The sequence below is a fragment of the Lepidochelys kempii genome, chromosome 5, assembly GCF_965140265.1.
Source record: "Lepidochelys kempii isolate rLepKem1 chromosome 5, rLepKem1.hap2, whole genome shotgun sequence".
Taxonomy (NCBI): Eukaryota; Metazoa; Chordata; order Testudines; family Cheloniidae; genus Lepidochelys; species Lepidochelys kempii.
This window is the reverse complement of record NC_133260.1, coordinates 1710472-1954264: the sequence shown is the minus strand read 5'-3', so window position 1 is coordinate 1954264 and position 243793 is coordinate 1710472. Positions and strand designations below refer to the sequence as shown.

Below are 243793 nucleotides of genomic sequence, written 5' to 3'. Positions count from 1 at the left end.
CCAGTGTGACTGAAAAGCTGGGGAGCAAGCCAGCCCGTGTGATCTATGAGGACTAGGGACCAAGTGGCTAAACGGCAGTTCTGCAGAAAAGGACTAGGGGTTACAGTGGACGAGAAGCTGGATATGAGTCAACAGTGTGCCCTTGTTGTAAAGAAGGCTAACAGCATTTTGGGTGGTATAAGTCAGAGCATTGCCAGCAAATTGAGGGACGAGATCATTCCCCTCTATTCGGCATTGGTGAGGCCTCTTCTGGAGTACTGTGTCCAGTTTTGGGCCCCACACTACAAGAAGGATGTGGAAAAATTGGAAAGAGTCCAGCAGAGGGCAACAAAAATGATTAGGGGACTGGAACATGAGACTTATGAGGAGTGGCTGAGGGAACTGGGATTGTTTAGTCTGCAGAAGAGAAGAATGAGGGGGGATTTGATAGCTGCTTTCAACTACCTGAAAGGGGGTTCCAAAGAGGATGGATCTAGACTGTTCCAAGTGGTAGCAGATGACAGAATGAGGAGCAAGGAGGGTTGTGAAGCACTGGAATGGGTTCCCTAGGGAGGTGGTGGAATCTCCATCCTTAGAGGTTTTTAAGGCCAAGCTTGACAAAGCCCTGGCTGGGATGATTTAGTGGGGGATTGGTCCTGCTTTGAGCAAGGGGTTGGACTAGATGACCTCCTGAGGTCCCTTCCAACCCTGATATTCTATGATTCTAGAAGAAGCATGGTCCAAGCCACAAAGGTGAAATCAGTTTGGGGACAGACTTGCAACAGGGATGGAAGTAACAAACCTGACAAGGGGGTGTAAAGCAGCAGCAAAGAGAGAGTGGGAGACTCATATAATGAAACGTCATCAGCTAATATGGGAATATTAAAAAAAAAAAATCTGTGCCCAAGGAGAGAGGGAACCTGTAAGGCAAAGGGAGAGCAGGAGGTCCATTAAATATGGAGAGGAACCAAAATCTGGTGGACTTGGGAATGGCTGAAGTAGCCCTTATTAATTTAAGGAGAATGAGACCCTTGAGAGAGCGAATGTTGCAGCTGAGCTGGCAGAAGCAGGAGAAATGCCCTGTACTGGGAAGGGGAGAGCATTCCTGGCAAAAACGAAACAGTTGTCAGCAGGAAATCCTGTGTGAGAATGATCTGACTCCCAAGGAGAGCCGTCCTGCCTGCTGTTTCCTAGATTAGCTGTTCATATTAATTCTCTGCATTGTAGTATGTGGGGAAAAGATTGAATGGAAGCTGCCCCTCCTGCCCCGCCCCTCATGGCCCTTCTGAAAATAGATGTATCCTAGGAGACTAACCTTGGGATCAGCAGTGATAGGCCATGTGCTTCAGAGGCTGCTTGCCGGGGTGGAGAGGTACTCTGCATGTCCTTTCTGCACCCTGTCGCCGGTGGAATGGCCCCAGTTCTGCTGCACGCAGGGTTGCTCTTCCTTTGACTGGAAGATTTGGACCTAATAAACAAACACCAATTTCATTGCTAGGCTCTTCCAGGAGCAACCCCTGACCACTCTTGTGGACTTGGCCGAAGAATCCTTTGCTTTCGTATTGCTATTACTAATCAGTTAATTCACGGATGCATTTCCTTCTTGATTAGTAGTCCAGCCCCACCCACAGCAAGTGAGATCCTGTCCACACACAGAGAAGTCATCATAGCTCCTTCCCCAAAGAAAGCCCAGTGTAAGGGGACAGACAGACAAATGGGATGCGGGAGGAGGAGAAGTAACAACATATATAGGCTTTTAATTTTAAATAAATGAGCTTCTCCACAATGCTCCCCATACCCGGCCATTCTGAGCTGGCTCGTTTCTTGCAGGCATTCGGTAGAATTGGACTTGAGGAGAGGGCAGTGGCTTCCCAGATGCATTCAGCGAATGCCTTTCATGTTTAAGGGGCAGCATGGCAGGAAGCACGAAGGTGCCTGTGGGAGACAAGGATACATGGAGGTCAAGGCTTGCATCAGTGGTGGAGATGGGAGACAGTGGTGAAGTGATGGGAGACAGGCAGATAGGGGCTGCATTGTGAAGGGTTCTGGAAGTGAAGACAAGAAACTTGAACTTGATCCCCTGGAGGAGGGGGACCCAGGGGGACAGTCAGAGGGTCGTGGAGGTGGTTGGAGTGACTGGCCAGGAAGATGAGCTTGACAGCTGCACTCCATATGTAGAAGGCAATGTGGGTATCATGGAGACCAGAGGAGGAATTGGAATAAGATTTTATAAAGAATATAAGCCCCCATGCTTTGTGACAGAAGCCAGCCACTAGCAGCCTTGGAGCTAGGAGGAAACCCTGTAGTTTGGTTATGACGTAGTCTGTGTGGTTTCTTGCACCTTCCTCTGTAGCATCTGCTGCCGGCAACTGTTGGAGACAGGAGACTGGATGAGAAGGACCCCGGTCTAATTCTGGTATGGCAGCTCCTCTGTGCCTAAAGAGAGCTAACTGAATTTGGAATAAAAGCAGAGAAGGGCTCTCTGGTGCTCAGAAATGGATCCACTCACAAGTTCCTCCTTTTGCTTCCCCCTTTTCAAAGTGTTTTCTTTTTCTCTGCCTTTTCGTTTCCCTTTCTAAAACCCTCCACACTACTATGGAATGAGTAGCAGTGTCCCCTGGAATCCAGGCTGGACACTTCTGTGCTGGGTGCTTTGCCTTCCTGCGCGAGCGTTTCACAGCTTGGTGTGACTGGCATTTTTATTTTTATTTTTTATTTGTTTAAAGGAGCAAATCCACTTTCCCTATCTACAGGAAACAGGAGGGGGGAAAAGACAGAAGAATTTGGCAAGTAGCCAAGGCCAGTCAGTGAAGTCAGTAGTAAGGAATTAAGAGTAAATTTAGTCACCAGTTCATCACAGAGGAAACCGGGTCTGCAGTGGATTTTAACGTCTGAGACAACCCTATAGTGGCTTGTTTCCCAGTTTAGAACAACTTTGCTTTCCTAGATGCACATCCTGAGTGTGCAATAACCAGAGGAGTTTAAGTTGATCTAGGGAGGGGATAAAGCAGCATATAAATGAGAAGAGAGGAGTTTATTCGAGTGCTATGGAGGGCAGTAACTGTTGCTGTGACTTTTAAAAGTCTTCAAGGGTAAGATTTAATGCTCTCTTTTGTCTTGTTTGTTTTTCTGTCAGCTTCAGTTGTAGAAAGTTTGCATTTTTAGACATGGAAGCTTTGTAAAATCTGACCAAAATGTGTTGGTTTTGGGGGGAGTTTATGACTAAATTGTAGAATTGCTGGGTGGAGCGAGCTGAACTCTGCATGATTTTAAACACAGACTATTCGGGGAAACTCGGCTATTGTTTGAATTGTTTCACAGTGAGGAAAGTGCAGTTTGCTTTTCTTTCTGCAAAAATCTCTCCCCACAGCTGTTAAAAAGTAACATGAAAACCATCACTAGCTTGTTCAAATGTGTCCAGTGCAGATCAGTACTGCTTTCCATATGTGTCAGTTTAGGCAGTATTTTATATGAAAACAGATAGCTGATATTGGGTCATTACTTCAACCCATGACAGATAACTGGCTGTATCTCTTTCCCAGTAATTATCTTGGCACATTGTAGGGCTCTAGGTCTTTTCATATGGACACAGTTTTATGAGTTTCCTTGGTACAGCATGACATTTTGATTTAAAAAAAAAATAGAACGATGCAAAATGAACATGGTACACATTCAATGGATTAAAAATGGCTAACTGACAGGTCTCAAAATATAATTATAAATGGGGAATCATCATTGAATGGGTGCGTTTCTAGTGGTCTCCCTCAGGTATCGGTTCTTGGCCTTGTGCTATTTAACATTTTATCAAAAACTTGGAATAAAACTTACAATTATTACTGGTAAAGATTGCAAATGAGACAAAGATTGGGGGAATGGTGAGTAATGAGGACAGGTCACTGATACAGAGCGATCTGGATCACTAGGTAAGCTGAGCGCAAGCAAACAATATGCATTTTAATACTGCCAAAGGTAAAGTTACACATTAGCAACAAAGAAAGCAGCCCATACTTATGGGATGGGGGACTCTGTCCTGGGAAACAGGGACTCTAAAAAGATTTGGGGGTCTTGGTGGACAATCGGCTGAACATGAGCTCCCAGGGCAACACTGTGGCCAAAAGGGCTAATGCCATCCTTGGATGTGTAAACAGAGGAATGTTGTCTGGGAGTAGAGATGTTATGTTACCTTGTATTTGGCACTGGTGCAACCGCTGCTGGAAGACTGTGTCTAGGTCCGGTGTCCACCATTCAAGAAGGAGGTTGATAAATTTGAGAGGGTTCAGAGAAGAGCCACGAGACTGAATAAAGGATTAGAAAACCTGCCTTACAGTGGTAGACTCAAGGAGCTCAGTCTATGTAGCTTAACAAAGAGAAGGTTAACGGGTGACTTGATAAGTCAATAAGTACTTACACAGGGAACAGAAATTTGATAAAGGGCACTTCAGTCTAGCAGAGGAAGGTCTAACATAATCCAATGACTAGAAGCTGAAGCTAGACAAATTCAGAGTGGAAATAAGGTGCAAATTTTTAACAGTGGGGGTCATTAACCAGAAGAACCATCTCTCAAAGATTGTGGTGAATTCTCCATCACTAACCATTTTAAAATCTAGATAGAATGTTTTTCTAAAAGGTCTGCTCTAGTTCCAACAGAAATTAATTGAGGGCAGTCGTATGGGCTTGTGTTACACAGGAAGTCAGACTAGTCCTATGGCCTGTGCTATGCAGGAGGTCAGACTAGAAAGATGATCACAAAAACTCCAAGGCCAGAAGGGACCAGTGAAAACCATCAGCTTTGAAGAGCTCTTCAAAATGTAATCACTGAAGGGCTGGCTCATCTCAGAGCCTCAGCAGCGCTGTCTGGCTGCCCTATATTTGATTCAAAGGAAAACTTGGGCTTCTAGGAAATATTTCAACTTGCCAGTTGGTGCTACTAGAGTACAGTCTGGGTCACTACTTCCAGCATGAGTCCTATTTGCAGAATTCATCACCTAGGTTTCCTAGAACTTGTTCCAGGCTGAAACCAGTCAAACCCAGCCTCACCCCAAGGCAGCAAGGGAGGTCCAGTGGTTGGGTCGCTAGCCTGAGGCTCAGAAGGCCTGGGTTTAATTCTCTGTTTTGCCACAAACGTCCTGCGTGACCGTAGGCAAGTCACTTCGTCTCTTGGTGCCTTAGGTCCCCATCTGCGAAATGGTGAGAACAACCCTGCCCTACCTCCAGGACATTCTGTGAGGATATGCACATTAAAGGCTGTGAGGTGCTCAACACTACAATGATGGGGACTAGATTGTGACTAGTTTTTAATTTTGTTTGAAGACCAAAATTTTCCAATTTCAGTGCCAGAGAGAGAGAGAACTGAATCCGCCTTTACCTCTGGGCACCAGTATTTGAACAATTTGGCTGAACTCTTTAGTACTGCAAAGGGAAGGCTTTACAAGCATTTACTAAAGTGGCACCATTACAAAGTCACCACTGCCCACCATTACCCGAGAGTGGTGTCTAGACAGCACAGGCTTCTTCTCTCCTCAACACAGAAAAAAGTGCAGTGTCTTGGAGACCACCGTGTGTGTGTCACCTGTTGTCTTTTTAGTTGCAGCAACCATAGGAGAGTATTGTGTCCACTTAACAGGTGGGTAAACTAATTTGGAAAGAATAAAAAAAATGAGTTGGGAAACTTGCCTATCCTATTTCACTCCAAAAATTTCTTGCAAAATCTCAACAATCCTTCCGACCCCTGCTGATAGTGATGGAAGGTCCAAGCTCAGGGCCTCTTCTCATGGTGCATAGCATTACTTCACTCAGATCAGTTGGCTGGCATATCCCACCAGCTGCCTAAACTTGCTCTGGGTCCTCTAAATATTTATTCAGGGGACACCATCACAGGGTCTAATAACATCAGCCACACTATCAGAGGCTCGTTCACCTGCACATCCACCAATGTGATATATGCCATCATGTGCCAGCAATGCCCCTCTGCCATGTACATTGGTCAAACTGGACAGTCTCTACGTAAAAGAATAAATGGACACAAATCAGATGTCAAGAATTATAACATTCATAAACCAGTCGGAGAACACTTCAATCTCTCTGGTCACGCAATCACAGACATGAAGGTCGCTATCTTAAAACAAAAAAACTTCAAATCCAGACTCCAGCGAGAAACTGCTGAATTGGAATTTATTTGCAAATTGGATACTATTAATTTAGGCTTAAATAGAGACTGGGAGTGGCTAAGTCATTATGCAAGGTAGCCTGTTTCCTCTTGTTTTTTCCTACCCCCCTCCTCCCCCAGATGTTCTGGTTTAACTTGGATTTAAACTTGAAGAGTGGTCAGTTTGGATGAGCTATTACCAGCAGGAGAGTGAGTTTGTGTGTGTATGGGGGTGGGGGGGATGTGAGAAAACCTGGATTTGTGCAGGAAATAACCCAACTTGATTGTCATGCACATTGTGTAAAGAGTTGTCACTTTGGATGGGCTATCACCAGCAGGAGAGTGAATTTGTGTGGGCGGGTGGAGGGTGAGAAAACCTGGATTTGTGCTGGAAATGGCCCACCTGATAATCACTTTAGATAAGCTATTACCAGCAGGACAGTGGGGTGGGAGGAGGTATTGTTTCATATTCTCTGTGTATATATAAAGTCTGCTGCAGTTTCCACGATATGCATCTGATGAAGTGAGCTCACGAAAGCTTATGCTCTAATAAATTGGTTAGTCTCTAAGGTGCCACAAGTCCTCCTTTTCTTTTTGCGAATACAGACTAACACGGCTGTTACTCTGAAACCTAAATATTTATTGGTTAGCTATTTAGTATTTTAATGGAAGGATATTTTTGTTCTGAAGTTTGTGAAGGTTTATAGTTTCTTCATCAGAGGCAAATAAAACCATCCGATTACATGTCCCATTCACTGACTAAACTGCTGTGGAGAGTTGTCATGTGCACAAATGGCATGTGCTCTGTGTTTCAAATATCACATGGATGTTTACATTGTGAGGCGCTGGCCAAGACACTGACCACACCCTCCATCCTGGACATTTGCCCTCTGATCATGAGAGTAGTGCAAAGTCTCCAGAGCTAATTGGACTCATTGCCACTTTTGATATGCAGAGAGCAGAAGTGCCTTCTTCACATCCAGTTTGCAGGAGACTCTGCCCTTCCTGATCTGGAGGATGGTGTGGATTGCACTCTCAGCAAATTTGCGGATGATACTAAACTGGGAGGAGTAGTAGATACGCTGGAGGGCAGGGATAGGATACAGAGGGACCTAGACAAATTGGAGGATTGGGCCAAAAGAAATCTGATGAGGTTCAATAAGGATAAGTGCAGGGTCCTGCACTTAGGATGGAAGAATCCAATGCACAGCTACAGACTAGGGGCCGAATGGCTAGGCAGCAGTTCTGCGGAAAAGGACCTAGGGGTTACAGTGGACGAGAAGCTGGATATGAGTCAGCAGTGTGCCCTTGTTGCCAAGAAGGCCAATGGCATTTTGGGATGTATAAATAGGGGCATAGCGAGCAGATCGAGGGATGTGATCGTTCCCCTCTATTCGACATTGGTGAGGCCTCATCTGGAGTACTGTGTCCAGTTTTGGGCCCCACACCACAAGAAGGATGTGGATAAATTGGAGAGAGTCCAGCGAAGAGCAAAAAAAATGATTAGGGGTCTGGAACACATGAGTTATGAGGAGAGGCTGAGGGAGCTGGGATTGTTTAGCCTGCAGAAGAGAAGAATGAGGGGGGATTTGATAGCTGCTTTCAACTACCTGAAAGGGGGTTCCAAAGAGGATGGCTCTAGACTGTTCTCAATGGTAGCAGATGACAGAATGAGGAGTAATGGTCTCAAGTTGCAGTGGGGGAGGTTTAGATTGGATATTAGGAAAAACTTTTTCACTAGGAGGGTGGCGAAACACTGGAATGCGTTACCTAGGGAGGTGGTAGAATCTCCTTCCTTAGAGGTTTTTAAGGTCAGGCTTGACAAAGCCCTGGCTGGGATGATTTAACTGGGAATTGGTCCTGCTTCGAGCAGGGGGTTGGACTAGATGACCTTCTGGGGTCCCTTCCAACCCTGATATTCTATGATTCTATGATTCCTGAACAAGGAACTAGCCCTGGTGAGCCATGCCTTTAGATTAGACTGTTGTATCTCACTGTAACCAGGGCTGAAGATAAAAGGCAACTCTGGCTAATGCAGCACACAGCAGCTTGCCTCTTAAGCAGCAAAGAACACCGAGAGTACATTTACTCCTGAAACAGTCTAGATCACCGTTTCTCAAATGCAAGGTTTTCTTGCATCCACAGCCTACTGGGCAGTGATGGGGGGGGGATCGATAGTGGGGGAGAGCAAAGCAGTGGCCCTTCCCCTGGGGTTGCCAGCAGGGGGTTGGGCCCTCTCCCCCTCTGGAGCCACAAACGCCAGAAGAGCAGGCAGCCACCTTCCCAGGGTGGTGGGCTTCTGGCTTCAGCCCTGGGGCAATGGGTGGCAGGCTCTGGCTATGGGGTTTTGGGCTCTGACCGCAGGGCTTTGGGTTTTGGCCCCAGGTTCGCCACCCTCCCTCCCATGCCAATACTCCTGGCTCCCACTGCCTCCCTACCCACCTCTGCATCCAGAGCTTAATTTTTCCCCCAGCTTGCCGGGGCTGAGTAAGTCTGCTGTGAAAAGCGATATTTGTGTGTTTGTTAATATCACTTTTCACTGCCTCCCAGCTAGCTAACAAGTCTGCTGTGACAAGTGATATTAACAAACATATAAATATCAGTTTTCACCGCAGCAGACCTACTAGCTAGCAAGTCTAAAAATAAAGCAACCAAAAAAGCAAAAGAAACAACAACAAAGACAAAGCACCTTCTTTTGTTTTGTTCTGTTTAGATCCAGTAAAGAATTGAGACAACTGTACATTATTTTTATTATTGAGTCTACAAAAAAACCCAAACCTCTATATAGATAAATTACAATGATTTGGACGTGGCTATGTGCATATTTATTGGTTTTTCCTAAAGTTAATTAAGTATTTTAGGAAAAATTGTCAGAGCGACCACCAGTAAGAGTTGGTGGCCGCACTCTGAGACCACCAAAAATTTTCTCGTGAGAACCCCTGGGCTAGATCCTGGCTCTTATCTTTAAGACTTTCAAAGGCTTGGACCTGGTTTACAGACACTCCCTCTCCCACCAAGGCAGCTGCTCTCATGGATGCTGAAACAATATCCATAGCGAGACTCGCAGAGGCAGTGTCAAGTCTTTGACTGTGGACTCCTCTTTTTGGGGGGAGCTGAATGAATCCTAGTTAGACTGTGTGCAGAACACAATGCTAAAGCCTCTTTGCAGTAACAGGAGAAGAGTTAATCTGCTATTAAACAAAAACCACCACCACCACCCCTCGGGATGCAGACTCTGGTAAATCAGTGACTGAGCTTGGTATGGTGGGCAACAGAGCATCCCAATTCTGTGTGTGATGCCAATGCTGTATGGGAGTTGGGAGGATGGATGAAGTGTTAGCTGCTGTGGGGTTTTTTTTTTTTTACATCCCAGGCTTAATGAGTTACAGCTACTCAGGAGCAACTTTGCATTAGCATTTTGGGCAGAGAGGATCTGCACAAGAAGGTTTGGATCCAGATCAAAGCTTCTCCAGGGATCTGGGGTTTTTGTTTGTGTTTATCTCTAATTCCAGGAGGGGAGAGGAGACCAAATTAATTCCCTGCACAACCGCAGTGAAGCTACACCAGGGAGGCATTTGGGCCAATATATACCCTTTATTTAGTTCTTAGAACAGGGAGAAAATATATACAATCTGATGTTCCTGTCCCCTCAGGTGTCTTCACTGCGGATGACTGACTGGTCGTAGAATTAATCTCAAATGAGAACTGGATTCTCCCTGTTAAAGTTACACATACACACACACTGCGGCCCTCGTTGCTTAAGTGGGAGAAGGGTCAGGGTCTTTCGCATGGAATTCATTTCTGGAGGTTGTTTCAGCCAGATGTTTGTATTTTCTTCTTTAACAGTTTGTGTTATGAATATAACATTATTTCTTGTATTAAATACTGTACTGGTTAGATTTCTCTGCACCACACAGAGCTGTATGGAAAACATGAGCCAGGGCTGGATGTGGAGAATTCGGGGCAAGCTTTATACCTTTAGAAGCTTATCTGAGGTCACCACTGTTAGCGTGTCCCTCATGAGCAGTTCTGGCATCAGGATACTGGACTGCAAGGACGGGTGTCTGTACCTCAAGGCCTTCACTTCATGCTAGGCATCTGATCAGGAATTGAGTCAACCTCAGAGTGGCAGAGCATAGAAAGAAAATGGTACTTAATCAGAACTAACTGAATGCCAAGGCTTCTCCATATCAGGCTCGGCAGAAATTAGTGCTGTGCTGGGATATGAGCTGCAGAACTCAGACCCAGAGATACTGCAATAGTAGGCTACAAAGGGTATTGGCTCATTCCTGTTCTCTACAACAGCTCTTATTAAAAATGAAAGAGAAACCCTAAACATGTGGAATAGGTGGGGGCTGAAAATGAAGAGTTGCTTGAGAACTAAAAGTAATGGACATTATCCATTATTAATGTCCATTACTTTTAGTTCTCAAGCAACTCTTCATTTTCAGCCCCCACCTATTCCACATGTTTAGGGTTTCTCTTTCATTTTTAATAAGAGCTGACCGAATATGCTGACCCTTGCAGCAAAGACACTAGTTGTCTGTGGCTTTGCGCTGGGACTCCGTATTCCAGAGATGGTCTGCGGTTTTGTTCTCAGTGGCTGTATTTTGAGGAATCATTTCCCACTAAAGCATGAGAGCTTTTGGCCTTGCCTCATTGCTGTTGTCCAGAAAACTTGTTTTAATAACAACATGGGGAGTACCTCAACCTTCCCAGGCTGGCCCTGTTAGCCAGGTAAGGCTCAGTTCCTGACAGCAATCATGGCAAAATCCATCAAGCACACAGGGGAATGGAGACTCGTTGGAGTGTGGGAGGGGTCTTCCGGCTAGAGTAGGGGGTTGGAGTATATAGGGGGTGTATGGACTCTGGGTATCACTTACCTCAGGTGGCTCCTGGAAGTGGCCGGCATGTCCCTGCAGCCCGTAGGTGGAGATGTGGCCAGGTGGTTTTGCACACTGCCCCCATCCACAGGCGCTACCCCCGCTGCTCCCATTGGCCGCAGTTCCTAGCCAATAAGAACTGTGGAGCCGGCGCTCAGGACGGGGGCAGTGCGCGGAGCCTCCCTGGCCGCCACTGCGGCTAGGGGCCACAGGGACATGCCGGCCATTTCCAGGAGCCGCGTGGAGCCAGGGCAGGCAGGGAGCCTGACTTAGCTCTGTTGTGCCGCCGACTGGGACTTTTAATGGCCTGGTCAGTGGTGATGACCAGAACCGCCAGGGTCTCTTTTCGACGGGGTGTTCCGCTCGAAAGATGTCTGGCAACCTAACTGTCACTGTGAGTGCTAGCCTCAGGCCATACCTGTGCACCCCCAAGGCAATGTCTGTGAGTGCACGTGGCACGAGGGAGGAAGGCCCTTTGCACCCTGTCTCCCACCTGACCTATTCCCTGTGCAGGATCAGGAACCAAGCAGCTCCAAATGTCCTAGTCAAGTAACCTGTGTTTATGCAGGAATATTGGGAAACCTGAGCTGATTATGTAATTAAAAATCACCACATGAAGAACTGCAGCCATTGGTCATATTGTTTAGGAATTGAACTCTTCCATTTGAAGGCCGCAAACCTTTACTTTTTGTGCGGCAGGAATCCCCATTGTAACTAATCTTCTCTTTTCTTCTCCAGAAATTCCATGGAACTGCACTGAAAGAAACTTGGGATGCCGCTATTTGGATTAAAGTTTGGAAAGAAGAAATTGAAAGGTAAGGCAGAGCCAGGTGGATCCCAGTGTCTGTGACAATCCACAGAATGTACACACAGGACCCAGTCTCTGACTCCTACATAAATGCGTGGGAGCACGTCTTACACCTGTGGAGTAGGCCGGGAAGTCTAGGGACAGCCACTTTCTGTTCACTTTCCCAGCACTGGGAACTCCCCCAGGGAGGTGCTGTAAACTGAGTCCCAGTGAACAAGATAATGTTTAAACAGAACAGTGAAGCTTGAACTAAACCCCGGGAAATGGCTGGGCTTGGAAAACCTGGGGCTTGTCTCCTTTTACGCACAGCCCTCTGGCACGGCACCCTCCAATGGCTGACGAAACATGCGGCTGGCAAACGGGGATGTGGAATTAATGACAATGACCCAGGTACACCTCTCTGCTAGGAGGCAGGGAGAGGAGCAGAGAGAGTGACATGGGGTGGCAGCGGTAGGGAGCTGGAGCCGGTTCACACGGGTTTGCGTGAACCGGTTGTTAAATTTTGAAGACGTTTTAGAACCGGTTGTTAACCCGCTTCCCTGCAGGGGGCGCTGAGGCTTTGATGGGCCCCGGCTGGGAAGTGATGTGATTCCTCCTCCGGCCGCCAGGGGCGCTGCGCTGCGGGAGCCATGTGGGCTGCCCCCTGGCCCTGGGCACCAGCCCTGGTGCTGCTGCTGCTCCCCTGGCCCTGGGGCTCCCGCTGCTGCCTGGGGGGTCCCTGGCTGCTCTGCTGGGCCGGGGCTGCGTCCTGCTGCTCTCCCCGCCAGCCCCGCACCCCCTGCCCGCAGCCAGCCCCGCACCCCCTGCCTGCAGCCAGCCCCTGTCTCAGCCACCCCCTGAACCCTCTGCCTGCAGCCAGCCCCTGCCACACCCCCCTGCCCTGCCTCCAGCCACCCCCTGCACCCCCTGCCCTGCCCGCAGCCAGCCCCTGCCCGCAGCCAGCCCCTGTCTCCAGCCATCCCCGCACCCCTTGCCCGCAGCCATCCCCTGCCCGCACCCCCTGCCCTGCCCGCAGCCAGTCCCTGCCTGCAGCCAGCCCCTGCTGCACCCCCTGCCCTGCCCGCAGCCAGCCCCTGTCTCCAGCCAGCCCTGCACCCCCTGCCCACAGCCAGCCCCTGCTGCACCCCCTGCCCTGCCTGCAGCCAGCCCCTGTTGCACCCACCCCCTGCCCTGTCTCCAGCCAATCCCACACCCCCTTGCCTCCAGCCAACCCCGCACCCTCCTGTCTCCAGCCAGCTCCGCACCCCCTGCCCTGCCCGCAGCCAGCCCTGCACCCCCTGCCTCCAGCTAGCCCTGCTCCATGCCCCTGTCTGCAGCTGGCCCCACGTCCACTGGTGCCCTGCAGTTTCCAGGGCAGTAACCCTGCACACCTGCTTCAATGAGGGGGGCAGGGAGCAGCTGGGACCCACACGTGCACACCCTAGGGTGACCAGACAGCAAGTGTGAAAAATCAGGACGGGGGTGCGGGGTAATAGGAGCCTATATAAGAAAAGGACCCCAAAATGGGGACTGTCCCTATCAAATCGGGACATCTGGTCACCCTAGCACACGCCCAGGGTGTGGCAGGGACCCACGGCTGTGAAACGGAGCTCATTTCTAGGTCAGGCCCATCTTTTTGAAAAAGAACGTTAGGCAGGGTTAACACACACCCTTATTTTCCCGGCCTTGTTCGGCTTTTTGGTTCTTAAATCGCCGTCCGGGAGGAATTTTTAAATTTTAAAAGTTCCTCCCAGGAAAATACGGACGTACGGTAACCCTGTTGGTACAAAAACTACATACTGGGGCACATCCCTTACATCAGAACTTTTTATAGGGAGCCGGATGTTAAGATTTTGGCAGCTCAGCGCTGGGTGGCAGCGATCTGAAAGCTACAAAGCAGGGGAGTGCTATCAGCCGCAGAGACTCTCCAGACCCTGCACTCCCTGAGATTCCAAGTCAGAGCCTGGGACAAGAGGGAGTGAAGCTAGGGAGCAGCCAGTCTGCCCAACGTGATCTTCTCAAGACCCCATGGTGTCTCCACTGGAAATCCATGCAGAAATGGACTCTGCTTGGAGCAGCATGAACTTCCATTCTGCACCTGCAACGACTGCTGTGGCTGGGGGATAGGGCTCAGGACAGGTGTAGCAGGGAGGCCAAGGGCAGCTCTTCTGAGAGAGGACTGGCATCAGCTAAGCAATGCTGCAGTGGAGGCTGACTCCTTGTATAGCGGCCCTGGGATCCAGAGACTCTGCCTGCTGACTCTTGGGCTCTGAGGACGAAGAGGCTTTGTTCTCTTTAGATCCGCTAGGCTACAAACCCCACTCTGGCAGGAGCTTGGACAGTCTGGTCTCTTGAAGTGTCCCATGGCCTTTTCTTCTTTCCCATAGGTATTTTAGTAGGAGCAAGTCCACTTGAGTGTAACTTGCACCTTCTGTCAGACCCTTGGCCATGCTCCTTGCACCAACTTCGACCCTCTCAGGGCATAGCTACACTTGCAGATGTAGAGCGCTTTGAGTTAAACCAGCCTTCAGAGAGTGCAGTAGGGAAAGTGCTGCAATCTGTTCACACTGACAGCTTCAAGCACACTGGCGTGGCCACATTTGCAGCATTTGCAGAGGCATTGGGAGCGATGCATTATGGGCAGCTATCCCAGCATGCAAGTGGCTGCAATGTGCTTTTCAAATGGGGGTGGAGTGTGACAGGGAGTGTGTTGTGTGTATATGGGAGGAGAAAGAGTGGGTTTTTGGGGGGCTGAGAGCATGTCAGCATATTGTCTTGTAAGACCAGACAGCAGAAGACCTCCCCCCAGCCTCTCTCTCTCACACACAGCTTTCCACATGAATGGTTGCTTTCTCTCGGAGCAGATAAGCAACTGGCTGACAGAAACGGAGCTTTCAAAGGGCATTTGCGCATTCCTACAGCCGATTCCAAACAATGACAAGAGTGGCCACTTGACTTAAGGGGATTATGGGACGTTTCCGGAGGCTGGTCAGAGCACAGTAAAGCAACCCCTCGTCCACACTGGCGTCGCGGCACTCCAGCAGGGACGCAGCAAACGTTATCCCACTCGCCGAAGTGGAGACCAGCAGCGCTGTAGCCGTGGAGTCAGAGCGCTCTACGTGCCTTGCCAGTGTGGACGGGGAGTGAGCTAGTGCGCCCGGGGCTCCTTTTATGGCGCAGTAACTCGCAAGTATAGCCAAGCCCTCAGACTGTCACTCATTCATTGACGTGTAACTTGCCCACTTTGCACTCCTCCTTCCCGCTGGGCCCACTGAGTCTAAGGGACGCCACCTCCCACACTGAGGGCAGGTCAGAGAGGAGAGCAGCAGCAAAGGTCACTAACAGGAAGGTATAAGAATGTGTTAAGTTCACACGTCCTGTAATCCCGGGGGCCAGGTCGGCACTATAAACGTACACTGTTATAACAGCATCGCTCTCGGGTGTGAAAAATCCACCCCCCATGAGTGACTCTGTTGTACTGACCTAGCCCCTGGAGTAGGCAGCACTACGCCAATGGAAGGGCTCCTCACAGCGCCATGCCACCGCCTCTTGGGGAGGAGGATTAACGACACCGGTGGGAGAAGCTCTCCTGTCGACAGGATAGCATCTTCACGGGCGGGCTGCAGCAGCACTGGGGCAGCTGTGCCCCTGCACCATTTGAAGTCTAGACCTGCCCGCGGTGTGTGCTACTCTCACACAGGGTCCTTGAGTCTTGATTAGACGTAGGGCTTTACACCAGGCATAGCGTTTCCTCATTCCACGCCATAGGTCCTAGACGGACACCTCCCTCTCTGTCACGAGATGGCGTTCAGAGAGGAGGCGTTTTCCCTGGCCTTTGCAGGGATTCTGTTTGTTTCTCTCTGTCCAAAGAGGTATAAGAATATAAGAATGGCCAGATCAATGATTCATCTAGCCCAGTATCCTGTCTTCTGATAGTGGCCAGTGCTAGATGTTTCAGAGGGAATGAACAGAGCAGGGTAATTATCGAGTGATTAATCATCTGTCATCCAGTCCCAGCTACTGGCAGTGTGAGGTTCAGGGTCACCCAAAGTATGGGGTTGTCCCCCGATCATCTTGGCTAATAGCCATTGATAGATCTGTCCTCAAGGAACATTTTTTATACTTTTGGCCTTCACAACATCCCTTGGCAATAAATTCCAGTGGTTCACTGTGCATTGTGTGAAGAACTTTCTTACGTTTGTTTTAAACCTGCTGCCTATTAATTTAATGTAGTGACTACTTGTTTGTGTGTTATGTGTTATGTGAAGGGGTAAATAACACTTCTTGATTCACTTTCCCCACACCCGTCATGAGTTTATAGGCCTCAATCACATCCCCCCTTAGTCGCCTCTTTTCTAAACTGAACAGTCCCAGACTTTTAATCTTTCTTCAAATGGAAGTTGTTCCATACTCCTAATCATTTTTGTTGCCCTTCTCTGTATTTTTTCCATATTTTCTGAGATGCAGCAACTGGAACTGCACACATTATTCAGGGTGTGGGCGTACCATGGATTTATATAGTGTCCTTATGATATTATCTGTCTCATTATCTATCCCTTTTCTAATGATTCCTAACATTCTGTTAGGCTTTTTGACTGTCGCTACACATTGAGTGGATGTGTTCAGAGAACTACCCATGATGACTGCAAGATCTCTTGCTTGAGTGGTAACAGCTAATTTAGACCCTTTCATTTTGTTTGTATAGTTCGAATTATGTTTTCCAAAGTGCATTACTTTTCACTTATTGACATTGAATTTCATCTGCCATTTTATTGCCGTCACCGAGATCGCCTTGTAACACATCACTGTCCGATTTGAACTTAACTATCTGGAATAATTTTACATTGTTTGCAAATTTTACCTCCTCACTGTTTACTCCTTTTTCCAGATCATTTATGAATATGTTGACCAGCTCTCGTCCCAGCGCGGATCCTTGGAGCACCCCAGTAATTACCCCTCTCTACTGTGAAAACTGACTATTTACTCCTACCCTTTGTTTCTTATCTTTTAACCAGTTACTGATCCACGAGAGCACCTTCCCTCTTATCCCATGACAGCTTACTTTTCTTAAGAGCCTTTGGTGAGGGACCTTATCAAAGGTTTTCTCAAAGTCCAAGTACACTGTATCCACTGGATCACCCTTGTCCACATGTTTGTTGAGCCCCTCAAAGAACTCTAATAGATTGGTGAGGCATGAATTCCCGTTAGAGAAGCTATGCTGATTCTTCCCCAACAAATCGTGTTCATTTATGAGTCTGATAATTCTGTTCTTTACTATAGTTTCAACTAATTTGCCTGGCACTGAAGTTAGGCTTACCAGCCTGTAGTTTCCAGGATTGCCTCTGGAGGCGACTTTAAAAATCATAGAATCATAGAATATCAGGGTTGGAAGGGACCCCAGAAGGTCATCTAGTCCAACCCCCTGCTCAAAGCAGGACCAATTCCCAGTTAAATCATCCCAGCCAGGGCTTTGTCAAGCCTGACCTTAAAAACCTCTAAGGAAGGAGATTCTACCACCTCCCTAGGTAACGCATTCCAGTGTTTCACCACCCTCTTAGTGAAAAAGTTTTTCCTAATATCCAATCTAAACCTCCCCCACTGCAACTTGAGACCATTACTCCTCGTTCTGTCATCTGCTACCATTGAGAACAGCCTAGAGCCATCCTGTTTGGAACCCCCTTTCAGGTAGTTGAAAGCAGCTATCAAATCCCCCCTCATTCTTCTCTTCTGCAGGCTAAACAATCCCAGCTCCCTCAGCCTCTCCTCATAAGTCATGTGTTCCAGTCCCCTAATAATTTTTGTTGCCCTTCGCTGGACTCTCTCCAATTTATCCACATCCTTCTTGAAGTGTGGGGCCCAAAACTGGACACAGTACTCCAGATAAGGCCTCACCAATGTCGAATAGAGGGGGATGATCACATCCCTCCATCTGCTCGCTATGCCCCTACTTATACATCCCAAAATGCCATTGGCCTTTTTGGCAACAAGGGCACACTGCTGACTCAACAAGGGCACACTGCTGTAACATCAGTGTTACATTAGCTATCCACTAGTCATCTGGTACAGAGGCTGATTAAAGAATAGATTGCATACCACAGTTAGTCCTTCTGAAATTTCATATGAGTTCCTTCAGAACTCTTAGGTAAATACCATCTGGGCCTGGTGACTTATTACTTTTTAATTTATCCATTTGTTCCAAAATCTCCGCAAGTGACACTTCAATCTGGGAGAGTTCCTCAGATCTGTCACCTAAAAAGAATAGCTTGAGTGTGGGAATCTCCCTCACATCCTCTGCCGTGAAGACCAATACAAAGAATTCTGTTAGCTTCTCCGCAACAACCGTGTCTTCCTTGAGTGCTCCTTTAGTGCCACCATCATCCAGATGTACTACCAAAACTGACAGCATTTCTTAGTCTTTTGCTAGTTGCTCTTCAAATTATTTTTTGGCCAGCCTAATTACACTTTTACACTTGACTTGCCAGAGTTTATGCTCCTTTCTATTTTCCTCAGTAGGATTTGACTTCCAATTTTTAACAGATTTTTTTTTGCCTCTAACCACCTCTTTCACTCTGTGGTTTAGCCATGGCAGCATTTCTTGGTCATCTTAATATTTTTTTTATTTGGGGTATACATTTAGTTTGAGCCTCTATTATGGTGTATTTAAAGTTCCCATGCAGCTTGCAGGCATTTCACTCTTGTGATTGTTTCTTTTGATTTCCATTTAACTCGCCTCCTCCTTTTTGTGTCATTCCCCTTTTTTAAGTTAAATGCTACTGTGGTGGGTTTCTTTGGTATCTCCCCCGGCAAGGATGTTAAATTTAATTATGTTATTGATGCTATTACCGAGCGGTTCAGCTATAAGCACCTCTTGGATCAGATCCTGTGCTCCACTTAGGACTAAATCAAGAATTGCCTCTTCCCTTGTGGGTTCCAGGATTAGTGTCTCCAAGAAGCAGTCATTAATGGTGTCTAGAAATTTTACCTCTGCATCCTGTCCTGAGGTGACATGTTCCCAGTCAATATGGGAAGAGCTGAAATCCCCCATTATTATTGAGTTTTCTAGTCTTGTAGCCTCTCTAATTTCCCTGAGCATTTCACAGTCACCGTCACCATCCTGGGCAGGTGGTCGGTAGTCTATTCTTACTGCTATACTCTTATTATTCAAGCATGGAATTTCTATCCAGAGAGATTCTGTGGTATAGCTGGAGTCGTTTAAGATTTTTACTCTGTCTGATGCTACTCTTTCTTTCCTATATGGTGCCACTCCCCGACCAGCATGACCTACTCTGTCATTCCTATCTATTTTGTTCCCTGGTATTACTGTGTCCCATTGATTATCATCGTTCTATCAAGTTTCTGTGTTGCCTATTATATCAATCTCCTCATTTAATACCAGGCATTAGTATTTAGACTCCTAGCACTGGTATACAAGACACTTACAAAATTTGTCACTATTTAGTTGTCTGCCTTCACATGTTGTAATTGGGTTAGTCCTGCTTATAGTTTAATATGAAAAAGAATTGTGGTACCCTCTCCTGGATCTTGGAAGACCAAAAGAGTTCCTTCAAGGGATTTATTTTTGATCAGTGCTGCTATATCCCCTCACCCGGGCAGTACGGCTGGGCTCGGGGCATTTGAGTGAAAGAACAGGGGCGTCCACACGTCACTCAGCATCTCATAGGAAGAGACTGTGGTCTCTGGTGGGAAGGCTCTCTTCCAGATCGGGGCCAGTTTGGCTTTGGCACCTTAGTATTTCAACCAGGGGCCTGTCTGTGTGGGGTCAGCATATGTCCGGGTGTTCTCAGACACAGCCTCTCTTCTCTGTCCAGATGGACTTTTCAAATAACAGGCAATGTTTGGGGTTTTTGCAGAGGAGGCAAGCTGCAGCTCAGAAAGAGCCCCGATTGGTCTGCTTCATGACTGGTCCCTCCATTGCATCTGCAGCTGGTTGGTCTATTCCCCTGCAGCCGTAGCTGCTGGATCCCCCCCCACCCAGGTGCTGGCTCCCAGCCCTAGGGAGGTGGTCCCGCAGGGAGGCACTGACGGATGGCTGTTGCTGTGTCCTGGGCTTGCGCCAGCTGCCCTGCCACTGTGACACGGAGCGATACTATCCCCCACCTCCAGTGAGCTCCCCTGCTGCAGCTCCCCCAACTGTACTCCACCCCCCCAATTCCACCCCCTCCAGCAGTGTCCTCTTTTTGGGAACCTGAAATGTGGTAACCCGATCAGTCTGTGATCCCACTGTCCCTTGGAGCGCCTGGACTTGGACAACTGCACTGCTTGGTTCCAGCCAAATGGAAGGCTACCTAGGCTTTGATTTTTCACTGAGACTCTGTTTCTCGGAACCATAATGAGGAGTTTTCTAGTCCAGTGTCTTGACTTCAGAGGGACATTCAGAACGTCTGTTTCTTCTTGTGTTCTGCACACTACAGGACAAATCAGAGCTTGCTAGCTCTAAAGAAGCATAGTTAAGAGGGAAAGATCATTTATTTCCACATTTTAAAGGGTTTATACAGACAATGGACACTCAAAAAGCCAAAAAGCTGGGTCAGTTTCTTTATTTTCTCTTTGGTGTAGATGCAAATAGTATTCCCAAATTAAGGCCTCACAGTTCAGAAGAGGTTTAACAGCTTCCTGAAAGTTAATTTGTAACTCTTTAGAATGAATGGGATTTGTTTCTTTATAGCTTCCTGTTTTTATTCATGCTTGGTTCAGCTCAGCGATTCTCACCAAATTTATGGGAAATAAAGAGTGAAACTAAAACTTTCAAGAGAATGAAGCATGTTTACTTTTAACCAAAAAAACAATCTATGTTAATCTATGTTGCTGGGGCTAGCAGAAAACTCCATCTGCCACCTCCCACCTCAAACATCCTTGCCCCCCCTCACAAAAGCTTATGCTCAAATAAATTGGTTAGTCTCTAAGGTGCCACAAGTCCTCCTTTTCTTTTTTTAATGAATTGTTTGTGACTCACCAATGAGGTTTTTGAGTCTCTTGTTGCTGGGACATTTTGCTGGAAATTGCCAATAAGAAAGCCCCTGGTCAGAACTTGGAGACCAGTTTTCATCCTGCTTGAATAATGGCTTCATAAGTAGAAAAACTAATATTTAATCACTGCATTTACTTTTTAAGCAGTACAGGTCTGATTCCCCCTTTGCTATCACCAGTGTAAGGCCACTGAAGTCGATGAACTTAGGATATAGGGATACCAGATTGGAACATGCAGGGCCAACACCAGCTAGTTGAGAGGAAGGTGCAAGTAACCCCATAATAAGCATCTATGGGATAATCTGCCCTCCAAGAAGGTTTCATCCTAATCCCTAAGAGCTAGAGACTGGCTTTTAACCATGAAGTATGATGATTGATATTCCTTCCAAAGAGTGCATGAGCTTTTATATTGTTGGTAGCCATATAACTGTCCAGTCCTTCTTCGAATCTTGCAAAATTATTGGCCTCAATGCCATCCTGTGACAATGAAGAGTTACCCCAGATTACACAAATGTAAAGGAGAATGGAATTTAGCCCTAACATTCAAATCCTGCGGCTCTGGAGCAGGCAAACCTCCCCCGATGTCATTGGGAGTGTAAGCTATGGGCCCGTAGGATTTTGTCAGAAAGCTGTAGAATTAGTAAACCAGGATGTCAAAGGAGGAAGCAGACTTTTTCAAAGAGTCTCTCACTTGGCCTCTTGTCATAAACGGAGTCTGTTCTCAGCAAGGGAACTGCTTCAGGGGTTACACTGGTGTAATTGGGATCAGAATTCATCTCATTAGGGTCAAAAACATTTCATGGTTTCTTCCTTGTGAGATGCATACCTTGCCTTATGAGCTGTGGCCTAAGCAAACTGAGTGGAGTTTTCTTTTACGTGTCACTGCAGTCCTGTTAAATAGTAACTAGATGTGAGACCGAAGCAGATGCTCTGAATGAAAATTTGTACTTTGGGGTTATTTATACAAACGAGGGACATGTGTATACACGGTTTAAAACTAACCTTTATGAAACACGATTTTTACATTTGATACTGTTTCAAACAGTGGCACCAAAAGTTTTGGGGAGAATTTACTGCTGAGTGGTTGGCACTTGACAAAACAGATGGAGGTGGAACAGAGAGAGATGCAATGCTTCGGTAGAAACCAATCAGCAGTGCTGCAAGGGAAGGCAAAGGGAGAGCTTTTCTGATCTGCAGCCAACCTTGCTTTGGAGGGGTGGGGATTCAGGATGCTCACAGAGAATGGAAGAAAACAATGGCGAAGTCATGATCTCAGTTACACCAGTGTAAATTTGGAGTGACTGCACTGCTACCTAGAGAGTTATTCCAGAGTTAATGATGTAAACAAGAACAGAATTTGGCCTTGATTAATCAATGCTAGGGAAATAAGTGTACTGCTCCCCATATGAGCTAAGCACAAGTTGTGTTACAGGGAATACTCTGTAGCTGACTCTTGGGACATAGAATCATAGGCTATGTCTACACTATGAAATTAGGTCGAATTTATAGAAGTCGGTTTTGTAGACAGCGTTTTTATACAGTCGATTGTGTGTGTCCCCACACAAGTGCTCTAAGTGCGTTAACTCGGCGGAGTGCTTCCACCGTACCGAGGCAAGCGTCGACTTCCGGAGCGTTGCACTGTGGGTAGCTATCCCACAGTTCCCGCAGTCTCCGCTGCCCATTGGAATTCTGGGTTGAGATCCCAATGCCTGATGGGGCTAAAACATTGTCGCGGGTGGTTCTGGGTACATATCGTCAGGCCCCCGTTCCCTCCCTCCCTCCGTGAAAGCAGCAGCAGACAATCGTTTCACGCCTTTTTTCTTGAGTTACCTGTGCAGACGCCATACCACGGCAAGCATGGAGCCCACTCAGCTAACCGTCACCGTATGTCTCCTGGGTGCTGGCAGACGTGGTACGGCATTGCTACACAGCAGCAGTTAATTGCCTTTTGGCAGCAGACAGTGCAGTATGACTGGTAGCTGTCATCAACATAGTCCTGGGTGCTCTTTTAATCGGGCACCCAGGCAAACATGGGAGTGACTCAGCCAGGTCATTTCCCTTTTAAGTTTCGTCTCGTGGCGATTCAGTCCTACCGGCAGTGCACTATCTTTTAACCTCCAGCCAGCAGAAGATGATGGCTAGTCGTCATACTGCACTGTCTTCTGCCAAGCACCCAGGAGATGATGATGGCCAGCAGTCGTACTGCACAGTCTGCTGCCAGCAAGATGTATAAAGATAGATGAAGTGGCTCAAAACAAGAAGTAGACCAGATTTGTTTTGTATTCATTTTCTCCTCCTTCCCTCTGTGAAATCAACGGCCTGCCAAACCTGGTTTTGAGTTCTATCCTTGAGGGGGCCATTCAGTTTCTCAGCCCCTTTGTTGATTTTAATTCCCTGTAAGCCATGTCATCAGTCGCCCCTCCCTCCGTCAGGGCAATGGCAGACAATTGTTCCGCGCCTTTTTTCTGTGCAGATGCCATACCAAGGCAAGCATGGAGCCCGCTCAGATCGCTTTGGCAATTGGGAGCACATTAAACACCACACGCATTATCCAGCAGTATATGCCGCACCGGAACCTGGCAAAGCAAAACCAGGCAAGTAGGAGACGTCAGCACAGTAACGTAAGTGATGAGGACATGGACAGACTTCTCTCAAAGCAGGGGCCCTGGCAATGTGGACATCATGGTGCTAATGGGGCAGGTTCATGCGGTGGAATGCCGATTCTGGGCTCCGGAAACAAGCACAGACTGGTGGGACCGCATAATGTTGCAGGTCTGGGATGATTTCCAGTGGTTGCGAAACTTTTGCATGCATAAGGGCACTTTTATGGAACTTTGTGACTTGCTTTCCCCTGCCCTGAGGCGCAAGAATACCAAGATGAGAGCAGCCCTCATTCGAGAAGCAAGTGGCGATAGCCCTGTGGAAGCTTGCAACGCCAGACAGTTACCGGTCAGTTGGGAATCAATTTGGAGTGGGCAAATCTACTGTGGGGGCTGCTGTGATGCAAGTAGCCAACGCAATCAAAGATCTGCTGATATCAAGGGTAGTGACCCTGGGAAATGTGCAGGTCATAGTGGATGGCTTTGCTGCAATGGGATTCCCTAACTGTGGTGGGGCCATAGACAGAACCCATATCCCTATCTTGGCACTGGAGCACCAAGCCGCCGAGTACATAAACCGCAAGGGGTACTTTTCGATAGTGCTGCAAGCTCTGGTGGATCACAAGGGACGTTTCACCAACATCAACGTGGGATGGCCGGGAAAGGTGCATGACGCTCGCATCTTCAGGAACTCTGGTCTGTTTCAAAAGCTGCAGAAAGGGACTTTATTCCCGGACCAGAAAATAACTGTTGGGGATGTTGAAATGCCTATATGTATCCTTGGGGACCCAGCCTACCCCTTAATGCCATGGCTCATGAAGCCGTACACAGGCAGCCTGGACAGTAGTCAGGAGCTGTTCAACTACAGGCTGAGCAAGTGCAGAATGGTGGTAGAATGTGCATTTGGACGTTTAAAGGCGTGCTGGCGCAGTTCACTGACTCGCTTAGACCTCAGTGAAACCAATATTCCCACTGTTATTACTGCTTGCTGTGTGCTCCACAATATCTGTGAGAGTAAGGGGGAGACATTTATGGTGGGGTGGGAGGTTGAGGCAAATCGCCTGGCTGCTGGTTTCGCACAGCCAGACACCAGGGCGGTTAGAAGAGCACAGGAGGGCGTGGTGCGCATCAGAGAAGCTTTGAAAACAAGTTTCATGACTGGACAGGCTACGGTGTGAAAGTTCTGTTTGTTTCTCCATGATGAAACCCACCGCCCCTTGGTTCACTCTACTTCCCTGTAAGCTAACCACCCTCCCCTCCTCTCTTCGATCACCACTGTCAGAGGCAATAAAGTCATTGTTGCTTCACATTCATGCATTCTTTATTCATTCATCACACAAATAGGGGGATAACTACCAAGGTAGCCCAGAAGGGGTGGTGGAGGAGAGAAGCACCAGGAGGGGTGGTGGAGGAGGGAAGGACAAGGCCACACAGCACTTTAAAAGTTGAAAACTTTAAAACGTATTGAATGCCAGCCTTCTGTTGCTTGGGCAATCCTCTGGGGTGGAGTGGCCGGGTGGCTGGAGGCCCCCCCACCGCGTTCTTGGGCGTCTGGATGAGGAGGCTATGGAACTTGGGGAGGAGGGTGGTTGGTTACACAGGGGCTGTAGCGGCAGTCTGTGCTCCTGCTGCCTTTCCTGCAGCTCAACCATATGCTGGAGCATATTGGTTTGATCCTCCAGCAGCCTCAGCATTGAATCCTGCCTCCTCTCATCACACTGCCGCCACATTTGAGTTTCAGCCCTCTCTTCAGCCCGCCACTTACTCTCTTCAGCCCGCCACTTCTCCTCCCGGTCATATTGTGCTTTCCTGCACTCTGACATTATTTGCCTCCACACAGTCGTCTGTGCTATGTCAGTGTGGGAGGACACCATGAGCTCAGAGAACATTTAATCACGAGTGCATTTTTTTCGCCTTCTAATCTTCACTAGCCTCTGGGAAGGAGAAGATCCTGTGATCATTGAAACACATGCAGCTGGTGGAGAAAAAAAAAGAGGTAGTGATATTTAAAAAGACACATTTTCTAGAACAATGGCTACACTCTTTCACAGTAAACCTTGCTGTTAACATTACATACACAGCACATGTGCTTTCGTTCCAAGGTCGCATTTTGCCTCCACCCACCACGTGGCTAGCCCCTCACCCCCCACCACCCCGGCTAACAGCGGGGAACATTTCTGTTCAGCCACAGGCAAACAGCCCAGCAGGAACGGGCACCTTTGCATGTCCCCTTAAGAAAAGCACCCTATTTCAACCAGGTGACCATGAATGATATCACGCTCCTGAGGATAACAGAGAGAGATAAAGAACGGATGTTGTTTGAATGCCAGCAAACATACACTGCAATGCTTTGTTCTACAATGATTCCCGGGTACATGCTACTGGCCTGATGTGGTAAAGTGTCCTATCATGGTGGGTGGAATAAGGCTGCCCTCCCCAGAAACCTTTTGCAAAGGCTTTGGGAGTACATCCTGGAGAGCTGCAAATGCCAGGGCAAATTAATCATTAAACATGCTTGCTTGCTTTTAAACCATGTATAGTATTTTAAAAAGTACACTCACCAGAGGTCCCTTCTACACCTGGCGGGTCCAGGAGGCAGCCTTGGGTGGATTCGGGGGGTACCGGCTCCAGGTCCAGGGTGAGAAACAGTTCCTGGCTGTCGGGAAAACCGGTTTCTCCGCTTGCTTGCTGTGAGCTATCTACAACTTCATCATCATCATCATCTTCCTCATCCCCAACACCTGCTTCTGTGTTGCCTCCATCTCCATTGAAGGAGTCAAACAACACGGCTGGGGTTGTGGTGGCTGAACCCCCTAAAATGGCATGCAGCTCATCATAGAAGCAGCATGTTTTGGGCTCTGACCTGGAGCGGCCGTTCACCTCTCTGGTTTTCTGGTAGGCTTGCCTCAGCTCCTTAAGTTTCACGCGGCATTGCTTCGGGTCCCTGTTATGGCCTCTGTCCTTCATGCGCTGGGAGATTTTGACAAATGTTTTGGCATTTCGAAAACGGGTACGGAGTTCTGATAGCATGGATTCCTCTCCCCAAACAGCGATCAGATCTGCTCTCTGCTTGGCCTGTGAACTCCTTGGGGCAGGGGACTGTCTAACCATGGGCTCGTGCAGTGATCTATACCGGTGCTGCCATAATACAGATAATACATCCCAACCATACTGGTGCCATCAGAGCTGCCCTTATTCTCTCCCCAATGGGCCCTGAGTTGCTATAATTAGCTGAGACACCTGCCAACCTGGCAGACATGGTGGCCTGGTTTCTTTGGCACTTGTGGCTGGTACATAATGGGGAGATTCATCCGATCGTGTAACCTGGGGTCACTACTGTTGCACCAAGGGGGAATTTTGCCCATTGGTTTGTTGTAATAACCTTTCCACCTGCGATAACTCAGGTCTCTCTCATCCCCTAAAAGTGTGGCTATTTAATGATTAATCTTTTCCCTTGGAGCTGTGGCTGCTGTCCTGAATTGTCTCCTTGTTTCAGGGATGATGCTAACAATTAGCAGCTGACCAAGGATCATCTCTCTCAGGCAATAATATCCCATCAACAATCTGAGCTAAGGGTTGTGATTTTCCTACCCATGGTAACATGGTAGTGTCCTCTGGGGGTTGGATCAGTCAGATGCAGCGCTGCAGCTCTCTCCATTGAACAGAACCAGCAGCTTACGAGGTGCCCAAAGAATGTGACTGTCTGCAGAGGGGTGGGGTGGGTCAGGGGGACCAGGTGTCAGTGTTTCTTTTGGGGTTTCATCACACTATTCTCATCTAATGCAAACACCTTCCCCATCTCGGGGTTAGTGAGCACATAATAATGAATTAATAAGACTTAGTGCTTATTTTATTATTGTTCATACATTTCTCCAAAGGTGTGCTGGCCCCTTGTCCGCCCACCTGTCCTTGGGGCCTGGCTGCAGTGACCCTGTGCTGCAGAGGCAGGAGCTGGCTTTGTGGATGGTGTATGTCCGCTGCTCCTTGGCAGCATGGCTCCGGAAGGAGTTGTGTTGCAACTGTCTGTCCTCCGGAGGCTATTCATTCACAGCTCAGTGTGGGGGATGGGTCCCCACAAGGGTTACTGCCACTGGAAGGATGCTGTGTAGAGAGGCCAGTCTCCATCCTGCCCCAACCACCAATGGGTTATTCCTGCAGTGCTGTGGACGGGGGGACTGTACCATGCGGCTTGCCCCTCACACTCATGCATTGGCATAGAGTCCCCCCTCACACGCAGATCGCAGGAGATGATCCAGCCCCCTGACATGGGTGGCTGCACGAGTCCAGTCTCATGCTAGGGTTCCGGGGACTGGTTTGTTGGATGGTGGAGCACGGATTTCTTGCACAGAGTCTGTGTTGTCTCTGTTATGCTGTCAGGCTCTGTCGGTGCATCACTCTTAGGGCTGAGATGTGTCTCTCTTCATGCATCCGGTGTCAGGCCTTAATTTGTGTAAAACTTAGCAAAACTGACTAGGGACCGAATGGCTAGGCAGCAGTTCTGCGGAAAAGGACCTAGGGGTGACAGTGGACGAGAAGCTGGATATGAGTCAGCAGTGTGCCCTTGTTGCCAAGAAGGCCAATGGCATTTTGGGATGTATAAGTAGGGGCATAGCGAGCAGATCGAGGGACGTGATCGTTCCCCTCTATTCGACATTGGTGAGGCCTCATCTGGAGTACTGTGTCCAGTTTTGGGCCCCACACTTCAAGAAGGATGTGGATAAATTGGAGAGAGTCCAGCGAAGGGCAACAAAAATGATTAGGGGACTGGAACACATGAGTTATGAGGAGAGGCTGAGGGAGCTGGGATTGTTTAGCCTGCAGAAGAGAAGAATGAGGGGGGATTTGATAGCTGCTTTCAACTACCTGAAAGGGGGTTCCAAAGAGGATGGCTCTAGACTGTTCTCAATGGTAGCAGATGACAGAACGAGGAGTAATGGTCTCAAGTTGCAGTGGGGGAGGTTTAGGTTGGATATTAGGAAAAACTTTTTCACTAAGAGGGCGGTGAAACACTGGAATGCGTTACCTAGGGAGGTGGTAGAATCTCCTTCCTTAGAGGTTTTTAAGGTCAGGCTTGACAAAGCCCTGGCTGGGATGATTTAACTGGGAATTGGTCCTGCTTTGAGCAGGGGGCTGGACTAGATGACCTTCTGGGGTCCCTTCCAACCCTGATATTCTATGATTCTATGATTCTATGAAAACCATTCAGTTCTCCACTCCCCCCAGGCAGCCACAGAAACTAATATCCACAAATTCCGCCCATTGGCCTGTTTAAGGCACTGCTGTCTGCGCTTTCATTTATAACTCCGACAAATTTCCGCTGTCCTCAGCCAGGTCTCGAATGTAACCTTTCATAAGACTTTTCCATGCAACAGCCCTACATTTAGAAGACTGGATGGACAATTATATTTATAGCTGCTTTTTGGCATGAGTTTAAAGTTATTCACTCCAGATGTTGTTCTGTGGTTTAGCTCCTAAATCTCTCTGCCTGAAAAAGCAGCCACTTTCCCAGAGACTCGGTTGCTGTGGTTAGACCAGGGCCTGGGCACTGGGCTACAGTTACATGTGGTTAGTTTCCAGTGAACGAAATGCTAGAGAGGGTTGTTTGTCATTGTTTTCAGCAGCAGTGACCTGGTAACCTGAAGCACAGACACCAGCACTGACTTTCATTCTTTCTTTCCAGTGACTCCAGTCATCTGGAGTACTGTGTCCAGTTTTGGGCCCCACACTTCAAGAAGGATGTGGAGGAATTGAAGAGAGTCCAGCAGAGGGCAACAAAAATGATTAGGAGGCTGGAGCACTGAGGGAACTGGGGTTATTTAGTCTGCAGAAGAGAAGAGTGAGGGGGGATTTGATAGCTGCTTTCAACTACCTGAAAGGGGGTTCCAAAGAGGATGGAGCTCGGCTGTTCTCAGTGGTAGCGGATGACAGAACAAGGAATAATGGTCTCACGTTGCAGTGGGGGAGGTCTAGGTTGGATATTTGGAAAAACTGAGGTCCCTTCCAACCCTGATATTCTATGATTCTGCGAAAAGGAGCTGCATGGCCTTAGAATTAGAAGGTCATTTCTGGCTGGGATCCGATGGGCAGCATGTAGCATGGCACGGTGCGGCTCTCCTCTCCAGCCGTAGGATTTCGCTGCATTTGCTTAAGCTGAGCTTGTTTGGCTTGTAGCTCGTTGAAGTTTGTTGCTTCTTTTTTTTTTTGATCGGCTCCCAGCAAGGGGGGGGCAAGCAGGGGCAAGGTGGGGAGAGAGTCAAGGGTGCACAGTGGGCCCATCACAGTCCCAGACTGCACACCGGGGTGATCTAGTCACATAGAGTGTTGGGGTTCTTAGGGATTGGTTTGTTTTGGCCTGTTTTGAAATGGGATTAGCTTGATTTTTGGCTTAATGTGAAAGACGGGGTGCTTATTTACCACGTGAAAGTTGGCAATGGTGATCTGGGAAGAGGCCCAGGGAACTAGCAGCCACTACTTGCAGTGAGCAGTATGTGGCTGCTGTGGATAGGGTCCCTGGGTTGGAACCCAGGATAGCAGGCACTCCCGGGTTCCTTCCCAGCCACCGGCAAAGTGGTGTAAACCCTGAGAAAGGGACAAGACTCCTTGGGGAGCCCAAGCAAAGGGCTGAGTTTACAGGGGCCAGGGTGGAAGACCCTGGTGAGGGTAGACAGACAGTTTTGTTGGACTCTGGGGTGCCAGGAGTGGGGAAAGGCCTGAATATGGCACTCAGCAGCTGGAGATACTCAAGAGGAGAGTGGGTGTCCGTCCCCCCTGGTTACAGGGATTCAGTTGAGTTATTTTAGTTTTTTGTTTATAGCACTCATCGGAGAGGTTTTCAGTGGCCCCTGTTCCTTGTTGGGCAAGGGAAAGCGGAGTCGTTAAAGCAAATGGTTGTCATTTGCTCTGTGAATTGGTGGTAGCTGCTATCTACAGGCAGTGACAAGTCTGGAACTCCCAAGAGAGGAATTTGAAGAAACGTGGGGGATGTTCCTTACTCCTACAAAACAATGTGCAATGCCAGTTCAGGAGCATCTGTTCAGCTTGGAAAAGGGTCATTGCTGGGAGTGGCACAGCTAGTTTGCTTTAGGAGCCACACCTCTTGGGCAAAAGATAACACACAAACTTCCAGCTCTTTAGACTTGTCCTGATCTCGAGAGTCATTGTGATATGGTTATTAACAGACCACGCTGGCTTGTGGAACACAATAGCAGATAACACACTGGCTGGTGTGCGTTGCTCCCTTGTGCTGGTAAAATAGGAACTGTTCACCTGGGTGTCATAGGCACTATACAGCTAATGGAGATTCTCTCTTTGCTCAAGTTGGGGAGCCTGTGCTTTCGGGTGGGATGGTGGAGATGGGTGAGGTGCCCGTTTGTCTTTTAACTTTTGCAATTGTACCTGCAGTGTCTGCACCCCTTCACACCACCCTTGCGAGTATTTCCAGTAGAGACCATAACAGTCTGGGCTGTTTCCAAAAGTGGCCTTTGATTTTGGTGGCCTTTGTTTTGGGGAGCAACATCTTGGGGTCCCAAAAACAGAATTCACTGTTCAACTTTGGCCTCTAGAAATAGCCATGATGTGCAGTGTTAAAGTTCCTATGGCAACCCAGGAAGCTTTCAGTCTGCTTTGGGCCCCGCCTGAGCAGTCGGTGCTGTGCCCAGAGGAGAGGGACCTAGACTCAGCTGTCCTTCCAGTCTGAGGTTCAGGCGGCCACTGCCTTTGTTTCTGGGGAAGGTTTACAAAGCCCTGCTGTTTTCTATTTCTACCGCACACCAAGGAAAGCACAACCCAAACGACGACTGTTGCCAGCTTCTGGCACTCTCTCCTAGTGAGCTTCTGCCTGAGGAATGGTTTCAGAGGGGCAGCCGTGTTAGTCTGTATCAGCAAAAACAACGAGGAGTCCTTTGGCACCTTGGAGATTAACAAATTTATTTGGGCATAAGCTTTTGTGGGCTAGAACCCACTTCATCAGATGCATGGAGTGAAAAATACAGTAAGCAGAATATATATTACAGCACATGAAAAGATGGGAGTTGCCTTTCCAAGTGGGGGGTCAGTGCTAATGAGTCAATTCAATTAAGGTGGAAGTGGCCTATTCTCAACAGTTGACAAGAAGGAGTGAATACCAAGAGAGGGGAAAAATCACTTTTGTAGTGCTAACAAGGCCAATGCAATCAAGGTGGCCAATTTCCAACAGTTGACAAGAAGGTGTGAGTATCAGCAGGGGGAAATTAGTTTTTGTGGTGACCCATCCACTCCCAGTCTTTATTCAGGACTAATTTGATGGTGTCCAGTTTGCAAATTAATTCCAGTTCTGCAGTTTCTCATTGGAGACTGTTTTTGAAGTTTTTATGTTGAAGAATTGCCACTTTTAAGCCTATTATTGAGTGTCCAGGGAGATTGAAGTGTTCTCCTATTGATTTTTGAATGTTACAATTCTTGATATCTGGTTTGTGTCCATCTATTCTTTTATTCCACTTCCTGGACACTACAGTGAAAATAAGCGATGGTCACATAAACACCATTGTATACTGGAAACCTACGGACCACTATTCTTACCTACATGCCTCCAGCTTTCATCCAGACCACAACACAATATCCATTGTCTACAACCAAACTCTAAGATACAACCGCATTTGCTCCATCCCCTCAGACAGAGACAAACACCTACAAGATCTCTATCAAGCGTTCTTCAAACTACAGTACCCACCTGGTGAAGTGAAGAAACTGATTGACAGAGCCAGAAGAGTACCCAGAAGTCACCTACTACAGGACAGGCCCAACAAAGAAAGTAACAGAATGCCACTAGCTGTCACCTTCAGCCCCCAATTAAAACCTCTCCAAAGCATCATCAAGAATCTACAACCTATCCTGAAGGACGATCCCTCACTCTCACAGACCTTGGGAGTCAAGCCAGTCCTCGCTTACAGACAGCCCCCCAGCCTGAAGCAAATACTCACCAGCAATTACACACCACACAACAAAAACACTAACCCAGGAACCTATCCCTGCAACAAACCCCACTGCCAACTCTGTACGCATATCTATTCAAGGGACACCATCACAGGGCCTAATCACATCAGCCACACTATCAGAGGCTCGTTCACCTGCACATCTACCAATGTGATATATGCCATCATGTGCCGCAATGCCCCTCTGCCATGTACATTGGTCAAACTGGACAGTCTCTACACAAAAGAATAAATATATATTCTGCTTACTGTATTTTACACTCCATGCATCTGATGAAGTGGGTTCTAGCCCACAAAAGCTTATGCCCAAATGAATTTGTTAGTCTCTAAGGTGCCACAAGGACTCCTCATTGTTTTTGCCTGAGGAATGGAGGTCTCTCTCCAATGAGATACCAGGCTCCTTCCTCTGGTGCTGCACACACACATTGAACTCCCAGCTTTCCCTGGAAATGCTGAATTCAGACCACATGTTTGAGGTGCATCTCCCTGTCAGAGCCTTTTTTCCCCAGAGGGAAGCTGTACACAGGCCTGGGTGACCTTGAGGATGGCCAAGCTGGTAGAGTAAGGAATGCAGCCCGGCTTCTTAGCTGCGCTGTGATCAGGATCCAGCGAAAGCGCAAAGGAGCTCTCCATATAGCCCTCTGCAGATCTGGCTCCTTCCTCCCCTTTGCAGTCCCAATGCAGGCTACTCCCAGTGGCCCTGAAGAGAAGGAGAGAGAGGAGTCCAGGAACTGGGAGCTTACTCTTGGACTCTGAAATGTCAGCAGGTGTCACAGCTTTTGCCGTGCTCCCTGCTCCGTATTGCCCTGTTCCTAGTCTACAGTTCCCGCTGTGGGGATATCAGCCAGCCCCCCTAACTCTCTGGGCTGCTCCCCAGCTTACAGTATCCTCCGCATAGATTCTCGCCTGGCATCCAGCTAGGCAGATCCTGCCCTCTGGGTAGGGCGCTGCTGGCTGCGGTCAACATCTCTGATGCTGCCCAGGTTCCTAAGTGTACGGTGTTGGGCACTGAGGATCTGGCAGAAGCACTGCCCATGCTTAGGCTGGGTTTCCTTTGTAAAGTCCTCTTCAGTAACAGCTCACTCTCCTGTGCCCGCGGCTTGTTTGAGCCTGGCTGTCTAACCACACAATGTTTGGTTGAATGACGCTGCTCTGGCAGTTCCGCAGAGCTGAATGTTGTTTCACTTTTCCCAAGCCCTGCCCACGCTCTGCTCCCGCATTTCTGTTGGTTTTTTGATTTTCTTAAGGTTTTACCATCTCTTATTTTCTTCATGATCATTTATCTCTTTGCAGCATTTACTGTGGGACTCAGCTCAGAATCCCCAAGGAGGGATTCAGAGCAGCCCTAACTGTATGAAAGGAATGCAGCAAGTGTTCTGAAATAGCCTTCTCTAGGTGTGTTGCTTAGATCTGCCCAGTGACTAGTGGGGAATGTTTTACGTAGGGGAGTGTGACTTAGTGGTTAGAGAAGGGGAACGGAAGCCAGGACGTATGTTTTCTATTCCTAACTCTGCCTTTGACTCCCTCTGTGAGCTTGAGAAGGTCATGCTAACTGCTCTGTGCCTCAGTTTCCCCATCGTAAAATGAGGCAAAAGAATTTTTCTGTCTCACTAAAGGGGTGTAAGGGTGAATGAATTACTATCTAAAGCATTTGAGTTCCTTGAATGAAAACATCTCTGTGAGCTGCTTGTTATTACACTGCTGATGCCCTGCCCTCCTACACACTCCAGTAATGGTGCAGAATTAACAATAGAGCTAGGGCACCAGCTTGTCAAGATTTTTGTGGAGGGAGGTTGGGAGCTTGAGTCTCACTTGTCTAGAACTAATCCTGAGCCTCCAGGGAAGCTAATGTGATGGGTAGGAGATCAGCCTGTCCTACTGATGCCATGCTGGGACCACAGTGAGGTATGTGATTGGAACGTGTTGGTGAATGAACGCCACATCACTGTGACACCAATGCTCAGCACTAGCATCATGGCAGGTGGGTGTCTGCCACACACCACTAAGCCTGGGCACTGGGGTTCTGGCACACAGCTTGGGTCTCCCTGGCATTACTCTCCTAAAAGTCCCCTCTTCCTGCTGCTCCTTGATGCTTGTAATTATTCATTCTCCTCCTCCTCAAATAGCTATTAAGTTCTCCTTTGCTGAAATCTAATGTGTGTGTTCTTCTCTACAGAGGAACAGAGGCACCTTCAGGCAAACAACCGGGACTTTAATCTGGAGTTCGAATATGCTGTAAGTAACAATCATATGTTTAATGCGGAACAATTGTCAGGGCTGCTTCATGGGACACCAGCTCACTTGCAAGTTTCCTTCCAATCGGAAGTGTATTGTGGGTATGTGGATTTGTTATGGTAGGGTCACTCGTGCACATGCTGGGGAGAGCTTTGTAAACAAAGTGCTGAAGTCTGTTTTGAAAAAAAAATTGTATAAAAATGTCTTGGACTTTATCAAAAGATCTAAATGAGGCTGGTCAATGTCTGTCCCTGGCAGCCTTTCAGTAATGACATATGAGTGCACAGGAAAACCTGCTTGTTCATTAGAGTCAGGTTTCAGAGTAACAGCCGTGTTAGTCTGTATTCGCAAAAAGAAAAGGAGTACTTGTGGCACCTTAGAGACTAACCAATTTATTTGAGCATGAGCTTTCGTGAGCTACAGCTCACTTCATCGGATGCATACTGTGGAAAGTGTAGAAGATCTTATTATATACACACAAAACATGAAAAAATACCTCCTCCCACCCCACTCTCCTGCTGGTAATAGTGATCACTTTAGATAAGCTCTTACCAGCAGGAGAGTGGGGTGGGAGGAGGTATTTTTTCATGCTTTGTGTGTATATAATAAGATCTACACTTTCCACAGTATGCATCTGATGAAGTGAGCTGTAGCTCACGAAAGCTTATGCTCAAATAAATTGGTTCGTCTCTAAGGTGCCACAAGTCCTCCTTTTCTTTTGTCATTAGAGTCAGGCACTGGAAGTTTCATCTCTGGCATCTGTTCTGCAAGCAGGGCACTAATAAAGGACCTGATCCTGCAAAATCATACCCTAGTGACTTCATACCTGCAGCTAGGCTCATTGAGCTCACTCAGTTAAAGATACTTGTTTGTAGGACTGGGCCCCAAGACTTTACAATAAGTTTCATGCTCACGGCAGCATGAACTGGATATTTTTCATTGGTTCTTTTTCATGCCTGGACCAAACCAAACACTTGGGAGACTTGCATGGGACATGACCACTGCATGCACATTGAACGCACAATGTGTGCACAGGGTGAAATATGCAGGGGGCTAGGGCAAGGCCTTTATACCACTTCAGTTCTTCAGTCTTGGTGATATGGGATTGGGAAGGTGCATTTTATGCATGTGGGGCCTGGCAATGCAGGACTGGATGTGCGTTCTCAGCTTACGGTGCTTGGCGATCCAGGATTGGGAGGATGCCAGGCTGGGACAGGACACTGTGCTCACGGGGCTGGGATGAGGATGTAGGAGGGAGGGAGGCTGTCCTGTCTGTCCTAATGGCCTCCCCCACATGCTCTGACGAGAAGTGAAAGGGGTGACCTTTGCTGGCCCGATCCTCCTTTTCCTCCACCCCCACCCCGAGTTCAGAAGTGTGTGTTTGTGCCTGCCTGTCTTTGTGGGGAGCATACTTCTCTGGTTCTGACTCCCGGTCCATGTAGAGTCATCAATAGGATTAACTTCTATAGATCCCTGGTTCCCAGCATGCCAGTTGCACGTCTGTAGATTTGCAAATAGCCGAGGGCAGGGAGAGAGAGTGTGAATCTCTGGAGAGCTGCCATGAGAGTCCATTGGGTTAGGTGTGGAGGTGCACACTGGTAAGCAGATGGCTGCAATATCATCTGTTAAATGTGGCCGTGAATTTCTGTAGCCCTGCCCCAGACATTAGTCTGACATGTCACATGGCCCAGCATCCCTGGAGCCCAGCATAGACTGAAGCTGAGAAATTCTAGAAGAATGTCTAGAAAGCCCAAGCCCTGGAGCATGCCAGAGTGGGGGAAACCATAAAGCTGTCCCAAAACCATGCTAGCACAGTCTGACTTGCACAGAGCTGCACATCATGCCCTGGGCTTTTTATTTCCAAATAAGTCCTGGTAAGTTTTCCGTTCAGTACATTCATACTGGCAGGATGGATGGAAAAGAGCTGGCCTAGCCCAAAGTGACTTCAGACCCTATTTTTATTGGCATCTTGGGTGTGGCTGGAAACTCCAAGGAGGACAGAGAGGCTCCTGGCTCCTTCCCCACATACTTTACACTTTATATTGTTTGCAGTGTAGTTGTAGCCATGTGGGTCCCAGGATGTTAGAGACAAGGTGGATGAGGGAATGTCTTTTATTGGACCAACTTCTGTTGGTGAGGGAGATCAGCTTTCAAGCTGCACAGAGCTCTTCTTCAGGACTGTTCCAGCTAAATACGAGATGGAACAAATTGCTTAGCATAAGCAGTTAACACACATTCTAAGGCGCCCGTCAAGGTGAAGCCGCCCATTAACACCCCTGCGGTCATAGGGGTGCTTCTAAACTAAAAAAGGGGGGCTTCTAAACTTTTCATGAGTAGGAACAGGAGCCTGCAATCCAGGTAAAGAATCAAATCCTGGCCTCTTGGGTGGGTACAGATGGTACAGACTTCAAAGAGAAACAGCAAAACTAAAATTCATTTGAAGATTTAACACCATTAATTTGGGCTTGAATGGGGACTGGGAGTGGCTGGCTCATTACAAAAGCAGCTTGGCTTCTCCTGGAATTGACACCTCCTCATCTGTTATTGGGAGTGGACTACATCCACCCTGATCGAATTGGCCCTGTCAGCACTGGTTCTCCACTTGTGAGGTAACTCCCTTCATGTGTCATTATATAATGCCTGCATCTGTAATTTCCACTCCATGCATCTGAAGAAGCGGGGTTTTACCCATAAAAGCTTATGCCCAAATAAATCGGTCAATCTTTAAGGTGCCAGCGGACTCCTCGTTGTTTTTGTGGATACAGACTAACACGGCTCCCTCCTGATCCTGAATACCGTGACGCTGCAGCAGCCAGGGTGCAGTGCTGAGGGGAGGAGCCTGGGGACCCTGCCTGCCACAGAGCACTGCTCCGGGGTCATGCAAGAGCGGGCTGAACGGGAGCCAGACAATGCACTGTGGGTCTGCGATTGCGTGGGCCTAGGGATGCAGAAAGGCGGCAGCAGCTGCTGCTAAGGTCACTGGGCGACAGCATATGCAGCCCAGAGCTCCTGGCTTTTATGTTTATGCCACATGATCTGTTCATGGAGTGAACACAACAGGTTGAACTGAGGAAGCTTCACTGTGCCATTCAGCTGCTTGGGGCCAGTGGGCTCCACAGCTGGCATGGGCACCTTCAGGGAGGACCAGAGGGTAGTAGCCATTCCTCCCTGTGGCCCATATTGGCTGGCCCTGGTGTTGGCTCTCGAGCCCAGGAGTTTTACCAGCTCTCTGGGAACAAGAAAAGTTGCACTGGAAGCTTCTGCGTGAGAGAAGGGCCAGCTAGGACAGACTAGAATGAAACCTGGTAATTCAGCAAAGAGCTTAAGAAGAGTTGTAGCAGTGGGCTTCCTGTTTGAAGTTTGCAGCCGTGGGCAGGGTTCATTTGACTCTTTTATAGCTTAATAGGGCCATAAATTACAGTTATAGACTAGGTTCTGTGTCTGGTCTGGGAGCACAGCCCGCAAGACGGTCATGGTTTCCCAGGGGCAGCGTGTTCTCCCCAAGGAGTTGAGAGAGGTTAGAGGAGGAACTGTGCAAATATGGATTTGAGGGATTGTTGTATTCCAGACAAACACCCGAGTTGTATGGGGGCAGATGGCGGTCGGTGGGTTTAAGCCCTTCATCAATTGGAATGGTTTCTCCTGGCCTGACATCCCCAGAACAAAGACTGAGCAAAGGGTGGGAATGCCTTGTCCTTGTTTAGACTTATTGAGGGCTGGGCAGCTGGACTGTGCTGCAAAGCCAAGCCTGAGGTGGGTATCCTGTAGTTATCTCCCTTCCGCAGCGTGTTCTCCTCCTCCACGCTCTGTGGAACAGTCATGCAGGAAGATGTGAGTGAGGAGCCGAGGAGGGTGAGAAATTCAGCTGCATGTGGAGCAAGACCAGACTGTTTGCAGAGTCATAATACTGGGCCATCCTAACGTCAGTCAAGACTCCTCCATAGTCTCAAAAGAGCTGTCAGGAATGGGATTTCCCACTGTTTCAGACAGGCCCCATTAACATACCCAAGGGAGCGTAAATAAACCTGTTGCACTTGGACTTGCAGAAAACTTTTGGTCACCCATCCCCCCACAGATCATCTTCACTCCCAGGAAACGTGGCAAGAGGGCAATCTACTGGCAGGGCCCTGGGGGCTTCAGCTACTGGAATGGTGCAAACCCCAGCAGGGGATGGGAGTACGGTACAAGGCAGGACTTAATTAGGACTGATGGAGTGAAATTAAGGAAGAGAAAAAATAGGTTGACTATGAAGGAAAACCTCCTACGAGGGAGGTGGATCAGCCTGGGCATGTGTCATTCAAAGGAGAGGTGGAACGGGAAGGCCCACCCATCGGTTATGTGGTAGACCCAGGCCAGATGGGTACAGCAGAGTAGCCTTATAGGGATCCAGGAAGTGGGCAGGCGAAGCCCGCCCACTGCTAAAGGATCCCCCCCCAGCCTAAGGGGGGGATCCACAGGACCTGGGAAACCAAATAATTACGGGGGACAACTAATGAACAACAGGGACGGGAGTGTGGTCAAAGGGTCAAACGAAGGGAACAGGACGGGGACACCGAGCAGAGTACAGCAGAGTAGCAGAAGGCAGATATAGTGGCCACTAGATTAACAGGTTTCTGTTCCCTGACTGACCAGAGCAGGGGCTGCTCCAGGCTAATGAGAACACCTGACTCCAATTAACCTGCAAAGAGTCAGGTGAGGCCATTAAGCTAATGTGACCACCTGACTCTAATTAAGGCCCCTCTGATAACATAAAAGGGCTCACTCCAGTCAGGCAGGGATGAGCCAGGGGAGAGGAAGTGTGGCTGAAGGGCTGGTTAATGAAGATAACCTCAAGTCTCACTAGTAAGGGAGAAGCAGGAGAGCTGTAGGGAAGTGGCCCAGGGAAATGTAGTAACTCTGGCAGTGAAAGGTTGGCTGCCAACAGCTGCTACCATTAGGGTCCATGGGCCAGAACCCGGAGTAGAGGCCGGGCCCGGGTTCCCCCCAACCCACCACTACAGAAACACCTCCTGGGAGGGGAAAACAGGCCCCTGTCAGGACAGGAAGCTGAACGGTTTTGGCATGAGGCCGTAGGAGCAACAGAGACTGTGGGAATTCTCTCACCAACCTCCATTGCTGGCTTATGATGAAAAGGGCTCAGTAGACTGTATCCCTGGCCCTAGAGAGAGAAGGGCTACGTGGAGGGTTGCAGTGAGCCTCTGGGAAGCTAGCATAAACCGCCTGGAAGGGCGGGGCCCTCGGGGACGAGGTTGGAGCTCTGCCACAGGACGTTTAACACTAGACGGGACTAAGCCCTGCACAAGGTGCTAGTGACCAGCCGCAGCAAGTGGGCGTTTAGAGAGGGCGTGTGAGAGCCGATGCACCTAACAAGTGTTCTCTAAACGTAGGCCAGTAAAGATAACGCAGGCAGACGTCCAGCAGCAGAGTGGGGGGTATCCCGGTTATTGCACTGAACGCAGCATGTAGGATTCCCTGCCGTGTGGGTAGGTGGCATAAGTGCGCACTTGGTGCAAGCAACTCTCATTCCTCCGAGACCGTGTTCGGGCGCTTGAGACCAGAGTGGTTGAGCTGGACAAGCTAAGGGAGACAGAGAGGTACCTAGATGAGACTTTCTGGGACACAGTTGGGTGGTCCCATCCCCAGACTGCCAGCCTCAGAAAACTCAGTAATAATGCATATTGATTGGGATCATGGTACCTTAGGACAGGCTGCAGAGAGAAAATTTCTAAACACCATTAATGACCATGACCTGGAGTAGCCAGTCCTGGAACCCGCAGAGGCCGTTCTTGATTTAGTTCTCAGTGGAGCCCAGGATCAGGTCCAAGAGGTGAACAGAGCTGAACGGCTCGGTAATAGCGACCATAATGGAATTAAATTTGAACATCCTTGGTGGGGGAAATACCGAGAAAACCCTCCTTTTGATAGATCAATGCTACTGTGGTGGAACTGCGCAAAAATGAGGAGGCCAGGTAAACAGAAATTAAAATGAACAGTCACAAGAGCGAAATGCCTGGAAGCTGCATGGAAACTTTTAAAAAACACAATAATAGAGGCTCAAACGAAATGTATACCCCAAATTAAAAAAACAGTGAGGACCAAAAAATGCCCTCCCCTCCACCCCTGGCTGAACAATAGAATAAAAGAGGCAGTTAGTGACACAAAGACATCCTTTAAAGATTCAAAGTCAAGTCAGATGGAATCATAGAATCATAGAATATCAGGGTTGGAAGGGACCCCAGAAGGTCATCTAGTCCAACCCCCTGCTCAAAGCAGGACCAATTCCCAGTTAAATCATCCCAGCCAGGGCTTTGTCAAGCCTGACCTTAAAAACCTCTAAGGAAGGAGATTCTACCACCTCCCTAGGTAACGCATTCCAGTGTTTCACCACCCTCTTAGTGAAAAAGTTTTTCCTAATATCCAATCTAAACCTCCCCCACTGCAACTTGAGACCATTACTCCTCGTTCTGTCATCTGCTACCATTGAGAACAGTCTAGAGCCATCCTCTTTGGAACCCCCTTTCAGGTAGTTGAAAGCAGCTATCAAATCCCCCCTCATTCTTCTCTTCTGCAGGCTAAACAATCCCAGCTCCCTCAGCCTCTCCTCATAACTCATGTGTTCCAGTCCCCTAATCATCATAATAATCATGGAGGAAAATAGAAAGGAGCATAACCTCTGGCAAGGCAAGTGTAAAAGTATAATTAGGCAGGCTTAAAAGAATTTGAAGAGCAGCTAGCAAAAGATACAGAAGCTAACAGCAATTGTATTTAAATGGATCAGAAGCAGGAAGCCTGCCAAACTGTCAGTGGGGCACCTGGACGATGGAGGTGCTGAAGGAGCACTCATTGAAGATGAGGCCATTGTGTAGAAGCTAACAGAATTCTTTGTACTGGTCTTCATGGCTGACGATGTGAGGGAGATTCCCACACCTGAGCCATTCTTTTTAGGTGACAGATCTGAGGAGCTGCCCCAGACGGAGGTGTCAGTAGAGGAGGTTTTGGAACAAACTGATAGATTACGCAGTAAAAGTCACCAAGCCCAGATGGTATCACCCAAGAGTTCTGAAGGAACTCAAATGTGAAATTTCAGAAGTACTAACTGTGATAGGGAACCTATCGCTTTAATCAGCCTAGCGTCCAATCAGATTCACAGTCCATTGTGGTCAATTTCATGGTCACAGGATTTTAAAAATGTATGTATGTAACCATGAGGGTCCCAACCCAAAAGGGAGTTGGGGGGGTCACAAAGTTGTTGGGGGCTTGTGGGATTGCCACTCTCACTTCTTCGCTGCCTTCAGAGCAGCTGGGCAAGGAACCCGGAGGTGGGTGTGATCTCCCCTCGAGAGCAGCCCGTGCAGGTGAAGAGGAATCCTGTCCTGCGCCAGCCCCACTGAGACTAGCAGCTGGAGCCCAGTGCACAGTAAGAGCCCGTGGCTGGGGTACTCCCAGTCCCCAGCCATCCAGTAGCTAGATTTCACTGGGAAGATCTGATTGCACAGTCCGTGATCTGTTTTTCACGGCCATGAATTTGGTTGGCCCTACAGATGACTGGTGGATAATTAATGTAATGCCAATTTTTAAAGAAGCCACCAGAGGTGATCCTAACAATTACAGACTGGTAAGCCTCACTTCAGTCCCAGGCAAACTGGTTGAAACTATAGAAAAAAACAGAATTATAAGACACAGAGATGAATATATGTTGGGGAAGAGTGAACACAACTTTTATAAAGGGAAATCATGCTTCACCAATCTGTTAGAATTCTTTGAGGGGATCAACAAACATGGACAAGGGGGATCCAGTGGATATAGTGTACTTGGACTTTGAGAAAGCCTTTGACAAGGTCCCTCACCAAAGGCTCTTAAGAAAGTAAGCTGTCATGGGATAAGAGGAAGGTCCTCTCATGGATTGATAACTGGTTAAAAGATAGGAAACAAAGGGTAGGATTAAATGGTCAGTTTTCAGAATGGAGAGAGTTAAATAGTGGCATCCCCCAGGGGTCTATTCTGGGACCAGTCCTATTCAACATATTCATAAATGATTTGGAAAAAGGGCTAAGCAGTGAGGTGGCAAACAGTGAGATGATATAAAACTACTCAAGATAGTTAAGTCCCAGGCAGACTGCGAAGAGCGACAAAAGGCTCTCTCAAACCTCAGTGACTACCAGAGGTCGATTATGATTTACTGAGTCCGTGGCCACAAATAACATTTGGGCCCCTCACACTCTGGGGTTCTAGGGGTGTCAGAACGGGGGGGGCTATGGCCCCATGCACTTTTTAACATGGGCAGGCAGAAAACTCAGCCTCTGCTAGCGGCGCCAGCCTCTTCCCGGTGGGAGAGGGCTGAGTTGGGCCGTAGCTGCCCCCACCATGGGGCCCTGCTCCTCTTCACTTCCCCCAGGCCCGTAAGAGCCATCCAGAGAGCCTGGGCCACTGTGGGGAGCTCCGGACCCTCCACCTGTCCGAGGTGGCATGCCCCAGGGGGCAAGGACATGGGCTGGGTGCTGCTTTTGGGCACCCTGGCTCCCCGCCTAGGACAGGTGGAGGGTGTGGGGCTCTCCACAGCAGCCCAGGCTCCCTGGGCAGCTCTTACCTTGATCCAGCTCCAGCTTCTGGCCTGGCTGGGGTCTCTGGGGGAAGAGGAGGAGCAGGGGGTGGGACCCTGCCTGAAAGAGGAAGAGCAGGAGTGGGGCCACAGTTCTGGCGCTGGTGGCCCTCACCCCTTCTACACAGCTTCTGGCACGCCTGGGCCCCTCAAATTGGATGGGGTCCCATGGACCTGTGCGTTAATCCACCATTGGTGATGGCAACAAAATGGCGGATGAAATTCAGGGTTGATAAATGTAAAGGAATGCACATTGTAAAACATAATTCCAACTATACCTATGAAATGACAAGGTCTAAATTAGTTGTTACCACTAAAGAAAGAGATCTTGGAATCACTGTGGACAGTTCTCTGAAAACATCCACTCAGTGTGCAGCATTAGTCAAAAAAAGCTAACTGGATATTAGGAACAATTAGGGAAGTGCTAGATAATAAGACAAAAAATATCACAATGCCTCTATATAAATCAGTGATATGCCCACACCTTGAATACTACATGCAGTTCTGGGTTCTGGGCAGCCCATCTTTTAAAAAAGATATATTTGAGTTGGAATAAATAAAGAGAAGGGCAATAGGAATGATTAGGGGATTGAACAACTTCCATATGAGGAGAGATTAATAAGAGTGGGACAGTTCAGCTGGGAAAAGAGGCGACTAAGGGAGGATATGAGAGAGGTCTGTAAAATCATGACTGGTGTGCAGAAAGTGAATAAGCAAGTGTTATGTTACCCTTCATGTAACATAAGAACCCAGCATCACCTAATGAAATGAATAGGCAGCAGGTTTAAAACAAACAAAAGGAAGTATTTCTTCACACAGCGTACAGTCAACCTGCGGAACTCCTTGCTAGGGGATGTTGTGAAGTGCAAAACTATAACTGGGCTCAAAAAAGAACTAGATCAGTTCCTGGAGGATAGGTCCGTCAATGGCCATTAGCCAAGACGGTCAGGGACACAATCCCATGTCTTGGGTGTCCCCATATCTCTGACTGCCAGAAGCTGGGACTGGATGACAGGGGATGGATCACTTGATAAATTGCCCTGTTTTGTTCATTCCCTCTGAAACACCTGGCACTGGCCACTGCTGGAAGACAGGATACTGGGTAGATGGACTCTTGGTCTGACCCAGCATGGCCATTGTTCTGTTTTTATGTGCTGTAGGGACTATCCTGCATTAGCTTCAGGGACGTGGGCTGGAGGATCTGGTAGGTCTCTTCCGTCTCTCTGTGTAAATGGTGACGGTACCCACTGGAGGGGAGACAACAAAGTACTTCTTATCCAGATAGTGTAGTGCCCCTTACCCAAATCCTGGAAGGAAGTCCTAATGTTACCAACAGCAGGGAGGCCTTTTGCTGCTGTACAGGGGTAGGGGTTCCTGCAAACAAAGGTAGTACCATTTAGAGTGAATGGGCTGGCTCTGGGCATGGCTGAGCATGGCAGTGGTTTGTGGGATTCGTTGCAAAGACACAGGTTCATCATGAGACTTGTGCCCCCAAACTGGCCCAGGCCTGACATCTCTTTGGCCTTATGCTGCACAATGAGAGATCAGTGGCTTGAAATAACTAAAGCAAACTAAATTGTGTGTCGTGTCAACTGCAGAATTAAAAACAAACAGACATGCTTTATCCTGGCACCAACTAGGGGAAACATAATGCCACGTATGATCCCACCCTAGTTAGAAGTCAAGGTGATTCTGCGGAAAAGGACCTAGGGGTGACAGTGGACGAGAAGCTGGATATGAGTCAGCAGTGTGCCCTTGTTGCCAAGAAGGCCAATGGCATTTTGGGATGTATAAGTAGGGGCATAGCGAGCAGATCGAGGGACGTGATCGTTCCCCTCTATTCGACATTGGTGAGGCCTCATCTGGAGTACTGTGTCCAGTTTTGGGCCCCACACTTCAAGAAGGATGTGGATAAATTGGAGAGAGTCCAGCGAAGGGCAACAAAAATGATTAGGGGTCTGGAACACATGAGTTATGAGGAGAGGCTGAGGGAGCTGGGATTGTTTAGCCTGCAGAAGAGAAGAATGAGGGGGGATTTGATAGCTGCTTTCAACTACCTGAAAGGGGGTTCCAAACAGGATGGCTCTAGACTGTTCTCAATGGTAGCAGATGACAGAACGAGGAGTAATGGTCTCAAGTTGCAGTGGGGGAGGTTTAGATTGGATATTAGGAAAAACTTTTTCACTAAGAGGGTGGTGAAACACTGGAATGCGTTACCTAGGGAGGTGGTAGAATCTCCTTCCTTAGAGGTTTTTAAGGTCAGGCTTGACAAAGCCCTGGCTGGGATGATTTAACTGGGAATTGGTCCTGCTTTGAGCAGGGGGTTGGACTAGATGACCTTCTGGGGTCCCTTCCAACCCTGAGATTCTATGATTCTATGATGACTTGAGGTAGAAAGTAGCCTGAATGAAATAGACTTCAGGGATCCTTAGCACGGGAGTTAAAAATAGAGAAATTTGTCTCTCGTCTGCAGAAAGAAAGGGTCAGATCCCAATGCCGTGTTTACTCAGTTCTCACATGGGCCAATTCCTATTGACAGCAGAAAGGGTTTTTCCCACATAAGGATTGAGTGAAAATGAAATGACGAGCTCAGGGCTTGATCCAGTGAGATTCAAGAGACTTTATTAAGGTTCATTTTGGAGGCAGCTTAGCCCCGCTGCCACTTTCCTGGTACAATGTCAGTGTGGATTCCTCCAGGGTGGACCTCCCCACCCCACACACCCCCTTTGAGCACCAGCTGATGGGCCTGTCTCATGATTGTTGTGACTTGGTTGTATAGAGCGCATGGAGGAGGAAATCTGTTTTGCAGGATTTTAGTGTTTGCTCTGACTCAGATTCTCCTTCCAGTTCTCCGACTTCACTTTGGAATTCAGCACAGCTGTGTGGAGACGTCACTGGGGGCTGCAAAAACAGTTCTGAAATTGGGTATCCAAGAACTGGAAAGGAAATGCAGGGCCCCTGAGGCAAAGGCAAATTTCAGCTTGGGTCAGGAACTGTTTCTAATGTTAGATCAGTAATGAACATGGAGCCCTCAATGTACACCCCGTAGCCAGTGTCTGTCCATCTGTCCCTCTGGAATCTGGGATCTGTTTCTGTATTCCCACATCACCTGATAAGGCCTCTAGAGAAGTCCGAGGGAGCCTTGTAACTGCCTGTGATAACTACACGTGGCACTGGGCCCGAGCCGCAGCTGGGGTGTCTCATCTCCGTGCACTGCTGTGGGAAGCAGGAGCAGAGCCAACACTCTCAGGACGCTAACACTGCTTCCTGTGCCTCTGCGCCGCGATTCCCAAATGGGAGCAAGATGAGACTTCCACATGGGTCACCCTTGGCGTGTGCAAGCCGGCCACAGCGTGTGCCCTTGGGTCCAGCACTGAGCCTGAAAATGCTGGGGAGCTATGGGCGCTGCGTCTGTGACACCCCCATCCCCGACGACTAGTTGTGGGGAAAGTGGCCGGGAAGCCAAGACTTCTGGCACACTCTGCGCTGGAAAGGCAGGCTATCGAGCAGTTACAGCAGAGGGCAGACATCTCTTTCCGTGTCTAGGAAGGAGTCTAGTTGTCACAGCAGGAGCCTAGGAAACGGGGCACTCTTGGGATTTGTTTGTGGTGCTGGGATGGGTTGGGGGGCATGTGGCCTCATAGTTAGAACAGGCGACTGGGAGACAAGGCTCCTACATTCTACTCCTGGCCCCATCACTGACTGACTTTGTGACCTTGGACAAGTAGCACCGCTTCTGTGTGCCTCGGTTTCCCCCTCTGTAAAATTAAGATAATACTAATACCTCTTTGGGTGATTGCACAGGTTAACTAGTGTTTGTAAAGCACATTGAGATCCTCAGGTGAAAGGTCCGCTATAAATACAAAGTGTAGGCAGTACATTTTCCAAAGGATTTTCCTGGACACTCAACGTGTGATTAGAATGTAGAACTCGCTGCCATAGGATGACAGTAAAGCAAAGAATTTAGCTAAATCGAAAGAGGTTTTGGATGGTTACATTATAACAAAAATTCCCAGAGTTATAAAAGTCTATGTTAAAAGACTTTTTGAAAGGGAGATAAAACCTGCTCCTTCAGGTTTTAGGCCAATCTCTATTATGAATTAGGATGAGACCTTCATGGGGTCAGATTATCACAAATCTACCCACAGTGGGGTTTCTTGAACCTTCCTTTGACGTGTCTGATGCTGGACATTCTCAGGGGCTGGCCTCGATGGACCTTGGGTCTGTTCAGTCTGCCAGTCCTTGTGTTCCTCCTAGATTCTAGTCCTCTGTGCTGTATGCAGTGTTCAATATACCCTGCTTTCAGTATACACTCAGGAAAGAGATCTTGGAGTCATTGTGGATAGTTCTCTGAAGACGTCCGCGCAGCAGCAATCAAAAAAGCAAACAGGACATTAGGAATCATTAGAAAAGGGATAGGGAATAAGACGGAGAATATCTTATTGCCCTTATATAAATCCATGGTATGTCCACGTCTTGACTACTGCATACAGATGTGGTCTCCTCATCTCAAAAAAGATATACTGGCATTAGAAAAGGTTCAGAAAAGGGCAACTAAAATGATTAGGGGTTTGGAATGGGTCCTATATGAGGAGAGATTAAAGAGACTAGGACTTTTCAGACTGGAAAAGAGGAGACTAAGGGGGGATATGATAGAGGTCTATAAAATCATGAGTGGTGTGGAGAAAGTGAATAGGGGAAAGTTATTTACTTGTTCCCATAATATAAGAACTAGGGGCCACCAAATGAAATTAATGGGCAGCAGGTTTAAAACAAATAAAAGGAAGTTCTTCTTCACTCAGCGCACAGTCAACCTGTGGAACTCCTTGCCTGAGGAGGTTGTGAAGGCTAGGACTATAAAAGAGAACTGGATAAATTCATGGAGGCTAAGTCCATTAATGGCTTAAGGAATGGTGTCCCTAGCCTCTGTTTGTCAGAGGGTGGATTTGGATGGCAGGAGAGAGATCACTGATCATTACCTGTTAGGTTCACTCCCTCTGGGGCACCTGGCATTGGCCACGGTCGGCAGACAGGATCCTGGCCTGGATGGTCTGACTCAGTGTGGCTGTTCTTATGCTTTTTAGGCCCTTCTGTTTTTTTCATGCACCCTGCATTTGTGTGATCAGGGATGAACGCTCTACATGGGGGAACCACATCCCTTTGTCCTGGGTTACTGTAAGTAAAAAGAAAAACAGTGAAATTAGTGTCCAACAATTTGGCAGTGTGGCCCCCTGGAAGGCTACTGTGGCAATGCAACTGCGTTGATGCCCATGCATTGCAGGGAGCAGGGAGCCTGCCAGTCATGCATGAGAGGAAAGTGATCAGGAACAGTCAGCATGGATTCACCAAGGGAAGGTCATGCCTGACTAATCTAATCACCTTCTATGATGAGATTACTGGTTCTGTGGATGAAGGGAAAGCAGTGGATGTATTGTTTCTTGACTTTAGCAAAGCTTTTGACACTGTCTCCCACAGTATTCTTGTCAGCAAGTTAAGGAAGTATGGGCTGGATGAATGCACTATAAGGTGGGTAGAAAGCTGGCTAGATTGTCGGGCTCAACGGGTAGTGATCAATGGCTCCATGTCTAGTTGGCAGCCGGTATCAAGTGGAGTGCCCCAGGGGTCGGTCCTGGGGCCGGTTTTGTTCAATATCTTCATAAATGATCTGGAGGATGGTGTGGATTGCACTCTCAGCAAATTTGCGGATGATACTAAACTGGGAGGAGTGGTAGATACGCTGGAGGGCAGGGATAGGATACAGAGGGACCTAGACAAATTGGAGGATTGGGCCAAAAGAAATCTGATGAGGTTCAATAAGGATAAGTGCAGGGTCCTGCACTTAGGACGGAAGAACCCAATGCACAGCTACAGACTAGGGACCGAATGGCTAGGCAGCAGTTCTGCGGAAAGGGACCTAGGGGTGACAGTGGACAAGAAGCTGGATATGAGTCAGCAGGGTGCCCTTGTTGCCAAGAAGGCCAATGGCATTTTGGGATGTATAAGTAGGGGCATAGCGAGCAGATTGAGGGACGTGATCGTCTCCCTCTATTCGACATTGGTGAGGCCTCATCTGGAGTACTGTGTCCAGTTTTGAGCCCCGCACTACAAGAAGGATGTGGATAAATTGGAGAGAGTCCAGCGAAGGGCAACAAAAATGATTAGGGGTCTGGAACACACGACTTATGAGGAGAGGCTGAGGGAACTGGGATTGTTTAGTCTGCAGAAGAGAAGAATGAGGGGGGATTTGATAGCTGCTTTCAACTACCTGAGAGGTGGTTCCAGAGAGGATGGTTCTAGACTATTCTCAGTGGTAGAAGAGGACAGGACAAGGAGTAATGGTCTCAAGTTGCAGTGGGGGAGGTTTAGGTTGGATATTAGGAAAAACTTTTTCACTAGGAGGGTGGTGTAACACTGGAATGCGTTACCTAGGGAGGTGGTAGAATCTCCTTCCTTAGAAGTTTTTAAGGTCAGGCTTGACAAAGCTCTGGCTGGGATGATTTAATTGGGGATCGGTCCTGCTTTGAGCAGGGGGTGGGACTAGATGACCTCCTGAGGTCCCTTCCAACCCTGATATTCTATGATTCTATGCGGCAGCACCTAGCTGCATGTCAGCTACAGCTGTAGCAGAGTTGCTATTTAGATACAATTTTCCAAACGTTATAACACAGGGGTCGGCAACCTAGGGCATGCGTGCCAAAGACTGCACGCAAGCCGATTTTTAGTGGCATGCTGTTGCCTGTCAGGTCCCAGGCACTGGCCCCGCTCAGCCCGCTGCCGAACCCAGGCCAGGACCCCGGCAGGCAGCAGTGTGCCATTAAAAATCCTGCCCGCCCCGGCCCCCTTTTCTCTGATTAGCCTTGGAGGGATTCTGAACTGCATGGGCCAGTTCATCACAGAAACAAAGACAAAAGCTATGCATTGAAAGTATGTGATCAAAGGACCACAGACCAACAGCCTTCTCAGCCTCAGTGTGGCAGCCATGATGGGCCTAGTGAGAAAGGTGGAAGAACTCGATGGGATATTTGGTGATATTGGGATTTTGAAAAGAGATCCAGTACAAATCACCTTCTAGGACAATGCCTAACCATACAGCCAGCGTACATACACCTCGCAGGATTCTGATCCCATTTCTTCATAGAGTGGAGACCGAGTTAAAGAACGTGGAGCAGATTTAACTGAGAAAATCTGAGCCAACAGCAATGTGTGCCCCGGTGGTACCAGTTACAAAGAAAAATGGAAAAATATGAATCTGTGTGGATCTTAAAAGACTTAATGAAGCAATTGTGAGAGAAAAATATCTCCTCCCAACACTGCACGGCTTCCTCCCCAAGGTGAAAGGAACTACAGTATTCTCCAAGCTGGATGCCTCGAGCAGATTCTGGCAAATTCTTTTAACCAAAGAAAGTGCTAAATTGACTATATTTATGACACCCTTTGGGAAGTTTTGCTTGTGAAGATCATCTTTTGGGATGACCATTGCACCTGAAATTTTCCAGAGAAGGATGGCAGAACTGTTAACAAACACAAATGGAGATGTACTTTTTATGGGCAGCATTTTGATATATGGATCTTTGATGGAAGAACACAACAAAACCTTCAGTGAAGCCCTAAGCCCAATCAGCCAGTCTGGACTGAAGCTACACAAGGAAAAATGTGTTTTCCACCTACCCCAAATTGAGTTTCTGGGACAGACAGTAAACAGATGGATTCAGTCCTAGCCTTGAGAAAGTAAAAGCAATTTGAGAATTGAATGTATCAACTAACGTACCAGAACTGAGACGTATACTGGGGGTGGTAAATTACTGTGGTCGATACCTACAAGACCGTTCTACACAGACAAAACCACTGCATAAACTGTTAAAGTCCAACACACTTTGACTCTGGGGGCCAAATCAATAAATTGCCTTAAAAAGGTAAAAGAAATTATCTCAACAGCTCCTGTTCTCAACTACTACGATGTGAACAAACCCACAATGGTTGGTGCAGATGCAAGCAGGTGTGGCGTCTTGTTCCAACAACGAGGCTCAGAGTGGAATCCAGTTGCATTTTGCTCTTACTCACTCAAAGAAGCAGAAAAACAATATGCACAGATTGAGAAGGAATGCCTGGCAAGAGTATGGACATGTGAGAACTTTTACAGATATCTGTGCGTGGACAGGATTCATTTACACTGTTAACAGACCATAAATCATTTGTAACCCTCATTAACGGAGAAGACCTGGACCAAGCACTGCTGAGATGCGAGCATCCGTTGCTAAGGTTAATATGACTTAACCCAATTGCTCCGTATGTTCCTGGGAACAATCTGGCGGTAGCAGACACTCTGTCACAGAGCCCATCATCGCGCACTCTGTGAGCTCGAAGATGATGTAAAGGCATTTGTGGAGTCTGTGGACGCATGCAGACCAATGTCAGAAAAGAGACTACTCCAGTTACAAAAAGCAACCTTGACAGACACACAACTTCAGGAAATTCTAAGTTACATTGGGGCGGCTGGCCCAAGTAGCTCCAGGATAATAATGAAGTGACAATAGACTTCTTTGCAGAGCATGGACAATCAAGAGAATCAAATGGACTCATGATTAAAGGCATTAGCATTGTTATTCCAAATGAAATGAAAGAGGAAATCCTAAACCTCATCCATGAAGGACAGTGAAGATTACCTAAATGCCGTGAACAGGCCAACCAGTCAGTGTGATGGTCGAGCATCAACAAGGCCATAAAGAATAAAGTATCCACATGTGAACATTGCAGAATTAACAGACCAACACAATACAAAGAACCTTTAGTAACAACACCGCTACCTGACAGAGCTCGGGAAACCATCCCTCAGCAGAGCCCAGGGTGCCACGAGGCACCGGGTGGTGGATCTGTTTATTTAAATTGCCTAATAACAAGTAAATTCTTAACTGCAGCAATAACACACATAACTGATCATGCAAATCAAGGTTCACTCTGTCCATTCCGAGGCAGCCAATGAGACCAGATATTTATTCCTTCGTGTCTTAAGTCTGATGCACGGTTCTCCTATGTACCAAAGGGTGATGTGCAATAAACAATGTATTGATCATTGAACCAGCTTGCAAAAAAATTCCAGATGGGAACATTCTTGCAGGCCAGCATTTGGCGCCTGCCACGTGACCTGGGTGTTTAGTTTCCTGAAGCTACTAGGAAATGGAATGAAAGGCTCTGGTTCACTTGCGGTTTTCTTGGTGTAAATTATAAACAGGACTAGAATGCAGGAATTGAAAGAAACCACTCCTGCTCACTTCTCATCTCACCTCTGAGATTTCTGGTGCCAAATCCATTTTAATTTAATTGGAGTATCTTCAAAGCAGATTTTCCCGTAATGTACATGATTCCCACTAAAGGCTGCTGACAGCTGAAGCCAGTTCCTAGTTCTCAATACTGTCCTCTTGAGTTTGGGGTCCCTACTGTCTCCTTTGTAGGTGGAAGTGACTGTCAATGATATTGGCCAGATGTGTGGGTAAGGGACCTCTCTAGAGGCTGATGTGAATGCCTGAGGAAAGATGCTTCCATGGTGAAGACTCAGGACTGGCACTCAAAATAACCTATTCCCAGCTCTGCCACAGCCTCACTGTGTGACCGCGGGTGGGTCGTTTAACCTCGGGGTGTGATGGAGATGATGTTATTCCATTACTTCAGGCCCTGCGATGTGGAGGGAGCCCATTTATGCACATAACCTAGAAATCACGTGCTTTGAATTAACGAGCCAGCCTTAACAGTAGCCTAAAAATGGTAACATTCTGATCTTGTGATGGGAAACATGAATCCCCATCGTGCCACGCCCACAGACAACTGTCTGATGGCAAGAGACATACAGCGTTGTTTAAAGAAAACAAAAAGATAAACATTTCTCCGACTTCGTGGAGTGCAGCCATGAGTCACTGACTGGGAGACGTGTGCCTGGATTTCCGTGAAGGAAGGGTTTCATCTCTGCTCTGCTCGAGCACTTTAGATTGGCTTGTACAATAGGATGGAAAATCGAGCTCATGCAGAAGAGGGTTGCTCCTGTTTTTGTGTCTGGACATAGAGAAGAGTTAAGAGAGCCTCTGAAATGGCGTTATCCACAACCACACCAGTGTGGTGATACTGACCCCCTGCCATGCCGATAGACGCTTCTCAAGGTGATGGCTTGTGCACAGGAGAGGGACTGGATTAGTGAGCGGATTGACAGTGCCCACTGGTTTACCTTAGAAACAGCTATGCGATAAGAAGCTATATGCCACCAATTAAAATGCATCCCTGCTTGGCACGGTCTAAAAGCTGATTCTGTGCAACATCTGTTCAATTGCCCATACTGGTGGAGCTGGAACACCTTCTAGCAGAGAGATGTGCACATCACAGCAACCATTACTGGCCCCCTTGCTGGCTTCTCCGCTGAGAATCCAAGGTCTGAATGGGCCATGGAGACATCCTTAGAGGGGACCTTTCCAGAGCAGGGTTCCGATGCCTTGGAGTGACCTTGAGTTCATGCTGCTGGTACTAACCCTGTTTGAGAAGACTTCAGTCTCCAGGACTCAGACACTTTTCACCAAGAAAAAAATCACATGAAAAGAAAATCCAGTGCACCCTTTAAACCATAGCAAGGGGGGAAGTCACTGTACTTCTGCTTGAAAGCCTATTTTGTAATGTGTTTCCCCAGACCAAGGAAACCACTTCTGGGCCTTCTTGCCCCTCCCTATCCCCAGTTGTTGAGCCTTCTCTCAAACCTGTGCTTGGTGCAGAGAAGCCCCCATTGGCTCCATCTCACTGGCTTTTCCCAGTGTGTCTGTTCATGCTTCGATAGATGATAGCCACTACCTGGTGTTCTGACTCATCACCTGAATGTGGTCCACCAACACCCTCACACACAGCATGTCGGACTGTCCTCTTTAAAAGAACACCTGCACTACGATAAAGTTCACTGGGGAGATGCCGTGCATGCGGGCCCGGGCTCTCTAACTGGTAGGGCCCAGACAATGGGGAGCTGATTGATCTTCTCCATCTCAGTGAGATAACACCTGACCTATGGAAACAATGACAGATGTTGTTTTGGTTACCACACTCCCTGGCTACCCAGCAAGGTGCAGGCTGCACTGACAGCTGGCACTATGTAGCTTAGTGTGGTTACAAAGCAGAGACGGATCTCACCTGGAATACCTCAAACTTTGGGGAAGTTCATCTCTGGATCCCAACTTCATGGGCTGGGCTGGGATTTTATCAGAGCACTGGATCAGAACTCCCTGAAGCTTTGAGGAAATTCAAACCAAGGTCTGTGTTAAGTAGCTTGGGCCTTTCTCTAGTTTGAAGAGGTTAGAGGTAGGAATGGCTATTGTATGGACGGCCTGTAATTAAAAGAGAGAAGATGGAAATGTGACCCCAGGGCAATAACAATTGTGAGTCGCCAAGAGAACACTCTTGCTGTATTAGTGAATGGCTGCTGAGATACATATTCAGAACCATCTTTGTAGATGCATCAGATCCAGTAGCTTTTTCAGATCCCCAATTTACGAGCTGTTTAAGCAGCTAATGGAGTGGAGCTTGGTAAAACCTGCAGGGCCCTGTTATGGTAAACTAAGAGGTCCAGATACCACTGTATGAAATAAATGTGCAAAGTCGGAATGAATGTTGTATTGGTGTCTGCATCAGCATGTCACTAGCAAGTGACTCAATGGACAGGTCTGTGCAGTGCCCCAGGGACTTCTGAGCTTGTTAGTGAACTTATGCTACAAGGCCTGGCAACCTTCAGATCATTTGGCTTTTTCCAGTTCTGCATTACCCCTACCCTGGCCTTGCATTGCCCTTTCACTCTGCCAACAGTGCCAGTCTCCTTCCCCTGGTAACATGTCACTGTGGCCCCTCTCCCATGGCACCTGAGCATGAAACTCTCTCGTTGAGTGAAATTACAAGGCCCTCTCCTCATTCAGATCCCTTCTAAGGACTCACTCCTGCCATGATGCCTAGAAGGGATCCAGCTGACCTATGCTGACAAATCTGAGGATAATTATGGATATTTTATAGAGTTTCTGTATTTTTAACACTGCATTAACCCTATATTGCTATGAGATGGCAAAATGCCTTGAACACACTACCCCACAGTTGTACTCCTGCCTCCCTTTCAATGTCTGCCTCCCAGCCTGCTGTCTGTCTGTCTGTCTACAGGATAGCAGCTGATCCCTGTTTGCTGGTTGGAAAGCAGCTAGCATATTGTGGATGCTACCAGAAACAAACAAACAAACCGGTAAAATCTTCGCTGTGTGCCAGTTACAAAGAGCATAAAAATGTGTCTCCCATAATACAGGAAAGTGTGTGTGTGTGTTTGGGGAAAAGGAAATGTTTTTGAGTGGCTGCTGTGAACAATGTTATTGCTAAATTTAAACCCGTAAAACCCTGCTGAACTGGGTTGTGCTGCAATTTCTTTTCCTGTTTTACCACCCATTTGTTTGCTTTTTGTTTCCACAGAACAATTCAATTAAAACATCGAAATACAATTTCTTCACTTTCCTGCCTCTCAACCTGTTTGAGCAGTTTCAGCGAATAGCCAATGCTTATTTTTTGTTCCTGCTGATTCTTCAGGTATGAATTCACTCTCCTTTTTACCAGAACTGTCTGGCCTCTTCCCAATGCCTGGCTGTGGGTTGACTTGGACTAAAGCAAGTCAACCCACAGCCCAAGCAACTGTGCCCATAATGTGAATTAGCATCTTATTAAAACCCAAAAGCAGAGACATAAAACAGGGCAAGAAAGGAAACTCGTCCTGACGAGGTCTGGCAAACGTGGTACAGTTCCTCTCCGGCGGGAGTGCCTGTTAGACATGCTGGCTTGATCCCAGGGAAGGGAAGATTTTGTTAATATTGAAAAGACGTTGTGCCCATTTTTCGTCTCCTGTTCTACAGGTAAGTGTTGCCAACTGCTCTTGAAGAAAAGGAGGACTTGTGGCACCTTAGAGACTAACCAATTTATTTGAGCATAAGCTTTCGTGAGCTATAGCTCACTTCATCGGATGTATACTATGGAAACTGCAGAAGACATTATATACACAGAGACCATGAAACAATACCTCCTCCCACCTCACTCTCCTGCTGGTAATAGCTTATCTAAAGTGATCATCAAGTTGGGCCATTTCCAGCACAAATCCAGGTTTTCTCACCCTCCGCCCCCCCCCCCCCCACACACACAAACTCACTCTCCTGCTGGTAATAGCCCATCCAAAGTGACCACTCTCTTCACAATGTGTATGTGAATCAAGGTGGGCCATTTCCTGCATAAATCCAGGTTCTCTCACTCCCTCACCCCCCTCCAAAAACCACACACACAAACTCACTCTCCTGCTGGTAATAGCTTATCCAAAGTGACCACTCTCCCTACAATGATAATCAAGGTGGGCCATTTCCAGCACAAATCCAGGTTTTCTCACACACCCCCCCTTTTCCAAAAACCACACACACAAACCACACACATAAAAAGCAGGAGAGTGAGTTTGTGTGTGTGGTTTTTGGAAAGGGGGGGGGGTTTGAGAAAACCTGGATTTGTGCTGGAAATGGCCCACCTTGATTATCATACACATTGTAAAGAGAGTGGTCACTTTGGATGGGCTATTACCAGCAGGAGAGTGAGTTTGTGTGGGGGGGGGCAGAGGGTGAGAAAACCTGGATTTGTGCTGGAAATGGCCCAACTTGATTATCATACACATTGTAAGGAGAGTGATCACTTTAGATAAGCTATTACCAGCAGGAGAGTAGGGTGGGAGGAGGTATTGTTTCATGGTCTCTGTGTATATAATGTTTTCTGCAGTTTCCACAGTATGCATCCGATGAAGTGAGCTGTAGCTCACGAAAGCTCATGCTCAAATAAATTGGTTAGTCTCTAAGGTGCCACAAGTCCTCCTTTTCTTTTTGCGAATACAGACTAACACGGCTGTTACTCTGACAACTGCTCTTGGGTTCCCTCGGATGGTTTCCCCCTGCAGCACCTAGTGAAACCCGTCCTTATCAATCTTATTAAAAGACAAACTGCTGGTATCTACCAACTTCATCACCGGAGAGCCTGGGAGAGAGCTGACTTTGCAAACACTAACATTTTCATGAGACTGGGAGTGTTACAGCAAGGAGCTTGCAGTTAATTTACAAAAAACGGAGCAGATTGCTGCTCTGTACTCAGAGCAGGGGGTGGAATTGCATGCTGGGGCACGTAGGCTTTAATAAAGGAGGTGGTAGCAGAAGGCACCAGCGTAGAACTCTAAGGCTCATACGGGTCCCTGGGCTGAAGTTTGCCCATTCCCGATAGTAGTGTGTCTCTGCCCTAAAACTGAGCATATCTCACCAGCCTATATCAGCGTCTCTGCACCTTTGTACTTTGCTCAAACAATGATAAAAGGCATGTGCTTTGTCATTTCTAAACCATGTCTCTTAACCCTGCTATCAAAGAGCGTGGCCCTCATGGAGGACTGATTCTAAGGCATGTTTGATGTTTTTAGTTTGTCTTTTTAGACTCATCCAAGCACAAACAAGCCTGGCACATTGTCCTGTTAGAATCACCTTTGCCATGCTCAGACAACTCAGAAATGACTGAACAGAATTTTACTAAATTTAAATCCCTCCTGTAACAATGCTGGCTTTGGTGGGACCCAACTGAGAGTACCAATTCAGAACAAGTTGCTCAGAGCAGGGCAGTTACAGCCCAAGGCTGGGGTTTCTCCCCTTCTAAGGCAAACCAAACCAGCCAAACAGAGAGGACTTTGGTTTTACCCCACTGGCTAACCATAAGTCACATAAGCAATTCCCTTAGACACTCCAGTTTCCCACTTGTTATGGGGACAAATGGTTATGAAAACCAATGCCACAGTAAAAGAACAAAGGTTCTCTCGGTCCCAAAGGACCAAGCCCCAGACCCAGGTCAATATACATGTAACCCTTCTGCCCGTCAGAGTTGGCAGCAACAAGGGCCGGGTTCAATATCTAGGGGATCCATTCCAATAACACAATGCAAACCGGCTCAAGCCCCCACCCAGTGACCTGGGACAAATCTATACCACCCCCGCTGGGCGCCTCCGAGAGGCGATACTTCCCCTCTCGCAAGCACATAGTCTGAGTGTAGCAAAAGTCTTTTAATAACAGAGAGAAACAATGTGGCATTATGTTGGGGAAACACCACCAACAGGATTCATAACACAACCCATGAGCAAAAACAACCCCACCCCAGGCAAATTGGGGCATGCCCTTTTCCCTTTGGTTCTTGAGTCCAGCAACCCCAAAAGTCCAATGCCCCAAAAGTCTCTGTCCCTGGTCAGGGCAGCCCCAGAGTTCGAAAGTTTATCGGCGGAGCTTTACCTCCCAACCTGGGTGGAAATGGGACGGGGGTAAGAGGCACCTTACGTGATCTGAAGCTGACCGCCCCATAGCTCCATAGCGGCGCTCCGCTCCGCCCCGCCCCGCCCCGCCCCGCCAGCCGCCCCACAAAACTCCTTCACGCAGCTGCACTCCACTCCACCAGCCGCCCCACGAACTCCTTCGCTCAGCTGTGCTCCGCTCCGCCAGCCGCCCCATAAAACTCCTTCACGCAGCTGCACTCCACTCCACCAGCCGCCCCACGAACTCCTTCGCTCAGCTGTGCTCCGCTCCGCCAGCCGCCCCATAAAACTCCTTCACGCAGCTGCACTCCACTCCACCAGCCGCCCCACGAACTCCTTCACTCAGCTGCGCTCTGCTCCGCCAGCCGCCCCACGGCTCCTTCACTCAGCTCCACGGCCCACAAGCAGCTCCTGCCATCCACACACTGCTCCGCGTCGAACTGCTTCACCAGCCGTCCCGCAACCTGCTCCACAATATATCTTCAGGCTCCCCCACTACTTAACACAACACTCAGTGATTTCAGCTCTTAGGTGAATTCAGCTTATAGTAGGGGAGCCCCAGTGCTGGTGCACTGTCAGCCCAAAGTGAGCTCAGCAGCCTATAACTAGACTTCTAATGAAATCAAAATTAGCTCTGATATTCCACAGTGGAGAGAGGAGGAAGTGCAATCAGCATGTAAGGCCCTCACCAAAGGGCCCATGCCACCAAGTATTAATACTTGTTCCCAGCCTCTCTCCATTCACACAGTTTTGGAACCCATGACCCTTGCCTAGCGAGTGCTACTTAGATGATGGTGAATCCCTCCATCATAACAAAAGGCCACATACAGTTCCAAGCACAGTTCCCATAATCAGGGTAATAACAATTTATTCTTCCTGCCCCAATAACAGAGACACTGGGGATCCCACAGCAGCCAAAGTGACCATTTGGGCAGCTATGGTCTCATTCTAGGCATGGTGGGTGTGCCTATGCAAATGAGATCGGCCCCTGAAGTTCTTTTCCACAACTTGCCACACCTCACCACCAGATGTCAGGGTGGAGCTCATCCTGACACTGCTTACATCCTCCCCCCAGCCGAGACTTTGTCGTCCCGACAAATCACACTCCCTTTATACCAACTCATTGGTTTCCTCCAAAGGGCCTCAGGAAGCCCACTTTAGCTTCCACAAGCCTGTGTGCTAAATGTATTGGCTCCTCACTAGTCACCCCAGGTGCATCATAAGTTAACCGTTTCACTGGTCTTATCACCCTGTCTCGTCTATTGAGAATCTCTGTTGCCGAAGTAAGGGGAACATCCTCTTGAGTGATGGATGGAGAGGCTTCCCTGGAGGGTCCCTCGGCTACTGGCGTAGGCCCCTGCACTCCTAGTTCTAACGCTGGAGGGTCCAAGGTGCCCAGGACATCCTCTACCTGTCTGTCCCCATTGTCCAATAACCTGTGTGTGTCATCACAGGGGGGTCTCATCAGCAGCACCGGGGTATCAGAAAGGGGCCTAAATAGTTCCGCCATTGGGTTTAGGGCGGAAGAGGGAAAACTCTCGTTTGGTTCAGCTGATCGAGACTGAAATCTTGTCTCCATCCCAGGATACACCAGGGTTGTGTCTTCCTCCTCAGACTCACTCTCAGATGTGCAGAATAGGGGTAAGTTAGCTGCAGGGGGCCCACTGTCTGTGTTGGATGGTGGCTTTGGTCTAGCACCTCTGTTCTGCCCGGCGGCCCTGCCGTGGCCCATCTCACAAGGGGTGCTTACCAATTCCCCCACAGGGAGCAAAAGGTTTCTATGCACCGTCTTTATTTGCCCTGGACCGTCTTCAGGTTTGATCTTGTAGACCGGCAGATCTCCCAGCTTTTCCATCACCAGGTAAGGTATTGCCTTCCATCTGTCAGCTATCTTGTGTTTGCCAGCAATACCCAAATTTCGCAGCAGGACTCTGTCCCCCGGCTGGAGCTCCTGCGAACGCACTCTAGCATCATATCGATGTTTGTTGCGGTCTGCGTTCTTCCGAGCCGCAGCGGTAGCTAAGCGATAAGCATCCCGCAGCTTTTCTCTTAGTCGGGATACATATTGCTGATGAGTTTCATAGCTATCTCCATCCTCTGATACACCAAAGCACAAGTCTATGGGTAATCTTGGTTCTCGCCCAAACATCAAGAGATATGGGGTGACTCCCGTAGCATCGTTCTTTGTGGCATTGTAGGCATGCACCAGAAATGCGACATGCTGGCTCCAGGTTGCCTTCTGCTCTGGTCGCAAAGTTCCCAACATATCTAATAGGGTTCGATTGAACCTCTCTGGCTGAGGATCACCTTGGGGGTGATAAGGCGTTGTCCTAGACTTTTTAATTCCTGCTATCTTCAGCACCTCCTTCAGAAGGTGACTCTCAAAATCCCGCCCCTGATCAGAGTGTATCCGAGCCGGGAATCCATAGACTGAGAAATATTTGTCCCACAATACTCGAGCAACGGTGGTGGCCCTCTGATCACGTGTGGGATATGCTTGTGCATACCGTGTAAAATGGTCAGTCACTACTAGAATGTTTCCAACATTCCTCTTGTCTACCTCTACAGACAAGAAATCAATGCATACCAACTCCAAAGGTTTGTTGCTGGTGATGTTCTTGAAATATGCAGCCCTTGTGGGCAGAGTTTTCCTTTGAACACATCGAGCGCAAGTCTCACATTTCCTGCGAACATCTTCAGCCATTCGGGGCCAGTAGAACCTACTACGAATAAGTTCCAGGGTCCTCTCCATCCCTAAATGCCCAAAGTCATCATGCAGGGCCCTCATGGCCAGGGCTCTGTACTTTTTTGGCAGTACTAGTTGTGCTCGTTGTTTTTGTAAAGGGTCAGTGGTCATTCGGTGTAGCACTCCCTGAATCAGTTTTAGTTTGGTCCATTCTCTCAATAGTAGTTTACCCTCCGGGTTAGGTGGGACAACTGCAGCTGGGCTTCGCCCCTCCCTTTTGGCAAGTAGTGTATCACGAATGTCAATATCTTGCCGCTGGGCTTCTTGCCAGTCAGCCGCATTGAGCATGGGCAAAGGAGATTGGTCTAATGCAATATAGTTCACCGAAGCAGAAGGCATGCATTCAGGGGGCAGGCCCAAAGCTTCTGCAACACATCCCTGAAAGTCTTCACGGGCCTCTGGCTCTCGGCGACTCACACTGCAAATAGCTCTCACTCCATCTGTGGGTATCACAGCAACTTCTGGAGCCTGCGGACGCCTGGACAATGCATCTGCATCTACATTGCTTCTCCCTGATCGGTACTGAATGCTGAACTCATAGCTAGCCAAGGCGGCCACCCATCTCTGCCCTGTAGCATCCAGCTTAGCACTTGTTAACACATAAGTCAGTGGATTGTTGTCTGTCCACACCTGGAACTGAGCATCATACAAGTAGTCTCGAAATTTCTCAGTGATGGCCCATTTCAAGGCCAAAAACTCCAGCTTGTGGGTGGGATAGCGAGTTTCACTATCAGACAATCCTCGGCTGGCAAAGGCTACAGGTTTACATTTGCCTTCCACTTCCTGGTACAGGACTGCTCCCAGACCCTCCAAACTGGCATCAGTATGCAGGATAAATGGTTTGCTTGGGTCGGCAAAAACTAGGACTGGAGCATGAGTTAGGCAAGTAATGATTTCTCGAAAAGCCCTTTCACATCTCTCATCCCACCGTGGCCCAAATGGTGCAAAGGGGCCATTGTGTCTCTGCACAGGAGGCTTTGGGGACCTCCCCTTATTCTTGGACTTAGATTTGTTCTTGCTGGACTGATGTCCCCTGGTAAGATCATTCAGAGGCTTTACAATCGTAGCATAGTTTTTCACAAATCTGCGGTAGTAGCCACTAAATCCAAGGAAGGTCTTGAGTTCTCTGTAGTTACTTGGACGTGGCCATGTAGTGAGTGCTTCTATTTTATCAGGATCAGTACTCACACCTTCTTGGGACACAATGTGACCCACATACTTCACTGAGGTTCTGCAGAACTGGCATTTGTCAATTGAAAGCTTCAGACCATAATCCTCCAACCTATCAAGCACTTTAAGAAGTCTTTCTTCATGCTCCTCTAAGGTTCTTCCAAACACAATCAGGTCATCCAAATAAACTAACACTTGCAGTAAATTCATGTCTCCCACAACTTTCTCCATGAGACGTTGAAAGGTGGCAGGTGCTCCAGAAATCCCTTGGGGCATGCGTTCGAACTGATAAAACCCTAATGGGCAGATGAAGGCTGTCTTCTCCTTATCTTCTTCTCCCAGAGGGATCTGGTAGTATCCACTTCGAAGATCCAACACAGAGAACCACTGGCTTCCCAGCAAACAGTCTAAGGCGTCTTGCACTCGAGGCATAGTGTACTGGTCGACCACCGTACGGCTGTTTAGGGTGCGGTAGTCAATACACATCCGGATTTTCCCATTCTTTTTGCGGACTACCACAATGGGTGAGGCGTATGGGCTGCGGGACTCTGTAATGATGCCATTCGCAGCCAGCTCCTGAAGATGATGTCGCACATCTTCCATCTCAGAGAGAGCAATCTTCCTAGATCTCTCCCTGAAAGGTCGAGAGTCATGTAGTCTGATATTGTGCTCTACTCCTTTTGCACATCCCACATCCCACTCATGCAGTGAGAACACCTTGGATCTTTCACAAAGTTTCTTCCTCAGGCGATCTTTCCAGTCCTCGGACACTGGTGAATCTCCAAAGTCAAACTTTGCTGGGTCTATTGCCGGAACTGGAGTTTCATACTGGGGTTTTACAATCGACTCAGGCTCAAAGAGGTCTGCTATCTTTTGTCCTTGCTTCACAAAAATATCACGACTCGTTTCATTAGCAATCAGTATAGTCACCCTTTCCTGGGCTTCAGCAGGCAGGGTTATGACTCCGCTGGGGACCAGCACTCCTTCAGGGAGCTCTCCTCCCATCGGCTGCTCTATCATTGCTAACGTCCCTTTACTGCCTTTCAGACAGGTACTCATGACAAGCACTTCTTGCTCCGTCCTTGCAGGCACTACTAAGGGGGCTGTGCCCGCGTACTTCAGTGCCCCAAGCGGTAGCTCAGATGTGTCCCTTTTAGCGCTCTCAATTTTCCTATAGGCTTCAGCACAAAGCGTATGGATCATCAGGGTATTCAGGTACTGGTCCCCAGCCCGCCTTCTGCAGTAATCCGCGAGTACCTTGAAGAGACTGGAGTTGGTCCCTATTAGCACAGACACATCAGAAGTCCCTTTAGGATCAGGGCATATTAAGGCAGCTGTGTCTACCTCTTCTCTTACCCCAGCAACCTCCTCTGGGAATTCCAGGTGCACTATGACATACCCTTGATAGGGGTATTCATCCATGCTGAGGCCACATAGGCCAAGGCCAGTCAGTGGCTGTATAGGCAGGTGCCTAAGCATCTGTTGGTAGAATGACTGAAATATAATAGTCACTTGAGATCCAGTGTCAAGCACTGCTTTACACTCCACCCCTTCGATCCTCACCATGACCTCTGCTCGAGGCCCTATCAGTCCTGCAGGGATCCCAGCTGGACAGTCTTTTCTGGGGGAATCTTCAAATCCTGCAGACCTGGGGGGTCCCCGTCCCCAGACCCTCTGGCAGCTACCGGATCTCTCCCAACTGATCCTCAGCTTTCCATACACTAAGGAGGGGTTTTCTTCATTACGGCACTTGGCAGCACTGTGTCCATCCTGACCACATCGGTAGCAGAAGAATTGACCTTTCCCCCTTCGCCTGGGGGGGATGGTGGCTCTAAGTGCGGGCTTCTCAATCGCCACAGTTTGAGGCTTCTTATTCCTAGAAGTCTTAACTCGGTCAACGGTACTTTGCAGCTCAGCTATCCGTTCCGTCAGGACCTGCATTTGTTGGGCAAGTTCCTCTCTGGTGCTCACCATCAGTACACTGGCCATTTGCAGTGGTGTTGTGCTGGCTGGCTCCGATGTTTGGGCTTCCCAAAACTCACTGGCAGCCTGCCTTTCTTCCTCCTCTCGGACCTCTTTTATCAGCTGGGAGTAACTTGGGGGATGTTCCCGTCGTTCTCTTAGCTGGAGATGAAGTAGAATCGGGTTCTGATACTGAGTTCCTCTTACAATTTGAGCCAGTCTAGTCTGATCCATCTGCTCAGCAGTCACTGCTCCCCTCATGACAGCTCTCTGAAGCAGTCTCTCCAGTCTCTGTATGTAGGCTGAAGCCTTCTCGCCCTTTTGTTGTCGGGAATTAAGGAACTTACAGTAGCTGTCTTCAGGGCCCTCTACGCTCCCAAAGTTGTGTTCAAGGGCCTCTAGGCAGTCCTTCACACCGACCCCAGGGTCAATGAGCTTCAGGGTGCGAATCACATCTAATGCTGGGCCGCCAAGGCTCTCTATAAGGCATCTTCGCTTTTCTGCATCTGGTACGGCCCACTCTTGCAGCATTTCAGTGGTATGCTCTAACCAGGGTTCAAACTCCTCCTCCCCAGCAAATAATCTTAACTTACGACAAGAGTCTGACTCAGCATGGGGCAGCACAACCTTTTCCAATATTTGCCCCAGAGCTTTTGTCCAATCATCAGCCGAGGCTGCAGCCTCTGAGCTAGAAGCTGCTGAGCCAGGGCCCAACAAACCTGACATATTAGCCATTATACAAACAGTAATTTCCTCAAAATATAAGCACAAACAAAAAAAAATATATAAATTGTTTCCCAATGTAGTGGATCACTCAACAGGTGCTTGCGAGGGGTACTGACCCAGGAGATCCCGGACGAGCCCCCAAAAATGTAACCCTTCTGCCCGTCAGAGTTGGCAGCAACAAGGGCCGGGTTCAATATCTAGGGGATCCATTCCAATAACACAATGCAAACCGGCTCGAGCCCCCACCCAGTGACCTGGGACAAATATATACCACCCCCGCTGGGCGCCTCCAAGAGGCGATACTTCCCTCTCGCAAGCACATAGTCTGAGTGTAGCAAAAGTCTTTTAATAACAGAGAGAAACAATGTGGCATTATGTTGGGGAAACACCACCAACAGGATTCATAACACAACCCATGAGCAAAAACAACCCCACCCCAGGCAAATTGGGGCATGCCCTTTTCCCTTTGGTTCTTGAGTCCAGCAACCCCAAAAGTCCAATGCCCCAAAAGTCTCTGTCCCTGGTCAGGGCAGCCCCAGAGTTCGAAAGTTTATCGGCGGAGCTTTACCTCCCAACCTGGGTGGAAATGGGACGGGGGTAAGAGGCACCTTACGTGATCTGAAGCTGACCGCCCCATAGCGGCGCTCCGCTCCGCTCCGCCAGCCGCCCCATAAAACTCCTTCACGCAGCTGCACTCCGCTCCGCCAGCCGCCAATAAACTCCTTCACGCAGCTGCACTCCACTCCACCAGCCGCCCCACGAACTCCTTCACTCAGCTACGCTCCGCTCCGCCAGCCGCCCCACGAACTCCTTCACTCAGCTCCACGGCCCACAAGCAGCTCCTGCCATCCACACACTGCTCCGCGTCGAACTGCTTCACCAGCCGTCCCGCAACCTGCTCCACAATATATCTTCAGGCTCCCCCACTACTTAACACAACACTCAGTGATTTCAGCTCTTAGGTGAATTCAGCTTATAGTAGGGGAGCCCCAGTGCTGGTGCACTGTCAGCCCAAAGTGAGCTCAGCAGCCTATAACTAGACTTCTAATGAAATCAAAATTAGCTCTGATATTCCACAGTGGAGAAAGGAGGAAGTGCAATCAGCATGTAAGGCCCTCACCAAAGGGCCCATGCCACCAAGTATTAATACTTGTCCCCAGCCTCTCTCCATTCACACAGTTTTGGAACCCATGACCCTTGCCTAGCGAGTGCTACTTAGATGATGGTGAATCCCTCCATCATAACAAAAGGCCACATACAGTTCCAAGCACAGTTCCCATAATCAGGGTAATAACAATTTATTCTTCCTGCCCCAATAACAGAGACACTGGGGATCCCACAGCAGTCAAAGTGACCATTTGGGCAGCTATGGTCTCATTCTAGGCATGGTGGGTGTGCCTATGCAAATGAGATCGGCCCCTGAAGTTCTTTTCCACAACTTGCCACACCTCACCACCAGATGTCAGGGTGGAGCTCATCCTGACACTGCTTACATCCAGATCAGATCTTACCCACAAATCACGCTTTGCCAATCCTTTAGAATCTAAAATCTAAAGGCTTATTTATTCATAAAAGGAAAAAGATAGAGATGAGAACTAGAATATAGATAAGAGCTAGAATTGGTTCAATGGAATCAATGACATACAGTGATGGCAAAGTTCTTGGTTCAGGCTTTTAGCAGGGATGGAATAAACTTCTGGTTCAAATCAAGTCTCTGGAGAACATCCACAGCTGGGATGGGTCATTCAGTCCTTTGTTCGGAGCTTCAGTTTGTAGTAAGGTTCCTCCAGAGGTCAGAAGCAGGATTGAAGACAAGATGGAGGGGTTTTCAGGGCCTTTTATATTCTCTGCCCGTGGAAGGACCCCTCTTTGTTCTTACTGTGGAAAATCACAGCAGCAAGGTGGAGCTTGGAGTCACATGGGCAAGTCACATGACTCAGTTTGCAGGCGGATGCCATTGTTTACGTGTTAGTTTGAACATTCCCAGGAAAGCTCAGATGTGGATTGGTGTCTCCCAAAATTCATTGTCCGTTAAGTATATCTTGAGTGGGCACTTACTGAGAATAGTTCTTTCTCAAGAAGCTGACCAAATGCTTCATTGAGGCTACTTAGAATCAAAACACATTAAGATACAAGTACATTGCCCATATTCATACCTTCAGCTACAAAATGATACACACATACAGACAGCATCATCCTAACCAGCACAGCGTAACCGTTTTATAGACACCTCCCATGACAACCTTTGTACAATATTTGCTGCCAACATATAACAGAGGTTGCAGCAATGATTTATATGGTCATAGTTTATGTCAATAACGTCACACCTCCCCTATGTGCTGAGAGCAAACCTGGGAAATTCCAGCTCACAGGGACATTTTTCAGGAAATCATAAGAACCTAAAAACCAGGCTTATAGTGAAAGTACCTCCTCAGCCATAACTACAGCCTTGTTACTGGTAGACGACACTGTGGCTGTTGGTCTTTAATCTGTAGATGAGATTTATCAGGTAGGCCACCACCACCGCCGCCTCCTACCAATATCAGCTCTTTGCCCTTTCTTCATTTACTCAGAGGACTTTGGGGATATTTGTAGGACTTGGAATAGGACAGTGGAGCAGAACATGGAATCCCAAGCTGCATCTCTCCCATTCTGAGGGCTTTTCTGCGCTAGAAATTTGTACTGCTGTAAGCAGTATAGATAAACTACACCACCCCCTAGTGTGGACAGTTATCTTAGTATAAAGGTGCTTATGCCAGGGGTGCTATTCCCGTATGGGAAGGGGAATAATTATACTGGGAAAAGTCACGTTTATACCACTGTAACTATGTCCACACTTGGCATCTTACCAGTAAAATAAATCTCGCCGCCCCCACTGAGTCAGATCAGTTTAACTCTTAAGTGTGGGCCAGGGCTAAGCCTCCCCCCATTCTTCACAATCAAGGACTGGGATAGCCTATCGAGGTAGCCACCATCCCAGCCCTCCAAATGTCAGTGCCGAAGTCCTCCAGAAAAGGGACTCGATATTTCGAATGTAAGAAAAACCAGAGGGAAATAAATCTCCTCCCTTTCCCAAGGCCCCCCGGTCCCTTTTTACACAAAGGCTGGTTTTCCTTTGTGGGTTTGTGTGTAAAAGATCGCACAGAATTTCCATCTTTCTCTGAGCTGTAGCTCACGAAAGCTCATGCTCAAATAAATTGGTTAGTCTCTAAGGTGCCACAAGTCCTCCTTTTCTTTTTGCGAATACAGACTAACACGGCTGTTACTCTGAAACCCATCTTTCTCTGTTATTTGTATGCAGAGTAAACTCTTTTAGCAGCCTCCCTGGGATCCAGTGCGTTGTTGCAGGCTGTTTGCTTGTTGTCAAGCCGGTAAAGCCCCGCTTTTCTTCCCCTGCAGCTCATTCCTGAGGTCTCCTCCTTGTCCTGGTTTACGACAGTGGTGCCGCTGGTGCTGGTGCTGACCGTGTCGGGCGTCAAGGATGCCATCGACGATTTTGTAAGAGGCCTGGATCCCCCACCCTGAGTTCAGCGTGTGTCTGGGGTCCCCAGTGACACGATCAAGCAAAACACGGCCAGTCCGTGCAGCCGGAGGGGGGCGGTTGCAGCGTTTGTCTATGGCCAGTGGGGGGGCGCTGCGGTCAGGCCCCAACGTCCATGTTGAATCACCTAACTAAGTAGCTAGATTTTCAGCAGTCCTGAGCACCAACAGCTCCCACTGACTTTCGCGGGAACTGTGGGGGGTGCAACACTTCTGAAAATCCGGCCACTTATTTAGCTGCCTGCATACGGATTGAGGAGTCTGTTCTCAGGCACCCGTGCTGGAAAACCTTGGCTCAGCACCTTAGAACCCACCGCAGAGCTGCGCTAGGAAAGCACATGGCGGGAGGGGGGAAGTTGGGTCGGACTGTTTAGAGGTGCTCGGCATTAGCCTAACTCTGTTCCCATTGGAGTTGGTGGTAAAAGTCCGATTGGCTGCAATGGGAGCGGAGTGAGGCCTACAGCTGAGTGCTTTCCAGAATCCCATTGCATGTGTGTTGGCATGTGGTTTTCTGTGCTCCTTCTAACAACCCTGGTCACTGAGTCCAGTCACACAAGGGGTCGGTGCAGTTCTGAATGAGACCGAACGAACTCTCGTTCTGAAGTGTGGGCAGTGAAGAGCCCCCTTAAAAAATAGGGGACTCACCCAGAACCCTTATGGCCATTTCATGTAGCAGCAGTGAAATGGATACCTCCAAGCACCTTATCTGCAGAACTGTGGCAGTCAAGGCCAGCCTGGGCTTTTGTGGGACTCCAGGTTAAGTGACACAGCAGGGCCCGTCTATCTCTTTCTCCTCAGAGTGGGCCCTTCCATAGCAGGATCCTTCTTGCCTGTCAGTCTCTGTCCCAGACAGCCCCCTGCACCAGATGCTGCCAGAGTTCAATGTGGACTTGACAATTTAACCTAAAATGCTGGGTGGAGAGACCTCCAGAGCGGTGGAATGGAGTCTTTGGCTCATGGGTGCATATTGATGGCGAGCAACCAAAACCACTGGTTCTCTTAAAGTGCAGGGGTCAAGGGCAGCAGCCCCTGTGCAGGGTTGGCCCTGGTAATGGTTATGGGTATTTCCCCTCTTCTGTCTTTCAGAGTCATTTTGATTCTGATGTAACTGAGCGAGGTTTCCCCTAAACAGGAGGGTTAAGAGCATAGAAAAAGTTATGGCACTATTCTGTCCTTGCATTTATGCCCTTATCATTTCCCCAGCTGGGTAGGAATCCTGAAATGGGATTGCTTTATCCTCTGATCACACACACTTGGTTTCTGTGGAGTTTCTTCTAACACCCCGATCAACTTTTACGTTTTTCAGAATCGACACAAAAGTGACAATCATGTCAATAACCGTCCCGTCCAGGTGCTGATTAATGGCAGGTAAATCTTATTTCTTTACGGAAATTTTGGCTGAAGGTTTGTCTCCAGGAGACGCTTCTGCAAAAACTCAAAATTTCTGACAGATTCAACAAATGTGACTATTAAAGCTCCATACTATGTACATTCTATTGTCCGCATTCTACTTCCACTGGAGATCATGGCAGCTTTGTTTTAAGGTATTATTTTACCTTATGGGATCCCAAAGTCTGCTCTGCTTCCCTAGATTTCACTGTGCAGTCTTCAGTTCAAGTAGCATGACAGACATCTCAGGAAAGTTCATTGTTCGCAGTGCTGTGTGTTATTGTTTGGTTAACGTATCTGGTTAATAAGTAGCAAAAGGTACGGTCACTTTGTCAGTGTAGGTACTAAAGCCATCAGCCCACCCAGAAAAAGTTGGGCTGTCAATTTTAAATTGGAGATGCCAACTGTATGCATTAACAATGACAGATTATTTTACAAAATATCCCAGAGGCATCAGACGTGACTGCATTCTCTGGTGCCACATGCATTTGTTTTATGTATTCATTCCTGAGCAGACAGAACTAGACCTAATCAGCAGAGACTTTTGATGTTAAATTAACAACTACAAGAAACTTCTCTGTACACAAACCCACCCCCATCCCCCTGCTGTCTATTGGATGGAATCAGAACTGTTCAATTCTTTGGCCTGGGCACTTTACGGCTAGCAATGACTTTCCTTTTGCTCCAGCGGTAGGTCCTGGCCTTTTGTGGCAAGTAGATGAGTTCTGTACTCATTGTTCCAGGAAGACCCAACTGCTCTTGGAGTATAGCTGGTGACAAAGGTGGAGTGCTTGGTCGCCCTATGGTTTTCACAGTACTGTAGAGACCAGTGTATTGTACAAACACTGCCAAATAACAGGAACAATGAAATAAAGCTGGAAACCAGTGATTTTGCTGATTGTTAGCATTTTCAGTCCAGTAAATCTGAAACCAGTCACACTGGGACTACCATCCCCACTAAACAGATACGTTTATATAGCAATGTGCATAATTCACTTCCACTGTGAAGCGGCCAGAGGCCACAGGTTCCAGTGTTGCTATCAATGAACTCAAATGGAGTTTTACTAATGACTTCATGGAGACCCAGAGCAGGTCCATATGATCTGTTGGGGCACATACACCATGCTGCCTGTAAAACTTTCACTTCTTAAGTTTTTGCATATGCAGAAATTCTGATTTGTTCATGCAACCTGGAGGTACCAGACAGGTAGCTGGATGCCTGTACATCTTGCTTTGTGCATTAAAAAAGGCCATGAACAGCACAGATCGGAGTATATGCACATGCAGCTTTCGCAGCTGGGTTGCTGTTCTTTTTGACAGCTAGACTGACAGAGAGCATGAGCTGCCTTTGCACCATCTGGTCTTCTTTAGGGGACTTAGACAACTTAAAGAACTGGGCTAATTTCCAAGTAATTTTAGTGGTATCTGCTCAAAATGTAGATGGGACTCTCTTCCCCAGGACCCCACCTAGATTTTGGATTTGTAGCAGAAGGGAAGGGAAAGTCAGTGTCTGTTAGTAGAGTACTGCACAGGTAACATGTTTATATTGTGGAGCCTACTTCTCAACTGCATGTGTGTGTAAAGCTCTCCCGTTTATTACTGCTTTATGCTGGTCGTGGCTAGGAGCCTGCCATGGACCTGCGCCCCTTTGTGCTACTGCTGGACAGATGCAGAGCAGAATGACAGTCCCTGCCCCCGACAGCTCACCGCCAAGTCCTTATATTGCTGGTGAACGGGCTTCAAGAGCGCCGCTGACCCTCTCAGGGTCGGAGCGCTCTGCCGCTCTGTGACTATTTAAAGGGAACCTTCTCTTGCAGATTGAAGGATGACAAATGGATGAATATTCAAGTGGGAGACATCATAAAACTAGAGAACAACAACTTTGTGACGGTGAGTGCAGTTCATTGTAGCCACATGCGCTGTGACTCTCTGGAATTACTCTTCAGACTAATAAAGAAGTTACTCAGTAATGACGCTAACTGACTCAGAGGTTTTCAGATACATTTTCAGTTCAGGGAAGTCAGCTGGACGTGTAGGGTTACTGTGTCCTCTGTCCTGAGATCTCAAGGTAACCTGTGGTCTCCCGTGGTCAAGGTAACGTTTCTGTGGTTGTTTTTCTGTGGCTGTCTCAGCTCATAGTGCCCTGGTTTTGTTTGTGTTCAGGCAGATTTACTGTTACTCTCAAGCAGTGAGCCGCACAGTCTGACATACATTGAGACGGCTGAACTGGATGGGTAAGTGGGCCTGGCCCTGGGGCTGCAAACACAAGGCTAACTTTTGCATGGGGAATCCTGATACCGTGAGGCCCATCTGCTTCTGTGGTCTTGATGCTGCCTAGTCCAGAGATGAATCCACAGAGCATGGATTGTTCCTGCCAGGAGACCCGTGACCCTGACTGCACACAGCAAGTGTAGGGTGATCGTGTTTTCTGACCCTACAGGCGAAGGCTCTTTTCATCACTTCCATATAGCCCATCACTTCCAATATAAGCATCCTCTCTTTGCTATCTCGAGAACGCAGCGTGTCAGGTGAGATCTCTGCCTGTGGCACATTCTCCTGCCCATGCACTGGTCCTGTGGTTCCCAAAGAGTCACAACTCATTTCACCTTTCCTGTTAAGTGCATTTGAGCACGAGATGGAGGCATAATTGCTTGCCCCGGGTAAAGATTGCGCTCCACTGCTCACTACTTACTCCTCTGAACAGCTCTCTGATGAGGGAGGCAGCTTTTGTTTCAGTCAGTGGCCCATAACGAGTGACCCTCTGGGAAGTGTCTTGAGCAGAGTGTATCCCAACAATGGCAGGATCCTCACATGCAGAGGCCTTGGCCTGTTTTACTCATGCTGGCAATTCTGGTAGCACTCATTGATGGTTTACAATGCATGTCCCTGGAATACCCCACATCAGCAGCAATAACTCTGTGGTTTTATGTTCACCCCGGCTGTGCTTCTCAGCCACTTTTCTGTCTATGTGAACAGCAGTCACTCCCAGCGTCGCCCTAGTGACCCATTGAATTCCATCACTCTGCAGCGTGGCCAGCTGGCCACAAGTCTGAGGGCCTCACTCAATTCCTGTTAGTTGGGATAAGGTGGTGCCACCCTCATCTGTGGGGCCAGAGTCTGTATTGCCAGTTCTCGGTGGCATGGAGCCAGCCTCAGGTGTGGAGCGTGGCCTGGCTTTGTGGGCTCAGAGGCCTAAGCAAAACCTGAGAGAATGCCACACCGCAGGGAAGGCTGCATAGAACCCGCATAGCCATCCAAGCCCTCCCGCTGCCCCATGTGAGCTCTAGGGGATAACGTATGGGGCACTGAACGTTGCTGTGCTTCTCTGAGGTCCATGGGAGAGCACCCTCCCCTACCTGGCTGCCCCAGGGTTGCAGTAACTTCTGCAGGCCCCAGAGTGCAGTGACAGAGGGTCCAGAACCCACTGAGGTGCTCAAATACTACAGGGATGCGTGTGGTGTAAGAACTTAGTTGGACGGAGGGCTGCTCAGAGAGCTGACATGAGCAGCTCGGCGCTTTGCAGTGATGGCATGAGACCAGAGCCCTCTGACCCTCTTCTGCACCAAGCCCAGCGTACCGAGGATCAGCTGACTTGGTGCAGAACCAGTTTATACAGTGGCAAGGGACTATATTCCCTTTGTGGGCATGTAAAAATGGTCCTGATTTGACTCTTGGTAAGGAGATGAAGCCTGGAGACCCTGCACGCTCCATCTGGACCCTAATGAATGAGATCAGCTCCAGGAACAGAAGAGTGACCAGTCATGTAGGAGTTTGACTCATGCTTTTATTATAGGGAAACCAACCTCAAAGTGAAGCAGGCACTGACAGTCACTGCGGAGCTGGGAGAGGACCTTCAGAAACTGACTGATTTCAACGGTGAGTGCAGGGAAACATGAAAGTCCCAAAGCATTTCCCCTAAGGCCTGAATTCCACCCGAAGCTGGAATTCTCTTCTCCAAGCCGCACTGCAGGCCCCTGGTGTCCACTCTGACTTGGGTCCCTGCCCAGCGCTCCCAGGGATAGCAGCGTCACACCGTGCAGATCAGATCTTGTGTGCTGCCATTGACTGCAATGGGTGGGCAGTCACAGGGTGAAGTGCACTAAGCCTGTCACTTAGTGTCTGTCTAGGCTTGTTGAGACTCCATCAAATCCTCCATGTAAGGCTCCTGCAAACCACCCCAGGGGAAACAGAACAGGTAGTCACACTGAATTCACCGAGAGGGCTTGATTCTGATCTCAGAGCAGTTTTACACAGATGTAAGTCCATTGACTTTAGAGCAGTTACACTTCATTTACACCAATGTTAGGAGCAGAACCAGCCCCTCTGCACATGGGGTGGATTACTTGGATTTCTCAGTTTAGAGCTTTGCACTTTTGTCCTTTCACTGTTTTCTCAACAGCACCAAAAAGGCAAATCTGAAAGTGTTTTGCTGTGACTGCCTGGCAGCTAATGCACTGAAAGTCCAGGGGTGCTGTGAAATGTGTCCCTGCCACATCACATGTTCCATGGGCCTGGTAGACAGGTGTCCATGTCACAGAAATCACACTCGGCGCTATTTCCTCCCCTAGCCACAGCAGAATAAGCCAAGGACAAAAGACTAGACTTATTTTTTCCTGACCTCCTAGAGCTACAGTTCAGGCAAGGACCTGCAAGGCTGACTTCTCTGACTTGGCTTTTTCTAACCTAAGCACTTGGCAACATGCACAAAAAAACCCCAACCCAACCCTACAGAAACAAAACATTCCATGTGCACACAGGTCTCCTGCTGGGAGAGGACAAGATAGAGAACATGTGACAGATGCTAGTCATATTGCTCAAAGCCCAACTAGAAGGTGCTCAGGTACCTTGGGCATGAGGGTGATAAGAGAACCCATATGGAATGGAAAGGAATGGCGCAGAGCAGTGCTGTAGTTGAGCTTATAATGCTGCTCTCCCTGTTCTCCGGGGACTTTTCTTGAGCACCAAATTCATAGGAAATAAAAGCTAAATGACTGAAATGAGTCAATGACTCCACTGTCATATCCATGATAAATGGCGGAATGGTGATCAGCTGGTCCATATGTCAAAGGTCTAGGAATGTCTCTAAGCTGTGCAGTCTAAAGGGGCTGCTAGACACCCTCTTTCTACAGTGGGATCTTATGGAACAATATTCTTAGTCTGATTTCTCAGTTGTGCGACAACACCTTTTCACTGGATTTCTCTCAAGTGAGGCCTGTGGTTCTGGGCTTTCATATTTCCAGAGCTCTCGTAGATCATATACTTTTATTGCTGCAATGGGAAGCCCTCTGTAAATGACTGGTCTTCTCTGAGTGAGAGGTTCAAACCCTTATTTTACTGAAGAGGCCATGGCGTGTAACAATGTGGAAACCAAAATCTTCGTTTTAAGTTAGAGAACTCCTTTTTCAGACAGTTTGTCTAACGAGGATCAAAACAATTGCGTTTTCTAAATGAGCATAACTTGACTCAACGAGTTCCCTTACTCAAGATAAGTTCCCTTATCTTATGTTTAATTTTTACAAAGTCTAGTTTTGTTTTAAATAAAAGGGGCCCTATTTGTGATATCTAAAGTGAAAATAAAATACTTCCTCTTGTGACTAATATTTGCAAAAGTACTGGGAAGAGTGCCTGGGATTAGACCTGACCTCACATTTCTCTAGCTAACCTCTATACAAGAATTAAATATTTTATGGAGTCCTTCATGCAAGGGCTTCATGGGGCAGGAAGAGAGGAGAAGGTGGGATGGCTAATTCACAAGGGCAGTGAAGCAAAATGCTTAGCCCAGAGCATGGTGTTTGTTGGTACTGTGCTGGGTCAGGTACAGGGGATTTTTCCAACAAGAAGACCTTTATTTATTGTTAGACTTGGGGAAGTCGGAAACATGAGAGGAAACAATAATCAGGTATCAGTTAGCTACCGCTGGCCAGGTCAGAGCTTCATGGGGTTTAAACCTTTTGGGTAAAATGGATTCAGCGGGTGTCCAATAACTTCCCACCAGTAATAGTACTCAATGCAAGATCACTGGGTGAGATATTATGGCCTCTCTTGTACAGGTCTCTTCTGGTCTTACAAGCTGCACATCTGTTAGTACCAACACAGCATAGTTACTGGAGATGACCCTAATACCGTCCTGGTTTTAACATGAGGATGTTAGTCAGGGTGTTCTTGGTGCTGGAGCCTCAGCTCTAGAATTCACTTCTCTTGTTGATTCACCTGTAAAGCCTCTCGCTTCTCCCAGGCTCTTCTTGAGTAGAGAGGGTGGGGAGAAGGTTGTAGTGGGAGAGAGCTGGTTACCCGAGAATTAGGGATTTAGAGGTGTGTGTGGCTTTTCAGAGATTCCAAGGTTAGAAGGAACCACTGATCATCTAGTCAGAGCTCGTGCATAGCACAGGCCACTGCACTGCCCTGAATTAATTCCTGTTTCAAGTCCAATAGCTGCGGTTCAAATAGAGCAGATCTTTTAGAAAAACATCCAATCTTGATTTAAAAATAGCCCATGATGGGGAATCCACCATGGCCCTTGGTAAGTTGTTCCTATAGTTAATGACCCTCGCTATGAAAAATGTGTGCCTTATCTCCAGCCTGAATTTATCTAGCTTCAACTTCCAGCAATAGGTTCTTGTTAGACTTTTGTCTCCTAGATTAAAGAGTCTGTTATCAAATATTCATTTCCCATGTAGGTACTTACAGAATGAGATCAAGTCACGTCAACTTTCTCTTTGTTAAACTAAATAGATTGAGCTCTTGGAGTCTGGCATTAGCTGGCATGTTTTCTAATCCTTCAGTCATTTCTGAACTAACTGGTTCTAACTGTTGATTTGAATAATAGTTTTTCATAGAATCATAGAATCATAGAATATCAGCGTTGGAAGAGACCTCAGGAGGTCATCTAGTCCAACCCCCTGCTCAAAGCAGGACCATATACTAATTGCAGCTGGGCCTTAGAGTAGTGGGTGAGCACATTTTACAATGAGAGATAATTATAGAATATGGAAGCAGAATCCACCCCTCTAGCCATCGTGAATTTGGTGGGTCAGCTGCACGGCCAGCAACAAGCATGTCTTCCTTCAGGTTCCAAAGAGATTCAAGGGATGGAACAGAAGAGACTAAAATATAGTGGGCCGAAGAGGGACACTTGACTATTAATTATGGCCACGCGTACGGTCATCAGACATTAATTTCCCAGTTGTGCTCATTAGAGTCTGAAAGAAAACTGAATAGGTGAATGTACCCAGCTGACAGCGTTAGCTGGAACCCTGACTCTGCTAGTACATGATGGTGCTGCTGGGAAAGGGCTACCAGTGGTTTTGACTCACTGTGTCAAGTGACTCATTATCCTCCCTAGATATAAGGGAGGCAGGGCCAGCTTCCTTGCTTGAGAGAGAAAGGGGGATCAAGAGTGTGGGCTGAGTAGTCCTTGGGAGGGAACTCTGGGAATAACTAAGCTTGCAGACAGGACTTCAGCTGGATTTTGTGTGTTGTTTGAGCTTTGTTTGTTAATAAACAAACCCCATACCCCATGAAAGGGGATTAAGTTCTGACCTGCTACAACTTGAAGGGACTGTGTTTAGGGCAGGGTGAGGAAACCATGAGCTCACAGGAGTTAAGTTCTTAAAATAGCTCTTCTCCCCCTTATGGAGGGTCCTCTGCAGCCCTGCTAGAGCTTCGGGGATTGTTACACACACACACTTTCTTTGAAAACTCCCCACCTTCTAGCCCATATTATGGCCATGGTCCTTTGGGCTACAAAGTCCTCGATAAAGCATTCCCACCTGCACACAGTGCTCCCAGCCCCTGCTGCACGCGAAGATACCTGTCTCTAAGGCCTGGTTAAGCGGAGGTCACTCTGCGCTTTGCGGGAGTTGGGTGGGGGAGAGAAGGCTTATATTGAAGCATGCTTATTCCTTTGCACCCAGCAATTCTTCCTGCCTTTTCACAGATGCTATCCTTGCTTATCTTATGAGCCCTTTCCTGCTTCATTTCTTTGGGTGCCAGTATGTAGTCACACTGTCAGTGGGGCATCCAAAGTGGTGTAGACTGCACCAGTCCAGTGTTGTAATGGGCAGAGTTACAGTACCTCTAAAGAAACCTGATCAGGTATGTTCCTTGTTTGCACTATCATCTCCTCTGTTGTCCCTAGTCTGTTCCATCAGTGATGGCTGCTCTTGTGACGTAGTTTGGAAGTCTAGCCACGTGTGGGCCTTCAGCTCACGAGCAAGGCTGCTGCAGGAGGCAATGGTGCAGCTCGTGCTTGCCAGGTCAAGGTTGTCTTCTGTGTGAGGTTCTGCTCGACATTGTTGTCTGCATGTATGTGTGTTCTCAGCATGTAGCTGTTCCACTGCCCTCCAGTGCACTCTGCTGCTTGCAACTTCTTCTCAGGCTGCTTTGGGATTATTTCATGCTGTGAAGTGTCCATCAGGTCATCTGTCCCTCAGTATTTGTTGAAGGCCTCTACCAATGCTGTTCTGGGTGCTGGAGCTGGCTAGTTTGTGACTGAGGGGTTGGCAAGGAGAAGGGCATCTCCGTTGGGTTCTGCCAGGTGAGAGAGAGAGAGCTGGTGGCACTTATCAGCTAGGGATGTGAAATGGCCTCAAAGGGCAGGGCACCATCCTGTGTTCAATGGCAAAGGACAAACCTAAATATGAAAGTAATTCAATGCAGACAACTGGATTGCCATGGGAAGGCCGGATAGGAGCAGACTCCATGTGGAGCAGTGCTTGCAGTATCCAGCAGAATGTGATACGGGTGGACAGCTACGGTCCTGATGTGGCCCCTGTCCAGGGCACAGCTGAGGATGTTGTATGTGCTGCCCAGTGGGGAGCTAGTCCCGGGAAGGTTTTCATTGTCTGATCTCTATTTGCAGGTGAAATCAAATGTGAGGCACCGAATAACAAACTGGATAAGTTCACTGGGACTCTTACTCTCCACGGGGAGAAATTTGCCCTGGACAATGAGAAGATGCTGCTGAGGGGCTGCACCATTAGGAACACAGAATGGTGCTTTGGGCTCGTTATTTATGCTGGTAGGTGGAATACACAGAGGTGCAGAGTGAAAAAACTGTAACAGTTGGGCATGTAATTCCCAGTGGGCAGAGAAGAACCACTTTTGTCCCCTTTAGAAGCTTGGTTTCTACTGGGTACAAGAACACAAGTGGAACGTTGAACCTTCCTCTTAGTCCCAAGCTAGGAACATCACAAACTCACTATGCGCAGGATTTTAACTGGAAGTTTGCTAGACCAGTCCACAAGAGAGAGGAATAGTGAACATTGGTGAGGCCTCATCTGCAGTACTGTGTCCAGTTTTGGGCCCCACACTACAAGAAGGATGTGGATAAATTGGAGAGAGTCCAGCGAAGGGCAACAAAAATGATTAGGGGACTGGAACACATGACTTATGAGGAGAGGCTGAGGGAACTGGGATTGTTTAGTCTGCAGAAGAGAAGAATGAGGGGGGATTTGATAGCTGCTTTCAACTACCTGAGAGGTGGTTCCAGAGAGGAGGGTTCTAGACTATTCTCAGTGGTGGAAGAGGACAGGACAAGGAGTAATGGTCTCAAGTTGCAGTGGGGGAGGTTTAGATTGGATATTAGGAAAAACTTTTTCACTAAGAGGGTGGTGAGACACTGGAATGCGTTACCTAAGGAGGTGGTAGAATCTCCTTCCTTAGAAGTTTTTAAGGTCAGGCTTGACAAAGCCCTGGCTGGGATGATTTAATTGGGGATGGGTCCTGCTTTGGGCAGGGGGTTGGACTAGATGACCTCCTGAGGTCCCTTCCAACCCTGATATTCTATGATTCTATGAACCCTATGTTGCAAAATCTCAACACACCTTGATGGGGTTCTTTGACATAAAGAGCAGCTTCTCTTCCCCCGGAGCTGGGATCAGCAAATAACATGGGAAAAAATTTCAGCCCATCCACCTGGGAAAAGAGTCCTCAAATACTGATTCTGTTTGAGGGCACAGTGAGCTAGTGCAACTGAATTACTTTATCTCTCCAAGCATGTACTGAGCAGGTCCCAACTCCAAGGCAAGCTGATTAGCTTAGAGAAACACTATGCTCCAGTTTACACCCTTGTGCCAGAGTGTCAGAATTGTCTCCTGTATTAGTGTGTGTGGGGGGGAAGTCTACATTTTAATGGGGGCGAGATTTGGATTATTTCTGTAGCACTGGAGACATATGTGACATTGCACAATGCGGGTCACTGCTGATCTAATATCCATTATTCTCCATAAAATAAATGAAACCCACAGGGGAGGGTGCACTGGCTGTAAGAGAAAGCAGGGAGCAAGAGTCAGGAATTCTGGTGTCTGTTTTTGACTCTATCACCTCTGACAAGTCATGTTACCTTGCTGTGCCTCAGTTTCCCCATCTGTAACACCGGGGCACCAATGTGACCCTGCCTCACAGGAGGGTTGTGAGGGTTAATGTATGTTTGTAAGTGCTTTGGCGTCTTGAAGGGAAGCAGCTCTAGAATTGATCCAGGTTCTTAAAATCATGGCTGTGTTTGATCTACTAGGGCCAGACACCAAATTAATGCAGAACTGTGGGAAAACAACCTTTAAACGGACCAGCATTGATCGGCTAATGAATGTCCTCGTGTTAGTGGTAAGTCTGATTAACTTGTCTTCACTCCTTCAGACATGTTCATCATTTCAGAGTGCTCCACCCTCCTTCCTGACAAATGAGGGGCATCAAAAGGGACTAATGAGAAAAAGAAGAATGCTAAAAAAGTACATTAGCATATGGATTTCTGCAGCTCCTTTCACAAGTCCCATCCTCCAGAACGAGGCCATTAAATTGATAGTGTCAAGGACCTCGCTTCATGGCTTTTCATTTGCTGTGCACTTTTTCTCCACTATTTGTGATAGTCACTTTGAAGCCTGCGAGTAACATTTTCCCAAATATCTTTTGTGGTTTTCCATTTAAATAAACATTGATTTTTTCCTTCTCGCTTTCAGGCTTCCTAGATATCTGCAGTAATGTCTATCTGCACAGCATTCAATAATTGCATGATGCTCTCTGCTGGCTGCTAGACTGGCTCTCCTGCATTGGAGGAAAATATTACGTGCTCATTCATAACCAGAGATGGGTTTTTTAGCAAGTGGTAAATTTAAACACACTAAATAGATATTACACTCCAGGGGGACAGTCTCCAATTCTCCACTAATTAAAATGCTGCGGATCGAATTTGGGATGGAAACTTCTTGACAATTGTAACAAACTGCATCTGCTCACACATGGATGCCACAATCATCAGCAGGGATCACTCCTGGGGATTCCGACCCAAGGGCCTCTGCCGGGAGCTAAACGCATAGCTCCTTTCGGCTGCTGCTGTGTGTAGCAGCCTGTCCTAGTGGCTGGGCACTGTCCCGACAGGGAGATGAGCTCACACACGCTAGCCAGTGCCTTATCCAATTTTGCTTGAAGAACAGCTTGGGAGTGTGCTCAAGGAAATGAGAATTTAGCTTAGCCCAGATATTTAGCTTTTAATAGCAGCTTCTGTCCAAGTGTTTCAGAGCAGGCCTTCACTGACATGGAGACTGTCAGTAGTTTAATGTTATGAGACTGGAATCATAACAAACAAACCGAGATTAAACTGGTTCCCATCAAGCCGGTGCAATGCCCACAAAAGCCTCGTGAACACTTGTATGTACATTGAATCAGCTCCGGCCACGGGGGGATGTGACCACGCCAGCACAGATTAACCTTCAGCCATCATGGGAGTACTCTGGCTGGCCAGCTGCTTATTTGGCATTTGAACTTCAGTTTGAACCCGCCAGCCAGACCAGCTCCGCTGTGATGTGATGCACCTTTGCCAACAATTTTCTCCTTTATAAAACAGTGCTGCAAACACTGGCTTCATCGCAAACACAGGGGAGCAGATCGCTCGCGGGTGGAGCTCCACCAACTGCAGGGGTGTTATCCTGATTTGCACCAGCTGGGGGTGATTTCCCCTCTTGTCATGGAGCTGGGGTTGCCATAGGAATTCTGTGAAATGCCTGGAACCTGTAGGGAGCTGGGCGCTCCCACTGCCAGGAGTGAGGATCTGCTCAACTCCTGCTTGCGCAGTTTCTGTCTCAAACACCGTGCTGGAGTCAGCCCCCAGGGAGGCAGCAGTGATTGTCGGATGGCGGCCGATGGGCGTCGCGTTTCTGTGCCGTTGCAGTGTCTCTTAGCCACCTTTGACACAGTAGATCAGCACGTCTTGTTGAATCTGTTGGATACTCGCATTGCCTTGTAACTACCTCAGTATCAAAATGCCTTTGCCCTTCTATTTTTCAACAGACTAATTTTGTTTCAGTAGGACAGCGGCTAGGATCAGGCTGCCTGTGGCTTCCCAGGCTCCATTCTGGAACCTGTTCTTCTGGGCTTCTTTCTTACTGTTCACCAGGGTCCAATCCTGGGGTCTTTACTCAGCCCTTATTTAGCTGTCGGCTTCCATGAGAAGAAGAGTCATGATTAATTAGAATACAGTAGATCCTGCGGCATGCTTGGTACTGTACAGACGTAGGACAGGTCTGTCTGCAATCTGTGAAAACACAAACTAAAGGAAGCACAAGGGGAGACATGCAACATTCCTGCCAAAGGACCAGGGCAATGACAGGCACCCGGCCTGGTAGTTCCAGGTCTGGTCAGCTGTTTCTGAAGTGTAAATGTGCTGCTTTCCACAGGTAACGCTGCAGGCATAGGGCGTTAGGGATTTTACACCGGTAAGTGTTTGGGAGGTTGTTCCAGGCGTGGCAGAAGGAGCAGAGCTGGGTGTGGAAGAACAGGAGGAAAGGAGGGTCAAGGCTGCGTCATTGGCAGAGTGGGACTGGGGACACAGAAAGCGGCAAGGGCAGGGGTGATAACTGCTGTTGGCAATGAGAAGTGGTGAAGCGGCGAGGTCAGTGTGCAGGCAGCAGGCTGACAGGAATCAGAGTCCTGCACTTAGGACGGAAGAATCCCATGCGCCACTACGGACTAGGGACCGAGTGGCTAGGCCGCAATTCTGCAGAAAAGGACCTAGGGGTGACAGTGGACGAGAAGCTGGATATGAGTCAGCAGTGTGCCCTTGTTGCCAAGAAGGCCAATGGCATTTTGGGATGTATAAGTAGGGGCATAGCGAGCAGATCGAGGGACGTGATCGTTCTCCTCTATTCGGCATTGGTGAAGCCTCATCTGCAGTACTGTCTCCAATTTTGGGCCCCCACACTACAAGAAGGATGTGGAAAAATTGGAAAGAGTCCAGCGAAGGGCAACAAAAATGATTAGGGGACTGGAGCACGTGACTTATGAGGAGAGGCTGAGAGAACTGGGGTTATTTAGTCTGCAGAAGAGAAGAGTGAGGGGGATTTGATAGCTGCTTTCAACTACCTGAAAGGGGGTTCCAAAGAGGAGGGATCTAGACTGTTCTCAGTGGTAGCAGATGACAGAACAAGGAGTAATGATCTCAAGTTGCAGTGGGGGAGGTTTAGATTGGATATTAGGAAAAACTTTTTCACTAAGAGGGTGGTGGAACACTGGAATGGGTTCCCTAGGGAGGTGGTGGAATCTCCTTCCTTAGAAGTTTTTAAGGTCAGGCTTGAGAAAGCCCTGGCTGGGATGATTTAGTTGGGGATTGGTCCTGTTTTGAGCAGGGGGTTGGCCTAGATGACCTCCTGAGGTCCCTTCCAACCCTGATAGTCTATGATTCTGCAGGGCCTGGAGTGACTCTGGGCGGAATTTCACAAAGGCCTAAGAGGAGGAGCTGTCGTCAGAGGTGAGGGCAGCTGACAGCATGTGGATGAGTCATGTGGGTAGGCCGATGGGTGGATTGTAAGAAGAGGAGGTGGCAGAAGGAGCAGGATTTGGCCATGGCCTGGATGCGAGGGGAGAAGAAAGGAGTTAAGGGGGGGGCGGGGTGAGCAATGGCAGGAATGGAGGAGTTGTCGGGGTAATGGAGAAAGGGGAGAGGTCAGAGAGGTTGGGAGGAGAGTTCAGTCCTGGGCTGTAGTGAGTTAGCGGTGGCAGCAGGCCTTCCAAGATGCAGGGTCAGAGGGACTGTGGGAGAAGCGCTGTGTGGGGTGAGAGAACCTGTGCCATCAGGGGACGTCTCCTCCTTCTGAAGTTAGATGGAAAAGAGGAGAGGGTCCAGGACAGAGCACCTGGTGACCCCCACCGGAACGGGGAAAGGGACAAAGGTGGAGCTGCTGACAGACACTGAGAACCTCAGGATCTGGCCCTGGCTCAGAGTTAACCACTCGACTCCCAGAATTTACGTGTGTCACACATACAGAGCTTTCTTTCCATGTTCAGATCTACTCTGGTCTCTGCTCCACTTTACGGTGAGTGCAGACAAGCGTCATTTAGTTCCTTGCTTTTTCTGGAGAACTGAGTGAGTTGAAGCTGAATGCATCATCCTCTGCGCTCTCCATGGCTGATGGGGCCAGGTGTCAACCGGTCCTAGGCGTTTGTGAGGCACCGAATACTTGGGTATCTAAATACTGCTCAATCCTTCCCACACCTGTTCTCAGATAGTTTCGCTCCAGTAATCAGGTCCTTCATGCTCGAAAGGGAATGTGGTCAGGGCCTCCTTTCTCGCAGGGTGATTGGAAAGGTGAACCAACAGGATTGTAACCAGAGGCAGTGTGTTGCACTGCTGACGTACTGAGCCAAAAGAATGCAAAAAGCCATTATTTGCTAAATAAAAACAGAGCTACAAATATCTCAACTTCAGGTGAAATGAAGCTTGCAAAATGTAAACACAGGAAAAGCTCATTTGTGCTGAATTGTCTGTAACTCTCCCAGTGACAAATTAATTTTTAAACAGGGCCTTGAAACACTGCCCAGTTTACATGCAGTCACTTTGCCTCTCAAGTCAGGTCAGGCAGAAATAACCCTCTCTACAGACTTGACCCCCTGCCTTTCTCCACATTTAGAAAAGTTTCTTCTGTGGGAATCTGCGGCAGGCCGACTGTTTGAAATTGGGCCAAGAGCGGGACATCACTCCCTAGCGAGCTCAGAAAGAAGTTAATGTTCTGCGGCTAGGACACGCCGTCCTGCAGAAGGAAGTACCCTTGATGCAAGGATGTATTTGTGCCGCAGAGGGGAGGCTGTGCTTAGCAGACTCAGGAAAAAGGCACTTTCTGATCAATAGAGCTGTCACTGCTGGCTGCTGGGGCCTTTTCTTTTGGCTTCAGATATAGGTGCAGAACCCCTGAGATGGCTGGAGGTCACAGCCTGACATTAAATGTTAGCCCACGGAAATCAGCTTGCCTAAGGAGCAGTTTGGGCCCGCTCTTGCAGGCATCAACCCTCCTACCCCGAGGTGGGTGGGAAGCGCTGCTCAGGAGCAAGTGTTTGCATGGCTGGGCTTGTATTTGTAGACTCCCTAGTTCTCCGTGTGCTGCAGAAAAGCCACAGCCTGCCAGACGGTGTTGTTCCTGCGGGTTAGTGGCGACACAGACCGCAGCATTATGCCCCTCTTTCAGTCTCTCTGCACAGGAAAAAACCTTAGCAGTGATTTCTGCTAATAGCTCACTCCCCTCAAAGAAAACTGAGCATCAGGAAACCTGAGTGTTCCTGTAGCATCTCGGAGCCCTAGTTGGAGACCAGAACCTGCACTGTGCCAGGTGCTGTACAAACACAGAACAAAAAGATGGAGCTTACAATCTAAGTACAAGACAACGGACAACAGGTGGATAGAAACAGACCAGGGGAGGCCAAGTAAATAGGCATGTTAGTGACCCCTTGCCTAAGCGTGTGTATTGCAGACACATGTAAGTACAGAGGATGTGGACATTGGTGACGATCGTGTTAGAGGCAAAAGTAGCAACTGTACCCCTGTCAGATGAGTGCTCCTGTAATACTGGGACGTTCGGCTGCTTTCTGCCCTTTAGCATTTTGACAGACTTTGTGGAAGTATTACATGAGTCACCGTGTTTTCCATGGTGAACTGCCGCACCTCAACGATAATCCCGTGTGCTCTGCACTGTTCGGTCTCTGTGGGGCTCTATCCGGAGGTGTGAAGGGCAGTGAGAGAAAAGATAAATGATCTGGAGAAAGGGGTAAACAGTGAGGTGGCAAAATCTGCAGATGACACAAAACTACTCAAGATAGTTACATCTCAGGCAGACTGCAAAGAGCTACAAATGGATCCCACAAAACTGGGCGACTGGACAACAAAATGGCAGATGAAATTCAGTGTTGATAAATGCAAAGTAATGCACATTGGAAAACATCATCCCAACTATATATATATATAAAATGATGGGGTCTAAATTAGCTCTCAAGAAAGAGACCTTGGAGTCACTGTGGAGAGTTCTCTGACATCATCCACTCCATGTGCAGCGGCCATCAAAAAAGTGAACAGAATGCTGGGCATCATTAAGAAAGGGAGAGATAATAAGACAGAAAATCTCATGTTGCCTCTATATAAATCCATGGGACACCCACAACTTGAATACTGTGTGCGGATGTGGTCGCCCCATCTCAAAAAAGATCTATTGGAATTGAAAAAGGTTCAGAAAAGGGCAAAAAAATGATTAGGGGTATGGAACTGTTACGAATTATTCCAGTTAGGGCACGTACAGTTTGTTTCTAGGCTGAGGCAACCAAATAAAGACAAACTGCAGCGTATCTCAGAGTTTGTAGGTGTATTACGCTCGAGCATGGTACCACTCTGTTAAGCAGAACGGGACCCCGATTACAGGTTACACCAAGATTATACACTGTGGGCAAAACATCCTGCCTGTGTGCCTCGGGGGGGCCTAAACCAATAAACAGGCCTTCTCCTTCTCTATCGCCAGTCCCCTGCAGCCACCTTCCCCCTGCAAAAACGCTGAATTAGCAGCTATTTCAGGCACGTGGGCTGGTTCCTGTCTCCTTTGTTTCCCTTATCTTGAAACTGTCCAGCTGCCCACCTTGAAGGATCCTCCCTTGGTACGTGATGTGCTCGCTTCTCAGTGGAGTCACATATGCTAACTAGGTTGATTTCCCCTAACAGAAAGGCTTCCGTATGAGGAGAGATTAAAAAGACTGGGACTTTTCAGCTTGGAAAAGAGACGACTAAAGGGGGATGTGACAGAGGTCTATAAAATCATGACTGGTGTGGGGAAAGTGAATAAGGAAGTGTTATTTACTCCTCATAACACAAGAGCTAGGGGTCACCAAATGAAATTAACAGGCAGCAGGTTTAAAACAAACAACAGGAAGTATTTCTTCACACAACGCACAGTCAGCCTGTGGAACTCCTTGCCAGAGGATGTTGTGAAGGCCAAGACTATAACAGAGTTAAAAAAAGAACTAGATAAGTTCATGGAGGATAGGTCCATCGATGGCTATGAGCCAGAATGGGCAGGGATGGTGTCCCTAGCCTCTGATTGCTGGAAGCTGAGAATGGGCGACAGGAGATGGATCACTTGATGATTATCTGTTCTGTTCATTCCCTCTGGGGCACCTGGCCTTGGCCACTGTTGGGAGACAGGATACTGGGCTAGTTGGACTTTCGGTCTGGCCCAGTCTGGCCGTGCTTATGAGCTTCTTTGGATCAGGCAGCTTGGAGGTTCTCTAACTGGGTTCTTATATGGTGCCAATTCCCATAGTATCAGAACCCCTCTGAGCACCCCTCTGAGCTAGGGAAGTGTTATTTCCAATTCACAGGTGGGGTAATTTAGGCATAGCGGGATTAAGTGACTTTCCTGTGGGCAACCAGAAAGTCTATGACTGAGCTGGGAAATAAACCCAGCTCTCCTGAGGTCTAGTCCTGTGCCCTATCCACTAGATTTAGCTCCCCTGCCTTGGGAGTCCATGCCTGTTGACTGTTGGATTCTCTACTGTGATGCCATGGGACCTTCATTCTCCACCAGCATACCTAGCTTGTACAAGAAACAAGCCCTAGGTGATGGAGGAGCAAACTCTGAGCAGGTGGGAGCAGGTTGTGTCCCCCACAAAGGAGGGGACTTAAAGCTTAGCCCTGATGTGAAATGGCTGAGAACACAGGGATGGTTCTGGCAGTGTTAGAGAGAGGATTTATTGGGTCAATGAGCCCACCAGCGCCACCTGTCAGTTACCTGCTCTATGAACATGTGTCCCTAAGACGTGCATACAAGAGAGAACGACCTGGGGAGTAGCTGGGAGCCGGGGGTGAAATGTTTGGAAAGAACATTTTTAAACTAGATACCAGAAAAAATTCGGTTGCTGGCGCGCAGTAACTGCAGCCGCTCGTGCTGCCCAGTTTTGTCTCACTGTTTCCTTGTGCTCTCCTGCCTGCCTGCCTGCCTACTTGCCTGCCGGTCGGTCGGTGTCCGTCTGTCGGCTCTTGTCTTAGACTTGATGCTGTCAGTGTTCTGGGGCAGGGCCTGTCTTTTTGCTCTGTTTGTACAACACCGGGCACCCTGGGGCCCTGGGCCATGACTAGGGGCTACGGTAATACAAGTCATATATAATGGTGAAATCAGTGACGCTCCAGGGCTGGCACCCAGGGGAAGTTTTGGAAGCTCCATCTCTGGAGTTAGCAATAGGCTACAGAAAGGTTTCAGGCATGTGCAGGGAATGGTCAGTCCTGCATTGGCCAGGAGTTAGACCAGGTAATACCAGCAGATCTTCCCCTGCGGTGTCTCTGATTCATACTGTACCATATAATCAGGGCACTGCCCATAAACACTGAACACAAGACACTTTGTTTTCTGAAATGCATCTCTTCTTGTTGCAGATTTTTGCGTTTTTAGCCCTGATGTGTTTCATCCTGGCCATTGGAAATGGCATCTGGGAATATGACAAGGGCTATTACTTCCAGGTCTACCTGCCCTGGGCAGTAGGCGTAGACTCAGCTCCCTACTCTGGATTCCTCATGTTCTGGTCTTATGTGATCATTCTGAATACCGTGGTGCCGATTTCACTCTACGTCAGGTATGTGACTGCCCTTTGTGTTACAATTCCTGCTTGGAAGAGTTTTTAATATTCACCTTAGCAGAGAGCAGTGCTTTCCCCTTTGTATGAATGTGTTGCAGAGCTGAGCAATCTCAGCAAAATCAGCTCTGCTTACGACTGCCATCTAGTGAGGATACCTGATCGCCACTGGATCTCACTGTGGGTCTGTATTGGTTAGTGCCCTCTGGAAGAGCATGGACTTCACCACACGTTCCTTCTGTGCTTGAGTCAAACCCTTTCCTCCTCTCCCCAAAATCACCATGTTCGTTCTTTCAGACTGAAAGGGATTCATTAGAATAACTCTAAACCATAGAGATGTCCCTTCAGTGGGTGGAATTCTGCCGCAGCCCTGCACAGAGGCTGGTGCAGAGCTGGCTGCCCTGGGAGGAGCCCCAGAGACTGTGGGTCTTGGAGTTCTGCCATCTGCAGTGTGCGAGTCATGCAAACCTGGAGCAAAGGCCATCTGTGATTAAGCAGGGATTCCAGACATCAAAGTATGTCCTTCCAAAAGAGCCCCCACCTAGGATGGTCTTGTGCTTAGAGGACTGGAATAGGCATCAGAAGTCCTGGGTTTTGTGCCCAGCTCTGCTGCTGGTGACCTGGTGTGCCACATTTTCACCATCTGAAAACGGAGCTAGGAATAATATGTATTTCACAGCAGTGGCTTTGAAGCGTAAGTAATGAGCTTATTACCATTGGTATTCCAACAGCACTTAGAGGACTATGGGGATCCATTGTGTTAGGCACTCTGCAAACACAGAGTAAATAGAGCTTACACCCTAAAATCCCAAACATAGTTGGTGAATGAGACGAGAGATAAATGGGCCAGGATGGGTGGGCAAGACACATCTGTGAAGCAATTTGAGATCCTCAGATAGGAGCTGCTAGAGTGAGACAAAGTAGTGGTGTTCATTTGTTACCATTTACATCTCACTTTTCAGAGTTTTGCGACTGATTACAATGGGACCAGGATTTGCTTCTCAGTGTTTAGCATAAAATTCCGAGAGGTGGTGTGGGGAGGGATTATGCTGTCAAACCACTAAGCACAGCTGCTGAATTGTGGCTGCTGGTTTTTCAGTAAGGCTATTAGGGAGGGTGAATGATGGCACTCTGGATTAGGAGGTTGGAAGGTACATTCTGGAGTGTGTTTTGATTTAGAGCATGCACAGAATTCATTCTTTTCCTGTCCAGTAGTTCACAGTGACAGTGAAATGGAAATTCAAGTTACTTGTGTATGAATAAATCTCTCTGATTACATTAAATCACAGAAGGGCTCACTTGCTTTGAAGGTCAGATTGTCTTGTTCAAGCTTCTTCAGAAAGGCCACCATTTCTGGCTCTCCTGCACACTAATTCGTGGGGCATCCTATCTTTGCCCAGCTGAGAACCCCATTGACCCCACTAAACCTGAAAGCTGCACCCTAATGTGCAGAAAATGAAGCAGATCACTGCAGCTGCCTTCCCCCTCAGTATGGAGCTGTGGCCTACACAGGCTTCAGGTCCCAGAGTGCAGTGCTGCTGGTTAATCACAGCAGGGTTAACTGGAGCTTGGGAGTCCTGCGGTGGGATTCACCTCTGGGCATTGTTCACACCACTGCCCTCCCGCAGGGTTTCCGTCATTGGAGTGCAAAGCCTGCTCCAGGGAAGGACTAACTCAACCACACCCTCTCCCCTGTCAGTCCTGCCCAATTTGGGGCAGGGCTGGCTGCATCTTGCCCCACACCCAGGGGGTACTTTTGCCAGGCATACTTTCGGCCACCCGGGCCCTGTGCCTGGCTTACACACAGACAGCATCGAGCACCCACATAGACTGGTCGTAGGTTAGGAGAAAGCACTAGCTCAGTCTCTGGAGTGCTTGTGACTGTGAAGCTTTTGAAATCTATTCTAAAAAGGTACTAAAAACCCAGAAGGAACCTGGACCTCGGTCTAGCAGCTGTTTTCATGGCGCTTGTCGTAGCACCTTTAAAATGCATGTGGCCTGCAGCCATCTCAGGATGGTCTGGGGGATACACCAGCCCACCACGACGCTTGGATTCCTATCCTAAATGCAGCTGCTGGCCCCAAAGCTGAAGACAGAAGATCCTGTTCCCTAACCTAATGACTGTTCCATCTTCTCTTTCTCTTTTCCCTAGTGTGGAGATTATACGCTTGGGCAACAGCTTCTACATTGACTGGGACCGTAAAATGTATTACCCGTTGAATGATACGCCAGCCCAAGCCCGCACCACCACCCTCAATGAAGAGCTGGGACAAATCAAGTACATTTTCTCTGACAAAACAGGAACTCTCACTCAGAACATCATGGCTTTCAACAAGTGCTCCATTAATGGGAAATCCTATGGTATGAACATCTCTGATCTTCCTCCCTATACCTTCTGCCAGAACTCTTCTTGGGTCACAGAAATGGGATACCATAAGATATCCAGAAGAAAAGGACTTGTAAGAAGTGGGGGAAATTACTTAAATAAATTGTATCATATGAGAATTACTTAACCCACTTTAACACTGTATTAATCAAAGCCTGAGAATTATTCTCACTTTCCGTCATCTGCCCATCCTCTATCTATTTACTGTCCACCAACCCACCCCAGTAGGTAGGCATTGCATGCACATTCTAGGAACCAGTGGGAACTGTCCAGAAGGTGGACACTCAAGTCTCTCTCCTACTGTTTAGTTAATGGTGGGCTTCTTCCTTGAATCATGTTACTGGGGCATCTTCTGTTCTGGGTCTTTGAGGAAAACCACGGTAGAAAGGATGAGTGCTGAATTGTGACCTGGAGATATTAGGTTTAGGGCTGTTCCTTGGAAGCGTGCTCTGGAGGCGTAGGTCTGGTGTTGAGAAGACTGCCCTCAGCTCTTTGAGGTGACACCTGGGCTCTGCTAGAGGTGCTCTCCAGCAGATCATAGCTGCGGTGCAGATCTCAGAAGGCAGGGCAGCTTCTAAGTGTTGGACTATTCCATTAATACTTTGAGAGTTCCAGAGCCATGAAGGGGCTGTGGCAGGGATTGGGGTGCGTCACATCTGTAATATGCTCTCTTCAGCTTGGACCATTTAAGAGAGAGGTCACCACCTGTAGCTTCCCGGTGAGCTTATCTGGATAGGAGAGTTGCAGTAGTGCGTGCTGGAGGTGGTGAATTCCTGAACCACTGTGGCCAGGTGACTGTCCACGAGGAAAGGATGGATCAGTATTGCTATCTGGAGAGGGGAAGAAGGGGCTTTGCGTGTCTAGTATGACCCCAGACCTGTGCCCTGTCTCCAATGCCAGAGGGAAGAGGCCCTCGGAAAGATGGTATCAGTTATTTCCTGAAAGCATTTCCCTCTGCCAGCTGGCTTCCTTGGTGCTTGCTGGGTTCAGTTTGAGTCTTCATCCAGGTTCCTGTTCCCTTCACGAACCTGTCAGGTGCTTGGGTTTTCCATGTGCTCTTTAATCCCCGGGTCACATTGCAGGTAGGTTAACAGAGAAGCTGTTTGATCAAATCAGGTGGCTGCATGAAGGCTGGTGGCAATTATATCAGTATAGCCCTGCCTCTGAAAGAGCAGTAAAGCTAACCCAAACTCCGCCAGGGAAGCCTTTGACACCTGCCGAGAAAGTGGAAAAGTGTTTCACCCCTCTTGCTACAACGCTGAAGAATCCACTCTTAGCCTAGGGGACTTTCAGCAGTTTTTCAGTGTCTGCGATCGCTATTACTTACAGGGGTAGGAACAAGCAGGAGGTTGCTTATTACCCCCATGTTGGAGACTCCTGCTCTGGGCAGGGACAGTGGGAGAGAGCTTGCTCTGTTGTGCTTTTCATACTAAACAGCAAAGTCTCCTTCCTGGCCCAGCTTCCCACTCCCAAGGAATGTGCACGCTCAGGCTCACACTCTCAACTTTCAAGCTCTGTCAGCATCAAAGGCTCAAAGCTTGTGCACAGCTGCAGTTTGTGTGTGTGACTCGCTCTGTGTTTGTAAACTGCAGGTGACGTCTACGACATGGCTGGGCAGAGGACTGAGATCACTGAGGTACGTGGTTAGCTGCCAGCAGGTTCTGTGTCCTCTGCCACCCTGTTGGTGTAGGCTCCAATGGACACATGCCATACCCCACCCAGGTATATAATGCACCCACACACACCTAGCACCTACAGAGGGGAGCTAAGACTGCACCTTTTGAAAAACCCCGAACATTAGAGAGCCTGAAAATGAGCAGCGAGGATCCAGCCAGTTCCCACTCTCTCAGGCAGCAGAATGTGGAGGACTTATTTGTTGTGGAAGAAATGCCTATTTCTTGGCAAGCCACCACCCTGTGGGAGATCTGCCAGCCCCCCAGGGCAGCACAGTACCAGCAGGTCAGAGGTTTGACACTCACACGCATTGTGCTCTGGCTGGCTGAGCTCCGCTGCGCACATTAGTGCAGGGGATTTGCTCCGTTGGTAAGTGCCAAGTGTCATCTTGGGCTGGTCGAAACACTGGACTGGTTCTAGACGTGGGACCTCACTGGAGCTGGGGCAGGAATCCGCTCTGTGTGGCGTGTTCCCGCTCTGAAGCACCACGCGTTAAAACCCAAGCTGCTGGGCCGCTGGGTCCCACAAAGGGAGAGAGTGCCGTGCAGTGCGACTTTGTTTCAGAGATGGCCTGGGGTGGGGAGAATTTAAACTTTACATCGGGTTGCCGTCAGCTTTTTCCATGTGGGTTTCTCCCCTGCCCTGGGAGAACGTGGCGAGGGCACAGAGGACTCCCAGTCTTGCTCTCATTGGAATGAGCAGTCACACCCGGGAGCAGGGCCTGGGGCAGGGTGTCGGTGAAAGCATTCGGGTCAGTGAGTGGATGGCCTGCAAGAGCGATCCCCGTGACTTCAGGGAGAGGTTGTGGTAGGGGAACCCTATGAGCAGGGGGAGGAGGCAGGGGTCGTGTGGGGAGATCAGCGAGAGTCTGGGGAGGGAGGCATGGTGGGGGAAGCACCCTGAGGGGAAGGGGGAGCTGCAGGGAAGGGGAAGGGGGGGTCGCGGGGAGTTCACCATGCGGGAGGGAATCTCTTTCAGCGTGTGGGCAGATCATTGAGGGTGCAGGGCCAGGTAGGGCAATCGTGGGGATGAGAGATTGCTGAGTGCAGGGAGGGGAGGCATGGTAGGGGATGGCTGTGAGTGGTGGGGGCAGTCGTGGGGGAGGGGGATCACCGTGAGTATGTGGGGGAAGGGCAGTCGTGGGGGAGGGGGGATCCCCGCGAGTATGTGGGGGAAGGGCAGTCGTGGGGGAGGGGGGATCCCCGCGACTATGTGGGGGAAGGGCAGTCGTGGGGGAGGGGGGATCCCCGCGACTATGTGGGGGAAGGGCAGTCGTGGGGGTGGAGATCCCTGTGAGCGCGGCGAGGCAGCGAGCTGCCCAGCTGACCCTCAGCCTCACCTTTGCAGCACACAGAGAAGGTTGATTTCTCGTACAACCAACTGGCTGACCCAAAGTTTGTGTTCTACGACCACAGCCTAGTGGAAGCTGTGAAGCTGGACGACGCCGCGACACACAGGTTTTTCCGGTTGCTCTCGCTGTGTCACACAGTGATGCCAGAAGAGAAGGAGGAAGGTGAGCAGCGATGCGGCTGTCATGGCCTGTAACCTCATAGCAGTGTGCTGGGCTGTCATTTCTCTGCAGACGCTGCTACGGGGCCACTGGGAAATCATCTGCAGAGCCCGGCAAATCCGCACATATCTGCTTTACATCCGCGGATACGCACATCTGCAGATGTGGTACGGTTGCCAACTTTCTAATCGCACAAAACTGAACACCCTTGCCCTGCCCCGCCCCGTCCCTGTGGCTCCACCCCTGCCCCACCCCTTCTCAGAGGCCCCGCCCCCCCACTCACTCCATCCCTCGCTCTCCCTCACCCTCATTCACTTTCACTGGGCTGGGGCAGGGGGTTGGGGTGCAGGAGGGGGTGAGGGCTCCAGCTGGGGGAGCGGGCTCTGGGGTGGGGCCGGGGATGTGGGGTTTGGGGTGCCGGATGGGGCTCTGGGCTGGGGCCGAGGGGTTTGGAGTGCGGAGGGGGCTCGGCTGGGGCATGGGGTTGGGGTGTGGAATCTGGGAAGGACTTAGGGTGTGGGAAGGGGCTCTAACCTGGGGCAGGGGGTTGGGGTGCGGGAGGGGGTTTGGGGTTTGGGCTCCAGCTGGGAAGTGCTTATTTCAGGCGGCTCCCAGTTGGCAGCACAGTGGGGCTAAGGCAGGCTCCCTACCTGCCCTGGTTCTGCGTGGCTCCCAGAAGCAGCTGGCATGTCCAGCTCCTAGGCACAGGAGCAGCCAAGTGGTTCTGCATAGTGTGCGCTGCCCTCACCTGCAGGCACCACCCCTGCAGCTCCCATTGGCCACAGTTCCCAGCCAATGGGAGCTACGGAGTCAGTGCTCAGGGCAGAGGCTGGGGCAGTACACAGAGCCACCCTGGCCATCCCTACACTTAGGAGCCAGACATGCTAGCCGCTTCCATGAGCCACATGGAGCCAGGGCAGGTAGGGAGCCTGCCTTAGCCCCACTGCACCTCTGACCGGACTTTTAATGGCCCGGTCTGCGTCGCTGACCAGAACCACCAGGGTCCCTTTTTGACCAGGCGTTCCAGTCGAAATCCAAATGCCTGGCAACCCTAAGATGTGGCTGTATTGTTTGCCATCTTTGTGGATGGCAGATTGGATGTGGATCCAAAGTTGTTTATCCACACAGGGCTCTAGAGCAGCCATTCTCTACTGGGGGTTCGTGGCCCTCTGGGGGGGCTGTGGTTTCAGGGGGTCCCCCCACAAAGCCCTGAGTCCCCAGGGGGCTGATGCCTGGAGCAGTGAGCCCTGGCATCTCCTTTGCGGAGCTCCAGGCTTCGGCTCCACGGGACTATGGACCCCCTGAAACCGGCTCACGGCCCCCCAGGGGGCCATAGATGCCTGGTTCAGAACTGCTGCTCTAGAGGGTGCTGGTGCGGATCAGATCCAAATTTTTGTATCCACACGGGGCTCTGATCATCCGAGTCAGCCTGTGGTTGCTCATTAGCTGGCATGGCTCTGCGGGTGCCTCGTGGGGAGAGGACCCCAGGAGACTCCCATGCCTTGTGGCCTGGAGTAAGGGCTGGCCAAAGTGCAGTAACACTGCAAGGAGTGCAAAGGCGCTGCAAGCAGAGAGTTGCTGGTGGCACTGGCCCCATAGAGCCAATGGGAATAAAGCCAGACACTGCGTCCTCCCTGCACCGGCCAGCAGAGCTCAGCTCATGCAACGGGCAGTGCCTGCTGCATCCTGACAAATGGGGGCTCAGTAGTCATGCTAATCCCACGCTCCTGTCCCCCCAAATTCCATCTGGGGCAGAGTCTCATTGCCCTTCTGAGAGCTGTGCCAGTCCTGTCCTTTGGGATCTGAAGGACGGCAATACAGGTGCAGAGGGTACCTGGGGTGGTGAGGAAGCTGAGCAAAGGAAACGTTCCTGGCAGTGAGAGCCCTTGGGCTGCAGAAGTCTCCCAAGCAGAGGGAGATCCTTCCACTAGATGAGGCTAGGAACCTTGCACTGGCTCTGGGGAATGGATTCGATGGGACCTAATGGAGCTTCTCCGTCCCTAACGCGTGTCAGTCTGTGGCCTGTGGAGGAGTGCATCTGTGTGCGGGTTTTATTACATCTGGTCGGTATATGGCCAGACAAGAGGTGAGCAGTGGCTATAGAATGCCTCAGCCCTTGTGTTTGATTCACGTCGGGAGCAGGGTGATGAATCCAGGCCTGAGATGAACATACATTGTTTCTTTCTTGCATGGCAGGTAACCTGGTGTATCAGGCCCAGTCTCCGGACGAAGGAGCCCTAGTCACCGCGGCCCGAAACTTTGGCTTTGTATTTCGTGCTCGGACCCCCGAGACCATCACTGTGGTGGAAATGGGAGAAACAAAGGTCTATGAGCTCCTGGCTATTCTGGACTTCAACAACGTGCGCAAAAGGATGTCTGTCATCGGTGTGTTCCCATCACTTCCCTTCCACTTTTCTGCTTGTTTGGGCTCTCCGACTCATACTCCTTCTCCCAGGTCTCCTCTTCTATGGCTATCCTTGCAAGGCGTCCAGATACTGCAGTGATTAAGGTGGTGTAAACGTACTGATAGAGTGGAAGTGACCAGGGACTGCCCAGGTCTTCAATGGTAGCCTTCTCTTGGCATCTGGATATTAATGTCCTTGCGCCCCACCCATACATGCGACTACAGGCTTCAGCAGTGCATCTGCTCAAATCACTGGGGAGCAATGCGTGTTGGGCCTGCAGTCTGTGCCACCACACCTCCGTATTACAGATGGGCGTGGCTGCATTCTCCTCCATTCTGTGCAGAGCAGGGGTGACCCTCACCCCTGGTGGGCCGAGTTTGGATGTCTCTGCACACACTTGATGTGATGGCTGCCAAATGCTGTAGTCTGGGTTTTGCAGAACTTTTGTTCCCCTTGCTTTTAGTGCGAAGTCCGGAGGGTGACCTGACCTTGTATTGCAAGGGCGCTGACACCATTGTCTATGAACTGCTGGATTCTTCCTGTGGACCCCTCCAGGAAGAGACCATGGAACACCTGAATGTAAGTCCCCTTGCAGGGGAGCCCCTCTGTAGATAACGGGCAGGGTGGGAGTCCCTTGTTCTCTGTGAGCGGCTCTGATGTCACCATTGGAGCTGGAAATGGAACCAACACTGAGGCTGGAAAGTGGATGATCTCTAAAGCATCCCTAAGGGCATCTCCCTGGGAGATCGGCAAATACTGTGTAACTTACCATGGAAAGGAAAGAGTTATTCTGTGAAGACTCAGGGGGCCATTGCCTGAAAAACACATTCATCGGGTCCCTACATTTAGTTGTGGTTTGGAGTCTGGATAGTTCAGGCAGTTGGTAACAGGCTACTGAGCCTTTCATCTTTCTAAATACAACCCAGGGCAGCAGTAACCTCAGATCTGACCGTTGCTCTTGTTTTTGTGTCTTTTCCTAGTTGCTCTTCAAATTCTTTTCTGCTCTACCTAATTATACTTTTACACTTGACTTGCCAGAGTTGATGTTCCTTACTATTTTCCTCAGTGGTATTTGACTTCCAATTTTTAAAAGGTGTCTTTTATCTCTAACCACCTCTTTCACTCTGTTGTTTAGTCATGGGGGCATTTTTCCTTGAGGTATACACAGAGTTTGAGCCTCTATTTTGCTGTTTTTAAAAGTTTCCATGCAGCTTCCAGGCATTTCACTCTTGTGACTGTCCTTTTAACTTCCGTTTAACGAGCCTCCTTTTTGTGTAGTTCCCCTTTTTGAAGTTAAATGCTACCGTAGTGGGTTTCTTTGGCAATTTTTCCCCTACAAGGAAGTTAAATTTAGTTACATTATGGTCACAGTGACTTAGCTGTTCAGCTATAAACACCTTTTGGATCAGACGCTGTGCTCTACTTAGGACTAAATCAAGAATTGCCTCTCCCCTTGTGGGTTCCAGGGCTAGCTGCTCTAAGAAGCCGTCATTAATGGTGTCTAGAAATTTCATCTCTGCCTCCCGTCCTGAGGTGACATGTTCTTAATGAATATGAGGATAGTTGACATGTCCCATTTTTATTTGGTTTTCTGTTTTTGTAGCCTCCCTAATCTCCCTGAGCATTTCACAATCACTGTCACCATCCTGGTCAGGTGGTAGATAGTACATTTCCACTGTTATACTCTGATTTTTGGAGCATGGCGTTTCTATCTGTAGAGATTCTGTGGTACAGTTTGATTCAATTAAGATTCTTACTACGTTTGACTCTATGCTTTTTTTCACATATACGGCCACTCCCACACCCCCACCTGTGTGGCCTACTCTGTCATTCCTGTATATTTTGTACCCTGGTATTATCATGTCCCACTGATTATCATCATTCCAAGTTTCCGTGATGCCTGTTATGTCTATATCCTCAGTTAATACCCAGCACTCAGGTTCACCCATCTTAGTATTTAGAATTCTTGCATTTGTATATAAGATACAATTAACAAGATAATATTATCTATCGGGGCCTATGCTCATCCCCCAGATGACACTGGCTTTTGCTGGTGCAGTGCAGAACCCAGGGCCCCAGGTAGTGGAAAGTCCACCAGGAGGGGTTACGCTGGCCCAGACAGCCTGCAGCGAGATAGCAGAGTGAAGTCCCAGCACAGGAAGACAGCAGGCCAGGGCGGGAGGAGGAGATGCTGAGCTTGCCGCACATTCCATAGGTAGCTGCAGCTGAAAGCTGCCCTCCCGCAGTGGAACCCACAGGAGAAGGATGGTGGCTCTATCACCTGTCCCCCTCGAGGGAGAATCTGAGCTTTCCAAAAGGGAACCTTGTTGCTGGGCTGGTTACAACAAGCGTTGGGATCCAGATTTTCAGTCACTCACGCTGTGAAGGTGCAGATGTGATTGCTTGTTGAAATCGTGCATGCAATGACTGGTGTTCAATGCAAAGAAAGCATGCAGTCACATCAACAGTTCTGCCAAGCAATTGCATGGGCACAATTCTGAAAGTCTGGGAGTAGCTCTTTTCTGTGTGTTTTACACGGGCCTCATACAAATACCAGTGACATAGATGCATTGATAATGGAAAACTGTAGAGTCAAAGTGTAGGAAAACCCTTTGGATTTGCTCTTGTATAGGCAATAGACTGCAGTTAAAAATGGATCTGTACAAGAGTAGAGCTGGATTTCCAGGTGCTGGTGACTTTAAAGTGTTAAATGCAACTTTTCGTCCTATTCATTGCAGAAGTTGTGTTGGCATCTTTTGGGTGAGAGGGTGTTTGTAAATAGCGCTCCTTGCAGATCAAGCTAGAAGAGTGTTCCACCGCCTGGACCTCACCTATTCCACCCATGTCTTGCAGGAGTTTGCAGGTGAAGGCTTGAGGACTCTGGTTGTGGCCTATAAAAACCTGCAGGAGGACTACTTTGAGGAGTGGGACAAACGTCACCATGAAGCAAGCACTGCCCTGGATGGACGGGAAGAGAAGTTATCTGAGTTATACGAAGAAATTGAAAAAGACTTAATGGTTGGTCTTTCATGGAATTTGGGTCAAGCTGTGGGCAGGCAGCCGGGAAGTTGGTTCATCAGTAAGCGGATCGCTATGACTTTACATGGGTTGTGTAACTAAAATGGGTAGATCATGGCAGACCTGGGTTTTCACTGATGCCTTGGTGGGCACCCAGTAGCTGTCTGGGAACAGTTTTATATTAACTTGCGTAGGTGTCTGGTTAGCTGACTTTTCGTGGGTGAACACACGAGAGCTGGATGGAGGTGACACTGGTACAGATATTTCATAGCTGCCCCTTGTATGTTCAAGTAGTTGAACGATTATTCTCCTGACTTCTAAATGACGAGCTGTAACAGCCCTGTCCTGAGTAGCTCCTGGGTCCCTCTGCATTTCTGGAGGAGCCTTTACCTGTTCTGTCAGCCTGGGAGGAGAGAGGGGTGTCCACAGAACAGTTTGTGTCAGCTTGAAGTGAATGAAAGCAATGACTAAACTGTGATCTGCAAGCAGGCTCCTCCTGTGACTGCTGCTGCTGCTTTTGAATGCCCCTGGGGTTCACCGGCATGTGCTACCTGCAGGGACTGAATGAAGAGAAGATACATGCCCTATCTGAATGGAAGCGATGCAGCTTATGCAATCACAGCAGCTCTTATGAAATCTTGGAAACTCTACAGCTGCTTCGTCACGCTCTCTGAGAAGGTTTCTGTTTCCTGTGGGCCTGTGTGTGCACCCTGGAGGAAAGGACTTTATTTGCAGGAAGGAACTGGGGGAGGGATAGCCCAGTCGTGAGAGAGAAAAAGGAGAATCTGGTGTGGGGGATGCTGGCAGGGAGGCCATGAGGAAGTAGGAGGGTCCTGGGTCATGCAGTCTTATGATCCTGCTGAGAGCTGAGGACAGGAGGTTTTCTGTGCAGTGTCAGGGGCCTGCGGAAGGAGCCAGGAGGCAGTAGGGGGAGGTAATGATGGAGAGTGGGGATGGAACCTGGTTAAGTTCAGAGATTTTAATAACACACATGTTCAGCTTCATGCTGATTGTATTCAAAGCAAAGGAGAGAGTCATGGAAAGGAAGCTGCTCCCCTCCCCCTTCCACGGTTTGTACACCAGATCTGAGCAGGCAGGCAAAGGCCAGCAGAACTCCTGACAAGGCCCATGGGTTTTCCCCACTGTCCATGCACAGTACCAGATACCAGAGCTCCATGGTGCTTCACTACAGTTACGGAGAGAGCATGGCCACGGGAGAGCTCAGGCCTTCGTCCCAGGGCCCTGTAGCCTCAGTGTGTTCGGAATTCATGAGCATCGTGTGCGCTCTATTGAGCACTGCTTGGGGAGGACTGAAACGCTTCCGGACCAGATTCAAAAGGTGGCAGAGGGCTTGCAGCTGCCTGGGTGTGAGAGACTTTGACGTTACATCTACGACAGCCCTGGGTGACTCAGCCTCAGGCTGCTGTTGCACGCAGTGCGTCAGAGCAGACCTCACTCTATTCTGTGACAAGCAGGAGGAGTTTAGTCTTTTTCATCTTTTCTTTTCCATTCCATGCTTCCCTCACCCGATCACTCACTAGCCGGCTGGTTATGAATACACCGTTAGGCCGCAAGGGATCTGGAGCAAGCCCCACATGTAACTGACTTAATAAGATGTGGTTCAGAGATCCAGGTACCTGTCAGGATGGGTCACAGCTCTGCATTCTGGAAAGGCGAGTGGGCTTGCTGTTACATTGTCTCTGATTCCAAGGAAGGATCCAAGAACAGCTGACGGAGCAGATGTCTGCTGTTCAGGATAGCAGAGGTCTCTCAAACATAGCTTAGGAGATTTTAATCCTGAAGTCCCAGTCAGACCCAGGCACTGGCTCAGAGCCTGAGACCTGAACTCTGAGCCTACCCCAATAGCAGGTAGAAAGCTCAGTGATAGGCTCTGCCTAAAAACCTCAGCTAGAAGCTAGAGCCGAAATCTCATTTACATCTGATCATCACCTTCCTGGGCCCACGTGTCACCAATATTCGAGGTCAGTGGTTGTTGCCAACAAGTAGGGAAAGAGACTCTTAAAACTGTTTGTGCCCTGACACATCCGTGTGGACAATAGTCCAGTCTGTAAGGTACCACGCTGCGCTGCGGCAAGTGCAGGGCGGGTGGAGAAAGAGAACGGCCTCCAGTCCTGTAAGCAGGTACCTGAGCGCTTTATGCATGCACGCAGGCCAGCCGGCTCAGCGGGATGACTCGCATGCACGAGGGTTTGTGGGATCAGGCCCACAATAACGTGTACAATAAATAGAGCCGAGTGGAATCAAGCCTGGGCTGAGCCCCACGCCCTGTGTGTGCGGCCAGAAGGACGGAGCAGAAGTGACTGCGCTCTCCTCTAATGCTGACCACTGGGGAGCTCACACATTTCCCTCTGTCTTTGAAGCTGCTAGGTGCCACGGCTATTGAGGACAAGTTACAAGATGGAGTCCCCCAGACGATTGAAACCCTGACCAAAGCCCACATTAAAATCTGGGTTCTGACTGGAGACAAGCAAGGTAAAGGGGATGGTCTGGGACAGACACACGGCTTTGGGCTGCTGCCTCTGACTTTCCTTTCCTTTCCTTTCCTTTCCTTTCCTATGGATAGGCTGTTCCCTCCATTGCCTGCATCCTGATTCTGCCTCCTTTTGAGCACCTAGGAGAGGGCCGATCCTGAGGGCCATGCTCAGTGTTTACTCCGGCAAAACTCCATGGGTCTGAATGGTCAGGCCTAGTGTGAGTCCTGAGGCTGCGGGCACTCTGGAGGGTGGGAGCGATAGAGACAGTCCTCGGGAAAGGAGCCAACACACGCACACCTACCTGCCCTGGTGACAGAGGAGAGGGAGGAGTCACTTGAAGATTCCCAGCCCTGTCTGATCTGGTGAAAGGGAATGGAAAGACCCAGTCCTGCTTTCCTGAAGCCAGGGACTTGGTGTTAGATCTGATCTTTGTTAGCACCATGATTAGTGATCTGGAATGGTGGAATGGGGGTGGGGGAGGAGGGCCCACAGCATGTCACAGAAATTTGCAGAAAGCACTCAGTGGGGAAGGGTTGTGGTCACAGAGAATAAATTCCTGCAGCTGTCAGGCTGTCTGGAATGGCTCACGAAGGTGGGTGCCAACCTCAGGGCAGACTGTTACAAACGGGCACAAACCCCACACTGGTTGCATGTTCTGTCCTTAGATTTCGCCAACCAATTACCAAGTGTGAACTCCTCAGGCACCACAACAGCCTAACCATGGAGTCACAGACAGCCCTCTTGGGCACTCAGGTCTGCCTTGCCACCCAGGGGAGCCTGCCCTTGTGATAGATGGTCCCTTACTCCAAAAATCACAGCACTATTCAGGTTACTCCCAATCCCAAAGGACCAGCCACTTCCCCTATGTCAATGGTAACTTAGATCTCTCACCAAAGACAGCACTTGTAGCCAATCCTGTTATAAACTAACTAAAGGTTTATTAACTAGGAAAAAGAAAGGAGGGTTGTTTGCAAGGTTAAAGCAGGTAACATATGCACAGAAATGATTTACAGTCCTAAGCTTGGTTGACACTACACACTTACTTGGTATAATTGTGTCGCTCAGTGGTATGAAAAATCCACCCCCCTGAGTGATGTAGTTACGCTGACCCCTTACCCTGCAGTGTAGACAGCGCTGGGTCAGCGGGAGATGCTCTCCTGCCGGCATAGCTACTGCCTCTCATGGAGGTGGAGTCAAGCTGGTGGGAGAGCTCTCTCACTGGCTTAGAGCGTCTTCACCAGACACGCTACAAGTGCGCCGTGCGCCAATGTAAATTCGTAGGGTAGACCAGCCCTTAGCTTCCAAAAAGCAGCAGGAGCTGCTGTAATGTGCAAGCTCTTTATGTCCTTTAGGGGTAACCCAGGCTAAGCAGCCAGGGGATCCCTTGTTTATGCTTAGAAATACTGCCTTCTCCAAATGCCAAGCAGCCTGGTGATACAGAGCCTTCCCCCATAGTTCATACTGTAAGGGGACATGGGTTTGCGTACTTCATGGGTGTGGGGGAGCAATCCACAACGTCTCCTGTCCACTGGTTCATCTGGTGTCTATGAGTGTCCTTCTGTTGGGCAGGGGACACCCCTAGTGGTTCACTGGTATGTCACACTTGGTAATGCTCCTCTCCTGCCTGGGGGGTTTCCAGTGTCCTAGTTCTGGAACACTTCTGTAGTTACCCCTATTCCCTGTAGCATGGGGTGCAGCTATTACCAGTGAGATCAACGCCTGCAGCAACTCGCACACGGTTCATAAAGGTCAAACACTACACGCTTTCTTAGAACCGTAACATCTGTTTTAGCAATGCTAGCATGCAGGTGAGCCACATGGGTTTCCAGCTGGGCATTTGTCAGTGTTTTCAGAGAGGCCTAGTGGCCTTGGCTTGAGCTGGTACCTGGTCTGCCAACCTGAGAGCAGCATTTTTCTGTGGAGCTTCATTTTCCCAAGAACTACACAACAAATGGAACCACACAACCTGTAGCTGCTTCTCTGGTCCTCATGACCTCCCCACCTGCATCTGGAGAGCTGGAGGGAACATTTCTATTATGGCTTTCTTCCCCAAAGAGGCCAAATGGCTTTTTGGACATGGGCCAGATCCTTAGATGGTATAAATTGACATTGTTCCTTTGATGTCAGCAAGCTCAGGATCCAGCCCTTTTTACCTTCAGTCCTGCTGAAATCCAGCCAGTTCTCGGGTACAGGGCTGAAGGCAGCGTGTTGCAAAGCAGTGCAGGCAGGACAAATGCCATTCAGGGACACGGTCAAAGGGCTCTGGTCTCCTCAGAAGTGCCTTTGTATCATCAGGGTCCATGCACAGCAGGTGACCCACATGCAGTAAATTGCATGGGAAAGTCAGTGCATCCACTTCAGCAGCAGGAAGAGCTGAGTCTCTTGTGCCGAGATGTCAGTCTCTGTGACCCTAGGAAGCCTGGTCTCTGATGAGATGCACAGTACTCGTCAGTCATGGAAATGGCCCAAGGAGAGGCGCAGGGTGGCTGGGTAACCGATATCATTCCTGTCTGAGTCTGAATGAAATTGTTGATTTTTTTCAGAGACTGCCGTGAATATTGGCTACTCCTGCAATATGCTGCATGATGACATGAAGGACGTTTTCATTATTGAAGGCAACAGCTCTGAGGACGTGTTAGATGAACTCAGGTAAAGAGCCAGATTGTGCATCGCCACGTGGTATGTTTAGCATAGAGAACTGGAGGGTGTTTGTGCCATTCTAGCCTTCTGTCTTCATAGGATCATAGACATGTAGGACAGTAACAAGGGACCTCGATAGGCCATCTAGTCCAGTCCCATGCACTGTGGCAGGACTGTGTGTTATCTAGACCATCCCTGAGAGGTGTTTTTCTAAGCTGCTCTTAAACGCCTCCATTGACGGGGATTCCACAACTTCCCTAGGCAATTTGTTCCAGTGACTAACCACCCTGATGTCTAACTTAAATTTCCCTTGCTGCAATTTACGTCCATTGCTTCCCATCCTTTCCTCAGTGGGTAAGTATGTACTTGAAGGCTGTTATCATGTGGCGCCTTAGTCTTCTGCTCTCCAGACTAAACAAACCCAATGTTTTCAATCTTCCCTCACAGGCCGTGTTTTCTAGACCATTATTCCTTGTTGTTGCTTTTCTCTGGGCTTTCTCCGATTTGTCCACATCTTTCATCTAACACAGTTCACCAAAAGTGAACTTTAACTCTAGACTGGCTGTCTCTGAAAGGTCCGCCCTAATTCAGCCAGCAGAGATGGGCTTGATGCAGGAATCATGGAGTGAAATTCTGTGGCCTGTGCTATGCATGTCTGACTAGAGGATTATGAATGGTCCATTCTGGCCCTAAAATTGATGTAAAAAAGGACAGTGGTGACCACTCTGGATCGTCGTGGGCCAGAGGGTCTGGGGCCATGGTGCCTTCAGTTGTGGACATAAAGTGGTTCTTGCTGCACCAACAGGTCATAGAGTCATAGACTTTAAGGTCAGAAAGGACCATTATGATCGTCTAGTCTGACCTCCTGCACAACGCAAGACACAGAATCTCACCCACCCACTCCTGTAATAAACCCCTAACTTTTGTCTGATCTATTGAAGTCCTCAAATCATGGTTTAAAGACTTCAAGGTGCGGAGAATCCTCCAGCAAGTGACCTGTGCCCCACGCTGCAGAGGAAGGTGAAAAACCCCCAGGGTTTCTGCCAGTCTGCCCTGGAGGAAAATTCCTTCCCGACCCCAAATATGGCAATCAGCTAAACCCTGAGCATGTGGGCAAGACTCACTAGCCAGACACCCAGGAAAGAATTGTCTGTAGTAACTCAGATCCCACCCCATCTAACGTCCATCACAGGCCATTGGGCATAGTTACTACTAATAGCCTAATTTTTGGCAATTAATTGTTCTTTGACTATCTCATCATACCATCCCCTCCACAAACTTATCAAGCTCAGTCTTGAAGCCAGATATGTCTTTTGGCCCCACTGCTCCCTTTGGAAGGCTGTTCCAGAACTTCACTCCTCTGATGGTTAGAAACCTTTGTCTAATTTCAAGTCTAAACTTCCAAGGTCATCCTTTTTTCTGGTCCCGTAGCTGGATGCTTTGCTCAGCTCGTCCATAGGGAGGAGCCAGTCTGTTCTTCATGTCTGATCCTAAGCTGATGATGGGGGCGTTGATGGGGGGCCGGTGTCTCAGAAGGCACTGCCTGATGGGAGGGGTAAAGATGGTTTGAAGCCACCTTTGTGCCTCATGGATTCTGCCGGCTCCAGAGGCCAGTACAAGCTCCAGGGGCTGCTATAACTTCCAGTGGTCATCCCACAGCTTCCTACGGGCTGCTTTGCATCCCAGCCCCAGCTAGCCTCGAGGCTAGGCGCTTCAGGGGCAGGGAATCCTAGGGCTACATATCCTCGCCATACACTGCTCTGTCACTAGAGGAATTCTCCGAGGGCTACTCCAGCCCTGTATGCTGCCAGAGTCCTTCAAACCCTCTGCAAGAAGAATGATACTAACAAGGGGGAACATGTTTTTCTTTAAAAAACCTGGGTTTAAGAAAATAACATACATTTGTTTCTGTATTTTTAATGACTGATCCTTTTAAGGACTGCAAGGAAGAAAATGAATCCGGATTCCTTCCTGGACAGTGATGAAATTAACATCAAGTTTATAAACCCTTCCACGAAGTCAAGGATCTTACCTGAAGAGCAAGCGAATGGGGTGTATGGCCTGGTTATTAACGGCCATAGTTTGGTAAGGATGGCTTGGTGTGCCTGCTGCCTCCAGGCTTGTCAAAGAGTTGGCGGCGGTTCCCTGGAAAACCTGACTCTTAGTGTGCAGGAAAGCCGCTAGCTTTTCTCACGCGGAACCTGGAGCCTGGACCAGCTCCATGAGAGTGGTGACAGAGTCCCAGTGTTGCCACATTCACATCTGTGATCCTGTGTAAACAAAAATATCAACAGCGAGTGGAGAGCAGCACCATGTTTGTTATGGCTAAACGCACAGCATTACACGACACATTGATTTGTGTGCATGGAGGGACATTACCGAGGCTTGCATATAATATTTTGTTAGATGAGTTTTTTGTGCATTGAGGTTGTTTTGGAAAGTGGTAAAAACTATTGCTCTCCATAGCACGGTAAAACCGAATCACGAAAAGGTCTCTCCAGCTGAGCAAGCCTGCCTGCTGCTGATGGGAGGGACGCGGGGGTGTGGGTGACTCACACGGCTTACTGTTTTTGGAATAAAGGAAATCTGGGCTGCTGATTTGCTGCCTTAAGTGGAAAGGGCAGCTGGCCTGCTGTATGACTCTGGGGAGGAGGGAGTCATGCGGATTCCCTCCGTGAATGTCTGCAGAGAAGACATCAAAGCACAAGAAGCACATTCTGTAAGAAATGTGAAAGGGCAGAAATGTGTCCCTACCTGCCAGGCAGTGTCGGAGGGATGAGTTTCTGAGCAGACGTCCAGTTATCTTTGTTGATTTCAGGAATGGAAATAACACATCCTAATAAAGTAAAAGGTCAACACTGGGAAGGAAGATTTATTTTGTTTGTCTTTTTCTTATGACCAGTTCTAGTAGCCTTTTTTAAAGCACTCCCAAATTGTAAATCAGCCCATCTGGGACGTAGTTTTGTTTGGGGGTTTTTTGGAGGCAGGGGGCTTGGAGTCTGTAGATCAGCCAGATGAATTTTACATGTGTCCCAGATTTGGCAGGAAAGGGAATTATGGAGGGTCCATTGAGGAATGTTCGTGGGAGTTGATTAATTGTAAGTTACAGCATGTTTATAATTGTAATAGAAAGTCAGTGCTGCAGGGTCTTCTCAGGATACAAACCTCTACTCTCACCTTAGGAACTAAGCCAGAAGGAGTGAGCAGAGACCCACCCACCAAGGTCAAGAGGGCAAACTCCGCTAGTGTCACTGCTAATAATGAAAAGGGGGATCTTTGGTGATAGAGGCAGGTGTCGTTGCTGCTCTGAAATCTCATCCCAGCTCTTATTCTTGGCCTAGTAACTCCTTTGGGCATCATGACTCACAGGCACTTTCTCTGACACCATGGGTTAGTTATTCTTCCTCCTGCTGGTTCCGTGGTTTGGGCTGGCGCTGTATCTGGACTGACCTCACTTTCATAGCATGTTCTCCTCCGCTCCACAGGCTTACGCACTAGAAGGGAACTTGGAGCTCGAGCTGGTGCGAACAGCCAGCATGTGCAAAGTGGTGATCTGCTGCCGGGTGACCCCCCTGCAGAAAGCCCAGGTGGTGGAGCTGGTGAAGAAGTACAAGAAGGCAGTGACCCTGGCGATCGGTGATGGGGCAAACGATGTCAGCATGATCAAAAGTAAGTAGAGGCAGCCCTGCCCAGCTGTCTCCTGGTGTGTTCTTCCTTCCTGGCACACACCAGTGCCCATGCTGCAAGAAGCATAGGAGCTGCTCTGCTAGTGCGAGGCTTTCTAATCTGGAACTTGTCCTGGATCCAGATTCTTCGGTGCCATGGTCACATCACTGCTACCAGCAGCCAGAGCTATCAGACAGTCTCAAAGGCAGTCACTTTCATATCTTCATACATCTGTCTCTCTGCACATCCCTCTGTTTGGAGTCAAAGTTGACCTTGGTCAATATAATTGTACCTTCATCCCTGCTAGGCAGCATGGGGTCTTTGAAATCTGGATGTATTCCAGACCTACAAACTTTCCTGCAGGGCTCAGATTCCTTACTGGTGCAGCTTAGCGATAGCTTTCACACCAGACCGAGGCCTCAGCAGGGTTCTTCCTAACTCCATTACCTTGTCTTTACACGAGGATCACCCAAGTCACAATGTCCCAGTGCTTTTTAGATACCTTATTTCACTAGGCAGGGAAAGAACATGCCCTCCAGGGAGTTTCCCAGGTCACCTTCCTGCCAAGTGCGGTATTAGTTCTCAAGGAGAGAAAAGATTCTTTACCCCACGCTCCGTCCACTCCCAGGTTTGTCGTCTCAATGAGAGATGTGGCTCCATGTCGAGGTACCGGAGCTGAGAGCCATTTCTGGCTTGTGAGTGTTTTCTCCCCTTCATAAATCCAGACCTAGGTTCTGATGGACAGCATTACAGCGACGCGTTACCTGGACCGCCACAGGGGGGGTTGCTCTAGCCAGTTGTGTTAGGAAAAGTTCCCATTCATGAAGTTCAGTGTCACCACTGGATGGGTCCAGTGTCTCCTCCACCAGGGAAAGAAGACACAGTGACAGACTCTGAGACACAGTGACACCCAGCCGTGCAAGGGCTCTATCAAGGGCTCCATCTCGTATTAATTTTTTTTCTACAAGGAGGCAAATACCAGTTAAGTCCTTTCCCACCAGGGATACTGTGCTTGTCGATGGTTCTGATTCAAGGGCAAGCAAAACCTAACATCAATATTGCATTTGTTTCCTGCACGAAGAGCAGGAACTTCTCTATATGTCACCCTGGATTGAATTTAAAGGGCTTTCCAGTGTCGATTTAGTTGGTACCAAGTTGCTGTCAATAGCCTTGGCTAGAGACTGGCAATTTTGTCATTCAGTATCGTGAATATGAGATTAGTATCTGAAAGTCCTGCTTTCCAAACCATTTCGTCGCCTGCCTCCAAGATGAGTGGGAGTCTCCTCCAAGGTTCAGAGTTTCTCTGGTCAACAGCTTGAATCTGGATAGTGGACTCTTGAACAGGAATGTTTATACTAAGGTCCAAAAGATTCTACTGGAAAGCAGAAATCTTTGATCTGCCAAGGCTACTCCATGAACTGAGAGAGATTTCCCCATCTGAGCAGCTCCAAAGCAGGTGGGCCTGATAATGGGCTCATTGGCCATTACCTTTGGACTATTTATTACACTTGGCATAGTGTAAAACAACAATTTTTTGATTTCTGCCAAGAGACACTTCGTTGCCATCTCCAAAGTGGGGAAGGTGGACGAGGAGTATGAATACAGACTCCATCTCTAGGAACTCCGGTGCCAGATAAGTAACCTCCATTTCTTCCTTGAGCGGCCTCTGCACATTCTCCGTGGTGGGAGTTCAGCGAGCAGTACCTCCCACAGGAAAGCAGCTATGCAGCTCTAGGCAAACAAGGACAGCAGGACACCAAAATGAGCATTCGCTCCAGGTGAAAGGACCAAAAAGTGAACAGAGGTGACCGAACTGCTGGCTCCCCTAGAACAAGTCACAATGAGGAAAAATCTGATGAGGTTCAACAAAGACAAGTGCAGAGTCCTGCACTTAGGACGGAAGAATCCCATGCACTGCTACAGGCTGGGGACCGAGAGGCTCAGCAGCAGTTCTGCAGAAAAGGACCGCGGGGTTACAGTGGACGAGAAGCTGGATATGAGTCAACAGTGTGCCCTTGTTGCCACTTATACAGCCCAAAATGTGTAAGTCAGAGTATTGCCAGCAGATCGAGGGACGTTCCAGAAACTCGTAGCACGGGACCTTGATCCCACGAGTAGGACTTTGCAGAGCCCATCTCGATGAACTCGGGTTACAGGTAAGTAACCAAGTCAGTGAAGACGTTCCACTCGGCTTGCAAGCCAGATTCTTCTCCCCACCTACCTAGCCCTGCTGACTTCAGTGGGAATGACAGAGACTCCCTCCCTGGGCACGTCTCTGCTTCCAGAGCTGACGGCTGATCTCGTTCCCATGTTCCACTCTCCTGACACGCACGGAACTGCCATAGATCTCCTCTTCAGTCTGGCTCCATCACGGTCTTCATGAGGCACCACAGGGTTGGTAGAGATAGAATGAAATCCATTATTGGCCAGGGCTCCAGGGCTGCCACGCGGATGGCTTTCACCAGCAAGACATTCACCTGGCCAGCAGAAAGAACACTCCGTTCTGTGGGTGTCTGGCAGCCCCAGATCAGAGCTGCCTGAATGGGCAGGTTGTGAAGTAGGTGTTTCCTGGGTGGGGGAGTTCCATGATCTGTTCCCAGCTGGGTATGTGGCCAGCCAGGGTTGCTGATCTTTGTTGGTTTGTTTTAGATAGTCCCTTTTTTTTAAAGACTCAGGACCGTGTGGGTGCACCCAGAGTGGGTCTGTGTCCTCCTGAGTGCCTGTCAGTGTTACCCTTGTCCTTCCACCAGTCCCTCTGCCCATCTACTACTCCCGCTCGTTACTGTGATTGCAAACCCTTTGGGCAGTGTATCCGTACAGCCCTCATCCCAGGGAGGGCCTTGATCCTGACTGGGGCCTCTGGGCACTCCGGCAGTGCAAATAGTAGCGGCTAACAGACCTGTGAGGAGAGTGAAAGGAGACCGCTTGGGTGCCTGTAAATGTTCTGTATAGTTTTGTGTGAATGTCTTAGCGTCCCCGTGTGACCCCTGGGCACCTCCCAGCCCTCCCGGTCAAGCCCTGAAACGCAGCCTTCTAGTCTCTGACAGTACTGTTTCTTTATTTGGTGCCTTATGACTACAACAATTCCTCACACTAGATTTAATTAAGTAAGATTATTCAGAAGAATCTCTTGTTAATCTTCCTCACTTTAATTTATACAAATTGATTAACCAGGGCCTTTTAATTAAGAAAGAAAAGACTAAGTCGGGGGCTTCAAGGGAGATGATAAGTCAGGCAGCCAGTCAAGAAAGGGGGGAAAAAGCATGGTACAGGGATAATTAGAAAATACCACTACCACCACGAAAAGATGGGGACTCAGAGTTCTCCTCAACTCGTTATTCCATAGGAGCCTCCGAATCCAATCAACCCCCAGCCATCAAGAATGGTGTCATTAGTTAAATCTCTATCGTTAGCTGTCACATTAAACTTATGTCTCTGTTTAATAAATGCAAGTTATTATTAAGACTTTTCTGTGTAAATGTTTGATTGAACTAATAATGCCCACAGACTATAAGATGACTCAGGCTGGTTTGTACTAGATGGACTGTTGGTCTGACCCCAGAATGGCCGTTCTTAGTGTACAGAAGCATAGCATGCAACTGGGGCTGTGGGGGCGGCCATGCACACTCCATGCATTTAAACACATCTCAAAGGTCATTTTCTCGCAATGGCAATATTATAAAGTTGGTTTGTGCTGCTGGAAAACATTGACAGTCAAGGAAAAGATTCATTGTCATTAGCACATAAATGAACTCAGCTGTTGGAAATATACAAATTAGTACTCAGAAACCAATCTGTTACTTAGCAGCCTGCAGTGTGACTGGTGGGCCAAATGTGTTCCATGCAGGAATGCCCTCTGCTCAAGTGTGGGTGTGACCCACAAAGACTACATCTCCCAGCATACAGTGGGTAGTCTAATAAACACTAACGCTACCAAAGCTCTCATTGTAATGATCTGGATTCTCCTCTTTTTGCAGCTGCCCACATTGGGGTCGGTATCAGTGGCCAGGAGGGGATGCAGGCTGTGCTGTCCAGCGACTTTTCCTTCGCACAGTTCCGTTACCTGCAGCGCCTGCTCTTAGTCCACGGGCGATGGTCCTACATCCGCATGTGCAAGTTCCTCAGATACTTCTTCTATAAGAATTTTGCCTTCACATTAGTTCATTTCTGGTATGGATTCTTCTCCGGGTTCTCTGCACAGGTGGGCCAGTTTCTGTGTTCCTGTCACACTCTATATTAAATGTGATAATAATCCTTTTCCTGCCCTAACATCTTCCAGCAGAGGAGCCCAAAGCACTTTACAGACAGGACTGAAGAGCCCCCTTCTCGTCCCGCTGTGAGGTACTCTGTGGAAGTCCAGTTATCCCCCTTTTCCTGATGGAGTCACTGAAGCATAGAAAGGCCAAGGGCCAGATTTTTTTCATCATCAGCTTTGGGTGCCTACATAACTTTCACAGTGTGGTCCTGAGTGACTTGTCTGAATCACATGGGGAGCCTGCGGAACCCAGCTTTCCTGACTCTCAGTCCTGTGGACAAAAGTAGCTTCCTCTGCAAAATACAGCCATGATGAGACAAGCCAGTTCCTTCCTTGGGGCAAACATTACTCATATGTCATTATTCCGAGTGTTTCTGGCGGGGATACTTCTTCTTCTTCCCATGGGCACTGGTAGTGAATTTCCCTAGCTGATGTTCTCACCCATTCTCCTGCTCCATTGCTGACAGCAATGGGGTGCTCAAGGCCTGCTTAACACCAGTAGCCACCCAGTGACACTTTTCTCTGGAGTCACGGAATTTCACATACTCATCAGGATTTTGTGAAAGGATGTTGATGTAAAATTATTGAGTATTTTGTAAATCCAGAAGCGGGGATGCGGAGGCCGTTCCATTCATGAGGGGACCACGTGGGAAAACATGCGAGAAGGGGGAAGGAAATCCATGGGCTGGTTCACATTATAGGTAGGGCAGGGGAGTCAAGGCAGGGACCTGGCCGGGCCTGAAGCGTATGCTGGGGCAGAGCTCGGCAATGCCATGGCTGCCTTTGTTGGTTTAAGCAACATGCCACAAAATTATTTGAAGCCCAAATCTCCTGTGGATTGTAGCTGCTTCCCAGGGAAGTCTGTACAGTGAAAAGCCACGTGCTGTGGCCCACGTCCCCTGCACCCGTACACTTAGTGCTAGCTACAGGGGAACACGCGGGTGCTTCACAGTAGCACGGGGGAGACCCAGATAATGTGACAATGTTTGGCCAGGAAAATGCCCCGGGGCTAACATGCAGCAGACGAGCAGAGAGCAGGTCAGCATTTCTCCCAGCAGGCCTCTGATATATGGGTCAGAAGGCGGCATCCCACACTGGCCTCAGTTGCAATTTCTGCTACTTCTGCAGGGGCCTGTGATGGATCACTGCTGCCACCTAGTGGCTGTCATACCACCCTGCTGCCACCTCATAAGAAACATAGAGCAGCGGTTCTCAAACTGTGGGTCGCAACCCCATTTTAATGGGGTCGCCAGGGCTGGTGTTAGACTTGCTGGGGCCCAGAGTCGAAGCCAAAGACTGAGCCCCACCACCTGTGGCCGAAGCTGAAGGGCTTCAGCCCTGGGTGGCAGGGCTCAGGCTTCGGCTTCAGCCTTGGGCGGCGGGGCTCAGGTTACAACCTCCCCTCCTGCGTCGCTGAAGCACTTCGGGTTCAGCTTCCGCCCCGCCCCTCCTGCCCAGGGCTGTGGGGCTCAGGCTTCGGCTTTGGTCCCCCGGCCCGGGGCAGTGAGGCTCAAATGGGCTCAGGCTTCGGTCCCCTCTCCTGGGGTCTTGTCGTAATTTTTGTTGTCAGAAGGGGGTCGCAGTGCAATGAAGTTTGAGAATCCCTGACACAGAGGACCAAAAAAATGCCACCATGGCTAACCAACAGAGTAAAAGAAGCTATTAGAAGCAAAAAGGCATTCTTTAATAATTGGAAGTCAAATCCTACCAAGGAAAATAGAAAGGAGCATCAGCTCTGGCAAGCCATGGGTAAAAATATAATTAGGAAGGCAAAAATGTTTTTGAAGAACAACTAGCCAAAGACTCAAAATCTAACAGCAAAAAAATTTTAAGTACATCAGAAGCAGGAAGCCTGGCAAACAACCAATGGGGCCACTGGACACTGAACATGTTAAAGGAGCACTCAAGGAAGATACGACCATTGCAGAGAATCTTAATTAATTCTCTGCATTGGTCTTCACAGCTGAGGATGTGAGGGAGATTCCCGAACCTGAGCCATTCTTCTTAGGTGACAGATCTGAGGAACTGCCTCAGCTTGAGGTGTGACTGGAGAAGGTTTTTGAACAAATTCATAAATTAAACAATAAGCCACGATGACCAGGTGGCATTACCCAAAGGTTCTGAAGGACCTCAGATATGAAATTGCAAAACTACTAATTGTGATATGCAAACTATCACTTAAATCCACTTCTGCACCAGCTGACTGGAGGATCGCTAATGTAATGCCAATTTTTTAAAAAGGCTGCAAAGATGATCCTGGCAATTACAGGCTGGCAAGCCTGACTTCAGTACCAGGTAAATTGGTTGAAAATATAGTCAGAATTATCAGACACACAGATGAACACAATCTGCTGGGGTTTTTGTAAAGGGAAATCATGCCTCACCAATCTATTAGATTTCAGAGTAACAGCCGTGTTAGTCTGTATTCGCAAAAAGAAAAGGAGTACTTGTGGCACCTTAGAGACTAACCAATTTATTTGAGCATGAGCTTTCGTGAGCTACAGCTCACTTCATCGGATGCATACTGTGGAAACTGCAGAAGACATTATATACACAGAGACCATGAAACAATACCTCCTCCCACCCCACTCTCCTGCTGGTAATAGCTTATCTAAAGTGATCATCTTTGAGGGGATCAATGAACATGTGGACAAGGATGATCCAGTGGATATAGTGTAATTAAACAATGAGGAGTCTGGTGGCACCTCAAAGACTAACAGATTTATGTGGGCCTAAGCTTTCGTGGGTAAAATACCCACTTCTTCAGATACATACCGATCCTGGTATGACTCATAATAAACTTAATAAATAATCATCATAATCTGAAAACGAGAGAGCCCAGATAGTTCTGTATTTCAGCTCATTTGTGTTTAATTTCATTTATTATTTATTTTCTTCAGTGTAAATTTGGGGGTCTTTTTATTTATTGATTTGTTCTTTTAAAGGAAGCTGCAGGATTTTGGCTCAATATTCCAGAACTGCCCAGCTGTTTTTCAGTGCTGGGCTGAGGCCAGTGGATGCCATTTACTTTTCAAAAAGAAAAGGAGGACTTGTGGCACCTTAGAGACTAACCAATTTATTTGAGCATGAGCTTTCGTGAGCTACAGCTCACTTCATCAGATGTTTACCGTGGAAACTGCAGCAGACTTTATATACACACAGAAATCATGAAACAATACCTCCTCCCACCCCACTGTCCTGCTGGTAATAGCTTATCTAAAGTGATCAACAGGTGGGCCATTTCCAGCACAAATCCAGGTTTTCTCACCCTCCACCCCCCCACACAAATTCACTCTCCTGCTGGTGCTAGCCCATCCAAAGTGACAACTCTTTACATAATCAAGTCAGGCTATTTCCTGCATAGATCAAGGTTTTCTCACATCCCCCCCACCCCATACACACTCAAACTCACTCTCCTGCTGGTAATAGCTCATCTAAACTGACCATTCTCCAGGTTTAAATCCAAGTTAAACCAGAACATCTGGGGGGGGGGGGTAGGAAAAAACAAGAGGAAACAGGCTACCTTGCATAATGACTTAGCCACTCCCAGTCTCTATTTAAGCCTAAATTAATAGTATCCAATTTGCAAATGAATTCCAATTCAGCAGTTTCTCGCTGGAGTCTGGATTTGAAGTTTTTTTGTTTTAAGATAGCGACCTTCATGTCTGTGATTGCGTGACCAGAGAGATTGAAGTGTTCTCCGACTGGTTTATGAATGTTATAATTCTTGACATCTGATTTGTGTCCATTTATTCTTTTACGTAGAGACTGTCCAGTTTGACCAATGTACATGGCAGAGGGGCATTGCTGGCACATGATGGCATAGATCACATTGGTGGATGTGCAGGTGAACGAGCCTCTGATAGTGTGGCTGATGTTATTAGGCCCTGTGATGGTGTCCCCTGAATAGATATGTGGGCACAATTGGCAACGGGCTTTGTTGCAAGGATAAGTTCCTGGGTTAGTGGTTCTGTTGTGTGGTATGTGGTTGTTGGTGAGTATTTGCTTCAGGTTGCGGGGCTGTCTGTAGGCAAGGACTGGCCTGTCTCCCAAGACTTGTGAGAGTGTTGGGTCATCCTTTAGGATAGGTTGTAGATCCTTAATAATGCGTTGGAGGGGTTTTAGTTGGGGGCTGAAGGTGACGGCTAGTGGCGTTCTGTTATTTTCTTTGTTAGGCCTGTCCTGTAGTAGGTAACTTCTGGGAACTCTTCTGGCTCTATCAATCTGTTTCTTTACTTCTGCAGGTGGGTATTGTAGTTGTAAGAAAGCTTGACAGAGATCTTGTAGGTGTTTGTCTCTGTCTGAGGGGTTGGAGCAAATGCGGTTGTATCGCAGAGCTTGGCTGTAGACGATGGATCGTGTGGTGTGGTCAGGGTGAAAGCTGGAGGCATGCAGGTAGGAATAGCGGTCAGTAGGTTTACGGTATAGGGTGGTGTTTATGTGGCCATTGTTTATTAGCACTGTAGTGTCCAGGAAGTGGATCTCTTGTGTGGACTGGACCAGGCTGAGGTTGGTGGTGGGATGGAAATTGTTGAAATCATGGTGGAATTCCTCAAGGGCTTCTTTTCCATGGGTCCAGATGATGAAGATGTCATCAATATAGCGCAAGTAGAGTAGGGGCTTTAGGGGACGAGAGCTGAGGAAGCGTTGTTCTAAATCAGCCATAAAAATGTTGGCATACTGTGGGGCCATGCGGGTACCCATAGCAGTGCCGCTGATCTGAAGGTATACATTGTCCCCAAATGTGAAATAGTTATGGGTAAGGACAAAGTCACAAAGTTCAGCCACCAGGTTAGCCGTGACATTATCGGGGATAGTGTTCTTGACGGCTTGTAGTCCATCTTTGTGTGGAATGTTGGTGTAGAGGGCTTCTACATCCATAGTAGCCAGGATGGTGTTATCAGGAAGATCACCGATGGATCACCACTAACCCAGGAACTTATCCTTGCAACAAAGCCCGTTGCCAATTGTGCCCACATATCTATTCAGGGGACACCATCACAGGGCCTAATAACATCAGCCACACTATCAGAGGCTCGTTCACCTGCACATCCACCAATGTGATCTATGCCATCATGTGCCAGCAATGCCCCTCTGCCATGTACATTGGTCAAACTGGACAGTCTCTACGTAAAAGAATAAATGGACACAAATCAGATGTCAAGAATTATAACATTCATAAACCAGTCGGAGAACACTTCAATCTCTCTGGTCACGCAATCACAGACATGAAGGTCGCTATCTTAAAACAAAAAAACTTCAAATCCAGACTCCAGCGAGAAACTGCTGAATTGGAATTCATTTGCAAATTGGATACTATTAATTTAGGCTTAAATAGAGACTGGGAGTGGCTAAGTCATTATGCAAGGTAGCCTGTTTCCTCTTGTTTTTTCCTACCCCCCCCCCAGATGTTCTGGTTTAACTTGGATTTAAACCTGGAGAATGGTCAGTTTAGATGAGCTATTACCAGCAGGAGAGTGAGTTTGTGTGTGTATGGGGGTGGGGGGGATGTGAGAAAACCTTGATCTATGCAGGAAATAGCCCGACTTGATTATGTAAAGAGTTGTCACTTTGGATGGGCTAGCACCAGCAGGAGAGTGAATTTGTGTGGGGGGGTGGAGGGTGAGAAAACCTGGATTTGTGCTGGAAATGGCCCACCTGTTGATCACTTTAGATAAGCTATTACCAGCAGGACAGTGGGGTGGGAGGAGGTATTGTTTCATGATTTCTGTGTGTATATAATGTCTGCTGCAGTTTCCACAGTATGCATCCGATGAAGTGAGCTGTAGCTCACGAAAGCTCATGCTCAAATAAATTGGTTAGTCTCTAAGGTGCCACAAGTACTCCTTTTCTTTTTGCGAATACAGACTAACACGGCTGTTCCTCTGAAACCTGTCATTTACTTTTCAGTCGCATGTAGCAGCCTGGACAGGTGCTGTTTGTGCCACAGATTTAATTTTGAAACGTGAACAACAAAGGAATTGTTTTGCAATGGTTTGTGCCCTTTACGCCCGGCTTAGCTGGAGCTCAGTGTCCTGGGCCTAGCCCTTAGGCCGGCCCTCTGCTCGGGGGTGAATGGCACCTTCTGTGAATGAAGATGTGAAAGACGGACAGGTGGGCAGGGTCATTGATTGCCGTTACAGACGAACAGAGGCATGCCTTTTTTAACTGACCTCTCCACTCTTTTCTAGACTGTGTATGATCAGTGGTTCATCACCCTCTACAATTTGGTGTATACCTCCCTCCCGGTGCTAGGAATGAGCCTCTTTGACCAGGTAACCTTTACTATTAATACCCAGGCTCACCTCTAGGGGGTTTATTCCTGGATTCTTTGGCTCAGTTCCGTGATCCCTTCTGGACAGGAACTAGGTGAATAAAACCTGTGCTAGAAACTGAAGCAATTTCCCTGCAATGAGTAGAGCGCAGAGCACAGTTCTGAAGTGTGTGGGAGCAGATTCTATCTTGTCATGAATGTATGGCCCCTGGTTTGAGAATGGCTGGAGCCCTCTGGGTTGCACTGTTAGCGACAGTCATGGAAAAGGTGCCCTCTACAACCCTCGCCTAATAGAAGAGTATTCACAGCCTGTTGGGCCTGGATTGAAACCTGAATCAGTCCTTAATCTTCCTTGACTAAGGATTAAGCAATGGCTTCAAGATGTGGCCCAATAACCAATGTCCTGTATTTCTGTAGTGCTATTTGTAAGCCCTTTACAATCATGTACATGCAACTGCTTCTGGGGTGAAGGCTGGTGACTAACAAGTGCACACGTAAGAGTGGGGGTGGGGAATTTTGGCCAGGGACACTGGTGTAGATCCATAATTATACAAAAAAGCTGTGAGATCTTCAATCCTTTCTGGAAAAGTCCTTTACAAATTAATAGAAAATAACCTTGGTATAGGAATGCTGAGCCATCCAATGAAATGCGGTGGATGATTATATCCCTGATGTAGAATTCTACAGGATGGTTTAAAAAAAACCTATAGAAAGGATGTTGTGTGAATCACTCCCTTTGGTCTGGATGTCATATTCCTATGTAAAATCTGTAGGATTTTAGAGTAATTTCTATAGAACTCTGTTCTGAGTCTCTGCTGATAGTAACCCTATGAAATTGCGTACGAGTTTTAAGGAAATCAGTGCAGAGCACACCTTGGTTAGGAAGTCTCCCATAGGGCCTGGTATGGTGGAATCTGGGTAGGTGTCCCATGTCAGAGGCCTGCATCAACCATGCCGGGCTATGAGCATAGGGTTCTGGGCAGCCTAGGTGGTTCAGCTCTGACTCTTTGATCTCTGGCTCCATGATCCCTTGGAGTGTGACCAGCATCTCTAGATAAAGCAAATACTTAGTAATATATTAATAAAATGGATCACTAAAGGCACAGAGCACACAGTCGAAGGAAGAAGACTTCCTGGGGGATGCCCACTGTCCTATCGTGTATTTTTATCTTAGCTCCTTTATATGTATGAAGCTATATCCTCTGTACTGCTGCCCTTTCCCAAGCAGTGGCAGATTTTGGTCTTTATTTTGGGGAAGGGAAACTGAATGTTGTGAAGGCCAAAAGAGTAACTGGGTTGAAAAAAGCATTGGATAAGTCCATGGAGGACAGGTCCATCAAGATGGTCAGCATGCTCTGGTTTCAGACTATCAGCCGTGTTAGTCTGTATTCGCAAAAAGAAAAGGAGGACTTGTGGCACCTTAGAGACTAACCAATTTATTTGAGCATGAGCTTTCGTGAGCTACAGCTCACTTCATCGGATGCATCACGAAAGCTTATGCTCAAATAAATTGGTTAGTCTCTAAGGTGCCACAAGTACTCCTTCAGCATGCTCTGGGTGTCCTTAGACCTCAGCCTGCCAAAAGCTGGGAGTGGATTACAGTAGATGGATGAACATCAAAACTCCCCTGTCATGTTCATTCCCTCTGGGGCACCTGGCCTTGGCCACTGTCAGCAGACAGGACACTGAGATAGATGGACCTTTGGTCTGACCCAGTCTGGCCGTTCTTATGTTCATATGACACAGACTGAGTATTTTCTAGTGTAACTCATTTGCACTGTCAAGAAAGTCCTGAGTCTTGTTCACCTTGAACTTGACCAAAGCTACCCACAGGCCATTGCCCTGCACCCCACCCCCCAGCTAAGACAGCACTGAGTTAAACCCTGCTGCCAAGAAAGATTCATTCATCAATTCCAAGGCCAAAAGGGACCACTGTGATTAGCTAGACTGACCTCCTGGAGAATGCAGAGATCTCCCTCCTCCTTCTTGCCCTCGATCTCTGAATCAATAATAGAATATCAGGGTTGGAAGAGACCTCAGGAGGTCATCTAGTCCAATCCCCTGCTCAAAGCAGGATCAATCCTCAATTAAATCATCCCAGCCAGGGCTTTGTCAAGCCTGACCTTAAAAACTGTGCCTTTAACATGCTCCCTCTTCCCCGCTCCACCTAGTGCCTTCTTTTCTTCACCCGGAAAACCCCTGAGCCCCAACTCACTGTCCTGGGGCCTCATGGCGCTCACGTTCTCAATACTATGTATGGACCCATGCAGACCAAAGAGATGGGTTAACGCTCACAGTCCCCTTAATCACCCTCTGGTGTGATGGCCACAGCCAGGGCTCATGGGGGTCTCCAGGCCAGACCCTCTATGCTTACCCCTTTCTGCGGAGTGCTTCATACGGAGCACTTGTCTCCATCATTCAGAGCCTGCATTCCATTGCTATCTTTGCCCCAGCAATATATCAGTGGCATAACCTGGCTCTGCATTGCAGAGGCTAAACGGGTGGGAACTTGAGAGACATCCAGTGGCTCACAGGCTCAGGGCTCCATGTGAGACAGTCCTGGACACTGGGCATGCAACCTCCATTTCTCCTTCTCATCAGCACTGGGAAGGTAAACTCCACCTTGGAGAACATGCCCCGAGTGCTCTGGTGATGTGACCCATTGGGCAGCATGGCTGAGTGGTGTGCTGGGGCTCTCCCACGCAGGAACGCATGTCATAGCTGGGGTCAGGGGGGTCCATGTCACTGCTGGGCTGCCAGCCTCTCCCCTCTGTTCCCAGGACGTGGATGACCGCTGGAGCCTGCAGTTCCCTCACCTCTATGAACCCGGGCAGCAGAATCTCTACTTCAACAAGATCGAGTTTGTCAAGTGCGTGCTGCATGGGATCTACAGCTCCCTCATTCTCTTCTTCATCCCCTATGGGGCCATGTACGACACCATGAGAAGCGATGGGAAAGCCATTGCTGACTACCAGTCCTTCGCACTGATGGCCCAGACCTGCCTACTGATCGTGGTCTCTGTGCAGGTCTCTGGAATTATTATTTACTTATTTATTTTACTATCGTAGTGCCTGGAGGCCCCAATTGGGATTGAGACTGGATTATGTTCGGTGCTGTACGTACACTCAGGCCCCAACCAGATTGCGTTCGGTGCTGTACGTACACTCAGGCCCCAACCAGATTGCGTTCGGTGCTGTACGTACACTCAGGCCCCAACCAGATTGCGTTCGGTGCTGTACGTACACTCAGGCCCCAACCGGATTTCGTCAGGTGCTGTACGTACACTCAGGCCCCAATCCTGCAAAGATTTAAGTGGACACACGTGAGTTGCTCAGTTCTTCAGTGGCACTGCTTGTGTGGAAGTCTTTTCAGTACAGGGGCCATAGTGAGGCAGAGCTCTTGTGCGGGGGAGTTTACAGCACCGACAGACAACATAAACTGGGCTGGGAGAGGAGGAGGATTCTTATCCCCATTTTACAGGTGGGGAACTGAGGCACACAGTTGTGTATCTACTGTCTGTTTACATGGGCAGTGGTGTCTGCATTGGGTGGATGCCCTTCACTTCCACATTCTGTGGATGTAGAAACAAGCCCCATGGATGGAAGGGGGGGGGAAGAAGTAGATGTCATGTATCTCGACTTTAGTGAGGCTTTTGATACTGTCTCACATGACCTTCTCATAAGCAAACTAGGGAAACACAGCCTAGATGAACTTACTTTATTGAATTTAATCAGCTGGGTGCACAATTGGTTGGAAAATTGTATTCCGAGAATATTTATCAATGGTTCACAGTCAAACTGGAAGGGCATATTGAGTGGGGTCCCACAGGGATCTGTCGTGGGTCTGGTTCTGTTTGATATCTTCATACGTGATTTGGATAATGGCATACAGAGTTCACTTATAAAGTTTGTGAACGATGCCAAGTTGGGAGGAGTTGCAAGTGCTTTGGAGGACAGGATTAGAATTCAAAATGACCTGGACAAACTGGAGAAATGGTCTGAAATAAACAGGATGAAATTCAATTAGGACAAATGCAAAGTACTAGGAAGGAACAATCAGTTGTATACACACAAAATGGGAACTGACGGCCTAGGAAGGAGCACTGCGGAAAGGGATCTGGGGGTCATAGTGGATCACAAACTAAATACGAGTCACCCGTGTAACACTGTTACAAAAAACCTGAACATCATTCTGGGCTGTATTAGCAGGAGTGTAGTAAACAAGACACGAGAAGAAATTCTTCTGCTCTACTCAGCTCTGATAAAGGCCTCAGCTGGAGTCTTTGTGTCCAGTTCTGAGCACCACACTTGGCGAAATATGTAGACAAATAGGAGAATGCTCAGAGAAGAGCAACAAAAAGGATTAAAGGTTTAGAAACCTTGACCTGTGGGGGAAGATTGAAAAACCGGAGTTTGTTTAGTCTGGAGAACAAAAGACTGAGGGGGCACATAACAGGCTTCAAGTATGTAAAAAGTTGTTATAGAGAGAGGGTGATAAATTGTTCTCCTTATCCGCTGAGGACAGGACAGGAAGCAATGAGCTCAAATTGCAGTAAGGGGGATTTAGGTTGGACATTAGGAAACACTTAGACTGGATGATCCTTGCAGTCCCTTCTAATCTTGTGGTTCTATGATTCTTCCTAACTGTCAGGGTGGTTAAGCCCTGGAATAAATTGCCCAGGGAAGGGGTGGAATCTCCGTCATTGGAGGTGTGTAAGAGCAGGCTGGACACACACCTATCAGGGACGGTCTAGATAATACTGAGTCCTGCTGTGAATGCAGGGGGCTCGACTAGGTGACCTCTCGAGGTCCCTTCCAGCCTGACATGTCTCAGTGTCTGACACACTATAAGAAGGATGTGGAAAAATTGGAAAGAGTCCAGCGGAGGGCGACAAAAATGATTAGGGAACTGGAACACATGACTTATGAGGAGAAGCTGAGGGAACTGGGGATGTTTAGTCTTCAGAAGAGAAGAATGAGGGGGGATTTGATAGCTTTAATGGTCTCAAGTTGCAGTGGGGGAGGTCTAGGTTGGATATTAGGAAAAAATTTTCACTAGGAGGGTGGTGAAACACTGGAATGCGTTACCTAGGGAGGTGGTGGAATCTCCTTCCTTAGATATTTTTAAGGTCAGGCTTGACAAAGCCCTGGCTGGGATGATTTAGTGGGGATCGGTCCTGCTTTGAGCAGGGGGTTGGACTAGATGACCTCCTGAGGTCCCTTCCACCTCTGATATTCTATGATTCTATGGTGCTGTGATCTTGGTCTCATCAGACCAGGCTGGCACAGGGGGCCAGCTGAGCCACTGCCTTGCTGAGACTCGGGTTGGGTCAGGGTGAGGCAGTGCTGACAGGATGGGTGGAGTTGCTCTCAGCTCCACAGCCTGAGGCTCTCCGCCTTATGCAAATTGGGGTCTTCCAGGCTCCTCCCCCTATTTCTTGAGGGCCCGGTACCCACAGGGAGCAAACGCTTTGTCACCCCTGTGCATGGCCCGGAGTGCACAGCCTTTCTTCTTGGGCCGGGACCTCGCCACAGCAATTTGCAGACTAAACGAGACAGATGGCCGAACAAGTTCCACACCCGAGGGTAGGGGACAACCTGGGGGAGCAGCCCTCTCTGCCTGCCTGTGTTTGGCACTTGGATGTGGGGTTGTTAAAGCCATTGACTGCTGCTGTATTGATTTATCCTTTCAGATTGGGTTGGACACTGCCTACTGGACAGCTGTGAACCAGTTTTTCATCTGGGGCAGCCTTTCCGTTTACTTTGCCATCATCTTCACCATGTACAGTGACGGCATGTACCTGATCTTCGCAGCCTCCTTCCCTTTCGTTGGTAAGCACTTGGACAGCTGATGCAGAGGGCTGTGTCTCCGGGTAGGCTGTACTTAACCTGGTGGAAGTACATCCAGTATGTACTGAGGAAGTGCCCATAGAGACAATAACAAGCTGTGGATCTTATTTGTCGCCGTCAGGTATTTACACCACACTACAGTGCATGCTCGTTTTCTCTGGTGCCCACTCGTGCATACACATGTCCATGTGCCCATTCACCAGCACACAATGCACACTCATGCATACCCATATACACGCACATGCCCTATAGCCAGGTGAACGCTGCACATGTCTGCAAACACTCCTCCAAATAAATCCCTTGAATTGGATTTAATGCAGCCTATTATTTTTATCTCTTCTCCAACATGCAGCTGGGTGGAGTTTGGGCCCCACAAATGTTTGGGGAAAGTCTGTCTGTACAAATATGTTTGTTCATATGCGAACAAGCTTGTGTATTGGTCCCGGAAGGTATCAAAGTGTGGTCACCCAGTCAGGGAGAGAATCTATGCTATGTGACTTCACTGTGCAATTACCCATCAAAATAGCAAATGAATGCTGGTGACAAATGATTTGTGAGCAGCCCTCTGACTGACGTTATTGTGCCTAAGTGCCTATGAGCACATGCAACCTGTGAACAGCATCATCGGAATGAGTCCATTCGTGGACAGACTGTGAACAGGAGGAGGGGACCATAGCCTCAATGAAGGTGTTTGCTTCAAATAATCCCACCAGCTCCAACACCTCTCTGCGTCCAACATGAATAGAGCTCAGCTGGGAGCATCTTTTAGTTTTGGAAGCCCTAAGGTTTGTTGGTACCAGTCTCCAGGCAGTGTTTTGGCTGACACACACTGCAGTGTCACCAGCTCCTTAACTCCTCCAGGCTCGGTCCTTCGGATGAGAGATGAAACCAAGCTCCATTCTGCCCATCGGCACTTAGATGCCTAGGAGAAAAAAAGGTGACTGTAACAGAGAGCTAGACGTTGGGGCAACATGGAAAATTACAATAGGGTCATAGGAACAACAGGAGGGAAATCAGTGGGGGAATCTGCTCAGCATCTTAGATTTCTACACACAAATGCAAGGAGTCTGGGGAGTAAACAGGATGAACTGGAAATATTAGTGTATAAACTAATTAAGACTCAGTTGGCATCACAGAGACTTGGTGGGGAAAGTCTCATGACTGGACTATTGGTACAGAGGGGACAACTTGTTCAGGAAGGACAGGCAGGGAAAAGAATGGAGGGGTTGCATTATACATCAAAAATATATACACTTGTTCTGAGGTCCAGACGGAGGTGAGAGTCAGACCAGTTGAAAGTCTCCGGGTAAAGATAAAAGGCAGGGAACTAGGCATGTCATGGTAGGGGAGTCTACTATACACCACTGAATCAGGAGGAGGATGTGGATGAGGCATTTCTAGAACAAATAACAGAACCATCCAAAACACAAGACCTGGCAGCAATGGGGTGACTTTAACTACCCTGACGTTTGTTGGAAAAGTCATACAAAAAAACATAATATTTCCAAAAAGTTCTTGGAATGTCTTGGGGACAAACTTTGTTCCAATGGCTTCGAGCTGGTATTTTTATCGAAGAGGGTCAAGCATTACCTCTGCCTGGCTTAGGTAGGACTGACAGAGCAGCAGGTGGACACCTCCCGAGCAGGCCTGCTACAGGCTCTCTAGGGAAACTGAGCAAACCCAACACACTGAGGATTACATGTCACGCAGAACCTTCGACAGCAGATGCCATCTTATAGACCAAGGATATGGACTATTCCCTGTTCTGCTTGGACAACCCCCAACACCAACTGACCTCTCAATCTTAGATATCCGTAATGTAGCCATCTCATAGAAATGTGGGGCTAGACAGGCCCTCGAGACGTCATCAAGACCAGCTCCCTGCACTGAGGCAGGACCAAGTAAACATAGACGATCCCTCACCATGTTTGTCCAACCTGGTCTTCAAAACCTCCAGCGATGGGGATTCCACAACCTCCCTTGGAAGCCTGTAGACTAATAGTTAGAACATTTTTCTTAAGATGTAACATAACCTCCCCCTGGCTGCAGACTGAGCCCAGCGCTTCTTGTCCTACTCTCAGTGGATGCGGAAAACAACCGATCACCGTCGAAACAGCTGATCACAGCAGGCAGAAAGTGCTGGGGGGGGTGGGGGAGGAGTTGATTGGTGGGGCCGCTGGCGGAGGGGAGGCGCTGGGGGGCACCCACGGAATTGGTGCCTGTGAGTCTGCTTATTCGAAATCCATTGTCTGCATGCTGCTGCTCTCACACCTCCTTTTCCTCAGAATCCTGCAATCTCTCCTTTCATGACCACTTCCACCCAAATGCAGTTTCCTCCCTCAGGTTTGCTACCAATTTCCCCCTGAAGGCCAGAATCCGGTCTAAAATGGATGTTCCCCTGGTTACTTCCTCCACTTCCTGAAACAAAAAGATGTAAAGCCTAGGCCCAGTGGACCTGGATACTTTAACTCCAGTGAGATTGTGTCAGGAGAACATCCAGCAGCATTACTGCCAGCAGCGGTAGCATTAGACACTGGACGGAGGTGCTTACAGGCTGCTTAGCCCTGTCCAAAGGCTGAAGGAATGGAGGGGGAACAAAGTGTGGGTGTTTTGGCTTTGGATAATGGGGCAGCCTTCCATCTCCCCCCGAGAGCTGCCCTGCAAGTTTTACCCCCTGGGCCTGACTACTCTCCCTCTGGAGCAGGCAGCCATTTAACTAGAAGGCTGTGCAGATTCCCACAGGACCACAGTCCTGTCTGCTCTCCAAGTGCAGCCACATTAGTAGCCCACAGTGCGTCAGGGAATGGTGCCGGGGATTCAGTATGTGGCACTCTCCCTTGGAGTTCCTGGGGAGGGGCTGCTGGAGGATGACTATCTTTGGAGGAGACAAACATCGAGGTCTTGACCCCAGACAGTCATTAAAGAGCCCCTGCCTTTTTATAAAGTGACAAGCTGTTAACGCTGGCATCCAGCAAACTCCAGTTCCGGTCATTCCTTTCTGCCTCCCTAACCCCGCACTGCAATTGGATTTGGACACAAGATTAGTCTTCCCGTGCTGTCTCAAACTGGTGCAGTATTGTGGCTGTGCATTGTTAAACCCTGCCAAGTCCCACCTCCGAGTGGGCTGCGGTCACTGGGGGATTACATGAGCTTTGGGTATAATTTGCGTATTCCACTGCGTTTGCAGAGCGCTTTGGGATCCCTCCACGTGAAAGGGGCTGTATGAATGGAAGCGCCCGCTACTGCTGCTGTCACGGCTTTCATTGTGCTCTTGTTTTTCAGGGGCAGCTCGAAACACCCTCAATCAACCCAGTGTGTGGCTGGCGATCTTCCTCAGCATCATCCTGTGTGTGCTGCCGGTGGTTGGCGGTCGGTTTCTGAAGGCTCAGCTACTGCCGACCGTCAGTGACAAAGTAAGGGGGTAACAGAGCAGGAGCCTGACCTCTGCTGTCGTAGCCCCACTCAGCTTGCTTTGCGCAGTCAGGGTCCGGGGGCCTGGGCCTGCTCAGTGTGCGAGTGCTACCCGGACTGACGCCTGTAGCCCTGCCTGGGAAGGAGGGTTTGGCACAGTTCAGACCGTCTGCAGCCTGAGATTACTGAGACATGGATTAGACTGATCTGGGCGTGGGGGGATTGGGGAAGCAGGGCTATCTTTAGGTGCAGGGTTTAAGTGTTGTGGCTTTTGGTGACAAAGCAGCTGTGCATTTCACAGCCAACAGAGCCGCCCCCTGCTACTGCAGTGCAGGTGTGCAGTTCCTGGCCCGGCCTCCCAGACGTACACGTCTGCTTGGGTTTTGCTGGCTGAAGGGACCCGCTTCCTCTTCTGCTAACATCCACACTCTCCTCCGGAACCAGCCTCCCTCCCACACCTAGGGAATAAGCAGCAGAGGTGGGGCTGTTCCTGCCGGGGGGGTGCGGGGGGAGGCTGGGAAAGGCAGGGGAGGGCTGCCGTAGTGAGGAGAGCAGGCTGGCCATGCCACATTAGTGTGAGGGAATCTCCGGGAGGAGAACCACCTCTAGCATGGCTGCAGGTGATGCTCTGCTTCACTTCCGACCGGAGCAGTTTGCTCAACGCTGCTGCCCTCCCCGCCCCCCCAGGTTTTCTCTTCTTTCTGTGCTCTGCCCGTATTAAGGCACAACATCCCTGAGCAAGGCCCGTGACTGTGGCCCTTGCCTTATGGCCACACCACTTGATCATCATGCCCTTGGTCCCTGCAAAGCTGCCCAGAGGCCCTGTGGGAAGGGGAGGTGACGTAGCTAGATCCTCTGCCGCTAAGGATGAGGGTGATGGTTCCACAGAAAATCGGCAGCTCGAGAGACAGAAGGGGTGCCGTCCCGGAGGACACATTGAGCTGAAGTTGAGGCTGTTCAAACCTCCCTGCTGAGTTTAGCTGGCTCTTGCCACTTCGGATGGGATGACCAGTGTTTGTGGGCAGTAGGTGGGTTTATTGAACTACAGTATTGGACACGGGCCTGGCCCAGACTCTCCGATCAGTGCCCTGTCCTTGGCAGGGGAGCTCAGAATCCCAGCTCCAGGCTGTGGCTTGGGCCTGGCTCCCTACAGCAAGCACGCACCACTTTCGGCAAGGCCCGCAGTGCCTGCGGGATATGAGCTGTCTGCTGAGAGGGCTGTTCTGGCTGGGGAGGGGTCCCGGCCGGCTGGCAAGCTGGGACCTAGGGTAAACCCTGACCCTGAGAGAGGCCAAGGACCTGCAGCTCCCATTGCCTCAAACAGGAGGTGCGGAGGGTCAGCATTTCTCCAGACCCTGCCAGACCTCCATCTTCGTTGTGCTCTCACGAGCCCTGTGTCTATAGCCAGTCTGGCTCTGAAAAGATGCCCCGTGGCTGATATTTGATAGCCCTGCCGTGCAGGAGCAAGGGGCTGCTAGGAACCATTTGTACCCAGCCTGCTTACTGCCTTTGGGCCAGTTAAAGCCTCTGCAGGGACCTGCTTCTGCCTGTGAAGCACAGGACTGTGGAATGTGCCCCGAGCAGAAGGACGTTCCACGCCCAGCTGTCTCTCCCACCTGCTGAGCGGGATGTTCTCTGATTTCAGGTCCTACGCAAGATCAGAGAGGCTAAGAAGCGGCCGCCCCCTCCCTTGCCCAAGACACGCTTGCGCCGTACCAGCACCCGTCGCTCCGGCTACGCCTTCTCCCATCAGCACGGCTTCGGCGCGCTCATTATGTCTGGGAGAAACATGCGGCCGAAACTGCCTTTCACGACAACAGGGACGTTTTCACCCAATAGTGAGAAAAACAGACACAAGTGAACGAAAGAATCAGAGCAGCCGGAAAGGAAACTCTGCTCTGCACAGCTTCCCAGCCTGCACCTGCCCAGGACTGCCCTGTCAGCTCCTCCAAGGAGGACTCAGGCCTTCTCTTTCCACCCAGGCATTCTCTCTAACTCCAGCTCCTGCTCCGAAGGGCACATGCTGCTCCCAGGGAGGCAGGGGAAGGGTGGAAAGAACAGGATGAGTCAAAGTTCTTAAATGTGTGGCATTGACAAGTTGAGAGGGGCAAGCGCAGAGCAGACCAACCCCCCCATCCCTCCGTGGCCTGAGAGAGAGAACGTGCAGGGGAATGCCCACTCCATGCACCAAGATCATCCGTGATGCCCCTGCTTCATCCCCTCAATCCCGTACCTCCGAGCACAGTGAGGTCAGGGCGGAGGGAGGGCAGAGCTATGTAAGCTCATTCCATCCACAAGGTTTGTTTCTGCCGTGAACTATGCCATGAAACTTTCAGAGCTGTATTCATCCCTGGGAGAACTCCACTGACCCCAGGGGTGACTGGGGCCCAGTGCCTCAAACCCCAGCTCCCAAATCTTTGCAATCTAAGTAATTGTGCGGCCATTTGTCCATAATGTACATGAGCATTTGGAGAGTGTCACGGAGTGAGAATTCGGGGCCTGCACCCCTCTTATTGGGATTCACTGAGACTCTCAGCCAGCCAGTAAAACAGAGGGTTTATTGGACAACAGGAACACAGTCTAAAACAGAGTTTGTGGGAACAACCAGGACCCCTCAGTCAAGTCCTTCTGGGGGAGCAGGGAGCTTAGACCCCAGCCCTGGGGTTCCCTGCGTTCCGCCACCCAGCCCCAAACTGAAACTAACCCCCCCCCCCCCCCAAGCAGGCTCCCTCCTGCAGCCTTTGACCAGTTTCCCAGGCAGAGGTGTCACCTCCCCCACCCCCTCCTGGCTCAGGTGACAGGCTCTCAGGTCTCCCAGTGAAACTCCCCTGCCACATTCCCAGGTCAACACTCCCCTCTCCCTGCTGCGTCACAGAGCGTATGAGGTGGGAAATGACCTTCTGAGCTGGTGGGTAACTCTGTCCAGGTCTACGGCCAGTGCCCCAAGCGCAGCCCCTGCCTGGAGGTGCAGCCCCGCTGCCTTTGGGAGGTGCTGCAAGTCAGATGTTCAGCTCTCCAGGCGACATCCAGGGGAAAGGGCCTGCAATTGCGCTGCCCTGCAGAGCCAGCCTGCTGGGAAATGTCACTGTTCTCAGGTTTTGCAGCCAGGCACCAGCAGTTTCTTCTAGACTTAAAACAGAAAAGCACCAAAACACTAAGTTCCTGAATTCCACAAATGCTAGAGCTGCTCAGTTAAAGTAAAGCTGGGAAATCCCTCCCTGAGGATCCCTCGGGTCATGGCTAGGTCTCACAAGGGAACCTCCATCAGCAGGTGGCTTTCCAACCAGACCCGCCAAATTCTGCTCTCCAGCACAAACACCCAGCTCCCGTGGACTTCAGTGGAACTGAAAGAGAGCCTCTGATGGCAGAAACTGAACCTCCAGGAGCTGCACAGGGCCAATGGGAGGGTGCCGTTTTCACCCTTACCGCTGAGTGCCCAGCTCTTTAACATGCCAGCCCCCTTCTTCTGTCTCTCCCCCTCGTCTCCTGAGCAGTGTGGGTGAAGGTTTAGAAGAAACCTCCCTTGGCTCAGGCTTGGCGATCTCCACAGTTTCCTGAACCAAACGGCTTTGCCTGATTTTTCCATTTTGGTTGGAAGGCGAATCCATCAGCCCTGCAATACAGACAGCTGACTGCCCCTAAGTCCCAGGTGTGAGGTCAGAGAGCTGTGTCAGACAGCGGCAAGCGGACCTGACAGACTAGAAACTGCCAGTCTTGGAGCTGCTGAGCCATTGGGCCTGGTTCTCCAGTCCGTTACACCAGTGCTATTCCATTGGCTTTGGTGAAGTTACCCTGGTGTAAAGCCAGCGTGCTGGAATCAGGAGAATCAGGCCCATTAGTGTTACTAACCCATCTCTATTGAGCTGTCTTGCCTGCAGGACAAAGCAACCCCCTGTTAGTTCCTCAACCGGGTGCTCTAACCACTTACGGAGGGTTGTAGGGCTGGATTCGTTGCCTACTTGGGCTGGGATCCCTGTACATTACACATGTTAGCGGTAACAGGGTTCTGTGCGGAATCCCCCAGGCCCTGGCAGAAGGGATGTGTTACTGCGACAGGCCTCGTCTCCCTGGAGCTCCTTGTTCCCTGCTGGGCTCCTTGTTTTAACAGTGACAGCGTGGAATTGTTTATACTCTTCTAACAAAGGGTTTTATTCTCTGGACATGACTCTCCTCTGGGCTTAGCACCAGCAGAGACAGAGGGTCGATTCCACTGGGCTCTGGGGATGTGTTATAAACCACAGCATTAGCTTTCGGACCTGGGGCTGGGTCTACCCTTGCACAGCAGGGGAAAGGAACATCCCCTACCCCACAGTGTTGCCCAGAGTCAGCCGTAACCCCAAGCAATGCAGTGCGCCGTGGGGAATCAAAGTGAGCAGTGCACTCATTGCTCGTCACCGCCCTCTGGCTTGTGGTCACGTCCCTGAGACCATCACCTCGGCACTCGGATTTGGATAATAACGTTGGCCTCCCCATGGTACCAAAGGGGAGAGTTTAGATTGTTAAACTGACATCCCCGACGGCTCAGCCTGCCAGGCTGTCGCCAGCGTGTGGTGTAGTGGGCTGCAGAGCTGAGAAGGAAAGGCAGGCCGGCTGCTCATGAACCAGGGAAGCTCTGGGACCCCAGACACAGCTCTGATATGGTTTGCACACAACACGGACTCCTTGGCCCCGGGCCGAGGCCGGACTTGCAAATGCTGCATAAGACACACAATAGATGATCCTCTTGGTGAACTTGCTCCAACTGCAAAGACTTCAGCAGTTTGACAAGACCAATCTTTGTTTTCAATGTGTTGAAATTGGCCCTGGTGTTCCACAAGCATCTCTCCTTGGCTTGTAAAATAATGTTTGAATACAAATAGTGGCCAACGGGATGAATAATGTGCGTGTAATCTGTTCCTTGGTCCCTGGGGCGTGAGCAGGTGTAGGTACATTATTCCCTGCATGGATCTCAGGAGGAGGAACACAGGGAGAGCCAGGCTGCACCAGAGTAGTGAGCCATCTAACCCACTAACAACCCAGACCACCTCTGGAGGAAAGTGGAGGGGTGCTGGAGCAGGGAGGGGGCGACAGTGGGTTGGAGGAGGGGTTGTGTGGGGCAGCTGAGAGAGGGATTGATGGGTGGTCAGAGCAGGGACAGGTCACGGAGGCAGTTGGGTAGAGTAACCTAGTCCCTAAAGGGAAAACGGGACACGGTGTGGGGCTGGCCCGAGCATCCTTCATCCCCCACCCCCGCACCCCTCCTCCCCCAGCTACCAGCCTGCCCTGCCATCGCCACTCGCCCCCCCCATGTTCATCCATGGCCCTGTAGGGGGTGTGCCCCCCTTTTTTTTGGCATAACTGGGCATTTGTCCCGTTGGCTCTTGACGATCAGACAAATGTCCAGTTGTGCCAAAAAAGCTGGAACATCCGGGATAGGGCTTAAAAAGGGGACTGTCCTGACCCAACGGGACATATGCTTAGAGGGCGATGGTGACGGGGGATCCAAGTGGGGAGGGTTGTGAGGGGCAGTTGGGGGAGGGGTTGGGGGGTCAGGGCAGGTATTGAAGGGGAGGGTCATGGGGTAGCTGGGTGAGGAGGCGATGAGGGGGTCAGAGTGAGAGGGTCATGGGGGTACTTGGGGGAGAGGTGATGGGGGCTTGAGGGATTGGAAGGGAGGGTCATGAGGGCTGGTGGGGGGTCAGGCTCCATGAGGGGCAGGTGGGGGGGGGTGATGGGGCAGTTGGGGGAGTAGGTGATAGGGGGTGGGGTACCATGAGGGCAGGTGGGGCAGGGGTGACGAGGGTCAGGCTCCATGAGGGGTGGGAAGGGTGATGCGGGTCAGGGTGGGGTCGGGTGGGGGTGGGGTGCGGGGGCACTTGAGGACAGAGGCTGCCCCGGTCTCTCAGCGCTCAGGGGCGGGGCCAGTGCAGAAGCCCCGCCCCCCGCCGCATAGTGGGGACGGGGCCGTGAAGGGCAGGCTGCGGGCCCCGGAGGGCTCTGGGGGGTTGGTGTCCAGGCGGGCCGGGGCTGCGGAGCCCCCGGGCAGGTCTGGCCCCTGGAACCGGGTCCCACAGCCTGCCCAGGCTCCCGGCTGCGCCTCGGGGAGTCCTGCCGCTCCGTGCCCGGCTGGTGCGCTGGGCAGGAGCCGGGGTCCGGTCCGGTCTGGTCCCGCTTTGCCCGGGACAGTTCCCAGCGCAGGGGGCCTGGGCCGCGGGACACTGGGCTGGTCTGCTCCGGAGTCCAGCCTGGAGCCAGCGGCGGTCAGGGGGCGAGGGGATCCGCAGGGGCTGGGCTGGGTGTGAGCTGGGCTCTGGGGTAGCACTTGGGGGGCTGTGGGCGGCCAGGGGATCCACAGGGGCCAGGCTGGGTGTGAGCTGGGCTGTGGGGCAGCGCTCAGGGGGCTGTGGGGGGATCCACAGGGGCCGGGCTGGGTGTGAGCTGGGCTGTGGGGCAGCACTCGGGGGGCTGTGGGGGGTGGGGGGATCCCCACGGGCTAGGCTGGGCTGGGTGTGAGCTGTGCTGTGGGGCAGCGCTCGAACGGGAGCGGGGGGATCCGCAGGGGCTGGGCTGGGTGTGAGCTGGGCTCTGGGGTAGCACACGGGGGCGGCGGGAGGCAGGCTGTCCGTGGGGCCATGCAAGCCCCAGGCCCTGTCTGTGCGGCTCGTTGGCCCAGGAAAGGAAAGCTGCGAGTCACCCAGGGCAGAGGATGAACTGGGAGGCTTTGCGGAGCCCGTTTTCATTAGAGAGAATCTGGTGCCCAGCTGCAAGATGCCCGGGAGGTGCCCAGTTCCTGTCCCATCACACTAAGAGTCTCTGTTACAGCCTGGCTTCTTCACCACTGGAGAAAGGGAGGCAAAGTAACTATAGAACACAAGTATCAAGGGGTCACCGTGTTAGTCCGTATCCACAAAAACAACAAGGAGTCCTTGTGGCACCTTAGAGACTAAGAAATTGATTTGGGCATAAGCTTTTGTGGGCTAAAACCCACTTCATCAGGGGCATGGAGTGGAACATACCGTAGGCAGGTATAAACAGCTCCCATTTTGTCATGTGCTGTTTGTTTATACCTGCTACTGTATTTTCCACTCTGTGCATCTGGGGAAGTGGGTTCTAGCCCACAAAAGCTTATGCCCAAATCAATGTGTTAGTCTCTAAGGCCTGGTCTATGCTACAGGGTTAGGTCAAATTTCGCCGCGTGAGGTCGATTTAAAAATGACTGCATCCACACAACCAACCCCATTACGTCAACCTAAAGGGCTCTTAAAATCGACCTCTGTGCTTCTCCTCGATGAGGGGAGTAGCGCTAAAATCGACCTTGCTGGGTCGAATTTGGGGTAGTGCGGGTGCAAATTAATGGCATTGGACTCCAGGAGCTATCCCAGAGTGCTCCATTATGACCGCTCTGGACAGCACTTTGAACTCTGATGCAGTAGCCAGGTACACAGGAAAAGCCCTGGGAACTTTTGAATTTCATTTCCTGCTTCCTCAGCGTGGCAAACTCAGCAGCACAGGTGACCATGCAGTCATGGAATCATAGACTATCAGGGTTGGAAGGGACCTCAGGAGGTCATCTAGTCCAACCCCCTGCTCAAAGCAGGACCAATCCCCAACTAAATTATCCCAGCCAGGGCTTTGTCAAGCCTGACCTTAAAAACTTCTAAGGAAGGAGATTCCACCACCTCCCTAGGTAACCCATTCCAGTGTTTCACCAAGCTCCTAGTGAAAAAGTTTTTCCTAATATCCAATCTAAACCTCCCCCACTGCAACTTGAGACCATTGCTCCTTGTCCTGTCCTCTTCTACCACTGAGAATAGTCTAGAACCATCCTCTCTGCAACCACCTCTCAGGTAGTTGAAAGCAGCTATCAAATCCCCCCTCATTCTTCTCTTCTGCAGACTAAACAATCCCAGTTCCCTCAGCCTCTCCTCATAAGTCATGTGTTCCAGACCCCTAATCATTTTTGTTGCCCTTCGCTGGACTCTCTCCAATTTATCCACATCCTTCTTGTAGTGCGGGGCCCAAAACTGGACACAGTACTCCAGATGAGGCCTCACCAATGTCGAATAGAGGGGAACGATCACGTCCCTCGATCTGCTGGCAATGCCCCTACTTATACAGCCCAAAATGCCATTGGCCTTCTTGGCGACAAGGGCACACTGCTGACTCATATCCAGCTTCTCGTCCACTGTCACCCCCAGGTCCTTTTCTGCAGAACTGCTGCCGAGCCATTCGGTCCCTAGTCTGTAGCGGTGCATGGGGTTCTTCCATCCTAAGTGCAGGACTCTGCACTTGTCCTTGTTGAACCTCATCAGATTTCTTTTGGCCCAATCCTCCAATTTGTCTAGGTCCCGCTGTGACCTATCCCTCCCCTCCAGCGTATCTACCACTCCTCCCAGTTTAGTGTCATCTGCAAACTTGCTGAGGGTGCAATCCACACCATCCTCCAGATCATTTATGAAGATATTGAACAAAACCGGCCCCAGGACCGACCCCTGGGGCACTCCACTTGATACCGGCTGCCAACTAGCCATGGAGCCATTGATCACTACCTGTTGAGCCCGACAATCTAGCCAGCTTTCTATCCACCTTACAGTCCATTCATCCAGCCCATACTTCTTCAACTTGCTGGCAAGAATACTGTGGGAGACCGTGTCAAAAGCTTTGCTAAAGTCAAGGAACAACATGTCCACTGCTTTCCCTTCATTCACAGAGCCAGTTATCTCGTCATAGAAGGCAATTAGATTAGTCAGGCATGACTTGCCCTTGGTGACTCCATGCTGACTGTTCCTGATCACTTTCCTCTCCTCTAAGTGCTTCAGAATTGATTCCTTGAGGACCTGCTCCTTGATTTTTCCAGGGACTGAGGTGAGGCTGACTGGCCTGTAGTTCCCAGGATCCTCCTCCTTCCCTTTTTTAAAGATGGGCACTACATTAGCCTTTTTCCAGTCATCCAGGACCTCCCCCGATCGCCATGAGTTTTCAAAGATAATGGCCAGTGGCTCTGCAATCACATCCGCCAACTCCTTTAGCACTCTCGGATGCAACTCGTCCGGCCCCATGGACTTGTGCACGTCCAGCTTTTCTAAATAGTCCCAAACCACTCCTTTCTCCACAGAGGGCTGGTCACCTCCTCCCCATGCTGTGCTGCCCAGTGCAGTAGTCTGGGAGCTGACCTTGTTCGTGAAGACACAAGCAAAAAAAGCATTGAGTACATTAGCTTTTTCCACATCCTCTGTCACTAGGTTGCCTCCCTCATTCAGTAAGGGGCCCACACTTTCCTTGGCTTTCTTCTTGTTGCCAACATACCTGAAGAAACCCTTCTTGTTACTCTTAACATCTCTTGCTAGCTGCAACTCCAGGTGTGATTTGGCCTTCCTGATTTCACTCCTGCATCCCCGAACAATATTTTTATACTCATCCCTGGTCATTTGTCCAATCTTCCACTTCTTGTAAGCTTCTTTTTTGTATTTAAGAACAGCAAGGATTTCACTGTTAAGCCAAGCTGGTCGCCTGCCATATTTAGTATTCTTTCTACACATCAGGATGGTTTGTCCCTGTAACCTCAATAAGGATTCTTTAAAATACAGCCAGCTCTCCTGGACTCCTTTCCCCCTCATATTATTCTCCCAGGGGATCCTGCCCATCAGTTCCCTGAGGGAGTCAAAGTCTGCTTTTCTGAAGTCCAAGGTCCGTATTCTGCTGCTCTCCTTTCTTCCTTGTGTCAGGATCCTGAACTCAAGCATCTCATGGTCACTGCCTCCCCGGTTCCCATCCACTTTAGCTTCCCCTACTAATTCTTCCCGGTTTGTGAGCAGCAGGTCAAGAAGAGCTCTGCCCCTAGTTGGTTCCTCCAGCACTTGCACCAGGAAATTGTCCCCTACACTTTCCAAAAACTTCCTGGATTGCCTGTGCACCGCTGTATTGCTCTCCCAGCAGATATCAAGGTGATTGAAGTCTCCCATGAGAACCAGGGCCTGCGATTTAGTAACTTCTGTGAGTTGCCGGAAGAAAGCCTCGTCCACTTCATCTCCCTGGTCTGGTGGTCTATAGCAGACTCCCACCACGACATCACCCTTGTTCCTCATGCTTTTAAACTTAATCCAGAGGCTCTAAGGTTTTTCTGCAGTTTCATACGTGAACTCTGAGCAGTCACACTGCTCCATTACATACAGTGCAACTCCCCCACCTTTTCTGCCCTGCCTGTCCTTCCTGAACAGTTTATATCCATCCATGACCGTACTCCAGTCATGTGAGTTATCCCACCAAGTCTCTGTTATTCCAATCACATCATAATTCCTTGACTGTGCCAGGACTTCCAGTTCTCCCTGCTTGTTTTCCAGGCTTCGTGCATTTGTGTATAGGCACTTGAGATAACTTGGTGATCGTCCCTCTTTCTCAGTATGAGGCAGGAGCCCTCCCCTCTCACACGCTCCTGCTCGTGCTTCCTCCCGGTATCCCACTTCCCCACCTACCTCAGGGCTTTGGTCTCCTTCCCCCGGTGAACCTAGTTTAAAGCCCTCCTCACTAGGTTAGCCAGCCTGCTCGCAAAGATCCTCTTCCCTCTCTTCGTTAGGTGGAGCCCGTCTCTGCCTAGCACTCCTCCCTCTTGGAACACCATCCCATGCTCAAAGAATCCAAAGCCTTCTCTCCGACACCACCTGTGTAGCCATTCATTGACTTCCATGATTCGACGGTCCCTACCCCGGCCTTTTCCTTCCATGGGGAGGATGGACGAGAAGACCACTTGCGCCTCAAACTCCTTTATCCTTCTTCCCAGAGCCACGTAGTCCGCAGTGATCCGCTCAAGGTCATTCTTGGCAGTATCATTGGTGCCCACATGGAGAAGCAGTAGCGATCCGAGGACTTGATGAGTCTCGGCAGTCTCTCCGTCACATCGCAAATCTTAGCTCCTGGCAAGCAGCAGACTTAGAATCATAGAATATCAGGGTTGGAAGGGACCCCAGAAGGTCATCTAGTCCAACCCCCTGCTCGAAGCAGGACCAATTCCCAGTTAAATCATCCCAGCCAGGGCTTTGTCAAGCCTGACCTTAAAAACCTCTAAGGAAGGAGATTCTACCACCTCCCTAGGTAACGCATTCCAGTGTTTCACCACCCTCTTAGTGAAAAAGTTTTTCCTAATATCCAATCTAAACCTAAAAACTTCTCGGTTTTCCCGGTCGGGGCGGCAGATAGATGACTCAGTCCCCCTGAGGAGAGAGTCCCCGACCACCACCACCCGCCTCCTTTTCTTGGGAGCGGTGGTCATGGACCCCCATCCCTGGGACAGCACATCTCATGCCTTCCAATCAGCGGAGTCTCCTTCTGCTCCCTTCCCTCAGACGTATCATCTGGTCCACTCTCCGCATTAGTACCTGTGGAGAGAACATGAAAACGGTTACTTACCTGTATCTGCCCTGCTGGTACATGGACGTTCCCCTTTTTTCTTCAGGAGGTCACATGATGCCAAATTTCTTTCACCGTCCTCCTGTCCCCGATGCGCAGCCTGCTCTGAATCTTCAGAACCTTGTGCCCGTAGAAGCCTATCCTGACATCCGTCCAGGAAATCTTCAGTTTCTCTTATGCAACGCAGGGTCGATATCTGTTGTTCCAGACCTTGAACCTTCTCTTCCAGTATGGAGACCAGCTTGCACTTTGTACAGACAAAGTCGCACCTGTCCTGTGGAAGAAAGACAAACATGGCACATCCAGTGCAGGTCACAACAGCTGAACACCCCCCGTCCATATTACCTTCCTTCTACGAGCTTCCTCAGGAGTTATAGTAACTACTCAGAGAAGTCGGCCAGATGTAAGCCTCAGCAGGCTCTTCCCAGGCGAACTCCCAGGCAAACTCCCTCTGTTAGCCGCTCTGCTGTTCGCAGCTGACTGGCTTTTATAGAGTCAGGCCCACTCAAGGCTCACCAACACAAGTTCTATCCTGGCCCTACCCCACAATCCAGCCTCCTCTCTGGGGCTGGGAGGGCCCTTTCCAGCAGAGAGGGTGAGGGGGGGCCTCCTAACACTGGATCTCATAAGGCAAAACAAAGCTACAGACCCAGCCACGTAGCCCCAGGCTCTGAGCCTGCCTCGGTGTGCTAACCCAGAGTGCAGGGATTTGAATGCTTTACCCCTCCCGCCATGCCTGGATTTTGGTGTCGGTGTCTGTCGAGGGCCCCTGGCGCCCGCAGTGTCTGAGCATTGGCTGGAAAAGCTTTTCTTCTTCCGGTGTGAGTGCCGCTGTGTGCTGAGAATCGTCAGGTAGAGATGGGGCGCGGGGTACCTGCAGCCCCGGTGTAGCTCCAGTCGCCAGTGATGTTATATCAGGATCCATTTGGCCTGTTGAGATTGGCTCTTCCCTGCCGGGGCCAGGGCAGGCCTGTTCACGGCAGCGTGTTCAGCATTGTCGCATGGGGACCGTCCCGGGCGATGGGATTCTCGCCCAGCCTGCGCGCTCCATCACGGAGCTTCCTCCAGCCGCGTCTCAGTGGTGGGTAGATACAGAGGGCGCAAGGTGCTGGGGGTCTTTGTGAGGGTAAGGCGCTGTGCCCAGCAGATGCAAATCTTTAGCTGGCTCTGTTTGGGAGGCTGCCTATAGGTGTGAAACCGTCATGCCTATGGCTTGATCAGCAGCACCATGCTTCTGGCTTTGAACACAGCCTCATCTAGAGTGTGGCAAGTCAGGCTGCGAGTCTCTGTTTCAGGTTTTAATAACCCCCTGTCTATCCCCTGTCTGCTGGGTGGAGCCCCTGGCTGTGCTGAGCTGTCAGCTCCCTGCCTTCCTGTACAAAGCCAAGCCCCCTGCCAAAGTCTTAGACTTCAGCTCTAAATGGATCAGGCCCCTCCCCGTGGGATGCAGCTGGAAACTGGATCCTGATCGGACTTGTTCTTAATTTGAAAAGCACAACATGCCCCTGTCGCCCCTTCTTTTCCCCAGGCTGTTTGCCTGCCAGGGTCTGTCTCCGGCCAGCCTGGCCTAGAGGAGGAATCACTCCCGGTTTCTCTCTGCTGCCAGTCCAGTGAAGCTTGTGCTGCCAGGCTCTGGGCACAGACATGCAGTGTGAGATGCTGCACACCCTTAGCGCTGGTCTGTTATATAACACCATGAACAAACATTATTTGATCTGATAAGTGCCTCTCAAGCGAAGGCCAATACTTCCAGTCCTAGGTGCCAGCCAGTGAGCTCCCACACCCAGCACATATGAGCAAGTGGCCTGGTTTTCAGTTGTGCTGAGCAACCCCAGGTCCCGTTTCCTTCAGTGGGATCTGTGACTCTACCTAGGAATTTATCTGGCTCCCATCGCCATGACATCTGGGCACCTCCCAATTGCTAATGCGCTTGTCCTCGAGCATTCCTGTGCAGCAGGGGAATGCTGTCATCCATTGTGCAGACGAGGAAGGAGGCCCCAGGAAGATTGACTTGCCTAGGGTCACACACGGAGTCTGCGGTTGTGCCGGGAATTGAACCCAGGTCTTTTGAGTGGCAAGGCAATGCCCTCCCCACTAGCCGCTCCTGCCAGTGTTCAGCACTTCTGCCAGTCCATTGCCATTCAGGGACTGGAGTGAGGAGCCGGATTTTAGGCACTTGGGAGGGAGGAGAGAGGTGGTGGACAAACAAGAAACGCTCTGAAACAAGAAAATGGCACATAAAGAAAAACGAGTGACTCCGTCGACTGTAGATGAAAAGGAATATAAAGAAGCAAAGTATCCTACCAGGCAGTCAGCGAGGAAGGCCAAAGGGATCACCTCAGATGAATTGTATGGTGTGAATGATCCACAGCTGGCTGTCAAAGAGCTCTAGAACTTTGCAGCCATGAGCTGGGAAGGAAAGGCGGATGGTTGTGTATCACCATTTGTTAGTGATGACCGGGAAGCCTGCTAGTAACCCCCGAACAAGTGATGGAGAGGGAGAAACAATACTTTGAGAGGCTCTTACATGAGGCAAATCCCTTCTGGGTGGAGTTGCCCACATGCAAGCCCTAAGCACTGGCTGAGCTTGACGTAACGGAGGAGGAGGTGAGAAGTGATGTCCAGGGAATGAGGAGTGGTAAGGCAGCGGGACCTGAAGTGAAGGCGGACATGCTGAAAGTCTTGGGTGAGAGAGGTGTAAAATAGCTGAGCAGAGTGGCTACAACTGTGTGGTGAGACAAGAACTCCTGACGTCTGGTGTAGTCTTTCCTGGTCCCAACACACAAGAAGGGGAGCCTCCATGAATGTGGAAACTGCCAGGGATAAAGCTATTGGTGCATGGGATTAAGATACTGGAACACATCTGGGATGCTAGGATTGGGAGGCAGAACACCACTTTGAACACGAACAGTTCAGGTTCAGGAAAGGACGAAGAACAGCATATGCCAGTTTTGTAGTTCGGCAAGGGATAGAGAAGCACCTACAGCACCGGCAGAATAGGTTCTGGGCTTTCGCAGACCTAGAAAAGGAGACCGCTAAAGTGGACAGAAGATGCTGAGGAAATATGGAGTGTCTCAGGATCCAATAACTGATGAATGGCCTGTATAAAGCCCAATGTTTTGGAATGACAAGGCCCTTTCAAGTGGAAGTTGGACACACCGGGGTCAGCCTTCAATCCACTGCTGTTTATCATATCAATGGGCTATGTCAGCAGGAAGAGCCCCATTGGGAAAGGTAAGAAGCTGCTGTATGCAGATGACAAGCAATAAGGGCATCCTCAAAAGAACTAGAGGAAATAGCGGTATGAGCAGCTAAGCTGGCGTGGAGCAAATGAGCGTGATTAAGACGGGGCCTATGGGTCCAGTAGATGTGCCACAGGGCAATTGGCCTTATTGGTTAATGGAGTGAGACTAAACCATCCTAACCAGTTCAGGTACCTTGGTGGCTAGGCTACGGAGACAGCAAGCTTTACCCCGAGATGCAGTCCAGGCTGGGGAGTGGTGGAGGAGTGTGGAATAACATCTCATGGGTTGTGTATGACAAGCGTATGCCAATGACACTACGCCCAACTGAATAGAACCGTGGTTTTCAACCTGTGCTCCGCAGACTCCTGGGGGCCTCCAGACTATGTCTAAGGGGCCCATGAAAGGTTGTTATTACCATACAACAGGGGGTTTCAACCTGTGGTCCTGGGGTCCACAGACTGTCCAAGATTTCCAAAGGGGTCCGTACCTCCATTTGAAATGTTTTAGGGGCCCACAAATGAAAAAAGCTTGAAAACCCTGGTATAAGACAATGGTGTGCCCTGGTGTGTTATATGGTGCAGAAGCAGGTTCAGTGCCTACAGGTGTTTGAGATGCGGTGTCTTTGTGTCATAAGAGGAGTTACACAGAGACAAAAGATCTGAAGTGAAAGCATTCAAACCAAGTCAAAGTCCGTGATGTGGCCAACAAAATCCAGGAAGCATGACTTTGCTTGTTCACACCTATGCATAGGAGGAATGAAGGGGACCTGGTGAAGACAGCGTGGCAGGAGGGTGTAGTAGGAAAGAGACCCGAAAGGAAAGCTGAGGAAGCAATGGACGGATTGCGTCAAAGAAGAAGAAAAGTGGGGGGACCTTAGTGCCTCCTCAGACAGGTGAAGATGGCGGATGTTGACCTTGAAAGACCCAAAGGCCTTTGTCTGCAGCCATATTAGGAGAGCAGCAGCCATTAGCTGAGAAGCAAGAAGTCACATCCTCACATTCCACCTACATTATATTAAAACAATGTAATATCTGGCTGTTACGATGACTGTCCTGTCCTAATGGCACCCACCATCACCAGATAAAGAAACAGATCTTCAGATAGTTAAAGAAAACTTAGTTTGATAGCATCTGTCTGGCAGGAAATCACTTATCAACAGTTGTGGTTGTGAACTCTTCATTTCTTTATTGTTTTATCTTTATGGTCCACACTTCTCTATTGTTTATCTGTATGGTCTCTGCCTGGTTCTTTGATTGTTTCTGTCTGTTATAATAATTAGTTTTGCTAGATGTAAATCAATTAAGATGGTGGGGTAGGATTGGTTAGAGAATTTTGTTCCACTACGTTAGGATTGGTTAGTAAAATTTTAGTATGATGATTGGTTAAGGTCTAGCTAAACAGAACTCAAGTTTCACTATATAAACTGGGGTCCAAAAGGAAGTTCTTGGAAACCAACTACAGGACACAGCCCCAAAGATCAGAGCTGCCAGAACTCAACACCCTGCCAATGACACTGGGCAGAAACTGGAATCCCCCAGATGACTTGATCCTGACTGGCCAGCAGGAAAAGTTCATCTGCCTTTTTGAGAGTGGGGAGCATTGTATATTTAGCATGTGCATTCTGCTTTGGTGATTGTTAATAAATCCAGGTTAAGTAGGATATTACTGTGTAAGGCTCTTTCACTGGTAAAAGACCCTGGAAACCCACAAAAGATTAAGCCCTGAGTCCACAGGGAATGGATGTTTGCTCAGAGGAGTAGAGCCTGGAGCCCATGGAAGGGTAAAGTTAGGTGCCTTTCGCCTGGAGCCCTAGGAACTGGGAAAGGATGGGGGTGCCTAAATCAAAAGGGTTACGCCTTGAGCCTTAGGAACTAGGTAGAGGTGGGTGCCCTAGAGTGTGCAAGCGACAGAGAATTTTGAGCGGGTAACAATCTGATGACCCTGTGATGGATATGGCAATTGCCTGCCTATCTTTGGAAGATCTTATTGAATGAAGTTTTAAGTGTTTGTATTATTGTGGGCCAGGATTGCCTGTGTCCTCTCTGGGGGGAAGTGTGATGTGAGCCTGGGAATTCAAAGGACTCTGTTGAAAAGGTGCCAGACAAGAAGAGCTTTGAGACACTAAGTGTGAAGTGATTTCCCTGGGAATCCCAAGGGAGAAGTTGGGGATCAAAAGGGTGTGAGCTGTATGAGGGAACAGGCTGATCTTCCCACTCTGGGCTCTGGTTCTGAATCTGAAGACCATCATTAACTTGTAATCATGGGGAAACCCAGGGGTGGGTTTTCAAGGAGCCCGAGGCTGGAGTTGGGATGACCTCTGGCTAGCTTTCTAGTATGCGGGTAGGTTCTTTTATTCTTTGTCATATGTGTTCCCTGTGGTGCTTTCACTTTCAGAATAAATGTGCTTGCTTAGAAAGAGCGGTGTGGTGACCTGTGAGTGCAGGCCATTATCACAGTGTAGGCAGGGAGCGGTGCAGCCTTTAAACCCTGCTCAGGAGGCAGAGAGACATGGAGGAGGTGAGAAGAGGGTATGAAAAAGAGGGTGACAGCTGAGAAGCTGGGAGCCTAGAGTGGGTGCCCTTGGTGGACCACGAGGACAGAACACAGGGGCAATTGCCCTGATAGATCTGGCCCCAGTTGATGGGATATGGGGGGAAAGAATAATAATTTTAGACACTTGGACTTGAAAATATTCTCGTAAATCTCTCCTAGTTCATCCACTTCACAGATACCAGGAGGTCAGACCCTCTCCTGGTGTCATTTCATTGTGTGGGTTTACGTCTTGTGGGCACAGACAGGAATCGCTGTTCCAGCCAGCGCTGGGGGTAACTCTCTGAGTTCTGCAGCAGCACCTGTGCTGGCTGTCCTCTTCTCTGCGTACAGGAGATCCTGGCAGGCAGGTTTGTTCTCCATCTCCGTGGCTTGGCTCTCTCATATGCTGGAGCACTGAGAGGAGAGGAAAATGATCAGGAACAGTCAGCATGGATTCACCAAGGGCAGGTCATGCCTGACGAATCTAATTGCCTTCTATGACGAGATCATTGGCTCTATGGATGAGGGGAAAGCAGTGGACGTGTTGTTCCTTGACTTTAGCAAAGCTTTTGACACGGTCTCCCACAGTATTCTTGCCAGCAAGTTAAAGAAGTATGGGCTGGATGAATGGACTATAAGGTGGATAGAAAGTTGGCTAGATTGTCGGGCTCAACGGGTAGTGATCAATGGCTCCATGTCTAGTTGGCAGTCGGTATCAAGTGGAGTGCCCCAAGGGTCGGTCCTGGGGCCGGTTTTGTTCAATATCTTCATAAATGATCTGGAGGATGGTGTGGATTGCACCCTCAGCAAGTTTGCAGATGACACTAAACTGGGAGGAGTGGTAGATACGCTGGAGGGGAGGGATAGGATACAGAGGGACCTAGACAAATTGGAGGTTTGGGCCAAAAGAAATCTGATGAGGTTCAATAAGGATAAGTGCAGGGTCCTGCACTTAGGATGGAAGAATCCCATGCACCGCTACAGACTAGGGACCGAATGGCTCGGCAGCAGTTCTGCAGAAAAGGACCTAGGGGTTACAGTGGACGAGAAGCTGGATATGAATCAGCAGTGTGCCCTTGTTGCCAAGAAGGCCAATGGCATTTTGGGATGTATAGGTAGGGGCATTGCCAGCAGATCGAGGGACGTGATCGTCCCCCTCTATTCGACATTGGTGAGGCCTCATCTGGAGTCCTGTGTTCAGTTTTGGGCCCCACACTACAAGAAGGATGTGGAAAAATTGGACAGAGTCCAGCAGAGGGCAACAAAAATTATTAGGGGACTGGGACACTGGAATGCATTACCTGGGGAGGTGGTGGAATCTCCTTCCTTAGATATTTTTAAGGTCAGGCTTGACAAAGCCCTGGCTGGGATGATTTAGTTGGGGATTGGTCCTGCTTTGAGCAGGGGGTTGGACTAGATGACCTCCTGAGTTCCCTTCCAACCCTGAGATTCTATGATTCTATGATTCTGGCACTGTAGTCTCTGCAGGCTGCATGGCCCATGTTAAGGATGAGGATAGCTGCTCCTTTGGAAGTGAGAGAAGTACATCCTTCAGGCTGCTAGCAAACAGCCTCTGAGGGTTGGTGACTTGTGGGCCTCTGGAAGAAGTTCTGTGGGCTCATAGCTTCCTGCAGCTCCACCCAGGATTAGCTCATCTGGAGCTGGCTGGGACATTTGAAGCACCAACTCTTGTACGTTTGCCAGCAGAACTCATGGGAGGTCCCACTATAAACTTGGCTTGGACGAGGGTTTCCTGCCTGTACCGTCCCCCTCCCTGAAGCGTGCAGCGAGGCTGGATTCCAAACTGGCTTCACTTTGTGCAGCCTGCTTCCCGCTGAACACCCACTTCTTAAGTGTGGGCAGCTGTTTGAGCCTGAGGCTCCGCTCTGATTCCCAGCCCAGTGACGTCTGGCCTGGTGTAGTCATGAGTATGAGTGTGCGTGTTGCTTCTCTTCCCCTTCCCCCCCCACCCCGACTCTGGCACACATGGCCTGCCTGGGGATTCGCTCATGATAGCCGCTTCCTTGAAACCCAGAGAATCTTCCCCCCATTCCCATTTCCTCTGCTCTGCTCCCCTCACCTGGATGGAGTTATCCGGGGCTCTCCAGGCCTGTATTGGGGAGTCACAGCTGAGAATTCGAGGGCATTGCTCCCGCTCCTGAGCCGTGCCCTGCAGCGTGAGCTGCGGTGAAGCACGGCTCGGGGCTGTTCTGCATCCTTATCCCCACTGCTGCTCCTGGTGACCTGCTGGTGCTTGTTCCTGCACAGATGGCTGGGGCCGTTCTCCTGTGCCAGGCTCCGGCTCCCAGTGCCACCGGCTCCCAGCCTGCGTACTGACTGTGGCTCACTGTGGTTTCTGCGGAGGGGAGGGTGAATGTGGCCTCTTGTGCGGTGCCCATGGGGAGCTCCCATCCCGCGCGTGGGGACTGTCGTTCTCCCAACAGCTGGCTCCCTGGTGATCTCTTCAGCCTCTGCCCGTGTCGCCCAGGTCCCCCAGAGGCAGAGAGCCCGCTCAGGGGGCGCAAGCCGCCTGCCCTCCTGCTCTGCTGTGAATCTAATCCAGGTGCCCATGTAGGGCCAGCCCTGCAGTGTGCGCATGTGAACGAGATCCAAGGGCTGCTCCCTACCACGGCTCCTAGCCCGGGGCAATGGCGGGTGGGGGGCACCATGCCCAGCGAGGCAAAAATACAAGTTCACCCAGGGCGCCATTTTCCCTAAGGTCAACCCTGATCACCCCCTTTCTGTCCTGGCAACGTCCTGTGGTGATGATTGGCAGGCGTGCCTGGCATTGGGGCGCTGGGGGGGATCAGTCCCTGCTGCCTGTGGTCCGAGTGAGCTCTGCACGCCGGCTGAGCCTTGGAGGGGAAGGCCGTAGGCAGCGGGAGGGTCAGTGCACCTTGGTCCGGTGGCAGTGAAAGGACCCCACTGTACTGGCCGTTTTGTGTCCAGTAACTCCGAGGACGGCCTGTCCCACCCCTGTGCGAGCCCCAGCTCCGAGCTGGGACGTCCTGAGCCACCCTGAACAAATGACTGACCCCAGTTGTTCGTGCTGCTTCGCCCTGGCCCCCTGGGTCTCTTGCATTGGGCAGTCACGTGCTGTCCTGCTCGGACTGCAGAGAGCCATCTCCTGGGGCTGGTGGGGGGCATTGCCTGAAGAACTAGGGCAGTTTATGCCTCCGTTTGGCCAGGAGGGCGGGGAACGAAGATACAGTCCAGTCCAGGCAGCCCCGTGGGGGAGAGCGGCGGATAGCAGCGTGCAGGGCTCCAGACAGAGCCGCTGTCCGGCCCGGGACAGCAGAGCGAGCCAGGCTGCCCTGTGCCCAGACTTCCCCTGCGGAGTCTCGGCTCTTCTGAGGAAGGGAGCGGCTGTGCACGCCCTTCCCTGTCGCTGCTGTTGCGCCAGGCTGGCCAGGGGCCGGTGGTGGGAATGCAGGAGCAGAACTTCCTGCCTGAAGGGGAGCCAGGGAAATCTGTTTCCCTTTGAGAGAAAGGGGGTGATGGCAGGGGGCACCGGGGAGCCTGAGACGTGGACACCAGTGCAGACGGGGCACTCCCAACCCAGCTCCCGCGGTGGGCCGCTGAGCCTGCCCTGTGCTCCGGTGCCTGGAGCGGGTCCTCTGAGGCCACTTGCACATCTCAGTCGGTCCCAGGTATTGACAGGCACTTCTGTGCCCCCGAATGGATGCTTTAACCCAGGCGATGCACGTTAGGGTCTGTAGAAGTAATGGGACACGGTCACTGCACCATAACCCTTTGACCCTCTGCTTCAGCTCCCCTCCGCCCAGGGTGTGAGCATCCCTTCCTGCAAGCTACAGCTTTGGCTCTTCCTGGCTGGCCTGCTGCCTCTCAGGCGGCCCTGGCTCTGCCTGACTCCTGCCCCAAATCTGCCTGCTTGTCTGGCTCCTCCTCCACTAACCAGTCAGCCCTGGTAGCTGCAGCTCCTGTTCCTGCGTGCTCAGTTCTCGTTCCATTTCTGCTGCCTGCCCGGCTACCTTCCCCCTCCAGGAACCAAGCTTCCTGCTTCTGCTTAGCTCTCTCCCCACTCCTGGGCGTTTAAAATAAAAATTAAGAGATGTGAGGGCTCACGTTGGTGTTCATTAAAGCCCTGAGTCACCAGCAAGTCAGCACCGTGGGATCGCGGCTGTCAGAGGGTGGGATTGTCATGCTCACCACGGCCAGCTCACTTTGCAGATCAGCAGCCAGCGCTCAGTCCACGTGCCGTGTCTGGGTGACACCCCAAAGCCTCGTTATGGAGGATGCACACCCTGAATTGGAATGCCGGGAGGCAGCAGTGGGGCACGGGTGACCTGGCTTGCTCTTGGCCCTTGAGAGGGGCACCTCCTGGCCCAGGGTCACGTCCTTGAGCTCGCACCCAAAGTCTCACTTGATTAGCCAACCTGGGCCCGTTTGCAGAAGGAAGAGGCCAGCGCAGACGGAGCAGACAGAACTAGCTGGCCATGCCGGACGCGGCCCAGGGTCTCCGAGTTTCCCAGCCTGGTGAAATCATCCCAGCAGAGCTGACTGTCTTGTTCTGCTACTTGGCTCCATCCCTTAGTGGCTGCTGGCTTATGCTGACAAAGCAGGGCTCAGACCTGTTCACTAAGGTAACTGGACGTTCTTGTTATCCACCCAGAGCAGTGCCCCATCTACCGTCGATGCCTTTGTACCCCTTTCTCCACTCTGAACTGACTAGGCTTGAGCTGCTCAGTCAGCCTGCCCAGGGCTGGCTGCTGCGGGCCCCGCCTGCTCTTTGAGGAACAGCAGCTCGAGCCCTTGTGACTCACTGGGGGCTGTTCCCCGGGAAAGCTGCAAACATGGCATCTGGCGGGGGACGGCTGCAGCAAGAGGAGCCTGTTTCTCACAGGGTTTGGCTCTGCCCTTCCTCGCGCAGCGGGGCAGATGGGGAACAGCTGGCAGGGAGGGGAGCGGGGAGATTAATCCGCAACGGGAGCTCTTGGCTGAGGTGAGCCCCAAAGTTGGGGGAAAAGAAAAGGAGGACTTGTGGCCCCTTAGAGACTAACCAATTTATTTGAGCATAAGCTTTCGTGGGCTACAGCTCACTTCATCGGATGTATATCGTGGAAACTGCAGCAGACTTTATATATACAGAGAATATGAAACAATACCTCCTCCCACCCCACTCTCCTGCTGGTAATAGCTTATCTAAAGTGATCATCAGGTGGGCCATTTCCAGCACAAAGTTGGGGGAGTTCATGTGAACTCTGATCCCAACCAAAATTTTGCCGTAGGCTCCTGTCTCTGTAACGGGCCGAAGCAGAATCCAGACGCCCCCGAGCGCTGTGACTCGAGTCTCTCATCTGGCCAGAAACCGACTTTAACGCCCCTGTGGTGTTGCCGAGTGCCCCATCCCCCATCCTCTGGAAGCTTCATGCTCTTTATAAACAGGGCCAGTGTTTGCTCTGTGCTGGAGCCTGATGGCCCTTTGGAGCACGCTCTGCTGTGCTGCTAAATCCGGCCGGCTGCCGGGCACGCCTCGGCTGGGAGAACGTGAGCTCCCTGGTGGTGCTATTCCCGGTGACCCAGCCTGCTCCGGCGTGGGGTGAAGTCATTCCTGCCGCTGTGTCGTGCATTGCTGACATTCCGGCCCTGCGTGGTCCTGTCTTACCGAACGCCGCAGCCCTGCCAGCATGTGCCCTGGAGGGAGCTGCTTCGGGAGCCGGGGAGCTGTGGGAAATGCTGTCTTCACCAACAGCACAGCTGCAGTGACAGAGCCCGGGTGAGCACTTCCCCGGTGCGGTAGACCGCAAGGCGGGCTCTGGGCAGGGAGTGAGGGTATTCATGGATAATCTGCTTCTGGGATACTCATCACTCGGTACAAGGTGCACAGATATTAACCGTTAATGCATTTACCCTCGTGCCCCCGGGAGGTAGGTCAGGGTCATTATCCCCATTTCACATGGGAAAACTGAGGCATGGACCAGTCGGGACTTGCCTAGGCTCACACAGGCACCTGGCAGAGCTCGCAATGGAAACTAACCTGAAAAGATTCAGAGTGTACCCGTCCTTCCCCGTAATGGGCAAGTACAACCTGTGGACGATGCACCCCAGCTTGTGGCTCGGATGGAGATGGAGCACTGCATGCATCCTTAATGAGGGCAGTTCCAGGCCATGCTGATGCCATGGGCCACCCCAGCGAAACCTGGGAGCAGATGGTGCTGCGGTGACGTTAGTGGGGGAAGGGTTTTGGGGAGGCATTTTAGGGGCACAGGGGCAGGGAGAGAAGCAGGCAGAGCTTAGGGCACGACCCAGGGAGCGGGACATGGGCTGAGATGGAGGTACGGGCAGAGCGGTGTCACCATTGTGTTCCCAAGCCGTCCGGGGGAGCGCTCTGCCCCGGACGGTCAGTGTGCTGTAGCCTGGGGTGAGGAGCCTTGGCAGGGGGTGCTTTGCACCTGGTCGGTGCAGGCTATGCCTCACCCTGGGCTGGGATCACCTGTGCTGGGTCAGCTTGAACCCAGACAAAGAGCCCTGGTTTGGTGTGAGAACGGCGATGTTAGCAGTGTTCGGGCTGGTGCTGTGTGCTCCGCTGCTGGGGCGCCTGGCTCCAGCCCACTTGTGAAAGTCCGTCCGTTCCCTGTCACGTTGTATTATGGGCTGTAACACTCGGGGGGGGGGGGGGTCCTGCGGGTTCTTGTGCACTCCAGCGTCTGTGAGAAGGGCTCGAGGGGAAGGGAGGCAGTGTGGCCTAGTGGCTAGAGCTCTGGACGGGGATTCAGGAGACCTGGGGTCTGTTCCCAGCTCTGCCACTGGCCTGCTGGGGGACCTTGCAAGTCACTTCCCCGCTGTGTGTCTCAGTGTCCCCACCTGCTTTAATGGCACTGCCCTGCTTTGCAAAGCGCTTGGAGCTCTCTGGATGAAGAGCACTGTATAAGAAGTTAGCTGTTATTAGCTGCCGTTATGGACCCTGCACAGCACTGGTTGCATCTGAGTCATCTCCATTGCAGCCGCAGGCCTGAGTGGGAACTGAGCAGGGGCCCCTCCCTACGCCAGGCTTCTAGCCTTGCTTGAACTCGGTTTCTGCTAGAGACGGGCATGACTCCGGAGCCAAATGCCCGAAGAGGAGGCTGGAGCCTGGGCTGTTTTGAGACCACGTTTAAAGCCCTTGGTTTCTGCCTGCATGGCTGGTCGCTCCTGTCTGAGCCCAGCGTAGCTGGGACTGTACACGTAACCCCGATGCAGAGGCAGGCTCAGCATGGTCTCGCTCAGCTGTGCCGGGACCTGTCGGCGTTGAATAGCTTCACACGAAGAGGAGCCTGCCTGGACTCTCCCATGTGCAGGGCTGAGCTTTATGTACGTGCACAGAACCCGTTCACCACTGCTGGGGTGCTGGCAGCGGGCTGCCCTGGCAGAGTGGGGCGGCAGGCCTGGCCCTGGATTCAGCCCCATCTCAGCGGGAAGCTTTCCGCTTTTGCCACGCGGATACTGCTGCAAAAGGAACGGACTGTCCCAGCCAAGGGGGGGCTGGAGGAGCGCCGCTGGCTTCCCTTGCTCAGGGACTGGCAGCCTAGGGAGGTGGCCCTGGCGTAGGGAGCCCCCCTGTTGCTCTGATAGCTGCGTCCCTCCCAGGGGGCCAGGAGGGCGGCGTTGGGCTCCTCAGCCAGAGCACCTCGGTGGGGTCGCAAAAGGGGGAAAGTGGGAACGTGGAGGAGTCCTTCCTCAGCTGCCCCGGCCCCCCAGAACGAGCCGGTGGAGCTAACGGTTGTCCCTCCCACCAGCTCAACCCAGGAACTTGGGGACTTAGGCCAGGGCCAGACTGGCACTTTGCTGGGGACTGGAGGGGAGCGTTTAATGGGAGATGCAGCCTGCGAAGACTACAAGCCCCAGCATGCTGTGCGGCAGGGCTGCTCTCACTGAGAAGGAATGACAGGTTGCAGAGTAGCAGCCGTGTGAGTCTGTATCCGCAAAAAGAACAGGAGGACTTGTCGCACCTTAGAGACTAACCCATTTATTTCAGCATGAGCTTTCGTGAGCTACAGCTCACTTCATCGGATGCATATCGTGGAAACTGCAGCAGACTTTATATACACAGAGACCATGAAACAATACCTCCTCCCACCCCACTGTCCTGCTGGTAATAGCTTATCTAAAGTGATCATCAGGTGGGCCATTTCCAGCACAAATCCAGGTTTTCTCACCCTCCACCCCCCCACACAAATTCACTCTCCTGCTGGTGATAGCCCATCCAAAGTGACAACTCTCTACACAATGTGCATGATAATCAAGGTGGGCCATTTCCTGCACAAATCCAGGTTCTCTCACCCCCCTCCCAAAAACCACAAACACAAACTCACTATCCTCACGAAAGCTCATGCTCAAATACATTGGTTAGTCTCTAAGGTGCCACAAGTACTCCTTTTCTTTTTGAGAAGGAATGTTGCATGCTGGGCCCTGTAGTCTCCCTGGGCATCCCTACGTCCCTGTCATCAGCAGGGTCGCTGGCCCTCGTTCTGGGTGCCTCCGTATAACAGCAGCCCCCAGCATGGGCCCTTTGGCAGCGCAGGAGTCCTGCCCTGGCCCCACACTGGGTCCCCGGGGAACTGGCTGCTCCTGGGCACCCCCGAACAGCACGAGGCCGGCGTGATTCGCAGCCCCTCTCTCTTGTTCGAAGGTTTTGCAGGGCAAGTCCTCCCGCCTGGGCCCCAAAGCTGGCTGCACTGGGGATGCCTCGGGCGTGAGGCTGGTCCCTGCTGATTGCTGCCCAGCGTGAGCCCCCTGGGCATTCCGGAGACTTCGTTTTGACCTGCTAAAAGTGAAATTGAAAACCCAACCTCTCCAAACCCCTGTCCCCGGGCTGCACCCCCAGGGCGGCACCGTCGTGTCTTCCTTCGTCAGTCGCTTGCCTGGGGTAAATTCAGCCAGGGTCAGATGTGTGGGTGGTGCTGAGATCTGAGTGGGCTCAGACATGCAGCAGGCCAGGCCAGCCGGTGGAGTGAACTGGACGGATGGGAGCTGCGGCGCTGCAGGCGGCCTGGGGGATTCGGTGCCCGTGACTGTGAAGCCCTGTGCTCAGGAAGAGGGAACAGGCAGCAGGCCAGCGGGCAGAAAGGGAGCTGAGCAGCCTCGCCCATTGCGTTCAAGTGAGGGGCTGTTTGGTCTCCCAGGTCAGACTGTTTGGTGCAGCTCCGCTTCGGGCATGATGTGGATTGGGCCAGGCAGGCTGGGGGGGCGGGTGTCTAACTTGATCTTCAGTGGGTCCCATCGGGAGAGTTCTGTGAGTCTCTGAGTTATTTAATATTCCCCAGTTGCTGAGGATGGGGGCGTAGAAGAACTGGGAGAGGCGGTATCCAGGGGCCTCTCTCCCTTCCTAGGTGGTAATGGGAGGCCAGTCACTGTACCCCATGGGGTCTCCTCCCCCGATATCTGGGGAGTGGCGCGCTTGTTTGCAGTCAGCCAGCTTCATGCTCTGTGCTCTGGAAATGGCTCTCTGTAACCGGAGCTGCATTTCTGCCATGCCCTTTGAGAGGGCCTCTGGATGTACGCTGGGCTTTTCATTAGCAGGCTGGGCCTGGCTTTGCCAGCCAGCAGCCCGCGTCTCCCCGGCTCGCAGGCTCTGTGAGAACACATGCGCTTTGCAGTGCACGGCCAGCAGTAGGACGGGGAGAGGGGAGCCGGGCTAAGCCCAGATCCCTGCCTGAGAAGTGCCCTGTCACGCCGCTTGCTCTCCAGCAGCTGCTGGCAGCCTCTTCCTGACACCCGATTACAGCACAGAGCCAGCTGATCACTGAGCCGATGCTGGGACAAGCTGGTTTTCCTTTGGATTATCACTGGCCCTGCATCGTGTATTCTCCAGCCACTCTAATGCGCCAGGCATTGTGAGAATCTAATCGCTTACGCGCTGGGCACCCAGCTGCAGCGAGCCGTGACCAGGGCCTGGGAAGCCGGTACAGGGACTGCACCCAGCCAGGTAGGAGCCGCAGCCGTCTGTTTGCACTGCTCGAGGTCTGAGTATTGGCACCGTAGCCCCCGTCTCCCCACCCAGGGAGTGACAGGAGGCTTGTGTACGTGTTCTATACAGCACTGTGTACGTATTCCTACCAGGACGGGGTGTGCTATGGGAGGATCGTACGTGTCTGCGTTGCAATGGGGCACAGAGCTTTCCTCTCGCGTTCCCCGGCCCAGGTCTGTAGGGATCCAGCGTCGGTCTCGTTTCCTATTATTGCGCAGTGCCCCGAGTTGTCGATGTCGGCGCATCTCCCGGTGGGTGGCGGGGATGTCCTCCTCGCAGCCCTCCCCAGCCGCAGCACTAACTGTCCGATTGAGCAGCGTGGGCGAGAATGGGATCTGGCCCATTTCAGGGGGGGAGAGGGTGGTTTTATGGAGAAGTTACAGGGCTGGGTTCTGTAATCACTGAAACTGACCCTAGAGAAATGACTCAAAACCCTACCGAATGGGACTGGGGCCGATCTCCGGTTAGCAGGGGATTTGAAAGGTTCCCATTTTCCTAGCTCCTCTAGGCCGTTCCCATCAGGGATCTTCTGAGGTGGCTGCTGGTCCTGGATAGGGGCTCTAGGGCTGGCAGGCTGGCATCTTCCCCCACAGCTCAAGGCATGTTTTAAACACAACAGTGTTCACACAACGAGCATTCGTATTTAGCAACCCGCCCCCCAGCTCCAGTCATGCTGATGGCACAGTAAACAGGGGGGTGTAAAGTGAGGGGCCCGCTCCCCTGCGGATGGGTCATGCTTGCCTGCCTTCCCACCACCACACCCACTCAGGCTGCTCTTGTGCTGGTGGCCATCCTGCCCCCAGCCGCCAGGCACCTCTGCCGGGCTCCCCGCTCTAGATGGCGGGCCAAGGAGACTGAGGCTGCTGCAGGGTGGGGCTCGTTTGGAGGGCCAGCTCCAAACACCAAACCATTGTGCAGTGGCTGCTCAATCCCCCCCACCCCCCAGCGTTGGGAGAAGGGTCTCTGGCCCCCCAGCACCCCCCTCTCTGTGGGCAGAAGCTGTATAAATAGTGCCCGCAGGATACTATTTCGGCTCTAGCCCTTCCCAGGATGCCTCCCAAGAGTTATGTGAACAAGTGTTAAAAATAACACCCCAAGCCCTGTCTGAATGCTGGAGTTGCTTCAGACTGAGCAGAACCGGGCGACTGTTCCATAGACAGCAGACCTGGTCCCTGGGCATGGGGGACCAGGCAGGACCCCACGGGCTTTTCTGCTCTGACTGCTCAATCTCCCCAAGGGGGCTATCGATGGCATCGGCTCGCCAGGCCCACCACTGGCCCGTGGGACTGGGAGCATTTGCCAAAAAGCAAAGGACCTCGCCCAGAACAAGCTGGGTTTTATTTCCGAGCTCTGACGTGAGAGACAGGAGTTTCTAGGAAGGATCAGACCCGGGCTCCACCCAGCACTGTCCTGCCTCTACAGTGCAGCACCCGATGCTTCCGAGGAGGGTGCAAGAACCCTGCAGCAGTGGACTTGAGAGAATCTGTCCCCCACGTTAGGTCTCCCCTGATCCCAAATAGTTAGAGACAGGTTTAGACCCTGAAGTATGAGGATTAATGTCCCTACCACGATTCTTTCTTTGCAGTAGCTTGATAGCTCTGGATATTCTTGCTAGCCATAGACAGACAGTCCTGAGAGCAAAGGGTTAATGCTGGGTCAGGGTCCCTCACTCTGGCTGACTTTTCCCTGCTGTGGTGCAGGGGCTCCTGGGCTCAAGGGGAGCATTGCATGCTGGGAGGCGTAGTCTCTGCTGGCCGCACTTCCCTAATTCTCCGGCGCGAGTGAGGCCCGGCCTGCTTGTCAGCACAGACAGGACAGAGTTTGGGCACCTGTGTTTGCACGTGACTCTGCAGCGAGAGGCGGGTCAGCACTTCCGTTGTGACCCCCCAGACAACAGCCGTTCATACCCGGTGCAGCTTGTGTGTGGGGCATTCCTGGGGTCCGGGGGCGGCTGGGGTCCGGGGGCGGCTTTGCTGCAGAGGGGGTCAGGCCTGGCTGCGGTCTCGGAACACGGCAGATTCAGAAAGACGCTTGTTATTGGACGTCGCTATGAAATGGAAGCAGGGCTAGAAATTGCTCTAAAAGCCTCTGGACTCACTGGTGCCATGTCCCCATGTGTGCCGCAGGGGCACCGACTGACACACGCCCCAGGGAGCTGCAGTCCTAAAGGCATCAATGTTTATAACCCTAAACATCCCTCAGCCAGGGCCAAATGAAATATCCTGGCAAAGAGTTCTGCCCAGCCTTGTTCTGAGATAGAGCAACAGACCCACGCATGTGTCTGGCTCCCCCTCCCATCCTTAGTCACCCTGCTTGGCCCTCCCTCGCCCTCAGTCCCCCCTGTTGTGCATTTGGTTGGCGTCCTGCTTTCCTGGCACTGTGATTAAAGATCCCAGGGCAGGTTTTGCCCGAGTTGGAGTGTGAACCCCAATGTCTTGGACATATTCCAACATGGGCAATTCCATACATTTCCTCTGCGGTTTCAGCTGGCCACAGCAGTCACTTCCTGGCCTGAACTGAGCGGCCTTGTTGCTGTGCGTTGTGACACATCTGCAGTGCTCCACCCTAAAGGTGGCTGCACTTTAGGTTGGGTTTGGGATTTCTGTTCCTTACGTGTCCCTCACCTGCTTCTCCAGCTGGCTGTGAAGCTTCGCTAAGGTCTGAAAAGTAACTGAGATGAAAGTCCATCATGGAAATGTAAAATACCTTCGTGTCTGATTCTGCTGGGGAGTGGCTGGGAGGCAGGATAACCTGTCCCAGCCTTTAAGCCCTGCATCTGCTGGCCTAGCTGCTGCTGACCTCCAGCACAGGGTCTCTCCGTCCCTCAGAAGGGCTCTCCTTTCTCTGCCATTCTCAGCACTGGGCATCACGTAAGGCAATGTTCTCGCTCTGCCAGGAACACTGTCACTGTCAGCAGACACGAGCCTGTGGACCCTGGGAATCTCTCTGCTGGGAGGTCCCCTGAAAGGGAGGTGGTGTGGTGTAGTTAAAGCTAGAGGAGCTCTATTAGGCTCCTGTTTACTTCAGACCATTTCTCTAGTTTGTCCAGAGCATTTTGAATTTTAATCCTATCCTCCAAAGCATTTACAACCCCTCCCAGCTTGGTGTCGTCCGCAAACTTTATAAGTGTACTCTCTAAGCCATTATCTAAATCATTGCTGAAGATATTGAACAGAACCAGACCCAGAACTGATCCCTGCGGGACCCCACTCGATAAGCCCTTCCAGCATGACTGTGAACCACTGGTAACTACTCTCTGGGAACGGTTTTCCAACCAGTTCTGCAACCACCTTATAGTAGCTCCACCTAGGTTGCATTTCCCTAGTTTGTTTATGAGAAGGTCCTGCGAGACAGTATCAAAAGCCTTACTCAAGTCCGGATATACCACGTCTACCGCTTCCCCACATCCACAAGGCTTGTTACCCTGTCAAAGAAAGCTCTCAGGTTGGTTTGACACGATTTGTTCTTGACAAATCCATGCTGACTTATCACCTTATTATCTTCTAGGTGTTTGCAAATTGATTGCTTAATTATTTGCTCCATTATCTTTCCAGGTACTGAAGTTAAGCTGCCTGGTCTGTAATTCCTCGGTTTGTCCTTATTTCCCTTTTTATAGATGGGCACTAGATTTGCCCTTTTCCAGTCCTCTGGAATCTCTCCCGTCTTCCATGACTTGTCGAAGATTTTAATTGCCAATGGCTCAGATATCCCCTCAGTCAGCTCCTTCAGTATTCTAGGATGCATTTCCTCAGGTCCTGGTAACTTGAAGACATCTCAGTTGCCTATGTAACTTTTAACGTGTTCTTTCCCTGTTTTAGCCTCTGATGCTACCTCATTATCACTGGCATTCGCTGTTAGATGTCCAACCGCTACTAACCTTTGTGGTGAAAACTGAAACAAAAAAGTCATTTAGCATGTCTGCCATTTCCACATTTTCCGTTATTGTTTCTTCCCCCCCTCCCCCTGCTTCCCTGTCCTTGGGCTTCCTCATTCTTCTAATGTATTTGTAGAATGTTTTCTTGTCTCTAGCTAGTTTAATCTCATTTTGTGCTGTGGCCTCTCGAATTTTGTCCCTGCGTACTTGTGCTATTTGTTTATATTCATCCTTTGTGATTTGGCCTAGTTTCCACTGGACTAGGACCCTCCTAACCTTCACCACCGTGGTTTTCAAGACCATCTCATGATGTTTTGGGGGGCCTGACTCCTGGGTTTGGAGTTCCTGGGATTGTGCTGACACCGAATTGCCACTCCGTAGCGGAAGCACGGCCTCCTGGAGCTAGGTGTCACCATGGGAAGCCTGGTAAACTCTGGGCAGATCACGTTACTGCATGTGTGTGAGTGACCTGCACTTTGCCTGGCCCCTCTGCAGCTGTGCCCGTGGATGGGAACTGCCGAGTGCCTGGCTGGGAGACGGCCCAGGAAATCCCAGCAGCATCGCTCATTCCCTCGCCAAGTTTCTCAAGGTTTTGCAGGTTGGCGACTCCTTATCTGAAGAGACACATTTTTGCTCCCCCTCAAACTTCTTATGAAAGTCAGAGTAAAACGGGACCAGTCCTAGCACGGCTAAGCCTGGCTGGTTAGTTGTGTGTGCACAGCGGGAGGTAGCAAAGAACATCTGACCTTGAGGGGCCCGGGGGTGGAGGGAACAAGACTTTCTGTGCTTTAGACTGGAATCGAATGTTCAGTGCCTGCAACCCACCGGCTGAGAAATGGGGCTGGTTGCTGTAGTGCACCTCTCAGGCAACCCCTGATGGGCAGACTAGCCTGGGGGGCGGCTGGACACTGACGTGTCCTGGGGGGGTTCCTGTTTCTGCCATGGGCAGCTGCAGGATGACTGAGAAGGCAGTGATCTGCTCTGGAGTCTGTGTACAAATGTTCCTTCCATAGTCTGGGGCCAGTCACTCAGCTCTCCTTCTCCACAAAGGGGGGCCGTGGTGGGTCAACTCCAGTGGCCTCTGGTCACGTGTCCTCCCTGCTGATTCATCCAAAGCCGGCTGGCAGATTTGTGTATTAGAATAGATGCACAGAGTCATGGGTTCCAGAGCCAGAAGGGACCATTGTGATCATCTGGTCCGACCTCTGGCATAGCACAGGCCAGAGACCTGCCCTGAAATAATCCCTAGAGCCGATCTGTTAGAAACACAGCCAATCCTGATTTCAAAGTTGTCAGATCTGGAGAATCCACCACGTCCCTTGGTAAACTGTTCCAATGGTTAATTATGCCCACTGCTAAAAATTTACACCTCATTTTCAGTCTGAATTTGTCTAGCTTCAATGTCCAACCATTGAATCGTGTTTAGACCTTTTGCTGCTAGATTGCACAGCCCAGTATTAAATATTTTGTTTCCCATATAGGTAGATTGTGATCAAGTCTCCCTGTAACCTTCTGTCACGGAGTCCCTGAGCGATGCTCTGGAACTGCTCCCCATGAAGCCAGTCAGTAAAACAGAGGTTGATTAGACGACCGGAACATGGTCTAACACAGAGCTTGCAGGTGCAGAGAACAGGACCCCTCAGCTGGGTCCATTCTGGGGGCCAGTGAGCCAGACAACCACGTCTGCACTTCACTCCATGTCCCAGCCAGCCCCAAACTGAAACTCCCTCCAGCCCCTCCTCCTCTGGGCTTTGTCCCTTTCCTGGGCCAGGAGGTCACCTGATTCCTTTGTTCTCCAACCCTTTAGCTCTCACCTTGCAGGGAGGAAGGGCCAGGCCATCAGTAGCCAGGAAACAGGGTGTCGGCCATTCTCTGTGTCCAGACCCCTGCACACACCTGCCCCCTAGGGCTCTGCAGTGATCATACACCCTTACCCCACCACCTAGATACTTAAGAACTGCCTAGGGGAAACTGAGGCACCCCCACACTATTCAGAGGAGCCATTAAGAACAGTCCCACTTTATCACACCTTCTCTTTGGTGAGGTAAATAGATTGAGCTCTTCGAGGCCATCACTGTGAGGCAGGTTTTCCCATCCTTTAACCATTCTCATGGGTCTTCTCTGACCCCCTCCGATTTATCAACATCCTCCTTGGATTGTGGGTGCCGGAACTGGACCCAGGATTCCAGCAGGGGCCGCACCAGTGCCAGGCACAGAGGGAAAATCACCTCCCTGCTCATTCGCAAAATCAGCCTTTTTGGCCACAGCGTCACACTGGGCGCATGCGTTCAGCTGATTTTCCACCACGCACCCCCCCTCTTTTTCAGAGTCCCTGCTTCCCAGGATAGAGCCCCCCTCCTGTAAGAATGGCCTACGCTCTTTGTTCCTAGATACATACATTTAGCCGTATTAAAATACATGCTGTTTGCTTGCACCCAGTTTACCCCGCGATCCAGATCGCTCTGTCTCGGTGACCTGTCCTCTTCATTATTTCCCACTCCTGCAATTTTTGTGTCATCTGCAAACATTATCAGTCATGACTAAGGCTACAATTTTGTCATGGAGGTCACAGAAGTCATGGAATCCGTGCCTTCCAGAGACCTCCGTGACGTCAGCCCAAGGCGGCTGGGAGCTGCAGGTTCCCCCCACTGCCTGCGGTGCCCGGGAACTGCAGGGCACCCCCGCCGCCCGTGCTCTGGTTCAGGCGGATGGTGCCGTTGGATGAGCAGGATCTTCACTGCTGTGGTAGCAAGTCCTTTTTCTCAGCTGTTTCTCTGAACCCTCGTTGCCATCAGAAGGGAGTGGCCCTCTAGGCAGACTGTACCTATGGCCAGTCAATCCCAGCCCCCTGCGGGGCCGAGCCTGGTCAGGCCAGGCTGGATGGGATCCTGGCCGGGTTAGGTTAGTTCATCAGGTCAATGCGGTGTCGTGTCCCCCCCATGAGGAGCGTAGCTGTCAGTTACAGCCCTCTGGGGACCAGTCGGGGCCAGGCTGGGTGGGATCCTGGCCAGGTTAGGTTAGTTTATCAGCTTGGCTTGGCGTGGCGTCCCCCACGTGGGGCTGCAGTTCCTGATAGGGAGCTGGTTAATGTCAGTGTCTGTGGGCAGGGACAGCGGCTTGCCCTCTGGTACCTCGTAGCGTCAGGGCTGGCAGGGCTCCCAGGAGAGCAGGGAGGGCAGTAGAATATTTTCCATTCTGCTCCTCGCTGCGGGAACGAGTCTCCGGGGTAACGCCTTGCTTTGCTACAGAGGAGATCCTGCTGTCCCGGCCGAACGGTCCTCAGCACGTCCACCCAAGTCTGCCTTAATCACTGCGGACAGCACAACGGGGCGGGCCGGGGGGTGGTCTAATGGGAAGGGGTAGCTGAGACTCTGTTAATAGTCTCGCTTACTGCCGCTCGGGGGAACAGAGCCCTCCAGGGCGAGCTCTCTGCTCCCCTCAAGGGCCAGGCGCGGAGAGGCCCTGTCACTGCTCTGCTAGCAGGGACACTCGCTACGGGGCTGGGCACCAGGCGGGAGAGCTCCGACCCCACGGCGGCCTCGGAGTGACGTGCGACTCTCAGCGCAGGAGGAGGCTGGGCCCTGCTCCCGGAATGGGTGCTGCCTGAGTGGCCGTCTCCTGACGCCATGCACCTCATACGGGAGAGGCCCCCCAGCTCCGGGCCTTTGGAAATCATCTCCCTGACCCTGCCCTGCTAGGAAAGCAGCTGGGGGGGGCCATGGGCCCACTGCAGTGGTTCTAGCTGGGAGCCGTGCCCAGGCCCTGCCGCGCAGTGTTAAGTGCCGAGCCGTGCAGTGTCTCCGTGAGGTCTCGTCACCGCCTCCGTGAAGCGCTGCTGGGCTGGGGTCCAGCCCAGACTCCTCGGCCTTGCCAGCACAGAGCGTTTTCTTAAACGGGCCTGGTGCAGCTCAGCTGGTGCCCGGGGAGTGGGGACGTGAGTGCGGACTGGCCTCTGAGCCGGGCACGCCGAGCCGCTGGCACTGCCAGGGCTGGCTGCTCTAGGCTACGGCCCCCGGGGAGCTGCCAGTGCTATCAGCTTTGCCCACCACCTCCAGGGTCCCCCTGAAACTGCCCCTGAGCAGCCTCCGGCTGCGCTTTGGGCCTTCTCATGGGGGCCAGCTGCACCGGGCGTCTCCCCAGGAGGGGAGTCCCCCTGGAGGGGTGGGGGAGGACTCAGCTAATACAGCGGCGGGCGCTAGAAATCCCTCGGGAGAGCCACTCGCCCCGCAGGGCACGGGCCCCCCTCGGCAGCTTGCCAGGAGCCACCCCGTGCTGCCAGGGAGGCGGCCTGTCCTAGCGCGTGGATGGAGAGGAAACCTCGCAGGGGCTCCCTGGGCCACGCGTTTCTGGTGGCGAGGGGGTGGCCTGGGCGGCACCGCCGCACTGACGGGCTTTGGCTGGGCCTCGAGGCAGCGGAGGATCCCCCCGCTTTAGATAGCTGCCCACTCAGCGGTGGTTTAAGATTCGCGGCGTCTCTGAGCCTGAACCCTCGGCCGGGTGATGCCTGCACTGGCCCATGCCCGGCTGCTGCTGCTCTCCACCCCCGAGGTGGCTGCATTTCCAGGGCGCTGTTTGGGTGGTGCCTGCGGAGAACCACAAATCTTTCCTTCCCGCTTCCTCTGTCCCGCACCGTGGGCCGGCCCGCGCCTTCCCTGCAGGGGCTGCGGCTGCCCAAGGGCCGCTCTGCGGGCAGGCGGCGATTCCCGCCCCCCCCCCCCCGGCTCTTGCCAAGAGGAGAGAGCAGGAGGGGTGAGGCCGAGCCGCAGCATCCCTCACTGCAGAGGCTTCAGCTGGGTGTGGGAGGCTGCAGGGGACCCCGAGCTGCTCCCCCCCGATGTCCCAGGGCTGACCAGAACCGGTCCTCCATCCACCCCCCCGCCGGGGCCGGGGCCGGGGGCCGGGGGCCGGGCGGGGCGGCGGGCAGTGGGCAGACCCGGCCCTGCGCGCCGCCCCGCGTCACAGCCGCCGCCGCCGGCAGCCTGGAGCTGGGATTGCGCAGACCCTCCGCAGCGCAGTGCCCGGGATGCGGCGGCGTCTCCCGCAGGAGCGCGGAGCGGGGCGAGCCCGGAGCCGGCGGGCGCCTGGCCCCGCAGCTGCCCGCGGGGGCGGAGGGACGCGGCGGCGCCTCGGGAAGGTGAGCGAGGGCGATGCCGGGGGCCGCTTCTCTTGCTCGCAGATGGTTTTTAGGTCGGACATTTTCCTGCCGAGCCGTGGCTTTTGCCAGCTCCGCGCCGGGGGCCGGGCCGGGTGCGGGGCCGGGCTGTCGTGTCTGGACGCCCCGGCGGGCTGTCGTGTCCGGACGCCCCGGCGGGCTGTCGTGTCTGGACGCCCCAGCGGGCCAGTCCCGGCCCCGGCCTGGGCGCAGGACCCGGCTCCCCTTTGTCTGCCGTGGCAGCCCAGCCCGGGCTGGTTGCGGTGCTGAGCGCGGCCGTGCCCGGGCTGGGGATGCTGCGGCCGCCCGAGACAAAGGACCCAGGCTGGGGAGGGAGGGAGGGAGGCGGCCGGCCGGCCTGGGCTCGCTTTGCAGGCTGGTGCCTGGCTGGCCCACAAGCCCGGAGCGTGGAGCACGGCGGGCAGGCGCAAGCCCTGCTCTCGGCCGGAGGCATACACCGGCTCTGCGGGCTGGGACCCTGCGCGCTGCCCGGGGGGTGCCCGTCAGGAGCTGCGCTCTCCTCGGCGCTGGGAGAGGGGCCGTCCCTGCACCGGTTTCCTCTTCGGGGTGGGCCGGGCCCCGTGACTGCAGCTGAGCTGCGAGCAGGTGTCGCGCCCAGCCCCCGTCTCCCTGCAGCCGCTGCAGCCAGCCAGGCGCCCCCCGGGGAGACGGGTGCTCCAGACACGAGGGCGGCTCCCCTAACGCGGGTGTGGTAAAAGGGGACGGACCGGGTGGAGGGAGGTCGAGATCTCAGGTCAGCCAGAAGAGCAGGGGGTGAGGCGGTGCTGTAGGGTGTGAAAGGGAGGAGGAGGTAACTGTAGGGGGTGCAGTGGCGGGGGCTCCCGTGGAGTGAATCATAGAATCATAGAATCATAGAATATCAGGGTTGGAAGGGACCCCAGAAGGTCATCTAGTCCAACCCCCTGCTCAAAGCAGGACCAATTCCCAGTTAAATCATCCCAGCCAGGGCTTTGTCAAGCCTGACCTTAAAAACCTCTAAGGAAGGAGATTCTACCACCTCCCTAGGGAACCCATTCCAGTGTTTCACCACCCTCTTAGTGAAAAAGTTTTTCCTAATATCCAATCTAAACCTCCCCCACTGCAACTTGAGACCATTACTCCTCGTTCTGTCATCTGCTACCATTGAGAACAGTCTAGAGCCATCCTCTTTGGAACCCCCTTTCAGGTAGTTGAAAGCAGCTATCAAATCCCCCCTCATTCTTCTCTTCTGCAGGCTAAACAATCCCAGCTCCCTTAGCCTCTCCTCATAACTCATGTGTTCCAGTCCCCTAATCATTTTTGTTGCCCTTCGCTGGACTCTCTCCAATTTATCCACATCCTTCTTGAAGTGTGGGGCCCAAAACTGGACCCAGTACTCCAGATGAGGCCTCACCAATGTCGAATAGAGGGGAACGATCACGTCCCTCGATCTGCTCGCTATGCCCCTACTTATACATCCCAAAATGCCATTGGCCTTCTTGGCAACAAGGGCACACTGCTGACTCATATCCAGCTTCTCGTCCACTGTCACCCCTAGGTCCTTTTCTGCAGAACTGCTGCCTAGCCATTCGGTCCCTAGTCTGTAGCTGTGCATTGGGTTCTTCCGTCCTAAGTGCAGGACCCTGCACTTATCCTTATTGAACCTCATCAGATTTCTTTTGGCCCAATCCTCCAATTTGTCTAGGTCTTTCTGTATCCTATCCCTCCCCTCCAGCGTATCTACCACTCCTCCCAGTTTAGTATCATCCGCAAATTTGCCGAGAGTGCAATCCACACCATCCTCCAGATCATTTATGAAGATATTGAACAAAACTGGCCCCAGGACCGACCCTTGGGGCACTCCACTTGATACCGGCTGCCAACTAGACATGGAGCCATTGATCACTACCCGTTGAGCCCGACAATCTAGCCAGCTTTCTACCCACCTTGTAGTGCATTCATCCAGCCCATACTTCCTTAACTTGCTGACAAGAATACTGTGGGAGACAGTGTCAAAAGCTTTGCTAAAGTCAAGAAACAATACATCCACTGCTTTCCCTTCATCCACAGAACCAGTAATCTCATCATAAAAGGCGATTAGATTAGTCAGGCATGACCTTCCCTTGGTGAATCCATGCTGGCTGTTCCTGATCACTTTCCTCTCATGCAAGTGCTTCAGGATTGATTCTTTGAGGACCTGCTCCATGATTTTTCCAGGGACTGAGGTGAGGCTGACTGGCCTGTAGTTCCCAGGATCCTCCTTCTTCCCTTTTTTAAAGATTGGCACTACATTAGCCTTTTTCCAGTCACCCGGGACTTCCCCCGTTCGCCACGAGTTTTCAAAGATAATGGCCAGTGGCTCTGCAATCACAGCCGCCAATTCCTTCAGCACTCTCGGATGCAGGGCATCCAGCCCCATGGACTTGTGCACGTCCAGCTTTTCTAAATAGTCCCTAACCGCCTCTATCTCCACAGAGGGCTGGCCATCTCTTCCCCATTTTGTGATGCCCAGCGCAGCAGTCTGGGAGCTGACCTTGTTAGTGAAAACACAGGCAAAAAAAGCATTGAGCACATTAGCTTTTTCCACATCCACATTCAGTGCTGTGTCTATGCGGGGTGCAGTGGCGGGGGTGCCAGTGGAGTGCTGTGTCTATGGGGGGGTGCAGTGGCGGGGGCTCCAGTGGAGTGCTGTGTCTATGGGGGGGTGCAGTGGCGGGGGCTCCTGTGGAGTGCTGTGTCTGTAGGGGGTGCAGTGGCGGGGGCGCCAGTGGAGTGCTGTGTCTATGCGGGGTGCAGTGGCGGGGGCTCCAGTGGAGTGCTGTGTCTGTAGGGGGGTGCAGTGGCGGGGGCGCCCGTGGAGTGCTGTGTCTATGGGGGGGTGCAGTGGCGGGGGCTCCAGTGGAGTGCTGTGTCTATGCGGGGTGCAGTGGCGGGGGCTCCAGTGGAGTGCTGTGTCTATGCGGGGTGCAGTGGCGGGGGCGCCCGTGGAGTGCTGTGTCTGTAGGGGGTGCAGTGGCGGGGGCTCCAGTGGAGTGCTGTGTCTATGCGGGGTGCAGTGGCGGGGGCTCCAGTGGAGTGCTGTGTCTGTAGGGGGTGCAGTGGCGGGGGCTCCCGTGGAGTGCTGTGTCTATGCGGGGTGCAGTGGCGGGGGCTCCAGTGGAGTGCTGTGTCTGTAGGGGGTGCAGTGGCGGGGGCTCCTGTGGAGTGCTGTGTCTGTAGGGGGTGCAGTGGCGGGGGCTCCTGTGGAGTGCTGTGTCTGTAGGGGGTGCAGTGGCGGGGGCTCCTGTGGAGTGCTGTGTCTATGCGGGGTGCAGTGGCGGGGGCTCCAGTGGAGTGCTGTGTCTATGCGGGGTGCAGTGGCGGGGGCTCCAGTGGAGTGCTGTGTCTGTAGGGGGTGCAGTGGCGGGGGCTCCCGTGGAGTGCTGTGTCTGTAGGGGGTGCAGTGGCGGGGGCTCCAGTGGAGTGCTGTGTCTGTAGGGGGTGCAGTGGCGGGGGCGCCAGTGGAGTGCTGTGTCTATGCGGGGTGCAGTGGCGGGGGCTCCAGTGGAGTGCTGTGTCTATGCGGGGTGCAGTGGCGGGGGCTCCAGTGGAGTGCTGTGTCTGTAGGGGGTGCAGTGGCGGGGGCTCCAGTGGAGTGCTGTGTCTATGGGGGGGGTGCAGTGGCGGGGGCTCCAGTGGAGTGCTGTGTCTGTAGGGGGTGCAGTGGCGGGGGCTCCAGTGGAGTGCTGTGTCTATGCGGGGTGCAGTGGCGGGGGCTCCAGTGGAGTGCTGTGTCTATGCGGGGTGCAGTGGCGGGGGCTCCCGTGGAGTGCTGTGTCTATGCGGGGTGCAGTGGCGGGGGCTCCCGTGGAGTGCTGTGTCTGTAGGGGGTGCAGTGGCGGGGGCTCCAGTGGAGTGCTGTGTCTATGCGGGGTGCAGTGGCGGGGGCTCCTGTGGAGTGCTGTGTCTGTAGGGGGTGCAGTGGCGGGGGCGCCAGTGGAGTGCTGTGTCTGTAGGGGGTGCAGTGGCGGGGGCTCCAGTGGAGTGCTGTGTCTGTAGGGGGTGCAGTGGCGGGGGCTCCAGTGGAGTGCTGTGTCTATGCGGGGTGCAGTGGCGGGGGCTCCAGTGGAGTGCTGTGTCTATGCGGGGTGCAGTGGCGGGGGCTCCCGTGGAGTGCTGTGTCTGTAGGGGGTGCAGTGGCGGGGGCTCCAGTGGAGTGCTGTGTCTGTAGGGGGTGCAGTGGCGGGGGCTCCAGTGGAGTGCTGTGTCTGTAGGGGGTGCAGTGGCGGGGGCTCCAGTGGAGTGCTGTGTCTATGCGGGGTGCAGTGGCGGGGGCTCCAGTGGAGTGCTGTGTCTATGGGGGGGTGCAGTGGCGGGGGCGCCAGTGGAGTGCTGTGTCTATGCGGGGTGCAGTGGCGGGGGCTCCCATGGAGTGCTGTGTCTGTAGGGGGTGCAGTGGCGGGGGCTCCAGTGGAGTGCTGTGTCTGTAGGGGGTGCAGTGGCGGGGGCTCCAGTGGAGTGCTGTGTCTATGCGGGGTGCAGTGGCGGGGGCGCCAGTGGAGTGCTGTGTCTATGCGGGGTGCAGTGGCGGGGGCGCCAGTGGAGTGCTGTGTCTATGCGGGGTGCAGTGGCGGGGGCTCCTGTGGAGTGCTGTGTCTGTAGGGGGGTGCAGTGGCGGGGGCTCCTGTGGAGTGCTGTGTCTATGCAGGGTGCAGTGGCGGGGGCTCCAGTGGAGTGCTGTGTCTGTAGGGGGTGCAGTGGCGGGGGCTCCAGTGGAGTGCTGTGTCTGTAGGGGGGGCAGTGGCGGGGGCTCCAGTGGAGTGCTGTGTCTATGCGGGGTGCAGTGGCGGGGGCTCCAGTGGAGTGCTGTGTCTATGCGGGGGGCAGTGGCGGGGGCTCCAGTGGAGTGCTGTGTCTGTAGGGGGTGCAGTGGCGGGGGCTCCAGTGGAGTGCTGTGTCTATGCGGGGTGCAGTGGCGGGGGCTCCAGTGGAGTGCTGTGTCTATGCGGGGTGCAGTGGCGGGGGCTCCAGTGGAGTGCTGTGTCTATGTGGGGGGCAGTGGCGGGGGCTCCTGTGGAGTGCTGTGTCTGTAGGGGGTGCAGTGGCGGGGGCTCCTGTGGAGTGCTGTGTCTGTAGGGGGGTGCAGTGGCGGGGGCTCCTGTGGAGTGCTGTGTCTATGCGGGGTGCAGTGGCGGGGGCTCCAGTGGAGTGCTGTGTCTATGCGGGGGGCAGTGGCGGGGGCTCCAGTGGAGTGCTGTGTCTGTAGGGGGTGCAGTGGCGGGGGCTCCAGTGGAGTGCTGTGTCTATGCGGGGTGCAGTGGCGGGGGCTCCAGTGGAGTGCTGTGTCTATGCGGGGTGCAGTGGCGGGGGCTCCTGTGGAGTGCTGTGTCTATGTGGGGGGCAGTGGCGGGGGCTCCTGTGGAGTGCTGTGTCTGTAGGGGGTGCAGTGGCGGGGGCTCCCGTGGAGTGCTGTGTCTGTAGGGGGTGCAGTGGCGGGGGCTCCAGTGGAGTGCTGTGTCTGTAGGGGGTGCAGTGGCGGGGGCTCCTGTGGAGTGCTGTGTCTATGTGGGGTGCAGTGGCGGGGGCGCCAGTGGAGTGCTGTGTCTATGCGGGGTGCAGTGGCGGGGGCTCCTGTGGAGTGCTGTGTCTGTAGGGGGGTGCAGTGGCGGGGGCTCCAGTGGAGTGCTGTGTCTGTAGGGGGTGCAGTGGCGGGGGCTCCCGTGGAGTGCTGTGTCTGTAGGGGGTGCAGTGGCGGGGGCTCCAGTGGAGTGCTGTGTCTGTAGGGGGGGCAGTGGCGGGGGCTCCAGTGGAGTGCTGTGTCTGTAGGGGGGGCAGTGGCGGGGGCTCCTGTGGAGTGCTGTGTCTGTAGGGGGTGCAGTGGCGGGGGCTCCTGTGGAGTGCTGTGTCTGTAGGGGGTGCAGTGGCGGGGGCTCCAGTGGAGTGCTGTGTCTGTAGGGGGGGCAGTTGCATGAGGTTATAGGGGATGCGCAAGTCAGTAGCTTTTCGCCCCTCGACACCAGGTATGAGATGTGCTAAAGTACAGGTGACCTGAGTTGAGCAGCTGTACCACACTCACAAAGCCACTCCCCAGTTAGCCAGCTCGGCTGAGCTCTAGGGCAGCTCATTTCAGGGATCGCCAAAGGGTGGTTTAGATACAACACCATGAGATCTGCAGGCTTGGAAGGGCAGGGATGGGGCAGGCTCAGTTTGTCAGTGCTGTGGAGGAGCTGAGAGTGCAAACAGCAGCAGAAGGGGCTGCAGGTCAGGAGTGAGGTGCCTTCCAAGTTGCATGTCGGGCTCAGGCCTGGAAGAGTAGGGGGGCTGCTGTGTCAGAGTGGAGGCTTGAGGAGCAGTGGCGGAGGTGGGGAGGTGGAGGGAATTCAGGACTGGAAGAGCGGGGAAATTTAAATATTAAATCCTTAGCGTGACTCCCTCCAGCTTGTCTCATTGTGTTCATCAAGTGTGTCAGGACTCTCCCTAGCGGGAACACGGTTTGGTTGAGGCTGGAATTGTCCTCAGCACAACCTTTTGTGCAGCAGTTTTCTGGAAGGACCATTTTATTTCTGCAGGTCCTTGGTCGGTCTGTCTTTCTGTCTCTCGACCCATGTGGTCCTGTCTTTTAAACCTGGGAAGCAAGACAAAGCCAGAGCATCTGTTCAGGACAGCAGAGGGGAAGAACAGGGATTCATACAAAAGTATGTGGGAGAGAATTAGTTCTCACCAAAGCTTTAGGCCCATAAATTAAAATGGCATCAGGGCATTTAACCTCCTGGACTGCAAACATCCTCCCATCGCAAACCTGAACCCCATGCCAGGAACTCAAAACTCTGTGTGTCCCCCATCCTCTTTCGCGATCCTGAGGGACCCTGCTGCGAGATATGCACCTGCAGGAGGGAGCTAGGGAGAACATGCAGTAGGGCACATGCATCTGCCTGTGTCTGCATCAAGGAGCCAGAGGAGAAAACGGGCAGCAGGACACACAGCAGCTGTGTCTGCCTTGAGGAGATGGCATACCTACTTCAGGGCACCGCCACGTCTCAGGAAGCGGGGGACAATTTGCATCAGGTGTATGCGATTCGCTGCACGAGGAGACTGAGGCAGATCCTGCAGCGGTCACAGCCCTGGGGAGAGCTTGCGCCCTGACACGCAGGCTGGCTGGGCTTTGTTCTTGTTGCTTGGACTGCACTAGTTGTTAAGCACTGAAAGCACCAAGACACAGTCCCTGCCTGAGATGCCTGAAGTCTAAAGGAGAGGCAGGATCAGGTGGGCGCTGGAGAGACTTTAGGAATCATTAGCTTTAAATAAATCCTGCAAATACCGCATAGGCCCTGGTGTAGGATACACAGTTCCTGCTGCACAGCCTCGTTAGTGCCTTGAGATAGGACGTTAGAGAGAGTGGGGCACGGGTCTCTGGCAGGTTTAAACTGGCGTCCATGGTGGAGTCTCTGTCACTTGAAGTCTGTAAATCATTGTTTGAGGATGTCAGTAACTCAGCCAGAGGTTTGGGGTCTGTTACTGGAGGGGGTGGGCGAGGTTCTGTGGCCTGCGATATGCAGGAGGTCACACTAGGGGATCATGATGGTCCCTTCTGGCCTTTGAGGCTGCGCAGCAGGGTCTCTGGGCGAGGCCTGTCAGTGATTGCATGACAGGAGATGCAGATGCCCAGGAGAACATGTCTGCCTGTGCTGGTATTACAGCCCTTCACGCGTGATCTCACGGGTACTTCGGTGGCCAGGTCCCTGCCCCATGGCTTTTACAATCTCGCTTAGAGCCAGGTTCAACAGAAAAGACCGTGTCTGGGTGGGGATAGGGACAGGCGCAGGATGGGGGGTAGAAAGCCAACAGTAACCAGTGGGAGGGGGATGTTGCTTCTTGGGAGAATTCAGCTTTTCTGCCGAGTAGGTGATCAGCTTGGAACGGGGCAGCGCTGGCTGCTGGGTTAGGGCTAAAGCCAGAATTTCATTCTGGGGTTTTTCTTTAACCCTCATCCCAGCTTCTCCCAAGAGAGTCCGGCCGCCCCGACTCTTTCCTTGCTGCCCCTTAGCCCAGGCTGGAGCGCTGGGAAAAGTCAGACAAGAAGTGTTCAGATTGTCGTGGGGGGGCTCTTCTCCCCAGCCCCCACTTCGCATGCACTCCGCTTTCTAGAGAGCAAATGTTAAGCCACCTTTCCAAGGGCTGCTGGGGTCTGTGCATTCCAACTAAAATAAACCCTTTAGAACACAAAAACGGGTTTAATCAGTTCCCACAAAAGGCAAATTCTAGGCAGCTAAGAGGCCAAAAATGAGAGGGAGAGTGGGGGTAGCTGTGCTTGCCAAACATACCCCAGGGCAAATCTGTGTAGCAGGGGGGTGTCTGGCTCCTCCCTCTGGAACTGCGGCTGTCACAGGGCTGGGGTGGTGGCTTTGTCCCCTCCTGTTCTCCCAGCTAACCTCCCCGCTCGTCTGGCTTTGGATGGTGCTAATGCAGTCTTTGCTCTACACACAGCTTGCAAAATGATGGGTTGGGCTGGAGCCTCTAGCCTGACCCCCACACCTCCCAGTATGGCCAGCCCCAGGCATCCAAAACATCATGACTCAGGCCCCAGAAAACCATGAAACGTTACAAGATAAGGATTGGGCCTTTTTCATTTGCCTCGTGGCTTCTGCGTCTTTAAGGGACACTCGGCTCATGTTTTCAAGCTTTTCACCACAAGAAGGAGGGTAGAAACTTTTGTTATTGGAAGCCAAGCTTCCTACATACTCACATGACTCCAGGAGCTGGGGATTTCAGAAAAACACCCAAATTGGTGAGAACTGGTAACTAACCGCTCTCTGGCCTCCCAGAGCCATGCCTTCCCCACAGGGCCAGCCTTCCTCTGGAGCAAGGGTGTAATGACATACATTAAGTATCAGTGTGCAGATTGCTTTGCACAGCAGAGCCCGAGACCCTGCCCCAAAGAGCTCACCTTTCTTAGAGCCAGAGCAATGGGAGCAGACGCCAGGCCAGGGTGGGAACCTCTGGGAGGACAGGGATGATTGGGATGGACAGTGACTGCAAACCAATTGTAGTCAATTGTAACGTTCAGCCAGATAGTGACTAGCTGGGAATGGAGCTTGGCCAGAGCTACCTAGTGGATAGAACAGTAACTGATGCAGGCAGCCAATTCCTGAGGCAGGTGGGGACAGGCCACACGTGGTGTAAATAAATTAACAATAAACTGTAAATCTCTCTCTCTCCCCATATATATATATATATAGGGAGAGACATTTACGGTTTACAGCTCTGTGTATTACTCATCTTAGTCCATAAGCCCCTGGGTGGTGGTTGTGTCTGGACAGTGCCCAGGGGCCACCGATCCTGACTCTGGCTCTGAACGCTCCTGTACTACAGAGGCCCGAAGAAAAGCTCTAAGTCAGGGCCAAAGCTTGTCTCTTTCACAGCGGCTCTTGGTCCAGCACCAGATAGGACCTGGCCCAGCACGTGTCCTGTACTGCAGAGCCCATTAGAACTGAAGTGGGTGATGCGTAGGTGACTTACACCCACTTGGGAGCTGGGCCTGACCCTCCCAACCATGCCCAGAGCCACATGCCTGAGTTAACCCTGCTCCTTGGTCCCTGCTGTTGGCATGCAGTGAAATGCCTGCACTGCGGCTGGAGCATCCCCTTCTGCCCTGCTCCAGCGCAGGAAGTTATCGGGGCTCCCTGGGCGACTGCTGCTGCAGTGGTGTGCCTGGGGGCTGGCGTTACAGGGCACTCGGGCAGAGGGGAGCAACTGGAGGTTCCTGCTTACAAGAGAGACCTTAGGTCATAGGTGTTAGAGACAGAAAAGATCACAGGGGCCAGCCACAGGGGCCTGACAAGCCCACAGGCCCCATAGAATATGTCCTGGGCTTGATTTCTGATGTTGGACTTGGTGTCAGCTATGCGTTAGACTAGAATAGGTGCTACGTAAGTCCCAGCCTGCACCCTGGAGGCCCTGCACGCGGTTAGAGTGCTCTGACGCTGGACTCTGAGATCGCCCCCCGCCCCCTTTACTCGCGTGCGGGGGGGCCTACACTGCGCACACAGCTCCTGTTTGCTCTCCTGCACAGCGGTGCCGGGTGACGCTGTTTGGGTGGAGATTCCAGCCACCCTGCAATGGCTGAATCAATGAGCAGGTACGGTCTGGTTGGAATGCTGTGACCCTCGGTACTGGCGAATGTCGAACCCATTCACACCCTAGCCACTCCTCTCCCCTGGCTTGTGCTCCTCTCCAGGCCCAGCGACCCCTGCTGTCTGCTCAGTCGGCGCGTGTGGCTCAGCTGGGTGCTCTCTCTTTTCTAGAGCCACATCAAACTCTGTCGTCAAATGGCATCGGCTGCAATCGCTTCTGACCTAAACCCGTTCGGTGGCCAGTCCTTTCTCAGCTCTGCTCAGCCTGCCTTGGTCCAGAAGTGACTGCCCTTTTCCTAGTCTTGGCCTATCTCACCTGCCTAGTCCTGTCTGAATTGTACTAGGGCTGTCAAGTGATTAAAAAATTTAATTGTGACTAATCGCACGATTAATCGGGCTGTTAATGTGTGGTTTTTGGAGGGGGGTGAGAGAACCTGGATTTGTGCAGGAAATGGCCCACCTTGGTTATCATACACATTGTGAAGAGAGTGGTCACTTTGGATGGGCTATTACCAGCAGGAGAGTGAGGTTGTTTGTGGGGGGGGGCGGAGGGTGAGAAAACCTGGATTTGTGCTGGAAATGGCCCAACTTGATGATCACTTTAGATAAGCTATTACCAGCAGGAGAGTGAGTTTGTGTGTGTATGGGGATGGGGGGGGTGAGAAAACCTGGATTTGTGCTGGAAATGGCCCACCTTGATTATCATGCACATTGTAGGGAGAGTGGTCACTTTGGATAAGCTATTACCAGCAGGAGAGTGAGTTTGTGTGTGTGGTTTTTGGAGGGGGGTGAGGGAGTGAGAGAACCTGGATTTATGCAGGAAATGGCCCACCTTGATTCACATACACATTGTGAAGAGAGTGGTCACTTTGGATGGGCTATTACCAGCAGGAGAGTGAGTTTGTGTGTGTGTGTGGGGGGGGGGGGGGCGGAGGGTGAGAGAGCCTGGATTTGTGCTGGAAATGGCCCAACCTGATGATCACTTTAGATAAGCTATTACCAGCAGGACAGTGGGGTGGGAGGAGGTATTGTTTCATATTCTCTGTGTGTATATAAAGTCTGCTGCAGTTTCCATGGTATGCATCCGATGAAGTGAGCTGTAGCTCACGAAAGCTGATGCTCAAATAAATTGGTTAGTCTCTAAGGTGCCACAAGTACTCCTTTACTTTTTACGAATACAGACTAACACGGCTGTTACTCTGAAACCTGTAAACAATAAGAGAATACCATTTATTTAAATGTGTTGGATGTTCTCTACATTTTCAAATATATTGATTTCAATTACAACACAGATTACAAAGTGTACAGTCCTTACTTTATAGTTATTTTTGAATACAAGTATTTACACTGTAAAACACCTAAAGAAATAGTAAATTTCAATTCACATTGTACAAGTACTGCAGTGCAATCTCTTTGTCATGAAAGTTGAACTTACAAATGTAGAATTATGTACAAAAACCCCCTGCCTTCAAAAACAAAGCAATGCAAAATTTTAGAGCCTGCAAATCCATTCAGTCCTACTTCTTGTTCCACCAATTGCTCAGACAAATAAGTTTGCTTACATTTGCAGGAGATAATGCTGCCCACGTCTTGTTTACAACGTCACCTGAAAGCGAGAACAGGCGTTCTCATGGCACTGTTGTAGCTGGCATTGCAAGATATTTACATGCCAGATGCGCTAAAGATTCATATGTCCCTTCATGCTTTAACCACCCTTCCAGAGGATGTGTCCATGTTGATAACGATCCAAAGCAGTGCGGACTGACACGTTCATTTTCATCATCTGAGTCAGATGCCACCAGCAGAAGGTTGATTTTCTTTTTTGGTGGTTCAGGTTCTGTAGTTTCTGCATCAGAAGTGTTGCTCTTTTAAGACTTCTGAAAGCATGCTCCACACCTCGTCCCTCTCAGATTTTGGAAGGCACTTCAGATTCTTAAACCTTGGGTCGAGTGCTGTAGCTGTCTTTAGAAATCTCACATCTGTACCATCTTTGCGTTTTGTCAAGTCTGCAGTGAAAGTGTTCTTAAAATGAACAACATGTGCTGGGTCACCATCCCAGACTGCTACAACATGAATTATGTGGCAGAATGCAAATAAAACAGAGCAGGGAACATACAATTCTCCCGCAAGGAAGTCAGTCACAAATTTAATTAATGCATTATTTTTTTAACGAGCGTCATCAGCAGGGAAGCATGTCCTCTTGAACGGTGGCCGAAGCATGAAGGGCATACGAATGTTTAGCAGATCTGGCACGTAAATACCTTGCAATGCTGGCTACAAAAGTGCCATGCAAACACCTGTTCTCACTTTCAGGTGACATTGTAAACAAGAAGAGGGCAGCATTATCTCTTGCAAATGTAAACAAACTTGTTTGTCTGAGCGATTGGCTGAACAAGAAGTAGGACTAAGTGGACTTGCAGGTTCTAAAGTTTTACATTGTTTTGGTTTTGAGTGCAGTTATGTAACAAAGAAAAAATACATTTGTAAGTTGCACATTCACAACTAAGAGATTGCCCTACAGTACTTGTATGAGATGAATTGAAGAATACTATTTCTTTGTTTATCATTTTTACAGTGCAAATATTTGTCATCAAAAATAATATACACTTTGATTTCAGTTACAACACAGAATACAATATATATAAAAATGTAGAAAAACATCCAAAATGTGTAATAAAGTTCAGTTGGTATTCTGTTGTTTAACAGTGTGATTAAAACGGCGATTCATCATGATTCATTTTTTTTAATTAATCACGTGAGTTAACTGTGATTAATCGACAGCCCTAAATTGTACCCAAGGAAACATCGGTGTGGCCTGCTGCCTGGACCCTGTGGGCAAAGAACGTGGCCTCAGATTCTCAACCCTTGTCTCTGGGGTGGAGTCACAGCCCTGGAGATGGAAAAGCCTTACTGAGTTACAGTAGTTAATTCTGGCCTCCACAGGGCCAGGGCAGGGTTCTTCTCCCCAGGATGTTTGCCAGGTTTGGACTAGTCCGTTTTAGTGACACAAGTGGAGGAGCATCCACCTCTTCCCGTGGCAGTATTGTTCTGCTTGGCCTCTGCTCTGCCATCGCCAGCTTGCAATTCTCATGCATGTTGAAACGAACGTGCTCCTGGGACCATCTCCCTGACCTCTGTGGGGTTACTTGCCTGAGTAAGTGCTGCTCAGCAGGGGTAAAGCTTTATGTGGCTCTTTGTCTCTTCAGCAAAACGTTTCCTCTCACTCTGTTCAGTGCCTTCTTAGCCAAGACATCACTGAGCTTTGTCTGCTGCCGGGCACGGAGCTAGAAGGTTTGGAACATACTGCACATGTGCCAGATCTTCCGCTGTTTGAGAATTTTCAATGACCGCTGAGTGTCGACCTCTTCCCTTTCCAGCTGTCTCCTTGGTTTCACAGCCTTCCATTTTCCTTTCATAAGACACTTGCTAATTATAATTTATTTCTTCAGCACCCACAAGGGGCTTGCTGCTTATCACCCTGACCCAAATCATCTCCCTAGTGTCTTGTGCTTTTCCTGACGGTCCAGATGTCCTGCAGCCACCTGTCACACGTCATTATATGTTCGTTGGGGAATTCAAAGACCACTGTGCTGTGATTGTGTGGATACTCAGTGTAGGCATGTGCCATCTCGGTGGTTAGCTTATACTAGTAATTATTGATCTCTTTGGGTTTCTGTTCAATACCCATAATGGTGGTGTCTGCCTGTCTTATAAAGGTCCTAAAGTGAACTCAAAAATATCTTACTGTCTGTTCAGTATTTTTATGCCGTCAAATGATGATGTCCTGTCATATGATAACACTTTCCATTCCATTGGTATCTCTGGAGGATGTTAAACAGCAGCTACTAAAGTTAATCAGCCGGTCCAAATAACTTGCATCCAAGAGTTTTAAAAGAGCTGACGGAGGAACTCACTGGACCATTAATGTTGATTTTCATTATGTCTTGGAACACTGGGGAAGATCCAGAAGACTGGAAGAAAGCTAATATTATGTCAGTATTTTAAAAAGGGAAATGGGATATTTAGGTAATTATAGGACGGCTTGACTGACATCAATCCCTCATAAGATAAGGGAGTGGCTGATATGGGACTTGATGGATAAAGAATTAAAGGAGGGTACTATAATTAATACCAATCAACATGGGTTTATAGAACATAGATCCTGTCAAACAAACTTGATATCTTTTTTGGATGAGATTACAAGTTTAGTTGATAAAGATGATAATACTGATGTAAGATACTTAGACTTCTGTAAAGGTCTTTGACTGGGTATTGCAGGGCATTTTGATTAAAAACCTAGAACAATACAAAATTAACATGGCACACATTAATTGGATGAAAAACTGACTAAATGTTAGGTCTCAAAATGTAACTGTAAATGGGGAATCATCACTGAGTGGTTGTAAAAAGAAAAGGAGTACTTGTGGCACCTTAGAGACTAACAGATTTATTTGAGCATTTGTTGTGGTTGTGTTTTTTGTAGGGGTCCTGCAAGAATCAGTTCTTGGCCCTAAACTAACATTTTTATGAATGTCCTGGAAGAAAACATAAAATTGTCACTGATAAAGTTTGCAGATGACACAGAAATTGGGGGAGTGGGAAATAACAAAGAGGACAGGTCTCTAATACAGAGCAAGATGGATCATTTGGTAAACTGGGTGCAGGCAAACAATATGCATTCTAATATGGCTAAATGTGAATATATACATATAGGAACTAAGACTGTAGGACATATTTATCGGCTGGGGGACTCTATTCTGGGAAGCAGTGACTCTGAAAAAGATGTGGGGGTTTTGGTGAATAACCAGCTGAACATGAGCTCCCAGTGCAACACGGTGTGATCCTGGGATGCATAAACAAGGGAATCTTGAGTAGCAGTAGGGAGGTAATTTTACCTCTGTATGTGGTGTCACGGAGTCCCTGGGCAATGCTCTGGAACTGCTCCCCATGAAGCCAGGCAGGACTCTGGGGCAGTCGCCTTTCTGTGAGCAGCCTGTCTGCAGGACACAAAGCTCACACAGCTTCCACCTTCCTGGGTCTGACCTTGGAGCATTCAGCATCCTCTGCCCCTCCGTGCGCTTCCCACAGCGAGTCCACTCAGGCGGGGTCCTGGGGAAGCCAGAGGGTCCTGCCCCCCAACTCCGCAGTCAGACGGGACTCTCAGCCAGCCAGTAAAACAGAGGTTTATTAAACGACAGGAACAGGGTCTAAAACAGAGCTTGCAGGTGCAGAGAACGGGACCCCTCAGCTGGGTCCATTTTGGGGGCAGTGAGCCAGACAACCCCGTCTGCCCTTCACTCCATGTCCCAGCCAGCCCCAAACTGAAACTCCCTCCAGCCCCTCCTCCTCTGGGCTTTGTTCCTTTCCCGGGCCAGGAGGTCACCCGATTCCTTTGTTCTCCAACCCTTTAGCTCTCACCTTGCAGGGGGGAAGGGCCAAGGCCATCAGTTGCCAGGAAACAGGGTGTTGGCCATTCTCTGTGTCCAGACTCCTGCACACACCTGCCCTCTTGGGCTCTGCAAGGATCATACACCCTTACCCCACCCCCTAGATACTTAAGAACTGCCTAGGGGAAACTGAGGCACCCCCACACTATTCAGAGGAAACATTAAGAACAGTCCCACTTCGTCACATGTGGCACTGGAATCCTGCTGGAATCCTGTGTCCAATTCAAGGAGAGTGTTGATAAATCGCAGAGGGTTCAGAGAAGAGCCATGAGAACGATTAAACAGTTGGAAATCCTGCCTTGTAGTGATAGATTGAGCTTCATGAGTCTGTTATCTTAACAAGGAGAAGGTTAAGGGGTGACTTGATCACAATCTGAAAGAGCCTACATGGGGAACAAATATTTAATACTGGGCTCTTCATTCTAGCAGAAGAAAGTTGAACACGATCCCAGTGGCTGGAAGTTGAAGTAAGACACACTCAAACTGGAGATAAGATGTACATTGTTAACAGTGAGGGTCATTAACCACTGGAACAATTTACCCAGGGTCGTGGTAGATTCTCTATCGCTGGCAATGTTTAAATCAAGACTGGCTGTTTCTAAAAGCTCTGCTCCAGGAGTTATTTTGGGAAGTTCTCTGGCCTGTGCTATGCAGGAGCTCGGACCTGATGATCACTGTGGTCCCTTTTGGCCTTGGGATCTATTAAAAAATCCAGTATGAATTGCTTTTAAAGGGCTATGCGCTTCCTCCATTTCTCAGGCTTCTCTTCTGTGGACCCAGGCCCTCTGCAGCAACCTGGGAGCTCAATGCCTCCTGGGTTACACGTTTTAAATCACCAGCACTCGTTCTCTTGGCCCACTGATTGGTGTGCGAGAGCTAACAGCCGGCACTGCACAGGTCCCTGCGAGGAGCAGTGCTGTTTAATACATTTATTAATGACCTGGAAAAGGGAGGGGACAGATGACACAGTTATTTTGGGCAGTGAGAACGTCAGAGGGATCTACCCAAGCTAAGTGTGGGCAACGTGACGGCAGAAGAAATTCAAAGCAGCACATTTCGGGGTTCTAAATTAAGTGTATCAATTTGTAGACAGCACAATGGAGGCCTGGTTCAATGCGCAGCTGCAGTCAGAAAAGCAAACCAGATGTTAGGCTGCATAAGGCCTGGGATGGAGGATAATATTGAAACTCTTCCAATGCCATTATGGTAATCAAAGCACTCTCCTGGGTTCTGTGTGCAGGACTGGTCACCCCTCAGTGCACATCGTAGGAAGGGAATTGTGGAATTAGAGGAAGGTCAGACATGAGTGGTAGATACGCTGGAGGGGAGGGATAGGATACAGAAGGACCTAGACAAATTGGAGGATTGGGCCAAAAGAAATCTGATGAGGTTCAACAAGGATAAGTGCAGAGTCCTGCACTTAGGACGGAAGAACCCAATGCACAGCTACAGACTAGGGACCGAATGGCTAGGCAGCAGTTCTGCGGAAAAGGACCTAGGGGTGACAGTGGACGAGAAGCTGGATATGAGTCAGCAGTGTGCCCTTGTTGCCAAGAAGGCCAATGGCATTTTGGGATGTATAAGTAGGGGCATAGCGAGCAGATCGAGGGACGTGATCGTTCCCCTCTATTCGACATTGGTGAGGCCTCATCTGGAGTACTGTGTCCAGTTTTGGGCCCCACACTTCAAGAAGGATGTGGATAAATTGGAGAGAGTCCAGCGAAGGGCAACAAAAATGATTAGGGGACTGGAACGCATGAGTTATGAGGAGAGGCTGAGGGAGCTGGGATTGTTTAGCCTGCAGAAGAGAAGAATGAGGGGGGATTTGATAGCTGCTTTCAACTACCTGAAAAGGGGGTTCCAAAGAGGATGGCTCTAGACTGTTCTCAGTGGTAGCAGATGACAGAACGAGGAGTAATGGTCTCAAGTTGCAGTGGGGGAGGTTTAGATTGGATGTTAGGAAAAACTTTTTCACTAAGAGGGTGGTGAAACACTGGAATGCTTTACCTAGGGAGGTGGTAGAATCTCCTTCCTTAGAGGTTTTTAAGGTCAGGCTTGACAAAGCCCTGGCTGGGATGATTTAACTGGGAATTGGTCCTGCTTCGAGCAGGGGGTTGGACTAGATGACCTTCTGGGGTCCCTTCCAACCCTGATATTCTATGATTCTATGAGCTATGAGAGTGATCAGGTGCCTGGGGAAAACTCTCGTCGGAAGAAAGATGAAAAGATTGTTTACTTTAGATCAGAGACAAGAGGACGTGAGACAAATGTACCATGTATAGACTTGGCTATAGAAAGGAGATCTCATAACATAAGAACAAGGGGACATTCAATTAAATTAAAGGTGGCAAATTTAGAAGTGCTGAAATACTGTTTTACACGTTGTGTATTTAATGTGTGGAACTCACTGCCACAGGATGTCAGTGTGGCCAAGAATGTAGCAAGATTCAAAGGAGGATTTGACATTTGTGTGGATAACAAGAGCTGTTAGTGCTTGTAGAAGGATTCTAAAACCTCCTGCCTCCAGGTTTACGCCAAGCTCCATCTGCTAGGGGCTCAGAGGCACCCTCAGGGGTCACATTATCCCATCCCTGTCTTCATGAAGGACAGGTCCATCAATAGCTATTAGCCACCTGGCAGTTCCTATGCAGCAGCTTCAGGGAGTCAGGAGCTCATAGCACGGAGGCCCTTTCCATAGGCTGGGCTGGGAGCCTGGGTATGGACCATGCTTCCTCCCAAGAGTCCGTAGAAAGATTAAAACTGGAGCTGGCGTGATTCTCATCTGCTCGGTGTGACCTCAGGGCCTTGGTGCTCTAACCTACTCAGATCGTCCTCCTGATTCCCATGCTGCTCACCTTCAGGGCCTAGCCTTCCTCCCCAACCAGAGAAGCCTTCCTGAGCGGCAGCCCCTGGTTGGTGTGGGGTTGGCAGACTGAGTAATCAGGACTCCACTAGCCAGTAGACATCCAGTCGCTCCGAGCCATAGTTGGGTGTGAGGAGCCATCTTCTGCGATGTGTCCGAACGGAAACAGCTCAGCCAGAGCCCTTCTGTCAGAGAGTTCCCTCACACGGGGCGGGATTTTGGCCTATCAGCGAGCTCTGTCTTGGGAAGAATTTCTGCTCTCGGGGCAATCAGAGGGAAAGCAGGTGGGTTTGTTAGTGAGGGCCTGTCCCCGTAGCAAGCAGTTTCTGAAGGCTCTAGCTGTCCTTGTATTTGGGCTGTGATGCATTCTAATGTTATTATGGATATCATTGATGCAGCCTGCAGTTCGGGTCACATCCCCCTCTTGCCCCCCCGAAAGGGGAGAGCAGCATTCAAGGGGGATCAGAGACTGGCAGTGGGAGAGATCAAGGGCCTGGAAGAACTCGGTTAAGAGGAGAGATTGATGAGATTGGAGGAGAGGAACCAGAGCACCAGGGTTATGTGCTCCCTGTCCTGTAACACCAGAACAAAGGGACAATCAGTGACATTAACAAGTGACACAGTCAAAACTCATAAAAGGAAATATCTTCACACAATGTGTGATTAACCAGTGGAACTCACTGCCACAATATGATGTTGAGGCCAAAAAGCTGGCAAGAATCAACACGGGATTGGGCATTATATGGACAACAACACTAGCCAGTTATAATAGTTAATGCTCACAAATTTTAGAAGAGATCTAAACTATCTGCTTCAAGGCTTAAGGCAATTTCTAACGCCTGGGGTTAAAAGGAGGCTCCAGTGGGGGGCAGATTATCCCCCATCTGCCTACTGGGAGGAGTCTTGTACCGTCCCACAAAGCACATGGCCCTGGCCATGCTGGGTACAGAACAGTGGACTAGCTGGACCATGGTTCTGATCCAATCTGGCAGGTCTTGCGCCTGAAACCAAAGTTTTGCCCTGTGGTTGCTCCATGGAGGCTAACTGTGTCCTGCTCCTTCCCCCACTTCTGAGCCAATGGCAACTATCGCCCTAGATTTCCTGTCTTTTAAAACGGCTTTGCTCAGGGAAGGTTTAGAGACAGTGTCCATCTCCTGGAAAGAACCGCGAGGCTAAAGCCATTCTCAGCCCGTCCTGGACTTCCTTCCCATGGCGGAGCTTCCTGTTACATCAGTCCAGAAATCGCCCTGTGCGGCCCTTGCCTTCTCGGGCGTGCGCCCAGCAGGGGGCCTGGCCCCCCGCCAAGTGCTCAGAGGACAGCGAACCCCTCCATCCAGACTGCATACCAGTGGCCTGAAAAGAAGTGTCCAGGCCTCATCACAGCCAGGGGAGCAAATCTCCAGCAGCCATCACAGGCCAGAGCCAGCTCCGGGATCGAGAACGAAAGGGCGTCGGCAGAAGAATTGTGTCAGGCCCCTGTATTGCCTGTACAGCGGTTGACGCAGAGGCAGTCGTCGGTGGCCGTTGTTGGGCGCTCCTGCTTTCTACGGGCCTTTCCTTCCCTAGCTGGGGGTCTCCTGGGCATGGGCACAGATGGCTGAAGGGTTTGCTGCAGAGGCCTGCTGTGTAGATACAGAAAGTCTCTCCCCGGTATGCAGCTGGCTACGGGCCCCCCTGGAGGCTGCCTGCCCTTCAAATGGTGAACGTGTTTTGCAGCTTTGGCAGGAATCCTGTGGATGTGGCTGCTGTTGGAAAGGCCTGTTAGTGAGGCAATTTAAAGGGGAACATCTCATGAAGAGAGCTGGCTGCTGGGATGTTTTCCATCGGGGCTGGGGCTCTGGGCTCTCGCTCTGGTTGTGTTCAGTAAGCTTCATGCAGAATTGCATCATCCAGAACAAAGAAAACTCAGCAGACTCGCACTTAATGGCTCCCTGGCCGAGCTGCCGCTGTGCATTGCTCCTGCCAGCTCTTCTCTCTCCACCCAGGGGGGCGCAGCCACCTCGCCCCAGCAGCAAACAGCCAGGCAGGCACAGCATTAGGGCTGAAAATTACCGCCCTGGCATGAAAAGATCAATCTGGCCTTACTGTAGGCATCGATCCCAGTGCCCCAGCCACGTTCCAGCCTGGGCAATCCACTGGGGTGGGGTGGAAGTGGGAGGGTATTTCTCCTGTTTGAAGGCCTTCAGCCTCTCTAAAGTCCTTCTCTGTTCTCAGATGGGTACAATATTTATCTTTGCTTCCTGTCCTGAGCATGCAGAGAGTTGCTTTGTGCTGTCAAGCGGCTGCTGTCTCCCACCCCAGATGCAGCTGTCTTTCAGTGGGTGATTCCTGTGGGCGTGTAGCTTGCAAAGGGCTGTGGGGTGAATGATACCAGAGGAATATTTGAATGACGATTGAACACTCCTCTTCTCAGGGTTCCTGATCCAGCTGGCTGCCTTGGCCCCTGGCACTACATCCTAGAGGAAGGCTGCAGCCAGGAAGAGATGCTGGGAGCACGCTGCCTTTGGCCCTCTCAAGGTTTAGCTTGACCCTCCTTCCCAGCTTTGTCACCAGTTCGTGGGTATCAAGGCGATAGGAGTCCAAGCGATACCTGAGACTGAGCCCTCTGTTCCCTTCCGCAGGTGACCCCGCTCTGTGTCTTCCCCTCGGCCTGGCTGGGGTCGGGGTGGGGACCAGGGCAGGTGGCCTGAAACGTAACTGGGAAGACTGAGCTGGTGGGGGAAGAAACGGGAGGGTGTCGCAGGGCTGATTCCTGATCCCAGAGCTGAGGGGTTTGCCCACGCTTTGTCTAAGGCTTGCAGCGTTGGGGTGCGGGGACCCTCGCTGCTCCTGGAGTCTGGGCAGCATCACTGGCCTTTTCCATCCACGTTAGACCCCTGGGCTCTCCCCACAACCACCCCCAGCTGGCCCCTGGGGGCTTCACCCTGCGAAGAGCATGGGGCGGGGGCTATGCTGCAGCCAGTGAGTCGGCTTTTGGAGGGTGTTCTTGTGATTTTCTAGGCGCCCAAAAGTTACGTGCTGTGACACTCAGCGTTGCAATGCCTACGTCCCCTCATGGATCCCACCCTTTGTGTCCCCGGCCCAGGTCCTCAAAGCTATGTAGGGTCCTAACGACCCTTGATTTCACTGCATGCTCGGCGCCTCCATGCCTTTGGGGCGCCAGCTCCCATCCATAACACAGGGATGACAGCCCTGCCCTGCCCTGCCACATGGGGCTGTGGGAGGAGAAATACACTAGAGCGTGGGAGGCATTCAGATGCCGTGGTGATCAGTACCAAGGAGTGTCAGAGCAACCAGGCAAGGTCCCGGACGACTGGAAAAAGGCTAATGTAGTGCCCATCTTTTAAAAAAAGGAAGAAGAAGGAGCCGGGGAACTACAGGCCAGTCAGCCTCACCTCAGTCCCTGGAAAAATCATGGAGCAGGTCCTCAAGGAATCAGTTCTGAAGCACTTAGAGGAGAGGAAAGTGATCAGGAACAGTCAGCATGGATTCAGCAAGGGCAAGTCATGCCTGACTAATCTAATCGCCTTCTATGACGAGATAACTGGCTCTGTGGATGAAGGGAAAGCAGTGGACGTGTTGTTCCTTGACTTTAGCAAAGCTTTTGACACGGTCTCCCACAGAGAGCCAGCAAGTTGAAGAAGTATGGGCTGGATGAATGGACTATAAGGTGGATAGAAAGCTGGCTAGATCGTCGGGCTCAATGGATAGTGATCAATGGCTCCATGTCTAGTTGGCATCCGGTGTCAAGTGGAGTGCCCCAAGGGTCAGTCCTGGGGACAGTTTTGTTCAATATCTTCATAAATGATCTGGAGGATGGTGTGGATTGCACCCTCAGCAAGTTTGCAGATGACACTAAACTGGGAGGAGAGGTAGATACCCTGGAGGGTAGGGATAAGATACAGAGGGACCTAGGCAAATTGGAGGATTGGGCCAAAAGAAATCTGATGAGGTTCAACAAGGACAAGTGCAGAGTCCTGCACTTAGGACGGAAGAATCCCATGCACCGCTACAGACTAGGGACCGAATGGCTAGACAGCAGTTCTGCAGAAAAGGACCTAGGGGTTACAGTGGACGAGAAGCTGGATATGAGTCAACAGTGTGTCCTTGTTGCCAAGAAGGCTGTATTTTGAGCTGTATAAATAGGAGCATTGCCAGCAGATCGAGGGAGGTGATCATTCCCCTCTATTTGGCATTGGTGAGGCCTCATCTGGAGTACTGTGTCCAGTTTTGGGCCCCACACGACAAGAAGGATGTGGAAAAATTGGAAAGAGTCCAGCGGAGGGCAACAAAAATGATTAGGGGACTGGAGCACATGACTTATGAGGAGAGGCTGAGGGAGCTGGGATTGTTTAGTCTGCAGAAGAGAAGAGTGAGGGGGGATTTGATAGCTGCTTTCAACTACCTGAAAGGGGGTTCCAAAGAGGATGGATCTAGACTATTCTCAGTGGTAGCTGATGACAGAACAAGGAGCAATGGTCTCAAGTTGCAGTGGGGGAGGTCTAGGTTGGATATTAGGAAAAACTTTTTCACTAGGAGGGTGGTGAAGCACTAGGGAGGTGGTGGAATCTCCTTCCTTAGAGGTTTTTAAGGTCAGGCTTGACAAAGCCCTGGCTGGGATGATTTAGTTGGGGATTGGTCCTGCTTCGAGCAGGGGGTTGGACTAGATGACCTCCTGAGGTCCCTTCCAACCCTGATATTCTATGATTCTATGAACCAGCTCCTGGATTGAAAGGTCCATGAGAAACCCTCAGTTCTGGAATTCACTCCTCAACGCCTGCTGGTCTCAGGGCCCAGGAGAGAGCCCCTCGCCTGGCTCAGGCTTTGGCCTGGGTCCGTTGGGGCAGTCATGGGGAAGTCCTCACAAGGAAAGCGGGCTCAAGCTGGCCTGCCGATACTCGCTGGCTGAGTACATTTGCTGAGCCATGGCTGCAGCTGTACAATCCGAGGCAGAGCTCACACACTCAGCAGGGTCAAGGCTGGTAGGTGCTGGGAACTCCAGGTGTTCCAGAAGTGCTGTGGACGAGATACTGGCAACACGCTTCCCTCCGAGTCAGTGCGCAGTGTGGCGTTGGGGCGGTGGCCTGATGGAGGTGGCAGCTTTCTGCTGAGGTCTTGCCCATTTTGAGGATTTTCAAGCTCCCCTGGCAGAGGCGTGCATCTGGGTATAAACTCTGCTGAGCACTGGCATTTGCAGGTTGGATCCTTCAGGGCTTCCTCCCTTAACCAGTTCGTTAGTGTGATTGTGTGTCATCAGACAGCTGGATCCAGGGTTCCGGGAGGGTCTGGGAGCGCTCTGAGCTCCTGCGGAAATGTAGCCTTGCCCGCTGGGCTATGTGTGTATTGGTGACAGAAAGTGGGGCTCGGTGCTCGCCTCCGATGTCAGCCGTCAGTTCAGTGAGGCATTAGCCATTAGACAGCCAGTCTCATTCCCCTCCGTGCGGGTTTGCAGAAGCTTTGGGAGCGTGTCTGGGGGGCAGGATGGGCTGGCGGAGGGTAGGAGGAGTGGATTCTATTTCAGGGGGCTGCAGGTGGCTGCCCCTCAGCTTGTGCCCTGTCCTCTGCCTTTGTGGTGGGGAGGGGCATGGACCAGCCCGGGGGGGGGCGGGGTGCAGGCTAGTGCTTTTGAGGTGGGGAGGGGCATGGGCCAGCGCTCAGGGAGGTGGGGGGAAGGGCATGGACCAGTCCTTGGACCAGCCTGCTGGGTGCCAGGCAGCCCTCTGCTATTGAAGCCCAGGGGGGCGCAGGCCCTCAGAACATCCACAGGGCCATGTGGAAGGTTACGTGGCTCTTTGCCCGGTCTCTGTTGCCTGAGTGGCAGGACAGGTGGCCACTGAGGGGCGCTGGGGAGGGTTCTGGCAGGCAGATGCCCAGGGAACAGGTTCTGGCCCCTCCACAGTGCCAGACGGGGCTCTTCCCACCTGGATTAAAGCGGTTCATTCCTCTGCTGGCACCCATGGGAGGGGTTTGCTGTGTGCGGGGTGGCAGAGCAGCCGGGAGCTGCCACGTGCCTGAGGCATGGGCAAGGGGAGCCCTGGCACCAGTCGCCCTGCCAGAGCAGTGCATACACAGCTAGTAATGTGGCCTCCTGCAGCCCAGCTTCATCACCCCTTAGCTTGCCGCATAGGAACGCTCAATAATGGGAGCTGCGTGTTCCCGGCAGTGTCCCCTTGTGACGAAGTGGGACTGTTCTTAATGTTTCCTCTGAATAGTGTGGGGGGTGCCTCAGTTTCCCCTAGGCAGTTCTTAAGTATCTAGGTGGTGGGGTAAGGGTGTATGATCCTTGCAGAGCCCTAGTTTTTGCAGGGGTCTGGACACAGAATGGCCAACACCCTGTTTCCTGGCAACTGATGGCCTGGGCCCTTCCTCCCTGCAAGGTGAGAGCTAAAGGGTTGGAGAACAAAGGAATCAGGTGACCTCCTGGCCCGGGAAAGGAACAAAGCCCAGAGGAGGAGGGGCTGGAGAGAGTTTCAGTTTGGGGCTGGTTGGGACATGGAGTGAAGGGCAGATGTGGTTGTCTGGCTCCTTGCCCCCCAAAATGGACCCAGCTGAGGGGTCCTGTTCTCTGCACCTACAAGCTCTGTGTTAGACCATGTTCCTGTCGTTTAATAAACCTCTGTTTTACTGGCTGGCTGAGAGTCACGCCTGACTGCGGAGTTGGGAGGCAGGACCCTCTGGCTGCCCCAGGACCCCGCCTGAGCGGACTCGCTGTGGGAAGGGCACGGAGGGGCAGAGGAGGCTGAATGCTCCAAGGTCAGACCCAGGAAGGTGGAAGCTGTGTGAGCTGTGTGTCCTGAAGACAGGCTGCTCACAGAGAGGTGACTTCCCCCGAGTCCTGCCTGGCTTCATGGGGAGCAGTTCCAGAGCATCGCCCAGGGACTCCGTGACACCCCTGAACTCAGCGGGGGAGGAAAGGGGAGTTTGACTCATGCCGATAAAACGAACCATTGACTCAGTGAAAAGTGTCCGTGTCCGTCGGGGTGGCGTGAGGCCTTCTCCACTCGGTTCCCAAGAACTCAGCTTCACTCCGAAGGCGTCACTGAGCTTCCTTCACTGGCATGCAAGGGAACCAAACTTGGGTTGAGCTGGGTACAGGGAACAGTGCCCATCCACTGAACAGACTCCGGAGTTCGCGCTCGTACAGTGAACGACGCTGCTGGTTAAAGCGCATCACGGCCTGTGTGTGTCTGATTCGTTGACTTGGTTTTGTCCCTGTCTGGCTCAGGAGCGGTTCTCGTGCTGCAGTAAATACGAAGCCGCCGCGGCAAGCGATCACACGTGGCTTACTGCCCACTCTGTTTTGCCAGCTCCAGCTTGGGCATATGGACAAGATTCCTGCAAGTTCCAGCTTGGCTCATTGTTTCCTGGCCTGGCTCCGAGTGGCCATACAGGGCGATGCCTGCCTGGGTAGCTATATTTCCCTCCTCCCCACGGGGCCAGCGGCCCTTCCAAACACACAGCCCACCACAATCAGTGGCCATGTTTCTCGCCAGCTGCAGGAGAGTGAGGGGGAGCGCCCTGCGCGGGGACAGGGCTGGATGGCACAGCGCTGAGTGGCTGGGGACATCCTCGCGTGGGGAGGGGAATGCTGCAGGGCTGGCGACGCTGCTGGCTGACTGCCACGCCAGCTGCGCCACTGCGGGCTGGGCAGGGGCACGCAGGCGCTCCTGCATGTCTCTGGGGAAGCTGGCGGGTTGGCTTCCGGCAGGAGCTGTCCAGGCCTGCGGGTGACTCGCTGGCAGATCCCTGCGCTGGCAGGAGGGACTCAGCGGAGGGCAGCTGCCCCCAGGAGCCCCTCGGTTCCAGTTCTGGGCGGGTCAGTGAACCCGAATCACAAGGGAGCCATTGCTGACACTTGGGACCAGGGCAGAGTCATGTGCTGCAGGGAGACGCTGGGAGATGGCTGCAAGTAGTCTGTCTCCGTGTTTCTCTGGCAGACGTGCAAACTGCACCCTCGCACAACAGGAGCCGTGCAAAGGAGAAGCCCAGGCAGCTCTGCCAGGTTTTCTGGCAACGTCCTACTGGGGCTGGGAGCATCTTCAGAGCAACCTCTTCAAAGGAGGCTATGGGGACGCTTGGCGCCAAGAGGCCGTGGGGGTGCCCTGGTCATGGTCCCTGTTCCCAGACTGACATGGTCACTGCTGCGGTGACACCTGCCATGTGCTGGGCCCTGGGGGGTGGGGGGTGGAGAGAGGGGGGTTCTGCCTTACAGTGAAAGACAAAGCAGGGGAAGGGAAAGGAGAAGGTGACAGCACACGAATGGGGTGATCCTGTGACGGGGTGTATCAACCCCGCACTGGGCAAATGGGGGGGGTGGAAGGCTCGACTTGCCAAGCCCCCAGGACCAAGCCCAGGGGTGGGTGGCTCAGGGCTTGGGGGGTCCAGAGGAGTTGTGGAGGGGGATTCAGTATAAAGCATCTCCTGACAAATGGTCTTAAATGGAATTCCTTCTGCTGGGCATCCCAGAAGAAATAGAGCTGAAGGAGGGATTGAAACGGGCCGAGGCGGCCTTGAGGACCAGCCGAGCGATAGGGACCTGCCTGAAGGGAGACAGAGACTCACCAGGATGGGTTGGAGGGGGCAGGGGCACAAGATAAGGAATGGGTCCGAAAGGACGGGCAGAGCTACAGGACTCAGTAGGCCAGGAGGAGACAGTTACGTTTGATGCCCAGGTAAAGGGGAGCCAGTGGGTGATATGCTCAGTCTGTGAGCCAGGGAATCGGTGCAGTGGGGGGATGTGCTTGGTCTGTGAGCCAGAGCATAGGCACCGACTTCCCCTCTGCCCAGTGGGTGCTCAATGCCCCCCACCCCTGCACCGCCCTCACCTTGCTCCCATTGCACCCCTTCCCCCAAGTCCCCGCCCCTGCCCTGCCTTTCTCCACCTCCTCTCCTGAGCGCCCGCATCCTCCCCCTCCCTCAGTCCTAAGCACCGCCAAACAGCTGTTAGGCGGCGGGAGGAGGGACAGGGACCTGGCACGCTGTGGGGGGAGAAGGAGGCGAGGGGGGGAGCTTGGCTGCTGGTGGGTGCAGCGCACCCACTAATTTTTCCCCATGGGTGCTCCAACCCCGGAGCACCCACAGAGTCTGCGCCTATGAGCCACAGGATCGTTGTTGTGACTGCAATGGCGGGATATGCTCAGTCTGTGAGCTGGGGGCTCATTGCAGTGGGGGAATGTACTTGGGGGGTCATTGCAGTGATTGCTCAGGGGATTGGTGCAGTGGGGGGATGGGCTCAATCTGTGAGCCGGGGACTCATAGCAGTGACTATAGTGGGGGGATGTGCTTGGTGTGTGAGCCGGGGGAGCATTGCAGTGGGGGTGGGGGTGTCCCGGGCGATGCTCTGGAACTGCTCCCTACGAAGCGAGCCAGGACTCTGGGGGAGCCTCCTCTCTGGGAGCAGCCTGTCTGCAGGACACACAGCTCACCCGGCTTCCCCCTTCCTGGGTCTGACCTTGGAGCATTCAGCCTCCTCTGCCCCTCCGTGCGCTTCCCACAGTGAGTCCGCCCAGGCGGGGTCCTGGGGAAGCCAGAGGGTCCTGCCCCCCAACTCCGCAGTCAGACGGGACTCTCAGCCAGCCAGTAAAACAGAAGGTTTATTAGTCGACAGGAACACAGCGTAGGGCAGAATTTGTTAGCACAGAAATCAGTGACTTTCAGCCAAGTCCATCTTGGGGAGTCCTGGGCCAGGCGGCCTGGACTCCCCCTCTTCCAATCCCCCAAGCAGACTGCCAGCTTCCAGCGACCCAACCTCAGACACCCCTGTTGCTTCCCCTCCTGGTCCTTGTCTCGCTTCCTGGGCAAAGAGTCACCCGGTCATCACCTGGTTGCATCCCCCTCCTGGATCTCAGGTTATGAAGGGCACCGGTCATAGCCTACATGCAGGCAACTGGAACAGCCTCACGTGCCCCAGAAGTCTCAGCCAAAGTCTCACACCCCTATTCCCACCACTGAGGTATTGGTGCAGCACACAGGGAAACTGAGGCACACATTATTAATGCAAAACAATAAAACTCACATAGGCTCAACAGTAAGACTCACATACAACATAACCAGGGAAAATCCCCGCTTTGTCACAGTGTGCTCAGTCTGTGAGTCAGAGGATTGTTGCAGTGACTGCAATGGGGGGATCGTTGCAGTGGGTAAAGTGGGTGGGCGATGTGCTCAGTCTGTGAGCCGGGGGGGCATTGCAGTGACTAGTGGGGGGATGTGCTCAGTCTGTGAGCTGGGGGAGCATTGCAGTGACTGCAGTGGGGGGATGTGCTCAGTCTGTGAGCTGGGGGAGCATTGCAGTGACTGCAGTGGGGGGATGTGCTCAGTCTGTGAGCCGGGGGGGCATTGCAGTGACTGCAGTGGGGGATGCGCTCAGTCTGTGAGCTGGGGGAGCATTGCAGTGACTGCAGTGGGGCGATGCGCTCAGTCTGTGAGCTAGGGGGGCATTGCAGTGACTGCAGTGGGGGGATGTGCTCAGTCTGTGAGCCGGGGGGGCATTGCAGTGACTGCAGTGGGGGGATGTGCTCAGTCTGTGAGCCGGGGGGGCATTGCAGTGACTAGTGGGGGGATGTGCTCAGTCTGTGAGCTGGGGGAGCATTGCAGTGACTGCAGTGGGGGGATGTGCTCAGTCTGTGAGCTGGGGGGGCATTGCAGTGACTGCAGTGGGGGGATGTGCTCAGTCTGTGAGCTGGGGGGGCATTGCAGTGACTAGTGGGGGGATGTGCTCAGTCTGTGAGCGGGGGGGGCATTGCAGTGACTGCAGTGGGGGGATGTGCTCAGTCTGTGAGCTGGGGGAGCATTGCAGTGCCTGCAGTGGGGGATGTGCTCAGTCTGTGAGCCGGGGGAGCATTGCAGTGACTGCAGTGGGGGATGTGCTCAGTCTGTGAGCCGGGGGGGCATTGCAGTGACTGCAGTGGGGGATGTGCTCAGTCTGTGAGCCGGGGGAGCATTGCAGTGACTGCAGTGGGGGATGCGCTCAGTCTGTGAGCTGGGGGAGCATTGCAGTGACTGCAGTGGGGGGATGTGCTCAGTCTGTGAGCTGGGGGAGCATTGCAGTGACTGCAGTGGGAGGATGTGCTCAGTCTGTGAGCTGGGGGAGCATTGCAGTGACTGCAGTGGGGGATGCGCTCAGTCTGTGAGCTGGGGGAGCATTGCAGTGACTGCAATGGGGGGATGTGCTCAGTCTGTGCGCTGGGGGGCATTGCAGTGACTGCAGTGGGGGGATGTGCTCAGTCTGTGCGCTGGGGGGGCATTGCAGTGACTGCAGTGGGGGATGCGCTCAGTCTGTGCGCTGGGGGGGCATTGCAGTGACTGCAATGGGGGGATGTGCTCAGTCAGTGAGCCGGGGGGGCATTGCAGTGCCTGCAGTGGGGGATGCGCTCAGTCTGTGCGCTGGGGGGGCATTGCAGTGACTGCAGTGGGGGATGCGCTCAGTCTGTGCGCTGGGGGAGCATTGCAGTGACTGCAGTGGGGGGATGTGCTCAGTCTGTGCGCTGGGGGGGCATTGCAGTGCCTGCAGTGGGGGATGCGCTCAGTCTGTGAGCCGGGGGGGCATTGCAGTGACTGCAGTGGGGGGATGTGCTCAGTCTGTGAGCCGGGGGGGCATTGCAGTGCCTGCAGTGGGGGATGTGCTCAGTCTGTGAGCCAGGGGAGCATTGCAGTGCCTGCAGTGGGGGGATGTGCTCAGTCTGTGAGCTGGGGGGGCATTGCAGTGACTGCAGTGGGGGGATGTGCTCAGTCTGTGAGCCGGGGGGGCATTGCAGTGACTGCAGTGGGGGGATGTGCTCAGTCTGTGAGCCGGGGGAGCATTGCAGTGGGGGTTGTGGGTGTCAGAGAGGCCAGAGGTGAGAGGAGGTTAGTAACAAAGGAATTGCCAGACTGGATCAACCCCGGGGTCCGTCTAGGCCAGTCTCCTGTCTGTGATGGTGGCCAGTGGCGGATGCCTCAGAGGAAGGTGCAGAAACCCTGCAATAGCAGATGTGAAAAAATCTGCCCCCACTTCATTAGGTCTGATCCTGGTTGTGAATGGAGGGCGGTTTAGGCCTGGAAGGGGAGGGTTTAATAACCCTGCCAGAATGTTTGTCATCATTTACTGCTGTAGCGCCAGATATCCTTGCTGTCCCCGTAAACCTCCAGTCCCTTCACAAGCTTGCTGCGCTCTTGGCCGCAGTAGCACACAGGGTAATCATGTGTTATGTGAGACAGGAAGGACAGAAGAACCCATCTCCCTTCTGTGACCACTTATTAGATTACAGATGGGGTTTGCATGTGCTCCCTTACCTGACCCTTCTCTACTGTAGCAATCCCCAGGCTTTCAGTCTTGCTCCAGAGGGGAGTTTTGCTGGGCCCTGGGTCTCCTCTCCCCCCCTGCACCCTGCTGTCCTACGTACCCTTTCTGAGGCTGCAGTGAGCCAGGGGAGGAGAAGCTGGGCAGTTGGGAGCCCGAGGGAGGCATAGATACTGCAGTGGCTGCTCGGCATGTGGGGGTGGCAGGATGGAGAAGCCAGTGTGCCCACCATGGGGTCCCGGCGAGGGGCAGGCTGCCTGCTGGGTGGTGGGTGGAACGGCAGCGCTAATGGGACATGCAGAGACATGATCGAAATCCGGGAGTTTGGGCTGCTGATGTGCAGAAAACGGAGGGTAAATTACCTGAGTGTAAGGTGCTGGCTTCGCCCTGTAAAGCCCTCAGCTGTGGGACTGGCTCAGGGTACACGGGCTGAGACCTCCCCCTCTGCATGCCACGCTGCCCCAGCTGCACTCCCTGATGGGGCCTGAGCTGGAGGCCCCCGGGTCCGTGAGGAGCCCTCGGCTGTTGAGCTCTGCCCAGCACCAGAGCTGGAATTGGCTGGGATCAGGGCTTGCTTCCTTTCACCCGAGCTTTGGGCGGGGGGAGGAGAGGTCTTGTTCTGAGGGCCGCCTGGCCGGCCGTCTGCCTGCTCCACGTGGAGGCCTGGCAGCTTTGTCAGGGTTGGGGTGACGTCCCCGGAGCTGAGAGGCAGGGGGAGGGGCTCCTAGAAAGGCAAGTAAATGGAGAATTGCATTGTGGGACGGGCACGCTCGGAATTGAAGATGGGCAGCCTCACGGGACCGCATGGGCTGTGTTTGGCCCAAGGGCTGCACGGTACCTGGGCCACGTGTGCATCGGGAGGGGGCAGCTACCAGCACGGATAGCTAACCGATTGCTCCTGACCCCCTCTGTATTCTGCCTCCCTTCAGGTCTCTGACTCCTCTCCTGCGATGTGTTCTCCCAGCCCTGCCCGCAGCCCACCAACCTTCCATATAGCGCCAGCCTGGCTGAGTTCCTGAAGAGCACTCTCAAGAATGGATAGTCCACCCAAGCTGGCAGGAGAAACACTGATTGTCCATCACATTCCCCTGGTTCATTGCCAGGTCCCCGACCGACAGTGCTGCAGTGGAAGCAAGAGGACCAATCCCTTCTGCCAGCCAGACCTGGGCATCACGCGGACCGCCTCTCTGCCGGAGCGGGACCTCTTGCAGGCAGACTCCCTGGTGTACAGCAGCTTGCTGCAGGCCTCAGACACACCGGCAGAGGCTGCAGAAGACAACGAGAGCAAAGCGCGAGACTCGGTCATCCCCGGCATCACGACACGGCACAATCCCTTCCTCCTGGGCGACAGTGAGGGGCATGGTCTCCTCAGCGACAGCACGGGCCAGAAGTCCTTCCGCCTGCACAGCTCCATGGTGGCCGGCAAGCCGGCCTTCCAGCTGCATGAGCTGCCGCCCTTCCACCTCCATGACGCCGGCCACGTGGTGAAGTCCTGGAGCACGGCCAGCAGGTCCGGCGTGGTGGACGGGCAAGAGGACAAACACACAAGCGCCGATGTCCAGAAGAGGAACAACGTTGGCTACTGCCTGCTGGCCTCGGAGCGCATGGAGCTGGACGAATGCAGCTGCCAGCGCGGGAGCTTCTCCTTCGAGGGCAGCGACCAGGACTGGAACAATGGCTCTGACGAGTCAGGGAGGAACCCGGCCGCCCCGCACAGCCGGACCTGCAGCTGTTCCAGCACGGAGCTGCTGCCCTGCCGGTGCTACAGCACGTCCAGCCAGTCTGAGACCGGGGACCAGCAGATGGGGCACGTCAGCGACTCTTCTTGCAACAGCTCGGACGGGGTTCTGGTGAACTTCAGTGCCCTCTACAACAAAATGAACGGCCATTCTCGCTCCAACTTGAACTCCGCCAACTTGTCCTGTGACTCTTCCCTCTGCAGCCACTCGGACACTGGAGCCTTTTACCTGGATCTGCATTCGTCACCCACGGAATCCAAGATGTCTTGTGAATCACACAACCCGGAGAGCTCGGGAAAAGTGTGTGGGTGCCACTACCAGTCTTCGCCCGTCTTAGATGCCAACTGCAACTCCTACCACCTGCACTGCGAGCCGTGCACTTCGGAGAGCTCAGACCTCACAGCTTGCTTCCAGAGCCAAGCCCGGCTCGTGGTGGCCACCCAGAACTACTATAAACTAGTCACATGTGACTTGTCTTCCCAGTCGTCACCTAGCCCTGCGGGCTCTTCCATAACCAGTTGCTCTGAAGATCACACCAAAGGGAGTCCTGTCCAGCCCTCAGAGTACTACTTGTTTAGAAGGCCTGATGCTAAGCCGGAGGAGAGCGATGAGGAATGCTTCGTGGCGGAGACCAAGGGCAAAGCTGTGAAAAACATGATTGAGGGGCAAGTGTATGTCAACATATCCCCGCCTAACCTAAACGCTGGCCGGCCACGCTCCAGGAGCTATGATCGGAACCTGGACCGGAGCCCCACGAGCAGGCTGGGCTCCCTGGAGCGCATGATGAGTTGTCCGGTCAAGCTGAGCGAGAGCCCAGCCCTAGCGATCCAGAGCTTGCCCCCGAAGCGGGTGACTTCCTTTGCCGAGCTGGCGAAAGGCAGGAAAAAGAACGGCTCCTCCCCACCGCTCAGAACCAGCGGTGACTCTTCCTTGGAGTTCTCGCCCATCCCCGAGTTCCAGCGGGACTGCCCAGGGCTTCTCGAGGACAGAGCTCGACGCTGCCAGAGTCTCCCGCCCATGCCCTTTGGTCATTGCCTGAACCGGAGCTGCGAGGGCTCCCGTGTGGAGCACAGACTCGGGGACGGCCCGAGGGCGTGTTCCAGCAAAGACTCAGGCGCCAACGGGCCTGAGGCAGCCGAGCAGGCCTCTCTCTCTCTGCTGATGGAGGCTGGTGCCAGTTTCTCAGGCAGCCCTGCCAGTGGGCATGGACAACGCGATGTTAGAGCCAGAGCGGATGGTAAGGAACCAAATATGAGCTTAAAATAGACCAGCAAATGCCCCCCTTTGGCCCCAGAGGGACCAGCAGAGAGAGGCTCTGTGGGGAGGGGTGATTTAGGGCTGTGCCATCGTTCGAATCCAGGGAGGAAAAGAGCTCCTGTGTGAGGACATGTAACGCCCCCACCCCCAGGCCAGAGCAGGCTCCTTGCCTGCCAGGTATTTCTGGCCCTTGCTGGGTCTTGTTTCAAACCTCCCGTGTGATGGGATTTGCGCAGCCTGCCATGGTGCTTGCAGACTGACATTAACGTCTCGTGTTGCCCAGGGGTTGGTTTGCCCCCTGTCCCTCTGATGGGTGCCCTCATCACGCCATTGGCTTAATCCCAAGAGGGTCCCAGGACCTTCTGCTCCCCAAATTGTCAGCTCTGTGCAGGCCAGAGCCTTGGTTACCAAGAACAATTCAGTGGCTTAGCCGTTCGCCTCCGGAGCCCCACATTCAAGTCCTACCCAATCGCAGTGAGAAGGGGTGCGGCGGTCACACTACAAAACCATCTCCCTGCGTGGCATGACTGGCAGCATCTCCTCTGGAGGCATCCCAGTGTGGGCATTGGCCTGAGGCGCTCGCACCGTCCTGCCTGGCTCCTGCCACTACGGCCCCCTTTTCATAAGCTTCAATTCGCTGTGATAGAGAGAGGGAGGGTTGAGTGAGCAAACCCCAGCCCCAGTGTTTCGACAGTAAATAGCTCGTGGGGCAGCAGGGAAGCGAGGGTACGGCCTGAGCCTTTAATGCCTGTTAACTTCCCCTTTGCATTGGCATCGCTTGCCAGCCTGCGTGGTGGCTGCTGTGAGCTTGGGCCAGCACGAGAAGGATCAACCGGGCATTGGCTAGAGGGGCCTGATGGGTCTCGCCCACCTCTAAGTTCTACGGCTTGTGGTGTGTGCCCCTCCGAAGTCCAGCTCTGTTCCCCAGGCCCCCGTCTGTGCCCACTCCCCTCCGGCTGCTCTGGCACTGGGATCCCTGGCACTTTATGGTGTAGACAGGGGGCTTGTCTGTGGTTGGGGCAATGTGGCCCTGGCTATGGCCCATTGTGTAAAATCCATCAGCTGTTGCATTTGTACAAAGTTCCTGTCACAGGTTAGTCAGGTAACTGCTCGTTTACCCTGCAGGTAGGTGCACTGTTACATACGGGCACCTTTGAAAACCAGGCTGTCTGGAACGGAGCGCTACCAATGCGGCCCTGTGGGGCAATGGGACCCCCGGGACGGCCGGGAGCAGGGTTCTGGGGGCACACACTCACAGCCCATTGGCCTGGGTACAGGGATCGCTGCCCGGCCCTGCGCTCCAGTCACAGCGTAGATCACGTCCGGGTGTGGGTCCGGCGTGGGTACGGGGATCGCCGCCCGGCCCTGCGCGCCAGTCACAGCGTAGATCACGTCCGGGTGTGGGCCCGGCCTGGGTACAGGGATCGCCGCCCAGCCCTGCGCGCCAGTCACAGCGTAGATCACGGCCGGGTGTGCGCCCGGCCTGGGTACGGGGATTGCCGCCCGGCCTGGCGCTCCAGTCACAGCGTAGATCACGTCCGGGTGTGGGCCCGGCCTGGGTACGGGGATCGCCGCCCGGCCTGGCGCTCCAGTCACAGCGTAGATCACGGCCGGGTGTGGGCCCGGCCTGGGTACGGGAATCGCCGCCCGGCCTGGCGCTCCAGTCACAGCGTAGATCACGGCCGGGTGTGGGCCCGGCCTGGGTACGGGGATCGCCGCCTGGCCTGGCGCGCCAGTCACCGTGTAGATCACGTCCGGGTGTGGGCCCGGCCTGGGTACGGGGATCGCCGCCTGGCCTGGCGCGCCAGTCACCGTGTAGATCACGTCCGGGTGTGGGCCCAGCCTGGGTACGGGGATCGCCGCCCGGCCTGGCGCTCCAGTCACAGCGTAGATCACGTCCGGGTGTGGGCCCGGCCTGGTTACGGCGATCGCCGCCCGGCCCGGCACGCCAGTCACAACGTAGATCACGGCTGGGTGTGGGCCCGGCCTGGGTACGGGGATCGCTGCCCGGCCCGGCGCGCCAGTCACAGCGTAGATCACGGCCGGGTGTGGGCCCGGCCTGGGTACGGGGATCACCGCCCGGCCTGGCGCTCCAGTCACAGCGTAGATCACGGCCGGGTGTGGGCCCGGCCTGGGTACGGGGATCGCTGCCCAGCCTGGCGTTCCAGTCACAGCGTAGATCACGTCCGGGTGTGGGCCCGGCCTGGGTACGGGGATCGCCGCCCGGCCTGGCACTCCAGTCACAGCGTAGATCACGGCCGGGTGTGGGCCCGGCCTGGGTACGGCGATCGCCGCCCAGCCCGGCGCGCCAGTCACAACGTAGATCACGTATAGGCACGTACCCAACCGATGCCTCCGAGAGCTACCGCCCAGCTCCGTGCGCTGGAGGTTCCTTGCAGGACCTTTCCAGCTCCCCCTTTTCCCCATGGTTCCCCGCTGACCGCTGCTGCTCTGTGTATGGGCCCCCATGAGAGGGTGGCCCCATGGCCCCCGTAACAGCTGAGGCTAGTGCTGGCAGGGTCGGCCCTGTGGCTCGCCGCCCCGTGTTCCAGCGACAGAGTCCTGCCGTCAGTACCTGCGCCCAGCTCTGAGAGAGGAGCAAATCTGCCCTCCTCCAACGGCTTCAAGGAGGTCGGGGGGGCTCACCCAAGGCTGGGCTCACCAACTGCCTGGCTTCCATCTGAGCCCTCTGCCCTGCAGGGAAGCCCAGCTCCTGGGATGGCTCCTGGCCAGTTTGCAGGGGGGTGGGGGGTGCAGGAGCCAGCCCCTGGGTGTATGGGGCTCCGGCAGCCGCTTGCTGGGCAGTGCTGAGGATGATCTGCCCGCAGGCAGTGGTGCTGCCGGAGGGTCCCCAGAAGGAGATGGAGGGTGGGGGAACCTGGGGCACGAGATCCCACTCGCTAGTGTGCGGTGCCGAGCGTCACGCCCGTGACCCACGCTCTGACTCGGGCCTTAGTCCATGGCGCTAGCTGCCTGCTCGGGCAGCCCGTCGCTCTGCATTGGAACTGGCCTGGGGAGGCAGAGGAGAGGGCTCTGTGGGACACAACCAGCCCCCCAGCAGGGCCCCCAGCCCAACCTCATTGGCATTTGGGGCTGGTGGAAGGAGGGTGGATAATACCAAATGTGCCAGCCCCTCTCCGTTCCTACCCCGAGCCCTTCCAGTGCAGCCTGACCAGCTCGGAGCTCAAGCCCCCTGGGCCGAAGTCTCCTTGGCTGGCAAGAGCCTCGTCTGGCTGGAGCCAGGAACAGCAGTGAGCCGGACAGGGCACGGTGTGCCCACAGCCAGCCTTCGCCCAGCCCCTGGCAGGGGAGCTAAGGGATCCCAGCCAGGTCAGCGACACAGGAGACTTGTTTGTGAGCGGGAAGGCGCACTGCCCCTTCAGAAGGAATATGTTGTCCCAGCACCCGCAGGGGGGTCTCATTACATGAGCCCTGCGATCTGCACCGCTGCTCGGCAAAGCCAGCCGGGGCTGGCCGGCAGGGACAGGGCAGCCGTGGACGGGGAGCGGTGGGCGTGAGCAGCAGTGGCCGAACCCCAGGTTAGCGGTCAGGAGTAAGTGCGGGCAATGGTGCAAGCTGCCAGTTGGGCTGGAGCACGGCCGTGGCTGGGGCTCTCTGGAGCTCAGCTTGAGGTTGGTCCGGATCGGCACTGGGCCAGGCATGCTACGCCTGCTGGAAGGGCTGGAGTCGCTGAGCCAGGTGGCGGCTCCTTACCCCGTCCGGAAGGAGGGAGGCGGCTCTGTTGCATGTGGGTTGAGCCATCCAGGGCTGCCCAGCCTGGGGAGGAGGCTGGCGCTGAACTGCTGGGTGGTGTGTGAATGAAGCCAGGCCCCTGGACAGGCTGGGTTTGGAGTTTCCCCAGGGCGTGGTTGTCGCATAGCGCAGATTGGACACGGCACCTGCACACCCCACGGCTCGGGGATTGGGGTGGGGCTAATGCTGCGGGGGGAGCAGGTGGGGGCCCCTGGGAGCCACAGGAGTTCATTATTAAAATGGCTGGCTGTGCGTAATGAGCCGTGGCTCCACCTCGCACGGCGTAGTGGGGTCAGAGCAGAGGGAGTTCGGCAGAGCCCCGTTGGGCCCGGGAGGACGCACACTCGGGGACGGGGCCCTGCACCACTGCAGCCTGTGGCCGAGCTGGGGAGGGCTGACAAGCTGATGTGGGTTTCCTGCAGAACTCAGTGTTAGGGAACCGAGGCTCGCTGAGCGCTGCCCCAGGGTGCTGAGCCGGCTGGGGACCTGCGGCACGCATCCTGTTGAGCATGTACGTAAAGTCGAGTTTACATCAAGTACATAAAAGTTTACAAGGAGGAGGGAGAAAAATTGTTCTCCTTAACTTCTGAGGCTAGGTCAAGAAGCAATGGGCCTAAATTGCAGCCAGGGCGGTTTAGGTTGGACATCAGGAAAAGCTTCCTAACTGTCAGGGTGGTTGAGCCCTGGAAGAAATTGCCCAGGGAGGTGGTGGAATCGCCGTCACTGGAGATGTTTAAGAGCAGGTTGGACAAACGCCTGTCAGGGATGGGCTGGATCAGTGATCCCCAGCCAGTCGATAGCAATTGACTGGTCGATCCTGGGGACTCTCCCGGTCGATCGCCATTTCCAGTGGTGCAGCGGGGCTGCCGCTAAGACAGGCTCCCTGCCTGCCCCGGTCTCAGACCGCTCCTGGAAGCGGCCAGCATGGCCCCACGGGGGCGGTGGGGTGGGCGCAGGGGTCTCGGCGCGCTGCTCCTGCCTACAGGCACCACCCCTGCAGCTCTCATTGGCCGGGAACGGGGAACTGTGGCCAATGGGCGCTGCGGAGGGTGGTGCCGCAGAGAGGGGTAGCACGTGGAGCCACGTGCCCCTCCGCCCAGGGGCGCATTGGCCACTTCCGGGAGCAGCGTGGGGCACGGGTAGGCAGGGAGCCGGCCTCAGCCCCACTGCGTCACCGAGCGGGAGCCGCCTGAGATAAGTGCCGACAGCGGGATGCCACACCCCAGCCCTGAGCCCCCTCCCAGAGCCTGCACCCCCTTCTGCACCCCAACACCCTGCCTGAGCCCCCTCCTGCACCCATCTCCCTCCCAGAGCTTGCACCTGCACCCCTGCCCCAAGCTCAGCCCGGAGCCCCCTCCCACACTGCAAACCCCTCGGCCCCAGGCCAGAGCACGCAAACCCCTCGGCCCCAGGCCAGAGCACACATCTCCTCCCGAACCCCAACCCCCTGCCCCAGCCCAGTGAAAGTGAGTTAGGGGGTGGGGGCTTGGAGAAGGGGCGGGGTAGATCCTGGGTTGCCCTTAAATTCAAAAAGTGATCTTGGGCATAAAAAAGTTGGAGACCCCTGGTCTAGAGAATACTTAGTCCTGCCATGAGTGCAGGGGACTGGACTGGATGACCCCTCGAGGTCCCTGCCAGTCCTACGAGTCTATGTGCAGAGAGAAAGAAAACTCACCAGCTGGTGACAGGCCTATGGGCCCGATAGGCCGTAGCCTATCTCCAAACGGCCAGTGACGGTGCCTCAGGGGCAGTGTTAAACCCCTGCACCTAGCCAATGCTGCCCCAGGGTGGGGAGGGGGGTCGCTTTCTGCCTGGCCCTAGCTGGTGGGCAGCGAGCAATGCCCTGTAGCGTGTCTGTTCAGAGCCTGGTCCTGGAACTAGCACCCCGTCCCCATGGTCCCCCTGGAACTAGCACCCCGTCCCCTAAATGTGCATGAAAGTGCAACCCCCCGAGGGCGGGATGGTGAACACATGGTCTCTGTGTGTGTGCACATCTCCACCGAGCTTTTGCACACTCCCTTGTGGCAAATCTCTGGTGTAATGCCAGTGGGTTGTGCCTGCCGGTGATTTGCAGGCGTGAACGTCCACACGGCCTCTTGAAAAGCTCCTCTCAGGGAGGCTCTGCCTGCATGTCCAGCCCTGAGCTCTAAGTTTCCCGCCCATGTTGTGTGAAGGCAGCAAACACTGCAAGTCTGGGGGGCGTTTTGGCCGGGAGAGCATCAGTTATTGCTCTGGTGTGTGCCGTGTGGAGTCCTGGAAGTGTGCATGGGGTGGAATAGCCTGAAAAGCAGGCAAAGGCCCTGGAGGGTGGGGGACACGGGGGCCTTTCAGGTGTAACCCTTCTGACAGGTGGAGCCAGCAGCATCCAGGGCTGGGTTCAATATCTGGGGGTTCCTTTCCATCGATCCAACACAGAACTGGCTCGAGCCCCCACCCAGTGACCTGGGACAATTACACCCCAGCTCTGGGCACCTCTGAGAGGCAAAACTTCCCCTCTCGCAAGCACTGAGTCCGAGGGTAGAAAAGAAACTTTTAATAAAAGGAGGGAAGTAACTCGGAGTGAATTTGGGAAAACACCACACACAGGGTTCATAAACCTAAACCATGAGTAAAGACCCACCCCCAAGTAGGTCGGGCAGTGCCCTTTTCCCCTCAGGGTCTTAGCTCCAGCAACCCAAAAGTCCCTTTCACATGCCAGGCCCGACCCTTCTCTGCACCCCCCTCACAGTTGCTGTCCTCGGTCAGTGCAGACCCAGAGTTCACCTCTCCCCTGTGTGGGGTAAAGAGGCACCTTACTCGCTCCGCTGGCCACTCACCGGCCACTTGCTCATTGCACCTCTCCAGCGCCTCCCTGCTGGCCGCTCATTCGCCAGCTGACTCCGTCACCTTCTGCCTCTTGGCTGTGACCTCTGCACATCCGTGTCTCAGTGATTTTCGGTTCTTTTGCAGGCAGGGCAGAAACCCAGCCCTACCACAACTGGTTCCAGCTCTGGATTGAGCAATTAAAATAATAATGGAAGTTTCTAATGAAGCTTATTTAGCTCTAAGTCTTTGAGCAGTGGGAAAGAACAGGTTAAGCCAGTCTAGAAAAAATCTGGGGGCGGGGAGGTTTCAGCTGAGGGTGACAGATTAAGCACAGTCATTTGGGACAGGGTAAGCACAGTCCTGGTTTCCTGTATTCCTACAATAATTACAGTGTTGGTAACCATATTTCACTACCCCGACGTTCAGTACTAAGGTGATTTGTACCCAACATCAGCCACAGTTGATCACTTTTTGCTGCATATGTAAGCAGAGTAGGAACATAAACACAGCCAAATCTCCCCCTTCCCAGCTAGCCGTCAGGGAAGCAGTGATTCAGCCCCCGCTTACACAGGGTCCTGGACAGCGGGGCTGGAGGGGTAACGAGTGGCCCCACTGAGCTGGAGGGAGGGAGGTTCCTACCAGGGAAGGGACGTGGGTGAGTGTTCCCACCAGTTGCTGTCGCCGTGTTCCCACTGGCTGGTCCCTTCCCCTGCACTGGGGTCTGGCCCCAGCGGGACGGCGCGGTGGGAGCTGGGCTTGTTAATTCTGTGGAAAGCTGCTGCCGGGCCTGCCAGCTGAACGCCACACCCGGGCCTCACAATGGGACTAAAAGCCCTGTTCAAACCACGCTGGAGGTGAAGGCCTGAGGCCCCCCACAAGCACCAGGGGTCCAGCATGGAGGGGGCTCTTCCTGGGCCTTTGCAGCTGGGCCACTCTGGGCCATGCAATCCCACCATACCATTACACCCATGTAGTGCTTGTGGAGTGCCAGGTCATACGCAGCTCTGGCAGGAGGGCCCTGCCCTAAAGGCCTGGTCCAGTACCTAGGGTTGTCAACGCTTCAGGATTAGCCTGGAGTCTCCTGGAATCGGCATCAATCTCCCGGTGACTAGTGAAAGCAATCCAGAGATTTTAATAGGATATTTTAAGAAAATGACATTATGTCCTGTTGGGGAAGAAGATCTCCCGGAATTGTTTCAGTCTGAGTTGGCAACCCTACCAGTAGCAGCAGCCAGAGGGCAGAGGAGGCTGTACAGAGCCCTGGCCTGGTGGGCCCGTTTGCACTTAGAATCATAGAATATCAGGGTTGGAAGAAACCTCAGGAGGCCATCTAGTCCAAGCCCCTGCTCATGACAGGACCAACCCCAACTAAATCATCCCAGCCAGGGCTTTGTCAAGCCTGACCTTAAAAACCTCTAAGGAAGGAGATTCCAGCACCTCCCTAGGTAACCCATTCCAGTACTTCACCACCCTCCTAGTGAAATAGTGTTTCCTAATATCCAACCTAAACCTCCCCCACTGCAACTTGAAACCATTGCTTCTTGTTCTGTTATCTGCCACTGCTGAGAACAGCCAAGCTCCGTCCTCTTCGGAGCCCTCCTTCAGGTAGTTGAAGGCTTCTATCAAATCCCCCCTCATTCTTCTCTTCTGCAGACTAAGCCCGGTTCCCTCAGCCTCTCCTCATAAGTCATGTGCCCCAGCCCCCTAATCATTTTCATTACCCTCCACTGGACTCTCCAATTTGTCCACATCCTTTCTGTAGTGTGGGGCCCAAAACTGGACACAGTACTCCAGATGAGGCCTCAACAATGCCAAATAGATGGAAATAATCACTTCCCTCGATGTGCTGGCAATGCTCCAAATAATGCAGCCCAATATGCCTTCAGTCTTCTTGGCAACAAGGGCACACTGCTGACTCATATCCAGCTTCTCCTCCACTGTAATCCCCAGGTCCTTTTCTGCAGAACTGCCCCTTAGCCAGTCGGTCCCCAGCCTGTATCAGGACGGAAGAATCCCTGCACTTATCCTGGTAGAACCTCATCAGATTTCTTCTGGCTCAATCCTCCAATTTCTCTAGGTCACTGTGGACCCTCTCCCTACCCTCCAGCGTATCTTCCTCTCCCCGCAGTTTAGTGTCATCCACGAACTTGCTGAGGGTGCAATCCATCCCATCATCCAGATCATTAATGAAGATGTTGAACAAAACCGGCTCCAGGACCAACTCCTGAGGCATTCCCCTTGATACCGGCTGCCAGCTAGACATGGAGCCATTGATCACTACCCGTTGAGCCCGACAATCTAACCAGGTTTCTATCCATTTTATAGTCCAGTCGTACAATCCATACTTCTTTAACTTGCTGGCAAGAATACTGTGGGAGACCATGTCAAAAGCTTTGCTTAAGTCAAGGTATATCATGTCCACCACTTTCCCCTGTCACGGAGTGTGGGGGAGTCCAGGCTCTGCACCCCTCTTCCTGGGATTCACTGAGACTCTCAGCCAACCAGTAAAATGGAAGGTTTATTGGACCACAGGAAAACCGTCTCAAACAGAGCTTGTGGGTACAACCAGGACCCCACAGTCAAGTCCTTCTGGGGGAGCAGGGAGCTTAGACCCCAGCCCTGGGGTTCCCTGCGTTCCTCCATCCAGCCCCAAACTGAAACTAAACCCCCGCAGCAGGCTCCATCCTGCAGCCTCCATCCACATTCCCGGGCAGAGGTGTCACCTCCCCCTCCCCCTCCTGGCTCAGGTGACAGGCTCTCAGGTCTCCCATCCCCAGGGCACATTCCCAGGTCAACACTCCCCCCTCCCTGCTGTGTCACATCGTCACATCCCCTCATCCGCAGAGCCAGTTATCTCATCATAGAAGGCAATCAGGTTGGTCAGGCATGACTTGCCCTTGGTGAATTCATGTTGACTGTTCCTGATCACCTTCCTCTCCTCCAAGTGCTTCAAAATGGATTCCTTGGGGACCTGCTCCATGATTCTTCCAGGGACTGAGGTTAGGCTGACCTGAATGTACTTCCCCGGGTTTTTCTTCTTCTCTTTTTAAAATATGGGTATTATATTTGCCTTTTTCCAATTGTTCAGGACCTCCCATGATCACCACGAGTTTTCAAAGATAATGGCCAATGGCCCTGCAATCATATCAGCCATTTCCCTCAGCACCCTCGGATGCATTAGATCTGGACCCATGGACTTGTGCATGTCTAGCTTAGCTTTTCTAAATAGTCCTAAACCTGTTCTTTCACCACTGAGGGCTGCTCACCGGCTCCCCATGCTGTGATGCCCAGTGCAGCAGCCTGGGAACTGACCTTGTCTGTGAAGACTGAGGCAAAAAAAGCACTGAGTACTTCAGCTTTTTCCACATCCTCTGTCACTAGGTTGCCTCCCCCATTCAGTAAGGGGCCCACACTTTCCCTGACCTTCTTCTTGTTGCTAACATAGCTGTAGAAACCCTTCTTGTTCCCCTTCACATCCCTTGCTAGCTGCAACTCCAATTGTGCCTTGGCCTTCTGATTACACCCCTGCATGCTCGAGCAATATTTTGATACTCTTCTCTAGTCATCTGTCCATGTTTCCACATCTTGTAAGCTTCTTTTCTGTGTTTAAGATCACCAACGATGTCACTGTTAAGCCAACCTGGTCGCCTGCCATATTTGCTATTCTTTCTGCACATCGGGATGGTTTGTTCCTGCACTCTCAGTAAGGCTTCTTTAAAATACAGCCAACTTTCCTGGACTCCTTTCCCCCTCATATTAGCCTCCCAGGGGATCCTGCCCATCAGTTCCCTAAGGGAGTCAAAGTCTGCTTTTCTGAAGTCCAGGGTCCGTATTCTGCTGCTCTCCTTTCTTCCTTGTGTCAGGATACTGAACTCGACCATGCTATGGTCACTGCCTCCCAGGTTGCCACCCACTTATACTTCCCCTACCAGTTCTTCCCTGTTTGTGAGCAGCAGATCAAGAGGAGCTTGGCCGCTAGTTGGTTCCTCCAGCACTTGTACCAGGAAACTGTCCCCAAAACTCTCTAAAAACTTCCTGGATTGTCTGTGCACTGCTGTATTGCTCTCCCAGCAGATATCGGGGTGATTGAGGTCCCCCATGAGAACCAGGGCCTGTTTTCTGGAAACTTCTGTTAGTTGGCCGAAGAAAGCCTCGTCTACCTCATCCCCCTGGTCCAGTGGTCTATAGCAGACGCCCAACACGACATCACCCTTGTTCCTCTCACTTCTAAACTTAACCCAAAGACTCACAACAGGCTGTTCTCCAGTTTCATACTGGAGCTCTGAGCAATCAGACCGCTCCCTTACATACAGTGCAACTCCCCCACCTTTTCTCCCCCACCTGTCCTTCCTGAACAGTTTATACCCATCCATGACGGTGCTCCAGTCACGCGAGTTACCCCACCAAGTCTCTGGTATTCCAATCACATCATAGTTCCTTGACTGTGCCAGGACTTCCAATTCTTCCTGCTTGTTTCCCAGGCTTCTTGCGTTCGTGTACAGACACTTAAGATAACTAGCCGATTGCCCCACTTTCTCAGTATGAATCAGGAGGCCTCCCCTGTTGCACCCTCCTCCTTGTGTTTCCTCCCGGTATCCCACTTCCCCACTTACCTCCGGGCTTAGGTCACTGTCCCCCAGCGAACCTAGTGTGAAGCCCTCCGTGCTAGGTTAGCCAGCCTGCCTGCAAAGATGCTCTTCCCTCTCTCCATTAGGTGGATCCCTAAAGGTGCCCCCAAGAGGAGGCAACCTTACTTTCTTCCACCCTGGAGCTGCAGGCCGGGCACCATGCGGGGAGGCGGGGAGATACCCATGTTCTGGGGCCTCCCTACCCTTCACTGGCAAAGTCCTGGCCTTCCACGGTCAGGCCCCTGCCCTGCATTTTCCCTGTTTTCCCTGAGCCTGGGTTGTGTCTTAGCAATTGCACCTGTCTCTACCTCTGCCAGGGGCTTCCCTCTGCCTCCCCGCAGCTCTCCGGCCCCCGCCAGCATTTCCCCCCACTATGGCATGCTGGGCAGCAGGCCGTGCCCTGAGGGCTTCCAGGCTGAGGGCACTGATGGTGGCAGAGGGGACGGGCAGGACAGGATCAGGCTCGTGTGTGGGGGGGTGACTGCTAGATCCTGAGCGCTGCGTGGTGCAGAGGAGGGGGTTGTCGTGTCCCGCTGGAAGTGTTGCAGGAGTTTGGGGTGAGGCTATTCTGGGCCCCAGGCGGGGTGGACGTCGCGTGGTTGGGGGCTTGCAGGGGAGGAGGCAAGCGAGTGGGAGCCCCGTGGGGTGGTGGGGGCGCAGGGCAGGGCTGAGGATGGTGCAGCCGCTGCTGAGAGAGTAGGTCCCCCGCCCCCCACTGACGGCTGTCTCCCCGCAGCCCGGGGGCCCTACACAGCAGCGAATGTCAGCGAGGCGGCTGCCCCGGCCAGCCCAGTGCCAGGAGCCCCACGCGCCCGCCTGCGGCTCCCGCCCGCAGCTCCCGCCCTTCCCCTGCTCACTCGCCGGTGCCGGCTGGGCTGGGCTCCCCTCACGCTCCCCGTCTCTCCCGCAGGTGGCGGTGCGGACAGCAAGGCCGTGGTGCGCTACAGCAAGGAGCAGCGCCCCACCACCCTGCCCATCCAGCCCTTCGTCTTCCAGCACCACTTCAGCAAGCAGCCCAAGGCCCGGGCCCTGCACAGCCACTTCGCTGCCAGCCTGGCGCAGCTCTACGGCGCCTCCAGCAGCCGGCCCGCCAGCCAGCAGCCCTCCTCCAACTCCCGGTCCTCCACCTCGGCGGAGCAGCCCGGGGCCGCGGGGGGCCCAGCGCATGGCGCGCTCCTGGCCCAGCGCTCGGCGGACGGAGCCGCCTCCCTCAGCGACGGCTACGCCAGGAAGCCGGCCCCGGAGAGCACCCGGCCGTCCCCCCTGGGGAGCTACTCTCCGGTGTGCAGCATGGCCCCTTTCTTCCAGAGCCTGGACTCCTCCTCCGGCTCGCCCACCCCGGAGAGAGCCGGCGAGAGCCACCCTCCCCGCAGCAGGTCCTGCCCGCTCTCTGCCAACCTGCTTCCCACCAGGGCCTCCCCCGCGGCAGGCGCCGCACTGCCCGCCCAGGCTGATGCCCTGCACCGCCAGGAGAGCCCCCGGCCAGGCCCCAGGAAGGAGGCGCCGTTGGAGCAGAGCACGCAGGTCTCTGAGTACCGACTCCATGGCGGCTCCCTCCCGCCTCTGGCGTCCGAGGGGGCGAGTGCGAGCCGAGCGGGGGGCCCTGCGGAGCTCCACTGGACAGGCACCAGTGAGGCTGGAAGTTCGGGATCGCTGAGCAGTGTGGGCACGCGGCCCCTCAATGGTACGTCCCTGCTACTGGGCACTGAGTGTGGGTCAGCCCCGGACAGCACGCCCCCCAGGTGCCTTGCGCTGAGCACCCAGGCTGTGCCGGAGTTGCCCCATTGCTACGGCTCGGCCCTGAGCGACCCCCAGCCCCCCTCCAGCTCTGAGCCCCCCCAGCGCCAGGGCAGCCCGGCAGCGCTGATCTCTTGCCCCACTCTCTGCAGTCTGTGTGTGCTCGCTGCCCCCGGCCTGTCCTGTCCTTGCTGCTCAGCTCTGGCTCCTGTTCCCTCGGCACGCAAACCCTCTAACATCTCTGAAGCGCGGCTGGACTGTAACTAATGTGCTGTGTCTCTGTCTCTGTCCCTTTCCCTGTCTCTCTGCCCCCCACCCCACACTGGTCCCCGTCACCCTCCACCGCTAGCAAACCACCTCTCCCCTCAAGCGCTGAAGTGGCGGGAGTACAGGCGGAGGAACCCCCTGGGCCTGGACCGCGGCTCGGGGGTGGCTGGGTTAGCAGGCAGCCTGGACAGGAGGCAGCAGGAGCCCCAGCTCGCCCGGAGGAACCCCATCTTTGAGTTCCCTGGTTCCCTCAACACCGGCCACGTTCACGGCAGGCTGAATGGTGCGCCTCTACCTCGCTGGTGGGGGGCAACATGGGTCACGCTCCCCCAGCTTCTGCCCCACAGGGCCAGGCCAGGTTAGATGGGCCCCCGTCCCCGCAGGGCTGCTGGCCCTGGACACGCTGCCTGTCCCAGGGGCGTGAGGAACACACCGGTCACCGTATGGGGAACGGGAGGCGTGAGCTTATCCCCCTGACAGGCCCAGCCAGCCACCCCACTCTGCACAGCAGGCAGGGAGCGGCTCTGAGCACATGTCCCCCAGCTCTCGGCAGGCAGAGCTGGTCCTAGGGCAGGCGCCCTCTGTGCCCCATCAGAACCGGCCAGGAGCTCCTGGGCCAAAGAGGAGCCTGTGGCAGCCACCTCCATTTTCCCACAGCCCTTGGAGCCGATGGGCCCTGCGTCCCACTGTCCGTCTGCTCAGATCCCGGGGTGCACTGGCTGCAGGGAGCTCTAGCTTCCCGGGGCACCGCTGGGAAAGTGCGGCTGGTGCTTGGGCTGCCCCACGCTGCAGGGTGTGCCTCAGTCACCGCTGCCCCGTGCCAACCGCCCCCCCCCAAACACCCTTCAAGGGGGAAGGGACAGGCAGACTGCCCTGTGCCCAGGAGTGTCTGGTCAAAGCAGAACGACTCCCCTGCTCAGCGTCCCCGGGGCGCTGTCTGGGCCGGGGCAGAGCTTCCTTGGGGCTCCAGGCTCTAGGGACCGTCCCCCGGCCTGCTTGACAAACATACCCACACTACCGCCAGGAAAGGGCAGAGGGGTAATACACTAACGAGCCCTGGCATCATTTTCCCCTTGGAGACTCGAGGGGGTGAGAGTGGCATGTGCCACTAGCCGCGGTACGGAGCAGCTGCGTGGCCCAGTGGGGACACTGTTCTCCGTGTGGCTCTGTCGGGCAGCGAGCTCACATATCCTCCAGGCCAGGGGCTAGGTTGCAGGGTGGCCCTGGAAGTCTGGCCTGGGGCCCTTGACACCCCCCAGTCTGTGAGCAGAGGGGCCAGGTTCAGCATCCCCCGGGGCTGTGGTTGCTGCAGTGTGTTTGTGTGCTGTGTGAGCCGAGGGGGTGACAGACACAGGACAGGAGGCCCATCAAGTCACTGTCTGACTGGGGGCCCGACGGGGCGAGTGCCAAGCCAATAGCCATGCCGCACTGTCCCTGGGCCAGGCCTGGCTGGCTGGCAGGCTCCTGCTGCTGCCAGTTACCTTTGGAGCCAGTCGGCGCATTCCCAGCCAGGCCTGGGGCTGCCTTAGCATGCGGGTGTCTGTCTGATTGCGCTTCCTGTCTCCAGGCCTTGCAGGTCAGCCTGTGAAACAGCTCCAGCTGGGCTACGCCGACTTCTTCCCGGAGTACTTCTCGCTGGCGGAGAAGCCGCCGGCTGAGTTCTGCCTCTCCCCGGACGGCAACACGGAGTCCATCTCCATCGACCTGCTGCAGAAGAAAGGTAGGGTCCTGCCTCCCCAGCAGGGGATGGAAAGCGCAGCACCGGGAGGGGCAGCGCAGCCTGCTTTGAACCTGCCTCCGGGCCCTGAGCCCAGCCCCCTACCTCTGCCCCACTATCTACGCAAAGGCCACCCTAGCTAGGGTCCCGATGGGGCCAGCCCAAGACCTGTTCCCTGCTCGCCAGCGCTAACGGACCCACAGCCACGGGGTAGTTCCGGCACCTCGCAGGGCACGGGGCTGAGGGGCGCTGATTCTGCTCCTAGCGAGACACGGGACGGCAGCTGGAGTTCTCGGGGACGCGCTTTCACCTGAAACAGCGCCCGGCTCCCCCGCCAGCCCCTCTCTGACGCCGTCTCTGTCCTCTAGGGCTGGTGAAGGCCATCAACACGGCCGTGGATCTGATTGTGGCTCACTTCGGATCAAGCCGGGATCCGGGGGTGAAGGTAAAGCAGTGCCCGCCCTGCCCCACTGACCTGCACGGGGCTGCCTTTCCTGGCCCTCCCCACCTCCTCCCAGTGGTGCTGTCAGGCCATGCCGTAGGGCGGGGTGTCCCAGGTGTAGGTGTGGGCGGGGCAGTGCTGCTGTTGGCCCCGGGGCTCACACCCTTGGGGATTGTAATATTTCCACAATGGTACAAAATGAGCAATTTGTTGAACCGTCCTCGGCGCCCCTCCCCCAGGCCCTCCCCACCCCCCGACCCCCACCCCGGGGAGCTGCAGCATGAGCGGTGAAACCAGAGCCCTCGGCTCCGTCTTGTGACATTGCAGCTTTCGAGGCCGTGACTGGCCTCCCCGTGCCGGGTGCCGGAGCTTGGAACTGCGCCTGCCCTGGCTCTGTAACCTGCTGTGTCCTCTGCTGGCCCTGGGCCTGCAGCTGGCCCCTCCTGCCCTGCAGTAACCTCGCCCGCTGCCACCGCCCTGGCCCCGGGTACTGGCGGAGGCGGTGGAGCAGGGAATGGAGTGACTGTGCTGATCACAGCCACTTGCCTGGTCCCCACCATGACCCCGCGGGCTGCCCCTGCTATTGGCCTTTCCGAGTCTCGCCCGGTCTTTGCAGGCCGCAGCTCCCTGCGTTCCCTTCCGTGACAGGACAGAGCCGTTCTGCACCTGCCCGGTGCCTTCCAGCCAGGGCCATGCAAAGCCAAGGTACCGCCCCAGGCCCTGCAAGCCCAGTGGGGTCAGAGGCCAGGCCGCAGTCAGAAGCAGAGCCGAGGCTGGGCATGCAGAATGATGTCCCCGGCAGCCTTGCCTACCCTGTGATGACACCAGCAGCAGGAAGAGAAAAAGCCAGCGGCTTTAGAAATGTTTTGACTGTAATCTAGGTCCCCAGTTGCTCTTGGGCCCGGTGGTGATCAATCACAGGGAGTGCAGGCATCAATGGGGGGCAGAGTCAAGGCTGTTTGGGGCCCTAGCTGCATTTCCAGACCGTTCCCTGCTTGGGCTGTGGCTGTCCTGGCTTTGTCGTGTCCTCTGGGGAGATAATGGCACCATCCGACCGTGGGTTTGCCCCAGTGATTTCCCGACACCCCCCCTGAATTTCCCCAACCCCCCCAATTTTGTGAACTAGTTACATGCAGAGTTGCCAATTTAGTGACTGTTTGGAAATTTTGAATTGAAATTGAAACATTAATACACACTGTAAAAGCATGTACAGTGTATGATAAAATACACGTATCTGAAAAAGTATCATAGATTTGAAAAGTATGAACACAGACTAGCTTCCTTGTACAGCTGTTGTTTTTATGACCATGTCAGTGCATTCATTTCGGTGATGTTGGCCAACCTTATCATTTCAAATGATGATTTGTAAGCAAAGCCTAAATGAGCTCTCCCTGGCAGGTAGTGATGAGCTGGGGGGAAAGGCTTCAGGATCAGATTGTGTTTACAGTCACGCCTCATCTACCGAGGTATCCAGCAAACAGAGCTGCCTTGCCCAAGTGATAGATTTTGGCTATCTTATTTGTTGGGTTACAAATCACTTGAATGTGTGTGTGGGGAGGGGGTGGGGCAGAATGAAATGTTGTTGTTCTTATTGTAGGAGTAAAGGGCACATAGCCTCTGCTGATTGAGGGCATCAAGAGAGAGGGTGGGGACAGGTGTTTTGCTTGATGGTCTATCTGAGTCACAAGTGCTGTTTGACCTGCCCCCTCCACTGTTTAAAGACAGAGCTGATTAGGCTCCCTAGAGAGTCTTTTGTTCTGTTAAGTGATCCCTACAGCTGAAATCAGGTCTAAGTGCTTAGACCGGCTGTGGGACAGCGTTTCTGTGGAAGAGACAGCCCAGCCTGCACTAGCAGTGAGGTTCCCCACCCTGAGAGCTCAGCTGAAATCACTGAGACTGATCAGCAAAGCCAATGCTGACAAACTACGTGAAAAGGCAGCAAAACACAGGGCCTCTGGAGTGCATCAACATGCAGAAAGCCTCATAAGCCCACTTTCAAAGCCAATTTTAGAAGTACTTAATGAGGCTGTTAAGAATGCTGGAGACGCAACACAGTTCATGTGAACAAACATGGCTGTGGCATCCTACTTTCCATTTAAGCAAGAGATACCACACGCTACAAACCGGAGGCCAATGTTAAGTGCATGGTCACTTGTTCATCCTGGAGTTGGACACTGGTTCCGAACAAGACCAGCAAATGCTCACTGCCTTTCTGCAGGAAACTCAGCTGACTGGCTAGATGCATGCAGTGCAACGAAGTGAAAGACTCAACAGTTGAAAAAGTGAAAAACTCTCTCACCACATTCGAAAAATTTGCATACATGGCTGATGAATGCACCGATGCAAATGGGCATCAAGAATTAAGTTATTGTGTACGTTATCTTGATGTCAGTGGTAGGCCAGTAGATGCATTTCTAAATTCATAGGCAGGAGTTGTAGACCAAGCTGGATGTGCAAGCATCTCAGAGAGGTGATTAAGAAAAAGCAGAAAGCCTACAAGGAGTGGAAGATGGGAGGGATCAGCAAGGAAAGCTACCTTATTGACGTCAGAACATGTAGGGATAAAGTGAGAAAGGCTAAAAGCCATGTAGAGTTGGACCTTGCAAAGGGAATTAAAGCCAATAGTAAAAGGTTCTGTAGCCATATAAATAAGAAGAAAAAGAAAGAAGAAGTGGGACCGCTAAACACTGAGGATGGAGTGGAGGTTAAGGATAATCTAGGCATGGCCCAATATCTAAACAAATACTTTGCTTCAGTCTTTAATAAGACTAATGAGGATCTTAGGGATAATGGTAGCATGACAAATGGGAATGAGGAGATGGAGGTAGATACTACCATATCTGAGGTAGAAGCCAAATTCAAACAGTTTAATGGGACTAAATCGGCGGGCCCAGATCATCTTCACCCAAGAATATTAAAGGAACTGGCACATGAAATTCCAAGCCCATTAGCAAGAATTTTTAATGAATCTGTAAACTCAGGGGTTGTACCGTATGACTGGAGAGTTGCTAACATAGTTCCTATTTTTAAGAAAGGGAAAAAAAGTGATCCGGGTAACTACAGGCCTGTTAGTTTGACATCTGTAGTATGCAAGGTCTTGGAAAAAATTTTGAAGAAGAAAGTAGTTAAGGACATTGAGGTCAATGGTAAATGGAACAAAATACAACATGGCTTTACAAAAGGTAGATCATGTCAAACCAACCTGATCTCCTTCTTTGAGAAAGTAACAGATTTTTTAGACAAAGGAAACGCAGTGGATCTAACTTACCTAGATTTCAGAAAGGCGTTTGATACGGTGCCACATGGGGAATTATTAGTTAATTTGGAAAAGATGGGGATCAATATGAAAATTGAAAGGTGGATAAGGAATTGGTTAATAGGGAGACTACAGCGGGTTACACTGAAAGGTGAACTGTCAGGCTGGAGGGAGGTTACCAGTGGAGTTCCTCAGGGATCGGTTTTGGGACCAGTCTTATTTAATCTTTTTATTACTGACCTTGGCACAAAACGTGGGAGTGTGCTAATAAAGTTTGCAGATGATACAAAGCTGGGAGGTATTGCCAATACAGAGAAGGACCGGGATATCCTACAGGAAGATCTGGATGACCTTGTAAACTGGAGTAATAATAATAGGATGAAATTTAATAGTGAGAAGTGTAAAGTCATGCATTTAGGGATTAATAACAAGAATTTCTGTTATAAACTGGGGACGCATCACTTGGAAGTAACAGAGAAGGAGAAGGACCTTGGAGTATTGGTTTATCACAGAATGACTATGAGCCGCCAATGTGACATGGCCGTGAAAAAAGCTAATGCGGTCTGAGGATGCATCAGGCGAGGTATTTCCAGTAGAGATCAGGAGGCGTTAGTACCTGTGTACAAGGCACTGGGGAGACCTCCCCTGGAATACTGTGTGCCGTTCTGGTCTCCCATGTTTAAGAAAGATGAATTCAAACTGGAACAGGTACAGAGAAGGGCTACTAGGATGATCCAAGGAATGGAAAACCTGTCCTATGAAGGGAGACTCAAAGAGCTTGGCTTGTTTAGCCTAACCAAAAGAAGGTTGAGGGGAGATAGGATTGCTCTCTATAAATATACCAGAGGGATAGATACCGGAGAGGGAGAGGAATTATTTAAGCTCAGTACCAATGTGGACACAAGAACAAATGGATATAAACTGGCCATCGGAAAGTTTAGACTTGAAATTAGACGAAGGTTTCTAACCATCAGAGGAGTGAAGTTCTGGAATAGTCTTCCAAGGGAAGCATTGGGGGCAAAAGACCTATCTGGGTTCAAGATTAAACTCAATAAGTTTATGGAGGAGATGGTATGATGGAAAAACATGATTTTGGCAATTAATTGATCTTTAACTATTCATGGTAAATATGCCCAATGGCCTGTGATGGGATGTTAGATGGGGTGGGATCTGAGTTACTACAGAGAATTCTTTCCTGGGTATCTGGCTGGTGAATCTTTCCCACATGCTCAGGGTTCAGTTGATGGCCATATTTGGAGTCGGGAAGGAATTTCCCTCCAGGGCAGATTGGCAGAGGCCCTGGGGGGTTTTCACCTTCCTGTGTAGCATGGGCCATGTCACTTACTGGAGGATTATCTGCACCTTGAAGTCTTTAAACCATGATTTGAGGACTTCAGTAGCTCAGACATAGGTGAGAGGTTTATCGCAGGAGTGGGTGGGTGAGATTCTGTGGCCTGCGTTGTGCGGGGGGTCGGACTAGGTGATCATAATGGTCCCTTCTAACCTTAATATCTATGAATCTAAGTTCAAGTTATAGAAGACAGATTGGCTGCATCTGTGACAACCCACATCTTAGAAGAGTTAAATGCGTGTCAATTGGACCCCAAACAGATGGCTGCTTGTGCATTTGATGGAGCTGCAAACTTCTCTGGAAGACATGGAAGACATGGGAAGCACAAGCTTTGCTCAGAGAAAAGTGTAACCCTAGCCTCTCCTATACACACTGCAGAGGCCATCTACTCCAACTAGCGCTAGGACGAGCTGCAGAATCTTCAAAAGGCATTTACAAAGCTATAAATTTGATGTCTTCCTTATATTCTTTTTTCAGCAAGAGTCCAAAAAGACTGAGTATCTTGGAAAATATAGAAGATACACTGGGACTGAAGTTCATATTAGTCCAACCTGGGAAAACCCTCTGGCTTTCTCATGAGCGATCCTTGGCTCTTGTCTTAAAATTACTCCAGCCATTAATACTGGCTTTGGAAAGTATCTACCAAGATGGGATGGATCTAAGTAGTGAGGCTGGTGGATTACTTTTGCTACTATGTTCAGAGAAGACTTTTGCCATTCTCTCTCTCTCGTAAGTCTACTGTGGAAACCACTTGGGTCATTAAACAATGCCATCCAGGCATCTGCTACAACAGTAGTAGATCTTTGTCCAGCAACAGAAGCTACATTTGGATCATTCCGAGAGCTATCCATTGAAAACGTACTGGAAGAAAGAAAGACTTCAGTCCAGAAGTTGACTATTGAATCCTTAAGTGAAAAGGACAAGAAGTGTTTAAGACAACTGAAAAAGTATAAACAGACTTGTTTCTTAAAAATCTACAACAGCGACTTCTAGATTCTACTCAACCTCTACGTAGCTTTTACAGATCCCTGTCCTATAAAACACCCACAGTTGAGTGGAGTGAGGCACGAGGAGCAATGGAGCTGCGGTGTGCTCAGGAGAGAACAGAGAATTTGAAAACAGAGTGGTGTCACGGAGTCCCTGGGCGATGCTCTGGAACTGCTCCCTATGAAGCCAGTCAGGACTCTGGGGAAGTCTCCTTTCTGTGAGCAGCCTGTCTGCAGGACACACAGCTCACACAGCTTCCCCCTTCCTGGGTCTGACCTCGGAGCATTCAGCATCCTCTGCCCCTCCATGCGCTTCCCACAGCGAGTCCGCCCAGGCGGGGTCCTGGGGAAGCCAGAGGGTCCTGCCCCCCAACTTCGCAGTCAGACGTGACTCTCAGCCAGCCAGTAAAACAGAAGGTTTATTAGACGACAGGAACACGGTCTAACACAGAGCTTGCAGGTGCAGAAAACAGGACCCCCTCAGCCGGGTCCATTTTGGGGGGCAGTGAGCCAGACAACCATGTCTGCACTTCACTCCAGGACTCCAGCCAGCCCCAAACTGAAACTCCCTCCAGCCCCTCCTCCTCTGGGCTTTGTTCCTTTCCCGGACCAGGAGGTCACCTGATTCCTTTGTTCTCCAACCCCTTTAGCTCTCACCTTGCAGAGGGAAGGGCCCAGGCCATCAGTTGCCAGGAAATAAGGTGTCAGCCATTCTCTGTCTCCAGACCCCTGCACACACCTGCCCTCCATGGCTCTGCAACGATAATATACCCTTATCCCACCACCTAGATACTTAAGAACTGCCTAGGGGAAACTGAGGCACCCCCACACTATTCAGAGGAAACATTAAGAACAGTCCCACTTCGTCACAAGTGGAATATCACATGACGAATGAATGAAGATTTGACTTCAACTTCTTTTTTATCATCGCTCGTGGCTCAACCTGATCTTTGTGCTCTGTTTCCTGGGCTGAAAGAAGTCGGAATTCCTCTCTTGCTACTCTCAGTCAGAACAGCTACAGCTGAGCGTTCTTTTGCCTCATTGAATAGAATTTTGTGTTTGGAAAGAAGTCGCCTCCTGCCTGATCCTGTGAATGATCTAATGAGTCTATCAGTTGAAGGACTGGAAGTACTGGACACACGAGTACCCACTTTAGCGCCATAGCCACCCCCGTCACTGAGCTATGCAAGAAGGGGAAGCCAGACAAGGTGGTCTGGACCGAGCAGTGCCAGGAGGCTTTCCGGGCGCTGAAGGAGGCTCTGGTCAGTGGCCCAGTTCTGGCAAACCCAGACTTTGACAAGCCCTTTGTGGTGTTCATCGACGCCTCCGACACAGGACTGGGGGCAGTGTTAATGCAGGAGGATGAAAAGGGGGAGAGACACCCCATCGTGTACCTGAGCAAGAAGTTGCTACCCCGGGAGCAACACTACGCGGCCATCGAGAAGGAGTGCCTGGCCATGGTGTGGGCCCTCAAGAAACTAGAGCCCCATCTCTTCGGGCGACACTTCACCGTCTACACCGACCACTCTCCCCTGACCTGGCTGCACCAGATGAAAGGAGCCAACGCCAAACTCCTGAGATGGAGCCTGCTCCTGCAGGATTACGACATGGACGTGGTCCATGTGAAGGGAAGTGCCAACCTGATAGCGGATGCGCTGTCCGGAGAGGGGGCCCCGAACTTCCCCAGGTCACTGGTCAGAGTGACGCCGCTCAGTTCAGTCTGGAAGGGGGGAGAGATGTGACGCAGCAGGGAGGGGGGCGGATTTGACCTGGGGATGTGGCAGGGGAGTTTCATTGGGGATGGGAGACTTCCCTTGAGGGAAGATACCTGAGCCTGTAACCTGAGCCAGGAGAAGGGTTGGGGTGAAGTGACACCTTCTGCCCGGGAAGCTGGACAAAGGCTTGAGGAGGAGCTGTGGGGAGGCTGGGGGAGATGGCTGGAGGGGTTTCCAGTTTTGGGGAGCTGGCTGGAGAAGAGGAGGGAGCCCCAAGGCTGGGGTCTAATCTCCCTGCCCCCCAGAAGGGCCTGACTAAGGGATCCTGTTTATGCCTGCAAGCTCTGGTTTGAACTGTGTTCCTGTCGTCTCCAATAAACCTTCTGTTCTACTGGCTGGCTGAGAGTCACGGTGAATCGCAGGAAGTGGGGGTGCAGGGCCCTGACTCCCCCTCACGCCATGACAGCTGCCCCGCCAGCGCTGGGCTCTGTGCAGTGCCCCAGCCTGGCCTGCCCGTTTAGAGCCATCCCCAGGACTGAGAGCCGGACCGCGGGGCTGACTTCAGCCTCCCTGAGCCCTTGCGAGCTGGGAGCGCCCGGGTCACCTGACACTTCGGTGTTTGCCATTTACACGGCGTTTCCTGCTCCCAGAAGAGGAACAAGAAACTCCCTCGTGGCCAGGCCCCTTGGGTCCCCGTCTGCCAGGCCCCATGGCCACGCTGCACCCGCAGGGGAGCAGTGCCGTCACAGTGCGAGGCCCCGGCTGCCAACAGGGCTTGGTGGTGTGACACGGGCTGCTCTGACTCCGTTCATCCCCCGTGCCCTGTGCCCTGGCGCCAGCCCGGGGGCCATGGGCAGAGCAACGCGACAGGAAATGCGGGCTCAGGGCCCGGGAGGGGGAGAGCTTGGCTCAGGGCTGGCATGGGGTATGCCAGCTGCATGGGAGCATGGGGCGTAACTAGCAGCAAACAGGCCCCCGGAGAGCTCAGGGTGGGTGTGCGGACTCGGAGCCTCTCCCAGCCGCCAGATGGACGCCCCTCCTGGAAGGGCTGGCAGCTCCGGTGCCTGGGAGAGTGAGTAAGGGCAACGCCTCAGCGAGTAGGCAGCAGGGAGCACTCCTGCTCTGGGCCTGAGACACACCCACGATTTGCCTGACCGGCACCTAGGCACCGCGGGAACAGGTGCCTTAGAGACGCTCGCGGAAGTTGGCCTCTTCCAGCGCCTGGGTGCAGCATCAGCAGCAGGTGTTTCTCCCAGGACCAGGGGCTGGGCTGGTTTTCCAGTGCCCCAGGAACAGCGAGGCGGGGAGGTGTTTGGGGCCTTGGGAATACACCTGTGGGGCCAACTACACAGAGTAGTTGGAGGCTGATGCCAGAGAGGGGTCGCCCGTACCCAGCAGGGTGTAGTAGAGACAGCACTGGCCTTTGCTTGAGGAACAGCCCTTCCTTGGCCCGAGGGGCTGCGAGGGAGGCAGCCTGACTGGGCATGGCCCACTCGCTGTGGGGAGCTGCTGGGGCTAAGCACTGCACATCTCAGAGCTGTTTGCTTCACTCAGCTCCCTGCAGTGACCCAGGCAGGCCAGCCTGCCTGTACAGCCTCCATCCCTCACCCCTGGAACTCCCCGCAGCAGGAGGCAGAGCACTCAGCCGCATAGTGACTAACCCTCTCCCTCCCATGTGCTTGCTGCCAGGCCAAGCTCGGGAACAGCTCGGTGAGCCCCAACGTGGGGCACCTCATCCTGAAATACCTGTGCCCGGCCATCCGGGACATCCTGAGCGACGGGCTCAAGGCCTACGTCCTGGACGTGATCATCGGCCAGCGGAAGAACACCCCCTGGAGCGTGGTGGAGGCGTCCACCCAGCTAGGTACCGTTCGGCTCAGCCCTGGGCTGAGGTTTGCTCCAATGCGGCAGTTACTCGCTCCTGGGCCAAGAACCCTCCAGCTCTGCACCCCGCCAGGCAGGGGCCTGGGCTGATGGCAGCCACCCCCTGGGGCAGGCTGTTGGCCTGGTGTAACGATGCTGGCTTTGGTGGGACACTTCTGAGAATATCAATTCAGGACAAATTGCTTCGAGCAGGGCAGTTACAGCCCCAGGCTGGGGTTTCTATGCACACCAAGGCAAACCGAACCAGCCAGACAGAGAGGACTTTGGTTTTACCCCACTGGCTAACCACAAGTCACACAAACAATTCCCGTAGACACCCCAGTTTCCCAGTATCTCCACCAGCGCCACTCGTTATGGGGACAAATGGTTATGAAAACCAACACCCCAGCAAAAGAAAAAAGGTTCCCTCGATCCCAAAGGACCAAGCCCCAGACCCAGGTCACTATACAAATCAGATCTTACCCACAAATCACACTGTTGCCAGTCCCTTAGAATCTAAAATCTAAAGGTTTATTCATAAAAGGAAAAAATAGAGATGAGAGCTAGAATGGGTTAAATGGAATCAGTGACAGACAGTGATGGCCAAGTTCTTGGTTCAGGCTTGTAGCAGGGATGGAATAAACGGCAGGTTCAAATCAAGTCTCTGGAGAACATCCACAGCTGGGATGGGTCATCAGTCCTTGGTTCAAAGTTTCTGTGTAGCAAACAAAGTCCCTCCAGAGGCAAGAAGCAGGACTGAAGACAAGATGGAGGAGCTGCAGCAGCTTTTGGTATTCTCCTGCCATGTCCCAAAGACAAGCTGTTCATCACATGGCCTGGAAACACCTCAGAGTTCTGTCCGTAGGCAGGTCCCTGCATGCCTTGCTGAGTCCCCAGGCGTGTCTGCCTTCTCTCAACGGGTCAGGCGTGTAGCTGATGGTCCTTAATGGGCCGTCCAGCAGGCTAGGCAGAGCTGACACCAACGTGTCTGGGGTGTCCCCCAGAAGCACAGCACAAGTTTGAAATACAGACAGTCTAGAGCCAATACTTATATCTTCAACTACAAAAATGACACACACATACAGCCAGCATGAGCATAACCAGCAAACCATAACCGTGTCTTAGACACCTCATTTGACCCCCTTTATACAAGATTTGGTGCCACGACAGGACCTTGGTTGCAACAATGATCTATATGGTCCCAGTTCCCGTCAATAATGTCACAGATGGTGAATTTCACATGGCCAAGGCGCTTTGGGGTGCACCCTGCCCTTTGTGAAGGGGAATGAGTGAGGCCTATTGGTCTGTGCATGCCACAGGGGTGTGAGGGGACCTGCTCACCTGGTCTGATCCTGACCCTGCTCCGGGACTAACCCCCAGCTTGTCCCCGTGTCCCACAGGCCCCTCCACCAAGGTGCTGCACGGCCTCCACAGCAGGATCAGCCAGTTCGCCGAGCTGACCAGCCACAGCATGAGGTTCAACGCATTCATCTTCGGCCTTCTCAAGTAAGCGGGCCCCCATGCGATGCGCCTCTGTGCTGCCACAGTCACTGTGCGCTGTCCCGGCTACCCGGAGCACTTGGGGAACGGCCGCCCCACGCGCCAGGGACTCGCCAAAAGGGAACTAGGCAAGCGCCGGAAATGGGAGGGGAAGCCATGGCCCAGACAGCTCAATCCAGCTGCCCGCTGTGCTCCTGCAGCTCCTCAAGGGCTGGCAGATCACAGGCAAACGGGGCTCTCCATCTTGGCACATCCTGGCTCTGGTGCGGCTCTGCACCCAGAATGCCCAGGACCCCTGGGACAAGACCCTCAGCAATGTAGTGGCTTGGCCCCTTCTCAGCAAAGCAGGCTGGGCCAGGAACACCTGCTGGGCTTGTGAGAGACATGCTTGTCACAGCAGCCGCTCACCTGTCCTAAACCAAGCGGCCTCTTTGATGCTGGGGCCCCCCCACCGACATGTCTGCAGGCAGAACTTGCTGCTGGGGAATTAGCCCCTGGCCCTGCATTGCGTTCTGCACCCCTGAACTGCTCCCCACCAGGCTCAGCTATGAAGATGCCCCCCTCCAGCTGTGCTTCTTCCTACAGAACATCTGGAAGGAACTGGGCTAAACGGGCGTCACGAGTTCTCACCTTCATTGCTTGTGTTTCCTTTTCTGCAGTGTCCGGTCTCTGGAGTTCTGGTTCAATCACCTGTATAACCATGAAGGTAAGTGCCTGGGGAGGCCGGGCAGAGCGCAGGGACAGAGCGAGGGGGCCAGGCAGAGCGAGGGGCTGGGCAGAGCACAGACCGCCCAGCATATGCCCTCCCCTGGGCCAGGGGGATCGGTGCCCAGAGCCCCATGCTTCTGCCACCTGCCAGGGCTGAAGAAATTGCAGCCTGCCCCCAACTGCAGCCCACCCCCGAAATGCAGCCGGACACACTTCTCCCCTCCCCAGAAGGCTTTCTAACGGAGACGGGGGTGGCCGGAAGCGCCTGTGAGATTCTAAATGATGCCCGTTAATGTTCCTCTGGGCGGTGGGCTGCCACTCGCTTGGGGGATTTCAGCAGCGCCCCGGGGATTGGAGATCCCCCAAACGAGAGGCCCCTTTGTGCTGGCCCCTGGTTTGCAGAGCATCCCAGGTGCCCCCTTGCCGGGCCTACCTCAGCTGTGCTGCAGCCCTGGGTCTCCCGCCCCGTGCTGGGTGGAGGGGCCCCGTGGGGCAGGCCCTGCATTCTCAGTGCCCAGCAGGCAGGCAGGGCTCACCTCTGGAGGGCACGCGGCAGTGGGGAACCGTGGCACCCTGAGCACGGAGGGGCGGGTGGGGCCCCTTGGCGGCGAGCGTGGCCCTTGCGGTCCCTCGGATGTCAGACGGTGGTGAGTGGAGAAGGGGGCCGTGTCCCAGCTCTGCCAGTGCCCAGGGAAGGGCTGGCTCTGCGGCCAAGGCAGAGGAGTCAGGGGAGGGCATGGGGTTGCATCCCCGTGGCCAAGTGCCGAGCCTCTGTGCCCCTCGTGAGCTGGGAGGGTGACGGCCCCGCGGGGCTGGATTCATTCCTGTTTGCAGAGCACTGAGCCCCTCGCGGGAGGGGCCTGGCATGGGCGGTGAGGGGCACATGCAAGTGCTGGGTGAGGAGGGCTCTCGCTCCCCTCTGGCCCCTCCAGCCTGCAGCTAACAGGTCACAGCGGTGCCTCTTTCCAGCGGGCGATTTTCATGCCAGACTCGGGGCTGCGCCGGAGACGGGCCCGGGCCCAGTGTGATGGGCCCTCCTGGTGGGGGCGCTCGCTCGCCGGGGGCTGGCGAGAGACTCCCGGGGGTGCTGATCTGTGCTCTCCGTGGGGCAGAGCTGGAGACACAGCACGGCCGGTACAATGGTACTTGGCTGCTGGGTTGGGACCGTGCGAGTGAGCCGCGGGAGTCTGTTGGGGCTCCCCAGAGCCACAGGAGGTTTGCTCAGTGCTGCTGGGCTGCGCACAGCTCCCTGCGCCTGGCCCCCTGCCCCGGGTGGCACCTCCCGGCCCTGCCCCCTGGGAAGGGCGTCCCTGGGGACGTGGGGTAACTGGGCGTCGTGGCGGGTGCGCTGGGCTCTCACCGCTTTCCCTCTGCCCTGCAGACATCATCCTGGTGCATTACCAGCCGGTGGGCTTCCTGTGCCTGTCGCACGGCGTGTGCCAGGCCCTGTTGGAGGAACTGCTGCTCTTGCTCCAGCCTCTGTCCCTGCTGCCCTTCAGCCTGGACCTGCTCTTCGAGCACCACCTGCGGCAGATGGGCAGGGAGCAGCAGCAGCGGAAGGAGCTGCTGCGGGTCAAGCAGGACCTGCTGCTCTCCGTGCACTCCACCCTGCAGCTGATGCGCTCCCGGGGCAGCGCCGAGGAGCCGGCCGGCTGGAGCGCCGCCCCGGAGCAGGGCCCGGGGAGCGCCGGGGAAGAGCGGCTGTCTGCAGGCCAGGGCCAGGAGGGAGCGGCGTGTGAGCGGGTCAAGGGGGTGGGCGCCTCCTGCGGGGACGGCGCCAGGGAGGAGGAGCAGAGGAAGGCGAAGGAGAGCGCCTGGGAGGGGAGAAAGGACAAGCAGGCCGGCTGGTGGTACCAGCTCATGCAGAGCTCCCAGGTTTACATCGAGGGCTCGGCCGAGGGCTCCAAGTTCATCCGCCCCGAGAAGAAGAAGCAGAAGGCGCCAGGAGCTGTGCCCAGGCTGGCCGAGGGCGGGAAGGCGCCCCCTCCCCGCGAGGGCGTGGTGGAGGGGGCGGAGGCCTGCCCTGTCGCCGAGGGGGCTGTGGAGGAGAAGCCCAAAGCTGCGGCAGAGCCCGGGGAGAAGCCAGGCGAGGCCAGCGAGCGGAGCTGGCCCTCCTGGATGGGGAGCCCCCCGGACTCGGTGCTAGCAGAGCTGAAGCGCAGCAAGGAGAAGGAAAATGGGGCTCCCCACAGACAGGGGGTGGTCGCGCCCCCCGTGGCGGAGAGCAGCCCTGGGCCCCCCGACGGCAGCCAGCCCACCAAGTGGGGACACCTGTTCGGGGCTAGGAAAGTGCAGAAGGAGGCCAGGCAGCCCAACAGGTAGGGACGTGAGTGCTGGGCCCACTCACCGCCCAGAGTCTCGGGCACAGGCCAGGGGCCGCCCCACAGGAGACGGTTCACCCCAGCCCGTCACCCCCCGAGGTAGCAGGAGGAGCTGAGCTAGCGCGGTCTGGGGCAGAATGGCTCAGGCGAGGGCGCTGTCTGAGCTGGGGTGCACCCAGGGCATCTGCCTTCCCCAGAGGTGGCTGCATTTTGGGGGAGACGTGATCCCTCTGTGGGAGCAGGGCCCATCGGGGTCTGTCAGGCTAGGAATAGAACCTGTCCCCTCCCCGGCAGGGCCGAGCCGCCCGCCAGGTCCAGCTTCTCCTAGCCCCGGGGCCCTGGGACATGTCCCCGCCTGACTCCGCTCCCTTCCTTTCAGGTTACCCTCTGGCTGGCTGACCCTGGACCGGTCCGTGTTCCAGCTCATGGCCCAGACGGTGGGGGCAGGAATGTGGAGAGAGGCGGCTCCTGAGCCCGAGCGACCACAGGCGGAGCTGCCCAACGAGCCCCCTGAACAGCAGCTAGCTGGGGGGCTGCCCCCCCAAATCCCCTGGTGAGTGGCGGGGGCAGAACCCCGGGGCGGGTGCGGAGCTCAAGCTGACAAGGGATCGGTTGGGCCCCTTCCATGCAACACGGCCTAGCACCACCTTCCTCTGGGGGGACACCCCTTCCTCACCCCCAGCTCCAGGGAATAGGGGAGCTTAGTCCAGTGCCCACTGGGCAGGACCCTCTCCCCGCTGCGCGACCATGGAGCTGGCAGCTGTCCATGCCCCATGAGATGAGCCGCAGGCCTCGCTGCACCCCAAACTCCCCTGCGGGGCTGGGCTGCACTTTGTATGCTCTCCACTCGGTGAGAGACACCCCCAAACCCCACCCTGGCAGCCCCCTGCCCTGCAGCTGAGAGACACCCCCTGCCCCAGCCCCCGAACCCCACCCCAGTGCCCCCTGTCCCGCGGCTGAGAGACACACCCTGCCCCACCCCCCAAACCCCACCCTGGCAGCCCCCTGCCCTGCAGCTGAGAGACACCCCCTGCCCCAGCCCCCGAACCGCACCCCCTGCCCCACAGCTGAGAGATACACAGCCGGCCCCAAACCCCACCCCAGCACCCTGGCAGCCCCCTGCCCTGCAGCTGAGAGACACCCCGTGCCCCAGCCCCCGAACCGCACCCCCTGCCCCACAGCTGAGAGATACACAGCCGGCCCCAAACCCCACCCCAGCACCCTGGCAGCCCCCTGCCCTGCAGCTGAGAGACACCCCCGGCCCCAGCCCCCGAACCCCACCCCAGTGCCCCCTGTCCCGCGGCTGAGAGACACCCCCAGCCCCAGCCCCCGAACTCCACCCCAGTGCCCCCTGTCCCGCGGCTGAGAGACACCCCCTGCCCCAGCCCCCGAACCGCACCCCCTGCCCCACAGCTGAGAGATACACAGCCGGCCCCAAACCCCACCCCAGCACCCTGGCAGCCCCCTGCCCTGCAGCTGAGAGACACCCCCTGCCCCAGCCCCCGAACCCCGCCCCAGTGCCCCCTGTCCCGCGGCTGAGAGACACCCCCTGCCCCAGCCCCCAAATCCCACCCCAGTGCCCTGTGTCCCGCGGCTGAGAGACACACACCCGGCCCCAGCCCCCGAACCCCACCCCAGCACTGCTCCGGGGCAGCCAGGCTGGGAATCATTGCAGAGGGGGTGATGGGAAGGACTGTGATGGGGGGGCTGGCAGGGGAGGAGGGTTCTGGGTGCAGGTGCCCCGGCCTGGGGGGGTGTCTCGTTTGCCCCCCCCCGGCCGGCACGGTGCCCACTCCCCAAGGGGCAGAGCAGAGGGTGCCCGTCCTGCGAGCAGCGCCAGCCCTCCCATGCGTCACGCGCCTCCCCTCTGCTCTCCCCACAGCGAGGTGAAAGCGCTTTGCCATCACATTGCCACCGAGGCGGGCCAGCTGAGCTTCACCAAAGGGGCCGTCCTGCGCGTGCTGGCCAAGGTGGACAGCGACTGGCTGCAGTGTGGGCTGGGCTCGCAGAGCGGGCTGGTGCCCATCATGTACGTCACCCACCCGGCGGACGAGGACTACTGACGGGGCCGGGACGCCGCGCCCAGGACCACAGGGGGGACAGACGCCGCTTCTCGCTAGTCCGTACCGTGCCCGCCCTGCCGGACATCCCGTGACCCTGGGGGCGCCTCGCCCGCCCCAGGCACCTGCCACGGCTGCTGCGCCCCGGGGGACCCCGCGCCAGGCACCACCATGCATGCAGCCCCCCCAGGGACTCGCCCGTCACCCCGCTCGTCTCCAGCCCCGCATGCCCTGGCCCCCTATGTAGCAGGACTCCAGGCGGCGTCGCTCTGCAGCAGGGGCTGCCCAGCCAAGGACCCTGATGGGCTGGGGGCGTGCGGGCTCCCGGCTCCCGGACTGGGCAGAGGCTGGCCGCAGGAGACTACAGCCCCCAGCATGCACTGCTCCGGCTCCGTCAGAACCAGCTGGCCCAGAACCAGCTGCTCTGCAGGCCGCCCCCTTGTGGCGCCAGGCGGCATTGCCGAGCTCAGGCCCCTTTTGCTCGGGAGCAGGGGCTCTCGGCCGGGGCCCGATCAGCGCACAGCTGTGGCCCATGTGACATGCTCAGGGCCATACAGGGGGGCTGTATTGTGTGGCGGGGCCCAGGGGGGACACACGGCAGCTCAGCTGCGGAGCCTGGCTCGAGGGCGGCCCCGGGCGCGGACTGTGCGAGTACCGCAGCATGCATTGTACCCAGCCCGTCGCCAGGGCGGCGCCAGCCCCGGGTCCCAGCCAGCGGCCTGGCACGGCCGCGCCACGGGGCCGCCTGCGTCTAGGCCAAGGCCATTCAGTGTTGGGGGGGGTGAGCCCCCAGCGGGTTAGTTCCAGCCCCGTTCAGACACAGCGCTGCGGGGTGCATGCCCCCCCCACCCCCCATCTGCTGCTCCAGCCATGGGGCACTGCCTGGGGAGGGGCAGTGGCACAAGGCCATTCCCAGCAGGTGGGGGGGGGCAGTGCCCGCAGCAGGGGTGGTTGGGGGCACTCCCAGCATGGCCAGGGCCTGGCTACGGGCTCTTGTCTCCGCAAGGGGCAGGCTGTATGAGTCAGGCAGGGCCCTGCCTGCGCCTTGGGGGCGGGAGAGCAGGGCCTGGGCCCCTAGCAGGAGGCGCCACTGTCAGTTAACCCTTGTCCTGCCGTGCTCACCCCATTGCCAGGGCGGGCACGTGGGCAGTGCCAGGCAGTATTAGTGTGAGGCCGTGCCGGTATTTGTTGCCAGGATGGTGCTGGTGTCTGGGCAGCGTGATGCCCGGGCTGGCTGCCCCGGGGCCAGGGGCCCGCGTCTCGCCAGGTTCCCACCTGCTTGTACATCGCTCGCGGCCGCTGCGCCCTGTGTGCTGTGGCCATTCCCGGAGGGGCGGGGCCGACTTTATTTATTTCTTTATTTATGAGGCATATTAATAAAAAAGGTGCTGACCCAGCTCTCCCCAGCACCTGCCCCCTGGTGTCGCCCCCTGCCCCAGAGCACTGCTCCGGGCCTCGGGCCAGTGGGCTGGCTTTGGGCCCAGTCGGGCTTGGCCCTGCAGCCCGGAGGGGCAGAGCTGCCCTCGGCTCGGGGCAATGCTAGCCCTCGTGCTCTGTTGGCAGTGCCCCCGCCTTGGCACCAGCCCGTGGGCCGTGCAGCATCACACCCCGGGGCTGGTGGCACTCCCTGGCAGGGAGGCTGCCCGTGTTGGGTGGGAAAGATTCAGCCAGGGCTGCGGGGCAGGAGCACTGATTTAAACACCCCACCCGGCACGTCCCTGCCGACGGTTTGCAGCGCAGCCGGGCAACATGGAAGGGCAATAGAGTTTGTGGCTCCTTCTCTTTATTGCTCCTGTACACGGCGGGGCAGGCTCCAAACAGCTCCGGGAAGGAACCGGCCCAGCCCCGCTGCTAGTCGGCCATCTGCTTCTCCAGGGTGCTCAGCCCCAGGGCGTTGTGGGTAAGCTGGCCGTAGGTGTGGCCAAACTGGAACTTGTAGCCTGCGGGCAATGAGAAGGAGCCTGTGAGAGGAGCCCACCTGGGGCAGTTGCGGCCCGGTCCCTGGGGCTGCAGCTACGGAAGGCCCAACGTGCGCTGGACAGCACAAAACACCTACCCGGCAGGGGAGCCATCGCCCATGGGCAGGACTGGGCACCCCGTCACTTGGGGCCTTTAGTCTGTATAAAGCCCCTGCCCCAGCCTGGCGCTGCCCCCCCCATGGGCTGTATGAACCACTGCCTGCAACCGCCGCTCTCTTGGACTCAGCAGCAACGGAGAAGCCCTGCGGGAGGGGTGCAGGACCTGCCAGCTGGGAGGCTGCCCCCTGGGTTTAACTGCTCGCACAGTAAGCTCCAGATCAGGCTGATGGCAGCTCTCTCCGTGTGCCAGGGATGCTGTGTTAGGAGCCCACCATGACTCTGGCAAGGCAAACGGTCAGCCCTGCAGAGGCAGAGCCATGGGCAGCGTTAACCGGCAAATGTCAACGTCTGGAAATTCAATCAGGTCCCCAAAGCCCCTTAACTCTGACCAGTATCCCGGCCCACTGTCCCCACGTGGTGGTGTCTAGGGCTCGCTGCATCGTAGCTGAGGGCTATGACCAAGGCTGTATTAATCACCTACCCCATGGACCCCGTGAGCCGGTGCTGAGTGGGGCGCGCGGGGGGTTGATCTGCAGCGACCGTCCACCAGTGATGGTCTTTCCCGCACACTGGGCTGCAGGTGCCGATGCTGGGCTTGTCTGGCAGTACAGTGAGATGGGATGGGGCTGTGGGCCGGGATGGAGCCGTGGAGAGTTTGGGGGTCCAAATTAAGGGGGTTTGTGGGATCTGCTGTGAGTCCTTCCTGGTCTTTCCTTCCATTGGCATTGCAGGAGCCAGCCACGGGTGCCCACTTTTCTGCAGGGAATGCCCATCGTGCTGGCTACTTTGTCCCTTCCTAGCCGGCTGCCCTGGGTCCTTTCCCGGGGCCGCACCGCTCACCTGGGACGTAGCCTGCATAGTGGGGCAGCAGCCCCATGTCCATGGGGTACGACTTCAGCAGCGGAGGAAGGACCGTGCTGCCTTTCCCGGCCTCAGGCCTGCTCCCTCTGTTCTGGCCAAACTCCACCAGGGCACGGTGGGTGGTCAGCGGGTAGCCTGCCCCGATCAGGAAGCGGGCGCGGGGCACAAAGCCGGTGAAGCCTGCCCAGGTCACAGGAGGATAACCTGAGCCCTGATGCCTGGAAACGAGCCCAGCCCCACCACAGCCTCCCCACAGTGGACTGGCTCTTCCAGACCCAGCAGCCAACGAAGCAGCTGGGGGGCAGACCGTGTGGGTTGTGCCAGGGCCCCTGCAGGGACAGTACGTTCCCACCACACCAGCACCCCAACTCGGGGCACCAAGTCACCCCCTCCAGCCCCCCAGCACTATGGGGGCCCCAGAGCTCTCTGCCAGACCCTGGGTGTGACTGGCGTCGCAGAGGCAGGTCCTTGGCTGGTAGGATGGTTGGTCCTTGGAGGACTCTGGATTAAAGGATGAAAAGGGGGGCTCCTCAGGGCTCCCAGGACCCCCCCCCAACACACTCCCTCCCTTCTGCTCCCCGAATCCCAGCCCACATGCCCGGCCCCAGCCCTGCAGGCTCACCCGAGATGAAGCACTTGTGGGGGTTGTTGTCCTCCATGGAGTAGGGGGAGCCCTGTGGTTGGAAGGCAAAGGGCAATCCGTACGGGGCTGCTGCCGGGCCTGGAGTCCTGTACTTGGCGGTGAGGAGCTGGGGGTGCAGAATGGGGGTCATCACACAGGGGTCCCCGTGGGGGACGGGTCAGGGAGCGCTGCCTAAGCTGGGTGGGCCGGGCACACGTCACGTGGCAATGCTCTCGCTGTTAGAGGAACTGGCCAGAGAGCTCCCTGTGCCACCCCAGGCTGGAGCAGACACTGGTGTAAGAACAGGAGAAGCTAAATAAGCCAAACCCATCGGGCTGAGCGCAGCAGAGCCCGCAGGCTAAGCAGGGCTGCTCTTGGCAGGCAGATGTCCAAGGAAACCCCAGGTGCTGCAGGGAGCAGCATGGGGGGGGTCAGTAGGGGGCGCTCTCCCCAGGCAGGGCTGGCCCTATTGCCCTGTCCGGGGCTGTACATGGGAGAGGTGCAGAGGGTCCAAGGGGTAGGTGCAGGGGGGGGGGGTGCAGGGGCGTGGGACTCTCCTGGGCTGTGCGTGGGGTAGGTGCAGGGGTGGTGGGCCTGTGTGGGGTAGGTGCAGAGGGTCCATGGGGTAGGTGCAGGGGTGGTGGGCCTGTGTGGGGTAGGTGCAGAGGGTCCATGGGGTAGGTGCAGGGGGGTGCGGGGGAGTGGGCCTGTCCGGGGCTGTGCATGGGGTAGGTGCAGAGGGTCCATGGGGTAGGTGCAGGGGGAGTGGGCCTGTCTGGGGCTGTGCATGGGGTAGGTGCAGAGGGTCCATGGGGTAGGTGCAGGGGGGTGCGGGGGAGTGGGCCTGTCTGGGGCTGTGCATGGGGTAGGTGCAGAGGGTCCATGGGGTAGGTGCAGGGGGAGTGGGTCTGTCTGGGGCTGTGCGTGGGGTAGGTGCAGGGGGAGTGGGGCTGTCTGGGGCTGTGCGTGGGGTAGGTGCAGAGGGTCCATGGGGTAGGTGCAGGGGGAGTGGGTCTGTCTGGGGCTGTGCGTGGGGTAGGTGCAGAGGGTCCATGGGGTAGGTGCAGGGGGAGTGGGTCTGTCTGGGGCTGTGCGTGGGGTAGATGCAGGGGGAGTGGGCCTGTCCGGGGCTGTGCGTGGGGTAGGTGCAGAGGGTCCATGGGGTAGGTGCAGGGGGAGTGGGTCTGTCTGGGGCTGTGCGTGGGGTAGGTGCAGAGGGAGTGGGTCTGTCCGGGGCTGTGCATGGGGTAGGTGCAGAGGGTCCATGGGGTAGATGCAGGGGGAGTGGGGCTGTCCGGGGCTGTGCGTGGGGTAGGTGCAGAGGGTCCATGGGGTAGGTGCAGCGGGGTGGGCCTGTCCGGGGCTGTGCGTGCCGACAGTCGCTCCCAGCAGAGCAGCCCAGCGTGTCTGTCGGTGGGGAAGGGGTGTCTCTGTTGCTGGGGGGAAGGGGACAGAGCTGATCAGTAACATCCCCAAAGCTGCCCCGTGAGCCAGAGGGCCTCGCCCCCAGAGCGCCGAGCTCCGCTAGCCCGTGTGGCCTCGCGAGGCGCCCAGCTGGGGCCGCAGGATTGATGGTGGCCAAGCTCCCTGCCCAGGCTGCTCCTTGCTCAGTGCCCCACACACCTGCATTCTCAGACCCTGGGGACACTGGAGCAGGCAGGGCACACCCCCCCCAGCATGCTGCCGGCGTGGCAGGAGAAGTGCTGTGGCCCCTGGGGGCAGGGGGCAGTTCCTGGTGTGGCGGGTGACGGGCCGTGGGTGCCCCGGGGGCAGGGGGCAGTTCCTGGTGTGGCGGGTGACGGGCCGTGGGTGCCCCGGGGGCAGGGGGCAGTTCCTGGTGTGGCGGGTGACGGGCTGTGGGTGCCCCGGGGGCAGGGGGCAGTTCCTGGTGTGGCGGGTGACGGGCCGTGGGTGCCCTGGGGGCAGGGGGCAGTTCCTGGTGTGGCGGGTGACGTGCTGTGGCCCCTGGGGGAAGGCAGCAGGGGCAGGCTCCAGGGGGGCAGCAGCAAGATGCCAAGTCGCTCTGGTGACTCACTTTGCCCTTGGTGCCCTGGAGCAGCCGCCCTGCCTTCTGCAGCTCCTGCTCCTGGCCTGCGGCTCTCAGCTGCTGCCGGGCAAAGTCACTCCTGGCCTCCTTGCAGATCTCGAAGTAGGTCTTGGCGAAGAGATTCTGGGCCCTGGGAATGAATCCTGGGAGCAGGGCGGCCCCAGTGCCCGGAGATGCAGGCGAGATGAGAGGCAGGTTAGTAGCCCCAGAGCCCTGCTGCGTGTGGGAGGGCAGGGGAAATAGGGCAGGGGAGAGCTGGAGGGCTCAGGGGTGGGGGAGTCCTGAGGGCCGAGGCAGGGGGTAAGGGGGTGATGCCAGCTGGAGGGGCGTTCCCCGGGCCCAGCCTTGCAGAGCCCAGCTGTGTCATGCTGGGCACTGAGACCAACCCGAGGGAGAGGCACAAAGACAGAGCTAAAAGAAAAGGAGTCCTTGTGGCACCTTAGAGACTAACCAATTTATTTGAGCATGAGCTTTCGTGAGCTACAGCTCACTGCATCGGATGATGTAGCTCACGAAAGCTCATGCTCAAATAAATCGGTTAGTCTCTAAGGTGCCACAAGTCCTCCAGTTCTTTTTGCGAATACAGACTAACACGGCTGTTACTCTGAAAGACAGAGCTGGAATCCACCAAGCGGGCGCTCCGGAGGGGGGGATCCCCAGGGGGTACGGGAGATTTTCGGGGTGTCGGTGGCTATGAAGCAATTCTCTGAGTGCAATCCGGGCCTTCGGGGGGAAACGGCAGGTCCCCCCTTTCTTTTCACAATAACCAGGGGAAACGCCTAGGGTGCCTGGCTAATGCTGCCAGTGGGGCACTGCCAGGGGGCGGCTTTGCCCCACTAGTGGTGCCACCATGGCAGCGCGGCAGGTGGGGGCATCCTGCAGGCAACGTGGTACAGAGGACTGGCCCCTCTGCTGAGCGGCGCCTCCTGTCGGCTGAGCCCAGCCCGGGGCACAGGGAGAGACGCACCAGAGGGGGCTGCTGGCGGCTCCCCATGCCAACGGCGTGCCCCTGACCCCCACTCAGGCTAGCAGGCCGGCCTGAGCTGATCCCGCATGACCCCTCCCCTGGCCCTGGACGGGGAGGGGCACCAGGTGTGAGCAGAGGCCCTTGGACAGAGCCCGCTGGGTCATGTGCCACACTGAGTCCCCAAGAGGAGGCCCGGTTGCGATTGAGGGAGGATCTCTGGTGCCCAGCATGGTCTCCTGGGCGGGGGCAGGGGGGGCAGCTTGTGGCATGGATGGAGTCCCTAGGAAAGGCGGGAGCAGTGGCCAGCATGGCTCCCAGGCCCCCACCCACCTACAGCCGGCCATGGAGCCCAGCGAGCGTGGGGGGCAGCTGCCCCGTCTCCCACCTGTGTAGCCTGGGATCACGCAGCATCCCAGCGGCTGAGCTCCTGCCCCCCAGCAGGCCGGCCTCGTCTCCAGCAGCTCCCCTGCCTGCTGCACGGGCTGGGCACCATGGCAGGGCCAAGGGGCGGGCTGCAGCATCAGCTGGCTGGAGCCGGCCACCTCGGGGCTGGTCAGGAGCGGTGAGGTCAGCTGCCCGCAGCTCTCGTTCGGAGGGCAGTACCCGGCGGAGCTGCAAAGGGCACAGGCCGCAGGGCTGAGGCAGGGCCCAGAGCGAACCGCCGCCCCCAACATCCTGGAGCCGCTGAACAAATCCCCAGGGCAGCCGACCCCAGACTCGCCCTGGGGCTGCTGCCCTGTCCCGCGGGGGAGATGCAGCTCCAGGAGCGGGGTCTGCAAGCTCAGATGGCTCCCAGCAGCCGTCAGCCCGGCCCACGGTGGGCTTGGGGCACCTACGGCTGTGCAGGAGGCAGCCGTGACAGCTCAGGGCCGGGGATGCCCATGAGACAGAGCAAAGGGGAGCTGGACCGAGGTGCTGGGCACAGCGGGCACGGGGGGCTCTCCCTTGCCTTCTGTCACGGGGCTGGGCCTGGACCTGGGGGCAGACAGGGTGTTGGGCTCTCCCCCATCTCAAGGCGCCAGCGGCCCTCGCAGTTTGGGTAGGGCCGGGCGCAGCCTGCCCAGTGCCTCCGTGCCAGGGGGGTCTGTGTGCCAGGGGCCCAGCTGCCTGGGGAGAGATTGCCTGGGACAGCGATCCTTTCCTGGGAGGGAGGCGGGAGCCGTGGGGGGAAAGCTGCAACCCCCCCTGCACCGCCCACTCTGCTCCACTCCCCCTTATGCCTCTTCCCCCCACTCTGCTCTGCTCCCCCTCCTGTCCCTTCCCACCCACTCTGCCCCCCTGCCCCCCGCTCCCCCCACTCTGCTCCACTCCCCCTTATGCCTCTTCCCCCCCACTCTGCTCCCCCCACCCTCCCCCCCACTCTGCTCTGCTCTGCTCCCCCTCCTGTCCCTTCCCACCCACTCTGCCCCCCTGCCCCCCGCTCCCCCCACTCTCCTCTGCTCCCCCCTCCCCTCCCGCTCCTGCCCCTTCCCTCCCCCCCTTGCTCGCCCCTCCCCCTCCTGCTGCTCGAGGCTTCTCGCTCCCGCTCCGGCCAGCTGGGCTCGGCGTCCTGTTGTCATGGCAACCCCCGCACACAGCGCCGGGGCTGAGCCGGGCAGGCACCAATCGCAGGGCGCGCCGGGTCCCGGCTCCCTGCAGCCCCCCCCGGGATACCCCCCCCATGCAATGTCCTCCCCCCCGGGAGTGCGCCGGGTCCCGGCTCCCTGCAGCCCCCCCCGGGATACCCCCCCCATGCAATGTCCTCCCCCCCGTGTGTGCGCCGGGGCCCGGCTCCCTGCAGCACCCCCCCCCGGGATACCCCCCCATGCAATGTCCCCCCCCCCGTGTGTGCGCCGGGTCCCGGCTCCCTGCAGCCCCCCCCGGGATACCCCCCCATGCAATGTCCTCCCCCCCGGGAGTGCGCCGGGTCCCGGCACCCTGCAGCCCCCCCCCGGGACACCCCCCCATGCAATGTCCCCCCCCGTGTGTGCGCCGGGTCCCGGCTCCCTGCAGCCCCCCCCCGGGATACCCCCCCATGCAACCCCCCCCCCCCCCGGGAGTGCGCCGGGTCCCGGCTCCCTGCAGCCCCCCCCCCGACACCGCCCGCCAGCGCCCCCCCCCTCCGCAGGGCGCAGCGCGGGCGGGGCAGATCCTCCCCGCAGCCCCCGCCTTACCCGGGGCCGTGGTGCGGGTCGGGGCTCGCCAGGCTGCGGCCGAGCTTGGGGGCGAAGGCGGCGGCCATGGCCCGCGGGCGGCTGGGTGCTGCGGGCGGAGCAGCCGGTGCCCCGGGGACACGAGCGAGCCGGGGACAGCGCCCGCCCCTGGGGGGCTGGCCCGGCCACACGGGCAGGGCGAGGCCCGGCTGCCGGGAGCGGAGGCTGGAGCCGGGGTGTCACGGAGTGTGGGGGAGTCCAGGGCCTGCACCCCTCTTCCTGGGATCCACCGAGACTCTCAGCCAGCCAGTAAAACAGAAGGTTTATTGGACAACAGGAACACAGTCCAAAAACAGAGCTTGTGGGTACAACCAGGACCCCTCAATCACGTCCTTCTGGGGGAGCAGGGAGCTTAGACCCCAGCCCTGGGGTTCCCTGTGTTCCTCCACCCAGCCCCAAACTGAAACTAACCCCCCCCAGCAGGTTCCCTGCTGCAGCCTCTGTTCACATTCCCGGGCAGAGGTGTTACCTCCCCCTCCCCCTCCTGGCTCAGGTTACAGGCTCTCAGGTCTCCCATCCCCAGGGCACATTCCCAGGTCAACACTCCCCCCTCCCTGCTGTGTCACATCGTCCCATCTCTCCCCCCTTCGAGACTGAACTGAGCGGGGTCACTGTGACCGGTGACCTGGGGAAGTTCGGGGCCCCCTCTCCGGGACAGCGCATCCGCTATCAGGTTGGCACTTCCCTTCACGTGGACCACGTCCATGTCGTAATCCTGCAGGAGCAGGCTCCATCTCAGGAGCTTGGCGTTGGCTCCTTTCATCTGGTGCAGCCAGGTCAGGGGAGAGTGGTCGGTGTAGACGGTGAAGTGTCGCCCGAAGAGATAGGGCTCTAGTTTCTTGAGGGCCCACACCATGGCCAGGCACTCCTTCTCGATGGCCACGTAGTGTTGCTCCCAGGGTAGCAACTTCTTGCTCAGGTACACGATGGGGTGTCTCTCCCCCTTTTCATCCTCCTGCATTAACACCGCCCCCAGTCCCGTGTCGGAGGCGTCGGTGAACACCACAAAGGGCTTGTCAAAGTCTGGGTTTGCCAGAACTGGGCCACTGACCAGAGCCTCCTTCAGCGCCCGGAAAGCCTCCTGGCACTGCTTGGCCCAGACCACCTTGTCTGGCTTCCCCTTCTTGCATAGCTCGGTGATGGGGGTGGCTATGGCGCTAAAGTGGGGCACAAATCTTCGGTAGTATCCTGCCATCCCAATAAAGGCTTGGACCTGCTTTTTGGTGTGGGGAGCGGGCTAGTCTCTGATCACCTCAACCTTGGCCGGTTCCGGCTTTAGGCGGCCGCTCCCCACCCGATGGCCCAGGTAAGATACTTCAGCCATCCCCACCTTGCACTTCTCCGCTTTTACAGTCAGCCCAGCCCCCTGGAGTCGGTCCAGCACTTGTCTAACCTGGGACACGTGGTCCTCCCAGGTCTGGCTAAAGACACAGATGTCATCAATATACGCCACGGAAAAACTCTCCATCCCCCTCAGGAGCTGGTCCACTAGGCGCTGGAAGGTGGCCGGCGCTCCCTTGAGGCCGAAAGGCAGGGTCAGGAACTCATAGAGCCCCAGAGGGGTGATAAAGGCCGATTTCAGCCGGGCATCTGCATCCAGCGGCACTTGCCAGTAGCCCTTTGTAAGGTCCATGGTGGTGAGGTACCGAGCTCCTCCCAGCTTGTCTAGGAGCTCGTCAGGCCTGGGCATGGGGTAGGTGCCAGGCGCTGCACAGACAAACAGCGAGAGACAGGCCCTGCCTCAAAGAACTCCGTCTGCAACTGCACGTCACACTGAGGGTGGAAGACGGGAAGAGTGGCTGTTATGACCCCATTTCAGGGGTGGGGAATTGAGGCCCAGGGTCCAATACATGACAGCTTGTTCCTCTCCCTCCTCCCCTCCCTATTCTTTGCTCAGCCAATAGGAATGCAGAGGTGTAGCTGGATGAGCCAATAGCAGGGCTGGGAGCCCCCGCAGCACTTTTTCATAGAAGATCAGGGCTGGAAGAGACCTCGGGAGGTTCTAGTCCCACCCCCTGCTCAAGGCAGGACCAACCTCAACTAAATCATCCCAGCCAGGGCTTTGTCAAGCTGGGCCTTAAAAACCTCTAAGGAAGGAGATTCCACCCCCTCCCTAGGTAACCCATTCCAGTGTTACACCACCCTCCTAGTGAAATAGTGTTTCCTAATATCCAACCTAGACCTCCCCTACTGCAACTTGAGACCATTACTCCTCGTTCTGTCATCTGTCACCACTGAGAACAGTCTAGATCCCTCCTCTTTGGAACCCCCTTTCAGGTAGTTGAAGGCTGCTATCAAATCCCCCCTCATTCTTCTCTTCTGCAGACTAAACAATCGCAGTTCCCTCAGCCTCTCCTCATAAATCATGTACCCCAGCCCCCTAATCATTTTCGTTGCCCTCCACTGGACTCTCTCATGGTCACTGCTGCCCAGGTTGGCACCCACTTATACTTCCCCTACCAGTTCTTCCCTGTTTGTGAGCTGCAGGTCAAGAAGAGCTCTGTCCCTAGTTGGTTCCCCCAGCACTTGCACCAGGAAATTGTCCCCAACATTTTCCAAAAACTTCCTGGATTGTCTGTGCACCGCTGTATTGCTCTCCCAGCAGATATCGGGGTGATTGAAGTCCCCCATGAGAACCAGGGCCTGTGATCTGGAAACTTTTGTAGTTGCCCGAAGAAAGCCTTGTCCACCTCCTCCCCCCGGTCTGGTGGTCTATAGCAGATGCCCAACACGACATCACCCTTGTTGCTCTTGCCTCTAAACTTCACCCAAAGACTCTCAACAGGCTGTTCTCCAGTTTCATACTGGAGCTCTGAGCAATCAGACCGCTCTGTTACCTACAACTCCTCCACCTTTTCTCCCCCACCTGTCCTTCCTGAACAGTTTATACCCATCCATGACAGTGCTCCAGTCATGTGAGTTACCCTACCAAGTCTCTGTTATTCCAATCACATCATAGTGCCTTGACTGTGCCAGGACTTCCAATTCTTCCTGCTTGTTTCCCAGGCTTCTTGCGTTCGTGTACAGGCACTTAAGATAACTAGCTGATTGCCCCACTTTCTCAGTATGAATCAGGAGGCCTCCCCTGCTGCACCCTCCTCCTTGTGCTTTCTCCCAGTATCCCACTTACCTCCGGGCTTAGGTCACCATCCCCCAGCGAACCTAGTTTAAAGCCCTCCGTGCTAGGTTTCAGAGTAACAGCCGTGTTAGTCTGTATTCGCAAAAAGAAAAAGGAGTACCTGTGGCACCTTAGAGACTAACCAATTTATCTGAGCATGAGCTTTCGTGAGCTACAGCTCACTTCATTGGATGAGCTGTAGCTCACGAAAGCTCACGCGTGCTAGGTTAGCCAGCCTGCCTGTGATGATGTTCTTCCCTCTCTTCATTAGGTGGATCCCATCTCTTCCTAGTAATCCTTCTTCCTGGAACAACATCCCATGGTCAAAGAATCCAAAGCCCTCTCTCTGACATCACCTGTGCAACCCCGCATTTACCTCCACAATTTGATGGTCCCCACCTGGCCCTTTTCCTTCAACAGGGAGGATGGACAAGAACACAACTTGCACCTGAAACTCCTTTATCCTTCTTCCCAGAGCCATGTAGTCTGCAGTGACCTGCTCAAGGTCATTCTTGGCAGTATCATTAGTGTCCATGTGGAGAAGAAGGAAGGGATAGCAGTCCGAGGGCTTGACCAATCCTATTCAATTTATTCATAAATGATCTGGAGAAAGGGGTAAACAGTGAAGTGGCAAAGTTTGCAGATGATACTAAACTGCTCAAGATAGTTTAAGACTGAAGCAGACTGAAGAACTTCAAAAAGATCTCACAAAACTAAGTGACTGAGCAACAAAATGGCAAATGAAATTTAATGTGGATAAATGTAAAGTAATGCACATTGGAAAAAATAACCCCAACTATACATACAATATGATGGGGGCTAATTTAGCTACAACTAATCAGGAAAAAGATCTTGGAGTTATCGTGGATAGTTCTCTGAAGGTGTCCATGCAGTGCGCAGCGGCAGTCAAAAAAGCAAACAGTATGGTAGGAATCATTAAAAGAGGGATAGAGAATAAGACGGTGTCACGGAGTCCCTGGGCGATGCTCTGGAACTGCTCCCCATGAAGCCAGTCAGGACTCTGGGGTAGTCGCCTTTCTGTGAGCAGCCTGTCTTCACGACACACAGCTCACACAGCTTCCACCTTCCTGGGTCTGACCTCGGAGCATTCAGCCTCCTCTGCCCCTCCGTGCGCTTCCCCCCAGTGAGTCCACTCAGGTGGGGCTCCTGGGGAAGCCAGAGGGTCCTGCCCCCCAACTCCGCAGTCAGACGGGACTCTCAGCCAGCCAGTAAAACAGAAGGTTTATTAGACGACAGGAACATGGTCTAAAACAGAGCTTGCAGGTGCAGAGAACGGGACCCCTCAGCTGGGTCCATTTTGGGGGGCAGTGAGCCAGACAACCACGTCTGCACTTCACTCCATGTCCCAGCCAGCCCCAAACTGAAACTCCCTCCAGCCCCTCCTCCTCTGGGCTTTGTTCCTTTTCCGGGCCAGGAGGTCACCTGATTCCTTTGTTCTCCAACCCTTTAGCTCTCACCTCGCAGGGGGGAAGGGCCAGGCCATCAGTTGCCAGGAAACAGGGTGTCGGCCATTCTCTGTGTCCAGACTCCTGCACACACCTGCCCTCTAGGGCTCTGCAATGATCATACACCCTTACCCCACCCCCTAGATACTTAAGAACTGCCTAGGGGAAACTGAGGCACCCCCACACTATTCAGAGGAAACATTAAGAACAGTCCCACTTCGTCACAGACGGAGAATATCTTATTGCCCTTATATATATCCATGGTACATCCACATCTTGAATACTGCATACAGATGTGGTCCCCTCATCTCAAAAAAGATATACTGGCATTAGAAAAGGTTCAGAAAAGGGCAACTAAAATGATGAGGGGTTTGGAACGGGTCCCATCTGAGGAGAGATTAAAGAGGCTAGGACTTTTCAGCTTGGAAAAGAGGAGACTAAGGGGGGATATGAGAAAGGTCTATAAAATCATGAGTGGTGTGGAGAAAGTGAATAAGGAAAAGTTATTTACTTGTTCCCATAATATAAGAACCAGGGGCCACCAAATGAAATTCATGGGCAGCAGGTTTAAAACAAATAAAAGGAAGTTCTTCTTCACTCAGTGCACAGTCAACCCGTGGAACTCCCTGCCTGAGGAGGCTGTGAAGGCTAGGACTATAACAGGGTTTAAAAGAGAACTGGATAAATTCATGGAGGCTAAGTCCTTTAATGGCTATGAGCCAGGATGGGTAAGGAATGGTGTCCCCAGCCTCTGTTTGTCAGAGGTGGAGATGGATGGCAGGAGAGAGATCACTGATCATTACCTGTTAGGTTCACTCCCTCTGGGGCACCTGGCATTGGCCACGGTCGGTAGACAGGATCCTGGGCTGGATGGACCTTTGGTCTGATCCAGTATAGCCGTTCTTATGATCAGTCTCAGCAAACACTCCATCATATCATGAATTCTAGCTTCAGGCAAGCAGCACAATTCTTGAGTTTCCCAGTCTGGAC

At 52.8% G+C, this 243793-nt stretch overlaps 3 protein-coding genes across 8 annotated transcripts; 2 read left to right on the top strand and 1 right to left on the bottom strand.

The window, feature by feature from the left end:
- The first annotated feature begins 2334 nt into the window (after window positions 1–2334).
- Window positions 2335–133398, top strand: LOC140911063 (phospholipid-transporting ATPase ID-like). Of its 4 annotated transcripts, none has more exons than XM_073343294.1 (28): window positions 2335–2395; window positions 11746–11822; window positions 34528–34586; window positions 55651–55764; window positions 68541–68639; window positions 69988–70049; window positions 71888–71960; window positions 72234–72304; window positions 73864–73946; window positions 78931–79089; window positions 80584–80672; window positions 88741–88937; window positions 91090–91298; window positions 92916–92959; window positions 94345–94510; window positions 96704–96892; window positions 97376–97491; window positions 99766–99930; window positions 102312–102423; window positions 104969–105074; window positions 107003–107150; window positions 108551–108734; window positions 112709–112932; window positions 119178–119261; window positions 122041–122286; window positions 124953–125091; window positions 128392–128522; window positions 130166–133398. In XM_073343294.1, exons 2-28 carry the CDS (start codon window positions 11780–11782, stop codon window positions 130379–130381), a joined length of 3528 nt encoding a protein of 1175 aa, XP_073199395.1. In that variant the 5' UTR covers window positions 2335–2395; window positions 11746–11779; the 3' UTR covers window positions 130382–133398. The 4 variants fall into 4 exon arrangements, with proteins under 4 accessions (XP_073199395.1, XP_073199397.1, XP_073199394.1 ...); XM_073343293.1 differs by lacking the exon at window positions 2335–2395 and adding an exon at window positions 2580–3071; XM_073343296.1 differs by lacking the exons at window positions 2335–2395; window positions 108551–108734; window positions 112709–112932; ... (3 more) ...; window positions 128392–128522; window positions 130166–133398 and adding exons at window positions 2579–3071; window positions 108248–108426.
- A 21882-nt stretch (window positions 133399–155280) lies between these two features.
- RUSC2 (RUN and SH3 domain containing 2) lies at window positions 155281–230852 on the top strand. 3 transcript variants are annotated; one of them, XM_073343289.1, is made up of 12 exons: window positions 155281–155604; window positions 196277–198323; window positions 210440–211213; window positions 211616–211816; window positions 213101–213253; window positions 213619–213695; window positions 222690–222864; window positions 224264–224369; window positions 225023–225069; window positions 226453–227389; window positions 227772–227945; window positions 229275–230852. In XM_073343289.1, the coding sequence occupies exons 2-12, from the start codon at window positions 196382–196384 to the stop codon at window positions 229453–229455; spliced, it is 4767 nt and encodes a 1588-aa protein (XP_073199390.1). In that variant the 5' UTR covers window positions 155281–155604; window positions 196277–196381; the 3' UTR covers window positions 229456–230852. The 3 variants fall into 3 exon arrangements, with proteins under 3 accessions (XP_073199390.1, XP_073199389.1, XP_073199391.1); XM_073343288.1 differs by lacking the exon at window positions 155281–155604 and adding an exon at window positions 164517–164654; XM_073343290.1 differs by lacking the exons at window positions 155281–155604; window positions 211616–211816 and adding an exon at window positions 164517–164654.
- A 374-nt stretch (window positions 230853–231226) lies between these two features.
- CIMIP2B (ciliary microtubule inner protein 2B) lies at window positions 231227–238306 on the bottom strand. Its single transcript, XM_073343292.1, has 6 exons — window positions 238181–238306; window positions 236413–236639; window positions 235049–235203; window positions 233014–233140; window positions 232371–232571; window positions 231227–231392 (listed from the first exon to the last, which is right to left on the bottom strand). The coding sequence occupies exons 1-6, from the start codon at window positions 238246–238248 to the stop codon at window positions 231304–231306; spliced, it is 867 nt and encodes a 288-aa protein (XP_073199393.1). The 5' UTR covers window positions 238249–238306; the 3' UTR covers window positions 231227–231303.
- Between the last annotated feature and the right edge of the window lie 5487 nt (window positions 238307–243793).

Bases quoted from the DNA above. Each gene is read 5' to 3' on its own strand.
- LOC140911063 (XM_073343294.1), top strand. From the start codon at position 11,780: ATGCCGCTATTTGGATTAAAGTTTGGAAAGAAGAAATTGAAAG. The intron at 108,735-112,708 runs GTAAGTAGAGGC...CTCTTTTTGCAG, and splicing joins CGATGTCAGCATGATCAAAA to CTGCCCACATTGGGGTCGGT. The intron at 119,262-122,040 runs GTAACCTTTACT...CTCTGTTCCCAG, and splicing joins GAATGAGCCTCTTTGACCAG to GACGTGGATGACCGCTGGAG.
- RUSC2 (XM_073343289.1), top strand. From the start codon at position 196,382: ATGGATAGTCCACCCAAGCTGGCAGGAGAAACACTGATTGTCCATCAC. The intron at 213,254-213,618 runs GTAGGGTCCTGC...TCTGTCCTCTAG, and splicing joins CGACCTGCTGCAGAAGAAAG to GGCTGGTGAAGGCCATCAAC. The intron at 227,390-227,771 runs GTAGGGACGTGA...CCTTCCTTTCAG, and splicing joins GAGGCCAGGCAGCCCAACAG to GTTACCCTCTGGCTGGCTGA.
- CIMIP2B (XM_073343292.1), bottom strand. From the start codon at position 238,248: ATGGCCGCCGCCTTCGCCCCCAAGCTCGGCCGCAGCCTGGCGAGCCCC. The intron at 235,204-236,412 runs GTGGGAGACGGG...CCCTGCTCCCAG, and splicing joins CGTGATCCCAGGCTACACAG to GATTCATTCCCAGGGCCCAG. The intron at 233,141-235,048 runs GTGAGTCACCAG...CTGCACCCCCAG, and splicing joins TCCAGGGCACCAAGGGCAAA to CTCCTCACCGCCAAGTACAG.